Here is a 288,358-nt window from a genome sequence, read left to right on the forward strand (position 1 = left end):
CGGCTGTTCATCACAACCTCATAATGTTGTTTATTAAGTACGTTCAACTAAGTGACTGATAGAACTCCCACAGGTTTGGCTCTGGTTTGAACAAAATGAGCAACGACAACACATTAACCCTGTTCAGGCGGCCATTAAGCTCACCGATCTGACTGCAGGCAGTGAACTCTTCTCGCTGACACAGAGCGCGTCTTAATTTGGCTGGGCTTGAGATTGTCACTTAGTATAAATGAAAGTGCGGCTTTCATGACCATATAGAGATTACCTTCATGAAGAATCACTCCTTGATGCCAAACACGTAGCCCAAAGTTTGGCATCTCGTTCTATCTCTGTAGCAAGCACCTTTCGTTGATAACCCAGCATTGCACGATCAGCATTGCACGAGATATCAACGTAAAACGCAAAATAAATAAAAATTTATTTTGGATCGATCGAGGAGTTTTGAGGGCATGGAAGCCATTCAGGTTTTTGGCTGTTGTCTAAACCCAACTCAAGAGTCAGAGTGGCGGAAACACCAAGGTAGAGCCGCCGACACGCGACAAAATACTGACGGTTAACATACGGATTTGAACCTCATATAGGTGAAAATCAAGTGGTCTTCAAGGAATGTTCAAAAGAGACTCAACATAATAAGTTATTGGCAACGGTCTTAAAGTGACAAGGACGTCGTTAATGGCTTACTGTCACAAAGTCCCCTACGAAAAATGAAGGCAGGGGAATATAAAAATTATGTGTGTTTGCCCGGGATTGAACTCTCACGAAGAACTATGGGAAACTTTACCAGCCAATGGAACTCGACCAGTCACCAAAATTACAATCCGTATCTGTTAAGCAAACTGTTTCTTATTTTCTCAAACGCTGAGTCAAAACAGTTTCGCTGTTCTTACCCAACTTGCATGTACTTTTGTTGAAGTCGATCCCCAAATAAACGTGAACAGAATCCTGAGAGATTTATCTAATAATTGAAGATTTTCATACTTCAGATCTTCGTCATACTGAATATATCCAAAGAATATTATCATGAGGGCAATGTTTATGTATATCGTTCCCAACATCCAAGAATTAATGGTAAACAATGAAACCGAATTTTTGCTTCCAAATATCAATTTTTTGTAATGCCCATCCGTATTCTCCTTGGGGCCAATAACTTTCGGGAAGAGATGTACTCGTCTTGGAACCAAGGTAACAAGCAATGTGAAAAGCCATACCATCCCTACACGGCTCAAACGGAGTATCAAGGTAAACTGATTGGCTCCTTGTGATGATTTACAAGGTAAAGCGATGACCTTGAAGGGGTGGATGATGACAATGCCGCTTGCATCTGTAGTAAACTTACATGTCTTATTCACTGACCACGTAAATACTTTAGAAACAGGCATTTTCATGAAAGCTTACATTTGTCCAGGACCGGCCCGGATAGCATAGTTGGTAGAGCGTCCGCTTCGGGACCTGTAGATCCAGGATCAATCCTTGATCGAGTCACATCTAAGACTTTAAAAGAGGAAGTTGTAACTTCCTCGCTTGGCGTTCAGCATGAAGGGGATAGTGCAACGACTGGTTGACCTGTATCAGTATAATGGCTCGGGCGGGGCGGCTTACTTGCCTTCGGTAAGTCGTCTCAGTGAAGCAGCACTAAATAAAAGAGCGGTGGAAATCCGTCCTGCAACAAGGAGGCACACTATACATACATGCACCCTAATGATTCCTTCGTCGTCATATGACTGAAAAATTGTTGAGTACGACGTTAAACCCCAAGCACTCACTCACTCACTCACATTTGTCCAGGTTTAGTTTATGGCGATTATATTTTTAGCGCTACAGAATTCAACTTTGGGGAATATTTTTGTTCTGTGGACAAACGACAAAAATGCCGCTATTCCGGTCGTCTACCAGAGGCTAGATTGGAGTGCAGTGCGTTTCGCAATGTCTGTTGATGGGGTAGTTTTCTGATATCGTAAATTAGAAGTTCGTTACATCGATATGAAAGTCCTGTGATAGTCTAAACACCTGAAATGTTACAACATGTAAGTAGTGAAAACTCACTGAACACAGAATTTCATCAAGGATAAATAAATATTTGGTAAGCTATTTGCTTTGGAAAGCCCAAAGAAAACACCAAAGAAGCCATTAAACTCGTAAACATTGTATGTTTTAAATTTATTAAATCAACGTCATCCTCACTCTCGTACAAAAGCGGTCTATAAAATAAAAAAATCTGACTTTTCTCGCAAAGAGAAATAAAAAGCAATACTTATTATTGTAAAATAATTATTTATTAATTGGGGTCGTAAGGACTTTTAGTTGAGGATTAAATATGAACAGTCAACGTACTATCAGCGGAACATGGTGTATATGGACAGTACAACAGGGGTAACATATGACACAAAGACATCCAACCATTACAACCTGTGGCGGATTCACGTGACTGACTCAGCCAATCAGAGTATTTCACTCCGCGTTTAAGTTAAAGAAAATAGATAAACAATGACCTGAACACATAGCCCAGACAACGTCTTCCACACCAGCCATCTCTACAATGCCTAAGAAAATAGCAACTAGTAGATGAATTGTTTCAGTCGGACTCTTATTGTATTTTCGCGTGTGTGTGTGTGCGTGTGTCTGTGTGTTTGTGTGTGTGTGTGTGTGTGTGTGTGTGTGTGTGTACGTTTTTCGGAATACGAAAACTACCGCAGAACGCTGACAAGCTTGTTCTAGTTGCCCAGACAAGAGGCAGTCATGTATCAGAAGTTACTCTAAACATGAGTTCTAAAGCTCGCGTTCAAAACAGGCCCTGTGGTTTTATAACGGTATTTTACTGCCTAGGAGATCGTTGGCATATTCTTAAAATCAGTAAAATATTTGACAAGAATTAGTATTAATTGGTATTTCACTACACAAACACTACATCACTCCTCGAGGTGTGCGGCGAACCGCTGGCCAGTTTCTCCGTGATAACGATGACATTCCCTAACATGCGAGTCACCGCTATCAGAGTGTTTGAAGTGGTTCATGACTTCAAACCAGCGCCTGTTTACCCCTAAACGGAATGGAAGATCACAAGACGGGAGATGTTAAAACCAGGTTGTTTCTAGCAGCCGCGGAGTAGCTGCTTGGAACAGTGCCCGAGATCGTCAAGCTACCTGGGGGAGCTTCTGACACCCAGTTGTCAGCCAAGAAATATTTCCTGTCTTGAAAACATCTTTAAAAACGATTGTCAGCAACGTGTGATCTGCCAAAAAATACACATCCAGAAAACCTAAGCTTTGTAATGCCAGGTTTTTCGCGAAAAATTACGGTCCAAGGTGCTTATGAAAGTCGTTCTACAAATGGGAAATAGGATCCCGGTCAGTGTACGGCTACACACGGTCTCGTGGAGCTGTACTAAGAGTCTGGTTAACCATCATGGAGGTCAATAAAACAAGGATGGATTCAATTGTAGAGAACGAAATTAGCATGTGTTTTTTACGTGTAGAATGAAGCAGTTTCAAATGCCGTAAATTGGAATTTATTTATATTGAAAAAACATCGTTTGTATTGAAAATCATAATTTGCCAAGAAATCGACGAAAAAGAAATTCTAGCGAGCATGGGCAATCATCGAAATGTTCTTCCCTTCGTGTGTAACTGAAATACATGAAATGCTACAAATCGCACATTAGTCATTATTTGTAGATCTAGTTAATATAGATCGGTCACCAAACTGGATAACTGTGAAAGTATTAGCTAATATGCACAGGCCGCCTGTCATTTGCAAGGTACCATACTTGGCTGTAATGGACAGATATATTTGTCTACAGAATGATCTTTTCGAACATGCCAGTGGTTTCAAGAGAATGATATATCCACATGGCGAAATAGACTGAGTGAATTTAAATAACAGTTTATACATAGAAACTCTTGCCAGTGATCTGATGGCTGTGTGCTGATGACGTCATCCGAGCTCTAAGCAGCTGTAAACCGATAACTTAAGTAGCGATTCTTTTGTTAACAACTAACAGCGATATTATGTAAATTGTTTTGATCACAGTCTAGTGGTATATCAATCTACATATAAAGTGTAGCAACGCCAAACACAGAAACAGAAACACAAAAAAAGAAGAACAGGGTAAGACGATGTAAAAAGATATTGGTACATGGCCAAAGAAAAATACTATTTTTACACAATGACATTTGTACTTCATTTATGTACAAAATACTCTAGCACTATCAATCAAGGGTGTGAAATTTTAAAATATATAAGTGAATAATTAGATGTGTTGACGAGGTAAGTCCGATACGGGTACCCTGTCTATGTAAGTCTACAAAGGGAAGCTCATAACAAACTGCTGCAGGACTGAAGTAAACAGCGTTCACTAATGAAGTTGACTGATGAACAACAACAACAACGACTGAGCGGGACTTCCGTTTTCCGAAAGAAAACCGGATGTAACTTCTGGCACATATGTAAATAAATAAATCTGTTCTGTAAGTCACAACTATCTAACATTAATGTTACCCGTGACTTTATAACATACTGGTACGGATTACATTAAATTAGAATAACGCTGCCTAAGACAACAAACGTTAACTTGAGCGCGGCAAAACAGTAGTTTGTACACTATATACAGCATATCCGTGAGAGACATTTTGGTAGCAGATTCAGGGATATTTGTTAGATCCATTCTATATAAAAGAACTACTCGTTTGGCATTAATATGTCACTGACAAAACAGAAACTCTAATAATCTCCAATTATCACGCTATTGAGTGGTAAAAACGGTCATTTTAGTCGACATGTACAAATAGGACCAGCCCACGTCCTTTTATTAATTAAATATATAATATATATATATTATGTTATTCATTCACATTTATATATTCACACATATCACAAAGGGAGACAATTCGTGACTGCACGGCTAGGCGGTCACGTGTGAGATCGTGATAGACGAGAAAGTTAGCTAGGGAGAGTTAGGTAGGGCATAGGGTTAGGGTTATCCGGGGACCAGGCCGAGGAAGCCGTATCCACCATGTTAGTTCCCCAAAAATGAAGAGACACTTCCCCAGGTGCTCTAATCTCAGCAGTATTTTATTGACACCGGCCCTCCCAGCACATGACAGGCGTTTCGTGAAGATATTTCTGAGGCCCGAAGATTCGACGTCCTATCACGATCCCATTCAGTGCTTGGGAACACTTGAGAATTTTATTCGCTGCACATCCCATAACACTGTGAGTCTGGTTTTTGATTTCGGCACAACGCATTCACTGAAAACGAGTATTTTATATTTTCGTTTCACCTTCTGAGTTCGCCGAGCCGTTCCCCAACTGTACGATCGTCTGCCCTTGGCTATCGTATCTCACAATGGTGCTCTTTGGTGGCTTGAGGCTGTCTCTCATCGTGTGTTCAGCCCCTTTGCCGTACATGTCATTATAACACTCGGTGTTTAAGCGCACGTTTATCCGGGTACACCGACAACACAGAATTTCCCGGAATGGAGTTCTGAACTCCCGATTAAAACGTGCGTAGATTACCGGATTCAGAAATGAATTGGCATAGCCAAGCCACAAAAAAATACTGGAGAGCCAAGGAGGAATAGCATCGGGTTTACAGAACGGTCGCAACACTGCTAAGATAAAGAATGGAAGCCAGCAGAGAGTAAACCCTCCCATGATCACGCCAAGGGTTTTCGTTGCTTTTCTGTCCTTCGACGATACGGCAGACTTGTTCTGTTGACTGCCTTTAAACAGCAGCTGCTTGATGGTGAAGCGTCTCCCAGTGCTTGATTTCTTTGGCAATATTTCTAATGTATGGTTATCGTCGTCCTTGTCGCTGCCGCCATTGCGCAGCGTTCCATTTGGAAGAAATGAACTGTCAACGCTTCCCTTGGATGATTTGGAAGGTCGTGGAATTAGCAAATTTTCTGTAGGGCGTTGCTTGTCTAGATTACCAATGTTAGAGGATTTCCTCTCCTGCTTAGCAATTCTTGAGGAAACCCTCCAAATGCGGTAGTATACAACTATCATAATAGTGAGAGGGAGGTAAAAGGCACCTAATGTTGCATAAATTTGGTATCCTAGTTCTTGGCTGAGCACGCACTGGTTTAGCATCTGGTCGGATTTCCAGCCGAACAGGGGCGGGATGCTGATGAGAGCCGAAGCCACCCATACCATCGTGATCATGATGGCCATTCTTTTCGGGGTACGCTTCATCGCGTACTGAAACGGCCGGGTTATCACAAAGTAGCGGTCCACACTTATCATGCACAGGTTAAGAATAGATGCGGTACATAGTAGCACATCCAGGGAAGTCCACATGTCACACACAGTGGGTCCGAGAAGCCAAGCTCCAAGAACCTCGTATGGTAACGCAAAAGGCATGACCATCAAGCCGACTAGTAGATCTGACACGGCCAAGGACACTATGAGCAAGTTAGAAGGAGTCCGTAACCTCCGGACTATACCCACGGCTATACACACCAGAGAGTTGCCTACTATGGTCCCCGCGATAAGAACGATCAGTATTAAGGATATGATGATCTGCAGCCATAGTTGGTAATGCTGTGGGGAGTCCGGGCTTTCCGTCGTCGGTATTTCCGACGAGTTTGTAACGTTCGACGAATTCCCCAGATCACTGCCATTCGCTGACATGTTTTGCCAGGCAATAAATGTCGTGGTACCACTTTCATATCGTAACGCCGTGCTGTTATTCGCCATATGCCTTAGTCTAATCTAGCCACTGCCTACAGAAGGCTGTTGTCAAGCACAAAAACTCTTGAATCAACAAGAGGCACAGAAAGTAAATGACAGTTCATCATACAGCGGTTCCACAGATCAGATTTACGGAAATTTCCTACCAGTTTCACGACGGGTCAGAAGCCAATAAGCGAGACACTGGTTTAAGGCGAAAAGTCAATAACTGTTGTTGTTGTATCACATGTGGTATATTTCTTTTACCATAATGCAAAACTCTTGCGTCAAGAGATCGAATTCGTCTGGCTTGATGAATGGTGGAGAATTTCAAACCTGTTGAAGTCGGTTTATCTTATTGGTGAACAGTCACACTACTAGGGAGGTAGATCCTGTGGCGATTTCAGTAGCAGACACTTTGCACGACGCGTACAGAAGCGACCCGATCTGTCTCAAATGGGGAATAGGTCTATTCTCACTGGGGTCGCCTTAATTTTCTTCCCGGTCAGTTCCAAACTAATATATATTATAATACATGTCGTTTCTGTTCAGCGCTAGAGGTTATTAGCAAGGCGTCCAGTTCTTATGCAACGGACCTGGTAGCGCAGAATTAAGTAAGCCTTAATCTACCTCAGCCTAGTACATTAGTCCAGTGTACCTCAGATCGCTCTTGAAACGTGTCCGTTGTTTGTTTGGTCTCGTTCCGATATCACGGCACCGCGGGTTTCAGGCTCAAGTTAAGCTTAATGAATTCTCAGCCAGCTCAGACAAAAATAATTTCCCTGGTGCAGTACAGTTCTCCTGTTCATTTAAACTACCGCAGAACTGCGGCCGGGAAAATTTGGCACAAGATGTGGCGACGAACGACAGGCACTACATCGTCAAGTTTCGTCTTCGCCTTCTGCACCCGGCCAAAATTCACAACCTTGGTAGCAACAGCCAGTCTCGGAAGTGGTTAACGTTATCATTTTGGTATAGTCTCATTTCCTGAAGACGTGTTTGAAACAAATAAAAATTGTCACTCCTGGGAGCATATCATGGACTATAGCTCTCCAGGATCATTCTCAGATAACATACTTTATTGCGAGACCAGAATACAGTCTTATCTTGCCTGTTGTTAGGAAGCCTTAAAATCCCAGTTGTTCGAGGGAGGTGTGAAAAACGATGACTCTGGCGACCAGAAAGTCTACAATGAGACGAGAAACACAGAATTAGTTCACAAATGTGTTAACAACATTTATACACATGCTAAAACAGTTACAGGCACATTCAGGCGAAAGAACTGGTGTAGGTTTAAGAAAATATAGTACATGTATACGTTAACCAGGTATATATTTATAACGCATTTGGCATTAGTGTTCAACCTCGCCTCTAATGAAGTCAGATTTCCTGTTAAGAGATTTGTGCAGGCTTTCACATCGCTAGGCCGATTTAGAGTGATTGTGCCTTGTCGCGCAGTCCCAACAAAGGACACAAAAAAGGATATAAAATATAAGTAGTCATTGGGGTGGACTGAGCTAGACTGAGCTGGAGAATAGAGTTCATGTTGTGTGCAGTACCTAGGTTGGGAAGGCTAACCGCTGTTCCATACAATGCAGTGTTACTGTAGCTTATATACTGACACATACCCGCTCTAATTGATCGTTCTATCATGCCAATCAGTTCTGACAAGATATAGCTCGGTCTGAGAACTCCAAGTCCCATATTCAGCACATTCCAATGACAGCTTTAACTATGGCTTTCGCTCCAGAAGAAACGCTTTTGTTCGAGCAGTTTCTGCCCTGCCGGTTTTTGCCTTTCTTGTAAATCAAGTATATAAATATGCTATACGTCACGACATGATTACCAGGACACCACGATTCAATAACTTCGTGTTTACATTCATGGTTGAATAAGACAGTCGGACTTTTGCCTGGTTGATTCAGTACAGACAGTACATGTGCTTATAAAAGACAATAAAAGACACTGCGTGGTTGTCTTCGACGTTATAGTAACTGACTGGATTAGCATCCCGAAGTGAACATACCTAGAGCAAATCACGTTGTTAGGCAATCATTACACTATCTATTGACGTAAACAGTTTTATGAGGAGCTGACTGATAATTAGTCTGAGGCATGCTAGGACTTAAATAATAATCACACTAACGCGTTTATTTCTGCTTATTGTCAGTGCTAAAATTTACCGTAAACAAATATGTGTTATTTCCCCGGTAACCAAGAGACAGCCTCTCAGTAATATTCGCGTGAATGTATAAACCTCGAATAAACAGGCCTACTACCAAATGATTAGATTTCTAGGCGTCAAGTTTTAATAATAAGACTGATTTTGCATCCACGTGTGTGGTTCCTTTCTGTGAAAAAAGAAAAACCTATAATAAAGTCTGCACTATTACACTGACTGACAAAAGACATGAAACACATTTCTACACTAATATCGCCATTGGATTGATCGTATTGGTTGCTCGTGTTATTACATGAAAACCTGATGTTCACAAGGGAGGAAAAATTATTTTACACTTTATTTACTGGTTAGTGTTCTCAGTGAAAGAATTGATTTTCAATGCCATGATATGTGTGAGTATACGGTGTAGAGACTGATCGATAGAATGGCGTCTAAGTCATGTTAAACAGCGAAGCACACACGGCGTGACCATCATACGGCTTCACATGGAATTTGTGCTGTGTGTACAGACAAGGTTTTACTTGCCCAAAACAAGTAATTAGTACCTTAATTATACAATGTCATTATGTGATTACACTACAGCTCTGTCAATGATTTCCTGATCACCCTGTAGTAACACAGCGAGAAGCTGTGACACAGAACTACAAGCTGCACTAGCGGTCTTCTAGCGCCGCCCTGCACGACCAGGTAAAATAATGTCTGTGCAATGTCGGTGCAGTTAACATACAGTCGGTACCTTTGGTACGTACCGAAACATCTGTTACCAAACACTCTGGTTTGCTTTGAAAGAAAACACAGCCCTTTAAAACGGATGATATGGAGCTACTAAGAACAAATACTGATAAACGATATGAATTGTTTATCTATGTTGAACGTTATATAAAAGCTTTTTGGGGTTTCACTAACAGGTAACATGAAAGGAAACTGGAGTAAGTTTGGAACTAAGTTGCGGCTGGGAACACAGGGGTATAGTGGGATTCATTGGAGAAAGATTGAACTTCGCTCAAATCGCTTTATCAAAGCGATGTCGCTGCAGTACTGCCAATGTGGTGTTAAGCCATCGACATTCATTCATTCATTCATTCATTCAAATCGCGATTCAGCCAGGTATGTTCAGGGACAGTGTATGGGGCACTTTCGTCGTCGCAATGCTAAAAGTTGCTTGTTTGTGTTAAAGGGGAGTTTAAAAGATCTAAACACGAAGAACTGTAATTGGGCTGTTTGTGAACAAAGATATTCTATTATACCTTATTCCATGCAGTTTAGTACAAAAATACGTTTGGGTTGACTGAGTTGAAAGTGTATAAAACACGAAATATATGCATATAAATAAGTATTTATTGTAAATAAAAAATAAGCGTTGCTTTTTTATGCTTTGAAAAATAATATTAATACATCTGCAAGGATATCAAAATGATATTTTAGATGTTAAGTCCTGGAGTATAGTGAAGCTAGTGTGAACCGGAAGTCGGTTGTAAGACCCTCAATCTAAGGTGTTGTCATTCCAATGAAAAACCCCGTTGTGGAGGTACAGTTTAGATAAGAAGGCAAAGAGGAACATGGGGACATCCTTAATTACGCTGTATCGACCTGATCGCGGAATTTAATTTCAACTGCTCTTTAAACTTTATTATTAATAAATTAGGGCTTAGGGTACTCATTATTAACTCACTGGATGCCTTATTTTTCGTACCGAATTTTGTTTTTGAGCGATTCCATTGATACCTGTCCAAAGAACCATCCATCAATATACTTAATTCCTAGCTATAGACGAACAATCAGTCAGCGAAAAGGCGACCATGGGCTAATTCATGCACGAATTATAGACGGCGGTACAGAAAGCAGTCATCAATAAATTAGCGACAAATCAATCTACCTGGTCGAGTTTGATACCAGATCATCCATCAAACAGAGGCAGGGCAAGAGTCTTTGAGAGTGAAGTGAGAGGGGTGGGGGTGGGTGGGGGTGGGGGGAGTGATTGCAGTAATAAGTAGGTGATAAAAAGTCCCAGCACGGCTCCCAAGTCAAGAAGACGAACCGATTAACCCATCACATTAGCACATTCTGCCTCAAACTTCCAATTAATGAACATTATTACCAGAATAATAAAAGCTCAATAATTAATAAATGTATGTACCACCTATAGGCGCCTACAATATTGTTCCGTCTTCGCCCAGTAACGGCTCTTACATGAGACCAATGTCCATTTTACAACATGTATATATAGTACAAAGCGCCAGCAGAGGTTGTACAAATTGCTTGTACCAGTTCTGATATCGTTTCTCACCACACACCTGTCACACATGGTTTGATTTAACTACGTATACAATCAGGGGAAAATAATAATTCATGCTACATGACCTACAAGTATATGCAGTTCGCTTTCCTAGTTGCTTACAACAATTGCAGTCCACTTCGACACGTATGTCTATAAGGTATGTGATTATTCTTGCGATTTGTGTCTGATTTAAATGATTTGTTTTTGAAACGATATACGCTTTAATTTTACTTTTAGTTGATATTCACTGGAGCGTAAAAACCAAACATTGCAGACACAAGGCATGGGCTAATTTAAACTTACCATACTATTACGGTTACTATATGAACCTATACCAGTAACCTGCTAATGGTCCTGGTTTTCCCACGTGCCCTACCCAGTTTTCTCCCACGAGAATGCTGGCCGACGTCGTATAAGTGAAATATTTTTTGTGTACGGCGCAAAACACCAACCAAACCAAAAAATAAATATAAACCGATACCAGAAGTCCATGAACAAAAAGTAAGCAACGCTCGATTTACGCCAGACAAGCCGCATTGAGAATATAGGGATCTTCATATAAGCTGACATGATGTCCATGAAGTAACTCAGGACATGTTCACAAAGAGTACACAGACTAACTTATCAATTATGGAATGGTCTGGTCCGATGTTTTGGAACCTTTACAACATTGTTCAACGTCAAATATACACAGCACTAATTTATCTGCCATCTACGAAGGCGTAATCCAGGATTATGTATGTATAATTTATTACATGTGTCTATTATTACTTTTCCACGTCAATAACCAGGATTCCACAAATGCAATGCTGGAAAGGGCCCGGTAGCATTGGTTTCTGTCACCACCAATGAAGAGGACTGAGCACTTTAAGCTTACGTGGTCCTGCCTTAGTGGCTATAAATTCACCATAGTACCAGTTTATTATCTGTGAAGAAGTCTTTCAATTCAATAACAAGAAGTACTTAGCAAACTCACGGCTTCGGACAATTTATTGTTCGATTAAGGTTCAGTCGGTGCCACTCGCATAATCTTGAAGACTCGTTTTAAATGCATTATATTACAGGCTGGTTAGTGGCTAAGAGACAGCTTTGGCTAATAAGCTTACGCGAGTAATGTAATGAGCTTAACTTGTGGAACTTCCTGGTGTCCCTTCATGCCACGGTCCTCTTCTAGACCGATTGTATATACATGGAACAAAAGAGTTTGTCTCTAGGGAGTAATCAGGTAAGTACATGTGTTAGACTTAGTAGAATCGTGAGAAGGTGGTGGTGGTGGTACGGGGTAAATCAGAAGTCTCAAGGAAGCTAAAGTCTGCTGACAAATCCACAAAATCTATACTTGTACCCAGCAGCATATTTATAGTTGCGAATGTTCCTAATGTTCCTACAGAAACGTTCCCACAGGAAAAAGGCGCCACTGAAGATTGAAAGGAACCAGAATCATTTGATATGTTGTGGCGAAAGTGGTTGTTATCGTCATAAGGTCGTTTTAAAATTTCTTTACAGCCTTAAAAATACCTTAAAAGACATAAGAAATCTTGTGTATAAAAACTCCATTTCGTGAACAAAAATTTTGTCTGAACAATAGCAGTGTATTTTAGCAAATTTCTTTACAGCCTTAAAAATACCTTAAAAGACATAAGAAATCTTGTGTATAAAAACTCCATTTCGTGAACAAAAATTTTGTCTGAACAATAGCAGTGTATTTTAGCATCAGTTAAGATTTATACCGAAGCGAATAAAATTAACACACGCGTCAAATGGATGCTGTTATTCCCTTACACTGACAAATATCATTTTGGGAGAACTCGAGATGTGATGATAAAATCAGCAGATGAGACGGATACGGACAAAAAAAAGGCATGCATGGTGAATTTAAACACAAAAAGGCTTCATTTTCCTGAATATGCATATCATAAAGACTAGGAACTAATCCGCGCGAAAAGAAGTCGGCGAGCATGGTGAAATGAGGATCAAGTCAAAATATCAATTGACTGTACAATACAGCTGTTGTGAGCTTACGACGTTTGACGTGCTATACCTTCTGCACTTGGCAGTAGGTTGATCTACGAAGGTACAACATGTGCCCACTCTAACTCCATCTGTAAATCACGACACTTCACGCGGGGAGCTCTGATTAGATTTTCATTCAGATAGACGAGAGGCCCTTTGGGGGGCACTGAGCAAGCACATATTTACACACATATTGACTAAATAATTGATTGATTGGTTTAACGCAATACTTTTACACACATTACCTTAAATTTACCGCCAGCCGTAAGTGGGAAGGTCTGCCAGCAACCTGCGGATGGTCGTGGGTTTCCGCCGGGCTCTGCCCGGTTTCCACCCACCATAATGCTGGCCGCCGTCGTATAAGTGAAATATTCTTGAGTACGGCGTAAAACACCAATCAAATAAATCAAATAAATTAAATTTACCGTTGGGTAACCACTTGCAGAAAACATGTTTAGCTTTAGGCCTTTTACAAAAATATGATTTGTACGAAACACAATTTAATATAATCAACGCTGATTTCAAGGCATTCTTTTCACATTATATGGAGATGATAAAAACAAATTTATTTTATTTATTTATTTATTTATTTTTTTCATTAGTGTTTTACGACGTAATCAAGAATATTTCACTTATACGACAGCGGCCAGCATTATGGTGAAAGGAAACCGGGCAGAGCCCGGGGGAAACCCACGACCATGCGCAGGTTGCTGTAAGACCTACCCACGTAGATACAAACAAAGCCAAATTACGAAAGCATCGTGGCTAACGGATGATACGGATACTTTTGAACAATGTTTATTTGGATAATTTAGTTTACAAACGCTCATTCACCTAAAACGTTGTTCTCCCCCACAGCAACTGATTGTCCTCGACAAGTGAAGTCGCAGGCTCGAATAAAGTTGTTGCCGCACGATTAGGCTGCTGCGTTTAGTGAGAAGGTTTGTCGGGATAATGGCGAGGGAAGGTAGTTTATTCCGGTTTGCACTAATCAAGACCAAACTGGCGTCATGTGAGGGAAAATTATATGAGTGTGGCGAAACAATCACCTATAAATAAAAAAGTATTTTACTATATATATGTCCAAGTTGCACCTGGCGGACTGATTGAATGGTTCAATTGGCAAGATTAGGTAAGCATTTAGGTCAAAGTCAAAGAAAGGCTATAAACAGGATATCAACCCTAGGTACAAACCTTAAAATGAACTAAAATTACTGCATTTTTCAGGAATCTTGAGAGTGATGAAAATTATAAAAACGTATTAATATTTCAAACTGTTTCGATCATTACAAGAACTGACTAGAATCTATATCTACCCTCGTGCTGAGTACTTCATGCATACGTTAGTTACAAGTAGAGCGCAAATTCACATAGTATGTCAACATGGGATCTACCAACCAAGAGACAGACAGACAGATAGACAGAGCCCGCTGCTGGTCACAGCTAACAAAAATCTTCACGTCACCATTCAAATAAATAAGTAAATAAATAAATAAATAATCCAAATGAATCAAAAAGTAAATTATGAGAAAACGGTAAATTTTCATTTTTAAAAAAAATCTTTTCACACAAAAACCCGATTGGGTCTGATTGGGTTTATTTACCTTCCTGCAGTTTGTCTCATGCCTGGCAAGTTGCCAAATGGAGAGCTTATTGTATATTGTATACATGGTTATCATTAAAGGCTTAGCATGCGGATGGTCGTGGGTTTCCCCCAGGCTCTGCCGGGTTTCCACCCACCATAATGCTGGCCGCCATCGTATAAGTGAAATATTCTTGAGTACGGCGTAAAACACCAATCAAATAAATAAATAACATTAAACGCTTAGATAAAGCAGTTTTTCTTTAAAAAAATAAATAAAACCAAAACAAGAAACAATTATCTATTAATAGGTCGCATGCAATTCATATTTATTGCCTTTCTTTCCTAAGGAGATTCGAAATAGTCGATGTCGTTTTGCGCGTAGGACCCACCTAAAGTGAAAGATTTGACCAGCCGACGCATCCTACCCTCCTATATCTATGTAATATCTATGCACACATATTTCTGTATCTATGCGATACCTTCAATCTGCGGCTAAAAACGATGAACTGAGCAAAATAAAAACAAGCAAAATAGAAATCATAATCACGTGCACAAACAGAAAACAATATGTACAGTGAGATGCACCATCATGTCTCTTTAAACACACACTAAGGGTGGTAGCAACAGCTTGGTCATGGCATGTAAATTTGCCTTTACATGTTAAAAACCCGTCGGTTCTGCTACTTCCTGTTAGCTAACAGCCCGAAATATGCGACAAAAGAATCTCACAAAAATCCCCTTATGTCACAATGACAAGACCAACGCTATCACAATGAGTACAAAAGAAAACAGCATCAAACAAGTGACTTCCTGTTGTGCATGGGCACCTCGCACCATGGCCTATTGTGTGATGTGAAATGATAATGGTCAAACGTCCTTTACACCCCTTTTTGATAAAAGGCCCACGAATACGTCTACGGCAAGTCAAACACGTAATGTAATCTCGCTTAAGGTGCTAAGTATTTACAATATCGCCGGAGGATGTAAGCATGATAGTTTATTTGCTCCAGCAGACAGCAGTCCGTTACCCCCGAGGGTTGTATGTACACGCGGATTAAACTACGGGAAATCCACGTTGTATCATGTATCATGTATCAGAAATTATACGTGTTTTATTTACAAATGTGGATTATCTTAATCAATGCAATTAGCAATACAATATAAATACTTTAACACAAATTGATGAAAATAATACGATTAGGTCTGCCTAAAAATAAAATATCTGCTTGCATCTGAAAAGGACGTACATTCATACAGCATCATAACCATGGCCTTGATCACGAGCTACTCATTATACGAAACAATAAAACACGCCTCACGACAATCCACAAGGCAATTCGCATTCTAACAATTTGATCAACAGCCGGTTAGGTAATTAAGGATTATTCGATTTAACAGGAATGTGTGGTGGGGAGAGTATTGTGGCACAATTACATTAACAGGCCAATTAGAAGGCAATGAGATATTGACATTTAGAAATTCACACAAAAAGAAGATAATTAAGTGTCCAAGACATCTCATATCAGCAACTGAGGTTTGTTAATCAGAATTTTACAGAATCAAGGTCGGCTCAAACATGGAAATGGAAAACCAAAACAGTCACAGACAGAGCATATGTGAGCTTACCAACTTAATAGAGCAAATACCTTCTCAAATTTAAAATTACCTTGCGTGGTACCATTATGAGTACTGACTTTCAGGATGATGCTGATATCGTCTTAGATCTGAGCAAGATTATCAAAGTGAGTTTCGCATGAATCAGAGGTTTCTCATGACAGGCATGAAGTAGGCCTATATAGGATCGATTTATATCACGAAAGGTACCCTTTGTTTGATAACCCGGGATTGTCTTTGCCCGTGACGGATTACAAAGTTTTATAAGTGTTCACATGTGACAAAATCCTGTGTTCAGTATTTTGCGGTTATCACCAGTGGCGTTGGTTCGCCTGTTATAAGTCCCTAACGTACTTACCTCTCACACCCGAAAAAGAATTTCACCATGTAGTTTTATTCTGTACATGGTTTGGCAGCGCTTGATAAAGAAGATGTACTTAAAATAATAAAGGTGCAAACAAGGAGAAGGCGACCTGAATGGAGTTTGTTTATACAAACGATACAAGAGAACGGGGTTTCCCGGCGATGTCTGTGTAGGTGTAGTTGAATGTGATATAACAGAAACACTACCCTAATACGTACGTACATGTTTTGTCACCGCCAACACACGAGGAACATAAGTGTATATTTGTGTAGGCGATAAAGACGATTTACTGTTCTGACATCTAGTTATATTGGTAGTAAATATATTTCGGATGCCAGTGATTTGTAATCCTATATAGCACAAGTCTGGATGAAATGTAACAATCTGCTGCTGATGTCTTCTACCATTGAAGAAGCTGATCCTCTCTCTAACCTTACCAACCTCTTGGCATGTTACTGCCATCTATTCACAGCGTGTCCGCAAACGCTTCGCACTGAACCCGACAGATCATGCAGCGATTGGAAACGTACAGGTCAGCAATGTTTTAAAAATATCTCGTAAACACCAGTTCAGGCTAGCAGTGCCGAACAGATCCCGAAAAGCAATAGAACTGACTATAAACCACTTAACTAGTATCGACTTGCAGAAGGCTTAGTAGTCAATTATCTACAATTATCTACATGAGGTAAATAACCATCGTGCAGATCCCCGGTCTCCGCTAACAACAGCACGTATGTTTATTTACCCTGGAACCGAAGCCTCGGGGTTCACATCGTGCCACAATACGATCTAACCTGGGCATCTTCCACAATAGACGGACATGAAAGGTTACCACAATATACCAAGATCGATTGCACATTGTAAATGGCCACCGACGGAAGCATTGTCCTAATTGCACTACTTGAGCTGATACCGTGTCAAAGGGTAGAAAGGAAATAGCGCTACCACCACATATCTGATAACGTTTCACGCCTGATTTAGACCTATGTTTATATGTATATATGTAAGACGACAATGTCTGGTTGGGCAGACGACTTTATGCAACAGCTGACGATAGAGATCACACGCCAGAGTATACACTGCCATGCAATACGTACTGAAGGCGAGACACTCTTGCAAGATATTTTTACACAATCAAGTTACTGGACATCAAGATGACGATCTGTAATGATATCAAAGTGAACATTTAATACTTAACCGCAACTTACGTCATGTAAATATATGTTACTAACATAGATATATACATGCATATATGTTTATATACATCAACCTTTGATTGAATCTTCCGCCTTACAGAACTGGCAAAAGATATAACACAGTGTATTGCCAGATAGCATACACAATGGAATACTGGGTAAACTGACGTTATACAAGAAAAGGTACGTGTCATCATAAAAACAATGCCAGATCCGTATTATAACCCAGGAACAGCACATCACATCTTCATGTATTCAGTGTATTTCAAAAGTTTGCAAACATCCAGTGACAAAAATATTCACCTTTTTATAAAAGACGGTGAATCATTGCAAATAATTTTTAAACAAGTTTCTTGGTTGCTAAACTGAAAAAAAAAACAACCGAAGATCTCTAATACACATATAAGCTGCAGATATCATGTATATAGGTTAACAGCAGCACATTACTTTATATATACAGCTTGTCATTTACGGTAACTAGATGTTACAGAAATATTTCTGCTCATTCTTCTAAAGCATGAATCATATTACACAGGCAGTTTATATACATTTAGTCAGTGCTCTATCCACGACGATATTAAGTTGAGAGTGACATGAGTGTTGAACGGAGAACTGTATATAACGACTGGTGTATTCACATGTGGAACATTAAGAGAATTTAGAAAAAATACACGTTAGAAAGGTCATGCTTTTATATAGTATCATAAATAAGAGATTTGTATGTCAATTCGTTATATACCCTCGAGCTTCCCCACAGCCGGTCCCATTTATCCACATTACACAGTTTCTTCATTTCTCATGTTCCGCCTCAGCTCTCGCAAACATGACGTTCTTAACACCTGTATTGCCCACCTGACTCCAAGCATATTCACATTAAACTTAATTTAAATGAGAATGTAGTTTGATCAGTTCACCCAAATTCATATTCACGTGCTGTAAACTCGGTACAAGGCGAAGGTCAGGTGGATAGTAGTGCATTAAGCCAGTTAAAATAGTTGATGGTTAAAAGTGTTCATAACCTTAGACCATATATTTGTTGTTGTTGTGTTTTAGCCGTGGTGCACAACATGTACAGGTGACCAATTGCAGGTATGATTAAAATTATGATATTTACAGTACAATGAACAAAATGATGGTGTCCTCTTTGGAAAATCTCTCAGCGGATGGTCATGAGTTTCCACCCGGCCATTTCCAAGTTTAATTCCTCTCACCATAATGCTGTCCGTCGTCGTGTAATTCAAATATTCTTGAGTACGACATAAAACACCAATCAAATAAATAAATAAAATGATTGTGAGACAGTAAGACAACAACACATTTGAAAAAGAATCCTCTTTACAAATTAAACAATGAGAACAGCTATCATTAGAATAATATATCGACTGACTCTTCTGTTAAAAAGAGTTGAAGGGTAAGAAGATATCACGTTTGTCTACTTCATAACTGACAACTGATTGGCATCGCCGTAAAACATTTTTGTACGCGTATAAGTTCTTGATCTCGTTGGTTAAAAAAACTTGTGTGCAAAGCGCGTGATGGTGCATAAAAACAGATATTTTAGATAAGAGCAGTTGAAAGGGCTATATACTCAGCGGTGTAAACCAATCAGTATATCAAAGTATTTTATTCCCTGAATGAGATATAGAATCTAAATGAAATACTTCATACAATGTAATAATAATAATCAGATCCAGATATGCAGAGTAAAATCTATAATATCAATTCTTTCAGCCCAATCATCATATCGAGCAACAGTATAGGCCGTACTCCAGCCGATTACGCACAAATGCTAAGTACAATGATCTCAGTGCAGTTACAATGGAGAACTCTCTACTTTCTCTGAAGTTACGAAAGTCTAACAGTTCATGTTCCATACAAATTACATTTTCAGTATGACTATTAATAGTGTATAATTCTTGTTACTACAAGATAACACCCCTAAAGGTCTTTTACTGATATAATGACGTTACAACAGCGGTCTATAAAACAGTGCAAAATACAAAATAACAAACAGTTAAGAGTTGATTATTGCTGAAACTGACATAAGAATCTTTTAATGCAAGGGCCCAGACAATGCACAAATGCTAACTTAAACCAGTGCAATCTCACGGTGAAAATTTCGCCGTCAACATGTGTAAAGACCCATTTAAAGATCTTATTACCGTCAGCAAAAAGTAATAATGCTGAACTTGAAACAACACACGGTAAATCGTTAATGTAGTTTAAGAACAGTAAACGACCTAATATTACCCCTCGGAGTACTCCAGAAGGCACCGACCGCCAAGCAGTCTTGCAAAACACTGTTCAAACCTGCACTGATAAACAAGGCTCGAGTCAACTTAAAGCATTGCCACGCAGCTAGTGTGATGTATATTTGTGAATTAACTGACTATAACACACACAACCACTTTACATTTTTGTCGATAAAATGTGATACTGTGTCTGTAATATGCCTACAAACTCAAATAACCTTTTGGGCTTCGTCAAGCATGACTGATGGTGTGGATCAGGTTGTCATATACATGTACCCACTCTCTAACAACCGGCTGTTTAGCAGTCTACAAGCAGACATACCATGGCAAGCATACTGCATTTACTATCGAAATATCACGACACACAAACATTTCGTCAATATTCTTCATCAATATCTTATTACGCGATCCCTTACAACTGGCATATAAAAGGGCCACGAGTTACACTCCATTCAAAGCCCGAAAAGTCAATCACTTCTTTAACCTGGTAACAATAATCTGGCTTCTATTTATTACGTGCTGAAAAGTTAATGTTTCCAGAGGCTGCCTATACTAGCATTTGCCACAACTTAAATTTGAACAAAAATATGGCCATGGTTTTCCGAGTTATGGGATTTAACAAAACCATACCCTACCACCAAACCCATAAGTTAAATAAATATTTCACATCATTTGTTATACACTTGGATGTATATTTTAGTCATTATTTGTTCAATCAGCGGACAGAGACGAGGAAATTCACATTAAAACATGGCGAATTCAATATACTTTATACCTATCTGTATAAACTGCACTTTACAAGCTAGGAGCCAACCGTGTAAATACGATGTAAAATCCATAATCACACTTAACCAATTCTGCTTTTTTTTTACACCGAATAATGATACAAGAAACCCTGAGCGAGGTTAGTGGAGTGATTATACAAGTACTTGCCTGTTGCGCTATCACTTTATGCGGCAAGCTTACATCACATGACAGGCTGGAAAGTGACATGGGACAGAGTATCAGGTGTACAGGATTAGCGTCATGGAACTTCTCGACAGTACCGCCGGCACACAGAGATACAACTTCTCGACAGCACACAGACATACAACTTCTCGACAGCACACAGAGATACAAATAAAGCACGACCGATATCTCTGCATGGTTGCAAGAAGGCATTGGTATGATGTCACTGAAGGACTACACCAACAAGACACCACATATATAGCCGGGATCATCCGTAACAGAAGACTTTGAATGCAGGCAACACGATATGATATATTGGTATTTAGCCCAGCAATTCCCTTGAGTTGCTGTCACACAGGCCTACATGTATTGTTAGTTTAAGCACACACTATACTTCACGCGTATAAAACAGCCTTGCAATGGCTATTCACAGTTTATAAGCGTCCTGTTTACCCAACTCACCACATCTATTGTCCACAAACAAATCAAACCAGCCCACTTAAATATTCCAGTTGATATCGTCAATGTATTCCTTCATTATAAATACCAAATGACCTAGAATGAACCCGCCTTGAAAAACACGACTTCTAGATTCTAATATAATCACTGACATTTGCAACAGAGACTGGTGTATACGGTTTCTGCTAAAGTTCATTCTCAGACGGTATAAGATCCAGAAACCAAAAAAAAAAGAGATTCACATTTAAGTTTTAAGTTTAATTCGCGTTGAACTCCATTCATTCATTCCTTTAAGCTTAAAAAGAAAAACCAACACGCTGATACGGTTCCTTGAGTGCACAACAAAACTATAGATAGGCTGCCAATGCGATAGAGTAACTTTCAGATATGTCTAATCTGCCACTAGGGGCCTCCAAAGCAGAAGGGCCTGCTTGCCAGCGCGGCTTTATGACGTTCACCGCTGCGGTTGCCGTGAGTTCAAGTCCATTTCCCGCTGGCTCCCTCCTCGGTCGTACGTGGGAGGTCTTGCAGCAACCTGCGACTGGTCGTGGGTTTCCCCGCGTTCTTCCCGCTTTTCTTCCATCATAATGCCCGTCGCCGACGTATACGCGAAATACTCTTGAGTTCGGCGTAAAACACCGATCAAATATATAAATGAATAAATATGCCACTGTAGTTATCTTGTTTGCCTCAGTCAAATAAGTGGTTGATACGTTTATACCATTTATTGTCGTTCAAGGCGCCTTTGTTGGTTAACGACTTCCCGAAACATTCAAATCTGTCATTTAAGGAAGAAAATGTGTTAAGTGTTGTCTTGTAAGACACTATACACAGCATAAGAAGTAGTACAATCGAATAACCAATCTTAGAACAGTGCAGTCACCAACTTCGTATGGTGATACGAATCATCATTTTGTATAACGTTCTGTACTGTACATGGTATCTGCATAATAAAGTGTTAAGGAATGAAACAAAAAGGAATAATTACCATGCCAAGAGTATGATAATTAAGTTACATTTGAAATGTAACGAGTACTAGTTTATTCACTAGTTTACTTAGTGGTTAACAATGATTTAAACCCTAAACTGAGGTAAATATACATGAGGCCGTATTTCACATATTATCACACTGTTGTCACTGCTCTAGTTTTACTTTGTGTGCTGTAAGACTAATGTTATATTTTAGGAAGGCCCACCTTAGGACCGCACGGGACGGTCTCAGTACTATTAAATACGGGCAAGTAATAATGAAGATTAACAATTTTGCAATTTGCACCAAACTTGCTTGTTTTCAAGCTATTGCGTATATATCGTGCCTACCCTTTCAGATGTTTATTAAGCATTTTTGGGTTCTAGAAGAGAGCCGAGTCGCATGTATGGTTCACATATTCACACCACCGGTGGGATCGTATAATATTATTTGAAGTTATACAACTTAATCTGGGGCGAGCAATATTGTTCGTTAATACGACAAAGCGGCTTTCAATTGGCGACGCAGAAATGGTGGTCTCTCAATAGCCTTGTTACTCTCCCGCTGTGTGTAGACAGTGGGAGACAGCCGAAGACCAGACGTTTTTAATAACCGGTCTAATACAAATGTCACGTTCTAAAGCTCATAACCAACACCCTCTACAGATTGTTACACCCCCAGGAACACTGCCTTGAGCCATCGCTCCGCGGGCCTACATGTGGCTTGAGTCACTACAACACAAGGCGATAGCTTTTTCAGCGGATACGGAAGTTCCAAAAGCTATCTTCCAGGAACTAGAAGCAGAGGGTTTAAATCAGGACGCCAACAATAGATCAGGATTTTTTTCTGCTTATTTTCATTCATTCCTTTCTTTACTTACGTCAAGTATCATCAGAAAGCGGTTTTGAAAAGAGCCCTCCCAAAGTCATCCAATGAACCCAATACCGCATTGGCCATGAACGCTGGTCTGCGTATATACTCCTTATACAGTGGATGACTTTGAGCAACGAGCATCTAAAAGCACCAGTTCCTCTTCAAACAAAAGGATAAAGGCCAAAATAGCGACAGGAAAAGTTTCTGTCTTCTCTCGATCCTTCCGGCGTCAGGTTTCGCTTAGGAAATCATACGCTCCTCCAAACATTAGGCTCTGGCTAAAGGCGGTTTGACATACATAAGCCCCATTGGCATGAATATTCCTTATATCATTACTGTGGAGATAAGAAACCATGGCGATCTACAGAAGCAGGGTACATATCGGGAATTTTAATATGGCTAGCCTTGGGAAGTCTAAATTGGGGATTTGAGGAAAACCGTGGTGTTTGCATGGGCTGAGTGCACGGATGATTCGTTGCCGGGATTGCCCGCTATTTACTGGCTGATGACCACAAATCCCAACTTATTCAAGCGAAATTCACCGGTTGCAGCTTGAGACAATGAGCACATGGAACATTGTGAACCACGTGAACAGTTTGCTGGACAGCTTGATGTGGAATCACTCGCTGGCCAAATGAAGGGTGCATCTTGAACAACTGCTAAGCTTATCACAAATGCCCGTTGACTGACGGGATGAAACAACTCACCGGGACATGAAAGCAGCAGGTTTAATGATAATTATTCTAAACATGTCTTTCGGCATATACTGATAAGTTAGAAACAGGAGAATACTTTTAAAAGCAACTTGGTTCTTTTCCAGATATATTAGTGAGCGCAGGCGGGTTATATTAAGTGAGGTTTTTATGAACTTACTTTCAACTTACAACTAAAATGGATTATTTCTGTCCTCATTACCCATCCTATGATTCACTATCTCAGTGTACGTGAACGCTGTACAGATGTACCATATACATCGACTGTTGCTAAGGAAAGCGTCGTTATGGCATGAGGGACAGTGGTTGGTGGGCGACCCATTGTGACTGAGTGTTGTAAGTACAGAAAGAACCACGAAAAGACTAGAGTCTGACCTTAACAAGGGAATTTATGAAATGAAAGAGTACATGTTTCCCGAAGCGAAAAATGGCTAAAGTCGAGATGATTTGACGTCTTTGGAGACTACGCTAAGCATAATTGCAATCTAAACGGTGTAAGCAATGTTCTGTGTGCATTATTAGTGTTATCTATGAGCCAGAAATAGAGTGAATATCCCTCAAAGATAAGGATTCTATACTCTCGAGCGCTCTCTGACAAGCCAATGCTATTCTAAGCGTAGTAGAACCACATTCGCTTGGAGAGAAACCCCGCATTTCTCAGCAAGGCAGAACGCTTGCTGCCATGGCAACATGGCTGAAAAATGCCGTCAAGCCGATTTTTTACTTGATTGATTAGCACTGATTTGGAGATGGGACATCCACTTCCTGGGGGCAAACTTTAAGTAAATTCCCGTTTTCTTCTGTCTGCTGGTCTAACTGAGGGCTGGCCATCTGTCCGGCCAGGCAAGGAGGTGGTTATTCGAGACGAAAGTCCGAGATGAAAGCTCATTTAACAGTTAGCATATTGACCACAAAGTTTAACACAGGGATCTTTGCTCCACTCATCTACACCAAATCAATTTCACACGTAATTAAACAAAAACATGTAAAGGCCAAAAACGTAGTTCTCTCTATTTCTATTAATTAATAATCTCATTAAGCGGTTGTTATCTTTATGAGAGATGTAGGTGGCTAAATGTTGGAAAACTTCTTGGTTGCCTCATACCAAGTATTTATGACTTGATTTATTGACGTGTGAATTGTTTGGCAAACTTTTGAGTTAAAAAAGTAGAGATTGTTGCAAAGTATCCGTGAACACTATACCAGATAGAGGATAAGACCCAACAAGCTCAGCAAGCCGTGGTACATACTACATAATGGTAGTATTTATAGACCAGAAGTAGCTTTAAACAACACAAGCCCAAAATAAAAAAGCTAAATGACGGTAATCTGAAAAGACGTGTTTTGGAAGACTAACAAGGAAGAGCTGTGTTTTGTAGTTACAGATAGCCTACCTCGCAGACAGCTTTTTTTCCATCTCATGTTACCATTACAGAAGTACGGTTAAGCTTGTGTACAATCTGTACCTACAACCAGGAAGGCTTAATGGTATAGTAACTTCAGTTATATGAGCATATGTTGTTTATATACAATATACGATCATGTGCATCTAGAAAATAAGGATCATTTAAAAACGAAATCAAACTGCTATATGCTGTATAGCGCTCACACAAATGTTTTTATACGTATCCAACGGAAGGTGATTATCATGGTGGCTTAGACCACAGTAACGTTGTCAGGCGGCAATAGTCTGTTGGATCGTTTTGTACAACATCAAAACCCGTGTGGATCACAACGTCTTACATAATTGCATTAACACCACTAGCATGGTATATGATATCACATAAAACCCACATTTAGTGCAACATCTGTATGTTTCACAAATCTTCTCAAATTTTATATGTATTACACACACACACACCTTCTCAAAAGTTCCATGTACCACAAAGATGATCTTTGTACCGCCGTGTATAGTGAAGGTGTCTTTGCATCTTAAATACCTCTAAGAGGCCTGTGACTATACACTGTTAATCACAAAATCCCGTCATAGCTAACACCAATACAGTTCTGCATAAAATAATGTGAAAAACAACGTTTGAAAATGTCGTCATGTCTACCTGAGGTCAACTCGATTTGCCTTGTTCTTTCACAATATATCTTCTGTCTATTTTTTTTAATTTGAGCTTTTCCGCTCGCAAAGGCTCTTCTAAGACCAGCGTGGAAGAAACGGAAGATCTTTTCTCAGAGATTCCAATAATTTCACACGCTAAAAATCGAGTTGATCTCTGAACAAGTTATGCCACAAACCTGAAGGCTCCTATGCTTAAGCTGTACACATGGCTTCGTTATGCAGAAGTCTCCTGAACAGTACAAGTCACAGAGTGAGCTTAACAGATCGCACCAGGTTTGTCACAAAGGCACAGTGTGACATGTGGCGCATTTGCACATTGCACCTCTGTTTGTCGTCTACTCTGCGTTGGAACACATCGTCTTCCTGGTATGGATAGTGATACGCCTGTTTTTAGCACGCTGACCCTCTTATAGGCTGTACAGCATAGAAATCAAACCACGATACCAACAACCCTGTGCATGTATTCGTGAAAAGGCTCTTAAAAATTTACTTACAACTGTAGGTATATTTTAGTCTGTTTGTATTATATAGCACAAACCGGCGACAGAAGAAAGCGTTTTATCTCGCAGTTTGGCGTGACGTGAGTTAGACTAAGGCTATACGTGGCGAAAGATCTTTTTATCTGGCTAAGGGCTAAAGCTTCATGTACGAAAGGGGTTTACCCGACAATTACCGCGGGCAGAACAGTGATCATTACACGAGAAACCGCGATGTTTGCAATGTAGCTTCGCTGTAACTGTACATTTTTTTCCAGGGTTTACTTTAGCATCTTGCCGATAGCGTCACGTTAAAACCAACCCGAACGGAAAAATAAAGCCAGATTATTGGGCAGGGGTACAGACGGCGAAGTTTACAAGGTTATCCATAGTTCGCCAATGGCTGTTTTGAACCAGCGACAGTAATAGTAAAATAATAAAGATGGATTTGCCTCCCGCGCTAGGTGGCGTTCAATCGATACACTACAATAACACAATCGTTTTAAACGGACAAAGGTGGAATCATTCCGCATGACATCTAGTGACACCTTAAATACCCAGGCTACACCAGCATTATAAACACAACCTATACGCATATTGGCCGCGCACCGAAGTGCGCTCCACTTATTATGCAATCTGAACAAGTTTCCACGGGTTAATCTGTTATGCTAAATGGTTGATTACGGTGGTTGTTTATGCTGAGATGCAACAAACATGCAATGTTTTTTTTTTTCTTGCGCCGGGCAAAAATTAGATTCTTTTAATGGCGAAATACTTGCGACAGAGGATCAGGAGTTTAAATGATCAACCAACTGCGAGTTTCCATGCAAAGCTGATCATGGTTCGATTCCTGCACAATTAAGGCTGACTGACTTTAGTTGCATAACACGTATCTCTGTTATTGGCGGTTTCGTGCAAACGTGGGCCGTATTACCCTGTCATTCTCTATAGATCATATCTCCACAACTTCAAACACATCACATCTGTCAAATAAACATCCTAACCAATACAGGATGAACTGCCCAAACGGGGCAAATGAATACGATTGCACGAGCAGTAATTCTTTTCGGTCTCTATCTCACTAGCCAACTGTCGTTGTAAATGCATATGGTTTAAAAAGTCATAAAAGAAGTTTTTTCACACACAATCCACAAGAAGACACAGTATATGTACACTACAAACCTGACGACTCCTAGTCGCTATATGACTGAAACAGAATTAAGTAAAACGTGAAAAACACAAACATTACTTACAAGCAACCATTGTATGTACTATCCATTTTGATCCCATATGAGTTCAAATTAGAAACTACTTAATAACTTTACTGGGGGAGATATGACTTTGTATTTAAGCGAACTAGCGCGCTTTGTCGCTTGTTAAATAAACCGATTTTTATATTAATGACCACTGGTGTTGTCCTGGACTCTTACCCGTGACCATCATTGTCTCCATAGTGATCATACGCAGGGATCAGTGTTATTATTTAGGAACAATCTGCCCTCATATATACTTATGTGCATGGCAAAGACGATCTTTCTTGGGCTCCCAAGGGATAGCGCTACAAGTACGTGTATAGCGTTTACCTTGGTACTGCAAACATAGGTGGCTCCGACAATCATTTTTTTCATCAAAAATGCAGTGTACTGAAATAGCACAAGATTCATTGGCCACAGTATTTTATTGTAGTCTTGAGTTTTCTTTGCAGCGTAACTTTTTTCAAATGTATCATTTTAGAAAGTCGATTCCATGAAAATCGGCATGTCCTGTATGGAGATGTGGATTTATCACCCCTAAACCCGATTAGCTTGTATCGCATGTACTTACGCATTCCAATAAAAAAAGTTTTAAACTTATAGAATCCAAAGACGAACTGCCATATGTACACAATACGCCAAAACAGTATGGCAGCACGTTCTCTGCGCTACACAGCAGAAAACGACAAAAAGCTACCCTATAGGAGCTGGAACATGCAAAACAATGATATATTCATTGTGCCAAGATTTGGTCTTTAACTGTATTATCAGACACTCCCCAGTGGTGTAGTCACGTGCATGGATTCTTAATTCTGCGTCGAAAGGAAATATGCACTGTACTAAGATTCGTGAGATTACAACAGAGACCCATCTAGTGTTCCATAATTGTTTTAAATTGTTCCACAACAGAAGTCATTAAATCTCACGTAAAAAAAAACAGGATATGCAATAATGATTAGACCGACAATGGTCCATACGTGGTGAAAGTTTAGCTGCGCCTCTACTAAGCCCGCTAGATGCATGGTAAAAAGAGCTATAACAGCTTTGAGCTCATCTCACCATTTAGCCAGTAATTGCATTGTGCTACCAGATATAATCACAAGAATCAAATGAATTGGTTGCGACAGAAAAGAAATTGTTCACAACGAAGAAAGTCTTACCCAGGTCGATAAAATGATGTGCTGTGAATGGGAAGGAATCGTAAGCGTTCGTTTGTACGCTGGGTTAGAGTGAGCATTTAGAGTTAGATAGGGATTATTCCTGAGTGATCTACGCGCCACATAAAAAGTATGTATACGTTGGAGATGTACACGTTAAACCACTGTTGGGTAAATATATCTCAGTGCTTGCCAGATCTCCACTTAAACAGTACCGTCATAAAAAAAAGGCTAAAGGTAACATAATACATAGATAAAGGTGAGCAATTCGCGTGGCGAGGACATGTGACGGGCTTGACGATATCATACCTCTAATTTATCACTGTAGAGAAAAATGTCAAACGCCCTAGAGGTAAAGCTTATTAAGACCAACTCGAGCTTGCTCCCTCACGCCCCCCCCCCCCCACTTTCTCCCCTCCAGGTCAGTACTCTAGCAAGTCTCTAATGATACAGCCTGAACTGAAGTTTGGCCTGAATAAGATCGTTACTATTGTGTTCGGAATTCTCTCCGCCTAAGCAATTGTAGGCAAATTCATATGGTAAATCAGAATAATTTCGTATGGCCCATATTTCGCCCAGTTCCCCAAAGCCAGGACATCTTATTAAGGCGTGGAACGAGAGCCTCTAACGAAGCTGGAGATATATGATTGAAAAACACCCAATATCATGGCAATTGGAAGTCCGCAGAACATCTGTGGTGTCATTACCACTAACAAGGAAGTATAGGCGCATATGCTGAATACGGTGATAACAGGCCTGTAATATACCGAATACAATATGCACTCTTGCGTCATGAAAATAATCAGGCCTACAACTTGAAAACTTTTACGCACGCAAATCAATAAAGGAGCACATTTCAATTCATTCTTTTTTCTTTCTTTATGGTGGTTACTGCAAGAGAGCTAGCGTATAAAAAGAGCAACTGATGTAATACCATTGCGGCTTCACTGCAGGTTTTCTATAAAATGACACTCACGCTTTGCAGAGACTACTGTGGGAAAGTCTGCGAAGAACGAAGGGTAGATAACCAATGTATGAGGAGTTAGAACTGTTAGGGACCAGGTTGGTGGCGTTTTACAGTATCACTTTTATCAAGCTTTTTACAGGGTCTTTACACAAACAAACGAGTATAGACTTTATTGAATACATCGCAGATTATCCGATAGGCTGGCAAATTCCTTCTTTAGGTAAGCCAAAGGACTAGTTTGTAAAACTCCTTACGCTCCATAGTTGAAAATTCCATCGGTTCACCCTCACTCTAAGAAGAGTGAGTGAGTGCTTGGGGTTTAACGTCGTACTCAACAAGTTTTCAGTCATATGACGACGAAGGAATCATTAGGGTGCATGCACGTGTAATGTGCCTCCTTGTTGCAGGACGGATTTCCACCGCTCTTTTATTTAGTGCTGCATCACTGAGACGACTTACCGAAGGCAAGTAAGCTGCCCCGCCCGAGCCATTATACTGATACGGGTCAACCAGTCGTTGCACTATCCCCTTCATGCTGAACGCCAAGCGAGGAAGTTACAACTTCCCCTTTTAAAGTCTTAGGTTTGACTCGACCAAGGATTGATCCTGGATCTACCGGTCCCGAAGCGGGCGCTCTACCAACTGTGCTATCCGGGCCGGTCACTCTAAGAAGAACACTTGTTGTAACTGCCACAGTATTTTCGTCGTACGTGATGCGATTCTCTGTTAAGGTAGCAAAAACGACAGAATTATATAACTAAAATTGTCCAATGTATCTTCACGGTGTAGCTAAGCTCCGTATGAGCTATTCCCATCTGCATCCTCATGACTGCTGACTTCATCAGTACTTGTAAGAAATCAGACTTTGAAACCATGACATCCATGTTTCTCTGTTAGTCCACCAGACTAACCTCAAGTTATTTTATGTTGACTGAAGCTATGTACACCCAATAAGCTCCTGAATATCTACATACTAAGTTTCCTAAAGATCCGTTCAAAGGCTCGATGACATGACACCTGCTGTTAAAACATTCGTTCTTACACATATTAACTAACACATACGCAACTATTCTACCGTATGACATACGTGCACATGTTTTGCACATGGCAGATGTGTGCATCCAGGTATACTAGCCAGAGACGGACGAATACGAACTGTACCTTACAATTAAGAAACTGGCGTCAATAAGCCCCAAAGATATGTCAGTATATACTGCATTTAGCAAAAAAAGAGAAAAGAATATGAACGTACTGTACATACGGTAGTACAGCGGTGTATGAACAAGTGTAAACCAGATATAGAGTGTTAAAACGAATAAAAGTGGAATCAGAAAATATTAGGCCTGCTTTACTGTGTCATCAGGTGACAGGTAACACGTGTCGGATGTCTGTACACTTGTAATGCACACATATACGGATGTCCATACATTTGTAATGCACACATGTAATTATCCATGGACATCTGAGGACAGATGTATATACTATATACACCGGTGATTTAACGTAGAGCAGGTCGCATCTTAAATCAATAGGCCGAGTCGCGGAGTTTCGCGAATAAACCCTCCCGGTGCGAATACGGCGAAGTCTATCGTAGGGATATTAATACACGTTAGCCTTCTGAAGTGGAAGGTTCAATTCAACCAGAGATCCCCCTGGTAACCGTGGGAAGGGATGACATTTACACTTATCAAGATTATACAGCAACATATAAATTACTACTTCTATGGGCCTGTACTTACTGTGCGGCTGGGAAAGGCTTTGAAAAATGACAAGTTGGGTGCGAACAGTACACGTAGAGTACTTACGTGTTCAAGAAACGTCGCGCTGGTAGGCTCTAATTCGAACCTATAGCTGTAAACATACACGACAGTTTCGTATCCACCTTTAAAAAAGTCAGTGAAGCAGAACGACAGGCGCCATGGGTTGTGCACTGGGGTTGTGCACCGGAGTTGTAGCACTGCTCAGTTCGGTAGTCCAGCACCGGCAAGGCTGGTAAACCCCGGCGCATGGGCAGCGAGAGGCAAAGGGCCGTCTCTCGGCTCACTAATATGCTACCAAGGCCTTAACCTCATGATGAGATTTACAGTAACGAGTAGTGTGCTCCAAAACACGCGGCAAACAGCATACTGAGCGCCAATACCAGGCCTCAGCCCCTGCCGCAAACTGACGGGTAGAAAACGGAAACTCTGTGGTGCCTTCCCAAGTCTCCTATGACAGGTTGAGTTGAAGCGAACTATAAATAGAGTTGGTGCTACTGAAAGTGACACCAGCAGAGGTCAAAATGTTCCTTTTTTCATCAACAGAAAAGAAAACCCGACCATTCCGCGGCGCGTTCACTGCTATATTTAGGTCATAGTCCGTTGACAATGTTTTCTCACTGAATCACACACAAACGTTGGAGTAGACACTAGTGCATGAAGGGCTTAAGCTGTTATGTTTACCTTTCTTTGTCCTCTTATGATTATCCACTTTCCGCGCTATATATCTTTTTTGAAGAAGCGTCCAACGACGAAGTTAATGAAACCACGGAACAGAGATGTAAACGTCTCATCAAGAGTTGACACTGCATAAGTCTGTGGCACTGTTAGTCCCGATATTGTAAGGCCTTTTCCCGGTAGCCGCACTCACGGACAGGCTGGTCATAGACAGCAGTATTGTGGACATAAACTGAACGGCCGAGCTCGCGTGCCCCGACCCGTTCCCCATGTCGTGGAGCATCGCAGATTTTCTTGCCCTCTTCCTGCCTTTGTATCAGAGGTCAAGTCGACATCACAGCTGACCGTTACTACAGCTGTAGATGCTAACTAAACAGATTCTCTCAACCTGTCGCAATTTAGACAACATAGTCAAAGTCAACAAGCTCTTCTGTATCAGAGGGCTTTACTCCCTCATGCATGAGTTGATCTTAGTCGGCTGTGTGTAGTTGGAAGTAGTAGCCTACAATCTTTACAGCGCAATAATGAATGACATATAAACTGCATCGATGAGGCCAATGCAAACAAGGGTCATATGCAGCGTGAGTAGGCGGGAAATGAATGCGTTTTTGTGCATGGGGCAAATAAGCCGGTCCCGTCTCAGAGGGAGCGAATAGTAACATGAATATTAGTAATAATAGACAGTTACAAAATAAATATAAGCATTGCATAACGATACACTGCATGGTTAGGTGTACTTAATAATTCCAGTATCTCATACTGACGTATATTTACGAGTTTGTTATCAGGCCCAAATAATAATATTCACAGATTTTAACTATCATACACGCCATATGCGTTCCACTTTCGCGTTAAATCAGTCTTTCCGCACAAGTGACAGCTATACGAAACATAACGGCTTGTCGCGTGCCGCATGCCAATTTAGACGTTGCCCTGATAAATACAAAGATAAGTAAGTCATAAGGAATGTAACAACGTTCTATTGGCCACGCATACATGACACATCGGTTTCACCCAATACATGACGCCCTTGTAAGCATGCTGAACTGTTCACAGAGTAAAGAAAAGTTGTTGAGGGAAAGCGTACTACAGCAGCACAGTACAGCCTACACTGACTTTCTCCTCTTTATGAATATCCTGAGGGAAACCATACTACAGCAGCCTACACTAACCTTCTCCTCCTTATGATATCTTGAGGGAAACCATACTACAGCAGCCTACACTAACCTTCTCCTCCTTATGAATATCTTGAGGGAAACCATACTACAGCAGCCTACACTGACCTTCTCCTCCTAATAAATATCCTGATTGAACATGTATGCGAATTTGTTCACGATAGTATAAAGGCCTTGATAAGAGTTAGATAACCACAGAAACGTATAGGAAATTATATTTAAAATAAATATTATGTCTTCATACAATCAATAAGAAATCATTACCGAAGTGACCAAATTTGATCTAGGTTTATGAGATTATGTCCAGTGAAATTCACCGGGGCTGAATGGTGTTACGAACAAATCTTTGTGAAGCACTCTTGGTTGGCGCCATATTTCAGTCCTAGCCACACAAACACATAATTATCTATAATTTACATTCTCAACTTATTCGTACTTTAAAATTATTGATATTTTTGCTTTTTGATCTTAATAATCTTAATAATCTCAATTATCTTATTAATGCCGTGTACATTATGATAACGAAGTTTGATGATGAACTTTTCTAAGACTGACCTGTACAGGATTCACTCTTTGGTACCAGTGTTCGTCTCATGATTAGCCTCCTGGTTTGGCACAGCTCTATACAAGTTTCCTCAATCAACGAACAGGAAATCCTGAATAACAGAAAGGACAGTGTTTGTAGCCTTTGGCTACTCGTGGGCAGATTTTAGGTTATGACACCAAGATTAACCCGTTGTTTCATATGCTGGACTATTTGCGGAACTGGCCTTCGGAGAAGTTGAGAGGTGCTTGGTTTCCGATAAGGGTGCGTCCGACCCATATGGCTTTAACACTTATCTCTTGTTTTTGTTTTTAACCAGTCTCCTTTGATCCCGATGCCAACAGAAATATCTCCTCCCTCAAATGAAGTCACGCAAGGTGATACACAGTCAATGAACACATGCAGGGATATAAATATATGTTTTTGTTTTACATGAGCTACCCACAGAATAGACATAAACCCCACCTCTGCCGACAGACATCAACAACACCAAAAGTTTCGGTCATGGCGAGGGATCCTAGAAGTTAAGGAGGGCGGGATGAACGTATATTGAAAAAAAGCCAATGTGAGCAATGTAATCGTAATCTGAAGGTGATTAGCTAATGTACAGACTGGAAATCAAAGTCTGTCGAGAACAGCCTTAGTGACATTTGCACGAAGCTGGAAGGTGACGAGAGGCATTCCACTGATTGACAATAAGGATAAAACCCGGAAAGAAGTGATGAAATTTTATGTAATATTTATTACATTTCTCGGACAATTTTATTACACTGTAAATGGCTGTAGTCAGGAAATAATCAAGCGTTCAATTTTGCCCTAGCCACCATCCACCTCGACGGATCACTGGAAGCGATTACCTTCATGCATGCAAGCCAAACATGTTGATTCACATCACTGACTTTCCATTTCAGCGCTATGTGTGCAGCTAATGTTGTAAAGCATTCCGGATTCACTGTCGTAAATGGCCACCACTAAAACTATTGAGTAAGCAGTCTCCTAATCTTGGACGAACCACGAAATCCTTTAATCCAGTATTACAATTATATGTTGAGGATGACAACACGTCGAACAGAGGACATATGCACATGGTTTGAAAGTAAAGAAGAAATGATAGGATATAGAACACCAATCTACACCATCGTTTGCGCATTTAATTGCTTATTATATATTCATACATTTTTTCACGACTTATTGAAGTTTTAGGGGCTAAGGGTGAGGACAGTCTCATGTGCATACGATCTCATCATCTTGGATGTTTGGGAAGAGGTTTTTCTTGACAAATAGCACGCTACTAATTCTCATTATCCGACTACGCTCTATATTTTATATGGAATTAGTTTCAGATAAATGCCACTGCTCAGGGAAACTTGTCAATATTCATTGAAACATTTTTTTCTCCTTTATGCGAACAGCGTGTTTGGAATAACAATTTTATATCCACAGATAGCTTTTGAACTCACACTTGGCTTGCAAATTGATTTATTTGCCGGTTTTCTTAGTTTTGGTTCTGTCAGACTGTTGCGAATCCTGCAAAAACGCAATGAGTTACGCCAACTAGTAATTTTATTCATATGCAAATCATTTTGATTTTTCATGTGCTCCTCAGCCGTGAAAGATGCACCATGCCTTGGTTTATTCTGTATTGTGTGAAGTCTTCATTGTGTTAACCTAATGCATGTGATAAAATGTAATATGTTAATCTAAGGACTTCCGTTGGCAATACAACAGAAACGAAAAGTTACTAAGTAAATGGAATCTATTGAAATTCAGCAATTATATAGAAGCTTGAGTGTGTAATCGCATTAATCAGCAATTGAATGAACCTAATAGATTTTATATATTTCAAACTGAACAAAACATATTTATCAATAATTTACATTCTCAACTTCATATGACATGTAAATTTTCATTTCGTAAATTTCCATGGCAAACCAAAAAGACCTATACTTTCAAACAAAAGACAAAAAAAAACGGAAGGCAATTAAAGGAACCATAGATATTGTCCATTGTCCGTTCAAATATACATGTCGATAAAGCCAGTTCAACAAGATCGTGGTTTTTACCACACTCTATAAGTACACCATCTCATTTCTCTGACAAACTCCATGGGAAAAGTAATAAACCTAAGCGTGAAATCTGACGTTTTTATTCCAATCCTCGACGTAAAAAGACGTTTAAAATCGATAGCCACAATTAATGTTCAATCCAGACACGACCATTAGCAATAATTAACGTGCAAAAAAAACATAGGAACAAAATACGCCAGATTACATGCAAAGGAGAGATAGTCCAGTATTCTGTCACGGAATCTTAGCTTTGGAATACTACTAGAGTCTATTTCTCGCTTTAATTGTTAAAAAGTTTTAAAAGAATCATGTATATCTGTAAATCATTGATGCAGATATCGCTCCTATCCCAAAAAATGATATCGAGGGAGAGAACATTGAATTGGGATCTGGAGTTAACACTCCACTTTAAGTTAACACGTTTCACATGTTGCCGAAAGCAACGACTACAACAGTTTAATAATTTCTCCAATATTTATAACACTCGAATGGCTCTTTCTGTGAACATTAAATAACAGTTATGGTATATCCTAAAGAACACATGGCAATTTATTAATAATCCTAAAGTTTATTAATGATGCTGATGCTAACAACGATGGAAGCTTTTATTGACTAGTTGTGAATTTGTTAACATTGCAAAGGATGAAATTTGCCCTATATACATAATTGTTCCACTTTTCCAGGATCACCGCTGGTATACCACTTTTATCCATGTTTTTTATCCAGCTGCCATTATATGTGAGCCCTAATATCCGCGAAAATGTCCGGAATTTGGGTTTTGTGCATTACCAGGGACGTCCAAATATATTGTCCCCCTTCGGGTTTTTACGCAGCACGGAAAAATGCGTATTCACTAATCACTCATAGAAGTTGCAAAGCAGAAGTAGTTCTGTATCTTGGGATTTATGTAAACATTGGATACGATAATCGGCAATGTGCGTGTAGGGCCATCAGTCCGTCTACATCGCTACACCACACCGTGTTCTTTGTCCCCCTTTCGACCACCTTCTTTCTGACCACTCCCACCCATATAGACCCACCTGCTTCTCTTACGCCTCTGCCTGCGCAAAAGGCTCCATATACCCAGTGAGCTCCGTTTTAATACTTCCACAGTCCCCTACTGCACAACTAGACAATCTTCATTTTCAAATATCCATTCCCAGCGGGATGAAATTTGTTATCGAGACAAGCACATTTCCCCTTTGCCGATGAGAGGATTGGGTCTTCTATTGCCAGGGAAGAGAGGCGTCTGTCTTTTTCAGCAGGTTAGCCCAGTTCGGAGGTGTGAACATGCGGCATCCATGAAGTGTGCGCGAGATTCAGAGAGAAAAGTTCCAGTGGCGTGGTGAGCATGAAACCCACCTGTAAGATAATCTGTCGTTGGTAACACTATGAGGCCGTGTACAGGGATAACAGTGTTAGAGTCTGGTGCCCGCCGGAGATAAGGCACTTCAGGTCAACCAGTCTCCACTGGCTACATCACTGCTGCAGCACGCCTGGCTGAAGATTTTGGCAAGCGTCTATGAGAAGAAGATAGAGGGTCTATGTTTTTTCAGTATGCTGTAATCGTATTTGCTAATGAGCAGAGATGCCACACATAAACCCAAGCAGACTCTGCCAGTAAACTTCACGCTTACTAGATTCCTTAACCTGCTTTTGCATGAAAGTAATGTTCACTGCAGACTTAGTCCCGAAATACCTCCCATGTATGCTTTCCGCATCTGTTCGCCCTCTTCCTAGCCAATAACCGAGAAAATATGACGCATTTTCAGAGGCTCTTCCAGAGTGAGCTAAAGATGGCTTCACCCCTGCAACTTAACACTGCCTATATCCATCACAAAAATATTTCATCTGACGTTTCTGCTTAGTTTTGCTTTTCTTTACCCTCTCTTCGTCCAATTGCTCTCACAAAATGCCTGCCATCTGTGGTAAGAGCAATGCTCAATGATGCTTGGATGTCTCGTAAACAATATCTACTCACAATAAATTTACGAGATAAAATCATGCTACGTATTCCCAAGGTATGAGCCTCTAGCTGGCCAAATGGTTATTTACATGCCGAACATCTTCTGAGATCTAAAAGCAGCATAGCTTTGAGAATCAAGAAAGTGTTTGGTTTCCATAACAAAGAAAAACTGTAACTAACTACCTCCTACTTCTGGAATGTACTTCAATCTAGATTTCAGCCATAATATATAATGTAAACATTTGTAGTGTAGCAGTTCGGTGTCCTGGTATATTTGTGTTCTGGGGCAGAAAGCCGTGTTAACACCAGCATTAATTTAGCGGGGGGGGGGGGGGGTTCAAGAATGCTTCTTCCTTGCGTTAAAAGTGTTTGGAATTTCACGCATAAAAAGGAGAAATTTCGTTTGAAATAATTTAAAAGTTCGGCAAGGGAAACATACCTTTAGTTTTTTTCTTTTGCTACATACTTCTTCCCTATCCTATCTTGTCGTTTATAAAAAGTCATGTAATGACATAAAACAATTACTATAAAGCTTAGCTGAAACATAAAGCTCAAAAAGATATGTCTGAAATAAGCCCATAATAGCAAAAATACAGCAACCAAAGAAAAACAACAGCCTTTTAAACTTTCACTATTGATTGATGTGAAAAAGGTCAACGTCGATCTAATACAGCATGTTTTCTCTCAGCTGTCGTGTCAAGCTTACCTTTCTGGGTTTTATGGAACTTTTTTCTGTTGCACGATCTCTGGCAAAACAGTCAGCGATGTATCAGTTAATTGCTGCCTGTTTGCGCCCATCCCTCTCATTAATGGTAAAGTCAGTTATCTGGGCGTTATCAATCTCGTGAGCATGCGCCTGCCATTTTAACCCCGTGGTCGTCTGCTCCTTCAATTGCTAGTCGTGCGAGGCGCTTTGAAATTTTCACACATTAACAAGAAGTGGCAACCCCTAACTTGCATCAAATCAACCATATTGGGCAGAATGAACGATGGCCTGTTGTTACTTTTTTGTAAAATCTATTAACATATTGTCATCACGTCTCTTTTTAAACCTAACCCTGCGATAGTTAGAGAGTCCATTCATCACTAGTATTAATAATATCCTTCTCACTTCAAACCGCTTTCGGCCTCCTCTTTCACCATTAGTGTTGCAAGGATTTGGGTGATGTTCCTCGACACTCAAACTAACAGCCTCTGTTAAAGTTATTTTTGGAAACATATTTGCCTTCAGACTCATTAATCATATCAACTGAACATCTTTCCACGTGCTGGATGGGAGATAAGGCAAGCTAAGGGAGGTAATCCTCACTGTACAAACCGCAGTGGGGTCAAGGTTGATGATGGTTATATATATTACTTCACACATACTGAAAATAGGCGTTGGAGATAAACAGAATATGAGTCAACAGTGGAACTTTGCGATTTCTAACACCAGATCTTTTTGTGAGTGAAAATTTAGTTCGAGTTTTTACAGCAAAGAAGTCCACGAATGTTTCGCACTAGGCCTGCACCCATGGCTTTTTTTCAATGGCAACTCGCCCAGTGTCGTTGTTTTTATTTTTGTTAGGAAAAGCCTCCTTTTTTCAAACATACGTTTGTTGGAAGGAACATATTTTGGCATGTTTTCTTTCGAAGCTGTTTGCCATCCTCGTTATTTCCCTTAGTGCTCTCCACGATTCTCTTTCTGTATGTAGGTCAACCGTGCGGTAAGTTATGGCGGCAGGGCTATTCGAACGTCCAACTACAGCCAGTGTTATTCCAAATGGTGACTGGTGCTGACTCGGAATGCATAAGCTTGAACTAAATGCAAATGTATTCATCGCTCTGCCAAAGTTTATCTCTTAAACTGTCAGGCTGTTATCAGTCGAAGTCTGGGTCTTAAGCGAATGGCGAATGGAGGTATCGTTAGGAACATTGACCATCTAACCTTTGATCAATAACCGACAAACCTGACGTCAGTTTAAAACCGACTGAACGAAGTTACTGACAAAAGGTGAATCCGGATAGGTCTTCGGAGCTCGACATGTATGTGACCGACTTAGCCTTTCCATTGAGCTCGGAAACCTTCGGCTCAAAGAAAGGGAAGGTCCGTCTTGCAATGATTTGTGTTTCGTATTGAGTGGTCTATGTTCCGCCATTATCCAGACAAGATTTACACTATACTAAAACGTTCGTAGTGGTAGAGGCCACTACGTACCCCTCTCTACCCCCCCCCCCCCCACCACCAAAAAACACCACCACTCACCCCCTACACACCTACTTCACCCTCACTCCACTCACGTTGACCATTGTCAGCAGTTTCTTCAATATTAATGGATCAACATTAAACATTCTCAGAACTCTTATAGAACTATTAGAACTCTTTTCGGCTCTACCATTAAGATGCATTTCTAAACCACAATTAAAGCACTCTTTTCGGTTCTACTATTAAGATACATGACCGACTTTGATAAAGGTAAAAAAGATAAAAGAGGTAGACACAGCTGACGGTTAAATATTAATTATTTATATCAAACACAAATTGTGAGTGATTATGCTCTTTTGTATGGCAGATTGCGATCATAAGACATTCTAATAGTAAGTTATTGCATCCAGACAGGGTGCGTGAGCGTTGTGATATTGTTTGAGACGGGCCAATAGAGTTTAATGCATTCCATCACAGACCTGCTGACATATACAGTAGCCTTCGCAAAAGTCGCTTTGATAATGGTTACTTTATGGCATCTCTCTCACGAAACCTAATACTTGTCAAGGGTATCCTTGTGTTAAAGCATCTACAGAACATTGACAAATTCTCGTTCCAACGAGTTCCAGTCCCTGACTGCGACATGTTAATTCCCTACCAATCAGATCGAAACTAAGAGTTATAGTGTTAGGCTTAGTGATCACAACGGTCTCAAACCTATGGGTGATAGCAAGCTAACACACCCTCGGACTGTCACGCGAGGCTTTGATTGAAATTGGCACCAAAAATTGACAAAATAATTGGTAAATTTAATATTTGCTGACAACGGGCCGGATACCGTGTCCTGGTCGTTCTTTATAAATACCTTAATAGACGACAAACGTCTGTTTTTACGTGGTATACGAAACTCCACCGGCATTGCCGCTTGACAGAGCTTAGTATGCGGGGCACAATCCTTTATCAAAGTCAAACGAACCTTAATAAAGATAGAAAGCCGAATAATCAATTTGCCGAGAATGATGTCCTCCCATTGCAATCACCGCTTTCTCCTCCATCACTATCCCAAAGACACTGCCAATGTTGGCCCCCGCTACTTTTCAATAAAAGGCACATTTCTTTGCTAAGCGAACGAGAATTCTTGATGGATTCTATGAAGGCGTCCCCACCTTTTCTAGGTTTCTCGTCGAGTAACGGTATCTTAGCAGGGCAGGACCACGTTGATTTCAAATGGCCGCAATCTATTTGCCTTTAGGTGGACAGCGTACGGCATTTCAATTCAGCCGCCAATACATAAACTGCCTGCAAACTAGATGGCGCTTGACTTAATTTCTGATCACTCTGTGCTGAAGAATAAATCCAGTTTTCAGCATTCAGTCGGTGTGGCGTTGTGGTCATGCCGAGTAACACGAGACCTAAAGGTAGCGACTCGGGACAGTCTACGTGTGTTGTGAGCACACTGCCGGTATACACTATTTTCCACCGCTCTTTTATCTAGTGCTGATTCACTGAGACGCCTTACCGAAGGCCAGTAAGCCGTCCCGCCCTACTCATTATACTGATACGGGTCAACCGGTAGTTGCACTGCCCCCTTCATGCTGAACGCCAAGCGAGGAAGATGCATGAAACTAAGACAAGTAAAATAAAAAACATTCACCTTTAGACACATAATTAACGCTTTGATTTATTAGGTTACGAAAAGAGAAAACGTAATCATGCTATATGTACGTAAAATAATTGTAATTTTTTGTGCACACACCACACACATTTCTTTAGTATTCAAAAATCTCAAGGTTTGTTAGCGATTCGTGGGCAGAAGAGAGAACAGGGCTAGGCTGGAAGTATTCATAATTTCTTACATACATGATAAACGGCCATGCGGGTTTCCAGTTAACATGTCTTATCTATTGTTGGCTCTCAGGTGACTCGGATAGTGTATTCTTAAGTCTTCTTATTGATGTGAAAAAAGCAACCTATTTCTAGTTGTTTCTTTTGAAAATAACACTTAAACAAGGCTAAATATAACCTCCTAGCCATGGCAACCAGTACAACCAACTGTGGGTGCCATACCTGGGCACAAGCTTACAGCGTAGAACCAGAGCCAACTATTGCTAACAACAATTGCGTGATTCCATAAGTTGAAGAGTCACGTACTAACCAGGATCAGCAAAGTGTACACAGATTTAGCTAGCCAATAAAATAGCAACTTGCCAGCAATTTATTTTACTTAAATACGGAGAATACCATATGACTGCTTTCAACTGCATTCAGAAGTTGAGTTGAATAAAACAACAAATACATGGATCACAATTTCTATGTATTCACTGAGCGACGTTTCGGTATAGGCTGTGATCCATGCCAGTATATCTGTTATTCTAATAAGATATGGGAGTTAATAAAGTACTTATGCTTGACTGGCATCATTTCGTACATTATTTCCAACAGTGTCTCCTTGTGACATTTACATAATGCTACCTCACTGGTATCAGGTCATGAAGGCGTTATGCTTGACACCAGGCCCAGCTAGCATAGGCCTCATCCCAGTAGGCTGAGCGATAAGCGGGGAAGTGTTAAGACTGACTGGATGAGAGTCTAAAGTCTCACTAGAACAGGATTTGAATCATGGTCACCGGGGTACGTGGCGGGCGCTCAGACCAACGAACTGATCGGAGGAGGTGCATGCATGAATGGCGTATCTTCAAATGAAGGATTGGTTCAAAGAATCCTTAGTTGGGATCATATCATATCGGAATGAGATATAATAGGCCGGGAGTGGTCACAGTTAAAACGTGCTTTTTTCCGTAGCCGGGGTTATTTGGTTGCTTCCACTGGCCACGGGCTTTACTCGATCTGACGATATATGAGACGGTTCTGCTATTTCTGCAGACGCCTGTTTTATCCGAACTGATAAATACTTCCAGAAAGGCTTGGAGTTTCTATGAGAGATAGGGTTTATGGTAATCCCAGCTGACCGCTATCGGCTTTCCGTCCATGCCATCGGCCAACAGGAACTAGCCTGCGCGACCTCAGAAATGTTATCCTGTACGGCGGGCGATTTTGTCACGTGAAGACAGTAAACATTGAGGAGGGATTACCATGCCGCTGTCAAGCAGATATATTCGACCCTCTCCATGGCAATAAATCAAACATCCCAAAGGAATCAATTATTATGGAATTATATTTTCGGTTTCCCTGAAGAATGAGGCCAAAGAAGGTCTTCTATTAAATTAGACGAAGCCATAAAACTCCGAAAAGATCTCCTGCGTTGGTGAACTGTGCCTGATGTATACGTACACACAGAAAGTGGTGGAAATATGGCCTCACCTGTTACGTAGAATATCTTTGCGGCAGATGACTGATTGATAGAAACTAACTATATAACAGTTATGAAATATGAGCAATTTCCATCGGTGCCTCCAGAGGGATCTCTTGACCATTAGATGAACAGCTTATTTGGAAATGATATTTGTGCGAAAGAGTTTGACGTATTTCCCAGCGTGACGTTCACCATGCAGATGCTTAGCTGTTCAAACCAGTTTATACCGTTTAGAATAAAATCCAACACAGCAATAAAACCTTGTACAATTTGTAGTTTGCCATAAAAAACAGTTATGTATTGAACAAAGCAGAAGTTCGGAAACATATGGCCAGTTATAATTTGAACTTTCAGCTTAGGCTGAGATTGGAAATTTTGGGAGATGATGAGATTGGAGATGCATGATGTTAGACACATAACAAATATCAGCTTTGTTTTTACATTACATTCGTGAAGGTTATTATATTGGATACGTCCACTGAGTACAATTATAAAGACATTGTGGATACTATGCTGTGCACATGACGCCCACGACTGAAAATACCGATTGGGAAATTTCACAGAATGCTGTGGGATAATTTCAGTGCAAGTTATCAGCTGGAAAACCAATTTTCAGCAATACAATATTTATATCTGAATGGCCTAATCCGTATATTCATACGACACTGTAAAACTGTAAGCCAACAAGTTGACGAATACACAGTGGCTGCTCAGGCTCACGCCAGGCCCCGAATCCACGCAAGGAGATGTGTTGTCCGTGAAATAGTTGGTCAAATCTAACTGCAAACATAGACATTGAGCTTTCTTGTGACACTTAAGTAGAGCTCGTCTGAGTTAACGGTTTTGCTGAACTTGCCGCATTCACATTCCCACACCTTATCCACATTTCCACACCGCATCCACATTCCCACACCGGATTTGTGGTCACCACAGAATAAGCTTCAACCGATGACAACACTGTTTGCTTCACTTAACGCAAGAGGCGTTGTGTTAAGTATTGCTCGCCTTAAATGGATAGCGCCAATAAATAAACCCGAAATAGTATGCATGGTGGAAGGCTCACATGAACTGGGAGGACAAGATAGCAGGGCAACTATAAATACACAGATTAAATCGGGATTATACCCGGCATTATCGACATGCCGGCAATGGACACACGAAAAATAAACCGCCTTCTCAAAAAACATTAAGCTATGTCACAATTGGATCGGTCTGAAAGAAGAAACCCTTCATGTAGGAAGCGTTCGGCATTTTGCCATGTCCACCAAGCCTGCCAGCTTGATTTCCAGGACTACAGTTGTTGGGGTTCTGAAGTTGTAAGCGTCTGGCAACAAAAGCTTCTACCACACCGTCACCACAAGCTTGACATGATTCACAACAACAACAACCTGCTCTTCCTGGCGCCATGCCAAGCTTGCAATCTTTATGAGACCAAAAGCACCTCTGTTTAGAGGATATTAGCCTCGAAAGCGATATGAGACAGTCTATCCTGACCAGTTCCCTCAGAATGGCATTCTTTGATTTACACTTTAATGGATCAGCCAGCCTGTTTGCCCGTTGCGGCAATTAGAAAGCAGGGAACAACCAAAGTAGATATACGATGTCCATTTACATAATGCTCGTTTGAACCGTGAATGGCCCGGGCTGTAAAGATGCCCGAGGAAGATTGGATGGCCAGCAGAGGTATTGAGACTATCCATGCGTACCGCTCTCCAACGTCGGAAGGTACATAATGTATTGGTTGCTTTCTGTCGGACTGGAGTTGTTGCCTCGTTGTTTAGGTCTACCCACGAGTCCAGCAAGAAGGGTCAGTCAAGTAAGCAAAATAAATGACCTCATTGAGTGACACAAACTTGATTGCTTACAATGCGGAGTTCAGCCTAGTTAGCGATCTCAGGGAGCGTCTTCACTTTCCTTATCAACCATTAGAGTTTTTCAGAGAAGGCTCACTTAAAGCCTCAATGAACCGGACGTCTCACTAATTTCACCGAGTCCGAGCAAGATAAATCCTGCTCACATTTCATTAAATCCGAATTCTGAAAAATGTCCTCAATAGTTTGGCGAATTAACGCGGAACAGAAAAAAGTCCAAACCATTGACTCCGTGCAAGAAGAGATTTTTCCATTAGAGCTTATTGAAGACAAGTCATATTGTATAGTAATTAATCTATAAGGTGATTAGGTATTCGATAATCGGTGCATGGCCATATTGTCTGACTTGGGGATGTCACGTGACCAGTTTTGCTGTAGCTTTTCTCCCGGCATTCATCGAAAGAAGTGTCCATGCCAGTCGTCAAAAGCGACAAGTGTGTTTATAACAAGTGAACTGTATAGCGGATTTGTGCAGCGCCGGGACTTACCATGATTACTGTCTCCTCCAAACTCCCAGCAACAACGTTTGTCAATATCTGTCGTGGAATATCTGTTTTTACATGAATGCAATGATGTTATTTCTTGGCGGATTGTTGACGCGGTGTGTTTTCACTAATTCTACTCTGGCAACAGCGGATGGGTTTTCAAGTATTGATGAAACCAGCTAATACACCTTATCATTCAGACATCGTGCACTCGGTCACAGACGCAGACTACGCATAACTTGGTATGCGCGCAACAACCATCATACGCGTTTAAGTTGCGGGATAACGCCGTATTTCTATGGATATTAGGGCTGGAAACAGAGAAGAGCAAACTTGGTCGAGTGGGTTAAATATTTGCTGGGTACATTCAGGCATTGATCGATTAGAAATGACACGTCGGCCGATTTAGGTCAATAGACAGAGATAGCACATCTCAGATAGTAAAGGCTCTCTATCAGCTCCGCTTATCACTTTGCATATATGAGGAATCAACCCAAGATGCTGTACCGAATGTGATACTTCAATTTTTTCCGCGCCATGACCATGTGTAGACGAGGTCAGAATGAAATCGATAGAGACTGGGGAGTCTTGAACGGTCGGGCCGGAGGTCTTGCTGAACGCTCCTCTGCAGCCAGACACATCTCTCTCCAGGTAGCAAGATGTCACGAACAGCCTGCCGCGGGTCACCGGGCAGAGTCCATGTCGGACCAGAGACGTCCTATTGCCATCTTTAAACAACCGCCAGTTCCAGCGCATTTGTTTTCCAGCAATGTAATAACCGTTGACTTAAGAGAACGAAACCATTGCACAAGGACTATAATGACGTAGCATACACATTCAACTGAAGGTAAAAGTATGTAGTATAACACTGCAGTATATACAATGACCCCACCCCTTTTATGAAAATGTTGAAGGGGATTTGACCAGGAGAAAAATAAATGCTTTCAAGGTTTTTTTTTTGTGTGAAACTTAAGTTCCTTTATTCGAATCCTTCTGATAAAAGCGTGAGTTGGCTTACATAAAAGGGAAGGTTCGAGAATTGGATAAGCCGGGAGAAGGAATGCCGAACGTCGGTGTACTGAAAAGACAAGAACGTGAGTCCTTTTGGCTTAATTGTGCGGATACTGTTCGCCGTCACTGAGATGGGTGGGAAGATGAAAATGGAAACCAGCCCCAAGGCAATTCCAGTATACATAACAGTACCAAAGGTCACAAGGACTCAGCAGATTTATGTAGCGGCATGTCTGGGATGTCTTTCTTCTTTTCTTTTTTTTTTTTTCTTTCTTTTTTTTTTTTTTGTTTTTTTTTTTAATTCTACATCAACAACTAAGGCTACAGTAGCAAAAAAAGCCTGTGTGGAATCAGAGCACCGAGCTCCGATAAATCAAAACGTTGAGAGTTTTAATGTCTTAACCACTTTTCCTTTCAATCATAGGATAAGGGGCGTTCAGAAGAGATTGCTTAATCAATAAATGAACTAGTTCTTTGTTTAAGAGATTTGGTTGTGAGATTTGCAGGTCTCTCGTTGAACAGACATATCAGGTTTTGTAATCTGTGCCTCTTCCAGACTGTGTTATAAATGAAAATGTCGGTTGTTTACATAGAGTGAAGCATTACATGACAGCTACCCAGAGTACCTGTGTCATTTTTCCCGGAAATATCTGATTTATGGACTAATATAAAGAATATGGCATAAATAAAACAACAAAAAATGTCCGGAAGTGACATCCATCATGTAATTTTATCAGAACAGCTGTAGAGCATACCTTTACATTTGGGTCATAAAGTTTGTTTCTTGCGGTACAGTTGGTGTTAAGACTTCGTGAAATGAATAAGTAAATAAAGCTAAAGTTCATGGTCTGACATTATATCTAAAATGGTGTTTTCAGACGAGTGTGTGTTGTTTTTTCTTGAGACAGATAATTCTATATACCCTTTTTGTTTTTTGTTCTTTCGCAATATTCACTGAGACACTGTACAAGGTAAAGATTTAAAGACACCTACCTGCACACATACAATGTTTTACCCAAACATCCAGGGGTGATATACCCACAAATATGGCCCACATTCCACAAACTTACACCTAACTCTCTTGAAACCGAGTTAAATGACCCTCTTTAATGTGCGTTAGGATTTTCTCTTAATGCTCAGTGTGATTTGCAAGTCGTTGTTGTTGAAAATAATTCATGATCGACTTGAGTTTTGAATTTCTGGAAGTTTTTTCCCTTTTAAAGAACGTTCATACAAAGTATTAGATATAGTATACAAGCCAAAAGGTCGCATTCTGAGTAACCATTACGTCTGCTCAACCTTGTCATGTGATTGGTTTATCCAAAGCTTTAACTACCAGTCACTAGTACAACTATGCTGTCGGCTAATTAGTTGGTAACACTAATTAAGACCTGAAAATCTATCTATCCATTAACGCCTTATGTTTAAACATTCATGGTTGGTGGTTGTATGACCTTGGCAGCGGGCGTTTGTGTACAATGTGGACAGAACGAAAGCTATCTTTGAAAGTGATGAAATATCAAATTTCCGTTACTTAAATTTCATACATAAAAATACATTGTCATGGCAACCGACGGTGACTCAGCACTATGGAATGTACTTTCCTTGAGTAAAGAGTAGAGTAAAAAAAATTTAAGCCTTCCACGATTCAGTCAGTTAAGACACCATTTGCGATACGAAACCTAGAATGGGTAAGGAAATAACCATTTGAAAATAGTGCAGAATTGCCCAATTATTGAGTAAAATCAGTCGCAAAAAAATGAATAAGAACATGATGTCATGACTTCTCCCCGTCCCCATCCGTGAAATATGAGGACAGAAAAAGTTGTTTCCAATGTTTACTATCGGAAAATTACATTTTCGTGTAACTTATGATCAAGCACTTGGCTACAAGTTGGCAGATTGGAAATTTGCCACATATCTGACGATTATGTTGATCCTATTATCGCGCGATTATTGCTCTAGAACACAGCTTGAGGATAATGCCATAAACAGGTTTTCAATTATTTAGAAAGGTGTGTCTATTCGTTGCTTCTGGAGAGAATGTGTCATGAGGAATGCTCTACTTTGTGCAATAACCACCTTAACCCCCTCCTTTTCTCCAGTTCGCTAAAGAGACCACAAAATAAAGAGTTTTTTAAGAGGCATATAGGGGTTGACAGAGTAGCATTACAAAGTAACTATATGGATAACAACTTTTAATTTATTTTTCTACCTTTCGATGTCCATTCTAACATCCCACTAGGGGCCTCCGTGGCTCAGTCGGTTAGCGCGCTAGCGCAGCGTAATGACCCAGAAGCCTCTCACCAATGCGGTCGCTGTGAGTTCAAGACCAGCTCATGCTGCCTTCCTCTCCGGCCGTACGTGGGAAGGTCTGTCAGCAACCTGCGGATGGTCGTGGGTTTCCCCCGGGCTCTGCCCGGTTTCCACCCACCATAATGCTGGCCGCCGTCGTATAAGTGAAATATTCTTGAGTACGGCGTAAAACACCAATCAAAAAAAAAAAAAAAAAAAAAAAAAAAAAACATCCCACTTCTTACATGCTTGATAACTATGTTAGAATGTACATCGAAACGTTGCTAGAAATACATCAGAAGTTGTTATTCATATAGGTTACTCTGTGATGATATATGAAAAGGATTAGTATCATATCAGTATATATACATAATAATATTGGTTGGGCAATCCTAATAATCCTGTATATATTGTCGATTAATGTTCTGTTCTAAGGATACCGAAGAAGGCTGTGCAAACAGATCTTTTCCTATCCACATTCCAGGGCCTCCACGGACGATGTATCAATTCTGACCCACTGGCTGCATTGAAACCAAACAGACACTCATTGATAACAGATCATCCTATTGATTTATCAATGGAAGAAGCTAAAGAATTTCCAAACACTGGCACACATTCCTTTGACGGTGCAATGGCTGCCACACGATTAAACGATCCACAACATGGTCGTTTTGTCGGTAGATTGAGCCTCGATATATAAATGTATATATATGGGTAGGTCTTGGGTACCATGCGTATATTTATCTGGTGTGTCTGGCATGACTAGTGTCTTTTTATGACTCTAAATGTGACGGCTGAGCAATGAACGTATAGCCTATGAGTCGTATACATGTCACATAAGCTAAAATCTACTAGTGATTCACTGAGATCTGCTCCTTGAGGCGGTGTGACCTATGGGTTTCCCTCTTATGGGCAGCTCCACTTCGAGATTATACAAACAGTGTGGTAGCTACCGTGTTTCATCAATTACATGATGTACAGACATTGACAAAATGGTGCTAACTGGCACCCAAAAAAAATGACGGTAATATATGTGCAAACGTCAATGATACTGTAATCAGCTGGAGGCCTTCAACACGATGGTCTGCCAGGCGTATATGAACAGCTGCATTCAAACCCATGAAAATCTTTTTCTTTTTTATTCCGCCCTGGCATTATGGCTTCCAAGTACGTTGTGGAAACTGAATAAATCTTTTACTTATGTCAATCAACACCATTGGCTATGCACCTCTAACAATTACAAAATTAACTTTAAATAATCCGATTTTTATATTTACTTTACTTATTCTTTCTTCTGTTTGTATTAAAGACTGTTTCAAAAAAATTTGCCGTGTCAATTATAATCTTAAACGTGCATTTTACGATTCATGGTTTCATGATCAGTGTACGACAAATCGTGTTGATTTATATCGCGAGCAAAATTAACAACATCCACATGCCCAGACTAGTATTCCCGGCAAACGTAGACTCCTTCATTAGCTGAACAAAGGAACACCAACGAGTCGTAAATCAAGTCGTCTGTGGGGACTCCACAGATAAATTGAAAAGCACTGGGTGAACCTACCGCAATGTTGGAATCGCAGTGTTACTGATTTCTGAGCTCTCCACAACAAGTTGTGATTGTTCAAGAATATGGTAAAGAATAATTTGTAGGCGTGTGATAACTGGGGGGAAAGGAAAACGTGATGGTTTGGTACAGGGCGGAGCTTCTTGTCCTGGATCTTTATCTATGCGGGGAACACCATCTGAATTATTCAGTGAGCCTTTACAGGAATTAACAATGTCGGATGTTATATTTACGCTGTGAATGCTTGTTGTGCAATTATACGGGGGGGGGGGGAATTAGCGGGTTGTAGCTATTCAGAATATTCAGATCAACGGAGTTTCTCCATGGTGTACTTCATCACCGTACAGATGTCAGTCTCTCCCCCCAACACCTTTCCTCTTTCTTAGGCAATTGTCGCCCACCAGAAGTGCAGGAACATTAGTGAACAAGGTCAACTGAGGGTCCCAGGATGTCTACAACCTGTAAATATTCAGCCTGCCCTATCTCAATGCCCCTAGCTGTGAACAAAGGGCTTGGATCATCTTCTCTTGGAAGACATCAGTTCATTTATTAACGTACTCTTTTAAACAGACCTACATTAAGGATTGTCGATTAAGGCACGATATTCAGACATGAATAAATTATTGATCACTTATAGTCGTACCGTGTGCTTAACCTGTAAAACAGCAAAACAAAATGTTACAGGTTTCAAGCTAGATGAGCATTACAATGTGACTGATGTAGTCAAAGTCTTGTTTGTATATTTAATGGCTGCGTTCGTTCAGGATTTACATTGGTTCCTTCATGTACCGCCTTTAAGCAGTACCCTCTAGACCTGGGTGTAAACATCGGTATGTAAAAATAATGAGAGAATAAACAACAGGCAGTTGTTTAAACTAAGTACCCAATACAGGACGGGTTCCTTTGCATAAAAGAGCAGTAAATAACAATGTCTGCTAAAATAGACCAGCTATGTGTAGGTATCACGCTGGGCATATTCAGTACAACCTCGTATAACGATGGCGCTTATGGTCTACGTAAAATGATTGATTAACTGGAAGTAAATGGCATTTACAGCAATTTTCCAGCTATACCGTAGCCTTCACTTCTGTACGCGTTGGAAATAACCAGGAGACCTATTACCGTACATGGAACCGAAAACGCCGACGCGAATCTTTTGAGTGAAGGTGTCTATGTGGACGGGTGACATATAAATAACGATACTTATTTTCTTGAAAGAAGTAAAACGTATGGTGAGCGCCATATAACAAATGTATCCCCATCCAACCAGGGTCGAGTGTACCTGAAATGAAAATCTACATAAAAAGCATTCATAGACGTACTCTTGGCATCAGAAACATAAGTGCCAGACTGATTCCCGCACTTTTAGATCGTAAAATAAAGAACATATCCCAGTGAAATTTACGTCATAAAGATGATCCCTCATGTATGCTTGTGTCAAGAAAATCCAGTCTCGAAATTTATCACTGAAGAAAAAAGCGTAGGCCCGAAGATAAGTCAAAACGGAAATATACCTTTGTTTATACTGAAATCAAAACAATATATATTTTTTCGTTAAACAAAAAAAATTTTCAGAAAAGGTAGCAAGAAATTCTTTGTACAAATTTAGTCTCACCACTCAATTGTTCAGTTTTCTTAAACGTTGAATGATATATCGCATCGGGGCAGTAGAGATATAAATCTGTCCTTTAAATAACCCAAAAACTCACAGCAAAGAACAGAACATTGGATACAATATATTAAAGACGTTAGAATAACCTAAATATAGAATAAACAAAGTTATCATATGCCATGTTGTATAGTAGCCAACGGGAGATAGACGCGAACTAACATTGGTAAGGACTTGGTATGCTGATCCAAATGTTTCTGCAGGGTAGCGTGATACGTTCTCTAGAGCCTTACAAAGTCGTGAAAGTGTGATTTTATCCTTGAGGCATCGGCTGGTTTTTTGTTACATATGTGTGTTAACCTTATTACACCCCTTGTAAATACCACGGACCAAACCTCAGTGCATGATCAATGAATTATTCAATACATGAAAAACAATATGCGCTTTTTTTTAATGATTGACAAATACAATTACAAATCTGTCAGAGAGAATATTAGACGATGTAACTATTAATATGTAGCCCCCCCCCCCCCCCCCCCGCCCAATGCAACTCTCATCGCCACCCACTAGGTTTGATCATGACTGAGTCTTTCCCACATGACTAATCAAGTCAAACAGAAACAACGATTCATCGATGTAGGACAAAAAGGCAACATGGGGCCTAGTATATAACTTTAAAGATTCACATACAAGTACATTTTCAGCCGCCTACGTGCTCTGATGACGTCATCAGGCCTTGTTGTGACGTGTGTAGTTTCAGGAGGGGAGCCATTCAGATTGTTCGCTGCATAGAGAAGCACATAATCGTACTTGATAATACTTATAACCCCACTTGGCCACGCAGCCAAATACGGCCAGAGAATATTATTACTTCCGGAGTAAATTGAACAGACCTGTAACTGTCGGATGACGTTGAGGATTATCAAACGCTCCTTCAACGCAGTCGACGAACAAGTCATACTGTCTTGACTATGTAGCGAAATTGGATTGCTCCAGTCCATTGAACGTACTCAATCGGTGCTCAAATAGAGTAACAAATGACAACAAGACTCGGACCATCAAAGAAAGATTACTAATTATTTTAAGCGCATTTATCCCAAAAGAAACCGCGTTTAAAATCGGCTAATTCTAAGTGTTTCTACCTCGATGTGATAGGATTATTTACGCTTGACGAAAACAGACAAAATGACTGTAGGGGGAATCCGTCTAGATGCTATTAAGTCACATGAAATCCATGGCTGCTTTGATGTCGCTTGACAATACATCAGCTGTGTAGCCATAATTCAACTCGTTGGAGACTTACAAGAATTCGTCCAAATACATTTTCCGTTCACATAAAGTGCCTCCCCCCGCCCTCCGTCTATTTTTTCCGACCAACCAGATTGGATCTTTGTTGTACCTTATCGATTACTAGTCATATAATTCAGATCAGAGAATTTCATGGATTCCTATAGATTGGTTAGGCTTGCAGTCACTTGGCCTTCAAATTTCCTGAGTAATCTGGGTTCTTGCATACATATATCAGGAGGTTTTATGTCTGAATACCCAACGGATAGAATCTGCGACAAATGTTGTGGACAGAACAGGTTAAATGCAAGTGTTCTTTGTCCTCTTTATCAATACTGATGGGTGTTCTACATATAGAGATCTCTTCATTGAGTCAAGCAAAAGTTGCACTATGCTGCCAGTCGATACGTCTGATGTTTTGAAAAATAACAGTTCATTTAAAAAAGGCATTAGTTTTAAGGTTTGATTGAAACCAGACAACGCTTTCTTCACTAAGAATATATAGCACTGATCTATAGTTCTGATGGCACTCATTTTATAGGAAACAGTTGTAATGTGAAATACATGAAATTTGCATTCGATAGATTCTTAGCATCACTGAAATTTGTATAGCACATTATGCCTTAAATAAGTCAGGTACTGTACTTAAATATCACACCTGTCGCGATCTTCAAGGACATTTATTTACTTGAGCTTACACATTATACAGTTCTCCAATTTTGTATATAAGATAACTAAACTCGCTGGAATGTGCATGGGTGCTTCTTCAGGTTGCCAAAATCCCTTGTAAAAATATGTTGTTAGTCTAAAAATAAGTTCTTATATGCCCGCGATATTTAAAAGATTATTAATACAAGAGTAAAAATGGTAAAATAAACACGTGAGCAAATGCGCAAACAATACCTTGTATATGGCGAATTATCGTCTGGAAAACCGTTCAAACCTTATACTGCTTCACAGAACCTGCACAGTGTATGCATATACTACTGTTTCCATGGTTATTGAATTAGTATGGCATTTCCTGTACAAATTCTAGTGGTACAGCTAAAATAATAGCCATGCAGGATTAATGGTAAATCTTTAACTAAAATGCATTTAATGATTGCTTAATGTTACTAACGTTTCACGTGTCATCATAAATCATATTTTACATATTAAAACTATGCCCGACTTTTCACATAGGCTGGTACATGATATATCTGATACATAAGAAACTTATAAAACGCATTTAACGGCTAATATACATAACATATCTTATGACTGTCATAATTATGTAATATATATGACCGCTAATATATCTCACATTTAATACATCTTACGGATAACATTGTTTTAACTCATTTAACACAACACATATTTAACATATCACAGGTATCTAATAGGGAATGTGACTAATAAGTTTAAGACATGCGGCGTTTCACGCAGTTAATATATCTGACAGAGACTTAGAAAATATGACTGTTTATGTGTTTAATATGTCTGCATGCATTTTATAACCTGACGGTTGCCTAATATGTCTGCATGCATTTTATAACCTGACGGTTGCCTAATATGTCTACATGCACTTTATAAACTGACGGTTGCCTAATATGTCTACATGCACTTTATAAACTGACGGTTGCCTAATATGTCTACATGCACTTTATAAACTGACGGTTGCCTAATATGTCTACATGCACTTTATAAACTGACGGTTGCCTAATATGTCTGCATGCACTTTATAAACTGACGGTTGCCTAATATGTCTGCATGCACTTTATAAACTGACGGTTGCCAGGCTTTATTTGTCTGTTTAATGAGTAACGTTGCGCAGAGTACAGCACAAACACTTTTTACACAAGCATTCATTAACAGACAGTCAGCCAATTCCAAATATCTATCAAGAATGTAATATCATGTTAATATGATATATTAAACTTGGCCATTTTCAAAGTATCAAAATAAAATGAACATCAATAATGCATTTCTATTTTACTTGTGAAATGGTTTGTTCGAAGACTTAGCTTAAATACTAAAATAACGATGGAATTATTTATTTGCACCTCATGCTGTGACGTTGTCAACTCGGTGAAGATGTCTGCCTTGTGGTACGTTTAATACGACCTATCTAACAGCATTAGCAATCATAGTTATAGATGGATGATAAATTATGTATTTATTTCGATGTGACAGACACATACATACATGTCATTAAGAGGGGGTAAAAATATTACAGTAACACCAATTAACAGATATTTATTATAAAGTTTTTCAAATGTGATTGAGCTGTATATGTGTGTCTACAAAACCGTGCGTATGTCTATAAGTAAATGGCTGAAATATAAACGATGTGGCGTTTAGGACAAAACTGGCGAAAATGGCGCATGACAGTGGTCTTAGTCTCTAATAAACCAAGCTCTCTTCTGCACGGCCAATTGAAACGTCTAGTATACCCTCTTATCTGGCAAGGGCATAAATTAGCTCACTTATTGAGACTGTAACACTTTTACATTTACCCGAAAACCCATTGTGCTAGCACAATTCTCACAGTCCCGATGTTACAACGCCGAAACTTTATAAGGTAGAAATGTTGGAGCTAGGTGTCCACTGGGATAGATCGTACCAGACGGGTTTAATCACTCTGAGCTTCTTGATTGAGCTGGCATCTGGGACAACCCTTCGCTCAGGAAGAAACTAGACCAAACTCTACCAAGGGAAATTCCAACTTCTGATAAAATTCACCTGTTTAATGCGTGGTCTTCATAATATACTAAAAATGTTAATGAAACAATTAACAATTCAGAATGGATATACGAAAATAGAGGCGTAGAGCTAATTTTCCAATGCCACGTTCGACCTTGACCTGTGTTTCAATGAGGGGATGGGCTACCGTGTGAGTCCGAGGTTTTTTGGTACTGGTCTTCTCTCAGAAGTTCTTCTTGTACCTTTTGCCAGTGACCTTACAGCTTGTGTACTGGCATACAGAAAAACATATACTGACACAGAGCAAATCATGTATACTGACACAGAGCAAATCATGTATACTGACATAGAGCAAATCATGTCATACAGCAAATCATGTATACTGACATAGAGCAAATCATGTACAAATCATGTATACTGACATAGAGCAAATCATGTATACTGACATAGAGCAAATCATGTCATACAGCAAATCATGTCATAGAGCAACTCGTGTACACTGACATAGAGCAAATCATGTACAAATCATGTATACTGACATAGAGCAAATCATGTATACTGAACTAGAGCAAATCATGTATACTGACATAGAGCAAACCATGTATACTGACAGAGCAAATCATGTATACTGACGTAGAGCAAATCATGTCATAGAGCAAATCATGTATACTGACATAGAGCAAATCATGTACAAATCATGTATACTGACATAGAGCAAATCATGTACAAATCATGCATACTGACATAGAGCAAATCATGTACAAATCATGTATACTAACATAGAGCAAATCATGTATAGTGACATACAGCAAATCATGTACAAATCATGTATACTGACATAGAGTAAATCATGTATACTAAACTAGAGCAAATCATGTATACTGACATATAGCAAATCATGTATACTGACATAGACCAAATCATGTATACTGACAGAGAAAATCATGTATACTGACATTGAGCAAATCATGTATACTGACATAGAGCAAATCATGTCATAGAGCAAATCATGTACACTGACATAGAGCAAATCATGTACAAATCATGTATACTGACATAGAGCAAATCATGTACAAATCATGTATACTGACATAGAGCAAATCATGTATACTGACATAGAGCAAATCATGTATACAGACACAGAGCAAATCATGTATACTGACATAGACCAAATCATGTACAAATCATGTATACTGACATAAAGTAAATCATGTATACTGACATAGAGCAAATCATGTATACAGACACAGAGCAAATCATGTATACTGACATAGAGTAAAATGTATACATAGTGTATAGAAACACATATATACTGATATACAGCAAAACGTGTATGCTGGCACATAGAGAAAAGGAAAACAGACATACACGAACGCGTGCTATAATATAAAGTATACAGCAAAACGTACACATACAGAAAACAAGCTATGTAAAGCAATACATGCATTATAGCAGATAAATTAACATGTTGCAATAAATGTACTGGCATAAAGAGTAGCATGTACCCAACCATACTGCAAAACATGAAGAAAAAGATGCACATTAGAAAATAGAGAGAATCTCATGTCAAGGAAGCCGATGATGGATGGAAACTCTGTCGTTAACGCATACTCTTTACACTGCTGTCAACTTTGGGAGTAAACACCAATCTAAATTTTATTTGTAGCCAACTGTTTCTCACAGAAAACATCTCGAAGAAACATATGTGATTTGTTTAAATTAAGCGGTAAAGTAGTGTTCGAGAAGTAATATTCCTCGAACGACAATTAAACCCACACGCGGAATACCCCCATTATAAAAGTGACGTGTTCCCTGCATGGCAGAACGGATCCTGACAAGATACAAGGAGCCCCCTCGCTTGCTTCAATCTTCAATCCCCTGTCAGTTCAAGTAGATTGCCCGCAATGATAATTGAGAGAGTCAGGTTTTTTCCAGAGATAATTTTTCCCCAGTGTGCCCGGATTACGCTATCAGCTCGTTCAAGCTTATTTTCCTCTGAATTCTGCCCAGCCTCCTATCACAAGACATGTTATCTACGGTTAATGATTGCTTGTTTCGGACTCATTCTACTTTTTCCTTATTTCAATATGTAGCACTGAAAAAAGAGTTAAGCTTTGCATTATATGATCCTTTTTCTAATGTAATTATATACTAGATAAAACATGGAAGGTTTAGTTTTTTTTACTAACGTAGAAAGACTAAATCAGTCGAAGGCCCGTTTCACATATGCAACCAGCGACTCAAAGTGAACATGACCGTATAATTTATCCCGCAATACGAATTACTTTACCACAACTTTTCTTGGATTATGAAATAGCCGTCTACATCTCCATACATCTCCGCTCACTTGTATCAACATTAAACTTTGTACATTAGATCTTACATTACAAGTGGACATAACGATTTTATTACAATAAATATTTACAAAACAAATGCACATACTGGTGAAACTAAATGCTGAAATGACACGACCACAAGTCGTTTCCAGGATAGGTGACTTGTTAAATTGACAGGATCTCAAAACCGGGGCACACTTGTTTTCTCCACCCATAAAACCAACACCATCGTATCAGTGAAAACTTCTTGGGTATGGTGTCAAACAGCAAATATAATGTATAAACAGATCTAACCCAAGAAACTATACACGATAACCTAGCAAATTAACTGAGGTAGGCCTATACAAATGTATGATGTCAAACAATATGAAGTTCACTCTAATATATATATAACATCATCTCTTCAACCTGTCATAAGTATATCAAACAAGTTATATAATAAATTACTCCACTACATGCCATAAGTTTATAATAAAGAGGTAATTTTTACGCGGTGTAATGGAATGCCTTCATCAGAATAAGTATGTGGAGCCGCCATTAGATATTTATCAGTATCACATATTCCGCCTCAATACTGTTACCGCCTCAAAATAGCCCGCAAACAGCTTCAATATCTGGGTATTTTCCTTCAAATTATTACTAAAAATGGCCTTTACGCAAAAAATGTTGACAATGTACATTAGCTGGGGACTGGAAGAAGTGAGATCGTTTTACTGGACACTGGTAGCGCTCAGGCCTCTCTCCGTTTTACTGTCGTTTCCAAGTTGACATTAATGGAACAGATCCAACACGTTCGTTAATTTTACTTGCACTATCGCCATGGAAAAATCTGATCCAATTACTCGCTCCAGTGAGCGTCTCCACGAGCTGTGAAAGTCGTATTCAATTTGACTTCTTGGGGATGCCTTTGGTTGAGATAATGCACGCGTAAATATTAAATGGGTAGTGACCGCTAGGGAAATAGAGAGCACGAAGTCGGTATGTGATTTATTGCTGGTTTTGGAGGTCCGTACTCATAGAGCAGTCCGCGCTAAACGTAATGACCACTACTCGGTTTGACCACCAGAGAAACATCACACCAAGCTGGGAATTTATCGAAATCTGAGCCCAAATTAAATCAGGTACGGCAGTGGAAACGTTCAACAGCGTCAGACGTGGGTCCCCCATATCTCGTGTATGTCATTGTCAACGACGCAAGGTTAGATTTTTATTGGATAAAAATAACCGGAGAGATGGCGCACGCCATCAGCAACTAAATTGGGCATCTTTCTAGAGACAAATTCCAAGCTAAAATTAAGTGCAGGATAGCATTGTCATTATTGCAGTCTGAAGCAGCCCTAGATACAGGTTGCATTAAGCCTTGTTGGATTTGCGATCTTTTCTAACGCGAGTAATGAAGGTTGATTTCGCGAAGGTCTTTGCCGCACGCTTGTTTCGTCTTCGAAAAAGCACGGGAGAACGGCTTGTTATCCTTAGCATCAATAATCAGGGCCCCGGAGAGGAGCACCCTGCCAACTCTTAGCCGCTTATCATCCAGAGACACCAGCTCGTTACTGAAATGGCTATTGAATTAGAGCCTGTGCGCTGAAGGGGAGCTGCGTGCATCGCGACCAGTCAGATAAACAGGTCACTGTCAAATAACCTATCACACTTTAAAAGCCTAAGATTTACACACCCTAATTGTCCAAAATAACATTTTGTTAGTAATTTATTCCACCTGATGAAGTGCGCGACAGGTAATCCGGACCATGGGTGCAACCCGGGCACCTGTTGAGCGCCTGTTGGACATAGTGTGAGGATAACTTTCAGTAAACTTTTTTGTTTCAACAATAGTTTTAAGGTTTCACGCTTTGTAAATTAGTCGTTTGACTCTAAGCACGTGGAGTGGGTCTTTCGGGGTAAATCTTTCATTGTATGACGTGTTTCACACAAGTGGGTTAATTTTATCTCACTATGACTATGCAATGAGGTATGGCCACCAATCCTACTAGCTAAATCATGACGGTCAAATCAATAACTTAACTGCTGAGTGTCTGAAGGCAGGAGGTTGTCCTGGCGAAAGTTAACCGCGCGAACCACATGTAATAAATCTGAACAAGCCCCGAGACTCGGCAACTTCCGAACTGCTTGTTTTGAAGAACAGCAGACAAAGGGCTAAAGTAATTATACCTGGAGTAAGACTCAAAGATCTCCCCTTGTCTGTGACTGCGAGAAAGACCTTACAACAACAGCAAGTCTCGCTAGACTTGTTTAATATACGATGATTGCCAGAAAACGTTATTACGCTGAGCGTTACAGTAATCCAGCTGTCTCCGACACCGACAGGCGCTTCCTGAAAATGACCACAACACTCTCAGCTAAAAAAACCTTCGTCTACAAGACTTGCCTTACAAGTTTCAAAACATATCCACGTGTGTCTTTTGCCTATGTGTTTTCTCCCACGTTTGCATCCACAAAAGATTCACAGATTTAGCACGTCGACGAGATCATTTGGATGGTTTATTCAGGATATTAGATTCATAGATAAATCTTCACATCTCTAGTACATAACGTGGCTGCGATCGACAATTGCCAGACTTACACTTGGTGCGTGTTATAAAATGTAGGTGAGCATATCATGTGACAGGAAGGTGCCTTTGTAATGGAGATATATAGACGACGTAAAAGTGACTTGAACAGAAATTGGAGTTTGCGTTTTATTAGAATGTCATTGATGTCTAACACATCGATTGGTATTACATGGTGCACATCCTGTGAGCATGTAGATCAACATATAACCATGTGGATAAATATGTGAACATGTAGACCAATATATGAACATGTAGACCAATATGTGAACATGTTTACCAATAGACCAACATATGAGCATGTAGACCAAAATGCTAACAAGTAGACAAATATGTCAACATGTAGACCAGTATGTGAACATGTTCACCAATAGGCCAACATGTGAGGATGTAGACTAATATGCTAACAAGAAGACCAATGTCTAGCATTGTTGACCAATATTTGAACATATAGACAAGTATGCTAACAATTAGACCAATATGCTAATAAGTGGAACAATATGTTAACAATAAGACCAATATGTGTACATGTTCACAAATAAACCAACATATGAGCATGTATGCCAATATGTGAACATGTAAACCAATCTGCTAACATGTAGACCAATGTGTGGACTAGTAGACCAACATGTGAACATGTAGACCAATATGTGAACATGCTCACCAATAGACCAACATATAAGTATGCAGACCAATATGTAAACATGTAGACCAATACGTAAACATGTCTACCAATATGCTAACAAGCAGACCACTATGTGAACATGTAGACCAATATGTGAACATCTAGACCAGTGTGTGAACATGTTCATCAATAAACCAACATATGAGCATGTAGACCAGTATGTGAGCAAGTAGGCCATCATGTGAACATGTTCACCAATAGACCAACATATGAGTATGTAGACCAGTATGTGAGCAAGTAGGCCATCATGTGAACATGTTCACCAATAGACCAACATATGAGCATGTAGACCAGTATGTGAGCAAGTAGGCCAACATGTGAACATGTTCACCAATAGACCAACATATGAGCATGTAGACCAGTATGTGAGCAAGTAGGCCAACATGTGAACATGTTCATCAATAGACCAACATATGAGTAAGTAGACCACTATGTGAACATGTAGACCAATATATGAGCATGTAGACCAGTATGTGAACATCTAGACCAGTGTGTGAACAAGTTCATCAATAAACCAACATATGAGCATGTAGACCAGTATGTGAGCAAGTAGGCCATCATGTGAACATGTTCACCAATAGACCAACATATGAGTATGTAGACCAGTATGTGAGCAAGTAGGCCATCATGTGAACATGTTCACCAATAGACCAACATATGAGCATGTAGACCAGTATGTGAGCAAGTAGGCCAACATGTGAACATGTTCACCAATAGACCAACATATGAGCATGTAGACCAGTATGTGAGCAAGTAGGCCAACATGTGAACATGTTCATCAATAGACCAACATATGAGTAAGTAGACCACTATGTGAACATGTAGACCAATATATGAGCATGTAGACCAGTATGTGAACATCTAGACCAGTGTGTGAACAAGTTCACCAATAGACCAACATATGAGCATGTAGACCAGTATGTGAGCAAGTAGGCCAACATGTGAACATGTTCATCAATAGACCAACATATGAGTAAGTAGACCACTATGTGAACATGTAGACCAATATATGAGCATGTAGACCAGTATGTGAACATCTAGACCAGTGTGTGAACATGTTCACCAATAGACCAACATATGGGCATGTAGACCAGTATGTGAGCAAGTAGGCCAACTTGTGAACATGTTCATCGATAGACCAACATATGAGTAAGTAGACCACTATGTGAACATGTAGACCAATATATGAGCATGTAGACCAGTATGTGAACATCTAAACCAGTGGGTGAACATGTTCACCAATAGACCAACATATGGGCATGTAGACCCGTATGTAAGCAAGTAGGCCAACTTGTGAACATGTTCATCAATAGACCAACATATGAGTAAGTAGACCACTATGTGAACATGTAGACCAATATATGAGCATGTAGACCAGTATGTGAACATCTAAACCAGTGGGTGAACATGTTCACCAATAGACCAACATATGGGCATGTAGACCAGTATGTGAGCAAGTAGGCCATCATGTGAACATGTTCACCAATAGACCAACATATGAGTAAGTAGACCACTATGTGAACATGTAGACCAATATATGAGCATGTAGACCAGTATGTGAACATCTAGACCAGTGGGTGAACATGTTCACCAATAGACCAACATATGGGCATGTAGACCAGTATGTGAGCAAGTAGGCCAACATGTGAACATGTTCATCAATAGACCAACATATGAGTAAGTAGACCACTATGTGAACATGTAGACCAATATATGAGCATGTAGACCAATATGTAAACATGTAAACTCTTGAACTCTTCACAGTCCTGTTTTACCTTATAACATTGTCTTTCTTTAACACTTGGTCATCATCCACATCTATATAAGTTATTTGACCAAGATTTACTATCTTACCAGTAGCCAATCATGCCATCGATGCCTGATATATGCATACCATGTCCGAATTAGGCTTGCTCTTTAGCTCCAGAAGTATGGATCGTATCTGTCTTTCCTCATACTAGCTGGGGATTTGTAAAAATTGCCAGTTGCGAGTGTTTCGATCAGTATGGTAATGGCGATCAAGCTCAGGTATTCTCTGACTAGCGCATGGTCTATCAGTCTAGTCAATACATCAATCAGAAAACACGTGCTTAGTTTCTCACCCCGCGGCCTTTCTTCTGGTACAAGTCCGCAGACAATTACGGCCAGTCATTTATAGGTGGAGTTTTGCACTGGCAATTACAAGGAAAATAAACTCGTGTGCAGATATAGCAATTGAAGTGTGAAGTAAGAAAACCTTGTGCTATCGACCCGAACGTCTATTTATTTTCTTTTTGATATGAGTTCAAAGAATGAATGCTATCGGTGTTTTCAGTCACAATGATTAATTTTCCCTTACCACAGTTAAATACGTCCAGGGGCTAAAACCAATAAGTAGGAGTGGAAGGTTTTGTCAGGGGAGCACCATCTCATCTAGCCGGCTAACAAAAGACCAACACATGTCTTACAGAAACTAACTGTAAGTTATCGATGTGTTTTCCCGCCTTGTGAAATCAAAACTAACGTTTAATTACGGAAATAAATCTTTATGGCAGTGCTCTGACTGAGGCAGATTTTTTCTTGAAAAGGCACAACCACGGAAAAAACGAATCAAACTGGAAATTTCATATCAGGGGTTTTATTAGTGATTTTATTGTGTGACATGACGACCTCCTGCACCGTCTCTAGTCTCATTAATTTAACTGTGGTGCCGACATTGACATTTCATCATCAAATTACAGCTTACAGTGCCGAGGTATTTTCCTCCGCAAGCGGAAGTAGAACCGAGGTAATCAGGCGAAAGGATAAGAGGGCTGCTATTGTAAAGACCATTATACCTAACTCAAGCAACAATGATTTCCTCCAAACTTTCACGAGAAAAGGATTTCATTTCCAGAAACATGGCTTACAGACAAATTTCGTTGCGCACCGAAAATCAGTCGACATCGACTGGACAGAAAAACTTCCTCCAACGGGCCTAGATTTACAGATTGAAAGAACTATATCTAAGCAATATTTGCCGACAAATCCAAATCTGAATAACTTGTGTTTTCCTGTCACAATAAATATGCCTCCACCCGAATCACCTGTTCACGAGATTTTCATAACTGCAAGTCTGTAGATCACGATTGTACATACAATTCGTTACGGAATATGACTGAATATAAATTAATGCGGTTTGTTGCATTTTTAACGATTATTCTGTTGGAAGTGATTGAATGTTTTTCTCCACAACACGACTACAAGCGAAATGAAGAAGGCTGTTATAGAACACAAGAATCGTTAAGTAGTACAAACAGCACAAAGGCAGCCAAAAGCTGCGCTCTGAAAGTAGTTTTACTATAAACAGTTTAGTGATTGCGTTATGTGTAGATTGCGCACTTTGACAGCCCAACATAAACGTTGTGGGCCTACACCCAGGTATTTTCTCAGTGTTAAACTATGGCATTTATGGGACATTCATAAGCAACCTTTAACTTAAGGGGGGCAAAGTTACCTATAACGCATCGATGTCCCCTAGTCACACCACCTCCATGTTACAAACCAATGTGTTTAACAATCTTATTTGTAGAATGCGAGAAAGATAAATAGAATACTGAGCGAACACTGAAAATCTGTCGAAACGCTAGGAAATGTAGCTGGCAGAAAGTGACTAATGTGTTATCCTCTTATGTCAAGAAAACCCTCGAGCCATCAAAATCACTTTTCCATGCATTTCCTGTTGAGGACTAATCCCATTTGTTAGCGTCTTTGGCTCCAGGTTCCTGGCGGTAGTCGGAAGCCGTCAGCTATTACACTCAGTCCCTGATACGGACTATATGCAAATGTGTTAAGCAAAAACCTGGACTTGGACAAACACATCTTATTAGCCGTGCCGACATACTGTATCCTTATTACATCAAACCCTTGGAGGAAAAAACCATACCTCTGTGGAAAGCATCATCACTTAGTCTGAGACTATGACATTCATCTCCAGTCTATTACAGTCATTTTGGCAACGAAAGGCCATTTAGACTGCCCGGTGATAGAGTATAGTCTACAAAGTCTACTTCAGTGGACTCTCTGTGCTTGCCAGTCAGGGGAACAAAAGCACAGTGTACTAGACCGAGTAATACCACACAACAACTCAATTCGGCAAAACGACGCTCGCTTGAGCGAGCACAAACATGAAATTAACACAGTTGCTGGTATAAATTAGGGGATTTAAGAGTGGAGATTACTCCTTGCAAAGTGAATAGGCAACAATAACTCCTTTGATCAAATGATTGTCTCGACCAAGTGGCTGGATCGTATTTTGTTAAATATTTGGGCTAGGGTATTTTGTAAAATATACCTGTGAAGATCTACAGAGTGTGTGTAAATTCACAGCTGCGGTCGCTAAACATGTACATCAATTCGAAACATGTCGTATCTAAGCTATGGATGCACGCGTCCATCACGTGGCTCGATACAAAGATAGAGTATGATATCAATAAAAATAAGATTTATAAAGAATCCTGTAGCACTAGATTCACTGATATTAAAAAATGCGACATCTGATACTTTCGCAGGCATAATTCCATTGAGGCGACAGGCGGAAAAGCATGTTTTTTATGAAAGAACAGAGGATATCTTGGTGCACAAAGCAACTGTGCGGTCAGCTTGATATGAGCATCTTCAAATCGATCAAAGAGCTAGTATAAGAAACAGACAGAGATCTTTACGATTCATCAGCACTTTTTCGTAAAGTCATAATTATTTCCGAAATATTTGAAATAAGCTTGTGTTATTGTAAAGAAACCATGCAAAATTTGCCGAAGCGAAAAATGCGAGTATAGATATGGAATGTATACCTAGTAAAGATTCATGTGAATGTAAAAATGACATTAAAATTGGTTTAATCAGTATTTTGGTAGCTAATTTAGAAAGCAAATCGTAAAAACAAAAATTCAAAACAGTTATAATTATGTGATATGCACAAACTCTTCTAACAGAAATACTATCCTATGTTGATTGCATGTGAATTTTGCCGAATTCTACATCGATATTTCTACTATTAACATTTCATCTAACAAAACGAGTTTTCTGCGAAATAAAGTGAGCAATCGGATATGTTTATCACCTCAAACATCTGCGACCCAGAATCTACTAGTTAATATTTAAATTGTCACGAGTCGGTGTCTAATGACATAAGAGTAACTAATAAGGTAATGACTTACCTGATACCGGAACAGAAAGCTGTCGGTAGTAGGCAAATTATAAAGCCGCGTTGTCTCCTCTTAGATACGTCGACGGTAGCATCCCTCGACAGTCTACTGGTATACGATGTCTGGATGGAAAGCCCAGCACTACGTTAACCTATGAAACACAAGATCACACCGTCTATGGAGAGCCTCACATGGGTGGAAATGACATTAACACATCACCTGAGTCCATCATGCCGATACAGTTCTACGGCTGTTTTTAGAGAAGAAATGAAACTGCGAACATAAACGAGCAATAAACCATAAAACGGTTTGCGACTCTGAGGACGTGGGATGTTGGAGAGAGGCTCGCCTAGTGCAGTGCTCAGGCCGGAGCCGCTCATCGGTTCTCTCCAATCAATAATAGACCGCAGTTGAAAAGAAGGGGGAGGTTAACTTTTCTATCTTTAGGAAGGATTGATTTGCTGATGTAGGCATGGCGTTGAGAACGTAATACTGTGTGGTGGCATGCAAAGAACGTTCATCAACCAGCGATGTGGGGAGAGAGGAGAAGAATGCCTGAACAAAGCTAGTAGATTCCGCTCACCGGTTATCGGCCTGACGGTTGCTTTTCGATTGCTGAAAAAATGGCTCTCTTTGAAGTTATTGTCGCATTCGTTCTTTACCAGTCCGTCCTAGCGTTACGATAGTGAAGAGGCATAACAACTTTCCCCGGGTAGAACAAATATGGCAAACATTCCCACCCAGTATGGATCTACCTTTGAGACTGGTCGTAAAATGCAGTTAAACCATTTTATGGCTATTGTATTGGACACGACAGCATTAGCACATCAAGGGCTTACAGTTCCATTCCGTGCAGCGGGGTCGTCAATAAAAAAGGGCAGCCTATGCAACAGATGATTTCAGGATGATGAGTCGGGTCACAGCATAACATTCTACAGAGGCACAGCGCATGGAATGTGTGGGATATGCTGTAACTATACTGCACAAGTGTCCCTACGACTTCCTTAGGAGTGTTCCTCGTGACGGGACATCTAACGTGATGTTACTACAGGCTTCGGGACACCTCCATCAGAATGCACATGAAGAGCTATTATATGGATTTATAAGTACTAATACACCTACACGTACCCATGTCATCTCAGGCACTTCCCACTCGTTTACACAAGCAACAGGTAATCGGCTAAATCTAGCGCGTTCACACATGAGAAATAAAAAACAAGAGCTCGCCAAACAATCCTGTAAGTGGTTACAAATAAGGCAAAACGTACAATGGAAGATATTGTTGTATTATCGGGAACAACAACGAACATAGTGCTCGCTTAGAGGAGTCTGGACCTTAGTGACCTGTACTCATGGCGACGTAATTCCTACATTGCTGGTCGCCATGGTAATTAGGTGCTCGTAACTTTAAGAAGGTTTCGTACAAGCGGGCCCAGTACGGTAAACTGGCAAATATATATCCGCTGTAATAGGGGTTGGGTTTGTTTGCTCTTCTATGTTCTACACAATATAATCATATTAAGCAATTGTCACCAAACTGCTTGGTAAAATATTATTTTTAACTATTACGGAGAACTCTTCAAAAATTTCTACAAGAAAACAGACTAGCATGTAAGGCATTTTACGTGGGAGTCTGTAATTCCAACCAATGCAGGAAAGACGAACGGACGCTGATAACTCTTGAAATGGTGTGAAGCAATGTTTCATTGTCTTCCTAGAAAGATAAATAGGGCATTCGTCGAGTATCCAATGTCGTTTGATTTCACGAGTCTAACGGGATTTTCCAGTTTAATTGTAGAACGGCATCTTTAATTGTAGACAAGTAGTGTCATGGGACATGGTACACACCAGAGCGAGTCCCTAGGCGAAGATTAAAGATCTTCATTTATTTATCGAATCTTTGGATGATGGGGAAGACACACTGGCCGCGCCATAAATCAAAGCTAGCCTCTCAACAGAAAAGAAAAACACAAGCTCTGATGGAGTATGCTGTCACTGATATGCTCCAACCGGGTCACAGTGGCCAATCACAAAAACGCTTTCAAACCACTCAGCCAATGAGCGGCAATATTTCATTGTCTACTCGGCCCGGTAATTGGATAGAAATGTATCAACGACAAGTCTCGAAATCATGAAACTCTAGGGGGTAACACTTCTATCGTGGTTCATCAGATAATTTCAAATACGAGCTATCAAGCCCATAAGTTTAAGAGAGTGTTTGTTGTACTGGTAAAATACGATGTGTCCACTTGCGAGATCGTCCAGTCGGGGATAACATACCACACAAGCAATACTGTACGAGTTCTCATTCCAGGAATAGAAGACGCTTAACTTACACGGTATGCTAATCTTGGATAAAATAGCCAAATAAGCTAGGTAGAATGATCACATGCATTGTTTATTAAGAGACAAGGGCCGATTCCACAAAGCCATTTCTGACTTAAGTCAATATTTAAAACCTCTTTACAGCGCTTAATATTTGATTCTGAAAGTAGAAATTTGGACACTTTTGTCTTTAGCCCATACTGATGAGGTGGGCAAAATTTTAATTTCTAAAGCCGACAAATAAGCTTTATGGTCGTATTTCAATTTTTGGCTTTAGTCAGAAATGGCTTTGTGGAATCGGCCTCAGGTGATGGAGGACAGTTAAAGCTCTGGAGTGGAATGGTTGAAATAAAATAACAAAAGTTTGCGATTAAATATCCTCAGCACCAATTTCAAAATTAAATTTTTCAAAAATTATTGCTGACAGCATCATAAAATGTTATGTTGTTGATTAAGCTAGCAAGTGTGTTTGCCGTTCTGAGGAAGAAAAGTAAGTTAAGTTGTGATGTTTTGTAGGGTGAGTAGACGTTTGTAAAATATCGTGCCGGAAAATTTTCCCGGAGTTCAAACCTCCCCATGAAAACTTGCCTTACTACCAAAGTCAGTTCCAACACCTTTTCTGGGGCACGGTATTAGTGAAATTGTCCGGTATGGCATGATGAAAGAAACACAAGAGAAATGATAAAGTAATATTTGCGCGATTGCGCGATGTTTACTACTACCTACTGCCACTATCCATACAGATGTCCTGACCAAATCAAACTGACTTTTTCCAATGAAAGCATGTTGAACTCTAAAAACAAGAATACTGGAAACATAGAATTGATTATATCTTTTAAGCGCACCTAGTCACGTGATATTTTTTCCCAATCTAATGAAACTTAAGCTTGCAATATGGTATTAACTAGATCACGTGTTGGTTTCTCACGACGTCCGACCCTGGGGACATCAAATGACCGATGAACTCCAAAGCAAAATCTATACGGATCAGGCACAGGGACGAATCACGGACTTATCCGTAATAATTTAAGAAAACATCACCCCATAGCCACGTCATGCAGCTATTTATCAATTAACCTTACCGAGTTTCCGTACAAAAACATAAATTTGATTTGTACAGCATTAGTTTCTTGTAACGGTTTTTTTCTTTAATATCAGCAATGAAATTTCAGCAACTTCAGAAATTAATTCGTTATTTGTTAAACATTGCCGTGTTTAATGTAACTCGCACTTATGCAAAGCCATAAATCGTCAACAGAAACACTCAGATTGCGTGACGATGAAGATAGCACATTTGAACACACATAAACACACATAAACATAATTATGACCACATCGTTGAAAAAATCTTCACAACACTGCAACAGGAAAAAGGGGCCATGATATAAGATCCTGGACACTTAAGCCGTAATGCCAAACAACCCATCGAAGCACATTTGGAAAAGAACTATTAGAAATTGCTTATTGAGAGAAACATAATTCATTTCATGTGATATTTCCATTTGCTGGAGGAGAAATGATGGTGAGGAACAGCGACGTTGTGCTTAAAACAGATGATTTGCGAAAACCTTTGAGCAAGGCTTCTGTACAATTTGCTTATTTTAAATTGCGTTTCTTAAAAGATTGGCCCTTGCTCTACAGGAAATCGATCTTGTGGATCCAACCGCTAGCGTTTGTTAGCTTGCTTTTTTAACAGTTGATCAATAAATATTCCTTATAGGTTCTTAAACTAGAATGTCCCTACAGAACTCGCATTCCCTCGCTGAACTTGCGAGCAAGACGTGTCTAAAAGGGTGATTACACCCGTCCCTGGGCTGCGCGCTTTTTCGTAACACCATTCATCTGTATGGCGTCCACATGGATGGCTTGTGCTGTTTCGCTGAGCAATGCGATCAGAAAATAGCTAGAATTGTTCTATGCTAAAGCTTTTTGGCTGTAAATTGAGTTTAGCCAGGAGCTATGCAGATATAGTTCCTCAATTAGTGACTAGACTGGAACGTTGGTTTCGTGGACACAAGCCGTTTGTAAAGACTGCTACAGAGGTGGCCAGCCATTGCACTGCTTAGACTTAACGCTTTGTGACACGTTTCAGTCAAAAGCAGTCGTTCCGCTCAAACCACTAGAAAAACAGCATTTAGTTGCTGCATCAGTGTGCTACGTGATAAATAAATGACTATATAGTTGTTTTAGCTAAAAAATATTTAAAACAATAGAATGGGGAGTAAAAAAGTTACCTAAAGTCCTGGGGATAAATACTAAAAGAAGTTTGTTTGAAATGCACGAAACGTTTTTGTGAGAGAATATAACCATTGAGCGGGTATAAACATTTCCCGCACTACTGAACATGTTCAAAGGCCATTTAAACGACATCGTAAAAGAACCGGTGCACAATGGCTCTCTTGTTGCATTTGTTTTTGAATATAGAGGGTCCTTCCAAACGGCATCGTTCAGTGTGATTAGGGCATGTCTCTAAAACAATATTTAATTAATATAAATGCGATTATCCTCCGATAACGCCCAGTTCAATCTTGCAAAACGATATTTATGTGGCATTTCAGGTCAGGCCATTCCGAATTTCTGAGTAATGGCTTCGTTAGTAAAAACAGACAGATTTATTGTGGGCCAGGGAATGTTATGCTGCTTTTCTAAATCATCTGGTCGGTGAAAACCCCGGAAGCTAACGTGGTCAATTTATTGCCGACTACGCCATTTATGGCGGGTCTGACATTATAGTGAACGGAATCGTATATAACCCGATAAACAAATTTCAGTAATAACCTCAAGAAGTAGGCATCTTGTCGTCTAGAAGTAGGCATCTTGTCGCCTAGTGCTTTGAATTTCATTAATACTTTCTATTACCACCATGCATGGATGTCTGTATTGATGAATATTTTGGTTTTGTTGTTGTTTGTAGTTAATTAATGCCAATAAAACGATAGGCAAGAGTGCAGCTTGTGTCCGAAACTTAGCCAAGCGTGAGGCAGTATTAACGTTACTGATTTCAGGAACAGGTAAAATAATTACAAACACAACAACGGCAAACCAGTTCCGTACAACTGAAGACCGGATAGGGCTGTTGCAGTGTTTAACTTAAGGGATGTTCAAAAGGTACGGCGGGTCAAAAGGGTTAACACTATAGCTATTTTGGGTTACAGTCTTCAGCAGATATAGGAATGCTGCCGAAAGGTGAGAGCTTTGGCTTGTTTGCTTGTGTCAAAACGTCCCAAAGACAAACACATTTTAGGTTTCGTATATTGAAGATGACCTACTTTCTTGCTCGCAATAGTACTTTTCGATCTGCCGGCTGGTATATTTTTATACTCAGTTTTGATACTCAAGTGAGAAACCATCCCGTGTGTAAGTTTTCCTGATGTTCGTTAAAGCGATGAAGTTTCAAGGTATAACTGACGGCTGAAATGATTCTCTTTCAAGATGTTGGTGAAATTAAGCGAGAATCAATGGGGCCGACCATGCTGGGAATCCCACAGTTGGTTCGGGTGTCCCGATCGGCGGCAGGAATGTAGCAGTGAGCCACACACCCATGTATAATTACTTATCCGTATAGATTGGATGGATTTCCATAAACAATCTACACTTACTCCATGAATGATATAGATATGTAATTTCCCCTGGAGGGGGTGATCGATTCAAATGCTGACTGTATATAAAATGTCTACTGGCCCGCGTACCATTTTACGTCGGATTCCAGGCACTACAGCTTCAGCTCCATTTCTGTCGAATAGTCTCAACATAATATTATAAATCTATCACAAATAATTACGTGGAGCGATGAAATGTCTCGGAGGCTGTTTCCACGTTATACTTAACTCTACTCTCTGGACATTTAATAGGCTGTTAAGCCAACAGTCATCATGACGGGGAAGTTCCCAAAGTCTAAGTGCTTCTACTTTTTGCATCAGAAGTGACACATGGTCTGATAACCTTTTGTAACCAAAGATAAATCCTCCCCTGGGTTTTATTATGTTTGCGTACCATACACAAAAGACAAGTAGGAAATAGAAGTCGAATTAAGTATCAATGTAATCACATATTTTACCACATAAGCCCGGATAGTAGCAACCATTCTCCGTAAATTACGACTGGAGGCTCTCTTGTGCCGACAGCCAGGGAATATCTGCACGCACGGAATCCGCTCGACCTGTATACAAGGATATGTACCAGACTCTACACACAATTTGCCTAAATCATTGGTTTATTTTCGAGTGTATATGATTAGGCAAAATAACCAGGTCAGATACGTCCCTGTGAGGAGCAGTGGGTGGAACTTGCACAAAAGATATGATCGCGGCATGTACGACACTAAACGACAGTTTGTGCCGATTGTAGAATCTCGAGGTTAGACAAATTAACTGTTATCAGCCTCATACAGATACGCAATTTACTGGCAACAGATGATCTTTGATTACTTCTGTGCACAAAAGTAACCTTTTATTTTTCAGTGCGGACATTTCTGTGCTGTAAACCCGTGTATAAAGAATCATTTCAGTTGGACATTATGACACTGTGCTTTCAGAATAATTGCCTGAAATACATGGTTCTAGAGTGAGGAAAAACAACACTCAAATGGCGTATTAAGGTGTTTTTCTTTCTATATATTCAACTTAATTTCGGCGTTTTTCATTATACGTACGAACATGTGTGCCAAGCGCCATCCATCCACCATTCACGCGGAAGCTTGTTACTCACTCATGAACTGATGGTTGATTAATCTCTTAACCTGGGTCAGTGATCGCCTTTCTTTTTCCTTGTTTTTTGTTGTTTTTTTTTTTGTTTGTTTTTTTTTTTTTGATTGATTGATTGATTGATGGATTGACTGTCGGATAACTGCAGTTAGGGGACTCCTTAATATTCCAAATGTATTGAATGGTTGAATGGCATAGAGACAATTACCAATTTGAAAGATAACAAAGAAAATCTATGCGTCGAAACACAAATTCCTATACCAGCTGTCAAGCAACCAAAATGACGTTCAACACAAACCACTAAAGAACTAAGAAAGTATATACTCTACGAAATCAGGACGGAATCATGCAAAGAGAAGCAGTCAACCGTTTTCAAAGATGTTGGAAGACAGCAACACAAAAGTCCATGTGTTACCTAGTTTCTGGTGACCGCTTTGGATTAAAAATCTTTAGCAGTTAAAAGAAGATAAAACATATGTATACATACAGTTTCATTCACCGACGAAGGTACATCTGGAAAAATGTTTAAGCTGACCAGTAAATAAAGGTTTAAAGTTTAAAGGATTCAATTAAACTGACAAAGACTTGGCTAGGATGCTTTTTGTTCCAGCTAATAAATTTAGACTTTCAGTCAAAATGTGAATTACCTGTGGGTACATGTTATTACAAAATGGCAATGAAATATCAGTAGTCCAAATGTTCTCAATTGAAAATATCTTGTGATTGGTTTGGTTAAAGTGCTTTCTGATGAATCTATCCATTGGGTTAAGACCCTGTCAGTTGTCTGGTGGACACGCTATATCAAAGATAACTCATGTCCACACTGCTTTTAGCCCATTACAGTCTGAAAGTGACGTCCCGTGGTACTTAACCACGTAGTTAAGCTATATGGCAGTGATAACCGTAAATCTAGCGTGCCCCTGGGTCGTTCCTCGGGCTTGTGTCAGGCGGGGGTTAGGCTCTGATTACTGCCAACACGTCCCTACCGTGACAGGTAATTGTGGAGGGTAGTGCAGCCTGGTAGAACCATCAGGACAGTATTGTATTTAATGAAGGTTTTCTGCAGGAAGGAAAACAAACAGGTAGCGGCCCACGGGTTCATTAGGGGGATCCTATTTGGTCGTGTAGAAAGTGAGGAGTGTTTGGTTAGAAACTTCGCGTCATGTGCTCAGAAGTTAGAGCACCCTTGACAGGTCTATGCCTGATCGAGCGACCGTGAGGTCGACGCCTTGGAAAGGTCTTCTATATCACTAACGGAATAGCAGACAAAAACCGTTATCTTCTGTCTTAACCATAAAGGACCATTAAGTGGTCAAGTCCTTGCATTCTGGCTTCTTGGTTTACTGGCTGTCCAAGTCCAGAGGCGATCACTAAAGAATATCGAAAGGGCAGTCAAGTTCTATTGAAAGAGAAAATTTGATTTCACTTCGCTGTTTCAAAATCGACAAGCATCCATAAACTTAATAATGGTACAGACCGCTGGTGAAAGCATGGAGTACTAAGTTAACCTCATTTTCTCATCGTCCAGGCAAATAAAGCCGGAAAATGGAAAGCTCCTCTCCATTTAACCGCCACAAAGATGTGCCTCTTGAGTTTTGTATACATCAGATAAAGAGGTCATCGCTCGAGGCATGAATTTAGTCATACATTTCCGGCTACAACTCTAAACAGTGCTGATAACAAATTGGTGAAATATGCTGCAACGTAAAACATTGTAAGGAGCTAAACCTGACAAAGTGCAAGGTAATGGACAAAACAGACGCGGTAGATAACGTTTATGCATTATAGAGGTGTCAGAAACTGGTTTTGTATGGAAAATAATTGACAAATCATTCCTTGACAGGGTACCGTAATGTATGTAAATGTTTGACGATATTTTTACATATTCAGCCAATGGACTATGGAAAATTTCACTGACTAGAGCACCTCATTGAACAGACTTCGGAGTATTTCAACGAATTGGGATATCACAATGTAGGGGCTCCTCTGGCTATACCTTATATGCTGTACGTCTTAAATTATTTTGAAGTATTCCAACGGATATGATATACTAGTAGAGCATGTCATCGAATGGACTATGACATATTTCACACCATGTATTAAGTATACAGTATTTCACCGAATGTACTATGAAATATTTTACACTTTGTATTAAGTATACAGTATTTCACCGAATGAACTATGAAATATTTCAAACTTTGTATTAAGCATACAGTATTTCACTAAAATAGTTTAGTGTATTGCACAGGGTGATTTATAGAGTAAGCCACCAGATTTGTGTAGTAGTACGAAGTATTTTACCTAAAACGGAAATATAGAGCAATTTTATTCTTGTGGATATTCCTAGCTTTAATCAAATACAGGCCTAGAGAGTGTGTGCTTGGAAAACAACCCCTTTATACACGGGTACTCTATAAGCAAATAACGTTAACCAAACGCTGTTTGTAGCGACGAAGAATGTACAAGTTGGTCGTGTGAGTTGATGAACACCCTCTTACAATGGATGTTGACAAGTGGGTCAAGACTATAATCTACCAGTCAATTATCCCGAAGTCAGTAGCCAGATATCTACGTAGGATAGATGGTCTGCAATATGGTAATGGTAGTAGAGCTCAAAACGTACAATCTGAGACTTGATTGAGAGATAAACTAATTCTAAGATCTGTCTTTAAAAACGCAGTGATATCCAACAAAGGTTACAGATGCGTTTTGAGCGGACGAAGAAAATGATGACGAAATGACGTATGGACATTGGAATTATCTCTCTGATATTGGAATACCCAAAATTGGTGAGATGTTTAAGAGGGTATGGAAGTAGGGGGCCTTTGGAGAGGAGAAGATAGCTATGGTCTAACACTGACGTCGTCCAAAATACGGCCAAGTACTCGGCCATAATACAGTGTGGAGAAGAGCGTTCTCGTTAAGATTTATTGCCATTGATTTTTACTTCTCAGCTAATAATGGCAAATGTTTTACGCTCAGACAATTCCGATGTAGAATATTCGCACTTACGGTTGCCATGGTGTCACGGAATCATCGTGCCATGTTTTTATGTCCACTACTGGCATTTTGTCCAGAACAAGTAACGAGAATAATTAGGCAATCGCTTATATTTTCCTACAAATGACCTGTTGACAAGATCATAAAATCGACGAACAGTTTGGATTCCTCAAAGTGTTGATTAAATGCAAACACGAGAATTTTTATTGGTTTGTGCAGCTAAACAGCCGCGGTCATCCTCCTCGTGTCTAATGGATTTCCACTGTGTTTGGACAACGGATGTTTGCATATCCTAAGTAAATTATGATTCCATGGATTTTCTTATTGTTTGTTCTATTGATCATCCAAAGGAACTATCCACGGGCATTGTATCTTCTAATGGTAAATGGGAGTCTTAAGTTAGCCTGAGACACGATAAACATGTTGACCAGGTTACAGGAACACAAACAAATTCGAATTACAGTGGTGAAGGACGAAAAAGCAATAATCTGTCACTCCAAATGGACACAAACCGAATTGACAGATGGAATTCAAAATTATAAGTACAATAAATGTGCCAGGGATATGGGAATACAAAATCATTTGTAGATTTCTTAGATCCACGTCACGATGTCCAGTTTGTATAATCTTACTCAATAGGACATTATTTATTTATTTATTTTATTCGTGTTTCACATCATATCCAAGAATACTTCTGTTATACGACAGTGCCGAGTATTATGGTGGGAGGAAACTGGACAGATCCTAGAGAAAACGCACAACAATCCGCAAGTTGCTGGAAGACATTAACACCATTTGGGACACTAATTAATCAACAGTTATTACCAGCATTGGCCTTATGGTTAGAGCGCCCGTCTCGAAATCTGGCATCAGATTTCCTGTTGGGTCATACCAAAGGGTAAAAAAAATAGTACATGTTGTTGCCTGGCTTGGTGCATTTTAAGAGACCACAGCAGGCAAACATGACTGATTACATGGCCCTGTGTTAGTATAAATCTGACATGGTGGGGTGTCATGCCTAGTGTGTTTGGCATGACACTTCTGTGGCGGCAGCGCTTTGGAGGCAGGGACTGCCCCAAGAAGACACAATCTAAACTGAACACAGACCTTTGACTCCACGTCGTCATATATTGTATAATTACGACATAAAACCCTGTGCATACATACATACATACATACATACATACATACATATTACGAGTAATAACATAATGGGAATTCAGTGTTAGGACATGTGTCAGGTTAGTATAGCACTGTACATTGTGAAATAAATTTGAACCGAATATCGAAATATTAACAGGATGTTAATTGTGGATGTTTTTTTAGTTCATGATTACATGATTTTATGTTACATGTCATTGGGCTATTCAACAAAAGATGAACGATGTTGGATAGTCTGGACGGGGCTTTATCGATAAGATCGACTATTTTAAATTATATTTATCGTTAAGCCGGTAATATTGTTATCAGACTTCGCAGAATTCGTGAGTGTTGAATGAGTTAGAACGTAACAGGGACCGTTTGACATTCTGTCTAAAAGCTCCCATCCATACGAAACAAAGGTTTAATACCAGATTTTCCCACTTGGATCACGCGGTGTCAGACTATTGTCAGTATTTTCTCTATACCAAACCAATTTTCCACGTGTCTGTATTATACCAGACTATAGCAGGATCACAATATTGGTATCATAAAACAACTTCAATCCACCGAAACCTCTCACTGAAGTGATAGGTTTGAATGATGGTCTCTCACTAACAGCTGTACTGTGTGAAACTCATGTTTCTCACTTCATGTTCCTGACGCTCTGCTGATAATTTCAGTCTAATGAATTAACTAAATAAATAATGTGAAGCAGTCCGGAAATCTATGGGGGAGTAACAATGACACTCAGTAGAGGGTATGAAGAACAATGCTGGATGCTACAAAGCTATCTCAGATTGCATCAGCAGAATGTTAAAAATCACACTGTTGTGATGATGTTTATTCAAATACTCTCCTAAGCCATCGTGTCATGCAGCCCGGCTTAATATTACTGACGGTTATTTGAGGTAAATATACAGAGTACATCTGTTCGTTTACTTATTTGGGCTTAAACATTTTGCTTTCCAAATTATCTCAGTCATTCCACACTGGAGTCTCATTGTAGCAGATCTGTTCCAATACCGATATATTGATATTACTGATAATGCCTCAGCGGAAGGCTGACCTCCATCCCACACACATGCAAAGTACAAGAAGAGTGAAACTTAGATAATCACATGCAGATATCTATCATAATTGATGTAAACAGCCGTAATTTATCATTTGGAACTAAAGAATTATCTATTTGATCTAATTATCTATCTACGTAAGAGGAAAGACTTTCTTCTTTTCAAGAAAACAAGGTATACATATCATTGCTCTGAACGTCAGAATAGTTTCTATGGAATATTGGATGTTTAAATCCGACCTTCTCAAATATTACTGTTTTCATTTCACTGTACCCGTCGCTTGCTGATTGGACTAAAGCCTTTGTGTACCCGCAGCAGCTGACCAATGAGTTCTCTCTTTATCTCTTGTGTAAGATACCCGGCGTAAGCGACTGTTCACATTGGCTTACTGATAAGAAAATTTCAACAGAACGGCGCTAAACACCAGTCAGATATTTAAACAAATAAATTCTACGGTCCGGTTCCATTATACATTTCACAATAAAAGCCCTTGTGTTTTGTTGTCAAACCTTTGGACACCCCTCTGCTTAGGACAAGCACTTACAAGAACAGCTTCTCAAAAATTATTATTTTGCTCCACGATCTGGTTCAAACCTCAGTTTCTCAATATAAATCCCTTGCCTTATTGGTGCCCAACGTATTAACTATGTGTTTGCATAATATTTGCACTCACAGTCTAATATTATCTTCTAAAAAATTGTTATCTGTTTACATACGTCATGGATTTAACCTAACTTTCTCAGTAGAAATTCCTCGCGTTTCTGACACTCAAACAAATCTGGCCTCTGTTTGGCTATGCTACATTTAGGGACAACCTAGTAGTATTTTCCATCTTTTCTTGTTTCTGTGGTCAAGCTTAAAACACGATTTTCATTTGATAATACTCCATGCTTTATTGGCACCAAATGTATTAAACTTCTATATGACTACACAAACAACCTTCTGTTTTTTTTTCAGAATCTTCACGCAAAATATTGCCATATTTTATAGCCAAGTTCCAGTCCACCATTTTAATAGAATTTAAGCGTCAAAACACATATTCGTATACCAGTCGTCAACCAAAATGGATTCTCCGGGCTAGTAATCGGAAGCCCAACAGAAACCACCAACGAATTAAGAAAGTATCGGATCCAAGCAAACAGAAACAGTTCCCAATGAATATCCTTGTTTCCTTAGGGCCACAGGTATTGTCCTTCTGTTTAGTAGTCACCTGCACCAACACCTGACCTCACCTCACTCAACCATTACGTCGTTAGTCGCCCCGAATTCCTTCACCATTATAACCAATATCAGAAGGGATTTCCACACGCTTAACACGTATATCTACGGTGAGTAGCAATAATCACGGCAAACGAAATAGTTCACTTTTATCACAAGACGTACGATATACTGTAATATTCTTGTTCTTTGATATTGGATCCGGTATTGGTAATTTGAAACGAATGTGGCGTATACAAAATGAGGATATCGAGAATATCGTAAGGGCTTTTAATATCTTAATGCATGTTCACCTAGACCTTTTTGCCACTTAAAGGCATTTAGTAGGATTAATGGACTAAATCCAGTGCCTTGGTAGATTTCATGGTTCATTTAAAGCCTGACTGATTTACGATTTTCCAGAAACAAATATCAGCCAAGGTAACGAATTACAATGTGTACATGCCTATTAAAACACAAAACCCTTAGCCTACAATGTTGTCAGTAGTTATCCGAAAGTCAACTTTTACAACAAGTTTATTCTACTACGATGCGTGTGGCTTTTCAGCCTGTATCAATGTACTGTAGCCAGACAATGCAATCGATTCTTATTATATTATTCTTCATTAATTGTTAAACAAATGTCCCACCGCTCGTTACAGTCTAACGTCACCCCCAGCCAGTCTAGTGAAATTGCTGTTCAGTCTGAAGGCTGAGATCGACAGTATTCAGTCTAAGGAATCCTATGCCTTTTGCACACAAATGGATTTCTTGGTAAATATTTAAACACTCTGCTTAATTGATAGCTAAAGCTCCACTTGAGGAAAGCGAGCTGCGCATTAACGGTGATTATCTCACAGGGATCATCGACTGCTGTGCCATGAAATATGGTTAACTGAAGATCGACGGAACATATAGATGTACATAGTTTCATGCTTATGTGACAATGCACTAAAAATCAAGAGTGTGTTGTTTATTTTGAAAAGAACGTGATAAAAGTGCAAGATTGTATCAATGCAACTGAGGTCATAACACAATGCCTTGTGCTAAACCATATTGTGAAAGACGCAGACCTCTTCCAGTTTGGGTCTTTTACGTTGTCTGTAACGCTCATGTATTTCCTCCCCTGAGATATCAACCTACCTAGCCAGATCGTCACGATAACGGGCCTCTGATGCTTCATAAATGTCGTGACGCTCTGTAGTGTATCTCGTGGTGTTTTAATAAACTAACCATATTAATTGTCAATGTTCAAAAGGCAGCAAATGACGGCAAATCCTGGATCGACGAATTATCTCTGTATCAGTGCAACTCAACTGTCTTGGCATATGAGATCATGACACCACTCTGGGCCTTTGCTTTTTCTCTCGCTGAGAATTTACGGACTTAGATGACACTCACAATCCGGCATCGTGAGACAGCTATACTGAGATACGGACTGTAGGTACCCAAGATCAATGGCTCTCACATCGACCCCTCGGGTGCAGCGTGCTGTGAATGAGACAAGCCCGAATTACCGCCTCCAATAAAATGGAATCATCATTATCTACCGGGATGTTTCTACTGAGAAGACTATTAAGTTCCTGTGTCCTCGCAAACGCTGATAAAATGTCGACAAGGGCGTGAGGTGACGCGATCTACTTGATCTCAGCGGGATCCGATGAAACTTCAATATTGACTTGTCACGAAGTTTAGAACTAGATTACCTAGAGGCAGTACGTCTTGAGCCGTTCAGTCTGGATTTACACGGACACAGAAATGGTAATCATCTTATGGTCACCTACCCAGGTAGCTCTTGGGACACTAAAGCTCGCACATATAATTGTGTATAACGATATGTTAAATTAACTGACCAATCGCAAAGACGTAAGATTAACCGTTAAGTTTAATGTCTTAATTTGCCCGGCATGAGGTGGATACAGCATAACGAAAGAGCAAAGTATCTTGATACATAAATATACGGACGACGTTTTTGGCATATCTGGAATGACTACCATGCCATGTTTACAACTCCGTGTCTGCATAATTCTGGAGCAATGCCAGAGGGGCCAGGAATTTCAGAATGTATGTGTTGCCCGTTAATAAGTGATACACTGATCGTTTTCTCACAGTGTAATTTGATGAAAACTGTCGCTTCTTGATAAGATTTAGCGCCGATTCGAACTATGCTCTGTCTTTATGATTCCTTTAGTGCCTCACAAACGCGCTAGTTACAACGCCACTTTGTTTACTACGGAAGTTGCAATTGGTGATAGAAGAATCAATAATTTATCATTTATTCTTCATATGTTGAGACGCTGAAAAATATAACACACGACATGTACTTAGAGAAGCAATTTTCCCTTGAAAAATCGGTGATACTTCAGAGAATCCTTCTGAAAATTTATTTATCAGACCTACCGTGAGATAAAACTCTCTATGTCTTCCAAAAGAAAAACATCGTAGTAATGCCATCCTTAAATCAAAACAAGTTGGACTTACAATCATACATGACGCCAAAAAATCTCCAGGGAAATATTACAACTACACACCCGAAGATTGCGAAATTTATGGCGTATCTTTGTATCGGGTCTGCTTGTGAAAAAGGAAGTGAGAATAAAAAACTGTTTCCCTTTAGATAGCAAGATCTAAAATCATACGTCAGCACTGTAAGGCCTCTGTATCGATGAAATGGCTTTTTTCCTATGTCCCCGTGAAGTATTGTGTATTGCTAAAGGCGGGAATGTCAGACTAGGCTTCCTAGACCCGGTCACGGTTTCCTGACGTCATTCTAATTAAGCCTGCGGAAAGCCACGATCGGATAGCACTGTAAACCCACAACAAAAACATCAGAGAGTGTTCAGTCTTTTTATTGTCGCTGAACCCAGTGATTTGCTACCGTTCTGGCTAAAAATACGACCGACATGCTATATTATAGGGAACCTAAAACCAGGGTGGAGTCTGTGTGCAATCTGTAATTAGAATTCGCCCTTACGGTATGGCGGATTAAGGTCAAACTAGCCAGGTGGGCTCAATAACGAAGCTGGATGCAAATGTACCTTCGTTTATGGATACAAGGTAACATTTCAGACAGCTGCTGTTCTGACAAGGATAAGCACTGTTCCGTCTTTATCCAGTCCTCTGAAGCATTCCACAACGCCATCTGTCGGCAATATCATGTAGCGTAATACCACGCTTCACTGCAAGGAAGAGAGACCTGCTAAATACTGCCACCACCTTCAGACAAAGCCACGTGCTTTTCATTACGAATAAAGAACTTTTTATTGCGTCCACATATGTAAGCGCAGTACAACTTGAAGAGCCTATCAAGAGACAAGGGTATCACCTTTAGTATCATCTTTAGAATTTACACAAACTTTTAATCACTCTGTTTAAAACAGACACCCTTCATAAAACAACCGGCATCTATGTTATGCGATTTTGTGCTTCCCAGCCTTACCTTGTGACATGTTAACCTACAGCTACGTGTTTTAGGTTACACGAGTGCAATTCAAAAAGCAATACTCAAAATTTGCCTTGGAACTGAGTATTGAATATTTTCTTATATACATGTATATTTCGAGATAAAGTGGACATATTTACTACATAAATAGTGAAGATCATAACTTCGCTGATGTATCGTAAATCTTGAATGGCCACAACTATCGGATAAGGGATTACCTCCCTTGGTGGAGATTCCCGGCAGGTAGCTTCGGTTTCGGCTCGTAGAGATGGGGTGACCCATGATGACTTTGGACTGACATGAGTTGTGTTCAAACTTTCTGTGAGCTACATGAGAGCTGAATCAGCACTAGAGTCACACTAAAGCCAAATTAGAAGATAAAAGAACACGCAGCTCAGAGCACTTTATTTTTACCCACGGTAAAAACGCTACCTGGGCCTGCACTGAATAAGGAAAATGCATGCACACGTCGCTGAAATCACTGGTTACTCTATTAGTCAATATCAGCCTTTTTTCCGAAACATGGCACACTTGTAATCAGTTCACTTTTTTATTCATTCCATCTAATGGGGAAATTCCTGGAATATTTCAGCGGTGAAGCGACAATCTGCTCAATAATGTACGTAATCATGACAATTAAGTGCACCGACTGCCATAGGAGGCATGTCCTTCAACGTCAAATAAAGCTGTCCATGTTAGCATAACATAGACGTCAGAACATCGGGACTGAAAAAGTCACATCCTGTATGGATTCGCTGTGTGGTAGTCGGAATGAAGCCTTGACAGAATATGATTGTGCTGTCGGCAGTGTTCGACAGGTCTGTCCGTCAGACGTCACCACGTGTCCCAAATGCTTTACCCAGTAGGTGTGACATCGTGTCTTTTTAAAGAGAACGCCCCTGACAGCTTTATCCTGGGGTTATCACGAAGTGACCCCGGGACACGGCAGATGTGGGTGATCAATGACCGGAGGCTAGACAAAACGAGCACCAATTTTCTCATGTTAGACTTACTCCAATCTCAGCTGACAGAATCACCGGAAGTGCCTGGCGAAATACTCTAAATGCACATGCTCACAGTCGTGTATCTGCACCAGAGGTCCACATATGATTTAGTTTTTGAGACTCTTACGCACCAGAACGTGTTATTTTATACAATGCGACTGTCTTTAATACTCGAAGTGACTTTCCTTCCAATTTATGCAAAACTGATCTGTGCAACCACTGGTTTATTTATTTGTTTACTTCTTTACATGTTTGTTTATATGATGTTACATGACGTGAACTTTTAAAGAATTCAACCTTCAAGAGCAAAGCTCACGAGGATTACAATACAAGCTTTCAAAAAGACATTCAAACATTCCTTCCGCTAATGCACGCCTTACAATGTTTTCAAACAGACTACTGGCAGCAGATAAGCTGTCATTACCTGCAAAAAGCAACGTCGAAATAATCTAAATTATAAAATGGACTTGCTTTCCGTCAATCATTCCAGTAAATGGCACGCGCGCATGTGTAAACTGAAGAGAGCTATTACTGTGTCATTGGGTGGTGAGTCGAACACAGTTCTTCTCTCTTGATCACACCGAGTGTGCACAAGTGATTGTGATATAATTGAAATGTGATTATATTAAGTCTATCCGGGTAAACTAGTCCACACGAGCATCGGAAATTAAGTGACTTTAGATATTATTAATAGCCCCCCTGGATTTGTATGTCAATGGCGCATGCGTGGGATTGCTGGTCGAGACCACTTATTCCGAGTGAGTATATTGATATGCTCACCATCTTACCGGCAAATATCACCCCCAGTCCATTGAGCCGCGAATGAATTACCAATATAATAACACAGTGCACTGAATGTAATTGGATTAGGCGTTGTGTAAATATGATTTCGGCTTGACTACCCACACTGCGCTCATTAACCGGCTTCCATTGCTCCGTAACTCGACTCACTCATCCACCGCCGCCAGTCCTCCGTTTTGTATCAAAATTGGCAAGTCCCTTCATGGGGTGATCTCAGTGAAAGACATGTGACACCTGCTGATTAGTACACATGATCGATCGACTGATAATTTCTCGATACCGACCCACACAAAAGACAAACTCTAGCGCTGCCAAAAATAACGCAAGAAAGGTTTCATGTGATAAAGGCAGGATTTCAAACATCCGACCATGCATTTGTCATAAAGTACTTCCGAACATGCGGACTGTTACGTGGAGAGAAAATTAGGCTATGTTTGTATAGGTGTTGCATGGCCACAATATTTCAATTCGAAACTCTTTCACCGAGATGGCAACTGTCACGTGCCTAACAAATTAGCCCCGCGAGAGCATTAGACGGCGTCCGTGTCAAATGAAAAGGTGGGGGAAACCCCACAGAATTTTGGTCCCAGAGTGGTCGTTGGGAGTGTATAGACTTCCTCTAGAACAGGGAATCATGCCAGAAACGAACCAAAAGATAATACGATAGTAAATTTCTGCTAGCAACTGCAATAAAATACATCAAGGACACGGACAAAGGTTTAATCCATTTTGTACCGAAGCGATTCCTTACGTGTAAAAGCCAACAGGGTTTTGTCAATAAAATAATGAAAGATGAGTGAAATAAACCCTTCATCTCGACAAAGCCAACCACGGCATCGTCTAGAAGAAAACAACTGAAAATCATTCAACTTTACAAGCAGTTGAACTTCTACAATTAATCTATCTAAGATGACATTCTCGGAAACAAAGAGAGCCCCTCCCCCCCTCCAAAAAACTATATCAATGATCTGCAGGCAACAAAGCAGTCTTTCAATATGCTTAAAATCGATTAAACTGAAACACTTTATTAAAAGGCTGACCTCGTTCCATAAAACATTACCTCGAAACACGAAGCCATTCGCTGTGGTGGAATTTTTCAAGCTGTGTAAAAGAAAAAAAAACAACGCTATTAACCTGCATTTGACAAAATACTTCTGCTTGTTAAATGACAAGGTAAGGTTGAACAGTAATCTCGTTAATGGTTATCAAATTCCAGAATTCCATGTCACTATGCCTTGGGACAAAGTGTTTCTTGCCTTGTAAACAGGGTTTAACAAGTGCAGCAAACATGGTCTTCACGCCACACACTTGATCGATAGCAGAACACATACTGTATCACGTTTCATTCATATAACCAAAATACCAGCTGCATTATTCTTTAATGTCATGAGATCAAGTATAGGTGAGTAACCTGAAACAGGGAATAAAAGTGAAGTAGACGGATATCACTCTAACGAAAGTTTTCACACCCTGGGGTAAGCAGATACATGTATAAATTGCCGATGATGCCAAAAATATTAAAAATATTACTTTTAGCTGATTTCCTGGGTTAAACCAGGTTATATTTACTGGTTGATCGTGTATAGGAGAACTTACAATCCTGTAGGGTTTGGCAAAAAAGATAAAATGTGAGCTGAGAATGGACGAATATTTTGGAATAATATCGTTGGCTTATTCATCTAAACTGTCACTCTAACAGCAACCGATCGGCTCGTGTCCATTCAGGTCGTCTGCTCGAATGCAGCTTCCACTGATCTGACAGGCGCTTGTTTCAGGAGGGTTTTCTGACAGATGGCTGTAGTTGCCTTCAAAAAGTATAGCTGGACATTGTCATAAAGATGAAATTTTGGAACGTCATAGATGGCTAACGATGGATAAGTGGCACTATCAACATGATTAAAACCAAAGGACTATCACGTTACAGCGCATTGCGTTTCTAACATGAAACCCGTCACCAACTAAAAGTGTAGGCTTCTACACCTGGAATGTTTGTATACAATGACACAGACGATTCTTAAATATTACAGACAATTTTATTAATTTTCGCAGAACTTTTTGTAAATGTTTAACCGTTCATACTTAATGCAGCATCCCGGAGATTCTACAGAACACATAACATACTGAGATCAAAGCATTGATGGAATGAATTAAAACTCCAACATTTCTTTGGTATTTCTTCGCAAAAGTTTAGGACACTAAAAGGTAAAAATACAGTTGTCGAAAACATTTTTAACTCCTTAGACTGGACTAGATTGTGGCAGTTTGCCTTTTTCGAAACGACAGCGACGTCAAAATATCGCGCTGGTCTTTTAAAAAACCTTTCTCTTTTGCCACTATTTCACAGGCAGATCCCACCTTTAAGACCACAAAGGCAGCGACATAGGGAGCAATAAAATATCTGCATCCTTAGGTACTCTACATTAAATTAACAGTACAAAATTTTCATACATGGCGGCGCCTGTTGAAAGGTATTTTAAGATCGCTCTAAAACAGGTGATAAAAATATCACGGTATGTTCTAATATTCGTATCATCTTCAAGCCCAAAACCATGGATTCATTATTAATAAAATTGCCTTGGAACATGGCTCATACAAGATTAGGGAAACTTCTGTACAGTTCCATTAACGCATAAAATTCATTGTTTACCCGTTACTGTCCCGTGAACCAACGCCCTCATAACATGGAAAAGCTTCACAAACTCTGCTCACAAAGCATTCGTTTGGGGCTCAGTTCTTGGATACAAAGCGAAAACAGCTCTTTGAAAATAAATACAGATGGTATCAATACAAACCTATGATTCGAGATTTCGAGATAGGTAAGTCGTGTTGTAAATAACATAGTCTAGACCTAGGCAAGTGCCATCTCTCCGAACTAAAAGTGTATTGGGCATACCGGACGGTGTTATCTTGCGGGTAATACCTGACACGGACAATCATGCGTGTAAAATCAGACAGGATCCCAAGAGGGTTTGGTTACTTTACATTTTGGTTGTAATAAATGTAGCTAACAGCGTGTAGGGCATAGCCTATATTGTCTCATAATATCCAGCTGGTCCATCGTAGTTAACTCTAGACAAGAGCAGAGACTGTTAAAGCTTAGTATGAAGGTAGACTTCATGCGAAAAAGAGAGAAAGTATGAATGACGAAAGCAGCAGTTAAATTAGCATTAAATCTTTATGCTTCACAGGATGCTGTTTCGGGCATTCACGCTCCATTTGACAAAAACTGTAATTATCCGATTTCATGACGACAAAAGTCAGATCCACGTAAACGTCTGATCACCAGCGGGTGTAGAGATATCTGATCGTAATATTAAATCAATCGTTAAAAGCACACGGTCGATGCTTAGCGTTTTCGCTTTACAACTAAAAAAGCCTTGATATGCTCAGTAGGTGGCGGCAAAGCAAGCTTGGCTTTGTTGTTGGTTTTCAAACAACAGCGAATCTCTTGAAGTAGAGCTTGGATGTTTAAAAATTGGTAACACAACATAGCTGCCCCAATGAATAAGTATAAAGGCGGAAAAGTAGCTCTTGCTCTCAGAGGCTTTTAAGAAAGTCTCTCTAACATCATGTAACCTTTGCAATCTTTTTCATAAACCAGTATTTACGTCATTGATAATACAGAAGTCGAATCATGTTGTGGTTGAATACTTGAGCTATAGATCGGCCATCTCTTTCAAACATAAAAACCAATTCAACTCTTTCTTGTACTGTTAGTTTATTAGCCATAATTAATTCTGAAAGAGAGAGAAAAAAATTTAAATCAGTATTAACACAGAGAAAAAAAATGAAAATCAGGATGGTGCACGACTTCTGGGACACCCTGTATGATACATCTTTAGCCACATAAGCCATCTTTCAGCTGCACAAAGATCAACAGTACAAAGGTTGAAGCCCATCCTTTAACATCAGAACAACATCAGAGCTGAGATGAAATCCCTTGACATATTAAAGTGTTCGTGATGAAGATTGTATATCATATAAGCCTTTAAAGGAGAAGAAAACTTAAATATCAAACAAATACCATTGAAAAGAGCATGTATTTTCTCGCAGGTGCATGCCATAACAAAAATTCTAATACGTACCTCAAGTTTATAATTAATAAATAAAGTCAGCGCCAAAATCCGCTGTGGACGACTCCATTTTGCCTAAGAACTAGTCCTGAAGTCTTCTGTGTTTTATGAGGAGAATTTCCGTCGGAAATCGCCGAAGTGCAGTTCGTACATTTCCGGTATAATCCTTCTTCCCAGAATGTAGTAAACAGTACAGTTCGCTTTCCGCTTGACGATCGGGAAACCGGAATGTTGGGCGTAGGTTCCGAGTTTACACGAACAAGCCTGCAGTTTTCAACGACTCTCATTGACTGAAAGGCAATACACCCCCAACATAAATTACAGGGTGTTACAGATGGAGGACACCATGGACTCAGCGATTTATACCAGCTTTGCCGTTTTCAGGCTTTAACTGTATGGCGAGGAAAATGGCAAAATTATGCAGCAGGCACCAGCAGACAGACAAAAATGCGCTCTTTTCAGCCTATTTTTAATTTTCTCCTCCTTTAAAGAGAAAAGGCATATCTGAATAAAGTATATATGTGCCCTAAATCGCCAGCCGTATAAAGGGTTTTTTCTGTTGATAACGAAAACCTGCCCAAGGAGTCACGGTGTACTGGCTCCGTTGAGGCTCTAAATCAGTAAAGTTAATAGTTAACGTGAAGAGCGCAATGATTCATTCTGTTTTGAAGTTCTACTTATTTATTTATTGATTTTTTTCCTGTGTAAGCAAACTTTTATTCAGTAATATTCCAAATCTCATAATTTCAATAATAATAATAATAATAATAATGAACCAAAAACATAATAATTGTACATATTAAACCTTAAATATATGCAAACAATGAAAAAAAATAAGAAACCAATAAAACTGGATGGAAAATTCTTAAGTCTGTATTACTTTTCAATCAACTGATACACGTATATCGGAGAGGAATTATGCTGCCAATAAAGGCACTACTATTCAACTATACCAAGTTTAACAATTAAAGCCTTAATTTGGCATATCGATATCTAGAATTGCCTGCAAAAGTTGGTGATTTCCCAGCGCACTGTAATCGACTCTGCGAATACTCGATATGGCATTTACACCTCACCAGCTGAACTGGAAACGCAGAATTTGTACCCAAGGCTGAGATGGATATATAATAATACATGCATTGATTAACGACAACTAAGGCACTTAATGAAGCAAACCACACTGCCAACCACCGGATTAATTACAGGACATTATCAAAGCGCAACAAATAAACCGTGCGTTGTGCTGATATTTAGACGCCGTTCAGAACCACGGGTTATTACGTTGATGACAAATAATTTTTACAGATACATCGATTGAAGTGATTTGGTACGAATGCAAATTACTAAAAGACCGAAAACTATTCCAGTTTATCAACTATGCCCAAGTGACGTCCAATCTATATCTATTGCCTGGACAGTGCATCTTGTAATATTCCGTACTATATAGAGAATAATCATACACGTTTTTAGGAGTTACCTGACTGACACACAATGTTAGGGTGAATAATGGGGTTATATCCCATATACCGGCTGTAATGTATACCTACATCCAATAACACATATGTGAATTCGAACCAACACGGCCATACGTCCACAGATTTAGACAATAGACATTTGTAATTGTACCTTGTAAATAGACATTGAGCAAGACAAAATAGCATTTGGAGAAGGATAATTCTGAGCTAAGTCAATAAAGCCTGACAGGCTGACACAGGTCCGACAGACAGACACTTCTCAACCTGTGCATCCAACTGACGCCTGTATTGATACTATATGCAATAAAAGCCACTCATGTATGAATGACCGGCGTTGGAACTGTCTGCCAAACTGAACGACAATCTATGTTATAAGTAAGTCAATTGTTCTGCTACCTGGCGTTTTGATTGTTCTCAGACAAATACAGATATATCCTACAGACAAGTTAGGGAGACAATGAAAGCCAATTTCTTTTGCATGTAATTTTTTTACACTGATTTTTTTTTCATCAATTGTCAGCGATACTTACGTTTGTTTAGTTCGTTTGTTTGAGCCACAATCGACTACTTTGTTAAAATATCTACATATTTACGTCCCTCAGGAAGAGAGAAGTCGTGTTTTTTTTACATTTATGTTACAAGGAGAATAGTTTATAGACAAATTTTGACGTAGATCAAACAATCAAACGAGGTCATTGTGACAATAAGCGGTCGACGACCTTCATGGGGCTGTTTTCGCAGTATACCCTTTGTTGACAACCACTCGTCTCCCACCAGTATGGCGTGCATATTGTGTACCCCGCACGTGGTTATGCCCGTCTGTGACTTTACAAACGTCCGTGGTTTACCCCGTGCATTCCAGTTTCATTCGCCCTGTAAACTGACCGGTATGGTATATTAGGTGAAAAATTCCTCAGTATGGCGTTAAACAACGACGAAATAAATAAATTATGCAACTGTTTGGACCATTGTCTATAGATCAACACAGAATGAGTTGTCAGTGACTTTGAAGATTTCCTGCTCTTCAGTACATAAACTTTCCATCAAAGCACACGAGATTTTCATGTAAACATGAGAAAAATTTGAGGAAATAAGCATAGCGCGCTATATATACTATAGTATCTTATGCTACAACAAAAATGTTCATATTATCTAGCAAAAGTATACGGTACTGCAGTAGATGAACTTAGACGCTTAACGATAGCCCTAGTAACCGAGAATAGCTATCTTAAATGAAATATTTCCTCGTTCAAAGTCGTTCCATCTTCACGTGAGACGTAGGAGATTTAGCGGATGCGAAATTTTGCACATTGCGGAAAAAGCATGTAGTCAAAGCATGAGATGACTAGTAAACACAGATGTTGAGTCAGTTTTGAGGGTTGACACATGGCGGATCAGTCCATAGGCTAGTCAGTGGTAAGCTCGTCTGTATGCAAGTCTCATTTGACCGCCATGATGGAGGTTCTGTCATGAGCTCAGCACGGAGGACAATGGTTAATGATCCGGGCACTTATACAATAATAGCGCCAGGTAAAGCATAAAGCCGCCTGGAAAAGGCCAGGGGTTAACCACAAATAACCTGATATATCTACGCCATGAAATGTCCGGCACTAATGCTAATGCCATTCCGGTAAATGACTGTAAAAAAACTCTTATCCATATTCCATTAAAACGCAAGTCGGAGCTTGTAGCGCCCAAACCACGATGCTATCAGTTCCAAAAATCGAAATGAGTCTCGGTCAGTAATTCGCGTGTATCGAAACGTAATGGCAACCGAGATATTACCTATTGATTCAGATCTTTCCTGTGCACCCTTTTTATGAGGGTTTGGTTACCGAATGAGACTGTCAAATACTAACTCAGTCATAGTATATCATACTGGAAACTTGCGGATAGGTAAAGTAACGTGGTGTTATCACTGCCATGGGTTAATTTAGTTCGGAACAAATCAGGTATTCGGGCGAAAACTTAATTAACCCAGCCAGCATCGTTAATAAGCCGACTCACTGCTCTGTTTGACTACCAACAGTAGAGCGGTATACGGAGATCATAGCCACCGGTTTGCCAGATACCGTGTTATCTCGCGAAAAATGTCTGTGAGCCGAGAGAGTGTGTGGAATTTTGACAGTTTAATTATAAGTTCACAGTCAATTGGTGAATTGTTAGATGAACGGCACTGATGTATGTTTTATACTTAGGCGATAAAGGCTGTATTACTTGACGCCTCCGAGAGTATACAACGTGTTTACACATAACTATACGATGTAGATCTATCTAGAAACCAAGTGTGTATATTGGTCATAGTGTCCTTCCATACAACCATGGGTAGGCTATTTATGAGCGGTTTTCTTGGCCAGTTTATGATAACCGAAGTATAGTTTTCTGCCACGTGTTGGATGTATCACAGCAACTCTGTTCCCAAACTTAACACGTTGCTCACACGCAACAAGGCTTTTTTTTATTACATGTTTGCTCCTATAACGTGATACATAGCAAATGTCTGTTTATGTTTATGGCTGTTTATCGCTTTTTCTTAAACAAGAAATGAATCATCATCAGTGTATGATGCAAATGTTTACAATGCATGGAACCTTGTTTTATCTTTCAGCACCATGTGGGAAAGGTTCGTGTGAATGTATCTTAGGCCATGTTCCAGCTGTCAGATCTTGTCAGCCTTCATCCTTCTAACATATATTATATACATATCCTATTACTGGGGTCAGTTTGAAACCCAATCGAAATTTGTTGATTAAATAGTACAACTGATAATAACAGTAAAAGTTATATGCAAACTGCCACTTAAAATTCTACATGCTGCCATCATAGAACACAGTAGGACCTTACCTTAACATTCAAAAACATAAAAATGATACCAAACTCAGATGAAACAGCATGAAAACTTATTCGCAAATATAGTCTTTAATATTTTTTTTTATTTTTTTTGTTCAGGAGAAAAGGGTTTTTAAAATGTTTCTGTATATATATATATAATTAAGAATATATTTAAAATATAAATATGATCAGACTTTAGGGCGAACACATTTTTAGCTGAAAAGACCAAATTCCAGCGCACATATATTCATCAAACATCTGTTACATCCTCATTTGTTATATAATTACACAACGACTATACATACCAAACGGTGATCCCAAATACCCACCATACAAAAATTATTTTCATGCGCATTTTTCTCATTACAGAACAGCCGAAAAAATATTGAGGATCACATTTACAACTAACTTTGCGCATTCTTTCATCTGGACTTTATGTAATTTTGATGTTTCTCCACCTTTAAGAACAAAGCCGTGGTACAATATGAACACAAGTCACACATTTACAAATATATTCCGTACCCCATGAACGTCGGCATTCTACTTTCAATTTCTGGAGAAAAAAGTAAGTAAATGATAATTACATATTTTTTACGCAACAGAAGTCAACCAGCGTGGTTTTCCACATTTTTTGATACAACACAGACTATAACTCTGACGGCACCTCTTGAGTAGTAATTATGTATATACAGGATATGAAGACCAATCAGACATCAGTTCAGATTGAGTAAGGCCGACCTGCCTACATACCAATATCCTAATTGCTACAGTCGGCCGCGAACACGTGCTGGCAGATAATTCTGACACCAAAACAAGTTCTGCCAAGTTTTGCCCACTTATTTTAATTTGTGTTCCACAAGTACCCACATCTGCTGTCTCTTCCAATAGTCCTGGTTCGATGTCATTAGAAGAGCCACGTGGTTTTCGGTTTGTTGTGGAAATATACTTGCGCGCGTGACTGGAATCTTGTGATTAAAGCTAGAAGCTAAAACCGAGGTTATAAACCTGGTGGTTGACAGGACTTCGCTAATAGGCCTCCTGGGGGTAACCATGACTTGGAGATTCTTAACAAAATACCCGTTTTACCACAGGTCGTTTCAGTGCCTTTTGGTGTTCGCTTGACGGAATACGTCGGGTAATTATAACTGTGAAGTTCACGGTAGCGGTAATAAAAATCCCAAACCTAAACTGTGAACGCGATAAGCCGTTGTAACGTTGTTGTCCTGCTGTAGGATCAGCCATCATGCTTCATGCATGAGAAGCATTGGCTAAGGCAATGTTAGAATATGACCCATGTGGGAGAGGGCAATAAATAATCTCCAGCCGTGGACTACATAAGGTGGGAGGCATTGACAGGGAATAAAGCAAGGCGTACTTTGGTTAGTTAATCTTTAAGGCTGGCTAAATCGATTGGGTGAACCTTGTACATACTGGGGTCACGTCTAGTAGACTGGCTAAAGGCGCGAGCATCGGGTGCAGGGTGAGTCAGGCGACGACCTCCGGTGAGCGAAGTGAGGTAAACGGCGGTGAGGTGAACGACAGTGAGCTTTCTTGATGCAAAATCCAGCTAAAGATGAACGCCTGATGAACATGTGTTATCACATCGCTTGTCAATCTAAAGAATAGGAAGGCGTGTAAACTCCCCGTGTTTATTACAAATTTGCTATGTATCATTTGCATTTCATCTGATTTCCGTATATCTGATTTAGCAACGGCGATGTGGGGCGGGTAGAGAAGACAAAGTCTGAAGATTGCATCTGTGTTCTGAGTAATCGGCTAGATAAGGTAATCCTGTCTTACGCGAAACTCTGACACAACCTGATTGTTCCCAAAGAGACGGCCAACAACGTTTTCCCCTGCATAATTGTCCATGACCCTGGTACGTGTGTTGTCATTATGATGACATCGAGCTGACTAAAGTAATATGAAAGATTTCCTCAGTCGGTCACATCGGAATTTTAACCTGAAAATCCCAATCCCAAATTCCAATCCCAAATCCAGCACTGCATTTTAGTAACTGAGCTAAAGGGAAATTCCCATATGCTGCTTTCGTTGCTACACGTACTCATATATCTCCACGTATGAAAATGTTGCAGCGAAAAGGCCGCTGTCTAATTTAAGCCACGTTGTGTGAGTTTGTGTAAGAAAGAGCAAATGTGTTCTGGCACACATTCATGGTGAAACCGTATCAACCGTATTTCCCTGTTATGTTTCCATACGTTTTCAAGCAGAGCAACAAGAACTTGCTTTTTGAAATGACAAGCCACAAACCCAAACGCAATAAATAATATCTGTGAAAATAACCATGGCTTCTACATAAAGAAAAATAAAATATTTACATTATACCAGTGTGCAAAAGTTATTGTTCATAAGACAAGAGGCGCCATGACACTTCCGTTATATCAGACGACAAATTATTGTAAAGGTTATTCTGAATGAATCAAACATTCGAGACCGAAAATGGAAGGGATATAATTTGTTAGTATCTCAGTCACGCTTTTATTGTAATTTTTCAAGAAATTGTAACCGTGATCTTATAGGCCTATAACATGTATTTTCTCCGACCTCATATTACATAAAGAAAGTCTCATATATTAGGTAACTTAAAACTGTTCTTTTTGTGATAAAATTACCAAAAAGGCAGCTGTGGTGTTTTGTCTGTCATCTCTAAGTTTGTTTTATTTATTTATTTGACTGGTGACTGACGCCATACTGCAGTATACTTCACTTATACGACAGTGGTCAGCATTAAGGTGGAGGATGCCCACGCCCATCCGCAGGTTGCTTCATCTCTCAGTGTGAAAATAACGGCAACTATACCCATGATGTCTAATGGGGATCTGTTCTCGAATATTTTCTCAGAAATAAAATAAATAAGTAGTCAAATGTTTATACATTGAAAAGAAAGGGTTATTATGCTTTAGAGTTCATAAGATACAGATTTTATACAAGAACAGTATGGCGGACGAGATCATCCAGCGAGTGGGGTTTATAATATATACAAATGTATAATTTCATAGATACCGACGACGTCCGAATTGATAATGCCTGATAAAAATTATATTGGTTTTGCTGTATTCAAACAGATGAAATATCCTTCGAGCCATCAATGTGTTATTCCTTTCAACATCTTAAATCTCTACCAAGAGCTCAGCTTTCTAATCAGTTCAAATATGCACCAGATCATTTGCCTGCACCTAGACTGTTATTAAGGCACTTAAAGCCATGCTAAACTGTCATTGACACTGACATCTCCGGCCACACATCAACATCCACGCGTCTGTTCACCAAACATGTTTGTCGAATGTACAATGAAGGAGACAACTGTTATTCACACAAAACATTTAATTCCATTTTTGTTTTCCTTAATTCCTCAGCCTGGAATAAATTCGTTCAGTTATTCAAATTCACAAGAGTATATGTTGCAGTCATTTGATAAGGTTGTCAAGCAAATGCATAAATAGATTTTTTCTGCAGTTGCAGCCTCCAGCTATATGACAGGAAGTCAACCGCGAGGACTGATACGTTAATGTTTCTGTCAATGTAATAAAATACAACACGCTATCGTTAATGATGGTTACAGAATTGGCAATGCATCGAACAGTGACATATATACATACGTCAATTGTTATCAATAAACTTTACCAGCATTGCTAAAACAATATAGGTCTAACGTGATTGCGGTTGGATTGTTGCAGTAATGTTTCAAACAGCTTTCCATTGCACAACTGACATCATTGCATGTCGACAGCAATTATGATGAAAATTCAAAGAGAGTTATACTGGAGCTATTCATGTAACTCAACGTTTGAGTTTGTCATAGACTCTACTGGCGTCTGGTTAGCGTTGTCAGATCACAGTGGTCTCAGCACATTAATACTTAGTGAATTAAAACACTAAAAATTAATATTTATACATGATACATCACATGGAATTTCAAATCGATCTTAAAAACTTTGTTTGATACATGCAATGTTTTGGTGGGATCTCCAAATACAGCTGGCCAGCCATACTCATGGATTGTATGAATATGTGTACTGTAAATATCGACTTTTCAGTTTTTATTCCAGCGTCTGTTCCGCATTGCCTTTCTTTCAGGCTTTCGTTATTCATTCAATCTTTGGACGTCTTTACCATATTGCCGAAAAATGGGTATAAAATATAATTTACTTCACCACTTTTCTCAGTGATCCCATGTGATATTAACTAAGACAGTGAAACAGTGGTCTCACTCTCACACACACAACTTTCCGAACGGAACAACGAAAGCAGCAACAATATGGGCCCATAAGGTCTCCACATTTCGAGGTTGACGTTTCTGAACGTTAGGCCACATAAGCGGTCTAAAAACTGCACAAAAATCCCACGCCAAAAATCGCAGTGCTAAAAAAATCATTTAATTTTCAAGAACAAACAGTTTACTGTGACAATGTTGCTATTTCCTCTTTTGGAGGTCAGTCCAGATAGTGTTGATATTCCAAGTGTGTTTCCCGCACAGTTCTCAAATGGCGCAGCGCTATAGATATAACAGCGTTGAGACACCGCCGAGATGTTGTCAAAATGATATTAAAAAAATGTCAAGCCCAAACAAAGTGAAAAACAGATATTTCCGAAATATATATGCTTCAACATGTAGGTCTCTGACATGTTTTCTATATCCCGACGTCTCATTAACCTGTCAACCGAAAAAAGAGGTTTTGGATCGTTACCATAATATATAAATAACTTGAAGCATTTGCAATGCGTAAAGTAATTAAAAAATAATATAAACTTAATTTCCTTAATAACTCTTATCGGCAGAATTAATACCATTTCTCTCGGTGCAGACATGAATATGAAATAAAACTAATTTAGTTCTGATGCGTGGACGCCTCACAGGGATCATCTAATAAAGAGATATGAAAGGACTGGCGGGAAGTCGTAAAGCCATTCAAAAAGACAGCTGCCGAGTCAAAAAATATTATGTTTAGAAGATAACTTGGGGTATAGTGCATTTGCTGACTGTACGGAGCCGACATATACTGTCATAAGCATCTGGACAATGGGTTTATTGGTTGCCGATCTGGACAAATGCTAACAGCAAAAAGGAAGACTTGGCTGTATGACTTTGAAGAACCGCAGGAGTAATTATAGCAGGAAAGTCCGGAGAGCGTGTTTGCTGGCAGAAGATTCAATTAATTACATTTAGAAAAATGAAAATGTATTTGTTGTTTGATTAACCTTTTATGAAACTTGGCATAATGCCACGGTATTTGATAGCTGCAGAACGAGAGGAATATTTATCTGAAATCGAGATAATGTGGATTCTGGCCACATAACCGAGCGAAAAAGGTCGGAATAACATGTTCGTTGTTTCCAGAGCTAGTATGGAAAAGCTAGTTGGGGAAACTCGCGATAATGTGCTTGCTGTTCACAGTAATTGTATGGCAAATGGTGTTAAGAACCTCGGGGTGATGTGTTTGTTGTTTCCTTTCGCAAATGCTGACGGGATACTTGAGATGATATATTTGTTGTTTCCAGTGCTTGTATGACAAACGATGAAACTCGGCATTATCCCGAGTTTCTTCAGTTCGTCATGCGATGAATGATGAAACTCGGGGATAATGAGTTTGTTGTTGTCACTGCTTGTATGGTGAATGATGAAATTCTCGATAATATGCTTTTTATCAGTGCTTGTTTGACGAATGATGAAACTCGGGATAATGTGTTTGTTGTTGTCAGTGCTTGTATGGCGAATGATGAAATTCTGGATAATATGCTTGTTATCAGTGCTTGTATGACGAATTATGAAACTCGGGATGAGTTTGTTGTTGTCACTGCTTGTATGGTGAATGATGAAATTCTCGATAATATGCTTGTTATCAGTGCTTGTTTGACGAATTATGAAACTCGGGATAATGTGTTTGTTGTTGTCACTGCTTGTATGGCGAATGATGAAATTCTCGATAATATGCTTTTTATCAGTGCTTGTTTGACGAATGATGAAACTCGGGATAATGTGTTTGTTGTTGTCACTGCATGTATGGCGAATGATGAAATTCTCGATAATATGCTTGTTATCAGTGCTTGTATGACGAATTATGAAACTCGGGATAATGAGTTTGTTGTTGTCACTGCATGTATGGCGAATGATAAAATTCTCGATAATATGCTTGTTATCAGTGCTTGTATGACGAATTATGAAACTCGGGATAATGAGTTTGTTGTTGTCACTGCTTGTATGGTGAATGATGAAATTCTCGATAATATGCTTGTTATCAGTGCTTGTTTGACGAATTATGAAACTCGGGATAATGTGTTTGTTGTTGTCACTGCTTGTATGGTGAATGATGAAATTCTCGATAATATGCTTGTTATCAGTGCTTGTATGACGAATTATGAAACTCGGGATAATGAGTTTGTTGTTGTCACTGCTTGTATGGTGAATGATGAAATTCTCGATAATATGCTTGTTATCAGTGCTTGTTTGACGAATTATGAAACTCGGGATAATGTGTTTGTTGTTGTCACTGCTTGTATGGCGAATGATGAAATTCTGGATAATATGCTTGTTATCAGTGCTTGTTTGACGAATGATGAAACTCGGGATAATGTGCTTGTTGTTGTCACTGCATGTATGGTGAATGATGAAATTCTGGATAATATGCTTGTTATCAGTGCTTGTATGACGAATGATGAAACTCGGGATAATGTGTTTGTTGTTGTCACTGCTTGTATGGTGAATGATGCAATTCTTGATAATATGCTTGTTATCAGTGCTTGTTTGACGAATGATGAAACTCGGGATAATGTGCTTGTTGTTGTCACTGCTTGTATGGTGAATGATGAAATTCTGGATAATATGCTTGTTATCAGTGCTTGTTTGACGAATGATGAAACTCGGGATCTTGTGTTTGTTGTTGTCACTGCTTGTATGGCGAATGATGAAATTCTTGATAATATGCTTGTTATCAGTGCTTGTTTGACGAATTATGAAACTCGGGATAATGTGTTTGTTGTTGTCACTGCATGTATGGCGAATGATGAAATTCTCGATAATATGCTTGTTATCAGTGCTTGTATGACGAATTATGAAACTCGGGATAATGTGTTTGTTGTTGTCACTGCATGTATGGCGAATGATGCAATTCTGGATAATATGCTTGTTATCAGTGCTTGTTTGACGAATTATGAAACTCGGGATAATGTGTTTGTTGTTGTCAGTGCTTGTATGACAACAGCTAACAGGAAACTTGAGACAATGTATTCGTGTTTTCCATTTCTTGTTTGGCGAATGATGTTGGAAACCTCTGGATACTGTGCATGTTGTTGTCAGTGCTTGTTTGGCAAATGGTGTAAGGAAAGTTGGGATAATGTGTTTGATGGCTGCAGAGACAACAGAACATAGACAGATTGGCACGCCATCTTTCCGAAAGGACATACATGTACATTATCGTACAGGTGTGTCTGTCAGTTTGATTTGTCGTGGCATCCTGGCATGTAAACCAGCTATAAATTGGGACCAACAGTCCATACTTGTACATGTGCATGTTCCTGAACGTCACACATGCGCAATTCATGCAATTGGGTCCAAGATTTGCCTGCGAACTGAAGAGTGAAGGAGCACTGATTGGGCAATACTGGCATACAGGCATTTTAGGTTGTTAGTGACTATAATTTCTGCCCTGTTAGTTTGTACCTAGTTAATATGTATCAGAATTTTATCTGTGTTGGATAGAACTGAAAACTTTTTATCAGTGTTACTTCCCACTCCCCTGAAGGTTACCAAGGTAACAAAATGCTATGACTTCACTTCCAGCAACCACAGCTCAAAAAAATAGTGGTCATGCTGGGTTGATTTTTGATATGTTGTAGAGAAAAGTGCAAGCTTTGCCATTGGTATGCCAATGTACCACACCAAAATTAGTGAGTGTATATTTTTGACGTTGAAGTTGACAAATTCACTACATAAATAATAAGAAAAATCAATGCGCTCGTGTAACCTGAAGCCGCTTAAACTCTCCGTTTACACAGGTTTCTTCTCATAATGTGGGGGCAATTCCTGGAGGCGATAAATGACAGTCTGCAGCTGCTGTCAATCCTGCTGTGTGAATCAACGGCAAACACAGAAAAAGTCGAATATTCTAGATTCTCAGAAATTTTCAGGCGGTGTATCGAGAAACGATTGTGTTAACAGAAGATATAACACGGACGCGTGACGGCGGCACATGCTGATACCTTGAAGGGCTACATCAGAAGTCTATAGCCAATTCCACAAAGGCTGCTTGAGAGATATGATATTTGTCGACCTGGGACAACTGAATGTGTTAATATTTTAGATAGGCTATCAGACACATTGTCTGTTACAGTATCAGACGTTTAATCTTCTAGCAAGCATTGTCACCTCGTTCTTTGAGGTTCAGCTAGTACAGCTGTTGTGTGACTACAGATCTGATCTATGTCATTGGGTCAGACCAGGATAAAGTCAGAGCTCTGATGAACGATTGCGCATACGTACTATTACAATACGCCGCACATTTCCGCAATTTGGCCTATAACTGTACATTACGCTAGTACAATTAAAAATGTTGAAGAGTGGTTTAAAGTGTCGCATTTTAACTCGTCATATTACTTTGTATTCAAAGCTGGTTTAAACCAAATAAAGCAGTCATATAACCACTGTGGCGTAATGCCACGATTCATTCAACAATTCGTAAGGATACCACATATATGTCCATCGTCATGAATCAACATGAGTCATCCCTTCCTTACATCAAGCCCCTCGAACTCCCATTTTCAATCAAGGAAACAATGTTTACAAAACCTATATGGTTTCAAGATATACTCTTTCCGATCTGTTCTCACCGATTAACACACAGAATGACATGGAAAATAATTAGAAATTTCTATAGTGATTCAACGCAGAAATGTTTACAAAGTATATTGATTGCACTATTGCTCGTGACGTCATCAATACCCAATGGAAAATCTCTTTCTATGAGGTATCACAGAGTTACTCACCAATAGCTGTAGATAACATGGACTGACTGACCTCACCCTTCTGTGCAGCATTACAGCTTTGGTTATAGGTTCAGATTGTGGGTAGACTAACAGAAGAAGTATAGCAAAGCGAGTTAAATTAAAAAGGCAAACATACAGTAGCTGAGATCATTTTTATCAGATCACATGCCTACTGACAGATATTTGACGCTGAAAACATTTCACTTATACCACGAAGTTTATTGGTGGAGGAAACCGGGGTTACCTAAGTAAAGCACTGCCCTTCACCAGACACCTAAAAAACCTCCTGACTGAAAGCTGCAGTCGATGCATGGACACCTGTATTCGAGCCTCGACCTTACTAACCAAGGCCCAGGCTCTGACGAGAGCAATAGTTTTTATTTATTTGTCTTTTAATCGGTGTCACCGTGTTCCAAAATTTGCACTTATACAGCGATGGTAAAGGTTATAGGTGGGGGGAAAACACCGACTATTTAAGCGCATTACTGGACCAGCAAGCCTTCATTAGTCACATGTAGCGGTAACCCATAAATACTACCACCTGACATTTCTGTTTTAGTTCAGTTTCATTTCATAAGATGGGGTTAGGTGATTAGTGTGAAAGTAAGTCATAGCACAAACAAAAACACTATCTGTATAGACTAGTCATCTTGTCAGGAGAAATGTGAAGTTGACACATAGATACTATTCAGATATAGCAATAAATATTCACATTTTGCACAGAGACTAGATTAACACATTATACTTATAGTCGATAAAGGCTTGGTACTTAAATTACGTGTATGCAAAGTATTACAATCCTTCATCATACTGAGGGAAATCCGATAAAGTACTTAATAGTTGTTCGTAGACAAAAGAGAAACAAGCTCCACCAGTCCTGTTGTTATCTCTTAAATCATTTTTACGTCAAAAGTACCCTGATATTACGTAACTTTCTAGACTGAATGTTGATTTGATGTTGTCTCCAGGCAGAGACAGGCGTGTAATAGAGGCACCAGCAGAAATGAGGGCGAGATGGTATAAGGTAAGTTAATCAACCTAAGGTCTTGCTTATTGGCCTTGCAGAAGAACGCTGATATGTTCCTGCTTGGATACTTCCTCTACACCACTTTAAACCATTAGCCATTTCGCTTTATGAGCAAGCCTAATACTAACTAATTACAAACAGTGATCAGTGTGATCTGTACCTAGCGAGCGATCACGATTAAGTACGAGTCATAAAAAAGTTGCAGACATCCTCGATCGAGAGAGAGGTCATGGGCCACGATTAATCATGGCTGACATAAAACACAGGGAATTAAGGACAACTGATTGACTTTCACGGTCGCTGATCTACGATACTTTTCTGGGTTAATAGTTCGCATCGACCACAATGCACTTTGGTATTTGTGAAATTATTACTATACCGTATTATGAATTCTACTTACATATGCTCGAGATTTAATTTGATCAGTTCAACTTCCTTAATTCAGTTAACAATTTATATAAGCATATTCAGATGGACTACAAAGATTAAGTTTGAAAATAAAAGAACTTTTCAAATTTGTTTGAACTTATTCCAAAAAGGTCTAACAAGTAAGTGAGAGTTTGTGTTGTTCCGCGTAAAGAGGGTACTTTGTGTTTCCTTTCACCTTCAAGCAGTTTAGATTTCAGCCTAACGGCTAGTGGATGATATGGTGATCTTTTTCACTGACATGAACGCAGAATGTCATCTAATTGATGGCAAACGTGAGGTTATTTTGTCGCATTTCTTTTTTCAGTATAAGATTTACAGCCTCCCGCCTCTTCGAGATGCATTCAGGTTATTAAAATGAAACCCATTACCGTAAACTGCCGAGGTAGAAACTGAGCGTAACACGTGTATTTCCGGTGTTGATTGCAAATGTTTCATCGATTTCAAAATGAACATGAATAATGCTGTTAACTTGGTGGCTGATATAGGTTTGAGTGATTGAGACAATGCCAAATAAGTAGATAAAATGACGAACCGAACAGATGTTTAGAAGAACACCTGACAGATCGATACATGATACTGGCATCCACTCCCAGTTCAACTCTCTAAGTACACAGTTTTAAATGCTTACGGTCATCATATTTATCTACAATATAAAGCTCACTGACATAATACAGGAACAGATCAGATGCACTAAACACATTACTATGAGCTGTAGAGAGTCTTTCCGTGATATGTAAAGTTTAGAAACATCTGCATAGCGGGTATATAATGTTAGCAGATATTGGGGCAACAGCTGGTGTAGTGAGCCAGAAATGTTCTATAGGGCTTACCTGCATACACGCACATTGCTGAGAGCACATTCAGCTTCAGGAGACCATAGCCCAGGTAAAAAGCCCGTGGCTGTAAGCGACGATATCGGAACAACCTTACCAGGTTCTATAATAGTGTCTTGGTCAGTTGAGGTGTTATTAGCCGAGGTACAGCAGCCTTCTGCCCTAACAATAGCCCCGACGAGCTAACCTGGACATTTGTCGACGAGCTAGGCTGGACGTTTGTAGACGAGCAAATCAATCGGTTGTTTCTTGCTTGCATGCATGGTATGGTTTATCTACCCCTAAACGGTGTCTGCCAAGGATAAACCTTCATACTTAGCCGGAAATATCGAGTCGAGTGTAAGACTCATTACAGGGGCACGGTAACGGTTCCTGCCATGGCCTATTTAGTTAGCATGTCATTCTAACACCAATACTGTCAGATGAGCACGAGGTATGTCCATGGGTAATACCGTGTGAGAAATGTCGATCTGAGTACCCGAGAACATGGCGTTATCTTAGCTTACTACGGGACTTAAAATCAAGCCGAAAAGTAATGGCTGGGCGTGTTATGCAGAACAAAAAGTCAATATAATGTAAATAATGTATCATATATGTACACCTCACCTATATGGGATCTGTGCGAGTCATGTGATTGTATATCTACATATGACCATACATGAATGCTCGCTGTACTTTGGATCGGCGTTTGTTGATGTCTGCCTCCATCGACATTCAGAAGGGCTTTCACTAATTCTCTTGGTAGTGTTGGCTACAACCAGTATCAGAAGACAACAGAAGAACAGGGAGCTCGAATAGATACCATCTTTTCAGCGTCAGACATCCGATTGCCAGGGCGAACAAAGTGTCAAGCCTATTATGTAATGTCACTCAGATAGTAAAAAAAAGTTCGAGTGATTACTGAATAGCGTGATACGAGGCAGTTTGCTATTGATAGATCCAAACCCACCGCGCAGAACTACGCGGAAATGCCCAAATGTTTCATCGCCGAGCCCTAAAACTGGTACATTCCTACTCATCGATCACAATCTAGTATAAACGTAAGGATACGAAGCCAGAATAATCGCAGTGTAAGCTCAACAAGCCCAACCAAAGAACTAGTTTACACAAACGTGTGCAAATATAAGAAAATGCAGATGTTTACGTTTAGAATGTACGTTTACTTACATTTTTATTTGCTAGGCCATTCTACTAATACTTCCCCTCACAAACTGTTATATAAGTGTTATGTACTAACAATAAAATGCAGGGATTTCAGTTCCAACAACTTATAATCTGAGGACAGCATACATTGCAGTTGTAATCAAGTTAGACCTACCTACCTGCAGTAGTCTGTGTGTCTACATTTGGCAGCTATAGTCAGTTTCACTTATGCATTTATGCACGCAATATCTAACTGTTAGTTTTTATGATTCATACAGTTTTTTATGGTTCATACAGTTTTTATGGTTCTTAGTTTTTATGGTTCATACAGTTTTTATGGCTCATACACCTATCTATTGATTTTTTTTGGTCGGTGTAAAACTTAAGCCTGAACTTCAAAATAGTTTTCTGCACCAAACTTGTGACCTACCTTAGTGGGGGGGGGGGGGGGGGGGGTTGTCTTAAACTAAGAGTTGTTTTAGACTTCCATGACAATGCTAATATCATTAAAGAAGTACAGCACAGAGAGCAAAACCACAGTAGTGACGTCAGTGTGATATCTGGCAAAAGGTCACACTTAACAGCCTCTTGTCAGTTTACCTCATATATGGTTTTATTCTAATTATTTATGTAAATGCTTATATGGTAGCATATTACAAGAAGACCAGTTCTAAGGCACATTCATGATCGTGGGCCAGAATACTTGGCTTATTTCCGGAAAGTGATCAGGTTTATAGCTGAGAGTTTCCGGGAAACTCGACAAACATACTCATACTAAGACGCAGACTTTTACATGAGACCGATATTCAAACATTCGCTAACTTTTAAAGAGAAATAATTGTCTTAAAGATACAGACGTATATTCTAAAGCGTAAATCATTCTCTAAAGCACCTACAAATATACGTTTCAGGACGGCAGTCCAAAGGTTGACTTTAACGTACATGCTCTTCAGTTATGATTTTGTAAACATTTTGTTCATCCTCAGACATGTGGAAATTTATACAGCATGTATTGTGAAAAGGTCGCATAATAAGCAATTATGCCTGCAAAGAGCTAAAAAGTTTTCACGTTATACTCACGACAAAATATTTTGTTGAAAAGTCCTAATGACCGTTAATCAGTAGGTTACTATATCGTTCAATAATGTGAACAATGTTATGCAAACTAATTCAACACAATTATCGAAATGTACTTTCTACTATTCACAAGAATAAAAGGAAGGCCTACATAGTAGAAACCTTGGCCTTCACTGCTTCGGTGGTCTATAATTAACTGATAATTAAGCGCTGCACAGGTCAGCGTGGCAACATCATGTACTTTGCATCCACTTTAGGAAGATAATTAGCCCATATATCATGCATATATGAAATGAGTGCTTGAAATACATTGTTCAAAATGTTTAACTTCTGTATTTAGAAATCATTCAGCAGAATCGAGGGTCGCGCTTAGTGGAGCTATGCTGATATTTATAACTGTAGTTAAACAGAGCATTCCCATATCCACCATACCGACATGGGTTTTCAATTTGGCTTATAGCCCGCAGGATCTATTAGGCAGTTGATGCGAGGAGAAACCGACTGTAGCTTACTAATAGGCCCGCTACGTTTTAAAAACCTAACTGTTAAAAGGTCAACCTAAGTTTATGTCCCGAAACGATTTCCCGCCATCTCGATGATCAGTTGCGCGCACACATCGACCGGGACATCCGTAGATTACGACGCCGGGCAAAATCAATACATGATCTGCTCCACGCCCAATCTTCAGCGTTTCCTATACAAAAATATACCGGTTAGAAGAAGATCTCTATCCGTTAATGTGAACCATGCAGTAATATATAAGGTACTGCAAGACCTTGGTGATAAGACAAACTGCAAAAAATGAATGTCCACCGCTTAGTGTTTGGCAATTGAATTGCATGTTTCTCTGCAATAAGTCAGTCTTTGAACAGGACAAGATGTACTTCAGAAAAACTTAAATCTAGAAGGTATCATCAAGCAGATGTCACCATTCTTGCCCCTGATGTAAGACATCGATGTTGATAAAGTGACATCCGTGTAAGCATTTCAACACGACTTATCTGTATGAGTCAGCGAGACATTGATTATATGATTTATACACGATGAACGGGCATATGTGTGAGATAATGCCGCATACCATGTTATCTAACGTTAGGAAAGCAGTTTCTTTACCTCCATACCTTAGAAAACCGTAGCAAAATAGGGCATATAATCCTGAGAGGAATGTCAAGTGTGGATTGAGCGTAAGAACACCACGCGTATTCTTCACCATATCGTTCTTCATAAAGGCCAGGATGATTGTCCAAATTCCAGAATCCAGCCTGTGAGTGGTACGGAATACTTTATTGTATGTTTGACCCAATAATGCCGTTTGAACACACGTACTCTGGCGAGTACCAATTTACTCCCCGCGATTGATTCATCCACTTTCTGTCAAGCAGGGCGGAAATCTTTGAGCTTTTCTATAGTTCACTTTACCTTGATGACTTTGTCGGGGACAGATTCCCCCATAAAAAGCTATCCGCGAAAACAGTAGATGAGAAAAGTGAAGATTCCGGTGTTGATACCAGGTGAGGAGGTCTATGTCCGGTAGAAAGCAATCGTGAGGGACGGACAGACAGTACGGGGTGTCATCTGCAGGCGCTTAGCCCCTGCCTGGAGAGGGCCTTCGTTAACTTGCTCTCAGATAAATGCGATACCGTCCCTGCTCGAGTGGACAATTCATCAAAGCGCCGTCCATCGCGTCTGTTGGAGATGCAGTGCTCGTACTCGTCTCCCAATCAAATGGTAGTTCATACACACATAATTCTTTTCATTCTGTCACAAGCCACATGTTAGCCTTTCACGCTGTCACAAGCCACATATTAGCCTTTCACGTTGTCACAAGCCACATTTTAGCGCTTTATCCTGTCACAAGTCACATTTTGGTGTATATTCCTGGTGCATATGAACTTGGCAATTGATACAAGACGATGCTTCGTTTATTTGTCTGACCATGACCATTATTTGTCTGACAGTGACCATCATTTGTCTGACAGTGGCCATTATTTGTCTGACAGTGACCATTATTTGTCTGACAGTGACCATTATTTGATCCTTGACACCAAATGCCAAACACAATTCCGTCGAAATGAAATCATAATTTTAAAAAGCTGCTCATGAATTTCTCACAAAAACATTCATTTATATTCTTATAAATGTATATTATTGATAAGTTTCACACGAAATTCAAACTTCTGAAACTGAGAAGATTCCCAAAAATATACTGCCAAATTAGGGGGAAAAGCAGTTCTCAAGTTAGCAGATCAAAAGTCCGAGTGCATCACAAGAGACCAAAGTGCAAACTTTAATTGTGTATCCGTATTTACATCGTTTTACCAAACTGCATTGTTTTGTCTGAATTAAGCAACTGCTTTGTAAGCCAGGACAAAATTGCATATTCATAAAAATGAGTCAGGAATTCCCCCTCAGCCGTCTACCCTGGGGAATCTTGGTGATTTAATCTGGGACCCCAGCTTCCTGGTCACACTCGTATATGTAGAAGTGAAATATTTTTAAGCACCGGGTTAAACACCAATCAAACAATACTATTCATCCCGTAATTTATATTTATATGTAAGATAAGAGAAGAGAATTTGACGTCTTTTTCTTCATAGATGTATGTCTGTCAGCAACCTGCAGATGGTCGTGGGTTTCCACCGAATTCTGACTCGTCTCCACCCATTATAAGTTGGGCTTCGTCGTATTAGGGAAATATTCTTGAGTATGGCGTAAACATCAACCAAGTAAATAAGTAATTAAATTCATAGATGTATGCAAATCCGCCAAGCAATGATATCAGCATCCATGAAATGTTTAGCCTAACATACTTGTGTTAATAAATTCTTGGTGTACAGCAGACATATGCTACCAGCAGTGTATCATACAGATTTAAACCACTGCTGTTATATCACACAGGTAGAATAAACGCATGTGTTGCTGGACAGCAGTCATTCCTCGCCGCTAACACTACGTTGTTTAGAAAGAGGTTAATTAACTGCTGCCATGATCACGGAATGCTTAAGACCGGGAATTGCCTTTACCTGGTTTCACCGCTTTTCTACCAGCAATGGGAAAGCTTTCAAGACGACTGAATGGGCACAGGTAAAAAAGGTCAAAAGGTTGTCTTGACAATGGAACTGAAAACAAAATGGAATTTTGGTGGGTTGTGAACATTCCCAGTCGATTCCACGAACCCCCCCCCCCCCCCCCCACCACCACCTTTATCTCAACCCCCGGCTAAATAAAGCAGCGGTGCAATTCAGTAACACTCAAAATAGGTAAGTGGTGACACCTTTGTTCTAGCATATCAGCAAAAACTTCGCCATTATATCTGTATTTTACGTTTGGTCACCTCTTGAAACAGACAAATGCCATTAGGCCTGCATGGAAAACGGCCTGGAATCAAAGGAAGCAATTACTGTACGAGACTGTCAAGGTGAAAATAGCCAGAGATCGTTAGTCCAGTCCAGCATGACCAGTTCTATGCCGGTACAGAGGCAATCTATATTTGACCTTGTGCATATATAGAAAATCACCTATAGGCACTCAGGACACCATTCTATGCCGTATGTGACTTCTGTGAAATTTTTCTGGCTACTTCAACACCCCATTGTATTTGTAACGCCATCACAAAGAACTCTCGAAACCACTATGTGAAAATGTATCAGATAGTGCGGATTAAGTACAATAACAATTAGGTAGAATGAATGTTGGTTAATGCTTCTATAGAACAGTGTTAAATGAAATTCTTTGTATAATGACGACAGCCAGGATTCCATTCGAAGTTAAAGATCATGTGTATTACAGGGAAATGTTTTGATGAAAGAAGTTTTATGTTTTTTGTGACCTAACCTTCGGTATGTTGTTTAGCGAATGCATGCAAACAGAGCACGCTGTTGTGTCCTAGTAGCATTCAATGGTATGAACTTGAGTGAAATTTGGTCACGATTAAGCGGAATACATGGCAAATACACTCCAATTACGAGACAAAGGTATTTTTCATACCGAAATTGACGGATGAGCCTGACACACAAGGGTGATTTTTCTTTGCGTTAAGTGGCCAATACTCCGCCCGGGGTATCAATTATCAGATTACACTGGTGCAGGTACACCGGGGACCGGCCCAGTTACATGTGAGATAGACAATTAACACAGTAGAGGGGTGGCGCTAACAGACAGCATAGCTCCACAGATAGCAGTCTGACACACCACGCAGTCTACATAACATCGGTATCATTAATGTCCTTCACAGGGGTATGGCCTGGTTAGATCTTTGCTAACACTAAATATCATGCCTTCAGCTATATACCAAACAAATGAATAGGGCTAATAAAATCAGTAAATAACACAGAGGTACAACAGGGAAAAGTGACCAGATATGAATATGTGCAATTTGGAGTTTATAAGGTTAAACAATTTACACGTAAATTTTAATACTTCGTCAGAATTAAAGCCTTGGACCTTCTAGTCTATATTCACGCAACTACTTTTAAGCTTGCAGGGTATTGTTGGATTTAAAGTGGGTTAAGAAGCTGGATTTCACTCAAACCAAGAACAGGGCTTTATATTATCCATCAGTATTGTAACGTTCCAGTTATGTTTGATGAATGTGAATAATGAGTTCTCAAATCGCCAAAACATTGGAGAAATCAAAGATGCAATTTGTGCTATAACATTGAAGAAGATCTATGAACCACAAAATATGGACGAGAATTCGATTTTTTTTACAAAAAATGTTGATTGAAAGGCAAAACAGAATGACATTGTATACTTCGAAGGCACAAAGCCCTCATATTTCTGCTGTTATAGATTCTTATTCTACATCTGTACATCACATCAGATAAAGTATCCGGCACACGTATTATGATGTCATTAACCATTCGGTATCTTGATTGGTAAATGAGAGAGGAGAGCCTAGTTCAAAATCTGTGTCATAATCAAAGGTGCTCAGCATTTTCGTCTTACATGTGTACAGTGTGAGTACGTGCCCTGTATTATTCCTGTTGAGGTGTTTAAACGTCATGTCAGTGCCGTGATCTTTCTTACTTCAGACTGGTTAAGGGGCCTCCGTGGCTCAGTCGGTTAGCGCGCTAGCGCAGCGTAATGACCAAGGAGTCTCTCACCAATGCGGTCGCTGTGAGTTCAAGTCCAGCTCATGCTGTCTTCCTCTCCGGCCGTACGTGCGAAGGTCTGCCAGCAACCTGCGGATGGTCGTGCGTTTCCCCCGGGCTCTGCCTGGTTTCCACCCACCATAATACTGGCCGCCGTCGTATAAGTGAAATATTCTTGAGTACGGCTTAAAACACCATTCAAATAAATATATAAATTAATATTTCCAGTCGTGTATATTTGGTGTGTCTCGTTACGGAGACACTAACACCACCCCATACCGGGTCAAAACAAAATAGAGACCGTTCGGTAATATACGTTCCCAAAAAATATAACAAAAATAAATGTACAAATCTCCTTGAATAAGGCCTCTTTCCAAAAACATGCTGGCTGCCGTCGTATAAGTGAAATATTCTTGAGTACGGCGTAAAACACCAATCAAATAAATAAATAAATAAATCAGACTGGTTAGCTGGCTAGAAGATAAGAATCAAGAAATATAATTCATACACAGACTGACATTCCTACTTTTGTTGATTCCTACTTCTCTAGCGAATGACACTTATACATACGACTGTATGACACCCAGTCAATTTTTGTCCCCAGCGAATTATACTTTAACATAGCAGGGCAAAATTAAAGCAACGAAGTTTAAAAGAAACACAAAATTGACAGTACGACAACAGGAAAGTCTAATGCCGAACATGACACCTTAATGTCAGCTGATCAAGAAACGTGAAGAGAAATTCCGATCGTGAGATGAGGCAAATTATCCAATCGCCTGTCCAGTTCCTCGACTCTGCCTTCTTAATTCTCACTAATAATGTCCTGGGGGAACATCGATACCGGATTGGAATAACTTTATGTGTCAAATAACGATTAAACTAGCGCTGGAAACTACACGGGTTCCTCCGTTCAATGAATGTATATTAATTTGAAGGCTCCTTAGTGAAGGCAAAGGCTAACGATTCCGGCCTGACCGGAGGGACAGAGCAAGATGTACGATAACACGTAAGATCATTTCACAAGGGACGCCATTTCTCTTCCGCAAAACCTACTTTAACTGTCTCAGTGATAGATTGCAGAGAATTGTCTATATGTGTTGGCCTGTCTCAAATTAACCTGCCTTTGGTGGAAACACTGGAAGGATTGGCTTCATCTGTTAAAATACTTCCGGTACAAAGTGACAAGTAAGTAGACAATCCCCTGTAAGCTTTGGTAGAATACAAAGAGGGGGATAGGAAACCCGGTGAAAATAGAGAGATCACTCTCACTAGCTGAGGATATATTGTGTACAAACAATCTGGGTAAGAAAGAAAGTAACAGGGGTAACTCTCTGTAAAGGTTAGAAAATATCAAAACGAGAATAAAAGATAAGGAAAGGGGCAACTGCTAGGGAAAAAATGTTGAAAACAAATTTTAAGTTGAGAAGCTGTAACTCATGCCCATTCATGTGCGTTGTCTTCCTGATTCATTATGGGACGCCGTTTGTAACTAAATATCTATACAAAAATGACTTTGTTCACTTTTGTTCCCAATGAGTTGTCCCATAAGAGCTGTTGTCATGAATACTTATGTGCTGCCATACAAGCTAGTTACCAATGCAGCAGTAACACTGATTTTGGTAATAGGTACAAGCATTTAAATAACTCTTCTGTTTTGGGGTTTTTTTTTTTTTCAATACACGAAGTTTATTGATTTTTCAAGGTCTTACGTCGACATAAATTGTGTTGGTCCTTACTTAGACATAAAGTGTTTGGCTCCCTTTATAGACATAAAGTGTGCTGGTCCTTACGTAGACAGAAAGTGTGCTGGTGCTTACGTAGGCATAAAGTGTATTGGTCCCTTTGTGGACAGAAAGTGTGTTGGTGCTTACGTAGGCATAAAGTGTATTGGTCCCTTTGTGGACATAAAGTGTGTTGGTCCTTACGTAGACATAAAGTTTGTTGTTTCTTAGGTAGGCATAAAGTGTGCTGGTCCTTAGGTAGACATAAAATGTGTAAAGTTTTATCGAAAAAGAAAGACCTATGAGTTTCAAGTGGAGATCCCATTCAACCAAAGTGTGAAACATAACACCGTAAGGAATTGCTTAGGTAAATTTCTCTTTTTTCATTGGATAAGACCATGCCAAGGTGAGGTTCACCAGTTAGTTATGTTGCACCCACTCACGCCGCCAGCTCGACAACTGTAATTTAGCACACTTAATCGGAGTGCCGGCGCTTCACATTTATTTTTCCCTGTGGCTTGAGTTAAATTCTGTTACGTTCGTCGTCTTCTTTCAGTTAGTTCCATGTGAACATTCCATATGGTGTTTATAGCACGTTGGAAACTCACTCTCGGTATTTTAAAACAACCTTGTTACAGAGTAGAACATCATGATTTACTGACCAAAGATTTTTAAAATGGTACATGTTGCTGCTGAGCGTCTGAGAGGTTAGAGCAAGGAAACGGGACTGTTTGGCTCGGTGTCAGTATAGTGTGACTGGGTGTGGTGTCATGTCTTCGGCGGGATACATCCATGGCGGCAGCGCTTCGGTGGCATGGACTCGCCCACAAGAAGGCACAGTGTATGTATGCACACCGAATGATTGCTCATTCATATGACTGAAAAATTGTACGACGTGAAACTTCAAGCATACATGATTTACTGTCTCTTCAACCGCGCAGCGTTCATTGTACATCAGTTACCCAGAGCAGTCCCTTAGGTTGACACTACTTGTTAAAGTAAATCATTTTCTTTTTATTGGATTTGGTTGGTGTTCCACGCCGAGCTCAAGAATATTTCACTTACGACAACAGCCAGTACTGTTGTCGGAGGAATCGAGCAGACCACTGGGGAATCCCATGCACGATTATCCCCAAGTTTTCTCTTAAAGCTACACCTGGAACTGATCCAAAAGTGATAAGTTTTTACGTTTTTCATAGGTAATGACGCTGGTTATACAGTCGCCTTACCGGACCGTTTTATACAATGTACACTTCACAAACCAACAGACAGCTGAAAACAGCAAAACTGTTATAGTTGTTATAGTACTCGTGAACTTTTATCTCCACAAAATCTGTTCGTTTTCCCTCCGGTTTGACTTCGGATTCTCACGTTTCTGTTTTAATGCACATGACATTCAGAAAATAGCCAAAATAATATCGCCTGTGGTGAAAATTGTCCCCGATGGAAGTGGAATGTACAAAATTGAGCATCCATTGGTCAGTCGAACTGCAGGACCCCGACATTAAAGTTGGATAGACCAGAAGATTGCTCGGAATACACAGCGGTTACCGGCTTGGGTCATTATAGTCTGGTTATATAGAGAGATAATGAGCGGTTATTTTACAGAATTGAGGAGACCAGGTCTGGGAAAGAGTCGGATCACGAGAAATCACGCGGAATCACGGAAGTGTCGCGGCTTACAGAGCCAGAGTAAGCCTGGGTAAACAGGTAGTGGCCTTATTGTCACAGCGACTAATATTCTTCAGAGTGCGTGTTAACGGCGGAGTCCTGTCTGTGTACATATGACCCCTAAATCAATACCTATTAAAAACTGTGTTGGTTTATAGCTCTCTCCACTAGATGAATATTTATCCCAGCTTTGTTCTCCCGTAAAATGGACCTGGCTTAAAATATTACCGATTCTTTTCTGAGATGTCAGAAACTAAAGGCTCTATTGATGAAACCTGTAAACCGAGGGCTTGGTACGTCATGCGGACTTGGCCAGGTATAATTACAGAACATTTCACGGTATCTGTTCCTTTGCGTGTTTGTTTGTTCATGCACCGCGACGGAGGCTGCTTAGTTGAGGATGAGTTCTATAGAGGAATACAAATTCACTCGCCCATACATTTATGACACATTTTCAAGGCAAATCCTTGTAAGCGGGCTTTCATATCTTACTCTTGTTATACCTGTTTGTTCATAATCTTTAGCAACGGCTTATATATTATTCCATCCATATTTCAAAGACTCGAATGATTCTATGCTAGTGGAAAACAGGCACTAATCCTGGCCGGGTTGTAAAACGGATAGGTTAAGACTATTTTTGCGATGTATGCATTTTACACCTGTTAATCGATCGAAACATCCATTCAGTTTTTCTTCCTTTCATTCTGCATCCTGCTTTGACCGAGTGATCATAAAGATAAAGAATACTATATCCCTAGACGTGCGTCATGCCGTGTGTCCGAACTCATAACACAGCTGGTTCCGTGTGTGGTTGCTTTATGTCAGGAGATTTGTCAAAGATTTGTCGTTCCTTTCACCTTAATTATAATGACCGTCTTACCATATTAATACATAATACATAACGAATTATTCTTTCTTTCGATCTTCTGCTTTCTGCTTTTTCTTTAATGTGTTGATTATTTGTTTCATTGGTTTTTAACGCCATATTCAATAATTTTGCACCACTATCATTACATGCAGGAAACTGAAGTGGTCAGCGAAAACTAACGATCTTTAGAAATGTATCCATACGGTATTACATATTTTCCTTTAAGGTTGAAGGTATGTCAGCAAACACAACTTATGTCTATAGATGAGGTATGAACACGTACAAATTCTCCATAGAGGTGCAACTCGGTGTGGGCAAAAACCTATTCCAGGGCCAGTTTACCCTGATGAATAGTTATAAATGAGTAGGTTCTCAGGTGCGCCCGGATGAACTATGTGCCGTGTTAGTAAAGGCTTGTGACTGACATAAGTGAATCAGAAATATCCGCTTCATGGCAAGGTTACTCTACGAGGGGCACTCTACCAATTTAGGGGCTAAACGTCTACCTGAGTTTGGGTGTGTGAATCAAGAAGGATGATGTCCAGACCTGGCGTGCTAAGGCAGCACAATTGTGACACGATTTATTATCGAAGCTTTTCTTCAGTAATACCGAAGATGGTCAGGGTAATGGACCAATAGGATTCTCCATGTCACCGCGGGCAGCCCTGCTGGGAAGTGACGGAAGGGAGCACAAATGAGTGGACGCACGATAGCCCCACATACTAGACGGGAAATGAATAGGCCTAATCGTGGCCCCCAATGGACGGTTTGAACCTTACTCCCAGCAACTTTGTGGACAAAAATCTCTTAATTCACAGATTACACAGCGCAAGTCTTCCGTATGACTTCTCAATTATAACACATGGCTTTGGCGGATACGAGTAAGCGAGCATCGACGAGTGGCTATCAGACGTCCAGTCTAGGACCCGGATAATTAGGCGAGCCTCTACAATGACAGAACGTCTTGGCGTTTTTAACTCGCTGGGCACACGGCCTAAAGACAAGTCGTGTTTCCAGACATGACCTATTACACCGATGGTAACCACAACCAGATCTTATAGGACAGTGAACGCCCTGAAGCCTTTGTGTCTGTCTCACAGACCTTTTGCCGCCTCTTTTACCAATTTTTCTGGATAGCACTGGAGTGTACAGAGCTACACTGAATTGTGTCCAAGAATATGCTACAAAGTAAGACAGCAAATGTCAGCAAAGAAATCTATATGCTGCTTTAGAAAAGTTTACCATCTATGTCAGTGGAAAGCATATTTTTATCTTAGATGTAACTTAAAAGCACATCTCTGTCTTGCATATGCAGTTTGTCTTATTTGCAACGAGAAATCATTTTTGTATTTTACTTATGCATATTTGCATTTTATTTATGCAATTTACTTGTTTGTGTGGTTGTTATGAACATTAAAAGCTCGTTTGTCTTTTACTTACGTATTCTGACATCATACTTGTGTTATAAAGAATGAAACCTTTTCAGAACCTTACTTTATGTAATTTGAAAACATAGCAGTATGTTGGTTAAGTAACATGAAACCATATTGGTATTTTATCAGTGTATTCGGAAAGTACAATTTACCTTTGTGTGTAAACACACACTGACCTGAGGAATTTGGTTTTCCCTTGTTTACCTTCACAAGAATCGATTTCCTGTTATATGGTATGGTGATAAAGTGAAAGAAGGACACATCCAAGATCTTTTGCCTGTTAACGTGACAGTTAATGATAAATAGCTAGGTCATTTTGAACTATTCATGAGATAATTTTTGTTCATGTTATTGAGAGGCCGTATGATTTATGTATGGACTCTTGTCGTGGACGCTGTCTGCAGTATCAGAGTAGGTTAGAGGCAGACTACAGAGGACCATAACCTTACAAGTGTCTGGAGGATCTGGGAGTGTGGTGAGAAAAAAAGTGTACAGCATACACTATCTCTGCCCACAACAACCACATCAAAAAACACATGGAGTTAATATCTGATATGATACCTTTGATACGCCAACTCTTTTTCTGATTCTCTCGATACTGAAGCCACACAACTTAAGCCCGTAGCAGAGCACAACTAAGCAGTCTATCGCCCATTCGTGTTATTTAAAACACACCCCAAAGCAATCAATATAGTTTTCAAATAATGATGAATGGCGAAGAACGCCATTGAACTAACAGCGATGATCTCGTGCGTATACGATGTGGGTGGGGACAACCTGGGGATAACCTGGGGATAACATGGGTATAACAGGTCAAGCAGAGAACCGGTGCCAAGCAGCACAGGCCAGGACTTGTTTCCTGAAGACAAAAGAAAAACATGCCACTGGCTGCCAGGAATTGAGAGACAAGCATCCATTGGTTCCCTTCTGCAAGATTTGTGTACATCACGAGGAATTACTGTGGCGCAAAGCCTTCATGGCTAGAATTGCCTCAAAGACCATGCTGATTGAAGCGTAAGCCTGCAGATAAAGGGAACGGCCACTTGAATTCGTACGTGCCCAACAGATTACAGTCCATTTGGCTCTGTCGTCAAGGAAACACATTTTGCAATTCTCACAAAAAAGTATCAGGATCTGCTTCTTGGATCACTTTAATTTAACGTCCACGAATTCAAACGCGAAAGCACATTAAGAAGAGTGGAGTGGAATTTGAAATTGCTGACGCAGTGCAATAGTTGCGAGCTAGAAATCAATTGGTGAACGTCAAGGCTGGAGGTGTTCGCCTGGTCTGTGAAGACAACTATCCTGTGGGTGATCGCGAATGCCGCACACACTAGATAAGTAGACGCTAATCCCTCTTGCCTTCCAGAATAAGAATTTTTCTAATTTACTTTTTTTGACCGTCAAATGAATGCCTGCGAGCATTTGATTTCAAATCCGGGCATTTTCGGCTCTCTTTGGTCTGTTTCCCCATTTGAACTGAGCTTTGAACCTGTGTTAATGACGATATGGGGCAGTCAGGTTATTTGGAACTTTTCGCAAAGAATTAAGTGCATCAATCCATGAGCACTTTCACTTTATATAAACCGTAGGAAACTTTAAAAATTAGAACAGTACACTGCTATGCAATGACTGTTTCCAAAACATTCAATAGTATGTTGATTTCTCCCTTGTCCAACTGACCTCAATGTTTCTTTCTTTTTTGATTTTCTGTGATCTTTTTCGTTATGAGTTTTAGACATAACCAGAGAGTAATTGGACAAGGAAATTGGATGTTATGCAGAAACGTGTTTTTAAATGCCATTTTGTATAACTTTACTTAGGCCCTATTTCGGTATCTGACCAACGAAATCGTAGAGCAAGATATGACGTCCTTGGTTTACAACCCGAATCGAAATTAACCGCACAACAGTGTCATTAACAGCTAACACGACTTTTGTGAAAGTTTCTCAACTTTAATGTCACATTTCACTGTCTCTAGCGACCGACTCGTGGAGAACGCCCTACTGAAAAAGCCTAATGTCCGGAAGTGTACTCCGAGTTAACCCTCCCTATCCTGATGGCTTTCGTCTGAAACAGGAAACATTTTACAACTTATCAGGAAGGAAATGTCCTTTATTTTAGAAACTCAGCTTCACTTTCTAGATGAAGTTGTCTGGTAAAACCACAATAAATACGCCCGCAATCAAGCGGATTATACAAGTTGTCAAGAGTTGATCTGACAAAAGCTGGACACGGAAATTGAAATTCTGCGACGAGTGGTAGGCTTTTCCTTGGGGGGTAGATTAAGATAGACAGTATTCAGTGCAAAATCCTTGCTGACCTTTGCTTCCAAATAACTCTTCTCGTGAGAAAACCCGATGCCGAGGAGAAATATCACCAGGATTCTATGATTGTAATCAGCCAGTCCTGCTTTCAGCAGTATTTAACCAGAATATAAGCGCACTGACCTATAATTGCCTGTGAAATGACTTATAATAGAAAGTAATAGCTAGAGGTGGAAAGCGCCCTGAGTCTATCAACCACAAACCAGGTGGTAGTATTGTGACACAGTGAAATTAAAGCTGTAGGATGTAGAGCAGGGATATTATATATTTAAGGATTATGGAGGAAAAGCCTTAGTTATTTCGTACACTGTCGCAACGGATTATGTAACAGTCACATAGATAACCTGATAGCACCTCATATGCATGGCGCAATATTTGTGGCAAACCATTGTAGCTATGTCAAAATACATACCTTGCTATATGAATGTCGGACTTGACGCTTATATTTAATCATTCCCTCACCGGGAGAAGAAAGCGTTCATCTCTTAAGCCTTGCCTCGTATAGCAATGTAGCTTTCAAGATCTACAGAAATTAATGCGGTGCAAATATAATTATTGTCAAACATAAAGACACGTGGACGTTTTTTTTTTTCTAAGAAGAGCGGATTTTAAATGGAATCAAAAACTAACTACACTGAGTAATGGAAAGAATCTGATGGCACAACACGTGTGGTGTTACTTTCCTCATCTGAGAAATTAAAGCGATACGAAGTATAGAATTGCCATTTGATCCACATATCCACATGTTCAACAACTCTTTCATAAGTGTGGCAGTCAGTTTAATGTTTGTTCAAACGTTTATGCGCTGTTCTCTTGCCAAGAATCCACATCGTTCCTAGATTGCCAGACAAATGGAATCAGTGATATTATAGACAATTGCTCGTCGAATCTGAGCTAGGCAAGCCGCGTTGGTAAAACTGTGCAAATTAGAAGTGTTAGATGGACAGTGGTTGTGCGATCTGACGTCGTTATACAGGCTGAGCTGTTAAGAACTGCGAGTGCCGAGTGGGCTTGTCAAGTGGACGAGTTATCCGACACAATTAATGGAGACGGAAACTTGTTACTGCACACATCGTAAACCACTCTACTCACAAATCTTTCAATTCCGCAAGATTCTAAGGGAAAAAATATGGAATCCGGGAACAGAAGCTTGGAACATTTTAGCCTGTACAGCCTACAAAGACATATCACTTTATGCCGGTATTTAGTACAATGCCGGAGAAAATTAGGTTTTAGATTTCCATTGAGCGATCGATAGTTCCAATGGTTCATCGAGTTCCAAGATGGCCGTTGTCTTGGCAACCTTTTGAAGATGTCGAGATGTGAAATAGTATAGTTATAATTGTAAAAGAAAACCTAGACATGGGCCAAGCCTTGAGTGGGTTTCCAAATAGCCTCAAACACTTATGCATGCTAAATTGTTAATGTCAACAGGCGAGCATTTCCTTCAACAACGCTGAGAAGCAAATTAGAGCTGGACAAGGGGGATTTGTGTGCCTACAGTTCACATGTTTCCACACTACTTCAATATGACCTTTTGCATATGTTTTTTTTCAAATGGCTAGCTATAATAATATCGTTCCTCAGAGCATGCCCATACTCATCACTTGCCTGGAATTTATGATGAACAAACAATTATCGGTGTATTCATTCGCCTCTGCCAACTGACCCGAGGGCCAGAGAGCTGTCACTCATCTAGCTAACAGCTACACTATTATCTGATGCGTAAATATACAGTCATCGTATCCCCAACCTATCCCATCCCCAGTCCGGTAAAAGGCTAATACTTATCCATAGAACATATTTAACAAAACTCTCGGTTGGCTATAAAGCACAGTGTTAGACAAATCGATATATAGAAAAGTGATTGGAATAACACTTCCAATCATATAAAAAAATTTAAAACATAAAAATACATTTAGCATACCGATACGTAGGAACAGGAATAGCATGCATGAAACAATGTCTCGACACACAACAAGTGTGAATACTATAGAATGAAAGAATAGCTTTTCACAATGTATGGATGACACAACTGGTTTATAGGAACATATTTAAATGTGTACAAATATTTCCGAAAGTCTGGATTTGAAAAAAAAAAACGTGTACAGAGAGTGACCTATACCCCAGGCTAGAATTCCGCTGCATAGAAATATGGTACGTGTATTTTCACGCACAGAACTCTTACAACAGGCAACACCGTGTTTTCGTACCTTTTTCATTATTTCCACTATGATACTGCTCAGACTGTTGAGCTGTTCACAATTCTTCAAGGCAAGCCCATGAGAAACCTTTAGTGCTACAACATGTACGCGGTCAGCTGAAGGTACAACTGTTCTTGCTTTTGCTGCTTATTCTAGCCTCTACAAATGCATGTTTTTTTGGGGGTTTTTTGGTTTTTTTTTATTGGTGTTTTACGCCGTACTCAAAAATATTTCACTTATACGACGGCGGCCAGCATTATGGTGGGACAAATGCATGGTATTGAACGATCAGTGAGTGGTAGCAGTGCTCAAGCTTGTGCCCCAATGGGCGCTTATGTCGCTTTTTAAGCACGAATACAGCGGACATTATTGTAATTTTGTTATGGAATAGACCGTCATAATTTGCATGTAGTACACCTAGAAGTATTCCTACCATTATTCGTGTATACTATAAATATACAGTAGACCTTCGAAATACATAAGCGGTTGATATAAAGTAGGAAATGTGGCCTTGATCTACGCTGCATGATAAATAAAGAAGATAAGTGCACGTAACATGTGAGTTAAAACGTCACACCTTATTTTGGGTTTCGGTACCTCAACCAGTACAGCTGGGATAAGTATTCATCTGTTATAGTCACGGCGTTTTCCCCCTATAACTTTTTCATGAATAAACGTCTGATACCGGTTTGTATGGAGCCGATGTCTGTGATGGATGGGTCATATGAGACCGATGCTGTCACCCTACAGTCTGAGCGGCCAACATGACATCAGACAGCCGACGACCGACTTTGTCGTTAGCCACCTATTCTAACCGTGCATACGCCCCCACTGACCAGGTCATCTCTCGCGTCAGGGACAGTGTCAGGTATCTACAGTTTACAGGGTCTCGCTCACACCGCGAAACAAGCCCTCCAAGTCATTGGTAGTTAGCTTGATACCGTATCTGCCACACGAATCATTAATCACGGCACCTGTATAACGGCTTACAGGAGGCTGAATACTTGTCAAGGGATTCACATCGGTTTTATACAGGTGTTGCTGTAATCGTTCATATCAATATTTCTTACCAGCTATTGCTTAAAGGATGTTTGCTGCTGAATGAGAGCTGATCTAAAAATTACATAATAAACATTAAGTGGGAATTGATGTACAGTCAATCAAATGTTCAATTCATGACATACCGGTTTCCTCCCAGCATAATGCCGGCCGCCGTCGTATAAGTGAAAAATTCTTGAGTTCGGCGTAAAACACCAATCAAATAAATCATAACATACCCTTTTAGTTCAACCTACCGCTACTGCAATGTATATAATCTAGGGACAATGACAATGCACAGATGTTTCCGGCGCACTAACATTATATTCAATATCCCATTCATAAGTAAACAAACGTTAGTATCAAACAGGGTATAATTATACTTTTACGTGTGGCCATAGAAATACAGTGATCACGTAATTGTGTGAAGGATTGCCGTTTTGATGCAGTTAATGGGAGTGAACATGGTTCCTGCTGGAAATCGTTTCATTCGGTTGACCCATGGACAATTACCATTCGTCTGCTGTGCAGCAATGAAACAGTAACCACCCGATGATCGCAGATCTCCAAATGATGAGTCTATAACAAGTCTATAACAACATATCCAGGCCTGGACGATTTCACATGTTTCCCCATTAAAACAGGCATAAACCACTTGTACCACAAATTAGTCTTGCATATACTGGAGTGAGTGAAACTAATTCCAGACTATTTCAGTGATATTTCCACATTTTTTGGCATCGACAGGTGTATTATTAATCCTATATATATATATATATATATATATATATATATATATATATATATATATATATATATATATATATATATATATATATATCTTTATATGTATATATTCACTCTATGGTAAGATAAATTTTAGTACCTTTCTTATAAGATGGGCAGAATAAATGTTGAAATACTGTGCTCTTAAAACACAGCCTGGTAAATGTCTGTTACATTTATTTTCTGTCACTCTAAAACGTAACGGGGTTTAATGAAATTTGTTTTGATGTAACAGGCTCTCCAAAGAAAACGGTCTCAACATTTAGTAATCGGTCTTTATATAGAGACATGTTTCCTGTAGTGCACATAGACCTTCACTCAATCATTACATTTCCTGTTCACTGCCACACCAATTTCTGCGCGCGACGCAACTCATACTTTCAGAGTCGTCACGGAGAATCATGTCAGTTCAAATTGACATATTACATTATTCAGCGAGCAGAATTGTTTGCGTTGTCTTGCACGTGTTTCCATGGTTATCTATTCAGCCAGCATTCCCAACGAGAAGTCGTTCGAAGGCAAGCTACGGTAAAACAGGTTGCTGCTATCGACATTGATACGAACGCCTGTCAATCAAGTACCTGGAAAACCCCTTTCGAAATCAACGGATAGGAATCGCATTACAGACGATGTGACCTTGACGACGCGAATGCATCCAGAGGATGTGCCCAGAAACCAAAGCATCGTTCAACAACAACCAAGAAAGTGACCGTTTACTGTCCAATTTCCCCTAGGTAAAACTCATGGCGCCTTGTTGGTCACGACAGGCATCTAAGAGGCTTTCATGATATGAATATAAAAATATCAATTTTCTTATAATATCCAATCTTATGCAATCAATAATATATAAATAACATTCCATATTAGCCTTACTCGTCGTTCAACTCAACCGTGTGTCAGGTACAGCCTAAAGCATGATGGATGGCTCGTCCGTGCAGAGCCAACAACACCCAGAATTGAACTTAACAACAGCACAAAGGCACAACGTCCCTAGCCGATTAATATCTGCTAAAAAAATACATGATGCCCGAGGTGAGATAGTTTGGAGAGCTTCCAAATCTGAATATAAAAATAGCGACAGGCTTTACAAAGATACCACAGGAATACTTCAACAGCCACTATATCGGTAGGCAATTTGAGGATGTTGGGATAATTCTCGTGGGTTGGATTGCAAATTCAGTTATTTAATTGGTCGCTTATATGCATGTGAGTGGAACACAATCTAATAATTTTATTATATGCCTTTTTTGTACGTATCTAAGTTTTTATCTGTCAATTTCCAGCTCCCACTTGACAGCCAGGCACATCTGAGATACACGACGTTTTCTTGCAAATGTTGTAGTTGTTTCCCTCGAATATATTCTGTAAAATGTGTGTATCTTTTCAATTTTCACCGACTTTAAGTAAGAAATCTGGTAAGACTGCTGCCTAACAGTTCGTTACTGTGAGTTTACTAATGTATTGTCAAAACAACGAGTCAGAAAACGTAATCGTGTTCTAAATTATGTCATAAAGTATGGGAACTGCTGAAAACCCGCTGCTGAGTCGGGGAGGTAGTGGTGGAAGGTTGTGGAGGGAAGTTTATGGAGGATGGTTTGTTTAGGGAAGGTTGTGGAGGATAGGTTGAGGTGGAATGGTTGTAAATGGAAGATTGTTGAGGAAAGGTTGTGAAAGCATAGTTGTGGGGAATGGTTTTGGAAGGATGGCCGTGAAGAGAAAGATGTGAAGGATAGTTTCAGAGGCAAGGTTTCTGAGGGAAGCTTGATTGTGGAGGGATGGTTGTAGGGGATGACTGTGGAGGGATGGTTTTGGAGGGATGGTTGTAGAAGGATGGCTGTTGAGAGCAGGTTGTGGAGGGTGGTTATGGAGAGAAAGCTGTAGAGGATGACTGTGGAGGGAAGATTGTGGAACAAAGATTGTGGAGGAAAGGTTGTGACGGTAAAGCTGTGAGGAATGGTTTTGGAGGGGTGAGAGAATGATGTGAAGGATGGTTGCGGAGACAAGGTTACTGAGGAAAGCTTGTCAAGGAAGTCGTGGGATGGATGTGTAGATTGGTTGTGGAGACAAGGTGGTGGAGTATGACAGGTTGTGGGGGAAAACTTCTGGAGGTTGACTGTGGAGGGAAGGCCTGGAACGAAGGATGGCTGTGGAGGAAATGGAGGAAAGGTCGCTTAATGTGAAGGGAAGGTGGGAAAAAAGGTTGTGAAAGGTTTTTGTTGAGGAAAGGTTGTAGAGGGAAGGTTGTGAAAAGATGGTGAAGTTACAACACAGATGTTTATTTGCTGTTTGTTTTCAGGAGGTTTAACTTCGGTTTCAACAGCATTATGGCCATATTATGGGAAGTATGTCTCAATAGCTAGCATGTATGATCAGCTACATATTCCTAGTGTTGCCTGACTGACATATGATCATGATCAGACTCACCACTGAATCTCATATTACCAGACTGTCATGGATAATGTGAATGTATTCACAAGATACTAGACAGAAATATTAAATACAGCGGGAGGCTCAGACATAGAGGAACAATACATATATCTGCCAGGACTTTCTCACTGACTGTCTCTATGGAGTGCCAAATCGAATCGCAACAGAAAAAACAAATATCTGCATGATGAGAGGAAAGTGTTTGTATGAAAAACGCAGTGCATGTGAAATACAAGAACGTAAATGCCATTGTCAGTAACTGTAACATTATTACAGGCAACAGCATCGTGGCGAGCACTTCAGAAAATCGCCTGTGGCATTGCGAGGCTAAAACCTAGAATCTGGCTGAGAAGAAACTCGGAAAGGCCAACGCTACCATCTAATGAAGCTCTACTGATGATGACGCCTGATGACGTCACTTTTTTTTTCTTTTCTTCTTTTTTTATTTTATTTTATTTTTTTTTAATTCTTTTTTTTAACGCCTCGGTCTGCTTTTTGGTGAGAGATGGTACTGTCTATAATCAGCGATAATTTAATTCAACTTGGTTCTCAAAGTAAGTGTGTCATGATCGGTTCTGTCGAACCGATCATAGGCCCATGTGAAGCAGAACTTGTGAAAAGATGCTGATTCAAACGGGCATGTGTTCCGTGGAGACATTCCGATAAAGTGGGCCTGTTATAGGCATTACACCCACTCTATTCCAAGGCTAACACCTCGCCAATCGATTGCAGGCTTACGGAGAGAGACAGAGGAGTACCACAGATTGGCCCCGGGCGACTTGGACCGAATGAGGCGAGAAAAACACACTGTAGCAATCTGGGGACTTGGCTAAGGCAAATATTGCTCGTTCGAGAAAGGTGCAGTTTTTAGCGTCCCAACATTGCTGACAACAGACAACGGCAAGTTTCCTGTGTACTGAGCGTAGCCCACAACAAGGGTTTTCTCTGTTGCAATTAGCACATCCCGGAATCCCATTATGACGAATCCCAGCAGCAGCTTTTATTGGAATCTTTTATGGACATTTCTGGGAATTGATAATATAACTTAAATTTCAAATGAGGTGCATGTGTATAATTCCTCGCTATAACGGTTACATTAAAACGTTTACAATATCCTCATTTATTTATTATCATAAAGCTGAATTGCATTTTGTCGAAAACACAGAAGAGGTGAAAATGAAACACTGGCGGCAGGCATAGACGAAGAGCTGTCCCAAAATATTACCTTCTTAATTCTGCATAATCCACACACGGATGTTCGGGGGAAAGTGGAGCGCAATTTGGAAAAGGCCATGACTGTGAGAAAAGACGCTTAGTATATGTAAAAAGCACCAGAGTTCTGGAAAGATGCAAATCCGTACATATTGGATTACTGAAAATTAAAGAAGCTGAACAAACATAAAACCATTTGTCTCATCAGTAACAGACAATGCATTTGTATCTATGTAGAGTACATGCGGTTCTTAGAAGTTCTATATACGATCAGATCTTACAGAATGTCGGATTTGTTGGTTGATGAGTGAGAGTTCAACGTTCCGGATTCTGAGAGATCTCCGGAAAATATCACGGCAGAAAGTTCCTGGCAGTGAGTTGCGCCTAGCTATGAAAGAAGGTGGTGCAGTTGGGGGACAGGGTGATTCCAGTGGCGCTACAAACAGATCTATGACACCCTAGGGAATGCTGTCAGAGCGTTCTGTAATACATCACTGCCTTCACGCCCCGGACGCTAACACACTCTCGTTTGTGTCTCTTGGAGTGGCGGAAGTCTACAGCGTACGTGGAGAAACTCCGTGATCAATACGAAATGCCGGGAATAAACCAATCTTCTGGGTCGGTTTATAGCCTGGCAAAACTGACAGCATATTATCATAGCCTGTTATACAGCTAACACATAGGAGAGTTGAATGAGGGTTCTGATAAAACGATACAAAACTCGTACACATAATTACGGCGGAAGACACACAACCCTGGTCTAGTGTCATTGTTGATATCTGAAGCTATAATCAACTCACCGTGTCACATTGGTAACTATGGTATATATTTAGAACAGTTTTGTGTTCGTTATACGGTTAAACATTTCACACTGCTATTATAAGAATGATATTAAATATGTCATGAAGTGTGTATAAATAACCTCTAAGCACTAACAATATCGACGAATGTATTCTAAATTAAAGTGTCCATTCCAGCAGAATTACGCATATCGCACATAACAACAGAAAAACGGTGTACTTAGGAAATTGGCATCAGTTTGACATATTGTTTCTATCACTACAACACATGCTCACCCTACCTTTAGCTAGCTCAGTCCCGAAGTCCAGTTTACGAAAATTCAGTAAAGATCCTTGTGTTGTGTCTGCCAGTCAGACACGTGTCACTGTCTAACTATCCTCATTGATGGTGATGTGAGACTGTGCTTGGGAGACAGGGGAGCTGCACTAATCACTACACCCGATCACTGCCAACGTCTCACAGTGCCAATGTTCCGTTTGTTCAGTGGCTTAACGGTAGCGTATCAATTGCAGGAGGCAAGCTCGTTCAGCACAGTGACATTCCGTTCGTCACTGCTTCTAGTCGCAACAACGAAATTCTGTCGTCGGGGTATTGCCAAGTCAATTGTATTAGAGTAGTGGAATTTGGTGCATTGAAAATCCACTTTTCATTGTTACCAGCCATAATGGTTCGGGAAAATATGTACTAGGCTTGGCATTGATTCGCTGCTACATGCGGCGATATAAACCAAGGAGCGCGAGCGAGATGAAAATAATACCGCTTTGTAAGTCGCGATGGCGGTGAGAAAAATGGACAGTGAGATATGTGTTGGTAGGAGCAGGCCAAGTGAATTAAGGCCTGTTTGGCCCAAGGCGGTTTAATTTATCCCCATCCTTCGTTCTAGACAGCGCCATCGAGCAGTTAGGGCTAGTAAGAAGCGACAAGCCAGTGGTAACAAAGACTGATCTGCTCCAAACATGAACCTTCCGTATTCAGAGTGGCTAACCAGTTTACTGGTGTGCATATTGCCTCATAGCTGGCAACGAACCCGGACTAATGAGGACAAGCCTGTGCAGGTGACTCCCAGAGGCGTTTACGTAACAAAGTGATGGAGTAACAGCCAGTCAAACGTAGCTGTTATCGCTATATACCTAGACAACAAGCTGTCTAATGCACATAAATTGGGCCCGTCACGACGTGGAACAATACTGACCTTCATGCTTTGAAATAGTAGCAATGTAGATTCAACACTGGCCCGTATTCCTCGAGGAATTATTGTGGATTGTGTGAATACCTTTGATATAACACGTAATAACCCCGTTATACACCATGTAACAAGTTTCTAACCCCTTATTGTGTTTGTGAACAACCCTCGGTACTCCGTACACCAGTCATGTTCACGTCTAACAGTTAATGAACAGTTTCTTCTGAATGTTATGGAGGACATAGCTTTCACGTGATTTCCCATCTGAATACAGGTAACAGATTATGTCCAAGTCGATGAATGTAATGTTGTCCTTCACATAAGTTCCTATTAAAATGGCAACAAGGGATGTCCTAATTGCTTATAAGGCCGCACACGTAATTAGGAATAGCAGCTCCATAAATTGCTACGAATATAAGTCATTCCAATTCAATTCCGCATAGGTGCTATTTTGGTTTATAGAGATCTAGAATAAGTTGGTTTGCTTGACTGGTTCTCAAAACGCAATGTTTTAAAGGACATCGTTACTCTGTCAAACATCTTTGCGTTGGTTTCTTCATGCATTTGATTGTCCACCCAAAGGCTGCATTGATTATTTAAACACGTTATGTGCTCGTACCTATGAATAACAACTTCTCGGTAGACAAATCTTATAAATGATTTTTACGATAATGGTGAATTTAATGGGTAGGGTTAACCGGAGGTGAACCGGTGTCCTTTGGTAAGTCACTGACGAATTTCACGACTAATACACCACATTGTGGAAGACAAGTTGGTCTTCAACAAACTTGAGGTTTTCCACGAGAAAATGTAATGAGAGAAAAATTCCATAGATCTAAGAATTGAAACCGAGCCTATAGCGTGCCAGCTGTTTGAAGAAGATCAATTATATCAGATATGTTTCTGCCCCTTCCTTATTACAGATATTCAGTTCTGGATATGCCAATGAATAAAGTCTCTATATCAGATTCAACACATTACCTTTTAAAACACTGACCGTTAATGTCAGGATAGAAAACATAACCCTAAAATAGATACCTTTTCATTACCACATGTTTAAAAGTACGACCTCTTCATCTTCATCTTCATCAACGAGACCTTCAAGCTTGTCAATTAGAAAAATTCTGAATATTTCTGGCTTTTTCGGTCCTGCTGTGAACACTGTGAACTGTGAATTTGGGAAGATAATGTCAGAACTCAAATGACTTTAGCAACAAATCCAGCAGCTGGCAGGCTACAGTTTGTATTTAAATGAGACTTAAACCTGTATCCATGTTATTATTACACTGTTCCAACTAATCTTTAAATGAGATAATGTCTCATTACCTCCAAAATGAAACGTTGCCTTAAGAAAATTTCTCCATTTTGGTGTAAAGGACAACCTTGTTATTCTGCAGCCCGACGAGCAGAAACTGTTACCACAGTGCCAGCAAAGATCTTATTATGAAAATCCAGGTGTCATAAAAGACATTCGAATGCCAATTGTCATTCATAACAAGGTCAGTAATTGAAGGACCAATATATATACAAGGGTTGTCAAAAGAAATTAGGACGAAATAAAGGCAGCAGTCAACAGTTTACAATGATACAGGAGCCAGAAGGTGTGTTTTAGGATCCAAATTGTGTATCATGCTAGCTTATAAGTTGTTATTCAAAATGTGAATCTCAGTTGCGCTTTTATTGTCACTGGTCATATATACCTATCTAACTCGTCGATTGGATTCAGTACATTGCATGTAAGTCAAATTAGGCGCAGTTTTGAAACAGAGCCTCAAAGGTTCTGGACACTAAGTCCACATTTACCCTTATAGAGGTTCATGCAGGCCTACACACACCATTTGCAGGAACCTTCCATATATTGTAGCTCTTTAATGATAATTAACAAACCAATAACCCATTGTCGTCTCTGTACTAATACAAGTCAAAATAAAATGTATCGTTCGGACAATCTCTAGTTTCCTTTAAGTCCAGTTACACTGTTGCTGCCAATAAAGTATCAAAATTGTGTGAGAATTTCGCACTGGCCTTAGGTATCCCACCCACAAGGTTCTCCACGACACGGTGGAAAGATGAAACTCTTGTCAAGTACCTTCAGTGTTTCCGTCGAAAGTCTTGCTACGATGTTCCTTTACCAGCATTGTCAGCAAACATCTTTTGGAATATACCAAGAAACCAAGAAATCAGATAAATACTAAAGTAAAAGTTAGCGTTTTGGTTGTCACCATGTCAGATGTGTTAACATACAACTAGACCTCCTTACTAACACTTCAGATACATCCCTTAACTATTATCTGTATTGTCTACACCATACCTGTGGCAATTAATGGCTCATAAACGTGAACACTATCGTCCCGTAATCTGCCTGTGGGATCTTTAACGTGTCATAGATGTACATTTATAGCCCGAGAACCCTTGTGTAAAGTGTCATTATGTTGTTTTAACCTATCTGCCCCGTCTATATTGTTTACACCTTGATTATACCCTATGTTCGTTTTAACCTGTGTACCACGTCTATATTGTTTACACCTTGATTATACCCTATGTTCGTTTTAACCTATGTACCACGTCTATATTGTTTACACCTTGATTATACCCTATGTTCGTTTTAACCTATGTACCACGTATATATTGTTTAAACCTTGATTATACCCTATGTTCATTTTAACCTACATGTATGTACCACGTTTATATTGTTTAAATCTTGAGTTTGTTTCTGTGTTCGTTTTAACCTATCCACTCCATCTATGTTGTGCAAACCTTGATTAGGCTCTATGTTCATTTTAACTTATCCACTCCGCCTATATTGTTTAAATCTTGATTATACCCTATTTTTAACCTGTGTACTCCGTGTATATATTGTTTAAACATTGATAATACCTTATTTTGTTTTAACCTATCTATCTCGTCTGTATTGTTTAAATCGTGATAATGCCCTATGCTTGTTTTAACCTATCCCCTCCGTTTGTATTATTTAAACCTTGATCATGCTCTATGATCGCTTTAACCTATCAACTCTACATGTGTAGGGCTTAGAATCGATGTTTATCATTATAAACAGTTCAAAACTAAATCTGTTTGTGAGAAACACTTGAGTAAATCGAGACAGACAATTCACATTTCGAAGTCAAATTCTACAGGATAACCATTTGCATGAAAACGAGTTGTATATAAAGCAAAGCAATCCGATGTTGGCAGGCTGCTTAGAAATGCCTAAACATCATTAAATATTTCCTTAGATTTATTTAATTTTATCAGTAACACTTTTTTAACTGAAAAAAAAATTAATCATAGACCCAAAAAGATACTATGTGGGAATCACGGACAGTGTAATATTTACCAGAGTTTGTGTTTTATATCGATTAAAAATGTCTTCTGGTCATTTACTTAAATAGTAAATGACCAGAAGATATATATATAAATATAAATATATATATATATATATATATATATATATATATATATATATATATATATATATTTGTGCACATAGTTTCTGGACGCCGTACACAAGATGTTCATAACGCCGACAGCATGGGGCATATTTCTACCAAAGGTCACCGTGCTATATCGCATTTGTCTGCTGAGATAATATAATTTTGCTGAGTGGCTTGGATGAAATATTCTTGGCATCTGCTGTAATTTAATAATCCGGGTCTGTCTTCGGAGATAAGTCGTATGTGGCCGTCCGAGAAAGTCTTATGGAACATTGGCCATGTGTACAGGCTGCCGTCTCCGCTATCAATCACCGTCAAGGTAACCACGGCGCATGCGTAACCAGGGCTGTGTAATGAAAAATGGCCTCTTATTTTGATCTTTAAAGCCAAATATCTTTCCTAGGACGTTAACCTGTTTTCTCCAATGTGCTGCTGAAGACGATGATGGGGGCGCCTCCGGGCCCTGAGGAGATAAACAACTACTGATGACAGAGACGCCGCTTGTTTTATCACGAAACTAAGGAATTATAGATGACGTATACAACCGTAGTGTCAGCATGATCGTCGGAGAGGAACAATTCCCGTCACACACCACTGGCCTCTTCCTGAGATACCTTTCCCTTATATCGTGTATATTGAGGTGTCAGGGGTACATAGTTTTACCCTGAATACAGACACATAATACCCTTCCCTTAAAGCATGTACCAGACAAAAAATGTGAACACTTTTGCAATAGGCTGAATACATACGTATGCAATACCTTTTCCTTTCTGTGTGAATATCCAGGTGTTACACAAAAAATACGCACACTTTCACAATGTGAAATACCCATGCAGGTGCTGGACAAAAAATACGCACACTTTTACAATACACTGAATACAGACAAATAATACTCTTCCCTTTCTGTGTGAAATACCAATGCAGGTGCTGGCCAAAAAATACGCACACTTTCACAATACACTGAATACAGAGACATACAATATTCTTCCCTTAAAGCTTGTTCATCGATGTACCAGACATACAATGTGCACACTTTTGCAACACGCTTTGAACACCCTTTACAATATCGCTGCACTGAACATAGAAACGCGTCATTCCTTTGTCTTGTGGTATGATAATTGGGCAAAAAATGCCCAATTTTATTATAACACACTGACTATGAAGATCCCTTTGTCTTAGGACAATATAAAAAAAATAAAACATATATACATATACATTTTTCAACACACTTAATACAGACATACACAAAGCCCTCACCTTACAATATATATGTCGAGCTTTCACAGAGACAATATCCACACTTTTCCAATGCATTTATAACAGACACATACCATACCCTTCCCTTACACATTGGGTATCACTGTTCCTCAAAATCAATACTCACAATTATCTATTCAAAGAGATATGCGATAGTCTTGTTTCTCGCAACATAATTATCTCTGAAATGCAAAACCACCGCTCAATCCATCCATTAATGTTCCATCTCTAAACACAATGACCAACAATATCCTTGTTTCCCAAATTGAACCAATGTTGTATCCTTGATGCATATCGAACACCTTGGACCCGAACGTATCATTATTCTATTCTTGACATACTAATCAATACAATCCCTATCATTATTTTAATATTGAAATACACATTATCTCGCTATACATATTTATTACATCACTGCAAACCATGTATACTTTGAAAATAAATACTACACAAAACCTATATATTTTTATCTCCAAATTAATTTATATCCCCAAACTATCTATAGTATATATCCTTGATATGAGTAATAATCGTTGTGCTCTTGAAAACTTGGATATATTCAGATGCAAAAGCTATATCAAACGTATTTCCAGGTTACAATTTCTGATTTCGTTCATCATTGCCTCGGAGCATAGCGTTCAATAACCCAATAAATTCATTCTCTTTGCCTATATGTGACACCTAGTTGTATGATGTACCAAATTTGCCTCTTAGCATTTCCATTGTATGATGTATCGAGCATGATGTATTGCAAGTATTAAATGCGAAATCTGAGGCGGCTATTAACGTTAGGGGAATGCTACCATAATGATTATATAGCTTTTACAATACCGCATGCTGGTTATTATCACATGGTGTAAGGAATGACGCCGAGGGCTTATTGTCTCTTAAATTGTTCTGTTATGAGCCATTCGTGACACGCGAGATGTAATAAGGACTGGCATATTTATGAGCCTTGTGAGCATTTAATATCAAGAGATATTACATTACGCCAAATCGGAGTAATGAAATGCTTTACACACGTGGGTTTGTCACCGTGCATATTATTTATCAGAATACAATTATACATATGAATGTGTTTTGTCCCTTATAATCCCTTATAAATGGCAGGTATAACCCACTTTTTAGTTCCTGTAAACACGGATGAATCATTCCTGTTAAACGTACGTCTTAGCAAGCTTAACGCCACCGTGTACAGCAGTTGGCTCATAAATTCGTAACAAATTGTACAGTAACTTTGGAGAGCGACCATATTGATTATGAAGTGATAACGTCGTCCAGCCAGATCAATCCCACAGCGGTACGTAGAGATTTCAGAATAACAACTGTATGTATATACGCGGGTGGTACTGAGAGGCCGGGTCTAGGTTTAAGCCTTCGTATTGGGATCACTTCAGCTGCTGTTGTAAACTCGTCGGCAGTGTCGTGAACTGGTGAGATTGTAGACGCCCCGGTATCCCATCGATCAGGGCGCCATTCTTCTACGCTTCTTCACCTCTCACGATCGAGCTAGATCTCCTCAACACTATTCGTCAGTGTATAAAAGGCCTGTGGTTTGTTGGTGAATAAGGTTCCCGCTGGAAACTCTTTGCTTTACCGGTCGGCGATGCATCACTCTGCACTAACCGCGCCACTCATATCGCCGTTTCCTGGAGGCGTCAATGTTTCCCACGTCGGGCATTGTGCTCTCCGCATGAAGCCATCCAGTTGCTCGCTGTCCCTGATTTTTGCCTATAGACCTCTTACTTATTAATTATGCTCGTTTTTCTATCCCAATGTAGCGTTTAGACTGTTACAGCCGGTGTCAGGTTGACCACACGGGCGTGCCAGCTAAAGGGACAGCGTGCGGGCAAGTGTTCCTCTCTTGTCACCGAGTGAGGATTATCCATTGAGAAAAACCGATTTCGAGTGTTTTTCTGATGGCGATCCTTGGAAACCGGTGGAGAGCTTATAACCAGAGAGTGTTGTTAATTACTAGTGGAAAATCCGATTAGGCTGTGGTCACGGGATGTTCGACGCTAACTGCATGGCCTCAGAAAGCAACTGTCCCATGGTAAGCCTATCCGTATGTAACCCAACCTAGGATCTATGGCCAATTCCACAGAGCCAAATTTTGGCTTGAGGCAGTATTTGTAATTTAATGCCAATGCTTGTTTTGGACTGAAAGTTTTAAATTCTTAACACTTTAATAACACTTAAGCTATGCATAGCAATGAGTGTTTTAAATTTTGATTTAAGTCAAAGAACCCTTTATGGAATCGATCGCAATTCGCTGATCGAAATTCCTCAGGTACAACATTCTTTTCGTCGCACGCGTTTCTCTCACAAACTTCAATCATTTATATTAAATTCGTTTGCTGTGGTACAATGACAAGGACAGTTCAGTGAAAGAAATATAGTCATAACCTTCACAACAGATATGCGGACAACACGCTGTTTCTTCGACTTTTGCAAAGCGAAAAAGAGAACAGACTGGATTAACAGAGTACCAAGAGATATGAAATGATCCATTAAGCACCCCCTGGAAATCCCTGGCGAATGAGCTGGCAGTTAGGTGGCCGCAATGATCACAGCCCTTTCTATCTTTGGAAATTAAAGCTCAGAGAGGTTGTGAACCTATCAGTCTGTGTAACTCAGGTCATTTTCTGAAGTGATTGCGTCTATTCAGAGATGGGCTCTCGGTACATATTGGGCGTCTGTCTGGGATAATGGGAATTCTGTTGTTGTGTTTATGAAGGTAACCACACACTCTTGTCCAAATTCCTCATTTCACACCATGGCTAAATACCACAACTCCAGAGCTAAAATTTACATCAAAGCGTTGTGCACTGACACGCAGTGGAGATATTAGGGGGATGATTTTGATGGAGTGGTGTTCGTTTTGGGCGACAGGTTTCGGTGCCAGAAATTAATTCATACAATATCATTCCAAATGAGAGCGAACCAATTCAAACACTAGACCGAATAAGCCAGGACTGTGGTGAAAAACGTAAAGAAACCTATAAAGCATTTTTATTTTCCCAAGTCTGAGTCATGCCACCAATGTACAGTCATTAGGGATCATAAGAATGAGGGTAAACTCATTTTTAGTGCCGGAGGGGTGGAAATTATCAATTCAGGGATGCGAAAATGTTTCCGAATGAAAACATCAAGCAACATCGAAGTGGTGATAACAAGAACACTAGCTGTGGTTGAATCACTGAGGCTGAAATCTTTGTCTAATACCAGGCTGGTGATAGTTTGCCTGTAGTAAAAACACACGCTTTGAAAACGTAAGAAGGGTTATCAAGCGAAAGAAATCCCTGTTCCCGTGAGAGTGCGATTCTTGGCATGTGAAATAATCAATAAGACTTCAGGAACTACAGAGGCATAGCTCGTCAAAGACGACTCCTTATATGAATTAATAATGATTTGTCATGTTGAAATTAGCCGGCAGGAGTCCATGGTGGAGAAGTACGTAGGTGAGCTTGCAGACAGGCTATCTGTCAGCGTTAGTCTTGCGGGCAAGCACCAGGAAAATCTTCAGGCTGATTCTGCTTTTCACCGACTGATTTATTCGGCTGCCTGCAATCGCTGACCGGCAGTTTCTTTAACCTTTTGTGCGAACATGTGATCTACATCCAGCGTTAATAGTCACCAAGGAGAGGGAACGTGGATCGATGAATCCAACAGTTTGGTAAACCTAGTGCTGCTTACAGAAATCAACGAAAACGCGGAACAAATATGGCAGACTGACACCAAAGAGATGATTCATTCTGCACATCGTGTAATAACGTATTCTGCTTACGTGAATAAAAACGATCCAGTCTGGTTAGCTGAACTTTTTTCCTAACTTGTGAAGCCTGTTTACATATATAGCTCCACAAGAGAACACTCGCCAAGCTGTTAAAAATGAAATCATTATTATAGCCCCCACTCCCACCCCAAAAAAGGAAATGTTCTGGGACTTATGTGAAAAGAATGGTAGAAGTTTTTGAAAGATGCTAGAGCTTTGATCTATATCAGAAAAGAGGCTGTGGCAAAGCTGGCCAGAAATCCGAATCAAACGACATCATATGACCTATCATCTTATTGGCCAATATTTTGAAGGTATAGATAACAAATGTTGATCAGACTAGTCAAGTACAAACAATTATAGAGGGATTCGAGACGATTTCACAATGGTAATCCAACTGAAAATGCGGTACAAATGAAGGAGTGATACGTTGTAAGTGTGTTGCCTTCGCTGTTTTTTTATGTGTGTGGTTTTTTTTTCTTTTTTTGCTCTTGTTTGTTTTTGTTTGTTGGTTGGATTTACCGACAAATATGCATCACAAAATTCAGCAGAGAAATACACAGAGCGCAACCAGTCAGCATTCCCCTAACTGCTACGTTAGGGGAATGACCACATAGAGGTATAGACCCAGCCTCCACAGGGCCCACTCTGAACCCCTAGCATCGATCGTCCAGGTTTGGCTAATTCGTCAGATACTCGATTTCCTGCCATTGGTACTTTGTCGAGTTAGTATCGTGTCAGCGGCGGACAAAAAAGAAGCAAGGAACAAAGATGTTAAGATGGGATCGATGAGAAAGTGTTGGAATCTTTATCAAGTCAAATCGGCAAATTGGTAGACGGCTTTATAGAGGACACAACTTGTGGTTGGCAGCGGAATGGCGGGAGAGGGTAATAACTGTTACCAGCAGACCTGTGGCGGTCCAGCTTTTCGAGATTAACCGTTGTTTAGGAAATATAACGATACACAACTCCTTTGGTTACAACGTGGCTTTTAACAAACACAAAGCCATTAATCCGCTTTTCTGCCAGTTAAACCAAAGGGTTAAGCAGAGAACTGCTTGCCATATTATACTGACACTCCTGTCTGAACGCACGTAAAGCAGCATTAGGTAAACATGGGCGTATTGTTACGTGGAAAGATGACGGTTGTCAAAGGAAGATTAATTGGTGCATTTTAAGATAAAACACATATTTCAACTTTTACAAAGCTTTCATCTTGTTATAGATTGAACACTTATTAAGTATAGCCCCATGTACCTCACAGACAAAGAAACAATTTTTATCACTTGTACGTTATTTATTTCACTCGTACTCAAGAATAATTCACCTATACAACAGCAGCCACCATTATGTAGGGAGGAAATCATTCAGAGCTAGAGGGAAACCCACGACAACCTGCTGGTTGCTGCCAGATCTTCCAACCTACGACCGGAGAGGAAATCAGCATGGGTGGAGTACAATGAATCTGTTTGATTGGCACTAGAAGGGTAACGTGGTTCACTACTTAAGTGCAAGAATCTAATGACGATATAAAACATGTACTGGCTCAATCCCGAGACTGGGCATGGAATTTGATGCCTCCAAAGGAGTTCAGCGATTTACCGGGTTCAAATAGCCCTTTTTGTTGCCTTTTTGTTGTGAAAACACAGACTTAGAAACAAGTATCCCACCAAACTTCTCACTACCACTGCCGACCGTAGTCATTGTAAGGTGACACGAGGAACTATTCTAGTGCTCAGTGACAGGGTGATACAATGACTAAAGATAGTGGAAAGGGAAGCAAATAGATTTTATAGGTAGACCTCAAGAGAAAGTGAAACCAATGGCCTGTGGTAGACCTTAATGCAAAATTAAAACAATGAACTGAGACAGATCAAATGAAAGTGAAAACAATGGACTGGGTTAACCTTCAAAATGGAAAGTGTTAGACCTCAACATAAAGAAAACAAAATGACCTGAGGTAGATCTAAATAAAGGTGACAGCTTTGGGCTGTTGAAGAAATTGCTGTGATTTATGTGCCCTGCACATGGTCTGTTTATACAGGCATACATTCTACCTTTAGCACGCTCGATGAGCATGTAGCTTCAAAGGGACACAACCGTTGGTCTCAAGGCTGGTTCAGTTTTCTCGCTTTCACTTAAGGCATTTATTTTTGTACAGTGTCTACATGTTATTTTAAATCGTAGGTGTTTTGTTTGGACGATATGATTTTTGACTTGGTGTAAATAATACTTCCATTTCAAAATTATCTTTGTGAGCATATTTAAGATATATGTAATATTTCAGTTCCTTTCACGACTTTTCGTGTATTATGTTTTTGTTTGTTTATTTACCGTTTGTTGTTGTTATTATTATTAATATTGTTATTATTAATGCTGCTTTTCCCGCCTGACACAACTCGGGGTCTAAGCTGTGTGGTATTTTCTTCATTTCTTCCAATACTATGACGATCTGTGGACAAACGTAGTACACAGTAATGCTGCTTTTCCCGCCTGACACAACTCGGAGTCTAAGCTGTTCGGTATTTTCTTCATTTCTGCCAATACTATGACGATCTGTGGACAAACGTAGTACACAGTAATGCTGCTTTTCCCGCCTGACACAACTCGGAGTCTAAGCTGTTCGGTATTTTCTTCATTTCTGCCAATACTATGACGATCTGTGGACAAACGTAGTACACATGTATTACAATACAAGAAAACAATGGTAAATCCGAAACTTCTTTGCACAGGAAAGTGTGCCCCATTCGTAATGTATCATAATATATCTACTTCCTGCAGATCGGGGAATGTGGTTATACAGGCAATGTATTCTGAAATTTGGGTAGAATCCTTATTTGATTTTCTTAAAAAAAAAAAAAAAACAACATTCAAATGGATATGAAAAAAACACACCTGTTCCTTCCACTGACAACATTACTGGGTCAATGTCGCGCACTGATGTCCTTTAGTTTTGAAATCACATTTATTTTGATCTTGATTTATTTCGGATCTGGATTATTTTTTTACCTTGATTAGCATGCTAATACATTTATAAGACTAAATACATATTTACACCTTGGCATATTGCTGTAATAATTATTTTTATGCCTCGAAAATCACTCATGTATGTCAAATAGCGTGTACCAACATATACTCCGAAAAATTTGTGCACTGATATAATTCTGATTATGCTCATTTCATTACAAAAAATGTGTTTGTGGGACTTAACTATGATTAAAGACTTTATTTCTACACTGAAAAAATACCAATTATATTTAAATTTGAATAAAATCTGCCTTTTGTTTTCAAAATTTGGTGTCTCTAAATTTTCGGTCATCTCCGTCACGGATGGATGATCTGCCTTACTATAGTTCCGAAAAGACATGTGACTGATCACGTGGCTCTCAACAGTTGACAGCAGCTCTATATTTTTGAAACCAACTGGAAAGTTAAAGGTTCTCCATAATTTGTTATAAGAACTTTTACTTCAGTACCCAGATGTAGGTTATTTTCACATTTATTTGTCATCTACGAACGCCAAAAGGTAAGTAATTATTAAATGGTGAATTCAAAATGTTGACTGCTAAGTTACAAAATATTTTGACCTCTATAGTACCAGGTTACAGTACTGTCTGCTAGGGAATCAACCAGACTCAAACAAGCCAGTAACATAGTTTTCCGTCATCTGTGTCATTTTCATATACGTCACATTTTGCGTGACGTGGATGACCATTCCCGTTACAGAGATGACAAATGCTGTTACATAATGGCTCGTCTGTAAAACAAACCGACACCAACGCGCACACATATGCTGCTGTATATGAACATATATGTATATACATCACTGATTGTTGAATTCACACCAAAATTTTCGGAAAAAATCGATCAGCGAAATTGAATTATAACTTTTAATTAGAATACCGTTAGCCCAAATAATTACCTTGCACAAAATATCAACCTCGTCTTTGCACATGATACCGTTCCAAACTGGTAAAATTTATGTGCATAACATTTATAAAACCTGTTCATTTTTAACTTTTTCAAAATTTATAGATATTTTAACACTATACATAGTACAGGTGCAAGTCTGATACTTGCTGAAAAGCAAAAATTTGCACTATACTTAATAAATGGAAAAAATTTGATTTGATTTTAATTTTCAGCGAAATGGATCTTTTCCAAAAATCTTCTGTATGCCTGTTTAAACTAGATATGTCTTAATCAAATCTCAAAAAAGTTTTTTTATGAAAGTTTGGCTTCCGAAAGACAATAACTTAAAAACCTAGAACCCTTGGGTGTAACAGGGGCCTGGCTAGTGGTATTAAACGGTAAGTCCAACTAATCTGTGACTATCGGCTGCAAGACACTAGTTTTTAAACGATGCCATTGTTAGATTTTTGGGACCTACGTTCATGGTGTGAAGAAGAATGTGCTTTAAAATAGTGGACGAAATGAATTGTCTTCTGGCTCCAGTGAGAGCAAACCCTTGATACTGAACCTAATTTCTGTAAATCAGAGCACTGCAGTGGTGCGAGTTAGGCAATGTTTGTCTCCCGAAGAAAGAAATTCTCACAGTTCTGGAGGGGAAATTGAGTCGGCCCGAATTTAACGACTCAAGTCACCTTTCTTTTAAAACCACGGCCTGGTTGAACCCCTGGCAATACGACTACTTTTTAGCATGCATACAGCTAAAGAGTAATTTGACCGGTAATTTTATGAACTAATTATTGTGCCACACAATAAAGATGCTCTAGGCGGGTTTACACACCCAAATAGAAGAAAACTATACGGGCGTGTTAAAACACACTGCGGCAGTACACACCAGTAAAACTGGAACTACAGCGGTAAATCGGTGACAATTTTCAGCACCTCAGAAATGACCTCATATGACCTCAATGGACCGCTTCGCTTCCAGGCCCAAAAAAACAAAACCAAAAAAACTCGTAACGGATTTCTTCTTTCTTGGTTGACGAGGTTATAAAGAGCACATCTACGGCCTCTCATTTGACATGTTCATTTTATTGTCTAATAACAATGATATATTACCCATGCCTCTTTTGTTGAGTTTTCGCGTATATGTACACCTAAGACCCACATACGTACATTGTTATGTATGACTATTTAACGTTTTCATGTACTGTTAGTCTGCGGACCTTTGTGTTGTATGTTATAAGCATAACAGGCCCTGTTATATATGTACAGTGCGGACCTGGCCGAAAGCACCTCGTTCAATGCTCTGTTTATTTAACTGGATGTTCATTGGCTGTTAATTCTGTGTCTAAGAATAGTTGAATCCACCTGGACCGTATATAAGCCGTGTTTTCCGTGCAGAGTGGAGGTATTTTTGCTGCATCCACTGGGAGCCAGGAGAGTGTGAGACGCTCTCGTATCGAGTCCATTGTTTTGATATGAGCTGGTAATGCCAGTTTCATTTGGGAGGACAGATTTTTATGCCGACACCGTTTGTGTACCACAGTAGTACTGATGTCTGGTTTATGTGAATTTCTGCGGAAGTCACGTTTATTGGTGTTCGGATCTTTATTATGATTATACAGTGTGGACTGTGTAATTTGTTTAACACGCTGACCTCACCTGACCGACAAGGTCGTCAAGGACTCTAAACTGAAGTTTTCAGTTTTGTAAAGGACGTTCGTTCTGCAAGGTGACATTACTCTACGTCTCTGAACGGCTCGTTTGTGAGCTTCTGCGGGAGCTGTGACTGATCTGAAGTGGATTATACCTCCATGCCTGTATTTACCCTGTGTTGTGCTCTGCGGGTGTGACGTCATTCAAAGGCTTGACTGTTCCAGTTCTGTGTAACCTGTGTACTGTGTTCGTGTTCGCTAACCTGGCGAAGTACCTGTCTAGGACAATTTGTGACTTGTGTGGATTGTGTGTTCATCCCATGGTCTTTACGTTGGATTTCCTGGAATACATTCCTTGGGATGCAAAGGTGAACTGGAAACTTGTAAAGACCGGTAATACTGATGTGTATGTTGTTGTTGTTGAACTGTCTGTAAAACTGTACGTCTCATTTTATATATAAAGCATTGTTTACATTGTAATATTGAGTCACTGAGTCTGTTTTCTGTTGCCGTTTTCAATACCGTAACAACATCTGTAAGTGAAATACATACCACCGTCGTTGTTACTACTTCATTTCATTCAAACGTCAGTTCAAATAACTACCTAGACTTTTCCTTTTGTTATTAACTGTCATCTACGCCATAGTTTGTCATCTCCATCACACCATGTCACCTGCGTCACGCGACACGTTTTTCCTTGATATAATAGTTATGTTCTTCAAATAAGGCAAAAGCTAACCATTTTCAGATCGACATGTCAGAAAGCTTTTGAAAATTAAACCTGAGGTGGATCATTGCACATTTCTGGAGTGACAGTCGGTAGTGAAGTGGATTGTTTTAAAGCTTGTTGTCATTATGCAACAGAAGATATCGCTAGATTTTTTACTTTTTTACTTTTAATTAGGTTTTGGAAACCAGATCTGATGTGTAAGCTTTCACGGCGAAACTGAAGATAAAACTTCAAAGATCTCTAAAACATGGAGCAAAGATGTTGGGATTTCAGATGACCGCAATATGCCTATCTCTTTAGTGACGGAGATGACATTTTATACTGAACAGTAGCGGTGAAGGTGGAATCATACAACCCAAAGTATAACGTTGATCATATAGCCCAAAATACTTGGCAAATATGAAGTTGAAAAAAACATGTCTGCCCCTTTGAAATCTCGACATTTACCAAATATTATGACCCTACTATGATTTCAAACAAAGTAAACAGTAAAAGTAAAGTTGAAGTAAAATTGATTCAAGAATGGGTTCGTAAAATCCATTTCAAGATCCAAACAATGAAAGTTTTCTGTTTACAAATAAAATTGTACTTGATTCCTTCCCATGTTTGATCCGTTGATAGTCCTTTTGGAGGAAGCATCAAAGCATCAAAGATTTGTTCACTAGGCGACTCAATTCCTGTCACATTTCTAAAACTAGTCGCTCTCAGGTTGTAAGGTGTTTAAATCAGTTTGCTCATAGAGAGTTAAGAGCGGCAAAGAACAGGAAGTAGGTCGAACAGTAGGAAATGGTCGTTGACCGACCGAGCGTGTGGTCTTTCTACAGTGGGTAAATGTATATATCCAGAGACCAGGGTGCCAGCTACCTACCCAGTGCGCTGAATGATGGAGCGTATATCAATATGTCGGCCGAGGAGCTACAAGATCTGTCGGCGAGCAGTTGGTTCCTATGCATGTGTCACGCCAAGATAGATTACCACCTATAGATTAGCTTACATCGATTAACTTGGTCCTTTAACGCATACTATAGCAGATTGACGTCTCTGTCGCTACACTGTCCTATCTGGCCAGTTGGAATACGGTCCTATATTAAGTCACTCGGGCCATTCTTTCGAACGAGCTTTTGATCAATTGCTGTTGTTCGCCGTCTGGGGTTTCAAATTAACTACAGGCGATGCTCTATAATGGATTAGGTTTATGCGAGGCGCGTTTCTTACGCTGTGCTTTATTGTGCACTTCTACAATGGTGGTTGAGCTTATGTCGTGGCGAAGACAATTTTCACCAGCGTCTTTAAATGTAATCTACTTTAAAGAAAATACCATGCTTTCAAGTAATTCGTTACGGCCGGAAGTCACAGACAATTGAACGGGATTGAAGGGTATTGGAGCAGGTGTCTAATCTGTAGTGAATCACGTGACGATGAGACCTCCTGCTTCTCTACCCACAAAAACTCCGCCGATGGGTCACGCGCTGGTCATCCCAGATTTACTCCGCCAGGCCGTGATTGCTTCCATGTGACAAGATTACCAAGAAAGTTTCTAACTGCTATTGTTGTCATGGATTACGTCCATCGCTGTAATTCAGTACTAGACGTGGTGCCAGACGTTGTGAAACACTCTATATATCGCTGACACATCTCACGTCATATGTAGACGCTCGCGCCACCTGGTGGAGAAATATGCCAACCTCTTGGGTGGAAATTGTGACCTGAATCATGGGAAATCTAATTGTAAACGGATGCTACAATCAATAACTCTAAAACAAATACTATCAAAAACACTGTTCTCCTTTTACAAAACACGTCGTTGTTGTAATTTTTTAAAACCGCGTTTGGATCCCACAATGAATCAGCCGTTTCTCAAAGGTTAGCTCCGCAACAGAGAGAAAAAAATACATGGCTGCGCAGATACGTCACATATTGTATTAGAGATCGATGGAATGAGAATAGCATCCTAACGATATTTGAGTTTCATTTTTGAAGTTTTGCTTTGAAAATTTAATATTGTTGTACATTAAATTACACGAAAGGCAACAACCAACAAAACGTAGCAACATACTGATCTGTTTCTATGCAAATTAAATTGAAGTAAGCCCGTAATGACTTAAGTGAGGAATACCACCTGTCTACTTCACTGATGTTCTCAAATGGGAATACACTCTCATTTCGAAAAAATTGTTAGTTATGGACATATTAATAGCGAGATCGATGTAAAAGTGTGGTTAGATTTGGTATTATTGAACAGAGGTCACCAGTAAGCGTGATCTGCCAACTGATTTTGATCTTGAACGTTGTTCAGTGTTGTAGAAAGTGTCGTGGCTTGCTGAAAACATGGATGTAATGCATTGTCATATGATACAGTGAATGTATTACGGACCCAGTGAAACTACAGCTACACATAATGTGCAAGGGCAATTCACAATAGCTGGAACACCTCACAAAAAGTCGATGTCTTTTACACTCAGGTGGCACGTTAGGGGATCCGTCCGTTTTAAAAGACAGGACATCGAAATTCTGAGCGACAAGCCCCGTAGTGTAACTTAAAGGTGCTTGTCGCAGCTAAAGTAGCTTGTTACTCTGGGCAAACAGATGGCTTTGACTGATATGTTGCCACCGTCTGAACTTATGACACACAGGTAAAAACATGAAGGGTTAAGTGATTTATGAACTCTCATCAAGTTGACTTTTAGAGCTTAAAGAAACAAGCATAAGTTCGCAATAGTTGCGACGCCTCCAGTGTACTATTCTGCGTCGTCTGGCGCTGAGGACATTATTAAGTGAATTAGTGAATTAAGTGAATTTTAAAAGTTAGGCAGTTCATGTTAAATGATATGCTGTCCTAAATGTGACGGACGGAACAAGTTGGTAGTCTCTTGCTTTACGTAATTTACTAATAGTGGTGATATCCAAGGACGATGCTTTAACACAGTCACGCAAACATATATAGATTTATAGTGGGGGGGGGGCGGGGGGCGGATTTGTAGAAAGCGGCTGAATTGTTCAAAACGAAAGTTGAAAAATTAAGTGTAAATATTTTAGGCTGCAACAATGGTCACTGTGACGCGACCTGACAGAAGTGACGCCATCATTGAATACATGACATGAAATTGCCTCTCTATATAAGGAGCATGCAATTAACGTACAGCACTGTCCAGTTTGAGGATCTTACGCAAGAGCAAGAACTGTTCAGAAGGGTATAGTGTCGTAAAGTCACGGCTCTTCTTTGTGTTCCATTTCGTTTAAGACAAGGGTCCCGATATTTAGATAGTTCAGAAGTAACCAAGTGTTGTCCTCTGCCAAGCCATTTTATACTGTGTGTTTCTTGTTATTTGCATTCCCCTTGGAAATCGAATAGGCTGTTTCTTGTTATTGTCGTATTAAATTGTAAAGTGAATAAAATGACAATGCATTTGATCTGATCGAGGTATGATACTTTGAAACAGAAAACTGTTTACCTCGTTTCCTGGTTTGATAGCTCATATATGTAATAATTTCTTACTGAATCACACCTTTACGTTATTTATATGTATATAGTGCTTTCGTTTGCTTTCTGTTGTTTTTTTTTGTTTATTTTTTTTTTTTTTTTTTTTTTTTGTTTAATTATGTGTCAAGTATACTGGTGAAACGGGTAATTCTAAAAGGATCCATAGACACAGAAACATGACGTTCGATCAATATGCTTAAAGTTAGAACGAAATTGTACAAACTTAGACTGGAAAACCAATCTCCTATAAACTTTTTTTTTCGTTAATGATTCTCTAACACCCAGCACGAAGAAATTGTTATAAAATCTGAAGTAAGCAGTGGTCAATATTTTATCAGAAAAAAGTAGCCTTATCCTATGAATGTGGGAGGAATATTTGTCTCCTAGATATGGAAACACGCAAAACTATTCCAATCACCGCGTGGAGAAAAAAATCCATCCAAAGTTTATTTCAACCAAAAAGTTTGACCATATACTTTTCTTGACCTTGAATGAAATCCGGGAACAGTATATGGATAAATATGCAAACCAATTTAATATACAAATGATGTCATCGTGTTAGGTAGCCTGACAACGTGAGGAAAATCAAATTAATGTTGACACGTTTTATAAATTTCGGCTTCATCTTTCCTCTGTCAAAACATCCATTTCAACGAATAATTGTACATGAGTAAGATATTGTAAAAACGCATTGCTTTTTTGTAAAACTCAAAGAAATCCTGTCCTTCCAGCATATTACTGAAACAACAGTGAGTACCCGCATGAAAAGTTCTAATAATAAACCTGAAATAATTTTATTAACGAATAATGATTATATAGGTTGGCGGGAAGACCAAAAGTCAAGCTTGACTTTGAAGTGATGAAAGAGTGAGTAGAAAGCGGCACGTGCGCTGAAAAGAGCATGAACCGGAACAGTTATAGAGTTAAATTATAACACGCGACCCTCACTGTTCAAAGGCCGATAATCGCAGCGAGCCAGCACTACAACGACCCGAGTTACTGTGAAAGAGTATTTTTTGTGTGTAGTATTTAGAATGCATTACCGGTATTTATAAAACACATCCCACAATTTCAAACGCCTAATGTAGGGCCCTAACGCATCACCACATTTCTAGATTCACTGGGTTTCATATCCTATGATACCTCCCCTAGAGGTGAAGTGATGCCTGGAATTATGATTTTTGTGAAAAATGACAGGATGTTGACTAGTATTTAGCCCATCTCTCAGCATAGCGGTAATCGATGTCTTAATCTATTTCGTGCCTCGTAACTTTCAAATGCATTGGCGCGGCTTGTAGCATTTGTTAGGTCCTGCGTGTTGTGTGACGATTTCAATCAACGTCACAAGTTATTACTGCAAAAACTAGTGTGTCAACGTTATTCCATAAAACGCCTTCACTCCATGTTTCTTAAGTTTTACAATGAGTATAATTCTCTTGTAAGTAAATATGGACATCTGATTCGTGATTGTGTCTAATTCCACTTAACCCGGGGCTAGGGAGCCATAGTGTTAAATAAGATCGCCACGTTGAATTTATGAACAGTTGTAATCAAAGCGCAACTGAGATACATATTTTGTTAAAAACAACGTATATTTTCGTACATTATATACTTTCTAAGTTCTTTTTTTGTGATATACGTCATTTTTGGAATCGGCCTTGAATATCGCCGTTAATTCTCTCGGTATTTACTAAAACAGATCACCGTTACATTAACGTCAGAAGCAATAAGGCTTTCTTTAGTTCTACTTTTTATAAAGGTTACCACTCATGGGGTGTTACATTATTTATTGAATTACTTGAATTTCTCATTAATAACATCTATGTGAAATTCGGGGATACCATTTACCAACAGTGCATAGGTATTCCAATTGGTACCAATTATGCGCCTCTTTTGGCAGACCTATACCTGTTTTCATATGAATACGACTATATGCAGAAATTACTTAAAAGTAATATCTTTAAAGCTCGATCCTTTTCATTTACCAAGCGGTATATTGATGATCTACTGGCGTTAAATAATCCCCATATTGCTGAAGCGGTGAAGGAAATCTATCCGCCTTCATTGGATTTAAAGGAGACAACAGATAGTTCTGATGGTACATCTTATTTGGATCTATATCTGTACAAAGACCAACAAGGTCTCCTTTCACGCCGCCTTTACGACAACAGGGATAATTTCAATATTTCAATAATTTGATATTGTAATTATCCTTATTTTGATAGCAATATACCAAAAGGTCCTACATATGGCGTATACATATCTCGCCTTGTAGCATGTCAGATCTTGCGTTAATTGTGATGACTTAAATCTGCGTCACAAGTTGCTAGTTCAAAAACTAGTTTGTATAGGATACTCCATCAAACGCCTTCATTCTAAGTTTCTCAAATTTTACAATGAGTATAACACTCTCGTTGGCTGGTATGGACAGAGCGTTCGGAATCTCTGGCGATCTGCATTGTGATCAACCACATAGACGGCGCTGTTATCCCTATGTACATATCTATCACATACGTGCTATTTAACAACATAGATGGCGCTGGTTGCCTAGTGTAACCGTCTATCTTGTATGTCATGTGTAACATTATAGATGGCGCCTCTTGTAGCATGAGATCTTTACATATTAACGGGAAAGACGTAATCGTCCGTTACTTTTGAATCACAATCTGATCGGTTAGGGTCTATAATGCTCGTCATTTTCAAACCGCTTAACCTGGGCCTAGGGGCCGTAAAGGTAGCCATGCTAATTACATCAGCATGATGCCTTTATAAACAGTTGCAATTAAAGCGCGACTGAGATACTTGTTTAATTGTTATTTGACATGGAACTCATTCACGGACTACGAATTTGAACTTTGATACGGAATTCATGCCTGGAATATTCATTGTCTGCCCGCCATCATTGAAAACTGATGACCGCTTCTCTCTTGTGTGTTACCGGCTTTATTTCTTATTTGTATAATTTCTTACATACCTTTGTCTTTGGGAGTTAGTGTTAAACGTTATTTTGGAAATGGATCTTGCGATTATCGACTTGGAACGCCCTTTACGGACTACGAATGGTATATGAATGTCGAACTTGACGCTTATATTGCAATTATCGACCTGGAACGTCCTTATTGGTTGACGGCTGGTATACGAAAGCCTGTTTCGATGCATACATTCTGGTATGTTTGAAGGGAGACAACTTTCACGTCAACGCTTTTCCTGAGGACAAGCCAACCATTCAGATTGCCCTCCCTTGATAAGACGTTAGTCAAAACTCCCTGTTCTGCCAGTCAATATCATAAATCTTGACGTATATCTTCATATTTTCCGAAGAAATGTATTACCAGTGGTTTGCACCGTATGTACAGAATTGTATCAGATTAGTGGGTGTCATTTCAAAACGGATTTTATAAGCACTGCAATAAGCACTGCAGTATTACCGGTGCTGTTATTTGGGATTTCCAATTTCCGAATATTTTCAGTAGATTCTATTGCAAATTTTCCATACTAGAACCTGCGCTACATAGTCAGAAGAGTAAATCCCAAATTACGATAACACTGTTGTGAAATGGTATATGACGGCAAAAGAACCAGCTACCATTAATAGTGTGTACATCAGTTACACTTTTTGACAATTCTTCTGTACCTATAGTTGCTGTAAACTTAATTATTGTGAGATGACCAAGGATCAGAGAAGTAAGACAAGGGAAATTAAATGTCTTTGAAATATTTTGTGGAGTTGTTGGTAAAAGCAAAACACATTTTTGTCATTTTTTTAAGTTGTGTACAATAAGAAAGCATAAGATAGCCACAGAATTTCCAATAAGTTGTACTTAATGAAACCTCAATATAGCCATTAAACTTTGCCGCGTTTTGTGTAATGACAAATCATAAGATAGTGTTGTCGAGTTTAGCGCAATAAGAAACCACAAGGTAGCAAAAGAATTTTGTCAAGTTATGGACGACAACAAAGCAAAAGATAGTTTTGTCAAGTTTAGCGCAGTAAGAATGCACAAGACAGCCATAGAATTTTGTCACGTTGTAGACAATGACAAAGTACAAGTAGCTAACAAAGTACAATAACAAAGCATAATATAACCACAGAAGTTTGCCGAGTTTCCCTCCAAAAGCAAACGACAAAGAACACATTTGCACCTTTGTTTATGTTCACAAAAAACGTTGACTTGTCAGTGAGATATACAATACAATAATGTTAGGACAAAACACAAGCCATCTAAAACAGTATCGACCACTCAACCTTTTTCTAAATATGAATATAAACATATACTAACGTAATATAATTTCATTACCAAGCTACGTCCACGTGCTATCAAATATTCACAATAACGAAGTACATTTGAATCTGACCACAGGCCTTCTCCCATTACATTGTTTGCATGCTATTGTTTATTAAATTGTGTTATGACAACACTGCATTTTGACTAATTCTAGGACCAGTCACGGTTAACAAATTGCAGTTAACATCATTGCATTTATTAACAAAGCTTTGCTCAAGCCGTGGTGGTATATAGGTTGCCACTATTTAAGCCTTTATATGAACAGTTAAAATTATACCTTAATTTGTCAACTATCACACTGTCGCCGCTTCATTGTTTTTAATCTTTATGCTGTTGTGTTTTACACAACAGCATAAAGAAGAAAACACTTGTTCTTGAAAACAGAATGCCTTGATCTCATCAACAAAAAAATCCCCCAAAATTTACTCGTGTGCGGGCCAAAACAGCAACAATTTCCGAGTCTTAAGCATGTTTAATTTTCCGCAATAAAAAAATCCAGAATCAAATACACCAGACAGGTTTTGTCAATGTGCGTGTCTGAATCATGGTAAAGAGTCTTGTTGTTACCTCAACCATTCAACGTCGATGGGTAATGTGAATGTTGACAAAATGGCGGTTACATCAGATGTCGCACCATTTTGGGGGTCGCATGACCTCAAACATGTCATTGTTTCGCCGTTTGAATCTTCACTATGAACAGAGAGCAGACGTTGTCCGTGCGGGGGTACCTTATAATCTAATTTCTTTGACGATCAGTCTAAAAAGGCTGCTTTCGACAGCGAAAGTTGCCCATGCGCGTTGAGTTTTAGATTCTTTACAGGCTTAATCCTGATATGCAAAATACGACACTTGTTTCAGTTTAACATAACTACAGGAATTTTAATTGTTAACTGTTTGTAACGTAATTACACAATCTTCCATCAGGGCAGAGTCAACACAAGCCCGTATAGTTTAGCAAACAGGTGAAGGAAGGGGTGGGGATTTTAAAGCCCTCATTAATAAAAACAACATTTGCTTACATTTACCCCCAAAACCAATGCGGCCAAAATGAAGCGATAAACAGTCGTATACGTATCCATGAGCAGCACATAATCAGTAATATCAGTATGTCAAGAATCGGTTAATTCCTTTTTTTTAAAGAATTATCTGTTTGATGTCCACATAATTAACTATGGAATGTAAAGTGCCATAAGCCTTTGAGTAAATCATACTGAATGTATAATAACTCTTCACGTTTAAAACTCTAATCCGAAAACAAAAGTATAAATACAACTTGTCTAGGTAATCACGCGAACCCTGCACAAGATGGTATTTTCATGAGATGAATTTCGTAACAGTTTGTTTTCGGGGGTTTTACTGTGCCAGATTCAAATTTTGCAGCACAGGGTGGGTTTTTGTGGGCATAAAATATTCTAAAGCCTAAAGACCTAACAGATCTGAGAGTGGTCAGTTGTTCTATCAGCATGGATTTGTTGTAGTGGAGCAGACCATGCAGCTCAACAAGCAACTGGCCGACGTTCTCTAGCGATCCATCCGCCACAGCCGTCTTCAGTGTTGGCCATTCGCAGTGTTCAATGTCCATCTTCATAACATCCACGTGTCGCTAAAATACATACAAAATAGAAGAAATCAAAATGTAATAGCCGATGCGGATAGAGAATCTTCAGTTTAACCTCTCCGTATGGTTTTCTCATAAATCCACTTTATATAAAGGGGTGAGAAATTATTCAACCTTTCATGTTACATAAAAGTGTAATATGGAGTCCAGTGATTCTAACATTCAACATTTTCGATATTTTTAAAAGCAAAAAAACGTAGCTTGCCATGCACAAATTAAACAGTGAACCCCGGTATTTACTTCTATCCTAACATACCATTAGGAAATAATACAGCTTTAAATTTTTTTTTAAAAAATGCAGGACTTTAAACATTCTTGGTCCTCTTCTTGCATCTTCCCAGCCAGTCAGCAAGGTTGATATTGTGCTATAGGCTTCGTAATCACCCTTTTTTCACAGTACACATGGAAGTCTTCAGGAACCGAGTCGTCCTTTACAAATGTGTATTTCGTTTTTGGTTTGTTTTTTTTTTTTTGGTTTTTTGAAGCAAATGTTCGGATCCAGTTCATTCCTTGACACAACATTAAAAGACAACTATAAGCAGTGCTGAGAACGGTGTTAATGTGCTTTTATCGAACACGCAGCGTAAAGTTACTGTTCTGTCGGTGATAGCGAAAGAGCTTGAACAGCCAATGTATAGCCTATGTTGTTATTTCGTCGCTAATTTCTGTCATGCCTATTTTACCTCAGAATGACTTTTCCGCCGAAAACCTTCAACATGTCGATGCGTAGAGCTCACACTTCTTCCACGTTTACTGTGAAATACATTTATTCTTTTCACCGTATACAACCAATTTCCAATGTCATGCTGTTTCGAACTCCTGTCAGTTTTATTAACTAAGGTGCCTGTCGCCCCATGTAAAGCGGAACCTGATTGGGCAGTGCATATTTATGAAGGAAAGCTTAGGGCTTTTTAGAGTTTATATGGCTCAGTAAATCAAATCAGATAATGTTGGACATTGCTAGCTTGATTAAATGAAGATATCTTTTGTTAATATTTAGGTGTCTGGGATTGTGTTGTTATTGTTTTGGGCAAGTTCATTCCCTTGACAACGGTGTGAATGTGTATAGTACCAAACAATCAATAGCAACAAACCTGCTGATTCTTTAGCCTGAGAGTTCGACTCATGCATTTTGGCACCTTCCAAAGAGATGCACCTACGATGGCCTACTAATTTGGACTCTTCGTAATAAAGGTTGCATACCTTACGGTCATAATTGTTTGCTGACTGTTTCAAAATATAAACAACTCACTCACTGTTGTCAAAATGTAATATCGTAATAATTGGACAAGATGTCAAGGTTAATGAAAGTATAAGTTAAGATATTCAAATAGAAAAAAAGACGTTCGAAAACTTCCCACTCCTATTTTCTCTTCATTGGAATCGCCCACTCTCACACCCGGACTGGTAAGAGTGTATACTTAAAGGAATGAATTCAAAAATGCAACACATAGGCAACATTTCTTTTGAAATTGATGTGTCAAAAATAAAGTTTTGATGTTTGCATCGTCCTCAAACAGTGGGTGTGTTGGTTTACCCGGCATATATTCAAGGCATCTTACTCTTTTCATCGACTAAACACTCTTGGCGTACAAGAAAAGTATTAAATCCGTGACTGAATATCGTAAACCTTTAATTTATTTATTTATTTATTTCATTGGTCTTTCACGCTTATATGACGGCGACCAGCACTATGGTGGAAGGAAACGGGGCGGAGAGCCCAGTGGAAACTCAAGACCATCCTCAGGATGCTGCAGGCCTTCCCACTTAGGGCTGGAGAGGAAGCCAGCGTGAGCTGGACTTGAACTCACTGCGGCCGCATTGTTGAGAGGCTACTGGGTCATTACGCTGCGCCAGCGCGCTAACCAATTGAGCCACGGCGGTCCTCGTAAACCTTTAAAGTTAACAACCTGGCCAACATGTAAATCAATTTATTTTTTCGGAAAAATAGCAAAGCTGTAAAATTTTGAAGAAAGGAATCGCCCGATTGTTAATGACGAGGACGGCAACTGTGTATTCAGTGTTTTCAGCTTGACCACACTTTGATCACAATTGCTTTAATTAGTAAATGTTTTAGGGGTATGTTACAATGATAAATGTAAGTCTGTATCAATGAAAATGTCTTGTAGTATTCATGCCTTGAATACTAAGTTCATCAAGACTAAAAAATTCATTTAAATGTACCGATAGTTTGTTAAACGAAATCCATAAACGAATCATATCAATAAGCTGTTGTTTCTTTATCTGCTTTGCATAGCCCTTATAAAGCATATCATTACAGAGGCCGAAATACACCGTTATAAAGGGATTGAAGCCGTTCAGACTTGAACCCATATTGTATCTGTTCGGATTATTATTATTCTCAATAAAATTGCTCAGCTTAAGTTTTTTGAGCTTGTTTTAAGGAAACGGCTAATTGAACATATATGAAACTGTTTTAGGTTAGTGCCTGAATTTCTGGCCCCAGTTGTTCGTAAGTGAATTAACTAATAGTGGTATCGAGTCATATTTTATATTTAAAATTTTTGTCAAACTCAGCAGACCAAGCAGTTCTCCAAAGACAAAGTATAACAGCAGCAGTTTTAGTTCATATTTAATATACTTGTGCACAATTTCTTTAAGGCTGAGTTCAAAATTGAAGACTTGGTTTAAAGTTAAATCTGGTATTAAGACTTAAACCAGTTTTGAACAACGGGGCCCTAAACCCTAACTTTTGGAAACTTTTCATCACGTAACATGTTGCAATTGTAGAAAATGAACAAAAAAATGCATGAGCACTTTCTCGGTTGGAAAATGTACAAGCTCGCTATTGAGTGAAAATGTCATGTGACCAAAAAACTCTTTCATTTTGGACAAAAATGTCTACACTGTTGAAAATTTCACTGTGGGAAAGTCTATCTGTTGCAGTTTTGGACACTGATTTCAAACATCCAGTTTTTGCAAAAGTGGAAGTGACATCCTCGAAACAGAAAGTGGATATTTCTCCTTAACAAATAAAGCTAGTGACGCAGTCTTTAGGCACAACATCATCCTAATGCAAAGAGATGAACTTAATCTAACCAGAAGTGACTTTTGCAAACCGGAAGTAGGACATTCCAAAAAAAATCGCACTTTTTGCATATTTCAAAACTGAAAATCTTCTGCAACTAAAACGGCAAAACAGAAATGGCTAAAACTTTGGTATGTAGCCGAAACAGAGATAGATTTAGCGAGTAAAACTTCTTCAGAACCCCTCGTCCGATTCATTTGAAATTTAGTACACGTAACAAGCGTTCCATAGATGCTATGTGGAATGAAAACAATACAGTGTCTGTCCAAATAAAGAATTAGCTTATACTGCGAAAGTGATGTCAGGTGAAAACGAAAGATTTCAATTTGAAGGGTCCTGATCACGAAACTGCTTTTTCGTGCGATACATACTTTTGTCGCAAAATGCGATCCATGTGCGAAAAAGCGCAATTTCTCCGATATTTCCAGGTCACATAGAGCTGCAAACCTGAAAATCGTTGAGTAAAAAGGGCTATAGATGTAATGTATGCATGCTGAAAATCGTTGAATTGTGTTGGAAAACACAGGACTTGTCCATCAGAAATTGTCAAAAGGGTGATTTACTACATTTGGCATTTACATGTATGTGATATAAAGTGTACAAACAATGTACACTAAGAAGAATGCGCTTTTTAATTGAGTTGTTGGGATCCCAATGCATAGACACCATTCAAGCATAGCCGGGAAATACCGGCTTGAACACCAGACTCGCTACTTTAGCAGCTGTATTTATTTATGATTTTGTTACTTTTCCTTTTGGCTCTCACTTGGGTATAAAGTTTTCATCTGGATGGAAACAAATCATCAGAGCGGAAACGGTTTTTACCTGTGTGACGACAGTTCTCCTTTAGATGTAAACAGTATTTACCTGAGTTAAAACAGTTCTTCTCTAGGTGGAATCGTTTTACCATAGTGAAACAGTTCACACTTGGTGAAAACAGTCTTTAACTTAAATGGAAACTGTGGAAACATTTTCAACTACATGGGGACAGTTCTCTCCTGGATGGAAATAGATTTTACCTGATTGGAAAAAGCACTCCCTTGGACGGAAACCTTTCGGCTCGATTGAAGACCACATTAAATTTTACAAAACTTTTGCAAAATAAGAAATTATATGCCGTATCTACATTGGTCAAGTTATATTAGGATGTATGATGCTGTAGTTTGCCTAACAAAAACTCGAAAAAATGCATAAGGGCACCTGTGAATGTCCTAAGTCCTCCCGAATCTTGGAGAGCTTATTAACTGGCCAAGTCGGTACTTCTCCAGGCACCTTCACCGGCCACGTCTCAAATATCTTTGTGTTTTCTCCGTGCACTCCCAGGCGGTAAAACATCACATTTTTGTTTCTGCGGGATGTGTTCGTCTTCATGCTAAAAAACAAACGGCAATTCTAAATTCTCGTCGCGTTATCTTACACTTGTCTTGTTTTTCTGATGTTTTAGTTTCATAACACAGAATGTTTGTTATTCCTGACATGTGCGTGTAATAACAGAGCTCAGCTTCATACGATATGAATGGATATAGAGAATGATGACACTAGATTTACTGCTCCTTGGAATTCTCCTGTGTGGTCATGACAGTGGACGATTCGGAACATAATTTTAATGCTACTGGTTAAAAAAAAAAACACCCTCCCTCAGCCACCCTCCTGAACTTGTATCCTAAATGTGCTCAATCATACAATACTTCAAAGAAAAAATAATGCAATGTTCATTTATAGACGTAAGAAAAAATGACACGAAAATTTTATATATAATTGACATCAAATAAATATAAAAATCACACACAGTTATGTGAATACCATGCTTACCTTGGATCAAAAGAATGAACTTCGCATCCATAGTTGTCACCTATCATGTCATCGAAACTAAAGTCATAGTTTATTCTAAAATAAAAATGGAAACGATGAACAGTGTCATGCAGTATGCATGTATAAGATTACGCCGTAATATCATTATTGTTATTTGGCGAACTTTGGCGAAGATATTTCGAAAAATTTCTATATAAGCTACTTTATATTTATAAACATGTCCACTTCCAAATGTATATATACAAGAAAGACATGTATATGAGTTCTGAAAATTCAGCGCAAACTGAAATATCTTCCAAAATGACAAGAAAATCTGCTAAATAATATAAAACTTACACTTCCGCGAACTCGTGCACGTGACACACTAAGGCTAAAACATCCACCATGATAACACTGGCTACGATTACATGATCAAGAAAAAAAAAACTTGCACAACTGTCTTGGGTGACGGAGCTATAACTGGCTCCATACCGCCAAACCTATGCTGGTTACATGTAAGACAGAAACAATTGCTGTACGACATATTTCGTATAAAGTACCGAAGTATATAGTATACTGCTCAATCTTGCGGAAAGAGAACTAGCTGTGACAATGAGTCACACAGAGGTTTTTGGTTCCGAGGCCATGTAACAACTTACTCCTTAATAACGACTGGTTATTGGTGAGATTGGTCTCTGTCCATTTACAGTATTAAATATATCATTCGCAAATCTCCAGTAGAGTTGAATGACAAGGAGTGAAACTTTTTTAATACAGAGGATAGCTGATATATAGAATTGCCCGAAAAGCTAAAATTAATGTCTCTACTGTCCGACAAAATTTTGATGAGACCAGATTGCTCCAAATAGGAACTCTCTCATGTGCTTACGATTTACGGATAGTTGATATCTACGTTATGTATGGATTCAATTCATCAAGTAAATAGGATCCATTTTCGATTTTATGTGCATACATATGGATCAAAGTCTTTGTAGGGTGACCCTTACCCAAAGGAATACACGATACAGTTGTTTGGGGAGGGCCTGATGTGGGGGTCATCACACACCTCCCAGCCACCATCCCCCATGCGGCCCATCCGTAACATCCTCTGACATAATACCTCAGCGTTACTTCCGTAACTGAAATGCAAATGTTTCAATGATACGTACAGTACAAACAAACTTTATCCAACACTTTCGGAACGCAGGTTGTCGTCAACCGCTCAAAGATTAAAAACGAGGAATTCGAAGGCCGGAAACCGAAAAGCGGAGTTTTGGCGGTTTTGTCTTGAACTTGTCTTGGTAATGGTCAGTCCACAGAATCGACAAGGTGATGTTAATATGCTGTGACACATGTACATGTTCGCATTTGTGTTCCACAACAACAGCACAAATCAAAGGTAAAATTAAGTATCCACGAAAAGCAAAAACTTTTTCGCAAAAAGCAACATTATGAAATCGAGATCTCAATTTAACCGATAATGAATGAAAGTAAAAACGCGAAATATAAGCTCAGTGCATGCGAGTAAGGCGAACCTGCCGAGCCGTTGCACTATCCCCTTAATGCTGAACGCTAACTTCCTCTTTCAAAGATCTCGAGTCTGACCTGATCCAGGATTGACCCTGGATCTACCTCCCCCGAATCGGGCGCTCTACCAAGTAAGCTATGGGGTCCGGTTCAACGCCTATAATTATAAAATTCCCTTTATCATTAAAACGGAAAATAACTAGCTTATGCACCATTTTTTTGAGTTATGTGTCTTACTTGTGGTAGATATCTTTTATGGCGTTTTCATCCATGGTTTCCATTGCCTCCGGACTTGGAATATGTCCTGGTTCAGGGCTTGGGCAAGAAGGGAACTGTTCAATAAATACAACATGTAGGTAAATAATATAATTTGCAGAACTTAAATAAAAGCCCAGCAGACACCAGAGCTTAAAACCCAACTCAACTTCACCCGACCATTGGATTGGGTCGTAAGTTTATGGAATTTGGACGCGACCATTCGCCTTTTCTTAGATTCGATCTTACTAGTACTAGGTCGAAAACGCAAAAACATGAATATGCGAAGGTGGATAACGCAATAAAACGAAAGTGCCAAGGTCGAAAACGCGAAAACACGAAAGTGCCAAGGTCAAAAACTCGAAAGAACGAAGTTAACTTCGGGTTTTCGCCTTCCGGTTTCTGCTGTTTCCATTTCTCGACTGAGCTTGTTGCTGCCTGTTGGAGTGAAGTCAGCCCGCATGAACCATGATCACTAACCTGCACTGCAAAGCAAAATCAAGAGCAGGACTAAAAATAGAACCAAAATCGAACTAAAGTCGAACAAAAGTCGCTAATATCTGCAAACACCCTATTAAAATAGAAAAACAAATAATGCACTCGGATCTTCAGGAATTTTCGGAAAATGTTCATACGAAGTTAAATATATCCGATAATAAAGAAAGAGTAGTTACTGAGCTTAATTTTATTCTCAATCACAAATGGTTGGTTATCGCCGAAGTGTATGACGCATTAGTGCTCATTCGTGTCCATGTGAATGCATCGGTCAATTTAATTTCAGTCAAGTCGTAATAAGTTCCACCCAAGTCGTAATAAGTTCCACCCAGGTCGTAATCAGCTTAAGCTTAGTCGCATTCAGCTCCAGTCAAGTCGTATTCAGCTCCAGTAAAATCGTAACCAACTGTCAAGTTATTACCCCATACCAATAAGCTGAAAATAGGTATAACTGTATATATTTCCTGACCACGGGAGTGGGGGGGGGGGGGGAGTCGGGTGGATGGGGGTGGGTGAGTGTCTGCAACTTCATAACTCAGTGTTTAGGCGTCATTCCTCCGTATAGATCAGTCTGGACATTAGTTGATGCTACTACCGAATGAAGTGACTAACCCATGCTCACAGTGTTTCCATTTTACATGGGTCCTAGCTGTCTTCTAGGTAACTGTTTTATCCTTTATTTGCTTATTTATACACAAAATAAAGGCGATCAACAACCGTCATCTGTAAATCTCAATTAAATCAGAACGTGTTACCGCTGATATGTATAGTCAGTGTCGAGAGGATCCAGTTTCTTCGTCAGCGAGGCACTGCTTACTTTTTGAAAGGGTATAAAAAGCATATATTGTTGAAAAATATGAAAAAGAGTACAAACATACCATACTATGCACATCTTGATAGTTGCTACTACACTCTAGAAACTTCACTTCCATACTAAGGAGGAGTTGATTGCATAGAAATGCACCCCATATCAGAATTAAATGACAAGGCAAGACAAGATATAAGTTTAGCACCAGTTTAGAACTAACAAAAAGATCATTTTGGATACAAATTGAAATACTTTGTACATCTTGAAGGTGTGTACTACACAATCTGTGAGTTTCATCAGCTTTACTTCCCTGCTGTTGGAGGAGTTGATTACTTAGAAATGCAGCCCCTATTAGAAAGACATGCTGACTGAGATAAGAAACAAGATGACACCACCTAGACCAGCATCATGAACTAATCATGAGGATTTTATGACGTATACATCTCTTCAGTACATGTTTGGAACTCGAAGTCGCCTACTTGCCATGTAACAGGAAAAGAAGAGTAAACAGAACTGAAGAAAGTAGCCTTACGGGTGTGTCAGCAGCTGTCACTCACAGCTATCGTCAATTTTGCTACTTGAGCTGCATATTTTCTTGCACTGGGCCGATTCTCCGCTTATTATACCAGGCCGTTTAAGATAACATGCACATCTTAAAAGTACAAGCTATACTACAAAATAAGAGATTAGAAGAAACTTCCTTTGTTTACTGTTGTAGGACATGATTACAAAATAATTATACACGACTTTTTCGATAATTTGTTTCATGTCTCAACGTCTGTGTGTAATCTTAATTCAACAGCGTGTATTTTAACAAGTCGAAAAATATGATCTAAAAAAAAGAAAACAATCAAAAGGTCGATTGTCATCGTCATATAGCGCTGACTAGGCCCTATAGGTGAAATATTCTTGAGCACAATATAAGACAAGAATCAAATGACATATATAGGAACGTGTATTATAAATTATTACTGTTTACGACTTGACTGAAGTTGGGTGGGGCTTGGACCAAGTTGGGCACGACTTGACTAAACTTGGGAATGCCTTGACTAAAGTTAGGAATGACTTGACTAAAGTTGGGTATGGCTTAGCCTGGGTACGAGTTAACATGAATTCAAGTATTTGCTGTACAATAGACACCGAATCGCTACCAACATGAATTTCAACATCAAACAAGCACAGTGGCATTAAGATAACCATGGCCTTTTAACATGTAGTAACCTGACAAATCCACACATGAAATTAAAGTAAAACCTGGCTCCGACTGCCGGATTCGAACATGTTACCACGCTATAACCCACTATAAGCCGGAGATAGCCCTGGCATAATATGCCTACCCTTGACAACGATTGTAGTTGATAACCTATCCATTTAAAAGGCAATAGCGGTATATCTTTTACGTTAAACTGCGATGTAAAGTGTGGAAATTTGCTTAGGCCAAACACACCAAGGGCATTTTAAGCATGTTGGAGCATTAAAACCTGAGGGACAAACGACCTTATTTCATACTAGTGGATCATTCTCGCACGAACGGCACATACTGGTGCGAGTTTTCCTCACGTGCACTCGAGATTTTGCGGCATGTGCATGTAGAAATTTGCCACGTGGACGAACATTTTTTTTTAACATTCACGCCCTTAGCTCCATGGTCGAATAGCGAGATGGCGAGTGTTCGTTAAAACTCCAATCAATTAAACAAATAAAAGAAACCACGACGTAGTGCAATTGTGTCGTGTTGATTTACTGTAAAGTTCTTACCTGCGGTTCCACTGCCTTTATTGTGCGGCCATGACCAGCTTCCATTGATAGCAGAAGGAAATGCGTTATGAGCAAACATACAAAAACCATACCCAAAACTACACATAAAATTTTACTCTTCATCTCTTCATCAGCTGCCTTGAACACCTGTAAGTATGATAATTTAAGTTAAACATCAAGATGAGTAGGTTATACAGTGAAACGCCATTTACATAACAAAGAAGCTGCCGTTGCAGGTCTCACCTCTGTGAAAGCGGAGACTGGCTTACCATGACAATGTGGCCACATGTGTGTTCAGACACCAGCCTCTGCACATGCTCCATACAGATGACGTGTCGTCACAGGAGCAAGCATTATGATGTATATTCCACACCTTCACAGCCCTTCCCCCACCTCCCCCACAACCCCTACCACCACTACTTTTTACCCTAACCATATAAAAAAAAAATACACCCCAGTGAAAATCCACTGCTTTCCTCACTTTTGAAATTTATCAGAAACGGATGTTAAAATACTGCTTTTAACTTGTTCAAACAGATCAACGAACTGCAATTTTGGTGGGCAGATATTTTAACCTTGGGAAGAACAACAATCTCGTTATTGAAAATTGATGTCTGAAATTTTGTGATTTACTAAATCGGGTAATATAACTCTGTATTCAAACGGGAATAAAGAATATACATTCAGTGCTCCGAAAGGCCATTTATCCGCCAACAAAGCTCAACGCAGTTTTTGCACTATTTTAAGGCATATTTTTAGCAATGCGACTAAACAAATGGTTTATACAGCCAAGTCTGCATCTTTTCTATTACAAAAAACGTAAGTCCAGTATCGAGTTTATCTAGGTTTTTACCATAATGCTCGACAGAAATTCCCTTTTGTTATTTTGCAGGATGTCCCCTCCCTGGTCTTACGACACAACCTTTTAACTCTTCCCAGCCTTCTTTTGTTTGCATACTTTTACTGGTTCCGAAAAAAAAGGTTTACGGTGGTTATAGTATAGTATAGTATAGTATAGTATAGTATGAACATTGTTCAGTTTGTTCGCATAGTGTCTCGTGATCTCTTTTTCTCTGAGTTTTTCTCTTTTTTTTTAGGCCTGCTTAATAAAAAGAAAAACTCCCACCAGGTCTCTTTTTCTGGGAGTTAAAAAACGCAGAGTGAAAAAAAAGAAAACCGCCACGTTCGTTTAACCGGTGCACACTACCTTGAGGATGGATATTTTTTTCTCGATCACTTGAACGGCTATATAGGATCCAAGGATTTTCTGGACCTTGGCGCCCACTGGGCACTCGCATCTTTGGCTGCAGGCGATAATGTCAGACTATATATATAAATTATGAATAAACCATAAATAAACCAGAAATTGTAGACATACATGAATGTGCAAGTATGTGTACATATGTGTAAAACAATTTGACCATATAATGCACAATTTAAGTACATGTCTAAACACTGTAGACATGTGTGCAAATAATAATTTTATTTACATTTCTTTGCAAATATATATAATTTGAGAGTAAATACAGACCGTGTCTGCCCATAACATCGTTGTAAACAGTGATCCCTTTCTACTCTCGCAAAACTAAAACTTTCGTTGAAATTATATATACTTGTAAATGTTATAAAATTAGTCTTTGCTAATTCTGAGAAATTCCGGAACTGTTTCAGATCGACGGTTACAGGCGTGACGACTCACATGAAGAGCGAGTAACTCTTATTGTAAAAAGAAAGACAAATAAAGAACCATCCAAGACACCGCTTTAAATTTTATTTGACAGGAGCCATCATGGTGTATTTCCCCTTACACGCATCGGTAAAAAAAAAAAAAAATTTCATCCACCACGGTGTAGGACTGTGACAATAAGGACATTCAAACCATAAAACCTGAACAAAAAACACCTCACGCACTTCAACAAATTACCCCCAACACTTCAACAAGTCTCACAAAAATTCATTGAGAATATTAGTTGCAGTTGAGCTGACACAATCTCAAAATCCAACATATATCATAAAAGGGTGATAAGAGTAAATAATTGATACACCGTTACCCCCAACAAAACATTAATATCTGTATATCACCCACGTGTATCATGCCCACAAAGTTTCACAAATATCGACAAAACCGTTGGAGGAGGTGCGCTCATCAACACTTCCTCTTCAGATTACATCATGAAACTGGGAAAACTGTGAAACCCCTGCTTTTGATAATCATACAACAAATCACTCGTGTATATTCAAGTATATTCAGAAGATTATAGACCAAACAATAGGCCTATGCATAAACCCCGAGGTTATATAATATACACTCTGCAATCTATGAGTTTCATGATTCTCTCCACATTAATTTTCAAGACATAAGAATGAGATTGATGAAAGACATTTGTCTGAGCCGTTTCAAATCGAGAGTGACACTGGCGAATCCCATTTCCTTAACCGATGTGTCATCGGGTCAATTTTGGATCTATGTTATGGAATCTGATTGTAATCGTGTGACACAAAACTCCAGGAGTTCATCTTTTTTTTTTATCTCATTACGTGATTCAACAACAACACCATGGGTCATTGTTCTGTCACATCACTACAAAACTGTCAAGTCACCGATTTGAATAAACCCGCGGGGATTTCATGTGGCCAAAGAAACATTTACGGGAGGGACCTTGTGACAAGCGTCATCATTCAACTCTACTGCCATCAACGGAGAGCAAACCAAGTAATTCCGCTTCTTGCCCAACCCAGTTTTGTTGCAGACGTTTATTCGCTTGTGCATGCGGAAAGGTAAGACTGTTCACAGAGACCTGTTTTAACACCACAGATTACTTAAATGACATTACTGAAAAGGCTACCAAACCCCTGGTTGACATGATCTCTGTTAATATATCAGAAATATATCAACTATTCGAAAAGCTCGATATATTATAGCAGGAAATTGTTTTACAGGGATGTTGACATTGAAAACTACGTACAGCATTGTAGATCCGGGCTGAAAGTGTTGTTGTAGTAAAGACCCTTAAGTATACACATCAGAAAAGGACTGCCGTTCCAGTTGATGTGACTACGTGTATTGCCTTGTTTATTTTCCTAATTGATTCGTGTTTTATGCCGTACACAAGAATATGTCACTTATACAACTGCGGCCAGCATTATGGTGGGAGGAACCCGGCACAGCCCGGGGGAACCACGACCATGCGCAAGTTGCTGGAAATCATTCCCAAGTACGGCCGGAGAGGAAACTAGCATAAACTGGATTTGAATTTACATCAACCGTATTGATGGGAGGCTCCTGGATTATTGCGCCGCGCTGGCGTGCTTATCCCCTCGGCCAGTTTTGGAGATTTCCAAGTCGGCTTTGCGGACCTGTGTATTTAGGTCTACATTCTTTAACTTATGTTGTTTTCAAAACCAACATCAGTAGGAACAGCAGACAGTCTACTACAACGCCCTTCTATCAGGATACTATATGGCGATGATATATGAACATGTAATATAATGTAAGACACAGAGCAAAAAGAGTAAATCCAGAGCAACGATGACAGTGTGATAGCTGGCAAATGGTCACACGTAACCAGTGAAATATGGCCTCTTGTGAGTTACCTCAGTCAGAGTTTTATTCTAATTGTCCATGTAAATGCATAAATAGTAATAATTTACACGCCCCCAAGCACCACCGCTTAAGCAGAATTAGGGGGGGGGGGGGGGGAATGCATTGATGTTAATTGCAATTTAATTAGATCAGACTGTGCAACATATTATACGTTCCCAACATATATGCATTTTTCTCTGGTTACCTAACTTTATATTTCATGTTGCATCATACAGTGCAGTTTGAACTCTTGTAAGATTTGAATGGGTAAACCTACTTTTTCCTATCCAGGTGATTTTGTACGTAACCAGTTCATGTGATCTCGGATTTTAGATTTAATACTTCCCAAAATATACAAAGACCACCTATCCACATGTATTTTTACTAACCTCTTCAATTTTTCTTGGCCACGGTACTGTTAGCAGGCAATACTTTTCCTCCGGTACCTAATTTCTGTTAGTCAATTTGATTGTCGCTAATACTAAATATTATCATTATATAAGTTTGCACTGACTTGCCAAATACTAGGACCAGCTCACAAATTGGCACTTGGTTTGCGACCGCACTGCTGGGAGGCTCCTGTGTCATTTTCCATTGTACCGAGAAGCCAAAGAATCTCGTCATGCTTTGCATTTGTTTCAATTTTGTTGCATTATAAGAGTAGTTAATCTTTACAGCAGGTACCTCGGCATTCTCCGGCATTTCATCAGTTCTCTCTGATGTCTCTCTGTTCATGTCAGTCACTCCGTAAGGTCATGTTTTTGGAAAAAGGCCTTATTCAAGGAGTTTTGTACATGTATTTTTGTTATATGTTTTGGGAATGTATATTACCGAACGGTCTCTATTTTGTTTTGATCAGGTATAGGGTGGTGTTAGTGTTTCCGTAACGAGACACACCAAATATACACGACTGGAAATATTAATTTATTTATTTATTTGATTGGTGTTTTAAGGCGTACTCAAGAATATTTCACTTACATGACGGCAGCCAGCAACATGGTGGGTGGAAACCGGGCAGAGCTCGGGGGAAACCCATAACCATCCGCAGCTTGCTGGCAGACCTTCGCACCTACGGCCGGAGAGGAAGCCAGCATGAGTTGGACTTGAACTCACAGCGACCACATTGGTGAGAGACTCCTGGGTCATTACGCTGTGCTAGCGCGCTAACCAACTGAGCCACGGAGGCCCCTGGAAATATTAAGAAAACATTTGGACTGGGCTACATTGTAAATTAAATACACTACTCTGTGTACCATCCTTGAAATATTTTGTCAACATCTGACATCTCGGAATAGTTGGTGGAGAATAACAGACAGAAAGCAAATTTTAATGTCAAAACTTGATGACTTGAGATATTTATGGTTCACTGAACCAACAAGGACTGACCCAGAGGGAAGTAAAAAAAAGAGACCCATGAAATGACGTTGACAAATGGAGATTAGACAAAAACAATCTCATAAGAATGATGCTGACAAATGAAAAAAAAAAAGCCCTGGACAGTTACATGAAGATGTTGACAAAATGGAGGGAAGTAATGAACGGTTCCATAGAATGACACTGACAAATGGAGAAATGATGCCGGCAGATGGAGAGAAAAAAATGAACAGTCCCATCAAATGTTGCTGACAGATGGAGAGAAGAAATGAACAGTCTAATAAAATGACACTGATGAATGAAGAGAACTAATGAACAGTCCCATGAAATGATGTTGACAGATGAAGAGAAGAAATGAACAGTCTAATGAAATGATGCTGACAGATGGAGAGAAGTAATGAAAAGTCTCATGAAATGATGCTGACAGATGGAGAGAAGTAATGAACAGTCTCATGAAATGATGCTGACAGATGGAGAGAAGTAATGAACAGTCTCATGAAATGATGCTGACAGATGGAGAGAAGTAATGAACAGTCTCATGAAATGATGCTGACAGATGGAGAGAAGTAAGTGAATAATGAATAGTAAAACTGTTATCAAATGTTTGCTGATAGATGAAAAGTAGCCATGCACAGTCACATGAAATGGCTGATACGTAAAAAAAAAGCCATGAACAGTCCCAACAAAAAATGTGAACTGTTGAAGAGAGGTCATTGATAGTCCCTGATGATGACAGATGAAAAGAAGTCATGCACAGTACCATGGAATAATGCTAAGAAATAGAGAAAACCATCCAATACGTATTATTTTCATAAACAGCTCCCAGATCAAGATCACAAAAGATCAAATTAATGTTTATAAAATGTGTTCACCTTTTGTACCTTAAGTTTTGCTTGTTTTTTATTACACTTGATTAATTCTGACTGTTCCATTCCCCTATTAGATTCACTTAAGAGATTTATGTGAAGTTTAATTTCTTATCAGAAAACCTACATGCTGACATCAAAAGTATCATTTTAAGAAGGTGGTTTTAAATGTGAAACTCGACTTCGTACCACTGAACATTTTGAAAACAACTTGATTTAAACCTGTTTAAACTTGCTTATTGTAATATTTTAAGGCATACATACAGTCACAAGATTAATCATTACGAAAATGCTCATAGCAGAACTCCCTATCATCAAAATAAAAGTAAAAAGAGGAAAAAAGGAAATTTGAAGGTAATGCAATGAAATGAGGACTTCAAAGACAGATGTCCTAATATTAAAAACTCACGTGGAACAAACCATTCAGAAAAAACGAAAACAAATGACTGATTCGCTCTGTTTTATTACAACACAATAAATTAGCATTTAACTCTTCTCTGAATATCTCATACATTACACATGTAAATCAATGCTTATCTGCCTTAATTACCACATATTTGACAAATGTGCATTTCACAATGTATCTTTGTCAACAGAACTGAGAACTGGTGTGTTCTGACCATCTCAAGTGATCCATACTATTACCATTTATACTAAAGTACTAGAGTATACCATTTACACTAATAGTATAAATGCATTAAACCCTGTATTACAGTTGTAAATTAGAACAAGCATTATGGCACACTTTGTAGAGTTACATGCACCTTTTCTTTACTACCAGTGTAAACTTCCTGCTATTGTAGTAATAAATAGCTCAAATTGACAAAATAAATATGTGAGTTATTCAAAAAAAAAAAAAAAAAACAGAAAATTTAAATGCACCCAAATGTGGAAAACATACAGAATAAAAACACACAAATGAAGTGAGACTCCTACAGTGTAATTGCGCAGTTTGAAATCTCCCTTCAAGTGGAAATGGAAGTACATGTACCATTACAAAACCAATGAAAAAAAAAAACAACCACATGTAGGTTTTCATGTAAAAATATGACAACAAAAGCGCAAATACTTAACCTGGTGTAAATGTCACAACTACATGTAGTTGTCCTGTTACCCATAATGACCAAAACAATCTACAAAAGCTGTTAAACCTGGGATTAAGATAGACGTCTATCTTAATATTACAACGCATATCATATCAGTTTAATATCAGGTGAAAACTGTTTCATAGATTCCTATCCTCACATACCAATGGCAATATCACACAAATATAAGATTTCATGTGAGTCTTTCTGTCATTTCTACTGTGCACGAGTGTCAGGCCATATATACATTTTATGTAGTTAATTTTATTCTTTATCTATTATGACTGCTTATGAAAATAGAGATGCTTATTGAGTCATAATATTTACTTTTCAATCAAAATGTAATAGAATTTAAAGAAAATTCTGTTTTAAAGGGTCAATCCCGCCTTTACACATAATTATTTAATAACTTTGCCTGACTATTACATGCAGGAGTCATGAGAAACAATTAAATAAGAGTGACCTAACATGTGCTTGAAACTGCTGACCTAGTGCATACAGAAGCTGACGCTGTTACATGTATATACATCCACATAGTCTGACATAATTTGCTGTAGAACGTATTTACGTATGAACATTGTGACTCCAGTGCATATTTTTTGTTGTGAGACTCTCTGTCAAACAGTGGCATCTACCAAACCTCTGAAAATAAAGTTAAAACTCTGCCCTTATACAAATGGGCAAACAAGTGAATCTCTTAAATTAACTCCAAGTTTGCCTCATAACTTGAAACACTGGTTGGATATTACAGACTGCTCACATCTACTCCATGTATAATTCTTGTCTTCACAGGTAATACAGGTACTTCTAAATGCCAAGCACTGCATTACATTTGGGTGACACTCAAGCACTGTAGCAGTGTATAATTCTAACGCATACACACATGTACATCAACTACATGTATAGCATTTCACAAATACTTCACGACACCAAATTAACACCTCAGCTCACTCCTATATCATTAACATGTTGTTCTGTTTGTACACACAAAGTACCATTGCATAAACAACACATGATATATATATGCCTGAAGGTGTGAGAAGTTCCTGTATGAGGAAGGTATCACATATTGTTTAATATGAGTGGACCACAGTGACTAATGTCTCTACACTCCCATTAGTAGAGCTAGCTCAATACCTTTTGAACAGTCTGCCTTTCAGAGACAGACATGCGTACATGTATTCTACTTCCTCTTAATGCACTAATGACTTAATTACTCCTTATTTCCAATTTTTCAACCAAACTCGAGATGCAAACAATACTGAATAATCAGAATATCACATCTGCATACTGCAGATTTCTGGACATAAACATTCAGTGTGCTGTATCCCCAAATTTTACACAAATGATACAAAGATGATACGAAATACATGGACCACATATCTTTTTGCACAAAATTATTAAAGCGGACTCTACATATTTCTACAGAGTGATTATCCACATACAAAAACTGAATACACATGTTTATGGTTACCTGAACAAAGCTCATACTGGCACATGTTTGGTTTGTTCCTTAAAAATATTTTTTGATTCATCACTGAGAGACCTGGATTCATAAAAAAAAAATGTCATGAAAACTGCTGTGTTCATTTCGTAACATGTACAATACATCATTATGATATAAAACAATTGAATGCTAAAAAAAATAAAATATTTGTAAAATAAATGAATTAATGCTGATTATACGTAAACATGTGGTCCTAGGAATGACAGTTTGGAGACTAAACTCATCAGAATAAAAGTGCAACTTGAACTCAAGGACATGCGTCTTCAGAAGAATTCACATCCCATGCTGTCCGAGTTATCAGAGACTGTGGAATGAGCAAGCTGAAGTTTCACTTCACAACCAATAATCCCTGTCTTGATTGGATCATTTGACTCTGAAGATTCGCTGAGATCAGACTGCGGACTAGTGTTGCCAGAGATGTCGTCAAGGTTACGACCAGCAGTCTCAGTCCTCAACCCAAAGGAAAACAAGAGTTGGAGGAAGAAGCAAGCTGCCCAGACAACGGGATAAAGCCAGGGAATCTGACTGGACAAAAGGGTCTCCCCGACAAATGGAGTCACTAAGCTGGGAATCTCAATAATGATATTCATCCACGCCATGGCCGTACTTCTCACAGGGGTTGGGTAAATCTCGGGGGTGAAGGTGTTGAGGATGGAATAAACGGGTACCATGAAGAAGTAGCACACAACGGCACAGACAGCCCGGAGAAAGTCTACATTGACCATTGCAAAAGCAATCAGGCAGATACATGTGGAGACGGAGAAGAAGCGCAAACACCAAATACGGCCAAACATGTGACGCTCAATCAGTATCATGGCCAGCAACAAGCCCGGAATTTCTCCAATAAAGATGGTGAACATACTGAAGTAAGGGTCCACCCCTTGCTTCATCATATACTCTGGCATATACATTGTCACCCCCCAAAAACCCATTGACTGCAAAACCCAGACAAATGAAGCAAACACAGTCTTGCGTCTGAGCTTCTTGGTGAACAGGTGCTGAATGCGTCCCCGTTGTGAGTTTTGTGGGCAGTCCACAAGGATTTCAACTGAAAAATGAGATTAGAAACATTTGTGATTTGTGAGAACTGATGCACTTAATAATCTGTCTAAAATGACTCTTCATGCTATGTTGAATGACTTCAGAAGCAAGCTTCTTTCTGAGAGCTTGTGCTGTGAGAATGTCAATACATTCACTTTCAGGACAGTACCCACTGAAAAGAGGACCACTTTGTGTTTTGCGTATATGTATATGATGTTATCTAGTTCATTTCAGGCCGCCGACAACTTGGCATTTGCTGTCTTACACGCATCAACACTCTCATTGTCTAAATAGCATGTGAGTTAATACAAACTTCTGTTTCACAGCCTCTTTTATCCCAAACCAGGTTTTGTTAACGTTCACAATTCAACCTCTAAATCTCTTTCTTCAGTTGAATTTACGCTTAGAATTATTTTGAAAATAATGCTGAAAATAATTGGTTTTGTCACTGAAGATGACATCTTCATAGCATTATACAGATTATTTCTCTATACCCTGTATTTCTCTCAGAATGTTTCAAAATATTGGTCCCCGTTTTTCATGAAAGGGTTGAAGAATTAGGGTATGTTGTGCAGGTTGTTCAGTTGTCTATATACGATAATTTCTAGTCATTCTCAGATGTAGTTCTCAGAATATCTCAAATGCAGTGTTGTTCATTACACTATACCGTCCCACTTTATTCATCTTCTGCTCACAGCCTCCACCGTATGAAGTGCTCAGATATGTCAGGTCTCAAACAGAACCTTACTAGTTAAGTTTACCAAAACTGATTTATGAAGTTTTGTGAAAATGGGCCCGGTACTACATGTACATGAGACAAGAAAAAACCCCTACCAGTCACATCATCCCTGTAACATATTATCCATACACAATATCCATCTAGTCACAGCATAACACACCATATCTATACACAACATCCATCTAGACACAGCATAACACACTATACTCACATACAACATCCATCTAGTCACAGCATAACACACCATATCCATACAAAACATCCATCTAGACACAGCATAACACATCATATCTATACAAAACATCCATCTAGACAGCATAACACACTATACTCACAAACAACATCCATCTAGTCACAGCATAACACACCATATCCATACAAAACATCCATCTAGACACAGCATAACACATCATATCTATACAAAACATCCATCTAGACACAGTATAACACACTATACTCACAAACAACATCCATCTAGTCACAGCATAACACACCATATCTATACACAACATCCATCTAGACACCGCATAACACACTATACTCACATACAACATCCATCTAGTCACAGCATAACACACCATATCTATACACAACATCCATCTAGACACCGCATAACACACTATACTCACATACAACATCCATCTAGTTGCAGCATAACACACCATATCTATACACAACATCCATCTAGACACATAATAACAAACTATACTCACATACAACATCCATCTAGTCACAGCATAACACACCATATCTATGCACAACATCTATCTAGACACAGCATAACACATCATATCCACACACAACATCCATCTAGTCACAGCATAAAACACCATATCTATACACAACATCCACCTAGTCATAGCAAAACACACCATACTCACATACAACATCCATCTAGTCACAGCATAGCACACCATATCTATACACAACATCCACCTAGTCATAGCAAAACACACCATACTCACACACAACATCCATCTTGTCACAATATAACACACCATATCTATACACAACATCCATCTAGACACAGCATAACATACTATACTCACAAACAACATTCATCTAGTCACAGCATAACACACCATACTCACATACAACATCCATCTAGTCACAGCATAACACACCATACTCACATGCAATATCCATCTAGTCACAGCACAATGCACCGTACCCACATACAACATCCTTCTAGTCACAACACATCATATCCACACACAACATCCATTTAGTCACAGCATAACACACCATGTCCAAACACATCCATTTAGTCACAGCATAACACATCATATCCACACACAACATCTATCTAGTCACAGCATAACACACCATGTCCACACACAACATCCATCTAGTCACAGCATAACACACCATGTCCACACACAACATCCATCTAGTCACAGCACAACACATCATATCCACACACACCATCCATTTAGTCACAGCATAACACACCATGTCCACACACAACATCCATTTAGTCACAGCATAACATGCCATGTCCACACACAACATCCTTCTAGTCACAGCATAACACATCATATCCACACACAACATCCATTTAGTCACAGCATAACACACCATGTCCACACACAACATCCATTTGGTCACAGCATAACACATCATATCCACACACAACATCCATCTAGTCACAGCATAACACACAATGTCCACACACATCCATTTAGTCACAGCATAACACATCATATCCACACACAACATCCATCTAGTCACAGCATAACACACCATGTCCACACACAACATCCATTTAGTCACAGCATAACACATCATATCCACACACAACATCCTTCTAGTCACAGCATAACACACCATGTCCACACACAACATCCATTTAGTCACAGCATAACACACCATGTCCACACACAACATCCTTCTAGTCACAGCATAACACATCATATCCACACACAACATCCATCCAATCACAGCATAAAACACCATGTCCACACACAAAATCCATTTAGTCACAGCATAACACATCATATGCACACACAACATCCATCTAGTCACAGCATAACACACCATGTCCACACACATCCATTTAGTCACAGCATAACACATCATGTCCACACACAACATCCATCTAGTCACAGCATAACACACCATGTCCACACACAACATCCATCTAGTCACAGCATAACACATCATGTCCACACACAACATCCCTCTAGTCACAGCATAACACACCATGTCCACACACAACATCCATTTAGTCACAGCATAACACACCATACTACTGTAATGCAGAAAATTCCATCCTGTCCCCATATAACACACTATCCCATCTAGCCACAGCATGTTAAAACACAACATATTCATAACACAGCATCCATCTAGTCACAGCTCACCATGATATGGCTGAGATATTGTCAATGTGGGGTTGAGCCATAATCACCCCATAACAAACCATACTTACACACATACACACAATTATGGCTTATATGGCATTTTTTGCTATTTCTCTTAATCAAGCCTGCAGACATCCGGGCATTTGCCACTTTACTTGTGCCAACACACTTTACTTGCATGGACACAGTGGTGAAAACATAATCTAAATATCATTGGAGTTAATACAAAACTATGCTTCACTGCCAACAATGTTTGTTGCTGTGTGAATTGTTCTGTTGTCCTACATACTATAATTTCCAGTTATCATCAGCTGTACTTCTCAGAGTATTGTCCAGTGTACTTCAATTCCCTTTACCTTTCCATGTTACTTTTCACATCGTTGTCTGTTGCAGCATGCGATTTATTTTCCCGGATATGCATAATTTCGACAGCATGTTAGACTTACCATCAGGAAGTACTGTTTTGTTGTCCTTGGCAATAAGCTTCAGAACTTTTACAGCTTTCTCCGTCTGGTTGCTTGTAAGCAGATATCGTGGAGACTCATGGGTGGTAAAGATTCTCACAAGTACAACAAAAACTGATGGAATGGCACAAGTGGCGAGGAACACCCTCCACCCGTACTTATCCAGGAGAAGCCAGGCCAACCCGCCAGCCAGCACCGCACCCAGGGCACCACACAGTGTGATGACCACCATAAAACATCCACGATTAGACCGGGGAAGGAATTCTGAAAATAGTATGATTTAAGACAAACATTAGTTATGGCCTCAAAAAATTTAATAGTTCAATTTTGAAAGTATACGTGAAAAGTTAGTATAAAACGAAATGTATGGTTGTAAGGAAATGAAGATGTGCCCAAAAAATGGGAATCAACTTTTGATAATAGACCCTCTGTTTTATGGAATGGTGGGAAATGATGTTAATGAACATAATGAGAATGTCAGCTTAGCGACCCCTATTCAGACTCACATCCACTCAGAAAAACCACAAAAATTATGGTTAACACACTACAATAAACAGTCAACATTTGCTACATCCAAATACATGTCAATGGCTAGGTCTGGATGCCCACACACCTACCTAAGATGAGGACGAAGTTGACGGCAGATAAACCTCCAATGGCCATGGACACAAATGCCCTCAGAGTTATCAACAAGCCAAAGGACGTTGATGCTGATGATGCAAATCCAAACACCATAAACATCAGCATGCTAATCAGAAATGGCTTCTGTCTGCCAAACCGATCACTGAGAGTTCCGACCACATATCCGCCCACAATTCCCGACACACCTGTACAGAAGGGCAACCAAGAAAAGCTGTACTTTGACAAGTTCCACTGCTTCTTCAAAGGTGTGCTTAAAAATACCAAGCACATAATTTGAGCGCACATTGCGAAATATGCCCCACCAGTCAACACCAACATTTTGATCTGGAACCAGCCAAACTTCAGTTCCATTAGCACATCATCAAGATTTTTAGTGAGGCATCAGATGTCAGTAGATGAGATCCTGGACCTGGGTCGACAGCAGTGCAGTTCACATCCCCATTTGCTCTCGTCTCTGTCATATCCTGTCCACTTTCATCATCTAACACAAAGGTTTCTGTAGTTTCTGATGATGGCAATAAGGCTTGGTCTCTTTCCAGTTGTCTGCTCTTAGGACAAAAATTTTGCTCATTAATTTTGTCTTCAGGATCAGGAACCTGTTTTTTACTTGACAGATCATCATCACTTACACCAATGCTGGTCTTCTCAGGTGTGACGTTCAGGCTTTTAGTACATGCATCATCATCGTCACCATGGCAGAATCTGACCCCATCACTGTACTCTTCAGCATTATTATGGTTAGTCTGGCCCTCCATAAGAGAAGTAGTTTCTGCTTCTGACTGGGGTAGTGTCTCACACTTTTCGTCTTTTTCCATCCCTGGTGGTTCCTGTCCCTCTCCACAGACAGCCTCAGGTGTATCCCCATCTACCTGTTCTGAAAAACTACACTTACTGCTCTCATCATCTCTATCTTCTTGACTAAGTGTCAAACCCTTCCTTTCCGTATCCATGGTAAAAGTTCTGAGATTCCTGGGACATCTCACAATGCAGTAGATCTAAAAAGTGTTCAGCCTTTTCGTCCAACCTCTCTGAAGGATTTAAGCAGAGAAACTTTCTAATCTGTCTCCCATGTATTATACTGGTCACAGGCACAGCTACTCAGGGACCACAGCTGCACCCAGTCTGAACACCCAGTTGTCTGCCCATGTTACCTGAGGGAAACACTTTCTAGACACATCTGTCTCTGGTCTTCTGCCTATTGTCATGGTGACATCTGTTAAAACAAGCAATTTACATATTCCATTAAAACAGAAAAACAAAACCATAAAAGCCTATGTACACCAATCAGGCTATTAAAGAACACCTAGACTGAGTTAGGGGCAGTACATTTTCTTTCAACATGAGTTTCTGGGTCAATCAGTAGGTAGTGTACTTGACTCATCAAATTAAACTTTTCCAGGTTAGCACAAGTGTGATAACATAGAGTTATACTTATTAAAACCTACTTGTATGCCTCTATTAATGCACATGTCGATACATCCTTTTGTGTTTCATGGAGACGTACACTTCATGTAGTAAAGAACCATCCAGTATGAAACTACATGTATACATGTGCTGTGGCATAGGCTGAATGTAGCAAAGCACTGTCATGTGATCTACATATACACATCCATACAGATGTAGACACTATGCACAATCAGGTTGGGCCATCCTTGAAAATATGTTCGTTGGGCATAACCCAACCAGTCCTCTAAAAAAATGGCCCATTCTAAAGTCTTATTGGGATATTGATGAGAAAGTTTTTTTGCTTTCCTTTTAAATCCCTATCATTTTCATTAGTCAAAATAAATAAAAAATCTCTGACCAACTTCCATTCTTAGTGATGGGGTCCAGTTAGTCCTAACAAAGAATGTTTTAAGGATGGCCAAACTGTATATCAGTATACAACTTGAGCCAGGTACGTCTCCATCCACAGGCTGTGTAAGATAGCAATGAAGACTCTCTGCCAAATATGATATTGCCAAGACTAATCATTCGTGCGGCTTAGGCTGGCTGGTTTATAACACTGTATCAACCCATACTATAGATCTTATCAACTAGACCGACTTATTAGGTTGCTGACAAAATTGCTGGGTATATGATACATATACTGAATCAATCATCACAACCTTACCTATAATGTACACGTAGAAGTACCTGAACATGCATATACAGATGAACAAGATTTATTCTATGTATAACACAAGCTGTTTTATTCTCGCAAAAAGACGGTGATTGTGATACATCATGAGAAAGTACAAACTATTCAGTACAAGACACTATGAGTGTTAACATGCACCTCCTATTTACACTCAATGCTGTTGGTTGAAAAAGCAGTTCATGATCACAATTACGCTTTGTATTAGAACGTATTGGGTATATACATCTACATCTAGTTTGTAAAATCAAACTAAATTATCTGAAGAGAAACACAAAAATATACATATTAATGAAGTGGAATATTTCAAGTAAAAAAGCATGACCCAAAAAGATCCAAAACTATAGGATCTTGATTGACATGTAACTTAACGTTCAACTGCTTGTCTTGCAGAAGAATTCCTCAAACAAAAACTTGCTTAACTTCTATCAACAGCAAACCAGAAAACATTTTTTTCTGAAACACAGCTATCATGATTATAATCGTGCAATGGGGAAGTAGATGTTAGGGCGGGTGGGGGTGGATGATTTTAATAATGTGAACATTTTAATCTTTACTTGAGCAATTAGCTTGTAGGTCAAGTAGGTACCATATCTACCTATTTAACATACAAGCTAGGGAAAATGATTGCCTATGCTGGATCAAACAGTGAAGAATGGGAAAATAATAAAGTATCTGGTACATCCGTACACCTGCATGTATCATTTTTCTGAAACTCCAATGAATGAATCACATTATGACACAGCTAAATAATCACACAGACACAAGATATATATGATTTAAATTATTTCCGATTTCTAAACCTTTCCTTACTGCTGCTGTCTTCTGACGATAGGAAGAAACACCACATTGTGAGGTAACTCTGTAGGGCTATGATCATGTATACTCTCAAAGCCCTGTCTTCTTCCATAAGCTTACCTTGAACACCTCTGTACTTCCCTTGCTGGCTTCAGTATACTACTGCAGGGCGCAAAAAACTTTGTCTGCCTGTAGTCACAGTCGTCTCAGCTATCAGTTCCAGATAGGTGTTACCATGTGTCATCACTAGTAAACCCACACAAGCATAAAACTATAATGGAAATTGGATAAATTCCAATTCCAACTCCAACCCCCATGTTTGAATGCATACTCCTCACAGTGAGGGGAATCATGTATACAATTACCACTGCCACTACAGAGTATGAAATATGCTAAAAGTGTCAGTAGTCATCCCCCTTGTATGGACTGTGAGGAGTATGCAGTCAAACATGGCAGTTGGAGTCCACTATTGTTTGATGCTTGTGTGGGTTTACTAATGATGACACATGAGAACACCAACCTGGAATTGATAGCTGAGATGACTGTGACTACAGACAGACAAATTATTTGGTGCCCAGCAGTAGTATACTGATTTATTTATTTGTTTATTTGATTGGTGTTTTACGCCATACTCAAAAATATTACACTTATATGACGGCAGCCAGCATTATATTGGGAGGAAACCGGGCAGAGCCTGGGCGAAATCCACGACCATCCGCAGGTTGCTGGAAGACCTTCGAGGAAGCCAGCATGAGCTGGACTTGAACTCACAGCGACCGAATTAGTGAGAGGTTCCTGCATGGGTCATTGTGCTGCGCTAGCGCACTAACCAGCTGAGCCACGGAGGCCCCCAGTAGTATACTGAAGCCAGCAAAGAAAGTACAGAGGTGTTCCAGGTAAGCTTATGGAACAAGACAGGGCTGTGATTGTATGGGTAATCACTGCCCAACATAGCTAACTGTGAGGTAGATCCAAATAATTAATTAGCCTACATAACTTTCATTATAGATGTTCATAGTTGATTGCCTCCATTAGCGCATACTGTAAGTGCACACATAAACAGGTATGAAACATTTATTGTATTTTGACAGAGCATGGTTAGCTCTCCATGGCAGTGTGCAATGAGGTTTAACACTTACGTACATAGGCTTGTGTCTACGTTCATACATAAACATGTCCAGCATCTGCAGCTTCTGTCACGTTAACCGTGAATTACTCTACCAACAGTCGCTTAAGGTCGCTTACATCCACTTAATGGCTAGTCTCTATTAACCGCGTGTATCGTGTAGAAATTAGCTCGTTTAATCAGTTCTCTTTCGAGATTTGGTAGGCCTGTGTATTTGGGCCAAACGTCAACAAATAATAATCATACATAATCAGATGAAGCTAATGCATTTCACCGTTACTGCAATATATCGTTCTGGAGTGCTCAAAGAAACGTGAACAGGTTTGATCTAAGTAATAATAACTGTAGTTCGAGTATAAACACGCTAAACCTCATCTTACCCGTCTCTTCTTCTGTCCGCATCAGTTTAAAATTGGCAGACAAGGCTGCAGGGCCCAGCACTTAACTCTCGCATGTTCACCTCGGTGATCGGCTGACCTTTATCATTCTCCACGACCCGGATATTTTCACGAATCAATTGTGCGGAGATCTTTACCACAGAAACACGTGTTGTCACGAACTCGACAAAGACGCCGGGAACGAGTGGTCAGTGCATCCCGGCTCGCATGGGTTTTGGCAAATTGCCTGTATTTAGTAAGCTGTTAGTGTTGTATACTATATACATGGTGTAAAAGACAGCAGAAGGCGTTTGTCTGAATGTTCTTGTGTGGGAATGATAACTTGGCATTCACTGATTCTTTGGACATCTGTAAGCATCCTCAACTCAGACACTTCATATTTTACCTTAATGTTATTCCTTTGTGTTAACTTTTAGCTCTGGATATGCAATTTGGGTGAGGTCAGAGAATATAACCAATTTTATAAGCATAGAACCACACATCTAAACCAGTCTTACATGAACAACCAGGAGAGCCTGATCAAGACTGATAAAGTGTTAAGATAACAACATGAACAAAATCAGTTCAGGAAATATTCATAATATATGTGATCAGATTAAATGTTTTTAAGACAGCTATACACAGTAGGGTCTTTACATGCATTCTACTAAGACAGTGGGAGTTGTAAAGGCTAGGGTTATATTTACGTGTTGATTTCCACATGTATTCTGGCGTCCTTTTTTTCCCCACAGTCACATGCTTTTACTGACTTTTCATTGGATAAAATTGAATGGGAAGATGTTCAATCTGCATGCAAAGAAAAACAGCATAAATAAGATGTTCATCATTCTAGTTTCTGTCACGTGTCACTGTTATAGATGAGATTTCCGCATTGTATTATTCGCGATTCAGACATGTTTGAAAGGATTTCCAAAGTTTTTTGTGAAAAACTCTGGATTCCAACTTCCTTCAGACAGCCTGTCTGGTCCATAGCCAGATGCTTATACCACTGCACCACTCAAGTTGTTGTGCTAGAGTGTGGTTTTTAGACGTCTGGAAGACAGATGAACATGGTAAGGGTTGAATGTGCATATGCGTGTGCCACATGCTTTTGTCATGTGGACTACATCTGAAAAGGGTCTCCTCTATATCTGGCCAGCCTCATTCAGGGAAGCATGAATGAATTGATGTAAGTAGTGACATAGAAAGTTACACGTAAATATTATCCTAGTCTTTACAGCTTTCAAGATGTAAAGTTTGTTGGTAATATTGTCATTATCTTATTTATATCGAATCATATGTTTTCTATTCATATATTCACAGTTGGCCGAGCCTTGACAAGTTTGAGGATGTCAGGGAGTGACAGGAGTAAGACAAAAGTGTATGTGTACAGTGGGTTGGGATGTTCTGACATGAGTTCATCTATGCTTCAGGCAGCTCTTGATAAACATGTGGACCTCAACATTCATCAAGTGGAACCCATTTCTGGGGAGAAAATAATAAATGGTATTCCTGCCTATTAATTTATGTCTGTATGTGCATATGTATCGTTCCAAAGAAATATCACAGTTAACATATATAGGGGAGCAGATCGTGGATCGTAGCAAGGATACACAACTGAGGTGCATGGTTGGTCAATCCTGGAGCCACCGTGGCCTAGTAGTTAGCATGTCAGTGTGGCGCAGTGACCAAGGAGCCTCTTGCCAGTGCTGTCACTGCGAGTTCAAGCCCAGCTAGCTCATGCTAGCTTTCTCTCATATCATACATGGGAAGGTCAGACATCAACTTGCAGGTGGTCATGGGTTTCCCCCAGGATCTTTTGGTTTCCCCCCACCACAATGCTAGCTGCCATTGTATAAGTGAACTATTTTTGAGTATGGCGTAAAACACCAATCAAATAAAATAACTAAATATATAAAATAAGTTGATCTCGGTCTTGAACAGGTAATGTGTACATGCATAATGAAATGTTATAACAGAAAACTCAAAATGAGACTTTCTGCAAATGAAAACTTAACTTTTTATTGGTAAACCATCATGTTTGTGCTCAGTTTACTTGTTACAGTTAGGTTTAATACAGCTTGATCAGTTCTGAAACTCAGTAGTTTGAGAGGCCAAATGTTTTCCAAAACTGAAATGGCTCATGATATGGCCCTGTGAACATAGTGTGGCATCTGTTTATTGAATGTATGGTTAGATTTGTGCTGTTGGTTTCAGGTACCTGGAGAACAGATGCAGCACTGATGATATTTGGAGGTGGATTTGACCTTGGGTTTATTGAGTCTCTGGGAAAGAAGGGTGTCCAGTCAGTCCATGACTATGTATGGGCCGACGGTGGGGCATACCTGGGTTTATGTGCTGGAGGCTATTTCGCCTGTGACAGTATCGCGTTTGACAAGGCAGGGCCATTAGAAGTATGTGGAGAAAGACACCTCAAGTTCTATCCAGGTAATTAAATGAGTTCAGGGGTAGCTCAAGTTCCACTTTACCTCAAAAGCTGTCCATATTTTTCCAGCATTAGGGTCATTTGTCTCTGCTTTTTTTGCCTAAAAAGTTTACAAGGCAGTTGGAATAGTCATTCCGCTTGCATTTGTGCAAAAACACAAATAACTGTTAAAAAATAATACTATAGATGTAGATTGCATTCATTTCACATTGACTTAAGAGTTGTCTCCCCTATTTACCCACGGATGTTTGTCCTCAAGAGAGCTCACACAGCTTAATCCAGTTCTCAGAGCTTTACTCAGAGCTTCCTTGGTTGGGTAATTTGCCCTATAAATCATTTCATGACTTTATTCCTGCTTTCGTCCACAGGTCAAGGTATAGGGCCAGCTTACCCAGGGTTTGAGTACAAGTCCAATAAGGGTGCTGTGGCAGCTTCGACAGACTTCTCTTGCCATCAGCCATTGGGTAAACTGGGGACAATCTGCCTCTACACTGATGGAGGGGGCTACTTCACTGGCCATTCAAAAAATGGAGACAAAAAAACAGCCAGTGATGGAGCAGAGAAATGGAATGAGAAGCCCGATTCCAGTGAAGGTGTGTCAAATGGCATAGATGTAGAACGGGTCAAGGTTGAAGTTCTTGCTCAATTCCAGGATCTGCCAAATTCTCCTGCAGCCATTGTTAAGTGCCATGTAGGGAACAGAGGTGGAAAAGCCATCCTATCAGGTGTTCATTTCGAATATTTTCCTGACAAGCTTGTACCTGGAGAAAAGTTTTTATCTCCATCTGTAGTGAGCAAATTATTGGCCTGTGATGAGGAAAGACAACTCTTGCTTGTTTCACTTCTCAGTGACTTGGGACTGAACATCAGGAAGCAGTAATAATTTACCACTGCACTAGATCTTGTTTGAAGTAGAAACATTGCGTTATTTAAAAACATTCCTATCTGTTTTTCAACAAGATGGTACAGTATTCTGTATAAGAGATAAATGCCCATGCACTGTGATAGATTCCACATCAAGAAATCTCATTTTGTCTTAACTTTTGTGCCAAAAAGATAACATTGCACTTATTGAACTTTTGTCAGTCTTAAACAGTTACTTTATTTCCCTAACAGAACAAATGTTACCTCAAATGAGTCACTCACCCAAGAAATAGCAACTCAGAAAGAGATAAAATACTTTACACCTTTGTATATTTGTGTATTTATTGTGTTTATGTGGTGCTAAACTTCTCTATATTTGTTCAAGTTTATGTCTACACATTGTCATATCATTGTTTTTCGATTACTTTCTCTGGCAGAAATAAAGTATACAGTTTTTATTTGTTACCATGTTAACAGTCTCTGAAACTTTGCCAGAAAGTGACTAATTCATGTTTGTACCCAGCTACACTCTTAACAGTGTTTATGTGCACTTGACTACACTTTTAACAGAGTTTATGTATGCAGCTGCACTTTTAACAGTGTTTATGTGCACTGGACTACACTCTTAACAGTGTATATGTGCACTTGACTACACTTTTAACATAGTTCATGTACACAGCTGCACTTTTAACAGTGTTTCTGCGCATCAGACTACACTCTTAACAGAGTTTATTTACACTTAGCTACACTCTAAATAGAGTTTATGTGCACTTAGTTACACTCTTAATAGAGTTGTACATTTGGCAACACCAGTACCAAAGACTTGGCTACAACAGTAAAAAAAGGAACAAAAAAAAACCCCAGAAAGCATCAGATTCTATTAGTAAATATATATCAAAGACTTCAAGTACTCGCCGAGCTGAATTTATTTCTGCAATCATGGGAGAGTATGCTATCTTGTGAAGTACAGCTGCTTTATCTCCCCTTGATCACGTGACTCCCTGTTACGCGAGAAATGGAGGTCAGACGTTGTTGCATAAGACGTGTGATAAATCCTTGAAATGCGTCTGTGCCAGAGAATAACTGAAGACGCTGTCTAGAATATAGCCTGAGATGGAATAGATCCGCGGAAGTTAGCCGCATGAACTCCTTTCGGAAACCCAAGTAGGCCTATACATGTATACGTGCAGTGATGCTGAGACACAAATTATTCAACCTACATACATGACGAAATAGGCCAAAGTCGAACATGAACACGCATACATATTGATACTACGTACACGAAGCCTACAAATTCAACCTACTCTGGACGTTGAATGAGGATACTTAGTGGGGTACAGGCCACTGGTATATAGGCCTACGCAATATTTTTGCTGAATCGGACTACTTTCCGAGTAGTGTTAATCCGGAAAACTAAAGGAAGCGCTTCATCTTTACTCAGTATTTTACTTTTCAACATTTGCTGAACTGAAAGCAGTGTAGGAGATCTAAAAGAATGGCTAGTGCGGAAGGCCCTGAACACAACAGTCGCCAGTTCAACGTTGATCACATGGTTAAGCACCTACGTACGAAGTATGTGGGACGGAAAGTGGTGTACAAGCCCAGTACCGGTAGTACGATGGATGACGCAAGGGATGAGGCTCTTAAAGGTATAATTTACATGTATTTGATTTAATTGGTGTTTTACGCCACACTCGAGGATATTTCACTTATACGACGGCGATCAGCATTATGGTGCGAGGGAAACGGGCGCAGCCCGGGGGAAAAACCCACGTTTAAGTTAAAGGGTAAAGGTGCTCAATTGCATAGGGCGTACTGAATATGGAATGCGCATGCATACTGTGAATAGATATGCAGATGGCTATTCAGATGTTATTTTATGGTGTCGTACACGTGTACATATATATATATATATATATATATATATATATATATATATATATATATGTACTCATACTGTACATGTAGGCTGTCCAGAAGGGCTGGCGGTTATAGCTGACCATCAGACGAAAGGTAGAGGACAAGGTGGTCACACCTGGAGCAGCGAAGATACAGCCAACTTGTACGTCACTTTCGTGTTCCAGAAACCAGAGAAATTCCAGGTAAGAAATAGCAGATGTCGGTGAAAGAAATAGCATTGGTATAATTATACGATGTCAGTGAAATATTTATGTGTATACATGCAGTCAATTAAGTCATACAGGCTTATACAAATATTTTGCAGAAATGAATCCAAGGCTGCATGTTTTACTTTTTTCCCATATATTTTCATACATGTGTTAGGATATATAGAGACTATAGATTTTTGGCGAAAAATCCAAATTCGCTATAATCAAATCACACTTTTCCTGTATTTACCATGAATAGTTCAAATTACTGCCTTTCAGTAAATATCAGACTACTACCCGTACTCTTTATACATAGTGTTAACAAGATTCTGAAGTTTGAAAAAGTTGTAACTTTTGCGGTTTGGCGAAGAACATTTTAGGAACTTTATTAACAAATTTTAAACTTTACACAGAGGAGGCTGATAGTTTGTGAAAGGCCCTTATGAATTCCACTGAATTTGAGCTGATCGATTTTTGTTGCGCTAAATAACCTCTAATTTTCAGTGTGGAATGTGTATATGATAGATTGCATATATCTAAATAGTCATCAGCAGGGGCGTAGGAAACAGTTTCAAAGTAGGGGGACCAAGAGTCACAGCAAAAATGGCGAGGGTCCAGGGGGCGCCAAGGCCCCGGAAACTCTGAATGAGCTATATCGCCTTAGAGACGATTTGCCGTATCTTAGATATGCCAATTGAGGTGTTATTGACTATTTAAGCCTGCCTGAAAAAAATTGAAATAGACGTTTAGCTCAATTGTTGACACTTTTACCTGGAGAACCACGGGTCAACAAATAACATTGTAACAATTTATCCGGAATTCAATATTAAATTCATGCTCGTCGGAGAATGGTTGGTGTAGATTGAGTAATACAAGCATTTAACTCGTATGGAGGAGAATCGGTGGAAAGAAACATCCATGTTTTTACTGGGCCTTGATGGTAAAATTGCCGGCCTTTTCGCGCTGGCTTGCTATCGATTGAAACCAATGTCATTCACATGTATGATCAGGCCTTTGGCTCAGAAAAAAGGCTTGAGCCCGAATTAGGGGAATTGTCAGTAACGCACCAAAGTCGGTGGTTACAGCGGTTACTTATCTTTCCTTCACCGATGAATCTTGCAACCCTTCCTAAGTGAAATGATCTTGGAGTGGCGATAAACCATAATGAAATAAATAACTCAACACCGATGAGTTCATATATTGTACAAATATATTAATTATTCTGCTTTTTGGGCTGAATAGAACTGCAACGTCATCGCACTGAAACAGTCACTACATCAGAAAAAAAAAGATTGTGTTTGGAGACAAATGAGCCCACTTTTTTGTCAGATTACACTGCAGATGATTTGCCCTTCCATGGGAGAATTGTGTATATTAATATATGCTACTTTTATATGTGTACTGAAAGTTAAAAGTAAACCTACATAAACCTATGTAGGCTAATTTTGGCACACTATCAGTGTGGAAAAACAGGCATACATGTATATAACTTCGTGACACTATATCATGTGATCTGGAAAAGCAAATTTTTGAGAAATAATCAAAATTCACAACCTTACGACAATTGCAGCCATGGTTGCATGGATAGGGAAAATACAAAACCCACGTTGCAGAAAATAACTGTTAGGCCCCTATTAAAAAAAGACCATTATTTCAGTACATGTGGCATGAACATTTGTACTTCAAAAGCTGCCTACGCTAATTAACTGTCATAAAAAGAAAGTATAACAATAATATGAACTATATGTCAAACTCCATGGAAAATATCTAGGTGGTTGGATTTATTTTAAAGTTGAACTCGACGAAGTTTGTCGGGCGGTTCCATTTCAATCGACTGACGAGCCCCATCTAAGGGAGCTAACTCACAAACATATATAAATATGTAGGCCCAAGAAAAAAAAAACACGTAGGCCCTATATTAATAGTGATGTGCAGTGGGAAAATTGCAGTTTACCATGTTTAGTTTACCGAGAAAATATATTTTCAGTAGTGTTTGTGTTACAAGTATATATAATTTCCGGAACCTGAAAAGTTGTGTGTGTTGGGAGGGGGGGCAAAAGATATGCTGGCCCCCCCACTTTCAAAAGTGGGGGGAGAGCCCTTGGACCCTGTTTCCTAGGCCCCTGCTTCCTACGCCCCTGATCAGTAATGCAATGACATATTTGCTACTTTCTCTAATCAACGTGAAAGATACGGTTGTCATCTATATTTTTATACATGAGGTAATGAAATAAGAGTTTATCAATTTGTATAATGTTTACATTGAAAAGCGATATTTTCATCTCTATAAAGGTGTAACCAGCAATAACTTGTATGGAGGAATTTCAAGTAATTTTCATAATATACGGTCATAATATAAATTATGTTTGTACTATTATCAATTGTCAAATAAAATTGTTTGAATTACCAGATTCAAATCCGCGAAGAATTTCGTCAAGCTGGGCTCCCCATTTTCGCCAAGACAAATCGCGTTTATGGACATTTGAAGAATGTAAATGGCTGTTTGCGTTTCTTGGTCTAGAATCGTGTTGGCATTCAGGATGTGGAATTTGCTGGATCCTGTGCAGTTCTACAAGCCGTCCATGATGTTGGCGTCTCAACGGCCAAGCTGAAGTGGAAAAACGATGTGTGGTGCTCTGGGCACAAACTGGCCGGTGCCCTCGTGGAAACCACTTCCCTCCCACAGGGTATAGATCTACGAATCAGCTATGCTGTGAAATTAACGATGTGTTGCTTTGACTAGATCTAGATTACCGTGTTACGCTTAAAAATAACTCAAGGTATGGGTATTTGATGGGCTACAATGTTAACACACTCAAAAACTTAATCTGTTAATTTTAACAGGAAGTTTGTTGGCTGAGTGGTGCTAGAATGTATTCAGCTATTGCAGCAGACTGTTCTTTAGATATTCGTCACACTTATTCTGTTAATTCAAAATGAAAATTCTATTAGACTAACAGAATATTATGTTACAGTAACAGAATATATTCTAGCATCACTCAGACAACGGATTTTCTGTTAAAATCAAACAACGTTAAGTAGGAGAGCTTGTAAGGAGTCAACTCAGCTGTATAAAATCAGCGCCGTGAAAATATCAGTAGCCATGAATTGTCTAGCATAGATAACAAACACACGGAAATAGGTTGACGTTAACTTTCGTGAAACCTAAACTACTTCTAATTTGAGCACTACAGGCCCCTTATTTACTCTTTTTTTATTATACCTCCATTTTAGATGACGAACACCATCACAACAACGTCATCTTTTTGTTGGGTATTGGCGTCAACGTCAACTCTGACGTTCGGAGGAATCCGAGTTTGCGGAAGCTGGCGACCAGCGTTCGAACAGAGTTAGGTGGCTGTATCGTCTATAGAGAGGAACTGCTGGCTAACATTTGTAATTATCTGGAGACGTGTATGCATATGGACAGGACTGACCTGTTAAAGGAAATGAACTCCCATCAGCTTTTTCAGCCAGGCTCTGCTGTAAAGGTGCTGGATTTTGTAGACTACAGAGAGCTGTACACTGGGGTTCTTACTGAAGTGAGACACGACTGGACATGTGTTATCAAAGGTACATCCGTATGCATGCTTAATTACAATTGTTTAAAGCCATTGTTGGACTTGTATCATAAAGTCAGTCATATGCGGTCGAAATTACTGCTTCTGTATGCATGATTTGGTCCTAACGTCATACTTTACATACTTTCTTAGTTCTTTGGTGCGTGGGTTGTATCGAACGTCGTTTGGAAATTGGCCGCGCGATTATTGACCTGGAACGTCCATATTGGTTGACGGCTGACATATACGAATGTCTGTTTCGACCTATATATTCAAGCCAATAAGTATATGAATTTGATTGTAAATTAAACATCATGTATATTGACAACAATATTTCAGTGTTACGGCGACGGTTAATTTCACGAATAAAAGATTCCGGACATAGTCTGAAATCTCTACCGTTCGTTAGGCTACCGAAGAGGCAAGCGCTGGATTTGAGCGCGCGACCTGATTGGGTGTATGTGGGTTTGTGTAGGCCTGTGTGTGAGTGTCCATGCACGTGGTAGGAGTTTGTGTCTAAGCAATGTATAATATCGATACTTACGCCTACGCCATGACCATCTGCAATGCAGTCCTCAAAAAGGCAAAGCAAAACGTTATACTGTAGTCTAAACTTTTTTCAAATGCTGGATGTTCTTGTTTCTGGTCTCGTCAATGACTAGTAGATGTATTGCTGTGTATACATGTATACTTATTTAAATGCAGTCTGAATTATCAACATCCGCCAGCTGCTCCTATACGTATATATCCTGGAACGAAGCTGGGCAGAAACTTAGTTAAGTAAACGTGCTGGCTTGTAGATTTATCGCGGAATACTGATGGTATAAGTATCGGTTACATGACCCTCAGTTATACCTGTTACTGTGAGCCGTAATACCCCACTGTTAACTTACTGTAAGAGATCGTAAAAAAAAAAAAAAACGTCATGAATGTTGCAGATGACCAGGGCAAAAACCACGAGGTTGGCGACGGCGTATCGTTGCGGCCTTATCCAAATCACTTTGTCTACGTCTTGTCAGAGATGGTGGAGTGTGGTGGGGACAGTAACCTATTGTACGACACCGTACTCTCTCTACTAGACACCACTGTCTATACCGTGAAGCTGGTCAACATGACGGATCTTGACAAAGGTATAGGATTTGTTTATGGTTGTTTTTAACTTTTTGCACGATTGTTAACATACGCGGTACTCTATATATATAATTTTATATATATCATTCCCATTTGATGTTAAGGGAATAAGGGACCAACAATTAACAGTAATAGATTTTCAAAGTGGAACATTAATCGAACTAGCGACAGATTGAATAACCGGTATAGAAGATTTTACATTGTCGATTTAGTGCTACGAGTATTTGGTGACCTCTTGATATAGATGCCCTTGTATGGCTCTACAGAAGGAAGCAAAGCCATCGAGACCCAACGTGTAGATAACAATATCATAACCAAATGTCAGGAAATTTAATGAGAATTATTTCTACAAACAATGTTTTCTTTCTTTTGCTACATATGGGCAGGATGTCTCCATGTCGACTCAAAAATATTAATACTAACAAAGTGAAGTATGTTGATACAGATGTATATTGTTGTTCACCGGTTTAGGTTCCAGATGCGGTATGATGCAGAAGCTTTATAACTATTTTTGGATTCTTTCGGCATCCACCGAGGTCTTAATAATCGAAGGCCGTTCTAACGCCATCAGATAGTAATTTTCTGAAAAGACTTCAACTGCCATTTCCTTCACTTTCGAGATACAGTATAAAAGACGTCCTATTTGTGTAGTCCCACAGTTATCTCTCGTCATTGTAAGATTGTAATTTGGCTGACATCTCATGCTCATATTACTTTTGTTTAATACAACCAGGCGACTGGGCATGCAACTGCGACCTTCTGGTCGTTGGTGACCATGTGACTACCGCAAATGAAACCTCTAAACAAATGATACGAAGATACGTCCAAGAAGGGGGGAATCTGTTGGCGATTGGTTCCGGATGCATTCTGGTCAGCCAATCACTGAAGAGCCTATCTGGTAAATATTCCTTCAGCATAACCTAAAAACGTTGCTCAAAGGTATCCTGGTGATGTAAAGACGGATGATTTCAAAGTCAGCCAATAAAAAAATTAGCAGATTAAAATTTTAACCAAAACAGAATAATTCTTAATGAGTGTACCTTCCACGTCACTTTTCTAACATTGACTTTTCCACTCTTCTTCACTAGGAATGAAATGCGAGACTTTAGTGGCTGTGGTCAAAGGCATGCTTCAAGTTATCTTCAAGGACAAGTCAGCCAAAGATTGTTCTTTCTTTAACCCCCAATCAGAAGGTGCCTACCAGATCACCGACACATCCGGGTCAATGACTGTCCTCGCCAGGACAAAGTCTGAAGAGGTGATAGCTGGCTGCTGTGGAGTGGGTGAAGGCCTAGTAACTATGGTGGGATTTAACATTGAGAGGACATATGCTGAGGCTAGTAACCTACAGTGTCTCTCAGAAAAAGATGCCAAAACACTATCCAACACAGTTTATCAAAGAGACAGCTTTTTAATTGACATTCTTAAAACCCTGTTACAGAGCAAAAGCAATAATGATCGGTAGTATTTAATACCACTTCAACTAATCAGTCTTCTGATTCTAACATCATGATGTACAAGGAACTGTTTTAAAAATATTTAATCAACATGATTCTCTCTTTGGGAATGACCACTGTTTAAATCAGATATATTCAAGGGATTACGGTGTTGTTTGTTGTGTAATGGCTGAACCGGCTGGTGTGTTGCATATCTGAAAGGCCATCTCTTTTTTTAATATGCATATTTGCACACTGCCCGCAACAGTGGGGTAGAATGTCACCCACAAACGTAATTTTCTCTAATAAACCTTACAGACACAGCACAAAGTACTGAGAAGTGAATAACATGTTTCACCCTGCAGACCAAAATAATGTACTAGGTACTGTGTAGTCAAATGATGCTCCTTCAAATATTACTTAAGTGAAATCTTACCTTGGCAGTTTATTTTCAATATCAGGAGCTACTGCTTCTGTTTTCAGTGAATACAAGCACACAACTGTTAAAACTTAATGGAAATAAATTTCTATTTTAAGTGTCTTGTTGCCAAGTCCTATGAAGTTTCATCTATTTATTTATTTGTTTGCTTGGTGTTTTGCGCCATAATCAAGAATATTTCACATATACGACAACGGGCAGCATTATGGAGGGAGGAAACCAGGCTGTGATATTTCACATTTCCTCAATTGTCTTTGAATAGCTTGATCTCTAAACTCATTCTGCCAATCTGTCCTTCTTGGAGTTCTGTTTTCATTGTGTTTTGCCACTGTGTATTATTGTTTGCAAGATAATATAGACAAATGCAATACTATAAGTACATGTACATAATGTTTAAAACGTTCCAGGTATTTTACCTTATCTGTTCTTAAAAAGACACTGCCGCAGTGCTTAGAATTGAATATGAGACATGATTTTCTTAGCTGAAAAGGCATGTATATGTAAAAATGTTAAGTTTTCTTTGAAACTTGTGCAGCAGCCTTAGTAGCAACAACTAAAATCTGTTGTCAGATTTCAGCAACAAAGTCAAATCCGTTGTGATGAAAACTTCTTTTTTACAAAACCAACATGGGTTCCACAACCTATGGGTATGAATTTTGTGGTGAGAGATTTTTGTATCACTTCAAACTAGGGCTGTCACAAAGGACCTCTACGGTTGTCAAACCAGAGCTCTTCACTATACAAGCTCTCGCACTGACCACTGTTCCAGCAATGGACAGCTCTGGCTATAATCTGTTCATCACTGTCCATTTTGAAGCCTCATCATTCGTCCTCCATCCTCAAGTACCGCTTCGTCAAATTAACAATATCATCTGTAACAAACATTTAAAAAGTAGAATACCATCTTAACATGGCCTGTAGAGCAAGGAAATAGGACTGGTTGCCTGGTGTCAGTGTAGACTGTGTGGGGTGTCATGTATGGTGTCTTCAGCATGACATTTCAGTGGACGCAGCACTTTCGCATCATGGACTCACACGGCCACAAAAAGACACAGCATATGTACAAATATCTAATTACTCATCATCGTGTGACTGAAAAATTGTTAAGTACAAGGTAAACCCCCAAACATACATGTACAAACATGGACTGTTCAGACACTAAAGGGGATGTCAGGAAAACCGTTCTTCTGAGTACAAGTGGCTAATCATGAAATATCTCACCACAACCAGATTCACCCAACAGTTTTACGGCGTTGTCACGCTAATACTCTGTGATCACGAACTATTTTTGATATCAACGCCCTATTTATGCCCAACAAAGACTTTTTTTAAGGATGGCCACTGGTCTCGTTTACCAGGGAGTTCACCTACCTGCTACAATATTAGCTGTTCTAGTGGCCGTTTCCCTGTCTCTATAATCATCATACTGGATACGGCCATTCACAAACACACGATCCCTGCAATGATGCAAAAACATATACGGAGGATGCAACATAGCCAGTAAGTAGAATGTCAGAAGAATTCAGTTGGGATTTAATCATGACAATAAGGCCAAACCACTTAATGTCTTACAGGTAGAATACATCTTCTTCAAATGTCTGAGGAGGATATAAAATAAACGGGTTCATAGAAGTCATTTCTCCACATACCAACCACCTCTATCTGGGTGAAATTGAGTTTTTCTTTTAGCTGAAATTGAGTGGGTTTTTTTTTATTTTGATGGACTGTTCGGGATACTAAAACTGAATATTTTTGTACTTTATTATTCTTCAGTGATTAAAGTGATTATCACTGCCTATATATGAACTCAAGCTGGCCTCCCAGTTGACACTGTTAACTGATAATCGGCGCATATTGCAGTTACTCTTACATGTATTCAGGATACCAGTCCAGTGAAGTGCGAGGGCCTGCCCAGAAAGCTTACAACCTAGAGCATCGGTCTAGAATGACTGATGAGCAATTGGTCTTGACATCACAATTGGTCACTTTTATTTTATTGACATCACTTTTAAAAACATTCAAAAGTCATGAATAAAGAGAGAATGGTCCTGTATTAATGGCTTAAATATGGAATATATGGTTGTCATTCTCAGTGTGTAAAAAGACATTTTAAAAATGATCTAAAGAGAAAAAAAATATATTTGAGAAAATCAAAAACCACCCAACACATTACACGTTGTGTATACTAGAAACTAACCTGAATAAAGAATCCAAATGAATGTTCTGTGCCTTATCTAAATTCTCCTGAAATATTATCCTTACTAGTCAAATTCAACAAAGATTTCTGTCAGCAAAAGCAGTTTAAAAAGAAGCCTGATTTGACTTATTGACAGGTCGAGGATCACATGAAATATACTGTGAAAATCAGCCACAGGCAATGAGAAAGAGACCCACAGACAGTGAATTACCCCCGAGTATGAACTATAGTGATCTTTAAATAGAGAGGCTCTCCTCTTTAGAGAGATAAAATACACTGCTAACGAAACTAATGAAAACGAGACCTGTACGCAAACTGCACGCTTGCCTTAAAAGGAGCTGAAGGTATTAACGCCACCTGGTGTCAGGGGAGGACATCAGTCAGGCCGGGTGCATTCACATGCAGTCACTGGTGTAGCTCAACACCTCGATCTAAGGGTGGTTTACACATACGGATACGCGGGGACTGCTGGCCACCCTTATTCGTTAGGATAAATTTGGCAGAGACCAAAGAAGCTTACAATTAGACATGTTTGATTTTATACGCCCCTCCGCTTCCAAAAGTTGGGTTCTTAAATCTAATCAACACAGAGGATCATGAAGATTTCCATAAAAGGGAGATAACTCATAACACGAACAGATTGCTTTGTGGAATTTGGGATATGTTCAAATTGAATTTATGTAAAATTTAAAAAAAATTTTTTTTTAAAAAACACAACCTCAAACTGAATAAACGTTACCAGTTATTGAGTGAGTGAGTGAGCACTTGGGGTTTGACGTTATATTTAACAATTTTTCAGTCATATGACGACGAAGAAGTTCTTAGAGTGCATGTAATTTGCCTCAACGTAACAGGACGGATTTCAACCCCTCTTTTATCTAGTGCTCCTTCACTCAGACAACTTACCGAAGACAAGTAAGCCGTTCGCCAAGCCATTATGCTGATATGGCTCAACTAGTCATTGCACTATCCCCTTCATGCTGAACGCCAAGCCACTTTCTCTTTTTAGGTCTTAGGTGTGTGACCCGACCCAGGACTGGCCGTGGATCTACCACTTATTGAAACGGATGCTCTACCAACTGTACCATTGGGACCAGTTCTAGTTACTGAGTTGTTTTTTTTCAATCGATGGACTGAATACTGGCTCATCCAGATGACTTCTATGAACCACTGATAAAACCTGAATAATTTGAACTGTCCCAGCCATTCACCATTTTTCCTGATGAGGATATATCTACATGATTGGAAAGCTTTGAAAAAACAAAAACATCATAAAAATATCAACTTCAAATGCTTTGCAGGAATATGTGACAAAGGCCCAAAGTACAATGAAAATGATGTGACCTGATGTGACGTAGAAAAGCAAAAAAAAAAAGAAAACACTCGGCCACCACTTTCTCCCTCTAATACCAGTAACAGCCACTCAGGTCCATGCATATATCCATGGCCTAAAGTTCCTCAAGCAATCACCCGGAAATGCATGAGACCAACCTGATGTAACTTTACATTTTAATTGATCAGGCAAGATTGTGTCTAATTGTTTATCATTATTAATGATGCAAGATTACAAAAACGGCCCCTTACCCTTTCTTGATGTTGGCAGCTATCTTCTCCCTCAAGCCTGGTCTGAAGACACTAATTCTGTGCCAGTCAACACGAGATACATTTGTGCCTAAAACAAACAAACCAGTTTTTATACATTAATTTAGTAATTTCTTTTCATATTAAATTACAATGAAATTCACGGTAAGAGATGACAGAAAATAGCAATCACTTAACATCCCTCAATAATGCCATACCTAGAAAACAAAAAGTTTCCCATACCAAACTTTAAAGGTGAGCTAGTGACAATGCACACAGAAATTTTATAAAATGGAACTCAAAATCTTAATTGCTTCATGAGAGGTTTTAAGTCTGTGAAAGAAAGTAATCTGTATGAAAACTTACTTGTAGGAAAACTATCCTATTTCTGTTCAGTTTGCTTGCTGGTTTTAATACAACTCATTTAGTCTGTGTGCCCAACAGTCTGGGAGCCAAAACGTTTTTCAGAGTGGCATGCACTATTAGAATTACCAGTTACAAAATCTTCTAACATTTCTGAATACCACAGAAACATACCAAGCAGAGATGCGATCTGTGTTTCTACAAAAAATATTAACAATGATCCATTCAGCAAGATACATATTTCATACTTTGATGTTCTGTCTCTCTCACACTTTGATAACAGGCCTCCAAGTGAACTACTATCCTAATTTATCTTTGATTCTATTGTTTATTTATTTGATTAGTAAGTAACATTGTAATCAAGAACTTTTCACTGAAATGAGGTCATTTTTATGGTTAGAAGAAAATGGGCAGCTTGGGGTAAACCACCAACCTTTGGTATGTTACTGACCAACTTTATAAGAAACTCTTCCACATCTAGCACCATTTTTCAGCGTAACAAAATGAAATACAGTACACTCTCTCAACACCGACATCTTAATTAACCAACATCTTGGCATGACCGACAACATTTCGTGGTCCGTTTTCTGCTCCATTTGACAGTAAATTGCCTTCAGAAAGCCGACTCATCTGTTCTGAACACCGACAGTGGTTTGTAGTACAAACATTTCCACTGAGTGTTAACTGTCTTGTCTAATCCGATGCAGCGTGTCGCATGACATCCCACAGACTCTGCATTTGGCTCCTACTTGCCTGCTCGCCAGGTGAATGAAGATCAGTGGGAAGGGAGATAATCTGCTTATGTGAACTCTTGTCTACTTCAGCAGGTGGAGATCACCTGTCTTGATACTGCACCATACCTCCTGTGGAGATCAGAGTTTAGTCACTCTGTGATTGAAAGTTAAGTCCGACACTGAGTAGCTTAGTGACTGAATAAAAACGCCTCAAACAACAGTTGCCGTCACAATTTTCCCTGCTATTGCCCTAACAACATCCGACCATGGCCAGTAGGCCAGCAAAGCGTGGCCGTGTGGAAATGAACTTGAGTGATGAAGTTCGATATTTTGTAAAGCAATTATGCGTATGTACTAAAGTAAAGCACAGATCAGCTTCTTTCCATAGTTTGTTACTATGCATCACTGTACAGCAAGTTTAATTAAACATATATGTATGAACAATACACATGTTGTTGTTGTAGGCTACTTGCCCATGTTTAATACACCGACATCTTGTCTAAACCGACATTTTTGTTCGGTCCCGAGTAGGGTCGGTTTACAGTGAGTCTACTGTTCCTCTTTCATATTGCTTGGGATGCTACAACAGTTCTGCTACATCCTTGCACTGATGTTCCACTTCCATGCCTTTTTCTTCAAGCTTCAAAAATTAAGGAACACAGTGAGATTATCAGTGTAAGTGATAAATTTACCATCAGCCTTTGTGTAGAAATTGTTTGTTGCCACTGAGAAGACAACAACTGGGTGGATCTCTGAGCCCCGTATTTCTGCATCTCTGCCCACACGTCCCAAGATGTTCACCTGATTAATGCCTAGAATTAGACAGGAAAAATCAACGTAAGAACAAAGAAATGAAAAAGGCAAGAAATGAAAAAGGCAAGAAATGAAAATATTATGCTGAATTTGTCCAGAGACAAGCTTGACAATTGAAAATTGTTGAATGTTTGAATTCTAAGACGGAGAACCATACATGTTATACATTTAACATTTCATGCTGGAATACAGTTATTATTTAATTTTTCTTTGATTGGGGTTTGATGCCGTACTCAATAATACTTCACTTATGTGACGGTGACCAGCATTTATGCCTTCGTGGTGAGAGGAAACTGGGCAATACCTGATCGAAACCTACGACCATTCGCAGGTTGCTGCCAGACCTTACCACATATAACCAAAAAAGGAGAACAAATGTGCCTTAACATATTCACTTTTTATTGCTGTTGTAACCTGCACACAAGAAGATTATATTTACATCTAAGTAGTGAGGATTACAGAAGAAAGGAATAATAGCTTCAGTCAGCAGGAACTGAGTAGACTCAACCCTCTGGGTCAAGTCATAAAAGGCAGAAGGGCTAAATTGAGGCATGCCAGATTGCTCAGCCAGTGCAAGCCCCTAACTTTACAGAAATTTGTATGTCTGATCGGCTTTTTACCACCGGATGTACTACTCAAGGATATTAAGCTTTCAGAAAGGCACTCAGGTTTATGAAGGGATGAAACTGGACGCAGCTTAATGATCAAGAGGGTTAACAGTCGTTTCTGGCTTGACCAAGACCTGAACTGACACAGCCTAATTTCTGTAACCCCTAAATATTTTGTAACACATCATTTAATGTCATTAAAGAATCCCATTGTGATATACCTGTTCAATGCCAAACTTCTCTTTTCCCACCTATTCACATCTAATATTAAAAGATATACTTCTTTATATTACCAGGATATATATGGATGTGACCTATACTCATATGCAAAATAAAAACAAATGGACAATGGAAATACAAATTTGTATAATCATGCAGTTACATCAAATCTATCTTACATTTTTCATATCGCTTTGTTTCTTCTTCTACCTCAATCTGACCTTCATTGAAAGCTCTGGTGGACTGTTTAGCTAGACGACCAACCTAAAATATACAACAATATACAACAGACAGCAACATTATTATATTTCATGAATGTTTCAACCTCTGCAGTGATTAAGTTAATTTTCTCTTATTATACCAAGTACACAGGGTGTGACAAATACCAGGTGTCAATCCAGTGCCAGTGCACTAAAACTATGCATAAATATACTTTTATATATTTTTGTGAAGCAAGTTTAAGGCATTCAAATATATGAATTCCAAGGTGGGCTTTACGGACTATACTATCAGACATCCCAGGAAGTTTTTCCAACTGTAATCATGCCACTGGGTGTTAAAATAACCCCTTTTTGCTCATGAGTAAATGATTACTGATATAATGTTCCCAAAAATTCCTTTCCTTTCTGGTGAACATCAGGAAAACCAGATAGTGTGACGTCAGAGTTCCTAGATACTGTTAATATGGCTCAAAAAGCCCACCATAGTATTTAAATATTTGAATGCCTTCAACACTCAAAAAATCTGAAAAAATAAATAGAAGTATTTTTACACAGTTTTTAGTTTTCAGTTGTCTATATGATGAACCAGACTTCATATTTCAGCTTTCTTTTACTTTAAAAGTATCATGTAACTATAATGTTTTCCAGAAGTTAATTGTGCACGGTACTAAATTAGTCCGAGATTTCCCTGACATGAGGTTTCGCAAAACTTTGTTCGGCCAGGAATGGCGCCAAACCAAAGTAAGAGCGTACGCCATTCAAAAACCTGATGCAGTTGCCGTGGCAGTTTGTCACCGAGTTGGGAACAAAAATTACCCATCAAATATGTCTCCATGGTCTGAAGTTTGCAGACACTTGTGTTGTACTAAATATGCAAACATACCTGGCCTACATATATATATAGACCTACATCTCCAAAAATCATCCATAAACATGAAGTCAATTAGTTTTATGGGTACCCACTAAAATCAAGTGATACTGTATACAATGACCAAATCGAATCAAATGACAAAATCAACTGAGTCTTTTTTGTGTGTGTGCTGCCGAATTTTGGGTTCTCATACACATGCATGTACATCATCACTTGAGTGTGGGTCTGTAATGTCAGTTTTCACGAACTTCACAGTGATATCACTGAGTGGCACTGATTTGAATTTACTGATCATAGTTGAATCGGCATTAGTCGACCCGTGCCTCGAAAGTGTTTTATTCCCGACACTTACTCTTCTTGCAAAGATTCTTAACATCCTGACCAAAAAGATAGCTGCAACTCCGGGCAAGACCGCGCAAAGTAAATGTCAAACACGTGGGTCTGTGAACTTCCGGTTGTTTTTGCTTGAGAGTTATGTCCCCGTTTCCATATCGCTTGTCTCCCTTGATCCGGCAAGCTTTCACTTTCGTGATCTGTCACCAGAGCCACCTTACACCGCATTATATATGGTATCACTGGGTTTGGCACAGTTATGCAAAGCTCTCATACATTAAAAATCACACCTGCCATGAAGGTGCTGGGTACAAGGGTTGTGTTCTGAGCAACTGAATGCTAGCCTAAATATATAGCCTATCCTTTTTGGTACTTTTTCAGCATAAATCTGTTTCAAATATACTGGTATCGTTCATATACTAAGTTTCTAATATAGATTTTTTGACTGAATATTGATATTACAGGTATCTAGAAAATAGCCAACAGCCTAAATTTTATTAACTGATTAGTTCACTCTGTATAGTGATAAATGTAGTTAAATCTGATTTCTATGCAGCGTATCATTGAAATAATTTTAAGTCACGCAACAGTTCTCATATGCCGTTTCCCTAAAGTAACTCTTGATTTTGATTTTAAAAAATAATATTAATACTTCAGTATGATGCTTTATTCAGTTTATAATTCCATAAATGAACCGGAGCGATAGATCCAGGGTCAATCCTGGGTCGAGTTGCACCTAAAACTTTAAAAGAGGAAGTTCCTCGCTTGGCGTTCAGCATGAAGGGGATAGTACGTGCAACGACTGGTTGACCTGTAGCAGTATAATGGCTCGGGCGGGCTGCTTACTTGCCTTCGGTAAGGCCTCTTAGTGAAGCAGCACTAGATAAAAGAGCGGTGGAAATCCGTCCTGCAACAATGAGGCACATTACATGCACTCTAAGGGTTCATTCGTCCTCATATGACTGAAAAATTGTTAAGCGCGACGTTAAACCCCAAGCACTCACTCATTCATTCAATAAATGAAAACATAGATAAATAAATAAGAAAAAAGGAATAACCCATTGTGACAACATATTGTTTAAACATATACAAGTACACTTTATTAAATAGATATGCATGCGTTTAACCATGCAGGTATATCTCCATGACTTAACCAACAGATGCACGTGTAGGTCTATTTTACTGTATGCAATGCATGCCAACAAATTTAGATGATGTAGTCCTGAACATATCCATCAGTGATGCAGCTTTATGTTTGTAATGCATAGCCCCATTCGTTGAAGAAGTGATTGTGATTGCCACACTATCTTATTCCCTTTGATGAACATGCTGAACACCGTCAGCCTGACGATAACATCATACATCAGCCTGATGATAAAATCACACGTCCACTCTCCAGTCCTCGGGATTTTGCACATAGAAATTCCGCTGCTCGATAACCGACTTCCGGTCTGCGACGCATGTTCGTTCCGACACTCGCAAAGTGGAATAATGACTGGCTCAAATGTCAGTTTGTACCATTCTAAACCTGATGTCTCTGTGAGGACGAAAGCCTTATCACCACCTGCCTATGTTAACTACGGTGTAGGAGTGGAGAGAAACTTTGTTATAGATGAATCCATGCGTCCACGTTGTGTAGTTGGTGATGACGCCGGCTGGTAGTGACCCGTTGGCAGCACTCGAAATGACACAGTTTCTGAACAGTTTCTAGGGTGATGCCGGTGATATTTGTGATCTTTAACCTACAATATGGCATCACTTATCAAGAACCAGATCTTAAAACATTTGTCTAAGTGAGTATATTTGTAGATCTAATCATATTTGGTCCAATAGAAAGGTTTATGAGCTGTCAGGAGGATCTTGTGTGACACTGACAGTGACACGGATACGGATTAGGTGGTAGGGGTTTCTAGGCCTAAGTTGTGAACTGGGCAGTCTAGCATTTGCTTAAGACATCACTCAGTCTGGGTGGGAGGCGTGTCGCGGGGACAGGAGTTAAGGAAGCCTAGATAGGTCAGGGGATGTCCCTCAGCTTTCCATCGTTATGTACCATTCAATACAAACGACTAATTATCTAAATAACTCATTAGACAGCTGGTCCTGCTTATTTAGGTCAAATGAAAACAATTGTGCTAACAGTGTGAACTCGTCTATACATAGCACAGAGTGATGCGATCATGCATGGAAATTAATACAAAAGTAATTTGTTTTATTTTATTGCTACCAAATTACATTTGCTTACTGCCAGAAACATTGCCTGTAGTGAAAGTTTATGCGTATGTTTTTTTATTTATTTATTTATTTATTTATTTGATTGGTGTTTTACACCGTACTCAAGAATATTTCACTTAATATTCTTCACGACGGCGGCCAGCAGTATGGTGGGAGGAAACCGGGCAGAGCCCGGGGGAAATCCATGACCATCCGCAGGTTGCTGGAGGACCTTCCCATGTACAGCCGGTGAGGAAGCCAGCATGAGCTGGACTTGAACTCACAGCAACCGCATTGGTGACGTATGTTTATTGCAATTGTGATCAAGTTAGGATATTGCATGCACTGGGGTAGCAACAGAATATAATCCGAATCTCACATGGCTTGTTTTGAAAATGCTGTTCCATGTACAGGGCAACTAAGTTTTATCATACTGCATGTTGTGTTATAAAAATCACTGGGAATTAATATTCTGATTTCAAATTCCTAATATTTTTGTCTTGTTAACATGATTAAGAATACATGCACTTTGTTTTCAATTAATTTACTCTTACACAGCTCATGCTGGCTTCCTTTCCGGCCAAACGTGGGATGGTCTGCCAGCATGGTCGTGGGTTTCCTCCGGCCTCTACCCGGTTTCCTCACACCATGATGCTGGTCGCCGTCTTTTAAAAACTCCATTCAAATAAATAAATTTACTCCGACAAGACCTTTAAGTAGATAAGACCATGGTTATGGATGGCTTGTTAGTTAGATGTCATGTATGTGTACCATTTAACCATTTAATTGGTTTATGTAGTGTGGGAATAGAGTGGACTTTTCCTGGAATAGTCTGTACAAATGTAGAGCCAAGATACCTGTAACTGAACATATTCATGTGTATGTTTTAACTCATTGATTGTATTACCTAGGAAAGAAAACAGATTGCATAGCAAACCATCACACCTCACAAACATTGGAAACTTTGCAGGCTAAGAGTCAATTGTCTGGTATATATATGTATGTGCTGTTTGTGGGGTTTCGATAAGCTGTCAATGACAATTGTGGTTCCATTTGCGCAGTCTGATTTTCATTGAAGACAACACCTTCTTCTAATATTGTGAACAATTAAATACATCTGAACATTACGTGTAAGAAAGTTTGTCATTAACTTGTCCAAATTCTGTTGTTTCCACCTATGAAGCCAATTGCCACTGTTGAAATTCTTGAGTATGGCATTAAACAGCAATCAAGTAAATTATTTTATTCTGACGTTTCTTCTTTCCCCTGCCCCCTCACCATGGAAAATTCAAATGAAAGTCTGACATTTATCATAATACATCCCTGATTCGTGAGGTTTCGTTCACCCATGTTCTTTTGTGTGCATGTGTTAATTTAAACTATATGAAGCATACATTTAGACAGTAGCTGTGAATGTTATTAAAACATTTTTCCTCTTTTTTTTTAAGATTTACCAAGAATCTGTCTCCAGATAAGATCAATCTGAGCACATTGAAAGGTGAGGGAGAACTGTCTAACCTTGAGTTAGATGAGTCTGTCCTGACTGAGTTACTGGAGCTACCCACCTGGCTGAAGTTAACTAAGGCTGTTTGTAACAGAGTTTCCATCAAGGTAAGAACATTATAAAACAGCAAACAGTATATACTTCCAAGTTCAAATTATTTTGACAGTGGATATTCCAGTTGGCTCGGAAGCAGATATTTCTGCTTTTTTGTCAGGTGTTTCTCTTGTTTGGGTTGTTTATCAGCAGAAAGTTTAAGCTCATCAGTTGAATTGATTGTCAAGTGAGTCTTCATCCCCTGACTAATGAGGTCAGATGTTTGAAATGAATCCAGCTCCAACTGGTTTGCCTGTGTATTTGTAACATACATGTACAATACTCCTGGGCCAGCATCAGGCATAAATGCATTGTATAAATATTTATGGTGCAAGATAGTCTTGTACTATAAATATTGTTGCATAGTGACCATAATCAAACACCTTTATACGGTGTCCCATATAAATATGTTTTGATTAGCTGTGCAGTGAATTCATTTCAGTGAATTGTAAGCTGCGTACATGTACATATGTAGGTTGCATGTACTAGGGCAATAACTGATGATGTGACGTTTTTCCTATAAAGAGAATCTGTAGCAGAGACGGATGAAACCCCAATCTTGGACACAACAGGGGAGCAGAATTACCTCACAAGCATTAAGATTCAGTATTTCCTTATAGAGTTGCATGTCTATGCTCAATCTCAGTAATTTACAGTGAGTAACCTCACTCTCAGAGCCATTAAAGTTCCATGACAGTATTGTAGACATTAAATATTGTGACACTTGATGCAAATCTACATCCACATTTTTTTCTCATCTCTCTTTGATGTTATTGATTCATTAGATATTTTCCACCCTGTCTGCTTTTGCTAATATATGATGGTGTACTTCAGATCTTTGATGCCGGTTGCCTGGGTTCATGGAAACACTTGGTCATAACAAACAATGAATCCACAGACAATGTAGATCTTTAGGATAACCCCAGCTGAAGCTTTTGTTTATGATGTTCACTCAGCTTTGTTCTTGTTGTATACCCTATATGTGCAGTATTGACCATCTCCACATTAGGTTCGGCGTGTAAGTTTCTATTTTACTAAACAGCAATCACCGTTTCTCTTTAGCTGAAAGCTTATTAGAAGTTTACACACTCTTACAAGCTCTTCATTTTCATGTGGCTATGAAAAAACACATGATAACCAAAGTCTGGAAGTACACAGAACGGCGACCCATGGCTGAAAAGTGTGCAGCTTGATCACGAGAAGTGTACACACTATGGCTGAAATCTGAAAAGTTCACTTTCTGTTTGGAAAGGCGAAACCAACAATTTCTCCTGTTGGAAGATAAATATACATCTGGTATGTGATAAGTGTACATGTATTGTATAATATGTTTAATGGGAAGATAGATCTTCATTGGTAGTAGTGTTTATTCAGTGATAGAGCTGTGGGAAACAGATGGACAGAAACAGGTATACACAGATAGCAGATACATCTGTATATTTGGATTGAACTTTGACCTCCATTTTAGCAGTTCAGGGAATTAATTGATGATACATGTAAAGTAGTAATCAATGGTAAGACAAAATGGGAATGTGCCCTTTCTCAAAAGGATTTTTCATGTAATCCAGAATTCAGTTTTTCTGGATTGAGTAAGCGCATGCAGCACAATTTACTAGCTAGTGCGTCATTATAAATCAGTTTGTAGTGCATTGACAGTTTGTATAGACACAAATAAAAACTGAAGTCAAGATTAATTCACATGTGGTCCTTGTAACTAGATAGGACTCTCTGTGGAATGATGGTCGACTTGCTGTGTATCTCAAATACAGTTGTAGGTAAGGCGTTTTCCCTGAGTATGACAAACATGGTGTATAGCAGGTTGATCTGAGTATTGCATACATGTAGGTAACATGACCTCATCACCTGTGGTCCTTGTTCTCTGACCTTGCTGTTTTATTGACTCAGTAATAATACTACTATTATCAGGGTCAGACAGACATCAAATGGTTCCCATGATTGTTGTTGTAGACATTCAGAATTGACAAATCCAGTCATACATACTTATGCAACATATATAGGCCTGTAGTGGGCCTCTGTGGCCAAGTGGTTAGCACACCAGCACGGTGCAGTGACTGAAGAGCATCTCAGCAATGCGATCACTGTGAGCTCAAGTCCAGCTCATGCTGGCTTCATCTACAGTCAAACATGGGACTGTCTGCCAGCAACCTGCAGATGGCCGTGGGTTTCTCTCGGGTTTTGCCTGGTTTCCTCCGACCATAATGCTGGTCGCTGTCATATTAGTGAAATATTTTTGATTACGGCGTAGAACACCAATCAAATAAATAAATTAAAAAACATACATAAACATATATATACATACAAACATACATATACGTGTACATACATAATGTGCGAGTGTGTACGTTGAAAGGAAGCTCAAGGGCTTCAAACATTTTTATCCCAAAAAATAGCATGCATATAAAGGTCATGTTAATTGTTGTATCCTTTCACTTGCCAAAGCTAACCCAGGACTATTTGGAATGCCCTTTAACTGTAGATCCATATTCCATGAGCATGTCATTCAAACAGGCCTAAAATGATGCATCAAGTGCTGAGATACATGTACATACTTATATTTAATAAGCTGGGAGACATGTTACAAGTTATATGTTCCTACATGAATTGTGGGTTATTGTGCATGTATGTAATTAAATGCAAATCATTGCGATAAGAATGAGTTTGCAAAAAAGTGACGCAATTGAGTCTTTGTTACATGTGACCCTAAACTTCTCTGCAAACTCATTTTTATCGTTCAAGTACACTGTTATGTACACTATGACCATGGCATTATTCAAGCCGTTTAGTATATAGCAGATAGTGATAATAAAAGGCCTATAATACCTACACCTACATCTGTATACATACATGTATATACCATTGTATCAGTGTACATGTACATGGTATTGTACAAGTGGCAGGTTAAGGCTGCTTGTTCATTTAATACTGTTTGAAACAGACCGTTTGAGTCCATGTAGTTGCACTGTCAACCATACTGGTGTCTGCAGGCAGTGTTTCCCCTACTAATTCCCATTGATCTGATCAGATTAAAACAGATCTGTCTTGATTTGATCTGCATATAGGACCTGTACACAATGCTAAGAGTGTCTGCATCCCAGCACCATAAACCAAACGCTGAACAGTGCGCTGTAAATACACTTCCCCAGATATGCCATTTGGAGGAAGCAGTGTACCATGACACATTAGACATGACCTGGCTGCTATAATGGAGTGGATATAACAGTTAGTCTTGTCAAGGCATCAGTAGACACAGATTCCTTTTGTTGAAGGACCAAACCTTTACATTTACATGTATTAAAGAATATGTACATACCTGATTCGTAACTGTACATATATTTTTAGATAGTGTCATCACTGATGGCTATAAGTGCTATGTTATCACTGATGGTTGTAAGTGCTATGTTATCACTGTTGGTTATGCATGTTCTTTTTCAGGGTCCTCATACACAGTACATGTATGACTACTTTCTACCAGTGCAGTGTCATTTCTTATATGTGCATGTGCCACTTGTACATGTCCATGTGAAATGTTCATCTTGCATGTCTAGAAGTGCGTGTACATGTACGGTCAATATAGGTAATTATCACGCACAGTATACATGTATAAACAGGTACAGTGTCATCATGGCAGGTGCAATCTCTAGTTACTTCATGTACATGTTATTGTACAGGTGCAGTCTCTAATTATTTCATGTACATGTTATTGTACAGGTGCAATTTCTAGTTATTTCATGTACATGTTATTGTACAGGTGTAATTTCTAATTATTTCCTGTAATTGTCATTTCTAATTACATGTACTTCATGTACATGTACAAAGTCATCTCTGCCTGTATTACATAAGAAGTTGGTTGTACGTTTGTTTATGTGTTTCTGTGTTGACCAGGTTGCTTGGTAGCCTTGGTAGATTATGCATGGATGGAGTCCATGTGGTCTATCATGATGTGGTTACAGATACATACAATCTCTTCATGATACCCACAACTTTACCATGCTGATGTTAGGATGGCAGATTTATATTATCAGCTGACCTTTGAGATGACTCGCTTGGGGACGATCTGGTTATAAACAGCAATGAATGAAATTTTGCAGAGCATACTGAGTAACCATTAAAGTTCTGCCTTTGAACCTTCTTGTCTCAATTCAGTTGAGATTCGATTTGAGAGGCCTTTACCGGAACTAATCTATCAATGCTTCATTTCAGCATTAGATCAAATGGCGTTTTGGACTCATTCACATCTTCTTTTTTTTTTCTCTCTCCCCATTTTTTTCCTTCTTGTCAAACTTGATCCACTTATTGATGAACTTCCCTGCTCTGAAGTACATGTATTTGTACTTTCTCTGTCACATTAATTGATTTACCTTTAATTTCCACACAGTGACTTTTTATGCAGATCGATACCTTCAGCTGTTTGGACATAGCGTTCATTGTTATTTATTTGGCATGCAGATACCTTCAGCTGTTTGGACATAGTGTCCATTGTGATGATTTGGCATGCAGATATCTTCAGCTATTTGGACATGGCGTTCATTGTAATGATTTGGCATGGAGATACCTTCAGCTGTTTGGACATAGCTTTCATCGTTATGATTTGGCATGCAGATACCTTCAGCTGTTTGGACATGGCGTTCAATGTTATGATTTGGCATGCAGATACCTTCAGCTGTTTGGACATAGCATTCATTGTTATGATTTGGCATGCAGATAAGAAAAGAACTCTGGTGTGCCTATGTGAAATGTACATTAACTAATTAATATACATAATAAAACAGTATTATTTTTGGTATGTATGTTTTGTAATTTATTCATGTTTGTCTGATTAGTAGCTGACATCTGTTACATGCATATGTATCTGAGATGGATCAAATCATCTTTAGTTTAATCAGTTCACAGAGGCATCATTTTACACCATGACATGTTGACTAACAAAACAAATTTGACTGGATCAGTGTTGAGCCATGCCTTGGTTATGGTGATTGCTTTTGCTCATTGGAAGAAGTGAGCTGTGAAATACAGTAGACAAATTAATTAGAAACCAGAGCTCGAACTTCATTACGTATTCATTTGGTTTTGAAAACTTTTAATTAAAAAAATAAATTAAATTTAGACGTTCTCAATCTACTGGTATATTTTTTTTTCTTTTTGGTATTTTCTATATGCAACTTTTCCTTATTACATTTGTTCTGAGAAAAATTACAAAATTATCACTAATTTTTCCATTTTAATTCATATGTATGTATATATATATGTGGATAGTTTTCTGTACATGTATGTTTTTTATACACTATTGAGAATTTTATTTTTATTCTGTCATTTGTAAGGCCTCATGCATTTGATGGTTATTATCTGAAAATTATATACAGCTGTCAGCATGGCAGCCAGCTTAAGGTCAGGCTTCAGCTGACCCCATATTCATAACACCCTAAGTGAATTTGTACTAGCAAAGTCTGGATCAATTATACATGTACGTCTATGTATTTAGTATTTATAGTATCCATATTCACATATGAACTGTTTTATTATTACCTACACTGTATTTAGCTGGGGTTATACAAGTACATGGACATGCATAATGGACATGAACCACATGACGTGTGTATTTCATACTAGTGTGTAAACAGACAGTTGATCAGATTAAATGATCAGGATCCTTCAGCAGGCCTAATCCAAGTACTGATAACAGATTTATACTGTATATGTTGCCCAGCTTAGTAATATCCACATCCTTGGTGATCACCTGTCTAAAAGCATGACAAACGAACAGTATACATGTATGTGAGAATTATATACATAGTCAGTTTTTACATGTAGGTTATGTTTCTGTAGAATTAACCCCTTCAGTTCTGTATCAAGCATATGAACATACGTCCTCCAGCTGATGTACATGTACAGTGTATGTCCTGAACAGACTGAATTAGAGCGTGCTGGTGAAGTCATGTATGGGATACAATGTAATAACATGTATGTGTAGTAGGTTGACAAAACCAAGTTGACACCCTGCTGGCACTAGTGTAAATTAATATGACAGGGTAATAGGATTTATAAAAAAACATATCTCTCTCTTCATATACATGTACATACATATAGAATGCTAATTAAGGTGGTGTACCTCCCCTGTGCTTGCCCCATGTTTTGGTCTGCGTGTGTACACATATACTTCCTTGGTTACACACTATTTAAGTGTTGACAATTCTCATAGTCACACTTGAGATAGCTAATAAGTAATACTGTATCTAGGGACTACATGTGCCGATACTCGCAGTGGATATATCTGGTCTGTTTACATACTGCATTTCGCACATGAAGTTTAGCACTTTTCAAGGGACACATTTTTCTTGATTCTGATTGACTCATCCATCATATAATTTGCCATTTAAGAGTTTTTGTGAAGTTTCGATAATTTCATATCAGACAAATTCCAGTGCTGACTTAAAAAATATCTTTGTATGGTCTTTTTGTGCTTCTGAAATTGCAGTTTTAGGTTTAATTTACTTAACTTTAGGTGACTTTCTTTGATGTTTAACGCTGTACTTTGGTATTTCATCCATGCAGGGGTAGTCAAGCTAAGTGAGCAGAAAACATAGCCTGAATATCTTCTGTTATATATATTGCTGGACTTTTAGTGCTGTTTTCCATACATGTATTTAATGGCAATCTAGTTAGAGATGCAGGAAATCAGGCCGGAATTTACATGTGAATGGCCCAGAATTTCACCCCCAAAAAAATACTTTTTAGAGGCAAATAAATATCATTAAGTATTACTTTTGGGCTAAAATTGTTGACATGGCTGCAATGTAGCCAAGGTGTCATAAAGCCATAATCATTCCGAACGAACCCCCAAAAAAACTTTGTACAAAAGGATGTACATGTTAAATTGCTAATTATAAATGATAAATTAATTGTTACATCACACAGGGAAACGGTTTAGAACCAGTCAAATTATACATTGGCACCTTTTACTTTTAGGCTTAATGGAAAAATAAACAGGTGAAACTGACATTTATCTAATGTATTGTCTACAGATTTGCCCTACACTCATTATTATTCATTATTGCCATATGATACATTGTACATAATTGCATCATCAGCCTACACTACCTGCTAAGGTATTTAATTTATTTATTCATTTGATTGGTATTTTACACCGTCCTCAAGAATATTTCATGAATTTATATGACAGTGGCCAGCATTATGGTGGGAAGAAACCGGGCAGAGCCCTGGGGGAACCCATAACCATCCGAAGGCTTCTGGAAGACCTTCCCACGTACGGCCGGAGAGGACTTGAACTCACAGCGACCACATTGGTGAGAGGCTCCTGGGTCATTACGCTGCGCCCGCATGACAACCAACTAGGCCACAGAGCCCCCCCACCCCACCCCTCACCCCCCCCATCTAAAGTATTACTACATGTACATCTGTTGTGTGATTGTGTGGTGTGTTATGTGTACATTTCCAAAGAGGAGACTTCAGTAACATGTGCTATGGTTATGATGGACGATTATGTCTGAGCTTCCCAGGAGTGCTCCTATGTTTATACATGAGGAAAGTTGAGGATTACTTGTATATTGTGACCTTGGTTTTTATGTGAGGAGAGTATAAATGCTATCCGATGAACCGTTCATCAGCCAACCTGTCATATTCTGCTGGAGAATGTTTTTAACAGACGTCTCCATGGAGGTGAATTATTCAATAAGGAGAATCTACTTGATCCCTGTGAGGCTATATGGGCTGCATGTCAGAGGGGAACTACACTGTAGGTGACCTGTGTACAGTTATCTACGGTCGGGTCCTCATAATCAGCCAGACCCAGCCTGTCAGCCGCAGACGGTTTATAGTAACGCTATGATTTGGCCCAGTCCTTATTCCCCCAGTCATTACCAATTTGGTCACAGTCACTGTCCATGCCAGAAACATTTTCCTCCTGACATGCCTCCACATCCTTGCTACTGTTATATAGCTGAATGCCTTCATTTTCCTAACGATTTGTCCTATTCCCCCACCCCCAACCCTCGCTCCCCAAAGTGTACAGAAATATTGACCAGAATCATTACTCATTACAAACGCATGTATTGGCCTTTCTCCACTTGTTTCGTGCCATCTGGTTTGTGTTGTGAACTTGGCAATACCAGTATTGTGATGATCTTTGGGGAGTTTGGGGAAGTGTGTGGGCTGAGTGGTAGTAGAGTGAGCTTCAGTGTGGATCAGAAAGACTTCAGGCAGGTAGACACGCCATAGTAACCCGGGATAGGTGGGCGGGGCAAAAACTCGGCTGACAACATTTTTCTTACGCTTGTGTGTACTTGTATAACTGTTAGTGTATGTGCAAGTCACTGTTAGTGTTATGTGTAAATATATTTAATTGGGTTAACCATGTGAAATACACAACTCAAGATTTTTTCACTTATAGATGGCAGTTGGTTTTATTTATGGAGGAAACCGGAGTGCCCGGGAAAAACCGCTGACCTTTGGTAAATGTAGAAAAGGTTTGGTCAGGTTGTGTGCTGTTGGCAGGTTGTCAGGTTGGCCGTTTAGGCCAATACTATCGACACATACAGTGTACATATACATGCATGCTGGCTTCCTTTCCGGTCGTATGTGGGAAGGTCTGTCAGCAACCTGCGGATGGTTGTGGGTTTCCCCAGGCTGTGCCCAGTTTCCATAATGCTGGCCGCCGTCGTATAAGTGAAATATTCTTGAGTATGGCGTAAAACACCAATCAAATAAATAAATAAATACATATATGTGTAGAGATGACCAGACCCCTGTGTACAATAAACACTCACAAACTGACATTCAGACTTAAATATCTAGAACTCTTAATGCTACAGACAACATGAATATTTAATCTCCCAGGTATGTCTGAGGATCAACACACGGGTATAGATAGAGTACTTCTGTATCACAGGTTGGTAACAACTCACAGGAACTTCCCACCTGTTGCATTTACCCACTTCTAGAACCTTTTTCTCCATTGTAGTAAACAGTTGCTGGAGGACAATTTTTCTGGATACAGTAGTACAGGATTTCAATACTTCCAGTATCGGGCAATGACTAAGAATCATTAAGAATGCTAAGGACATAGATGTACATGGATACATGTATACTGTACTACAATCCAGGGAACTGTTACATACATGTACATTGACAAGACTGGGAATGTTCGGAAATTTCATTTTTATTTGTGAAAAAAAAAAAAAAAACTCTTGGTTCCTGCTGTAGTTACATGTACAAATTAATGGAATATTTAAAACTGCATAAAATTTGTTTTAAAATTGTAATTGACAATCCAGCATTTTATTTTCTACAATCTTAATGTTTTAGATGAATTTCCTGTTTCTCAATTAAGGCTTTTCAGTCACATAAATATGCCTACTAACCTGTAAATGGGAACAATTGCTGGAACAAAAATTTTGCTTGACAGTTTACATATATGTACATAGAAATGTCAGCAGAAATTTAAGCATTATACTGAGAACAATGAATTTGTGCAGTTAATCACTTATGGAATGATACTGGTAGATGCAGTTATATCTCGACAAATGGCGTGAATTTATGATTTCAGACATTCACTGGAATTGTTTTAATTATTTTTGATGTACGTGTAGTGAATATTGATTTAGGGAAGGTATCAATTTGAGAGTGACGTGTGTGTCTATTTCCATGAAATCCTGGCTTGTCAGCTGACATGTTGTTCTTCACCATACAGATTCTTTGCCTCCACATGACACCAAGGCTTAGCTAGGCCAGGCCCTGTGGACGGGTAATATTGATGTATGGCTGGTAGGCTTACTGTAATCCTCTGTAATGTGTTATCATGAGATTTGGTACTTGGCAAATATAATGTGCAGCTCTCAAAATCAATAATAATCATTCAGGTAGTGTAATCTGCATGTTTGTTTTTATGGATAAATGAAGTTTGTATTTCACCTCTAAATATGCCTATAAAGAAAAAGTCACTATGAATTTGCATGTATTTCAACATGAACAATATGAACAGGTAATGATAACTACATTATTTCAGATATGTAAACAATACTGTGGAATATCTACTTGTACACTGCATATAGTTGTTGATCAGTGAGGCTGTTGATTAGTGAGGTTGTTGATCAGTTGGTTGTTGATCAGTGAGGTCATGGTTTTGAATTCAGCACACATGGGCCCTGCTGTCACTTCCAGTCATACTTTTTTTTACATCACTATAGCCTTTGGTCAGGCCATCGTTAAAAATCTGTTGGGCATTTAATATTCAACCAACATAGCAAACAATGCCCCTAGTGTTTGATTGGATTTTTGATAATGGCTAGAATTGATTGGCTAGGACTGCATGGCACAAGGTTTGTCAGATGAGGTGCAGAGGTTTCCTCCTGTCTCTGCCCTCTTTCCTCTCATATCTATCTTGCTTCCTCTCGAACGCTTCAGTGGCCTAATGTTTAGAGCATCCACCTCAAAGTCAAGAGGCCTTTGATCAAACCTGGCTTGGGTCATACCAAAGACTTTAAGTAAAATGGTACTTGTTGATGCCTCGCTTTGCTGCGTGCCAAGCTGAAAGGACCGCAAGGACCGCAAATGATTGGTAGGCTAGGTGACAGTTTAATTTGACTGGATGGGGTGTCATGTCATGGTGTCCTCATCATGACACTTCAGTGGTGACAGCACTTTGATGGCATTGACTCAAAATGACCAGCTACAAAAAGATGGTTATTATGTGTACACACACCTAATAAATCTTTGTCGTCATATGAAATTGTCGAGTTATACCCTAGAATATACAAAAACCAGTTTCCTACATTTTTCTGCCCTGTTTTCTTTATGCCCAACATGACTTCAGTGATAAACATTAATAAACAACCTTGGATATTGTCAGATGTAAAACACCAATCAAATAAATCTGCCTGTGTTGGTACTACATAAACATGTATTTTAAGAATGAGTGCCGTAATGATCTATCATCAGCCTATTCTGTGTGAAAAGTGCAACAGCAAAGTGTGTAGCAATTGTGCATGAGAGGGTAACCAGCTAAATTAGCTGTTTTCTTCTTGCGGCTGACTTTAATTCAATAAAGGGAAGTGGTTGCACACAAGGCCAGGGTTCTTCATTAACCTGGATTATAAAGAGCCACATGTCGCTCATTTCATTGCCCATTTAAACTGATTGCAACACCATGCCAGAGGAACAGCACAGTGTCGTTGATTGCTGATTATGCATACCACCGTTATGACTGGAATCAATTCTGGTTCATTACCTGCTATATCTGCCGCTGATCAATGCTCATTTCATTATATGTGCTTGCCTGATTTGCATACATGTATGTACAAATGTACATGTACCTGTATAACTCTCATGTGTTGAACTATATATACCTGCATGTTACCTTAAGTATTGTTTTTCACGCGCTGCTGCCATCAACATTTATTCATACATTTACATGTACATGTACCAGATTGATTTTGTTTGGTTGATTGGGGGTGGTGGGGGCGGGGGGGTGAGATATTTTACATGCTAATTATGTAAATGATAATTAAATGACAAGCTCTGCATCAAGAAGATTAAAGTTTTTTGATTGCTGGCATTAATAAATGAGTTGTTGCAGGTTTATTAATATGGCTATAAAAACTAATGTGCCAAGATTTCATCAGATGACACCGCTACAGTGTAAAACATTTTGGAAAATTGAAAATTACATGTATTGGTTTGAAATTGACAGGGTGCTGCATGTGCTGTGCCTAGCTCACACAGTTTGCTTGACACAAGGCATATGTATACAGCATACGCCCTGAGCTGAAAATCCTTCTTATTCCTGCCTTTAAATTTAAATGAAAAGATTAAGAGAATCAGTCTGGGTTCAGGTAAATATCCAGCAGTGATCCAAAAAAATAGCAGTGGGATAATGTTTTGTAGGATGAAGAGGACATTTGACTAGGTACAACTTGTGGATGGTGGTGGAGGCGTAGTGGGTAGGGTGCTTGTGCAGCACAATGACCTAGAACCCTCTCACCAATGCAGATGCCGTCAGTCTGTCCGGCTCATGCTGGCTTCCGCTACGGTCATACGTGGGAAAGTCTGTCAGCAACCTGCAGATGGTCATGGGTTGCCCCTGGGTTTTGCCTGATTTCCTCCTACCATAATGCTGTCGAATAAGTGAAGTATTCTTGAGTATGGCGTAAAATACCAATCAAACAAAAACTAAATTGCATGTGGTGGTGTCCACAATTACCGTTAGTTTTGATTGCTAAATCTGTATAGAGTAACTAGTGCTGGGGGCTTAGTTTGTGGTAATACTTGCTTCCTAAGGGGAAGATAAGGTGTTCATTCCCAAAACAGGTCATGCTGTACCAAAGCCTGAAATCTGTAACATTAATACATATAGTACAACCTTGTTTAGCACTCTGCATCAGAGAAATATAGAAAGTACTGTTGGGCACAATGTGGATGGGTGAGTGGATGTGTGATTTGTGTTAAGTGTCTTCAACATGTCTTTCCAGTGAGGCAGCAGTGTAAATATGTGGGCGTTGTATCAGACCTGCTACGTGGAATAAATATTGCTGAAAGCGACGTTAATCATGAAACAAACACATCCTTTCGTTGAATTGTTTGTCTTTACGACATCCTGGCATTGAATTGATTGTTGTTATGACATTCTATTGTTATATTGTTTGTCTTTATGACAACCTGGCATTGGATTGTTTGTCTTTGTGACACCGTGGCATGGGATTGTTTGTCTTTGTGATATCCTGACATTGAGTTATTTGTCTGTTGGGCACATTGGTATTGACTGTTTCGTCTTTATGACATACAGCTGTTCTTCTAGTTTGTCCTTTGACACCCTGGCACTGTATACATGTACATAAAGTTTGTCTTCATTACACCTTGTTACATGAGCAGTGTATATATTCTTGACAGTTCTTAACTAAGTTACTAGGTATTTTGGAAAGATTTTGAAGGTATCAGTATTTTGGAAGGTTCTGTGGTATGGGTATTATGGAAGATTTTCTATTAAAGTAAAGAAAGCTGAAATATGAAGTAAGGTTCATCATACAGACAACTGAAAACTATGTGTAAAATTACTTTCTTTTATTTTTTTAAGATTTTTTTTAAAGAGTCTTGAAAGGCATTCACATATTCACATATTAGAATTCTATGGTGGGCTTTATGGGCCTTACTGGCGGTACTTAAAAACTTTGACATCACATCACCTTTTTTCCTGATGATCACCAGAGAGATTTTTTTTTTAGTCATGGGTTAAAAGAGTTACTGTGAATGCCTTTCTATTTGCAGGCATAAACTTTCGCAGATTTGGTAAGAGGACACATTTGGGGGAATCAACTTTCACGGATCTTAACAAAATTTTTGGACAACTGATTAACAAAAATCAAACTTAAATACAGAAACGTCAAGTAATAAAACATCTCAAGCATTCAAGTAACAGTATTATCATTTAAACTTGTTTGTGCCTGTAAGATGTGACAAAAATTCTGTACAATACAGTAACTTGATCAGACAAAGAAAGTTAATCCTCCTAAGCTTTTAATCTTTTGAAGACTGTTAATCTTTATAAGACGAAGCTCTTACCTGCTGTGTGAGCAAATGTTCGTGTCACTCACTCCAAGAGGCGACAAAGGATTAAATGTGATATAAATAAATCCCACTGTTTAATTCTCATGCATCAGCAGTGTGAGTGAAACTTTGAGTGAACTGTGACAGATTTGAGTAAATTTCTCAGAAATCATCATTATGAAAAGGAAGTTTAAAGTGTGGAAACCCCTGAACGATGTATCGGGCCTGATGGAAAGGTGATCTGACTGGAAGGCAAGTACAGTCGATAAAAAAAACAGCCTCTCTCATTGTATGTATATCGTATCAAATACACACGCCCGGTACAGATTATCGATTTGTGTGTCTCTAACAGCGGGAATCAACAACAACGTCACAATGTGGCTATACTTGGACGGAGCTAAGCCTCCTTAAAAGAAAGTAAGATTAACTAATGATCAATTAATCTGGATTTATGAACGCCGGAACACATTCTAAGTAGGTATTTCTAATAAGCATGTTTGAAAAAGTATTAGAACTGTAGTGCTTGTTAACGAATTTATAACTGTTACGCATGCTACATTAATAAATGACTTACATGGGAATTGTACCACGCGAATAAAAGGGCTTTTACAGTATTACAACATTCAGTGTCATAATTAAAGTTGGAAAAACCTTAGAATTCAAAGGTTTAAATGGCTTTAACTCTTCACAAAAATTCAAAGAAATAAATGAAAGTATTTTTATGCATAGTTTTAAGTTGTCTGTATGATGAACCTTACTTCGTATTTTAGCTGCCTTTTACTTTAAAGGCGCGGGTACATGCACAACATACCGTCCACAAGCAGATTCTTGGTATGCCAATGGACAGTACTTTGGTCTGGCAGAATGTGGGTAGTGTTTATCTAGCTCTTCTCCCCACAGGATGTGAAGTCTGTCATTGTCGTGTTTACCCAGGTAATGGTAGATGGTATCAGGTTGTCAGCAGGACTGACCATGTTTGGCAAGAACCTGGGGCTATGGGTGAATGACAGACACAGATGTACCAGCATGGGCCTCCGTGCTTGCTGCTAGTTTACTCCTCTTTATTTAGCCTGTATTTCCCCGTGGATAAGGAGGGGTTACTAGCAGGCACTGTTTCAGATAAATGAGCTGCCGATGAGATTATCCTTGTTGGGCGATCAATATGCGAGAGCTGGCTGATGACAAGCGCGGCTCACTGGCAAGTGCTAAGTATCGACACGAGCGGGCAAAAATCCCCCAGACTACAAGCCTGTCCACCAGCTCATGGGAGTCATCTCCACTGAATCACCATTGATGCCCAGCCGGACCCAAACTGTAATGATCTACTCCAGGATTAAGGAAATAATTCCGCAGGATCACAGTGTCAAGTGAGGGAACCATAGATTTGTCCTTTCACCAACTTATTACACCATAGAATTGACCTCAGTGTGTTCCTTTTATCCCAGATGAACACAATCAAACTGTGGACCTTATAACCATTCTGAGTATAATTCTGGGTAGTTAGAAAACCGAGCTACAGGTCAATAGATGTATATGTAGATTTACAAGGACTTTCACATATACATGTATGATCATGTGTACTTCTGTATAATTAACTTCACATGTAAACAGTCGCATGTACATTTTTATAAGGAAGCAGGGGCCTCCATGGTTAGAATTCCAGTGTTGCGCTATGACCTAGGGGCCTCCCACAATGCAGTCGCTGTTAGTTCGTGTCCAACTTGCGTTGGTTTCCTCTCTGGCCAAACATGCTCGTGGGTTTCCTGTCCTCCCACCATAATGCTGGCCTCTGTGGCATAAGTAAACTATCTTCACTATGGCATAAAACACCTATCAAATAAATCAAATATGAAGAAGCAATCTTTAGCATATATTTATGGTTACTTCATTGGGCTGGTAATCAGATACAGGAATGCTGGATTCCAGTCTCATGTTGTCAAGACATGAATAGAATACCAATAGAATCCAATACAAAAGAACAGACGGATATTTTTTATAGCAGTTATATGGAATGAAAGTTTCAGGCTGTCAGACTATGTTATTAAATTTGACGCATAAATAAGAATTGCAGTATTGAAAATAATAATTGAATTCAGCGATAATATAAATGAATCTGAGCCTCGAAAATACCTTGAATGTGCTTGTATTTATCTTGTACCTGTACATCTACATGTACATGTCACATTTGGTTTTGTGAAAGTCTTCTTTTGATCGAAAATGCCTCAGTTTGCAGAAACACTTGGTTTTAGGTCATTTATCTTATGTATGTTTCTTGAAAATAATGTTAAAGTTTAATTCCAAACATAGTAGATTGCTGCATTAGATGTGGGGTGCTTCAGATGGGTACGGTTCACTTAATATTTCAAGTCTTCACAATATAGTCACCAACACAGTGTGAATTGTAAAGCCACATACATATGGTGAGGTCTTACGGATGAACATGGCATCTGCGGTTCTAAATGGAGCTGATGTGTAGGAGGATCTAGACTTTTTTGTATGTACATATGTATAACATTACTTATCCACACTGCTTCTGTCATCCTAATCTTTCAAATGTATAAATATATATATCAGATGGCATCTATGCTTTAGCTAGTTTAATACGCTCGGTTTAACTTCCTACAGTCTATTGAAGATGTTGTGTTTTTCAATATCAGACACATTTTTTTGGCAACGCTGTTATACTACTGTACATATATCTACAATTGTATACTGCAATTACTTTCTGAGCAAAACACTATAAAGTTACTTTTTACGAGAATATATATATATATATATATGTTTATATAGCATTTGTATATTACTTAAGGCTGTCTAAAAAACCTGACTGCAAATTAACACACACTCACATGTACCATCTGGATTTATAAATATCAATGCGTGTACTTGTGTATACATCTACATGTACTTGATTCAGGGACAAAAATGGGGAACTCACAAACTGCTTCCCGCCTGTTACAAAGCGGTCTAAAGCTATGGACTCACAACCCTGTGGATGGTCTTTGGTCTCCCAGGGCTCTGCCCACTTAGCTCACATCATAATGATGGTAGTCGTCCAGTAAAATATGGCGTCAAACACCAATCACTCAATCAGACTATAAGGCTCATGTTGGCTTCCTCTCCAGCAGTACCTACGTGGGAATGTCTGCCAGCAACCTGCGCATCGTCATGGGTTACCCGCTTTGCCTGGTCTCTTTCTACCATTATGCTTGCAGCCATCGTATAAGTGAAATACTTTTGAGTATGGCAGGAAACACCAATCAAATAAGTAAATAAATAAAGTTATGGAGTCTTTTGTCCTTTTCATTTTTTATGTCACAATTATGGTTGTACATGTGCTCAGGAAACACCTAGGTACACATGTAGTAAAGTAGCACTGCAACCTCACAGAATAGAAAATGATGTGTCCTGCTGCAGTTTGGACCCCTAAGTGTAGCTCGTACTCGGGTCTCCAATTGGAGCAAAAGGTTCACAAAGACATTGCAAATTAAGAAGACTTGAATGTTATGTAGTTTATATTAATTTGGTGTTCAAAAATAACTCTTGTCTTAGTTCCATAGTTATATACCGGGTATAGCCTTATGTGAGATATAGTTTCACAGTTTCAAAATGTTAACCCAAATTAAGGGGCTCAAAACGGTGTCTTAATTAAAAGTGTTTGACCGAGTGATTGATCTATAGATATATTAGTGCTCTAGTTAAAGTACTGAAAACTTTTAGTTTGTAGTCTTGATGTAGGAGAAACGTGTATACAGACCATGGGTACATAGATCAGAACTTTGAATGGTTTAGTTCACACAGACATTAACAGTGAATGGTTTAATGGCATGCAGACAGTAGACTTCACTTCAGTCCGTTGGTTTGATGATCAGTATTATATGGACAGCACACATTGATGTACATGTACATGAAGTCAGTTTTGCCCCTGGCTAGCATGTGAGAAAAATCAATGTGAATATAGATGAAAAAAAAAAAATTACACAAATACTGTATCAGTACAAGGATGTTTTATGACAGAGGCCTCGGAGGGGTGTCATGGTAATGTGGCTGTGTGCTGGGGCAGATCATAAAAGTGTATGTTTGAGGTCAGAGTTTTCCAGCTGCTAATGTTTCCTGATGTCTGTATGGTAAGGTCTTATGTCTGTATGATTGTGTCTGTGTAATCAGTTGTGATGTCTGTATGCTCAATCCTGATGTCTGTATGAATCTCTCTTGATTGTGTCTGTATGACTAATCCTGAATTATCTGTCCTGGTGTATGGATGATTAGTCTGGATGTCTGTATGATCCTCAGGGGTCATGTCTGTATCAGCGGTTCTGATGACTGTATGATCAGTCCTGATGTCTGTATCAGTAGTCCTCATGTCTGTATGATCATTCCTCATGTCATTCTGTATGATCATCAGTCCGCACATCTGTATGACCAGTCCTCATGTTTGTATGATCAGTACCTATGTCTGTATGATCAGTCCTCATGGCTGTATGATGTCCTCATGGCTGTATGATCAGTCCCCATGTCTGTATGATGTCCTCACGTCAGTCTGTATGATCATCATTCCTCATGTCTGTATGATCAGTCCTCATGTCTGTATGATCAGTCCTCATGTATGTGTGATCAGTCCCCATGTCTGTTTGATCAGTCCCCATGTCTGTATGATCAGTCCTCATGTCAGTATGATCAGTCCTCGTGTCAATCTATTTGATCATCGGTCCTCATGTCAATCTGTTTGATCATCAGTCCCCATGTCTGTATGATCAGTCTTCATGTCTGTATTATCAGTCCTCATGTCTGTGTCACCAGTCCTCATGTCTGTGTGATCAGTCCCCATGTCTGTATGATCAGTCCTCATGTCTCTATGATCAGTCCTCATGTCAATCTGTATGATCATCAGTCCGCACATCTGTATGACCAGTCCTCATGTTTGTATGATCAGTACCTATGTCTGTATGATCAGTCCTCATGGCTGTATGATGTCCTCATGGCTGTATGATCAGTCCCCATGTCTGTATGATGTCCTCACGTCAGTCTGTATGATCATCATTCCTCATGTCTGTATGACCAGTCCTCATGTCTGTATGATCAGTCCTCATGTCTGTATGATCAGTCCTCATGTCAGTATGATCAGTCCTCATGTCAGTATGATCAGTCCTCATGTCTGTATGATCAGTCCTCATGTCTGTATGATCAGTCCTCATGTCAATCTGTATGATCATCGGTCCTCATGTCAGTGTGTGTGATCATCAGTCCCCATGTCTGTATGATCAGTCCTCATGTCTGTGATCAGTCCCCATGTCTGTGTGATCAGTCCCCATGTCTGTATGATCAGTCCTCATGTCAGTATGATCAGTCCTCATGTCAGTATGATCAGTCCTCATGTCAATCTGTATGATCATTGGTCCTCATGTCAGTGTGTATAATCATCAGTCCTCACGTCTGTATGACCAGTCCTCATGTCTGTGTAATCAGTCCCCATGTCTGTTTGATCAGTCCTCATGTCTGTATGATCAGTCCTCATGTCAGTATGATCAGTCCTTATGTCAATCTGTATGATCATCGTTCCTCATATCAGTCTGTATGATCAGCAGTCCCCATGTCTATATGATCAGGCCTGAATACATGTATTTACCAGTACAGTGACCGTACATTCTGCCTCACCTCAGCTATTGTTTGATTCCAGGTTTTATCGCTCTCTGCAAACAGACTTTATGGATTTTCTATTTTGGCGAACAATGTGCTTTGTTTTCATTGGATTGCACTATATTGCAATGAGAGGGATTTTTTCTGAAACTTTTAAATGCTCTCCAAGGCTATTAAAGAATGTGAAGCAAACTAGTTTGCATATCACCCCTTCTCCTGCCAGCCTATGACTCCTGACTGGCATTAATAAGACCTAAAGTGATAAAAGTGATAAACTTTTATGTTTTATTTATTTGCTCACCAAGGCAGTGTAAACATACTGATTAAGGGAAGAATTTTGGGGGGTAAGTTTTTTCAACATCAGAGGTACATGTGCTTGATTTATGGTGTGAGATGGCCTCATTCATTAGTGTTACATGTACATATATAAAGAGTGAGTGAGTGCTTGGGGTTAGGGTTATAAAGAGAATTATTGAGGAAGTTTTATAAATGCAGTATATAACACAGGGATACATATAAAGTAAACTCTGCAAGAGCATGCTGTATATGTGTGTACATGTGCATCCAGGCTTTAGATTGCATGCCATTTTATTGGATGGTAACCATCATTCTTAAATTGGCCAGTCCCAAAATACCCCTGCTAAATTAAGCATGAAAAGTTGTGCTTGTAAATGTCTTGTATATCTTGTACATGTACATGTAATTAAAAACATATTTGCATGTACAGCGCGTAAGAAAGGCAGTGCTTCATTTTTGAGGTATATTGTGTTGGAGATTGGAATAGAGAGCACATTGGCAGAGCTAGGCCTGCGAGCTCATGGTTCATGGTACATGTATGTCCCTTAAGTAACCATATATGGTAATGTTGATTCCTCAACCACAGGTGCATAATGCTGTACATGTACATGTATGTGGATGACCTTGGTGCTGTTCAACTGTATGATTTTATCAGTCAATACAGAATAATGCCTTCAGAATATTCTTGAATGAATGCCCTGCAAACATGCGAAAAAGTTCAAGAATTGTAACTGAATTGTTTGCATATAAAGAAGATGGTTTTTACTGAAGGCTTCATGATGATACTGCCTTCACTGTGCTTCAACAAAGCAGGCTGTTTGCCAGTCAGCCATCAGCACAGATTAACATGTGGCCAGCTGTTAACATCCAGATCAAGAATGGCTTCACAAAATGTTCACTCCATTTGAATAATAACTCAATTATTGGCACCGTTTGGCCCTCCCAAGCATCATTTAATACGCATTTTTGTGGTTACTTTTGTTTTGACCTTGTTCTGAATTACTTTACTTTGGTATTTCTACGCATGAATATAAATCTAACCAGTACATGGAATTCTAGAATAACTAAAACTTATGATAAATTAGATTAAATTACAGTATCATCAAACTCGACATAGATCATGACCTTGTCTGTTAAAATTGCATTTGTACATGTATATACTCTGTTGGCTTGTCAGCAGAGTCAAAAGATTTTCTCATTCAGATGGCATGGAATGTTGTATGTTGAGCAATGTGCTACATCCAGTAAGATATCTGTGAGGAGACAAAATGTTGTAAATCATTACTTATGTAAATCGACCCATTCTTGTGACATGAGTAAAGATCACAGCCATTATTAACTTCATTAGTGTGTAGGCAGGTGCTCCCAGATGCTTTGTCTGAATCCCTGGCTGTCTCTGGACCTGTTGAGCCCCTTCATGGGCAGAGCCTTGTGTAAAGTAATGACCAAGTCTCTGGCTACAGCACACTTCCACTAGTCAGGCAAACTAAGCATCAGCCCTTTCCTCCAAGAATCCTGCAGAATTCAGGCATGCATGAGCCGTTGCCCACATTGTATCTGCGGGATATTGGTGCAAATAGGTCCCGTGGGATTGGGGTGTAATTGAAACAAGTTGACTGGACTGGCAATGGATTTGCTGACTCAACTAACAAGTTGTAGAAATCTCATTCTGGCCACATCGTATCACTAGAGCTGCAGTGACTGTATATAGGCCCTGATCAATATGTAGGATATCTACAAAGACCTGATATTAAAGTGGCCTCAATTGTGCCTGAAAACCATTCAGTGGAATCCCCCTGTGTAAGGTGGGCTCCAAGGTTTATGGTACTGTATCTGTTCACTATTTTGACCTGTGTCATTGAAAAGGTGACCTGCTGACTACACACTGATGAACACATGGCCTATAGCCCTGTATCTATTGACTGTGTGTTGGTGAGGAGGTAACCAGTCTCTCTGACCTGCTGACTGCACACTGATGAAAACAGGGCTTACCGTTCTGTATCTATTGACTGTGTGTCAGTCAGGTGCTCTCTGACCTGCTGACCACACTGATGAAAACATGAATTAAATGTGTAGTGCACTCTGACCTGCTGACTAGACTCTGGTGACCACATGGATTATAGTCTCTCTGATCTGCTGACTACACTCTGGTGACCACATGGCTTATCGTCCGGTATCTATTGACCCTGTGTCAGTGAGGAGGTGACCAGCCTCTGTGACCTACTGACTGCACACTGGTGACCACATGGCTTATAGTCTCTCTGACCTGCTGGCTGCACACTGGTGACCAGATGGCTTATAGTCCTGTATCTATAGTCTGTGTCAGTGAGGAGGTGACCAGCCTCTCTGACCTACTGACTGCACACTGGTGACCACATGGCTTATAGTCTCTCTGACCTGCTGGCTGCACACTGGTGACCACAAGGCTTATAGTCTCTCTGACCTACTGACTGCACACTGGTGACCAGATGGCTTATAGTCCTATATCTACGTGTACATGTAGCTTCTTTTTGGTCATTGACTGGATTTAGACTTTTGTTGTATTGAGTTTGTACGTCCCTTTGGTCATATACTTTCAATCATGTAACAACATTTACATAACTTCTGAAGAATTTGTAATTTGAAGTGCTACTCCAGTTTTATGAGAAACTGCAGTATGTACATTTTTAAAATATGTAACAGAGCTAACTCCATACGTTCCAAAGAATTTACGATGGATAACACTATTTAACCCTTATAAAATAAGAGTCCTCTGAAATAAAACTGAGGCAGTTTCAATAAAATTTGTTTGATGTAACAGGGATAATATTCCTTACGTGACATTGAATCAAGCAGATACATGTATGACACTGAATATGGCAGTTAAGCTGGAATAAAAATCAAGAGTGTTTGAAAGTAATTAAATAGCATTACTATTAGGTACCTGTACATCAGCGTTAGGTGACACCATGTGTTTCCGTGTGATCTTCCAAAACTTACATGTACAATAATAATTTGAATACAGTGCAATTTTTTCACAATTTAGGAAAGCTATTCTCAGATTTGTTTCCTTTTTACCATTTAACTTTTTAAGACACAGATGTTTTGTCACTCATGTAGCTCTTTAATAATGTCTTAGGAATATTTCTCCACCTGATGGCAGTGTTAGATATGAAATATTTGTGAAAGTGGTCGTCAGAATTAAATGTAAATTGAAAAAACCTATTCACCGTTACCTGTATCTGTCAGAACATGTGGCCTTCAAGTGTTGATTCTTGATATCAGTAATGGATTAATCAATTAAGTGGAGAAAGCTTGTAGTAAAGTGTTGTGCGCAGACAAATGACTAATTCCAGCAAAAGGTTTACTGTTAATGCTTATAGAGTGTGGCAGTCAAGACCAGACATGGCAATCCTGAAAAATGAAATGATCTAGTTCCTGATCCAACGGGTATTAAGTGTACGTGGACTTACATGACCACTGTGTGTGTGCTATACAGAACCTAAGGTGTACGTACAAGACACATTTGTATTCATTCAGTTTATATACATTGTTCAGGCATGTTTACTGCAAAAAATTACGTGCACATGTAGAATGTATTTAATTGGAGAAATTTAATAATGTGATTTGTTTTTGAGAATATGACCTTAACTTTTACTGATGGAAGTAAGTGATATTGTTCAAAATGATTGCTGTTCATGGTTACTTTTGAATGGTGCAATGTGTAACTAATGTATCATCAGTCAGAAAGTTCTTTGAGGCTCCATATGTTTTGCTTGGTTAAATGAGTTTGTACAGTATTGGGATGTCAAATCAAACTGTCCTGATGTTAAGTCAGGGACTTTAAGTTTTTGTGAGTGCTGTATTATCCTTGATAAAAAATGAAAAATGGATGTTTTTTGTGTTTTTCGGCTGTATAGAATTGAAACCAGAAAAATTTGAAATGGCAGGAAAGAAGTTAGAAAAAGCATCTGCCATACCTGTATATGTCTCAATACAACCTAAAACTTATTGGTTATAATACTGAGCTAGTTAATAAATTTTATATTCCTGAGGGTAGTCACATATTGTGATGCATTATATATACATGTGGATGTAATGTTTGCTCAAAGACATATTGAGAGCTTCTTTATAGCTAAGTACAGTTCATTCACTCACTATGCTATATTTATGCATGTATTTTTTAACAATTCCGTGTTAAACATTGCTGAACTTATTTAAATATTAAATATTAATAAGAAATGTGTCAGAGTTGTTAATGGATACTTCTGTTAAATATTGTCTGACAGACCCTGCGTGTTGATCTAATTTTAATAAATTGCTGTTATTGTTTCAGATTCAATGGACGAAACTTAAATCTCAACCAATATGGCTGGTAAGTACATAGTGATCAGTTGAGAAACAATGACTGGAAGAAGTTAGTACTTTAGCATGTTTCCCCTTTATGTTTGATCCATTTAGGTGCATGTTCTTACAATATGTCATTCTAGTACATACTTGTATACACTGTTTATTGAATCAAGGCATGCTTTGTGGTTCAGTATTTTGGTTTTACTTAAAACCTTTCCCTTTTACAACTTAAATATTCATATATTATCATCATACTTGTACCTCACTTTTAAAATGTTGTGGATGTCAATGAAAATAGAAATATTGAGAATTTTGACGTATTATTAGGGCCACACTGAATTGCCTTGCTTCTTCCCTGAAGGGTAGCAACAGGAACCCCATAGCTTATGCTAACTTGTCTCAAACCCTTCTCCATGCTTTGCTCATTCCAAGTCTGTCGCTTTATCTTCCTAACGTAGTTGCGGACCATTTTTAATTTTCTGGAAATTAAAAATTATTTCTTTTTTTAATTATGAGGAATACTTCATATTTTGCACTGAAAAAAGACAATTTATTTGCACAAAGGCAAAATAAGAATGAAATCATATTTAAATTCATGGGGCAATGTGGTGCAAAATGAAACATTGTTTTATTTTTATATTATTATTATACATGTATATATTTTAATATTATATTATTATTCATTGTTCTATACCATGACATGGTGTTCCATTTTGCCTCAGACACTATGTTTTGTTTTTCTCTATCCATACTGAAAGGAGATTGCAATATGGTGTCGTACTTGTCAACATCATAAAATCCAGTATACTAGAAAATATAAAAAAAACTTTTCTTGACTCTCATGGTAATATGGAATTTGTTCACAGCTTAAAAACTAGCTTACCTTACATCAGAGTGTACAAAAATCTTCACCTAGGTCCAGAATTATTAAGACTCTTCTCTGACTAGCGACAATAAAGTCTACGTGCCCCACACGCACTGCGCTGCAAAGGAAAATTACGCCACCTAAGGGCTGAAGTTGCCATGGCAGGAAATTCAAAGTTTCATTTTGCCCCACCTTCCCCTACCACCTAAATGTCAATTATATGTGAGCTTGTGCCGCGCACGAAAACAATCGCTGTGCCTTTGTGAGTATGGCTCAGAAAACGAGATATTACAGAATTACCACTTGTATTCGCTATGGAATGAGATAAAAATTGTCCAGAAGACCACAAATGAAGCCATTGGTGAATTTAATGTGCTTGCCTTTGCCACAAGTGTTTTCTTATATTTTCGTTCCGCCGAAAAAGCCAGCGGAAGGCTCTGTTCCCAAATACATAATTCCAAAAGGCATATTTTACCATGGATAGCTTCATGGCTGTGAACTAGATCTAACCCAGTATTAAAAGTTCACAGTCCGTTTTTTGGCTAACAATTTCCTCCCGCTGTTGAACAATGCCTTGTAGCACTTGGATGGGTATTCTGTAAGACGGGTTGGAAGTTGGGAGGTCACATGACCGCCCTTCCATGTCGAAAACACAATGGCTTCGCTGGCGAACAGTAAGGTGTAGTTGTTGCTGTATAAGATAGCATCACAAAAGACCTGCAGAAATACTCAGACTATCTGGAAAGCTGAAAATTATAGAAATCCAACAGATACAGAATCTCTGACAGCGATTCAAAAATAGGCATTTTTCTATGCGATAACCTTGGGAGGACCATTTTATTCACCCACTCCCTTTGTTACTAAGGAGATCACCTGGTCTCTAGCTTCCAATCCGTCTTACAGAATACGTATCCGATACCTATAGATTGAAATACGCCTACATTGGAAGTGTTTTCAGCTGTGTCCATTTGAATACCGATAAAATAATGTTGCCATACTTTTGGGGGACGTACACTTTACAGAACTGATGACTAGTGTCCTTGTGTTTCCATAGGGAGTTGAGATTTCAAATTAATTACTCATTTTGTGAAATAATCATTGTAAGATGTTCAAGGAAATCTTGTAAACATCGCAGCAGTCAGCGTCTTTCGACAGCAAGATATAGAATTCTTTGTGATCCAATTCTTTTGTCCACGCTATACCTTTAAAACACACCTACTGTTGCAAAACTGAATTGCAGAGAATTGTGTGGATCTGATTATAACTGGTGCTAAATGCTCACAAACACTGACAAACCTTGGACACAGGCCTATACCTCCATGGACAAGTGGCTGAAGCTACATCTATAGCTGAGGTTCTACGTGTAGCCCACTCAAGTATATCCCCAAGTTTTTTTTTTTTTTTTGAATTAAATTAATTCAGTCATGGACTGGTATAGTCATGGTGACAAGTTAGACCTTACACCATAATATCCGCTGTAACATTATCAAAACAGAAGATTTTTGTTTAAAAGCTTCATAATCAAAGAATCCCTTACAGAGCCCCTTTTGTGTTGGCATCCACCATTGTGTTACTCTCATTTCACATGTATCAGAGGCCCCCATATAAACCCCTTCTTTTGCCTTGGAAAAATAACCTTCGAGAGATCTCAAAATTTTTAAAAAAAAAGGCTATTCAGGTGTGTGGATACCTTTTCGCCCTGTCAAAAGTCTATGCTAGATACCTTTTCTCCCTGTCATAAGTCTGTGCTAGGGACCATGTAGCTGGGAATATATTGGTATAATTTCCTGAGCTGTCATTGAGATTACCTCTACCAGACTCTGAGAAAACTTTGGTGGATAGAAACTGTATAAGTTTACTGATACATTGTTGTGAAGTGGAAACAATGGTTGTGAGGCTGGAAAGGGCAAGTGCATTCAAAATGGATACAGGGAAGTTGACATACAAAGACAAGGCTAATATGTTCCATCCTTTAATCTGCAACACAACATAATTTTGGCTCTCCTCTTCCTCATATATAAATGTTTTGGACAGTGTAAATTAGGTCAAAGCTGGTTATCTGAGCTGAAGCCCACCTTGGTGCTTACACTCTCCATACTTTCAGATAAGCATGTACATTGAATGATGTATGTTGTATGGAAGACATAATAAATATTTGATCCTTCGCATGCAGGGTGTTCACAAAGGGGATGTAGCAGGCTGCAGACAGCTGTCTACTGCCGTCACCTTAGCCGCCAACTTTGAACATTCATATTATTTAAATCAATAGTAATTGTGACATAATCACTTTCAATTCAGCCGCCTACTTTTGAGCTCTGACCTCCTTCTCCAGTTATGAATGAAAACCTTGCACATGAATGAAGAATCCCCTAAATCTCAGAAAGTTTAATCAAAATGAGGAAATTTAAGGAATCGAAACAGATTTCTCAGAATAGAATTTGTTTTAATAGATCACGAGGTTCAACTTCACTCCGTCAAAATGATCATGTGGATAGGATTTTGGTCATATTTTCACATGCTCACAACCTCTGTACAGGACCTGAAAATGCTAGCACAAACTGTTGGCTGAAATTATACTCATAAAAATGACCTACCTACCCTGTTTTGTTATAAAGGGCTTATAACATCAAAAAAACAATATTCTAATTTTGGCCTAGGATGCTATGGAAACAATCCTCAGATTTCAGATTGTACTCCTGAAAGAGTGCAAATTTTTTACAGCCATGGCAGCCAGAAGATTGGTGTATCGGTATATGACTGACCAGTAGTAATCCCATGAGCAATCTCTTAAATGATAGATACCACCTCTTAAAGCAGGGAGGTCGGATTGAAAATGTCTGTGAATGACAGACCATTGGGATTCAAATTCCATCCATTTGTCACCACTCTATGCGTGAACGTGTAGTTATGTGGATGCTGTGGGGAAGAACTGGAATGGCAGCACGAAATAATGACTTAGAGACTCCATTAAGAATTTGTAGGTGCTGATGGTTGTGAAAAGATGTGTTGTCAGCTTTCTCGTGGCTGATTGCACCCACTTCCTTGTTCTCTGTATGACAGAGACTGCATGCCCACACATCACACAATCCTATAGCATTTGGATTATCTATATCATAAACCACTGACATATAGATCATGGGATTGTTTTGTTTTACCATGCATACTGATGGTCCAAGACTTCATGGAAATTGCTTTTCTCTTTCAAAGTCTTGCAGAAGATTGTCAGATTTTCTGAGAATAAAGCCTAACTAATCAACATGGTATACATGTACTTATATGTATGTATGCCTTCATCAATTAGTTTCATGAGCATTAATTACACATACATTTACTATTCTACAGTAAAAACCTTCATATTCCTGTCTTCTGATATTTGGGAAAACATACATGCTGTCCATACGTATTATTTTCTTGTTTTTTTTTGTTGTTGTTTCTTAGGGGATTTTCTTGGGGGGGGGGGGTTGTTAGTTTGTTTTTTGTTTTATTAAGTTGTACAAAATTTGAGTTTGCCTACAGGTACATCTACGTGTACCTGATGACCTTCTAATTTTCGCTTTTCTAGTATGAGGTCATGTAATGTACCAAGTACATGTATACCTGATGAGATGTATATGTTCCTTGCACACATGTATTTGTCTATGGCTGTTCATTAATTGACACAGATTTCCTGAAGTAAATGTTACATGTACATGATAAGTTCTTTAAAATAGATAATAACTCAAATTAGAGTTACAATTTGAATTGTAAGGTCGGTGAAATTGCTCATGAGTAGCAAGTGTACCAGATCAAACAATCTCAAGGGACTCCTCCTAAAGGTTGCTCCCTTTCTTCAGCGGAAGTCAATTGATACATGGCCATTGGTCTGAGATGATGAAAGGTTGGATCAGGCTTTAGTCAAAGAGGGTTGTTCCAGGGAACCTGATAAGCTGCCCCCCTCCCTTGTCGTTTGAGGAGGGAATTGAGAGAGTGGAGGAGACAGGGAGCATCCTGCCTTCCGCTTCTCCCCTACCAGCCACCACTCAGCTTGTTGACAGCACTGTTGTGGACAGTTCACTGCTAATGGAACCCTAGCCTTCCCATTAGGAGCAGTTAGGACCAAGCAGAGAGCTGTTAAATTGGATTACATTGGCAAATGCTATGGGGATAGTCCACACTCCCTTGTCTCCAAGGATGGGATTATGCAATCAAGATGCCTTAGCTAATGGGAAGTAGAAACAGGCTTTATCTGCGTAAAGTAGCAGATCTGGTTAACATTTTGCAGCCAAAACCATTTTGGAGGAGATGAAACTGGTAACGAGGATGAAAGCTTTGTCCACTTTGTGTCATTGTTTTAAAGGGTGTATGTTGCCAGCAGGTCTGGAACGTGGAAACCAAGACTGGGCTATCACTGGCGGGTCCATATGCTAGCTGAACTCATTAGGGCTAGCCTTATTACATGGCCTTATAGCCTACAGATCCTTTAGGGCTGGTGCTTGCCCTGACACTTCTCTGCCCCTCTTACTTACATGTAAACCCTGACACCAAATGGCAGGCTATCCTGGCTGTAGGTTATATTGTATAGACCAGTGTACAATCTGGTAATAAATGATTTCGTACTGAAAAACCAGTATTTCAACTTATCCTGACTTTGGGCAGTGGTATATATTTGCCTGGGTAGCGGGTATATATTCCACATATAAATGGAATGGGCAGGTCTGATTTTTAAACATCTGTGTGTTTAACTATTTACTGACAGATAACATGTATGTACATATAGCATCTCATCTGCAGAACTAGAATGCTTGAATCTAGTTGATTTAATGGATGAAAACATGATAGTTGCATGTAGTGCCAGAGGCTACAGTGGTTTCAGCGTGTACATGTAAGGTGTGGTTTGTTTACATGTACTTGTCTCATTTCTCATTCATATGTTTTTCTTCCAAAATTTGTTTTGTGTTTGTTTTTTCCTCAACATTTTCCTGACAAAGTATGTGAGATGATTTTATATACATGCAAATAGGTAAGATGTTACAGACTTTAAAGCCTGAGGATCATATGAAACTTTGACATTTTGAGGATGAAGATACTAGATTACACAGGAATATGAATGTATTTCTGCTATGCTTGAATGAAGGAAGGTTGGATGTATTGGAGAAAAGGCCATGAGACAGCTAAGAGTCCTTTGGAACCATGGTAATTTGATTGGCTGTTGGTTCCCAAATTTGGCCTAATTGTAGGGTTGCCAGAGAGTGTTCCAGGCTAGATCGAGTTCTCACATGACCTGGTCGTTGAGGCGTCATCTTGCAGGAAACATTTGCAATTAGCTGTTGTGCTTGGATGTCCCTACTCCTTTTTTGTCCTTTGTCACACCTTTGCTGATGTGGTGTCACTGTAATTCTTTGTTAATGACAAGTGATCAACTTGCGATGCCATTCATGGAATTTGATGCCTTTGAAACAGACTGAAAATAAATAACTGCAGTTTTCATTGATGAGTGTCTTACTTGTGTTACATTTATATCGGGAAGATTTGATGCAGCATAGTGCTAGCTGCTTGACTAAAAGCATCCTTTGTTTGGAGAATCTAGGCACTTATGCCAGATACAATGATCTCCTGTCGAGACACTCTGGTAGATTATAATTAGTCGGATTGGTAGGCCTTATGTCCAGATGGCAGGTAAACACTGAGATCTGCCTAGCTCAGGTGGGACTTATGTCAGGTGAAAAATCAATTTTTGAACAGCACATATGTAATTACAACTGGTTCATCATTTTGTTGTCTACTCAAATGTCTCTGAGAATCACTGTGTCTATGTGTTCTTCCATGCCATACAGTGTCATCACCCTCTCATTAGAACAAATGGTACTAGTATTGATTTTCCTTAATGATAATATCCTTGAGACTTGTTATGGCTTGGATAGTTGTGAAGTTCGAGACTTCTCGTAACTCCTGCCGCAGCTGTAGTGCTTCAAACAGCATGTTTCCTGTTACACTTCAGTGATCATGTCATACATGATAGTGTCAGTTACTAGTACATACATGTATGTAGTTATTTAAATTTGTTTATTTATTTGGTTCGTGCACGTTTAACATCATACTGAAGGCATTTTCAGTCAGCTTGTATAGATCTGTGGTAATTTACATGTACGTAGTTTTATGAAGTTGTAGTACCTGGAATAAGCCATTGGCCTTTGGCAGCTAACTGACAGGCTTTCTGTAGAGCATGTTCAGTGTGAATGTCATATGGGTGGAAGGCTAGTGATCTTCCAAGGAGCACCGAGTAAGACCAAGTTAACAGTCGTATGACTTCTTATGGTTTACATGTAATTTCACTAAAGGCATGGAGAACAGTAGAGGTATGAAAATATAGAGGATTTTTACCTGTCCAAGGCTAGGAATGAACCATCATCTCATTTGTTCGGTACTATAGCAATTGAAAGGCAGCATTTTAACCACTCAGCCATGACTTGCCCATATGGTTAAAATTACGTATGTATTTCCGGTCATTTGGTATTAACCAAATTCTAGTAGATAAAGATTGAAAGGATACTTGCAACATGTGACTTGTAATATCTCATATTAATTATATCAAATGATAATTATAGTTAAAATTAGTGGCATACTTGTTAGTTAGTTTAAAAGATCAGAAAGATAAGGCACATCTGTGGCAACAGAAATGTTTCAGTTGGTTATAGATTCCTTGATTATAACGTTTGTCGTCAAAGATAGTGGAGAACTTTGTGGAGTACATTAGCGTAGAAGTTGTCCAATTTTCTTCAGCGGAGAAGACAACAAGATTATCTGGGTTCTGCAATATGGAGATGATAAATCAAGTGTCTGCATCAAGATGATCCAATCAAAAACCATGCAAGTGTGACTAATTTCATCGTCGTTGGTGTTTCTGTCCAATCAATATGGGCATAGTTTCACATCTTCCATCTGTGAGTGACGTTCTCGTCATGACAGGTCCATGCACTATTGTATTAGGGTCAGTCTGCTCATTGACAGGCCTTAAAACTTACACCAGGTTTTCACAACCGTCCAAGTCCTTGGTGGTTCTGTTTGAGGCATACTTGGTCATAAAGACAAAGAATCTCTTGAGAAAGACTCATAAGGCTTCAAATTGCATGTTACTTAAACATGCCAGACAGACACTAATATTCAGATAGCGATTGATTTTTATTAAACTGGAGGAAAAGGAAGCCAAAATAATCAGCTTGTGAGCTTAATTCGGTAGACATATATAAGGTTTTTTCTGAATACTGAATACCAATAAATTAGCTGTCAGAAGGCTTGAAGTAGGTGACTATAAATGTCTTGACATAGCTAGGTAATCAGACTAAATCAGAGTAGATGCACAACATGAGTAAGTCCAGGGACAATTGACACGCTGTGACAACTGCGTAGTACATGTCAAGTAGTCATTATACATACATATACAAGATATGGACATATCTTCTATAACTATAAAGGTCTGGAACTGGAACAACAATTACAGGTATATATTATTAATCATATCAGAATATTTTGGGGTTTTGTACTAAAGTTTTTCTGAAAAACTCTGCTTAAAACACATGTTCATCATGACATGTATTTTGTGTGTACAGTGGTTGCTCTGAAGGTTAAGATTGATACAATTAGCTGACAGGTACATGTAGTTCTTGACATTTTAATGTTATCATTGTTAACTAAAAGAGAGACCTTTAAAAAGCCTGTAAATTCAGTGTTTTCAGTGATAAGCAGGATGTTACAGACTGTGCTGTAAAGAGGTGCTTTCTTATGTTGCTAAGTACATGTACCTGTAGGAGATTTAGATATTGTCTATTTATTGCACGTGGTTTCTGTGTGGCTTGTCACTTAACTGTGATAACATGCCCTTTTTTGTACCATGTTCTTTAAGAGGATGCCTGTGTCAATTATTGGATCTTTTCCTAATTTCAAGCATTCATTGACAAAGGATATTTTTTTTTTCAAAGTGAGTTGAATTTCCATAAAAGCTATCAAGGAAGGTGTGACTTGTAGGTGATGAATCCTGGTCAAGGTGTTCAATGTGCCTATTGACCTGTGGAAGAGATGGACGGGTCAGTTTTTCTTGCAGGTTATTAGCGCCTGATTAATTCCCACGCCGCAGGACATGCGTCTACAGCACTCTTTTTACCTTGATTATTTTACAATTCGTGGAAGTCTGGCGATTAACCAACTTCACAGCGTGTTGAGATGTGTATTTGATTGGCAAGGGAATTGTCTGAGGCTGCGTGGTAGTCAGGAAGCAAGAGTCCTGACAAATTAGCGTCTCTGTGTCATGCGCCCCAGGGCTGCCCGGATGAGCTGAGTCTTCCACTAAGTCAGTGTTAATCAGTGATTTGTTGGGGGACCCTCTGATGCCAGACAGCAGTGTCTTCCATTGTGACATTGACAAATGTAAGGCCTTGTTCAATGAAGCAATCAAAAGCTATAGCTGATTGTAACTACCATGGCAACATATGTCTTTAACATGCTGTCATGGTAACTATACATGTATAATCACCTTCCATTGTTGCCTATGATGGTTTCTGGCCCCTGGATTGGCTGCTAACAGTGAAGTGTTTAAGTTAGATTGTATGAGTTTTGACTTCTTAAATAAATACTTTAAGAAGTAAAATTAAATAGATGTACACATAATGATACACAGTAAAATGAAATATAGATTGCAAACACCTGCTGTCTCTACTGTTCAATGAATAAAATGAGAACTTTATCTGAGGACTTTTCTCTAGCTCTCTAAGTAAATGGTGGTTGGTTCCTTGTGGCTCAACTGGAAACCTCATTCGTGAAATTTTTATACATGTACGAAGGTCGTCCCATTCTTCCTGCCTATCATGACAACATAGTTGGCTCTGAATTGGCTCCATGTGGGACACATCTTAATCAAGTATGGTGGAAGGGTTACACCAATGTGAAATGTAATCTTGTAAATACAGTAATTTACATCCAGTATGCACTTCATTGCAGTTGTATTTTCCATATGTTTTATATTCAAGATAATAAACATCTGTCTTCTTTTGCTAGGTTTTTTGCTAGGTTTGTTTTTTGCTAGGTTTTTTGCTAGGTTTTTTTGCCAACTTTTGGTAGTAACCACCAAATAACACATACAAGTCCAACCTTTACAAACTGTCAGAGCTTCACCATTTGGTTCACTACTTCAAAGCCACACAGGTGACAACAAGCATATAGGATTTCTCCACGAAATGGTTTGCTGTTATGCATACATACGATTGTAAAAACAGGTCATCGAAGAACCCTGGAGATCAGCCTTCTGTATGCCAGTAAAGTGAAAGAAAAGTAGATGCAACCACATGATGGCTTCCAATGAATTTCGCTTTGATACACACTATCCCGTTGATTGTGTCTCTCCTGTGGACCAAGGAGTGAACTTCTAAATTGTGAACTGTGTACAACAACACAATGACTGTCTGACTGGTTACAGAGGACGATTAAAACTGAAAACAATTAAAGACTTATCATGTTGCTTGACTGCGTTAATCAAGAATTAATGACTGGGGTTGAAATACTGGTGGTTGATAAAAATGACTCATCATAGGTGCGAAAACAGGTAACATCTCTTTGAATACCAGAACTGCTTAGGTTACGTGCACAAGCAATGTTACATAGTGATAACCCATCGCCCATTGTTTTAATCTCTGATCCAGATAACAAGAATAAGTGACAGCGCAGGAAACAGAAGAGGATTAAAGACACCCTTCATAATACCTGTTTGACATACTTGAGTAATTCCGGCCCTAATGTAACTAGGAAAATTAAACAGTTGTCAGAATGTTTTTTCGGTATTTGCCTTGATTAAATGCACCAACATTAATTCCCGTGAACCCATTTCTGAAATAAATTCACTCGGCGAATAGAGTGATATTTATTGTGATCAGAACAGAAAGAAGAATTAGTAAATATTGAATCTGACATACACACAACCTATAGTGTAACACTGGATAAAGCTGCATGTACAGCTTACCAGTCCATATTGCCAGTGAAATTGGAAATGCCTGGACAAAGATCAAATTCAATGTCTGAAAACTCGGAATATGAAGTATGACCAGAGATTTCCGTGTCATTAAATGGAATTTTGTTGTCCACTATGGGTTCAAATTGACAAGGCGGTATAGTGGCTTCTGTGTAGCTAGAATCCAGCTCGAAAATGACATTGTTTTGATGCGAATTCCCAGGTAATATAGGCCAGCTAGACTTGTATTGGCAATCTATGACGTCACTCGCTGAGCTTTACCGGACGGCCAGCTGGAGATCGGCTGTAGTAGTAAATCTATTGTTTTTGATGGATTTATTGTCATGATTACGTTTATCAGAGGCCCTCCTGGTAACATACTGTTAAACTGGTTATAATCTTTATACTTAGGACAAGTAGCTAAATCTGGACACTAATCCTTAAACATATCCCACTGACTTAATTCTTACATGTATGTCAAGGATTACCCATTTTGGGATAACCACTGTTAATACTTTGTTTGCTAGCAGTTAACATTATAGTTACAGTGTATAAATTTATAACCCCTGTCTGTTTTAATTGTTACTGATGACTCTTTGTATTTGATGCCATTGTTTCATTTTTTAGATGTTATTATATGTTACTGTATTCAGGTAAAATTGTGTTTCTACTTGTGCTGACAATGTTGCCTGTGCTAACAGTGTTGCCTGTATTCAGTTTAAATTATGTTTCTACTGCCTGTGCTAACAATGTTGCCTGTGCATTGTTTTAATTATGTTTCTACTGCTTGGGCTATCAGTGTTACCTGTTTCTAATGTTGCAGTTGCTGGATGAGGTGTTGCTGGAGGTGGAGACATGTGAGACACCTCGCCCCTACAATAGTCCTTCAGAACAGGCCTCCTACAGGTAGGCTTCCCAGCTAGTTGATTCCAACAGCCAACAGCCTACCTAGGTGCCAATGAAATTCGCTGAAGAACCCTGAGATATGGTGCATGGGTCACCCTGCCCTTTTAAAGTCAAAATTTATATTGGTATTTACAGTAAATTTATAAATCCTTCCGTATACTGTTGTGACTGCGATTAAAAGCTAGGTGTAAATCGATGTTGCGACTTGAAGCAACTGGGTTTTGAGCAACTTGCAACGTCTGGAAGAAACTGGGGCATTCAGTCACAGGCAGTGTTACTTGATTTTCTGCAAACCGAAGCATTCAGTTGTGTCGATATTCAGATGCTGGTGCCCGTGCAGCTGAGCTTTTGTGATACATGTACCTCACATGCAACAGGTCACCAGAAAGTCACACTGTTATTTCAAGAGCTGACAGTTGCCGTCAATGGCAGCTGACCTACATGTACATGAATAAATAACGAATCTGGTCAGACTTGGCTGGATGCTCACGATTGTAAGGTTCTCTCAGACTTCTCGACATGAACATTGTTTATGATTGCAAGTCGAACTACACCATGTCATGTAATGATTTGATGTAATCAATGATGTAATTACTTTTCATGTAATGATGCGTGCTGTATGCATGGTTAAAAATTTTCAGGAAAATGATAGCTTATTGCTCACAACCATTTTTTCTAAGGTACGAGTCCAGACAGTTCCTGAAGCACAATGGCTGTGCTTGCTGACAGATTCTAATACTTGGAGTTAGGTTTTGTCCCATGTGATTTAGGCAGGGTGTGATGACCTGTACTTTAGCGCAGCCCATTAGTCATACGTGATATCCCAAGTGATCAAATCCATCCTGTTCTGTTTGTCAGATCTGGAGGGAAATATGGCTTCAGTGATAAAGTGATAGATGGAATGAGCGTGGCTATCAACTCTGTGAACGTAAACTTCCGCTCAAAAACCTTTGCGGCCTCCTTGCAGGTGAGTATGTAGAGATTACATTTTGTCTTGTAAGCAGATAAATTGAGGCTGAAATGCCAGATTACCATAATTCAGGATAGCCATTATTATAGCCCCCAGACCCCCTGGCATGACAGCCTTGGTTGTAAAAGAAAAAGCATCAAACGAATGTAATTTACAGAGGTTCCGCCTCTGTATTACTCCTGTATTGCAACTGTCAAACAAGGTGGACTGTTAAAGCATAATCAGAGCTATGGGTCTGGGCTGAATTGCCTCACCAACTGTGGTCGTCGTTTAAAGACTGTCTGAGCTATTGTCATAAATTGTGTGGAGGGGGAAATGGTGTGAATCCTGGGTAATAACGATGTTACTTAACACAGCAGATTGGCCAGCCTTCCCAGCTGCACATTCCCCTGGCTGATTTATCCCAATGTTTCCTCCTGAACGTACAGTTTGAGTTTTTGCGATAATGCGTGATTTATTAGCCTGATTGCCAAAGACTGTCGACCATAATCAGTACACAGAAACAAGCTAACCTGTTTTTAACACTTGTCTAATCCACCTCTGGCTAAGGCAAAAATTATTTACTGGAAGTCCCATAGGAGATACCTCCTTATCTAGCTTCCAGATAGACCGAGGCACCAGCTGAAAAAAAACGGCCAGTATTGTAAAGATGGATGATTGATTTCTCCAAGGCTTAACCTAACGGCTCTTGTATAATACCCAGGCCAGCCGTGTGAAATAATTAAACTAATGCCAACTTTTGCCAACCCTTTTGGCAGAGATGATTTAATGTCATTATACCTGACTTGATGAAGCACAAATACCAACATGTTCACCAGCCTAAGGGTTTCCCGTTCAGAGAACTTGTAGCAAACTTCCAGCATCATGTTTTATTTTTCTAATTTGCCTTGCTTGTGATGAAGTACATCCTACATGCTGGTAACATCTAAACTGCTGATTTTTTATCTTGTTAATTTTTATAAAGATGGCATTTTCTTGGTGAGATATTTCCAGACACATTTCTGCTATAATTAAATGCAGTCAGATATAAATATAATTTAAACAACACTCATAGTTCTTTCTTGAACCCCATTGTGTAAGTTTTCACAGAAATGTTGTACATTAAATGACAATTTATGGTTTCAAATACATGTAGCTCTGATAATCTTTCATTCATTGTTAATTTTTTTAAAATCGTTATCTTTGTTTTAGCCAGAATAAAAGAGAAGGCCTTTTTTACATACTTTATGTAGTAAAGTATTTTTGTGTGTTGCATAGAATCAAAATTATTCTGAATCTGTTTTAATTATTTATTCTTCTCAAGCCCAAACTACAAGTTATTTATATAATGGAGAATCACAATTTTAATTGCATCTTGTTATTATTCTTGACTCTGCCGCACATGTAATGACTTGAAGCTGTCACCATGGTGATCTCAGATGTGAGATTGAGTGTAGCTCATGCTGGAATCAGGTCACTGCATCAAAAAGAGTTGACCATTTCCTGGCCTTTCCTTTTACTTCATAATCACCATATGGTGAAGAGAAATTGCCCAATCTGCTGTAAATTCTTGTCCACTCGTTTATGGCATAGAGCAGTGATGCATGTGAAATTGTATATTGCCAAAGGTGCAAGGCTCTCCCAAGTAACTATCCAGCGAGGTGAACAATGATCGCATGGTTTATTTTGTTATATGGGCCATATTACAAGATTGGTGAAATTCACTAAATCATTATAATCATGCCAGGAACTATGGCTCCACTTTATGTCTCTTGTCTCCAAAAAGTTAAATGTTTGTGAAAAATTGTTTATGACTTTATTGGTTAAAGCATTTTTTTAGACACTATTGAGGAAAATGATTAAGCATGTAGTGGCACTTGATTGTCCAACATTTATATGACTACCGTAGCTCAGTCGCATTGATATGCAGCATTGTCAATATTCAGGACTCTTTTTTTTTTTTTTTTTTGAATTATTATCAGAGGCCTGTTTTACAAAGCGATAGTTATATGAAGTTAGTGCTACAGTGTACCTATGCTTTGGACAGTGCCCATGCAAATGTACTATATTCCTTGTACATGTGCTTGTTGTCATCATCATAATACCTTTCCGGGGAAAAAAAGAAATCCAGAAAGTGATAAGGCTTTCAAATAATCAACATTATAATCACTATTTTGCTGTAAGACATACAAAGCCCAGGCATTGCTAAGTTCTGATGATAAAGATGGGGTAAAGTTGGATATACATGTACATGCTGATGTGTTGGATGATTCAGCTGATAAACAACTTTACCTGGAGAATCACTTTGCTTATAATTTTGAAGATGCTATCTTATCTGATTTTCTGCACTACACCAAGCCTAGATATAGATCTACATGGCTGTTTGATGGACATATTCTGACGAAAGACATGTTTTTTGTTTGTATATGCTGCAAAAATAATATTCTTCTGTAAACTATGGCTTTACTACCTTTATGGATGTAAAGCTATACATCTATTAAGTATCAGTAGTAACTTTCATATTTACCAACACATGAGCGAACGAATTCAAGAATAAGCAAAGTCGTGTAGAGCTCGCGAATCTTTCACACATTTGCAACCAGTTGCTTTATGAGAACTTTTTCCTGCACTGTCAGCTAGATACATTTTGTCAAAAATCACTTGAAACAATTTGGATTTCTCATTTTACAGTTGTCTCGGGTGCAAGTGTACAGTGTAAACCCTAACTGGCAGAAAGTCACAGATCTGCGGACGACGCGCATCAAGGACCTGGAAAAAGGAGAAATCTTGGTGTTCAAGGAGGTGGACTGGCAAACCACTCGAATTGAGGCCAACGGCATCAACATCTCTGACCCATCTATCTCCAGTACACCTCTACGACTGATCGCCAACCAATCAAAGATCAGGATAACTCTCAAGAAAAAACTTCATGGTCAGATTTACGAATAATTCATTTATTTCATTTTCAGTGCTTATTTATTGTTCATTCTCACCTTGTATTGCTCTTTTCCTTATGCTGCAAATATTTCTATGGTTATGAAAATTTGGAAAAGTTCTCTTTTGCTGATCTTTGATTTTACTGTCCTGTTGTGAGATGCCTTGTCACAAGTCATATATTCATTGTTGGGTATTTGATGTTGAGTGATGTTCCTCTTTGAATCTTCTTTAACTGTATGTGTATATTTCTAAATGGACTTTGTGAGTTTCTTTATAGTGTTGACATCTAATTTTGGTGGAAACTTTTTGTGCTGACTGACTACTTATGCAATCTAACATTTTTATATGATAGTAGGATAGTGTTTTCTGGTGTAATCTCTCTGCTTGATGACCTGTTGTGGAATCCTTGGGTTTGATGGTAGTATAATGGATAATGCCGTTTTGCTTGTTGAATTGCCAGTGGGTTTCTTGTTCCTATAGCAATGTTCTCCTTAATTTATTTTCTTGTCTGATCACCCATTATGGAGTTTGTTTTAAACTGAGTTTTGTGGAGTAGAATGTGTACTCTAAATTCTATTGTGATTTCCTGCAGAGTGATCCTTCTGATGGAAGATCTGCTATGGAATTTTTGGTTTCAGATTGCAGTTCTGTGTTCTGCATTCTGCAGATTGATCTTTCTGTTGTGCGATCTGTACAATTTTTTGTTTAGATTGAAATGTGGTTTTCTCTCAAGTGGGCTTTCTTTTGAGATCTGTTCTGGATCTTTGATACAGATTGTTTTGTGATCTGCAGAATGATCTTTCTCTTTGAGGATCTGTTGTGGAACCAGTGCTGTGTCCTCTTAAATGACTTTTCTGTTGGATAACATGTTGAGGATCTCCCTGTTCAGATTGTAGTGTGCTGTCATAAGACTGAGTGACATTTCGGTTGGATGTTTCAAATGTTCTGGATCTCTGTTCAGATTGTAATGTTTGCCCTCTCAAATGATTTTTCTTTTGAGTGATATGTTCTGGATGTTTCTTCAGAGTGTAGTGTGGTGTCATTTATTAGTGATCTTTCTGTGGGATGATTTGTTTTGGATCTTTGTTTTCTTCAGAGTGTAGTGTGGTGTTGTTCCAAGTGATCTTTCTGTTGGATGATCTGTTTCAGATTGTAGTGTGGTGTCGTTCCGAGTGATCTTTCTGTTGGATGATCTCTTTTGGATCTGTTTTAGATTGTAGTGTGGTGTCGTTCCGAGTGATCTTTCTGTTGGATGATCTGTTTTGGATCTGTTTTAGATTGTAATGTGGTGTCATCCTGGGTGATCTTTCTGTTGGATGATCTGTTTTGGATCTGTTTCAGATTGTAGTGTGGTGTCGTTCCGAGTGATCTTTCTGTTGGATGATCTGTTTTGGATCTTTTTCAGATTGTAGTGTGGTGTCGTTCTGAATGATCCTTCTGTTGGATGATCTGTTTTGGATCTGTTTCAGATTGTAGTGTGGTATCGTCTCGAGTGATCTTTCTGTTGGATGATCTGTTATGGGTTCTCACAGACACTCAGCTGAAGGCAGCCATCCTCTACTCAAGGTCTCTACAAGAAGCTATAGAGAAATCTTCAGAGCAGAGCAAAAAACTAGCTGCTGAAAAACTTAAGGTACTTAAGTTACTGCATCCACCAAACTGTAAATTCATTTATGTCTTCCATAAAAGTTTCGTGTTTTTCATCACAGGCTGTTTTACATGTACTCAAGTTAACTCAAATCTGTCACTTTCAAAGAGTTCTTTTTACCTGCACTTTTACAGTCCTGTTTTATTTGATTGTAATGATACAGGTGGTTAACTTAGGAAATCTGTAGCCTGTGTAGTTGAAGCTGACTTTATATGGAGATAAAATTTTAGAATTTAAGGCAATAATGTTTATATGAAACTGTGTTAGCTGTTTGACTGCAATGATGAAGTGGTTACAAGACAACTGCTGATTGTGCAAGAGTTGACACCAGACCAAGGACATCTGAAACTAAACTCGTCCATATTTATGGAGAGAGCACCATTATAAATAATTGAAAATATGTGTCTGCTTGCATTCCAGCTGAGAAGTCATTGCAGTGCAACCTATTAAATTATTTACACTCATACACCAGCCCAAACGTATTGATTTTGCGTGCTGAAGCAGTGTTTTTTTTTCATACCACTGCATGATTTTATCATATCGAAGGATAAAAAATAGAAAACTGGCCTACTGGGAATTTCTTCTGAATGAAATTTCAGACTCTGTCCTCTCAAACCACCAATTTTCTCTGAACACGGACAAAAGTTCAAACTCATTTCTTTCATTGTTCAATTTATAAGCAGGAAATAGAAGTGTAAATTACGTCCTTGAATGAATTAGGAATTTTTGCAAATTGACCATTTATAAATATTGTGTAAAATGGTATGGAAACTTCAATGAATTTGTTGAGTTTTTTCTCAGAAACAAGGTCATATTGGCCCTACTGCCGATCAACTGCGCCATCAACTGCGACAACAACAAAGCACTCCAGCCACACCCATTGCCCGATTCTTCGCCAAATATGATGTCATATCAACCTCGTATCATCTCGATATCAAGCCGTATCGACCTCCATCTGTGTGATGACACTGTTCCTGGTAAGGGTCGTTTTGTTCAGTTTTCTTACCCATGAATCTGACTGCTCTCACATAAGTGAAATATTAGAGGACAGTGTAAAAACCTGTCAAATATGTAAATATATATATATATTTAAAAGGCCTAACCTTTAATCAGAAACACATGACCAATCAAGCATAAATAAATACATTAAAAGCCTAATCTTCATCAATAACTGTCCAAAAAGACATGTTTCTATGATATTTACTCCTGAGCCTGCTTTTCTTCGTATACATAAGGAGAGCAACACCCCTTTTATTCCGTTGACAAGACTCATTTATTACTGGGTATGAGAATCCGTTTTTCCACTCCACTCACTTTAATATTATGTTTTGTCACATGACATGTTTTTGTTTTCTCTGACATCCCCGCAGGCGAGAGTTATAAGCGAGCTGTAGAAGGAGGAGCCATGCAGATCACACTTCAGAACTGTCCTTAGATTATTACCCATACCACCCTGCAGGTAAGTTGTCATGGAAACTTGTCTGATTTGCTGCATTTTTATTTATGTTTTACGGAGATTTGAGCTTGTGCAATCACTGGTCTTCTAAATCTTTAACATCAACATAAAGAAAAAAAAAGTATGGGACGAATTTGTTGAAAAGTTTACCATGCTCACTAACTTTGAGGGGTTTTTTTGTGCTTTTTTTTTTAAATAGCTCAAATTGTTATTAAAATACATATATGTACTAATTCATTTGTTGTAATGTCTGCATTTGTACATTAGGTGACATACAAGGTGAAGTATATGTTAAATCTGATATCTGGGATTAAATTCATACCTGCATTGTCTCAATCTTGCATGGTCACACTGTTCAATATGACATTACACAGTGGTCATATTTCTTTGGAAGAACAATCCTTGAAGTCCTTGAAACACTCTTTGCCTGTCCTAGTGAAATAGACATGTTATTAAAAGGGTGTCTTTGTTGAGTGAGTTTTGGTTACAAGCAGGCTGCCATATTTGCTGACTTTAGTTTGCAAAAGAAAGTTTTAGAGTGGGTAAAAAATAGTATCATTTACATGCATGTGTGTATGTACAGTATTTAATATAACATACATGTACATGTATGGATGAAGTCTGTTCTCTGTTGGGAGTGTATGCCTGTCAGCCTATACCCTCCTACTGAAGACACATGTGGATCTGTATATAAGGTGTTGCCATACACTAGCTTTGCCATGCAGCCCTTCAGTGGGAACCAGTTTTGCTGTTGACAGCTCAGAAATTGCATCTTTCTACGTGAATATGGTCCTGAATGTTGCATTATATCCAGATGGTATGTTAGACGCAAGTGCTGCTTCTGCTACTGCTGCAGCAATTGCCCAGTAGGAACAGTTGGACTCAACATCTTACTAGGTAGACATAGTACCTGGGTGTCCATGTCAGATGTCTGATATGATAGAGCTTCCTAAATCAGTTGACTTAGCCATTGTAAAGACTTGAACCAAAAATCTGTTTACCAGTTAGGTCAGGCCCTTGTTAGTTGTGATTTTACTTTTAGATTTTGTCATTAGCATGCACATCTGATATGTTTGATCAACTCTCTTAAGTTCCTTCATTATGATATTTTGAGATTGTATTTGTATTTTGCTTCATACATGTACAAACTGGATATTACAGAAGCTAGTAATAGTTTGAATTAGTTTGAGTTGTCTGGCATGTTGATGACATCTTTAATTTAAATTACTTGTAAAAGGTTGCTGCTTTTGCATTTGTTTATTTGCTTTCTGTGTGTTGTGTTTGCGATGTGCTCGAACACTCATTTTTGTACTGCTATCAGTTTGGTACTGTTATCAGCTTTGTACTGCTATAACTGTGGTACTATTATCGGTTTTGTACTGCTACTGGTTGATCAGGAGCATATCTAATTTTCACTCTCTACAGCTGTATACCTCTAGATTGTCAGGATGTACCTGTGTTTCCTTCTCTACAAAAACTGCATTTCTAACATCTCCCTCCATGAATCTTTTAGATCCTATTTTTGGATCAGAAGTGTTCGTTGGTGTGTATTATGCTGAATACGGACTTATTTGGGAACATTCTGTTTTGATTTATAAGCAGGTTTGATTTATGTATGCATGAAGATTTATTTGAATGGTGTTATGTATGGTAATGATACTCAAGAATATTGCGCTTACATGAGAAACGGCAGAAATGCAAGGTGGGAAGTTAACATGTGCAAATCCCATTGGACACCACTGCCCTTTGACAGGTACCTGTGCATAGTGTTAAATAAGGCAAGACAAGCTCAATCCTAAATTTTGGATCAATTTTTACCTTGTAGCCTAATTTAGCATAAGGATAAATATTATCTCATCAGATCTGCGCACTTATTGGCTGCCTAAAAAAATTGAATGGATTTACGTAGGTGTATGAAACTAGGTGAATATGAATATCTCCCATGAGTAGGATACTTATTTGAAAGTGAATGTGCCTCATGAATTTTTGTCAACATTTTATGGCCCAGTACATGACATATACATGTATTTGTAATAACAGATTGTCAGATTATTCTTACTTTTATCAGAAACTTTATTAAATTATACAAGTTTATTCTGCAACCAGCTGATGCTTATCCTGTTATGAATTTGCCACAAGGTTTTATGTTGCCAAATGCTTGTTTTATGTTTTCATCACAAATGTACTTTTTTAAAAGGCTTTGTCATAAATATTTTATACTAACCAGCCCTGCAGAATCTTTTCTCATAGCCTAATTATTTCCCCAGCACACATAATAAAGGAACACAAATAAGTTCCTTGGATGGTTTTAAAAGCCTGATGAGATAGGTTCCCAGTCTTTCTGTCTGTTTGCCAAACTACTTGTTCATCCGTTTTTTTCAGAGATACACATTTATAATGCAGTAGGACTAGCTTTAGCATTTCCAAAATGTGTATTTGTGTCTTTGAGTGAGAGGTGGTGGACTCAGAAATCAAATCACACACGGACCCAGGGGCCGTCTAACAACCGGAAGCATTGAAGCTTCACCCCACCTTTTCCTTAGTCATATAGCCCCTGGACCATATCCTGTAACATTGATTACTTTGGTGATTTGTGTTCTATAAAGTAGGATTCTCTCACTTTTTGAGTTGTGCCCAACAAACTTGGTTCTTTTTTATCCAGGATCAGTAATGTGAGCTTCACTGACTTGAAGGCTGTGCCCCACAAACTTGGTTCTTTTTTATCCAGGATCACTAATGTGAGCTTCACTGACTTGAAGGCTGTGCCCCACAAACTTGGTTCTTTTCTGTCCAGGATCACTAATGTGAGCTTCTCTGACTTGAAGGCTGTACCCCACAAACTTGGTTCTTTTCTATCCAGGATCACTAATTTGAGCTTCACTGACTTGAAACCTGTGCCCCACAAACTTGGTTCTTTTCTATCCAGGATCACTAATGAGAGCTTCTCTGACTTGAAATCTGTGCCCAACAAACTTGGTTCTTCTCTATCCAGGATCATTAATGTAAGCTTCACTGACTTGAAGGCTGTGTCCCACAAACTGGGTTCTTTTCTATGTAGAATCACTAATGTAAGCTTCTCTGACTTGAAGGCTGTACCCCACAAACTTGGTTCCTTTCTATCCAGGATCACTAATTTGAGCTTCACTGACTTGAAACCTGTGCCCCACAAACTTGGTTCTTCTCTATCCAGGATCATTAATGTAAGCTTCACTGACTTGAAGGCTGTGTCCCACAAACTGGGTTCTTTTCTATCCAGGATCACTAATGTAAGCTTCACTGACTTGAAGGCTGTGCCACACAAACTTGTTTTTTTTTCAATTCAGGATCACTAATGAGAGCTTCACTGACTTGAAATCAGTGCCATGCAAACTGGGTTCTTTTATACCCAGGATTGATGCCGTATGCTTCTCTGTCTTGAAAGCTGTCCCCTTACAAACTAGGCTCTTCTCTATCCAAAATCATTGAAATCTAGTTCTTTGGCTTGAAAGCTAGATGTGTACCCTACAGACTGGGTTCCTTTCTATCAATGGTAGCTGAAGTTTGATTCTCTTGGTTGAAAGCTGTGTCTCACAAACTGGGTTCTTTTCTTTCTATAGTCACTGAAGTTTGATTTTATTACTTGAAAGCTTTCACTAGCTTGATAGCTGCACCGTACAAACTGGTTTTTTTTTTTATCCATGATGACTGAAGTCGATCCTCTTGATAGAGAGCTGTGTCCCAAAAAGTGGATTCCTTTCTGTATCCATGGTCTCTGAGTTTGCCTGAAAGCTGAACCCTACTGACAGGGATTCTTTTCTGTCTGTGATCGCTGAAGCCTGGTTCTCTTGCTTGAGGGCTGTACACTAAAAACTGGGTTCTGTTCCATACAAGATGACTGAAGTCTGTTTCTCTCACTTGAGAGTTCTGTCCAACAAACTGGGTTAATTTCCTACCACGATCTTCATTTTCTTGTTAGAATTTCCTTTCATTTTTTTTTACCAAACACAGAAGATTAATTTACCGCCATCCTATTATTCAACCATAGAAATTCTTTGGCCAGTCCTGTGAACCGATCAATTACTCAAAACGACGTCCTGAAAACAACAAATGAAATTTTGGACTTATCTCAGGACGGGCCTATAGATTGATCCTTGGCCTGAGCTGTCCAATCAGAATTGATCTCGCAAGATTGATAAATGTGATTCGTTGTGAAGGTGGTTTATATGGCCACTTATTGTTATGGGCTGGCGGGTATTGATTCAAACAGCTGGAGGGGTGGGGTGGAGGGGTGGGGAGCGGTTATCAGCCTCAGTGAGCGCACTCATATTATAGCCTTTTCTCCGTGGCCTTTTAGGTTTAGGACCAGCCAGTAAATTGATGTATGACCTGACAATATATTTTCTTACCATTAGTTCGTCTCCAGTGGAGAATTTGACAGTTCCGATCACTCGCCACTGACAAATTATTGAATGTCCCATCGAGTGTGCTAAGTGTTCATGTTCTTGTAATTGTGATTTACAATTAATACCCATTCTTCGACTAAACATCCCAGGAGTCTGACTGAATACATTCATTGTGGCACATTTGCTTGATAATGATGCCAATCTAAATCAGCGAAACACGCTTGCATCTTTCTCTGCATTCACTGCTTTTAATACTTGCAATAAATTCACTGGGAGCTAATTATTTTTGTTCACCAAATTTAGGATGCAGTTGTTTGCCAGCAGGACATTCTATAGTGACACAACATTAAATTTTACCACTTTCCTTGCCATAGAAAATACCAATAATTTGTCTACACCGCCTTCAGCCAATAAGAATGATGGCTGTAAATATACCTGGGACAAAGTGTCCTCTTAAATTTCAACAATAACCATCACTCAAATTAATAGATATGCCAATACCAGACTCTTGATCAAAGCTTGAAATTGGCTTCTTTTTTCATTATTGGTTAGTTTGAATGGCTGTACAGTGCAGGCAGGAGGATTTCACGGAAAGGATTGGTCCGTTTCCAACAAAAAAAAGGCTTGGCCACTCACTCAGTGCTGCTTAGTAAACATTGAACAGAGTTAATTGTCCGAAGACTTGAGTTGTGAGCCTTGAAATTGTGGCTAAGGTGTGACTAAGCCCTTGTACTTTGTTGCATCAAGTGGTCTCGTGAAAAATGGTCCTTATGCAATCTCTGTGTACAGAGAGCCTGCAATGCTATCTGCCACGATGGACAGGAAGTAGCACAGCCAATGAATTACATGTAGGATAGAAGGCCAGTCAAGCTCCTTGACCAAGGAAGTTGTGATTCATATGAAATTCGGATTCTGAGATTGGCTTGATTGTAAGGCTGTTGTGGAAGTTGTATTTAACACATGATGATTGTATTTTTGAGGAGATAACTCAAACGGACAAAGTTTAGAGTACCTTGGTCTCTCCTTTCTTTTTTCCATAGTTTGCAGTCAGATACCTCAGTTGTTCAGTGACAGTTTATACACTTTAAACAAAAAGGTTGAGGGATGATGGTATTTTTTAATTTACAAAGTAAATGAAAATTAGGTCGGGAAGAAAGACCAAACACCAAAATTTATTTGATGAAATGCTATTAATACTAAAATTATTACCAGTACAGGTAAATTGGTTCCCACAGCAGAAATTGTTGGGAACCAAAAAACATTTCCGACCATTTTCAGGTAACAAGTACATGAAAAAGTGTTTCCCAGCAATTCTGAAATCTTCATGCCTGCATTGAAATGGATTACATAGATCTCCGCAGGCTGGTGCCAGCCATATTGTCAGCTTGAAAGTGCCTGATCGGCACCAGATTGCCCAAACTGCCCTTTCACACTAAACCTTTTCAACACATAATGTCATTATAAATCTGCAAGCATGTTTTGTCTTCTTACATATGCAAGTACCAAATGGACAGTGAGCATGTTTATTCATATGTCAGTGTATTGCAGAAGTAAACTGGGTTTCTTTATAATTCATTCTGCAGGATTCTGAACATTGTTGTATACAAGCCATACATGTATTTTCTCAACTGTTTCCATAAAATATGCTTGGGACATTTTGGAGATCTATATATAGGCTGAAGCTAATTAGAGCCCAGGCTATCCGTGCCTTTTATTTTCTATGGTACCTTCATACAGTCTGTTGTTACTTTTCAACATATGTTACTCTTAACTCTACAAATGTTAATGTTTGAATGTTTTAAAAGACATTTTACCTTTCTGTTTCTTTTTTTTTTCCCTTTTGTAAATTATTTTGTTGAATGACTATTTGATCTTATGGATGTAAATTCTCTGAACAGTTTTTTTCACTGACTCTGTTCATTTCCTCCTGAGTTAGTTTTTACATTTTTCTGCAGTACTATTTTGTGAATGATACCCTATGTATACTAACATTAATTAGACTGTTTCTTTGGATCCTCTTATTGTTTGATCCATGTAATATTTGCAGATGCCTCACTCATTATGTCCCGCGGTGAGTCCTCATTCCTTCATACTTTTGTCCATCTAAATGTTCTCCTGTGATTGGATGCCCTTTGACCTCTTTTTGCACCCCATTTTATTCCTACTTTAGCCTGTACATCTGTTTCTCACTGTGAAGACCCAGTCGCAGTACTCAAAAGCCGATAGAAATCTACAGATCATTACAGTTTTCAAATGAAAAGTAAAAATTAACATATCTTCTACGTAGACGGTAGTTGTATCACTTGTTAACTGGAGTTTTGTTGGTGCCATGTATTATCAGAAGATTAGACTTTTTCTTATCCAGTCGGTGTGTTTTACAGTCTGCACATTGTCACTGTATATACAGGTAGACCAACTTGCTGAAAATCACCTTTATCTCATTGATGCCATACAGGTCATTTCGTCAAAAGATTTCATTTCTCCAAAAAAAAGTACAAGAATGTACTCCAACTGAGGGTAGAATTTAAACTTCAGGCACTTAAATTTCAACATTACTGAACAATTCTAAAACATACATGACATCATTTGCAATCTCAAATGGGGTTTCTAAGCTGCAAACTTTGGTCTATTTAATAGAAAATCTGTGGAAATGGTCTTAGTTTAAGGAGTTTTGGGTAACCTATTTTTTCCTGGCTGATATTTTGGTTATTGAATTTATCTAACTTTTCCTCCGTCTCGCTCTTGAGAATGAATAGAATGCTGAAGAGCTTTGGTTACATGGACCCTGTTCCCCATCCTGTGGTTATCATCTGTACAGCATGCCATTTCCAGCTCATGAATGCATGCATTCAAGTGGTCTGTTAAAACAATTAATATAATTTGAGAAGTTTTTTCTAAAATATAGCTGATATTTTTGGGGGTTTTTTTTTGTTTGTATAATCAGCACAAATATATGCTGGGGAAAACTTGTTTCAGACGTGCTTAAAGAAGAAAATTTATATGTTTATATAGTTTAGAAAAACTAAGGTGTTGATGGCGTATGTATTGTTTCATCACATTGTACAGTTCTGTCCGAACATATCCACCTTGGTTACATTAACAGATATATATATATTGTGAATACAAAACATCATCCCATCCATCCTGGTGGTGTCATATTGTCTGGTAATTTGGTGTCTTGTCCCCCTATAAGTGGTTTCTTCATATCAAGGGGTTTTGGTCTAGCGCTGTTGTGCTCGTCTGTGAAATCCCCGCCAGTGTTGCTGCTCAGTTGACAGTCAGTCAGTGGTGTACTGCATGGTTGTCCACTTCCCCATCATCTGTTACCAAAAAAAAAAAAAAATGATGTTTACTTGTATACTAGCTATCATGAGCAAAAGCTACCATTGGATTGGAGTAGAGGACAAGGGTAGAAGATTCATGCAGATTTTTTGGATTATTTGTGTTCTGATTATAATGTTTTATTATAAAACCATATAGGGGCCTATGTGGCAGAGTGGTTAGTGTGCTAGCAGCTAGTGAGTTCAGATTCAGCTGTTGGTTTCCTCCCACCTTAAATTGGCCCAAAGCACACAACACCAATGAAATAAATCAATAAATAAAACCATATATGTCATTTCTTGGAAAAGATTAAATACCATTTGGAATTATATTAAATGCTTAATTTTCTTTTCAGATTGTGAAAATTATTTATTTTGATTTCAGGATTGCAAGTTCTGTGATAAGCTACAAAATATAAAAACTTCTCAGCTGTATACATTTCTTTTTTTTCAGTTTTGTCTATTTGCCTTTGTTTAAAACTTTATTGTACCTGGCTTGCCTTCTTCTTCATCAGGTGGAGAGCGCAAGAGTTGGCACCGTTATGCTGACAACCTGGGCTCACGCAACCATTGGGTGCAGCAACTCTTCTCAGTGTTTAAGGAAGATGTCCGATTGTCAAAAGAAACTTGTTCCTTGAAAACACAGCAAAGTGTGGATTTGCAGGCACAACATCAAAGGCAAGGATCTCCATCATTTTCTGATGCCGATGGCCACGGTTCTGGCAAGACTCTTCAGAAGACTGATAGCAAAACTTTGTTAGCTCCTCCACCAGGTCATGGACATAGATCCAGGGCAGAGAGCGGAGGACAGAGGGCAGAGGTGAAAGGTCACAGAGCAGAGCAAGGGGGTCATAGGGGACACCAAGATCAAAAACCAGAGGACAAAGGTCACAGAGTTGAACAAGGAATTCACAAAGAGCAGCAAGGTCATAGACCAGAAAGTGGAGGTCAAAAGTCTCAATCTGCACCCGGTTATGATGATCAGAGGATGTACAGTGGTCGCAACCAGAAACAAACTAAACTGTTGGAAAGCTGTTTTGTGCTAAAAGTTGAGGAGTTCACAATCTTTCAGGTGTCTATGCCTAACAACCGAAAGGGCACGGTGAAGAAGTTTCTGTGTTCAGACAAGAAGCAGTTGCACCTACCTCCTGAGATGTCTGTGGTACAGCTGGAGTTCACTGAATACTTTTTCACAGAGGGCATTGATTACCCAGGTAAAAGCTTAGACTAGAGATGTAGCTGCTACTAGTAACACATAAATGTATATACATCCTCCAACAACCAGTTTAGCTTAAACAAGGGTTAAGAATTAATAGAAATGTGCCTTGTGAAAAATTTCCTAGTTAGGTGCCTGTAATTTTTTCAAATTTAAACACTGGATCTCACTAACAAGCCAACAAAGTTAATTTCAAAAAAGTTGCATTCTGTATGCAGGTCAAAGACCCGAGGTAATTTGTGATTGCATTGTTGAGTTTGTGATAACTAGAATATCGCCACCATTGTTTAGTTGTGTCCACCTGTGTTGCAGTGCCGCACCCTAACTTGTACATCCTGATCAACCCTGTTAGGCTGACTGTCCACTACAACACAGTGCTCTGGGCCAATTACTTTTTCCTCAACCTGGCCAAAGGGATTGTAAGTCTAAGCTGTCTACCTGATATTTGAAATGTGCTGGTATATAAAGAATGTGTGTCACTCTAATAACAAGCAAGACCCTTACTGGTTGAGATGTTGATCAACATGTCCAGCAGGCTATAATGGCCGAGACCGGACATCATAAGATTTGTATGGCATTTAAGATGCAGTGTTTTCTCTGAGCCTTGTTTCCTCCATATAGAAACCCTGAAAAGGGAGTGGTGAATGTTGATTTATAATTTCAAAGGTTTAACTGCCTGGTAATCAGTTAAGCATTGCTAAAGGTGCATGAATTCTGTTTGACTCTTTGCAGGTTTAAATTCACTACTTATTACTGTTCTATTCTTATACCCTCTATTATCTTGTGACTACTTTAATAATCTTGCTTGTTCAACCAGATTTTTTGTGTTGATATATTAGCAGGATAATCCAGAATAACAAAATAACAGAATTGTGCTATTATGTTGTAATTGTTTATATTTCAGAAGCTAGATGAAGAGGACTCAGGCGGACCTCAAACCCATGTGGACATTAAAATGGAGGCTGTCATGCCGCGGGTAAACAGCCTTCTATTTTTTGTGTAAGATTTAACAACAGAGAACCTGCCTATTTACCGCCCAAAATAATGTGAGCCAAAACTGTGCAGTCCAGTGTTCATTTCTGCGTTAGCTATGGTGTTTTCTGGGTAAACTGGTAAAGTGTTACTTATTCATTACAAGAGAAAAGTGGTCAATTCATTGCTTGGTAAAGGTACCATGTTGCTGTATTTCTGAAACCTTTTCGTATTTTTGCGAGGTGTTTATTCAAGCAAATTTGGAGTGAATTATTATGTGCAGACTGATTATACGTTATGTAAAGCCCTGAAGTTGACTGATCCAGCCAGTGTATTTTTGTTTCCAAAATCAAACATGCATAAATTGCACTGAAAGTTGCTCTTTCATGTGCAAAAAGGTTGAGGAATTAGGGTAAATGTATATGTAAATCTATTACCAGTGTCACAAGAGCTCAAAGTTAGTTGTCTATGTAGTTATTTAAGGGCATTACCAGACTAGTCTGCGGTATCTGAGGTCTGGAAAGAATTTACTTAGTGGTACACATATTTATGATTGACTTACACACTCTCTGTTTGAAACTGAGCAATGCTGCGAAATACAATTTATGTTTTTGTAGAAACGTTGTAATAGTACTGGTTTGATGTGTGTTCATACATGTAAGGTTGCATCATGTTGCTGTGGCCACCAGTGGGTTCTTGGTAACAGTAAGCTAGCACCAACACTCTTCTAACTGTTTGCGCAGTCTAATGTTACTTGAAGATTCATTGTCGCCACCAGTATGGCATGCATATCTGTACAGGTATGTCACATGTGGGAAACCTTGTCGTTAAACTGCCAAAGGTCAGTTGTTTTTTCTGAACATTCCATTTCCCTCTACTTATTAAAATGACCATTTTTGGGTAAGTGCAGATTTCTTGAGTATGTTATGAAATGAATCAAACGAATAGATTGTGTAAAAGTAAACAGTTGGCATTTTCTGTTTCAGCTGATCATCCCTTCAGAGAATCGCGTGGCAGGACAGCTGGATAGGCCCGACGCCCTTCAGGCACAAGTATCCCGATTGACTGCCACAAACTGCCGTGTGGAAAACAAGAGTTTGAGGACAGACTTAAAAAAATTGCTCAATACCTTTAATACTGCTTCTCTGTTTTCTCAGACGGATTTTCCCAACGATCAAAACAGCTTTGTGACCATTCCGCAGCAATTCTGTGATCATGCAGCCAATCAGGACAACCCATACATTGATCGCGCCACCAAGACACTGTTACGCGGGGAGTCTGTTGACGCAAACACACGCCTCCATGTTGGGACTCTTCTCCAGGACAAGGCTTTTGACATCTGGTCAGTTGCCATGGACCAGATATGGGTGGAGTTCACGGGGGTTCCCAGTTCCCCAGAGCGCCCCGTCCCCTGCCTCGAGTCCATCCCCCTGACTCTGTGGTTCTGTAATCCCCTGGCTATGAGGCAGGCTGGTGAGGGCCAGTCAGAAGCTAGGACACAAACCTCAGAGAGGCGTTCAGATGACCTTCACACCAGAAGGTCACCACTGCATAGGAAAGAGCATGGTGAGCTGGACAGGACTCGAGCTAGTAAAAAACTGCTCCGTCAACATTACACAGTGACGGAAGACGCGGATTATGTGATTGATCCCATGTACCATAGTCCTAACAGTTTGTTAGATTTTGACGATGACCCTGACATTAGGAACCATATCAGCTGTGGAAATATAGGGGATGCAACCAAAGACAGCAGTGGCCGGTCTCTCCAGTTAGCAGATTTCTATGTGCTGCTCAACTTTGGCGGGAAAGTACGTGCACAAATCAACCATTATCAGTACTTGTTCATGATGCGCCTGCTGGACTCGTATGCTGACTTCCAGAAGCGCCTCATCAGCGACATGGAGCATCTAATGCCTGGCTCATCCTCCTCTACCACTAAGTTGTGTGCCTCCCTAGTGCTCCAGGAGGCAGAGTTGGCCATGGTGTGCCCAGCAGTGCCCCAGCCCTCTGTCACTCCCTCCAGTCTAACATACAGCAGCCCACTCACCATGGTGGCTGGCCTGGCCCGTCTCGGGGAAAGCATGGATTCACGTCGGGGAACCGTGGAGCTTCAGGTGCCTAGCAGGGATCTCACAGATGGTAAGGCAGTTTAAAAACACCACTGTTGTGTAGAACATTGCATTTGTCTGGCAGAAGTCATTACAGAATTATGGTGGCAAGAATTTCCACTGAACATGATGCAGTCACTGTATGTTCATCAATGATGCCATTTCTGAATATTCCCGACCATAAAAATATGCATAAAATATAGGTATTGTTAAGAAATGTAAAATATGCCTTAAACATAAAAAAAAATTTCAAATTTCTTTTTTGACATATCTGTTTTCATTTTCCTTACAGCCAGCCATACTTTGTATTTTATAGTACCTTATCATGTATGATTGAACAATAGGCAATAGGCACAAAAATATCATTGTGAACCATCCAGCTAACATTTACTTTCTTTCTACAACAGATTCTGGGTCAGCAACAAGTGCCACAGGTACTCACCAGCTAGGTACTAGTCCCTCCAGGTTGACCAGTACCTCGTCAGCAGGTCACGGCCCTGCTGGGCGTCTGGGCCCGGGTCACTCAGAGGGGAGCGCCCGCAGCAGCGACATGGGGTCTGAGTCAGGGGGCACTTGCCCAATGCCTCTGAGTGGAGAGTGTACAGGAAGACAGCGCCCTCCGTTCAAGAGAACCTCGTCAGCGGCTGAGGTAAAGAAGTCTCTGACGAGCGCTTGGACGGCTTTCTCTGACAAGTTAAAGTCCCGCAGTGACCTGTCTGACGACTCCTCATCTGTGTATTCAGAGGATTACGACAGCATGTCCATCAACACCGAGATGTCCTCTGATGATGATTTCGAGTTCATGGGCCTAGAGGATGGTGCAGAAGCCCCGGCCTTTGAGCATCACGGGACGATTGGTCTGCCCCCAGAGGCACCGTCTGTCTCGGAGACCGCCAGCGTGACGACGGAAGATATGGCCATGACGGGAGTGAGTCGGGATCTGCTGCTGGCAGAGAAAGCCAAGGAACATGTCAGTACACACCAGAATATTTCAAATTATTTGGGCTTGGGGCTTTTTGATACATCTAGCATACAGTAGCAATATTAAGGAATCACTGTTTATCTCCCAGTCATTACATTTTACATACTTTAAATATTGGAGATGTCAAGATGGATTTGGACAGCTTGCTTCATTGTGAACAGTGTCATTGTCTTGCATTGCGATCAGTTGATGAATTAAGAGCTACAAAGTATATTTCTAAAATGTTTATAGACTTGTGAAAAAAAAACCTGGAAATTATTATCATGTTTCACTTGTCTTTAGTGTCTCCCTTCTGATGTATTATAGGTATCTGTGGTCGTGTTCAAGCTGACGTCTACAGAAGTCTTGATACAGAGTCTGGGGCCAGACATCACAGTACGCAGCCAGTTTCAACATCTCGGAGTTCATGAAAGCGGCAACATTGTCTACGAGGATTTCTACAATCGCTTTTCAACTGCTGCAGGTAAATTGCAGTGACGATATTTTACATCAAGTTTATCATTTTTCAAGTGACACATTTTGCTTGGTTCTGATTGATTTATCCACCTGATTTTGAGTTTTTAAGAGTTTTTTGTAAAGTTCGAATAATTTCTTAACACAGAAAGTTAAGTGCTGGCTGTATCATTTAATATCATTTTAAGCCCTTTATAGGGATTCAGAAAGTGCATTTTTACATTCCACACTTGCCACACGGCTTTAGCTTTTCTGGTATATTCATAATGGGTTGCCTTTAGAGCGCAGAAAGTCAGAATTTGACTCTGCATGAAAGTGATCTAATTTTTGCCTTGTGAAGTTTTGATGAATACGTTCAATTTCAGTGATGTTACAAACAGTTTTGTTTGGTACATTGATGTCTTTGCCATTGATTGCTTCTCCGGTCCCAGGTTATACATAAATGTTGTCCACACATTGAACAGTGTTGAAATCTAGTTGTGTGAAGAGTAAATAGATGCATATATAACCATGTTGTAGTAATTAGATGTACTATGAAGCATGTTTTAACCTACCTTTGCATAGGTTATGTGCCTGTGAGTGAGGAATATACTCCTCACCCCCCAATCTGCCTGAAGTACATGGCTGGCCCCGCGGTGGGGGAAGCTGGCTTTCTGGACCTCAGGTGTCAAGGGTTGGACCTTCATTTCCTCATGTCCAGTGTTGGCCACCTTACTGACCTTATCGAGGACGAGATCCTACCCAAACCTATGCCCATGAGTATTCAGGTCATTGACTTAGGGATACACTTAAAGGTGGGTTCGTAACTTTTCTCAACAAGTTCTCTCCTAGTTTTAGTCTTCAGACTACATTTGAAGATGGACTCTTGTCTGTCTCAAAAGGTCTGATTCTCTCTTGAATATTCAGATTATGCTCTTAGGGCTAAACCTCAAGATCATTTCTAATGTTGGGCAAATTTATTGATTAATAGTCTTTAGATCAAGGTTTTGGGGCTATGACTTAAGACTGGCATTTTTATTTGTGCAAGTAGTTATGGCTCTGTAGTGGTTATGGACCTTAAGATTGAAGATTTTGGAAAATGCTTACAGGTGTGTCAATAGGGGTTAATCATATCTTATTTTCATAAGTGTTCTGGTCAAGGACTTGAAGGTTGGTGATAGCCTGTGTGAACAGGTGTGATTCTGTACATGTTCAGCCTGATCTGTAAAAGGTATAGGCGGGCTCTTAACACTGTCAGAAAAGTGTTATTAAAACAAGTTCTATGTATTTATTTTTTTACTTTGCCCTGCAGGAGGACCGACCGCCAAGTAACTTTACAAACCCAGGAACTGTGCCAGTCAATGTACAAATAGCCCATCTGACAATAACAAGGGGAGATAATGGCATCTTTCATATAAGAGGTAAGACTTTCACAACTGAGTTGTGTCCCCTTCTACAAATTGAAGCTTCTTGAGTGAACTATTTTCTTAGAATGTTTTTATGTTGAGTACTTGAAGCAAATTACTGCATGGGATTTTTATTTGAGAGTTGTAAGTAGTTTTAAATTTATATGGAAACATCTATTACTACAGCAGACCGATAAATAAATGCCTCGGAAGGATTGCACACAATTATATGTGTCACTTGCACACGGGGTATGCTGTATGGTTATATTGTCAACTCTTGTCTGGTCCCAAGGTGTATACTCTGTTTTCACTTCTTCTGGTGTTAAGCACCTTTTTCAATGGGCTTACAGGCTGAAATCTAGCTCTTGCTGGTTTGGCTGTGACTGAAAGGCAGGTACCTGGTGAGGAGCAGTTGGTTTACTCTGGGTTCATCAGTTTCCTCTGGATACCGCTATTTCAGTTTCCTCTGGGTACCAGTACGTCAGTTTACTCTGTGTACTTCAGTTTTCTCTGGATGCCGGTACTTCAGTTTCCTCTGGGTACCAGAACGTCAGTTTACTCTGGGTACTTCAGCTTCCTCTGGATCCCGGTACTCGAGTTTCCTTTGGATACCGGTACTTCAGTTTCCTCTGGGTACCAGAACGTCAGTTTACTCTGGGTACTTCAGCTTCCTCTGGATCCCAGTACTTGAGTTTCCTTTGGATACCGGTACTTCAGTTTCCTCTGGGTATTTCAGTTTTCTCTAGGTACCAGTACTTCAGTTTACTCTGGGTACTGGTAGCTCAGTTTACTCTTGGTACTTCAGTTTCTTCTGGGTACCAGTACTTCAGTTTCCTCTGGATACAGATACTTCAGTTTCCTCTGGATACGGATACTTCAGTTTCCTTTGGATACCGGTACTTCAGTTTCCTCTGGGTACCAGTATTTCAGTTTCCTCTGGGTATTTCAGTTTCTTCTGGGTACCGGTACTTCAGTTTCCTCTGAGTAATTCAGTTTACTCTGGGTGCTGTTACTTCAGTTTCTTCTGGGTATTGGTACTTCAGTTTACTCTGGGTATTTCAGTTTCCTCTGGGTACCACTACTTCAGTTTCCTCTGGGTATTTCAGTTTTTTCTGGGTACTTCAGTTTACTCTGGGTACCGGTATTTCATTTTACTCTGGGTATTTCAGTTTCCTCTGGGTACCTGTGCTTCAGTTTACTCTGGGCATCAGTACTTTAGTTTACTCTGTGTATTGGTATTTCAGTTTCCTCTGGGTATTTGAGTTTTTTCAGGGTGATGGTATTTCAGTTTCCTTTGGGTACGGGTATTTCAGTTTACTCTGAGTATTTCGGTTGTGTAAACTTGGAACCTACTTCCAACATTCTGGTTTCCTGATGATCAAACGGAAAACGAACTGTGCTGTTCACTACCTTCTGGAAAAAAGAGTTCAACCGAAAATGTACGAACTGCACTTCGGCGGTTTCCAATGGCAATTCTCCTCCTAACACAGAAGACTTCAGGACTAGTTTTTGGGCAAAATCGAGTCGCTCACATCGGATGTTGGCGCTGACTTTATTTATAATTTGTCAACTTGAGGTACATATTAGAAATTTTTTATGGCATGCGCTTGCAAGGAAATGCATTCTCTTTTCAATGGTATTTGATTGATATTTAAATTTTCTTCTCCTATAAACACCAGTCAAATATGTGTGTACTCTCAGATTCTCTCCCTGTTATCTTCCTTTGAATCCACCACCTGCTATTACAGTAACACTGAATTAAAGTGTTATCTGCGGATGGTTGTGGGTTTACCCCAGGCTCTACCCAGTTTCCTCCCACCATAATGCTTGCCAACGTCATAGGTGAAATATTTTTCAGCACAGCGTAAAACACCAATCAATTAATTAAAATACTGTTCATCATATTTGTTGCAGGTGAGCCGTTGCCTTGGATAACAGCGTCTAGTCACAGCTTGGCAGTGGCAGGGGACAAGCTGACGGCAGCACTGAACCAGATTCCAGACGTCTGCCTGAATGAGCGATTGTCTGGCAGATCAATCTCACCTATGGACTTTCCTTTGTCAGACAATAACTTTAAACTGCAAGTAGAGAGATTGACACAGCAGAACCTGCAGCTTAATGAGCAGCTTAGCGCAGCACTGACGCAGCTAACGACACTGGAGGAGCTGAAGACAGAGAACCAAACCCTACGCACACAAATGAAGAAAATAGCCAACCTGAATCCTAACAATGGCTGGCTGGATATGGAGAAGGGAGGTAGCTCTGTCAGCCAGTCACTTCAAGAGGAAAACAACAATCTTATTGAGAGAATATCCTACTTGGAGGATGAACTGAAAAACTCTTTGAAGGAGAAAGATTCTCTTGTTGCAACTTTACGACTGTTGCAGGAGGAATTATTGAGATCAGAGTCAAAGAGAAGTACGGGGAATGCGACATCTGCTCGACAACGGTCTCCACGACGATGATGGTTAAATCAACCTTAGATACTTAATTACCTGTAGTTTCCAAAGTGTCAAAGATTTATTCTGGTCAAATATCTTCACTTCGAAATAGGAAAGTATTCTTTTGTCATACAAGTCCTGTATGAAATAGGTGACCCGTATTAAATTTATCATTTCTTCAATAAGTGAATTGAGCCAAAGTATTGAGTCATGGATGAATATATCATTTATTTTTTTATACATTAGGTTTTAAACACTTGCATATTGACCACTTATGTGATATTCATGTATCCTTCTCATCCTTGGTATGTTCTGTTTTTTGATTGGTTGCTTTGACTGCACAAATTTTGCAATTGGTCTTCCCTGGTTTCATTATAATACTTAAGGTCTCGTTTTAACATAATTGGGGAGGTTGAATTCCATTATTTAGAACAATTCTGATGCAATAATTTCTACTTAGGTTATTATGTTTTTAATTTGTCCTTATATATTTCTTTTGGCAGATTTGATGTATAATTGTACTTATGTATTGAAATACTTCAATCACGGCCATGTTAAAAGCTGCGCTTTAACGTCAGCTGAGACTGTTATATAGACTATCTGGGGTATGTACTGTGTACAATAGTCTCACATGTGAGTGATGCATGTCCAGTGTTTGTATATGCTTGTGCAGAGGAGGTAAGCCCTAAGCCAGATCAGATCGAGCTCACACATACTTGTGATGTAATTTATGGTATTCTTAATTTCCCATCTTTGTCTCCGTTAGTGAGCTGTTAGTGAATTGTGCATTTACACGATATCTGTCTTAGAACTTTGTGACCTAGTCCCGGTTGTTCAGTAATGTATTAGGTAATACAGGTTATTAGTTATACAATGTATTCGAAATTTTAGCCAAACCTAGCAGCTGTGGAAGTTGTTCAGAGCCCAACTGTAACTGTAATGTACTCTATAGCACGGTTATTTTTGGGGTAGGTGCAAAATCGAAGACATGGTTTAACTGTTAAATCTCGTATTAAGGTTTTAGACAGTTTTGAACAACGAGGCCACTTGTCTCCGCTTGCCTGGCTTCATCTAGAGAGGATTTTCAGGCTGCATTTGACTATATTGATGTTTGCATTTTTCTCATTACTGATACGCTGTGGTTAAGATTGTTTGAACATATATTACATATAGGCCCAATGTGTCCGTGCCTGTGATAATCTTAAGCATTAATGGATGTTGTCAAATATACTTCTCTTACAGATTTTGCAAGGACAGGTGGGTAGACGCATTATGTTGCCTGCTTGAAATACTGAAAGCAGGAGTTAAACAGGACAGTGTAGAATGTAAGCAGCATTTCCTGTGGGAAAATTAAAAAATGTATTGCTTACACGACTGATTCATTTATTACTCACCTGCCTAGAGCAGAATCTTTATATTAATGATTTCGCATATATTCAGCATCAAGTGGGATTTGTTGTCTACGTTTTCAGAATACTTTTTTTGATTGTATTATACTATGGAAGAATGTTGTCTTTTACACTTTATGTCCTTGCAAATTTTTCCTCTGTCATAGCAAACACCAAAATTCTTCACTTGTTAAAAAAAGAAAAACCTTGTTATTTCTGTGATAATTGGCTTGTTGGTTCATTGTTAAACATTTAAACCCAAAAGGAACAAGTATGGGTAATACATATCTACATGTACTCTTCTGCAAGCGTTTGTAAGTGACTGTAATATACCTAAAATGTCGTCCCTGAACAAGTTGCTCATCTTTCCCATTTCGAAAGTTCTGTGACCATTAGAAAGTACTTTGAAGTTTGTTTACAAGGCAGAAAAATGAAGTAATATTTATGACAATTTTTTACCTCTGAAATTCCATCATTTGGGGTGAAATTTTAGGTTATTTACAGTTAATGCGTATAAACAAAAAGGTTTGTTTCTGTAATCAAATTAGTGCTGTTACCGGTCTGCTATACATTTTATGTACATTTTCTTCATTATTTTGTACGCAACATATGTTCACAAATGGGGCTGATTTGCAGGCAGCGATGTCAGTTGGAACGCATTCTGTAGATTACCGTAACAGTCTACAAAATGCTTACTGATGTCCATTTTTTTCATGAAAAAGAACAAACTTAGCATATTACTTATATTTTATGTGGGGAAAAAAAATTCACTTGAATGTTTGCTGAACTACATCATAGTTCAAGAAGTCATTTCACAGAAACTACTAATACTGGTATACCTGTCCTGTGAGAGATTGTTATATATGGAAATCTTTCATAGAAATAAATTTTCTCATAATAAAAGATGTGCCACTGTTAAATCGTCAAGCTGAATCATAATATTGGTGTATAGAATCAAATTTGACATATTCTATTTTTGTCTTCAGATGTATATGAGGTTGAAATTAATGTCAACAAATTGATCTCTCATGTTAGGTGGGTATAGGCATAACTTGCCATGAAATAAATACATTGGTCTTGTGTGAGATTTGTCTTCTCTTTCTTGTGGTATTCAGTCCAGCTTTGTTATTCATTTTTATCATTGTTCGTTAAAGCCATTCAAGAATTTTTCACTATGGCAGTCAGTATTGTGGGTGGAGGTAAACCACTGACCTTTGACGATTTACTGACGAACTTTCCCATGTGAATTACAGATATGCACACCATATAGGAGGAACACAGTCTCCAAAAGTCATTACAATGTGCAACTTATGCACTTAATAATATCACTATGGACCCACAATTAACGAGTGATGTGAAATCTACCAATTCCCTGTCAAAGGCCGGTTTTGAACCCTGGCCTCGTGTGTTCTTGTCTGAATGGCAACTAAACACCAAACCACGGCTTGCTCCCCAACTTTGGTACACCATACATTAATAGAGAATGTCTCAGTTGATTTCAATTGCACTACCATTGGGGAGTCATGTTTACCACATATAAGGGCTAGGGGCCACTTGCACAAAGCGATCTTGGCCTACATTAACTGCAAGTACCATGGCTTCTAACAGGAGTTGCCATTGTAGTTACAATCCACTTAGGCTACGATCATTTTGTGCAAGCGGCCCCAGGGCTATCACATCACCCTTTAGCCAGTAATGAAGTTCCTGACTTAAATCCAGATCCAAAGCAGCGAAAGCTGGAATCATGCATGCAATCTCTTTGGTCATTGGTCACAAGGCATTGCAGAGGTGTCATAAAGCCAGGCATGGCAAGTCACAGACTCAGTGTCACTGGAAACAAAAATACTTGTATTCACTCACAAGTCCTATAACTCACCGCTGGCATTCCAGTGATAATACACTACTCTGAATATGAAGGCATATAAAAAGTGGAAAAAATACTCTAGGCTTAAACCGTTAACATTTTATTAGTTAACTGGAGTCACTTTGACTTGCACTTCAGTCCATTTACACAAAACTAGAGACCCTTTATTATTTGAAAAATACATGTGACATACAATGTGGCAGTTTGAGGAAGTGTGCTCTATGCAATTGCTGCATGATTTACTAAAAAATGGAAGTTGTGTATATTAGCCTCAGAGCAACATAACACTAAATATACATATGCATGTGCATATATATATATATATATATATATATATATATATATACACAAGTTAGACAGATCCAATTCTTAATCGATGACAATATGAAAATTAAAGTATGACATAAACAAAGCACCAAACTTACCATTACCGTATTATTATTTGACCATACGTCAACTAAAGCTATGCAAAATACCAGATAGTTAAATAACTGCGGAAGTTTTACTCCTTTTTGTGACAGCAGAATACAATTAGCTGAGAAGCATATTTTACAAATACGTTTTCTGAGATCCATTCGACAGCTGTTAAGTTAGCTCAGTGTGTTGACCATTACAAACACAGTGCTCAAATGACAATGAATCCTGCAATAAAATGAGTTTTCACTAGAGGCAGGAAGCTTTTTTTTAAAGAGACCATGTACAACAACACCACCACCAGGTAATGATGGGAGACAAACTTTGTACAAACACACCCACTGTATACAGAAGTCGAGTTAAACCTCTATGATGCTAAACTGAACATTAATGTGGTATTCACTTTCAACCATTCACGAGGGACTACCAGAACGACTTCGACTTCGACTGCGACTCCGGGATGCAGACCGTGCTGGTGACGCATCATCATGATTATCCTCATCTCCATTCAGTTTCTCGGAGCCGTCATGTGATCTCTCTGATGGAGGATTGCTGGCAGACCTACTTCTGGATCGACTTGGTGACTTAGATTTGGACTTTGATCGGCTTCGCGATTTGGACACACTTCTTGACTTTTCTCTGCTGCGGGAGGCCTTCTTCTTACTTTCCTCAGGGCTACGAGATCTGCGTCGGTCACGGCTGCGTGATCGATCCCGACGCGTTCTGCTTCGACTTCTAGTGCGTGTTCTGCGCTTACGCTCCCTTGATCGGGATCGGGACCTGGACCTGCTTAAGGAGATATGAAGGTCATGTCTATTTTCCACCAAATTTCCCTTCAAAATTCCCTTCTTCTTAGGTGACAAGATTTCATTCAACATACCTGAATTTCAACTCCTTACTTATAAATAGCTAACCACTGAAAATTTCATAGCTAATAACTAATTTCTTAATCGTAAAAGTCAAAAATATCTTGATTTGTTAACTTTTTATCACAAAATGAACATGAAACTTAGCAAGCTGTTTCAAATCTGTTTCAAACTGAAACAAACACAATGGGTCACTTCTTGAAACCAATGTAATTTTAGACCAATTCTCTTCATAAGTTGGTTTGCATGTGGTAATATCACTCCTACAGTTAGTACATGTACCTTCTCCTCTTCCTTGAGTAAGGGGATGGTGATCTGTACCGCCCAGTGCGGCTTGGTCTCCTGTAACCATAGTGGCTGTCATTAGGACAGTCCCTTGCCCAGTGACCCGCTCGATGACAGCGGTAGCACTCATCATAAGTTTGCAACTGAAACAAAGGACAGGTTCTGCATATCAGCCTCTGTGAAAGACGAAATATTTAACCAAGTAGGGTTTCACTGAATTATAACAGCACCCATTTCAGACAACAATATCGAACATAAGAATTTGTGTGAGTGATGGCTTGTGATTGGATTAGAAACAAAAAAAAGACACAGTGAGAGACCCTACATTGTGTTCACTTGGAACAGTAGGCCAAGAATTTGAGCCCAGCAGTAGAGATAACAAAGAAATTCTCTAAAAATTGCCTGTTATAAAATTTATCAGAATTATGAAAGTATATTCATTTTTTCACTATTTCAATAGTGTTTAGTATCAAACTGAACAAGTTTCACTTTGATGACAAAAATCAGGTTTACGGATGGAGGAAACCACAGAGCTTTGACAATACCAGAGTTTTTCAACATGTACCTGACAAAGATAATAGAGTTGCAGAATAAACTACATGAGGTATATACATGAGATACATATGTCTGAGGTCGATCAGCTGTGGCGAGATCTCACAGAATAAAAAGTTGTTTTAAGAATATAAAACTCACCAGAGGTCTCCTTGGATTCCCTTTAGCCCACTCCACAATAATAGCGGAGCCACATATTTCTCTGCCATTTTCATACTTTACTGCATCCTACAAATACATTATGACGTTATGAGAACTCTGAACATTTAGGTATATTACATATTTCATGGCCCAGTAATTTCCAGCTTTCAGACCAAAATAAAATTAAACAAATGTAACAAACATCCTCAGCTATAAGACAAATAGAAATAGATTAAACACTGATACTCTTTCAACTGCAAACCCATCTACATACTTTCTCACCTTTAAAATACAAAGGGTATAACACTGAATGATCTAAAATGTTCATAGCAAAAGAATTTCATGAATGTGATTACCAACATATGTTTCAACTTAATGAAAGTGACAAGCAATCTGTGAAGATGTTTTCCTTCATGGTTCAAAACTTACGAAGTATGAAGAACTGAAGAAGTTCAGTGGTAACTATCTTGAAGTAAAACTGTTCACAAGATTTAGAAATTACTGGACCAATCAGCAGTTCTGATGTTAACAGAATAAGCCAGGATGAACTGTAAATAGCATATTTACTGTGGTTACTTTGGACACTTTATACTTACATTAAACAGACTAATTCAAGGAGTCAAAAGCAAGTAGAAACAGACAACAGCAAGAGTTTTAAACGATTAATAACGTACTCTAAGGCATGAGAGCAAAGGCTGGCCGGTAACATGGAGCGAGTGGCCATGGCATGGAAGTGCGCTGTGGTTGGCCCATGGTGGTCACATGATCGGGATCAGGTGACGGACTGGCCAGGTAACGGTAATGGAACCGGGGAGGCTATGGCATGGTATTGTGGTCAGTGGTCATTGCTCATAAACAATGGTTCATGCTTTGGCTCGGGATGGAGTCAGGGTGACTTTGCCGTGGCAAGGGCTGCTATTTGTTTTATAAATTTAGGAACTTTAGTATCAACATATCAGAAAATGTTGGCTTTACACAGATAAAAATACTACCATTCCAAATCATGAAATTTCAATGCCAAACAAAATTGGAAAGTGAAATTTATTAAAATACAGTACGTTATCTTTATCAACTGATCACAAAGAAATTCATGCTATGAATGTTAAACAAAGTCTATGTATACATTTAGATTACCAATATCATATGCAAACCAAAAAGGAAGATTTTAGCCATTAACCAGTTGATACCTCACCATGCTAAAAGAGATGAATAAACATACATATGTATATGCACATCAAATGTTCAGTAGCCTATAAACCGTGATGCTAAGCATTTTCCGCTCAAAATAGTAAAATGGCAGCTAACACTTCAGAATCATACCTCTGCATCGCGGCGATCTTCATAATCCACAAAAGCATAGGCTATACGAAGAGAAAAAGGAAGGTGAAATATTTGATGGCTACATCATTTAAACTGCATAATTTCATGACACAATAACATTAGCTTTCTAATTACATGTGTATTACATACTATTATTTTTTTAGCATGATGGGTTGTTGTAAAAATCATCGTCAAAAGAAAAGGATTTTTAATTGCAACAACAAGTATACGAGAACAAATTCTGTGTTTGTCCGAAAATATTTATTTCAAATGAATTATATGCCAGGTTGCTGAATTTCAACACAAAGCAGATTGCTAGATTTAACCAAAAAATATCATGGGGACTGTCACAATGTCACTGTCACAAGACCAGGATGTGCTATTACTCCTTATCACCACATTTTCTTCCCAAGTTCTTAAGTGTATTCATGCTGGAATGACATACACAGATAAACAATGGAAACTAAGCGCTCGTCTCAGACTGTAAGTTGAACCCCATGAATAGGACATAACCAAATATTCAACTTGCAGTCAGTGTACTCAGGCTAGGTTGAAATGTGCTCTTCGGTTACAGCAGTAGTTTATGTGTTACGGTCACTTATGTGTAGCCAACCCTTATCAAGTCTGGTCTTTGTATTCATTCTGTAAGACGGGTCAGAAGTTGGGGCTCACATGACCACCCTTTCATGCTGAAAACAAAATGGACGCCCAATGTTAAAGCACTGGGGAAAAGGTCACTTTTTGCCACTTCACTAGCCACCAGTAAGGCCTAGTTATACAAAATAGCATCAAGAAAGCCATGCAGAAATACTTAAGACTATCTGGAAAGCTGAAAATTATACAAATCCAACGTATGCAAGATCGCTGCCAGCCATTCAAAAATAGGCATTTTCCTATGCAATAACATTGGGAGGACCGTTTTCTTCACTCAAGCCGTTTGTTACTTAGGCGATCACGTGGTCTCCAACTTTCGATCCATCTTACAGAATCCAGCCTATCATTCCGCTCTTTTGGCTGGCCTCTGATGCTTAATTGTGTTCCTGCTCACCTTTCAACACTGATAATTACCCTTACCATACCATCATGAGATGCTCATGTGGCTTTTTTTTTTTAAATTAAAATCCCATACAGTACAACAACATTTCCCGAAGGTCTCCTTGACTCACCCATTTCAGCACCTGCAACAAACAGAAAGATACCTCAGGTATATATTCCATTTTCTTTTCTTCATTCCAATTTAACATGCATAGACTTCAAGAAACACAGAAATTAAAGGTGCTTTCGGAAACAAAAATCTTTCCAAAAACAGCATATCTGGTGGAGTAAATAGCGATTCAACGAGATCGCTGACTAACTCGGTCAAGCAAGAAAGGTTAGCCGCCATTTTTTAAGGACGTTACTATCTAATTATGTTTATTGATGAAACATGAAACAAGACCCACCATACTTAATTTCGCACCGCGCGAGATGACCATATCGCTCAAATATGTCCTCTAAGTCTCTGGTTCTAGTTGATTTACTCAGACGGCCGACAAAAAGCTGGCCCTCTGCGCCTCTTCTCGACATCTTCGTAGCGTGCGGGATCTAAATTTCAGATTGCCCGGATGAAGACAGCCCTTGTTATCTATCGTAGTTTCGTATTAATATTTGGGCCAAATAATTTTAGATTTTCGGATTTTCAGAATTTTGTTTAAGTATATAATATTTAATATTTTGGCGCAAAACAAGTTAATAATTGCAACACATAATTTTGATTAACTGAATGTTGACTGCGGCTTTGCTATATTAACTTTTGGGGCATGCGCTGTTGGAGGGTCCACGTTACTGATTCACCTGTCACTGCATTCTAATTTTCTTGAATTCTCTTGAATTTGATATTGCATATACGTGCCCAGCATAATAACATGGGTAAGGCAAAGTTTTGGAAGATCTGTGACCACTAGTATATTTGTGTGGACGTTTGTTCTTCCGATTGTATTTAGTGTAGTGTGTTGTTGTTGTTGTTGCTGTTTTCCAAAGCAGGTCATGATTATTGGATTTCAGCAGTTCACGACGATGTCGGTGGTTTTCACGAATTCCTGGAGTTTTGCCCTTAGTGGTTTTGAAAGAAGCAAACGCCCAGAAATATGCACTGGCTGTCTCATTATCATGCATGGTTCCTTATTGTGATGGAAGAGTGTAGGCAAAAATCTCTCTCACACGTAGTTCAATTAAATTAAACGTTGAGGTTTCAGCAATTTCAGATATTTACCTGCCTTTTAGTTTAGTCGTTGAATTCAAAAAACGCGGTAGGTCCATTCTGCAAGGTACTTTGTGGAACGAAGTTGACCGTTAAATGCACCCCAAAACGACAGCACACGCCGATTTCTGTTGAGGATTGAAAGGAAAATGATGCTTTCAGTGACTCATACACATTTAAATTCATTTCAGACTAGTTGTTTGCAGAAAATCTGATGCTGACTTTTCTCTCTTCAAATAACACATCAGGTGCATTCAAAATCCAGATTGTATCCGAGGCCAAGGGCGGAAAACTTGGATAACAGCAGTTGCGCACATGATAGCTGCAAGCTTTGAATCTAATATTGGAATTAATTTTTCTTGCTCGACTGACTGAGCAAATGGTTTTTTGTATTCTACATCCATGAGGACTGGTGAAATCATCATTAAAGTTGTCATTTAAGACTGGTTGCATGGTTTTGACTTGTTGGGTTTATTATCTTTTGGCACGTGGTTCCGAGGTTTTAGTACACCCAACAAGCCAGAAAGAAATATTTCAACCCGTTAAGGGAAACCTGTCTTTGTAGCACAATGCATACTTTAGACTGGTGGATGGAAGAGTGCAGATTTGTATTTCTTAGGCTAAGCTGGGAAGAATGAAACAGATCAAGGTATTCTGCAACATGTAGATCTGCTCAGCAGGCTTTTTTGAAATTCTAACAGTTCTAAATATGTAATTCTGATTCTAGATGTATCATAGTCCACATAGAAGGTTATTGCACACAACTTCTTCAAACAAAACCCAACGCCATCTTCAACAACTGTCACGAGTAGTTGTACATTGTATAATTGGAGTTGTTCACACTAAAAAAAATCCATCATATCAGAAATACTCCAATGAATTCTACATGTATTTAGACAATTTCTATGATAATGACCTTCTTCCCAAAATATGTTGTCATCAAGACTCTATTTCAGATAACTTTGAACACATGGATGGTACCATTCCTTAACATGACATATACATGCCAATTTTCCGGTATGATCAGAAGAGCAAACACATTGTTGCATGTTAAATTGTTAGTAGATATCATAGACAGCACCAGATTCAGTATTTCATGAAGCCAGCCTTTTGACTTGGCTTAACTACAGGGAAAAAGACTTGACAGTTTTTATTCTAATATTTGTAATATTTACTTGCTACATAAGCATATACCAGAGCTCAATGTAGAAAGCCTCTTCTGTTTTGATAATCCTATGTGTAAATCTGTATTGTTTCAGGTGGCTTGATAAGCTACTTTTCACAGCTCTTCGGCACAAGAGAAAGGCGGATACTGATTTTGGGTTTGGATGGGGCTGGAAAAACAACTATTCTGTACAGGCTACAAGTCGGGGAAGTGGTCACAACCATTCCAAGTAAATATTTTCTGTTTATACCGTTTTACACCACCGACTACCATTATTACCCAGAACTAGACAGTGTGTTAGGGTAATGCACAATGTCCCTTGTCAGTGCTAGAATGTTTAGTTTACCAACCCTCTTCAACAGCGGTTGTCATCACACATGGTAGAAAACCTTAGTAATTAATGGTAACCAAAGCCAGGATCAATACATGAGATCAACACTTTGAAAGTAATGGATGTGTGGACAAGTATGTGTGTGCTATTAGAAATTAATCTTAGAGTTTGCATTTTCCATGTTGGCTCAATGTTTGGAACTCATCTTGCTTAGGTTGGAGCCTCCATGGCCTAGTGGTTAACGTACTAGAGCAGTACAATGACACAGTAATGCTGGCCCCCATTGTATTAGTGAAATATTATTCAGTAAGGCGTAAAACTTTAGTCAAATAAATAAGTGAATAAATAATATTGCTTAGGTTAGGTAGGCCAGCAACTTTTGGTAACATTTGGTTTTAAATCATATCAATAAGTCCAAACCTCCAGGTCTCCTTGATCACATCTGTCTCTATTGTTCGCTGTGTTTAATGCTTATTTTTCTTTGTCCTTTCAGCCATTGGATTTAATGTCGAGACAGTAGTTCATAAAAATCTGAAATTCCAAGTCTGGGACTTAGGCGGACAGACAAGTATTAGGTTTGTATTCTTGTGTTCAGTTTTGTTGGATGTTCATCCATTCATGAATAGAGGCTTTCAATCTGCTGGGTCTTCCTCTCTGTTGGATCATTTCAATGATTTTCTACACCAGAGATCTATTGCTGAGCACAGTCAGTGAAGCGAAATGGAGCATATAACGCTGGTCAATCAGTCAGACTATGAATGTAAATTTGTCATTTGTTATATAATGTGCACATTAAAATTACAATTTACTACAATGTTAGACAAGTAAAGTATGCACTGTTATATACACAGTGTGATATGCATCTGTTTAATTCTCTCAAATTAGAGAGACCATATAAAGACTGACCACTCTGCCTTTTTAGAGTGACAGTCATTAATTTGAGGTAGATTATTAACATTACAAGAATGTGGCTTATGAAGTATAATGTATGTCCTAATTGAACAATAATGCTATAATCTGCTAACTTTTTGACCTCATGGCTTTTGTGGTAATAATAATTTTTTGGTTTTTATTTTCACAGACCCTATTGGAGATGTTACTATTCAAACACAGATGCTATTATTTATGTGGTTGACAGCATGGATAGAGATAGAATTGGCATTTCAAAATCCGAGTTGTTTGCTATGTTTGAGGTAAGTTATCAGTCTCAAAGGCATGCAGAATTATCATACTGTATTTGTATTTTATAAATATGGAATGAAGCAATCTTGTAATATTTCCTTGTTAAAATAAATAATTTCAATTCATAATAATGTATTGGGGTCAGTTGTTCAAAAGTGTATTAAGTTTATTCCAGGCTTAAATGTTAATATAGAAAGAAAGTAACTCAAAATCAAAGTCATATTATTAATCTGTATTTAGGTCACTATGTTGTAGATGTACAATCATGCAGTAAATAACGAAGTAAATAAAACAAAACATATAGGTGAAAACAACAATACATACATACATAAATATATATATCAATTTGCTGTACAATTATTTAAAAATGTACAATTCTTTAGTAGCTTTAATGCCATGATTTTATTCTGGTGTATTGGGTTTGATAGCTAAAGCCTCTGTAATAAGTAAACCATTCCTGTGGTTAACTCTGTGAATTACAGTGGTGTTTCTTAGTAAAATATACAGGGATGGCTTGATCTGCTTAGTGTCATGAAAACAATCATCAAGGATAAAGAAAGCACAGATTTGCTGAAAGTTTGAGCATTGCTCAATATGATTATGAATTTCACTGTTGCTGTTGTTGATGTGTTTTGAAAGTCTTCGTAGCAAACATCACTCTGTTTTACGTATGTATCTATGCCTACAACCAGGAGAAGTGAATTGATACACTACATAGCTTTGAGTTTCTAGTAAAACGTATACATAAAGACATAGGTCGGGAGTTATAAGTTTATAAGGAGTTTAATACATATAATCCTATGTATTCTTTACTGTACATATTTCCTGATGACAGCACAAGCATAGCGAAATATAGATGAACATTATGACTTCAATATTCAGAGTTACTTTCTTTCTATTGTATGCAAAACTGATCTGTGGAACAACTGGATTAAATGTTAATATCAGTCACATCCCAACACAAATTTAACGTTACTTTAGTCTGGACTAAAGTTAATGTCACGATTAAGCTCTAATACACTTTTGAACAACTCATCCCTAATTTCAGAAGTAATCAATGATGTATATTGTGAACATTAATTGACTTGCAGGAGCCCGAGCTGAAGAAGGCAGTATTAGTTATTTTGGCTAACAAACAGGATATAGAGGGTGCCATGACAGTGGCAGAAGTGGTTAATGCTTTAGGATTACAGGCTCTCAAGGACAAGAAATACCAAATATTTAAGGCATCAGCAATCAAAGGATGGGGACTGGACGAGTCTATGGAATGGTAAGTCATGGCTATTGTTTTTGGGTTGGTTTTGTTTGTTTTTTTGTCTGAAGATTTGGGTTCTCATGACATTCGGAAGGGGAGACAATTCTTTGGATCTGTTGGTGTACAACAACCTTTACCTGGGTAGAGGTTATCAACATACACCTCTCCCTCCATATAACACACTTCATTACAAGACGATCACAGATGTGTCCCCCAAGCTTTTCCAAGATATACCTGTACATACATTCAAATGTTTCGGATTATGTATCTCCTTTGCACCTTTATTGCCGATGTGGTGTTAAGCCATAATCATTCATTCATTCTTTTGCACCTTGAGGCTTGGTTACCGTGTAATTATTCGATGACATACCATGATATTAGACTGATTAGGCATACACAACATCCAGCATCAGAGTACACATGTACCTATTCCTATATTTTATGCGTCAGTACAGACTACCAGCCTTCATTATTATACAATGTATTATACTTATAACACGATCATCAGAATTGTGTTGTAATGAGGGGAAGGTGCATTCCAAAGTTTTAATATGAATGCATGAAAGTACTTTTGTTATTAAGTGAAGAGGAAGGGCTATTTAGAAAATCCCTAAGTTTATTTCCCAGGTCAACAGGCCTGTGTATATGTTGTTATGGTAGTTCCAGTCAGCTTTTAATAGTAGCTTGTGTTCATGTTTTGGAATGGGATCATGAAGCATTGACCGTGACGTAGCCTCTTCCCAGTTTCATCATTTGGTGTTGCAGAATATTGATAAACATGTGTAGAAAAGTTCCCAAGCTGCATACTTTTATCTGTCTTTAATTTGATACTCCACACTCTGTAGTTATGCTTCTGAACAACAAAACAGCGCATAAACATTGTTCTATATCTTAATGATTATCTTGTGTGGAATGATAAATTCATATTAGAAAAGACAGTTAAATCCTTCCATTCTCATCAGTATCCAAATATGTGACATACATGTACTCACATAACAGATCTTTAGCCTCAAACCAAAAAAGGGGCAGGGTGGTATTTTTCCAAAAGGGTCAATTTTTAGCACGAATAAAGGGCACTATTTTCTGTTTCCTTCTTCCGGATTCCTTATCTTTAAATAAATGAATGTGATTCATAAATATTTGACAAGCTGATCTGTTAGCGTCTCACCTTGGGTCTGTGACATTTGTCATTCCCACTAAATACAGTTTGTACACATTAAATATTTTATCTGGATAAATGTACAGGATATGTACACCTTTTATTCCTAAAACAATGTTAAAATCTTGAGTACTGCTGTAAGCCTTAAAATATATTTACTTGTTTTTTGTAGGTTATCAAATGCTCTTGCCCAGCAGAAGTGAAAACAGCAGTGCAGCATTATTGGGGCCTATAGTGTTGTGCCCTTAACATTCATGTGACCTGCAGCAATCATGTTGCCCTCAAGGTCAGCTGTGTAGTTCTTGTAGAACACACCGATTGACTTGATGACAGAGGTGTGATGATTGAACAATGACTTTTGTGAGAGAAGTTAAGAATTCCCATTTACCAGCCTGACCAGTGGATGCAGATCACGAGGAGCATGTAGAAAATGTCACTGGCCCTTCGTGGAGGGTAGAATTGAGGTTGTCTGGTAGCTGCATCCATATAAATGACTTTCTGGAGATCCGTCTTATGAAAGAATGAAAACTGGATAACTATGTACATATAAATTGTAAATTAATATATATATATAAATATATATACGTTTTTTAGAGGGAACTGTCTGTAGAAGGTTGAAGTAAGTTTTGACTGTCATTTACTTTGTAAATTAGTTATAGCATATTTGATTCATACGTGAGGGGGATTAGTCGGCTGTGTTATGGCATAACTACAAAGAAAGACAGAATACTATCAGCATTTCTTCGGAGTTTTTGAAAAGCCTGGAAATAGAAATCATCTATTCCAGACCTTGAAAAGCGTGACTTGTGTAGTTGGGCGTGGAAAGCGTTGAAATTAAGGACCATCTTGACACACATATGCTATGGACTGATCTGTACCAGAGGCAGACTACAGAACCATTTTGATCCCAGACTGTATGTACATGTAGTATGCTGGCTATCTCGTGAAGAAATTTGATTTCCAACATTTTTTTTATGCACTACTGTGTTTATGAGAAAGTTCAGCTTATTAGATCATTTTTCTTTGCTGGAAGGTTTTTTAGCTGTAGACTTCATTCCAAATAGCCAAGAAAATGTGAATTTGGGGTCTGGAAAAGAGACAGTTTACGAGTGGGAGTTTCAGATTTCCATGGTCACAGGATTTAGCCTAATAAAGCATACAGAATGGGGTGGACAAAAAATGGATGATCAAAAATTTATTTCCTTCATTAACTCGCAGGATGTTATAGGCATACATGTACAACTGGTTTCATCTTGTATAAACTGTCCTGTGATGCTGACTAGTTTGCACTATAAAGAACATTGATGCCCAAGCCACTCCTCTGAGATTTCCATGCGTGTAGTCCTCTGGCATGTGTGGTGCCCATCTTGCTTTGTGCCACTGAGGCCCGCTGGATGACTTCCTGAGCCTGTGGAAACGCTAGGTACCATGGTTATACACCAACAGGACTTAGACACACCAGTTATTATCCTATACAGACTGAGCTGAGAGGGAATCCTCATGTTGGACCATTGCTCTGGGGGTAACTGACCGGACAGATTTGCATGTAATCGTCTTTTTGTAATTTACGTATTAATTACTAACATATATTCCACAAGCTTACATCTTTTCAAGATTGTATTTTACTTTTAATAAGTTATTGTTGATTATATTGTTTCGCCCTTCGTTACCATTAGTATGTCTGTGTTTGTTTTTTCTGCATGTTTTTTTCTTTCATTTTCGTTTTCGTCATGTCATCTACCGTTTTCTATTTCTGTTGAAACAAAACTACATCTGTCTACATTGAACCATAGTATTGATGTACATATATGGTATTTCTTATCCATGTGAGTGTTTCACATTACATGTAATATATGAACTCTGAAAAGGTGGAAATAAATAAATCAACTTGTATATTTATGTGGTTTCTTGTAATCTGTTTTCACTGAAGCATTACAAGTATCAGATACCAGTCATTGGTTGGAGCAGTGCAAGGGCACTATTGTCTTTGCCTTTCACAAGGTGAGGATAAACCACACTCATCATACACTAACACACATCTGTGGCCAAGTCCTTGGTTTACACTACACTCAAGAACCTTTTCCCCACCTGTATACATGTTCTGTGGGAATGAGGATTTTTGTTGGGGGAAACCACCCAGAGCAAAGAGGAAACCAATGCACCTCTTCAAACGGATAGATGGAATCTGCATTGTGGTTTGTCAAGGAATTTTTCACTTGTTTGTGGTCTGAGTGGAGTGGTTTGTGTAGGTTAGAAATCAAAGGCCCTCCCATAATCATTGAGCTCTTGGTAGTTAGACCAGAGCACAGTCTGTAAGTGGTCAATGATGTTTATTTTTGTAGTCTTGCATCAGTTCGCTGTACCGGTATATACCACTGGCCTTCACCAATACATGGAAGTTAGCAAGTAACTGCATAGTGGTATAATCTGAGCACTCCGATTTTCATCCACCCTTAATAATAGCCTCCATTGTATAAGGTGAGAAAGAGACCGGACCGTGCTCTAGTGGTCGCTGGGACATAGAAATGCGGGTTCAAAAACGGACAGGTAATTATAGATTCAACCGTTCTCACTGATTATAAAGCTTTGGTCACAAACATCGCTATACCACGCTCGTGTGGCCATTAGTGTTCGTTGAAGCTACTTGTCTCCCACCAGTAATTGAATGCATATCTGTATGTCACATGCTGGGAAAAGTTCGTTAGTAACTGCATGAAGGGCGGTCAGTGATATGAAACTGACAGTCATCGTCTTACTGAGTATGGCATTAAGCAACAATCAAAGAATAACCTTAAGCGAGAACATCTTGAGTCGAATAGAACATTGTCCACTCGCGTTGGATATGGTTAAGGTACTTGTATCTGAGAAGCATTCAACACAGGGTAGGTTGACATAGGCATTTGTTTTATTGATGAACTGAGTAGACCGGTATTTGAACTTCCTTCAGGCACGGAAACGTCATATAGGCGTGGTACGTTATCCATAGCGCCTTGCGCTAACAGAAGCAGTCCGCGGCATTAGTGACTGTAGTGGCACATGACAACTCGAACGTGGTTGCTCCTCTGAAATAAACACAACTCTCATATTTTAATAGAAAGTAGATATTCAAAGTGCTTACAAATTAAGAAATCAATATCGCGATAACACTTGTTTGATGTGATACACATAAACTGTAGCCTGCTGAAGTAACTCTCCTTCATGCCATGCAGCTGTGATATTCTCGTAACAAATCTGTTCACGCCTCACACAAAAAGGCGCATAACAGTCACATGAAATTGTTTGATCTCATGATATAAATTTAAGCATGTTTTCCAATACTATCAAAGCACTGTGGTGGAGATCTGGGACCTTAAACCATTGAGTTACCGCTTTCGGTAACTATATATTAACCCCTGTCTGTAACCGCTCGTGTGGCCGTTTGCACTAACATTCGTTGGAGACCACTTAGTTTCCATCACTATATGGTGTGCATATGTGTACGTCACATGTGAGAAAGTTCCTCAGGAAAGTGCCAAAGTTGGGTGGTTTTCCACGGGAGCTCCGATTACCCCTACCTCTACAAATAGACTTAGTATGGCGATAAACAGTAATCAGATATTATATATAAATATTTAAATATTAGATTCTATGCGTAGAAACAGACATTCTCATGTACCAACCTTCAAACAAAATTGATGTTCCGGGTCAATAATCGCAAAGCCATGCAAACATATGTTAAACATATGTGACATTTCTTTTTCCTTTGATACAGGGCCATCTTAAATATTGCTAGGTAAAATGGTATTTGTGATTTACCTACCCACAGCTATTGAATTCACATTCGTTGTTATAGTGTTTCCAGATTTTGTCAGCGCCCTGTGCGCAAATTGGGGAGTAGATGGCTAGGCAAGCGACTTCACCACACCCTTCTGAACTCACCAAAGAGATTAACACTAAAATTGGAGACAGTAATAATTCAACCTTTAGAATACAACATCCCTGCACTCTATTCTAGAAGCTTAAAGATACCGAACACTGTGAGAAAGGAGCAAGATATAAACCACTAGAAACTGAGGGAAGGTGTAAGATATAATCCACCAGAAACTGTTGGGAAGAAACAAGATACAAACCACCTGAAACTGTTGGGAAGATGCAAGATACAAACTACCCGAAATTGGGGCAAAGAGCGAGATATAAACCACCCGAAACTGTGGGGAAGAGCTAGATATAAACCACCCAGATCTGTGCGGAAATTATAAAGGTTATTCAATCTACAAACCACCAACTACTAAGGGAAAGGAGCAAGATATAAACCAACAGAAACTGAGCAAAAAATTGATAAACCACATGACTCTGTGGGGAAGTTATGGACAAGGATAAACTCATGGTTTCAAGTATACACTGTACATCGGATGTGCTTCCCTTTCAATGTTTGCCTCTAATGATATTCTCAAAACGTGCACACAAAAGAATTACATATGCAAATTAAATTACTTATCGTAGAAAGTTGCTATTGAGTTAATGTTGTAAAGACATACAGACCTTACATAGTACACAACTTCACGGCCTAAAGCATGGTATGTGGTTACTCAAACAAGCTTACTTACCGGAGGCAAAAAGAACGCAAACAGCTCTTTTGAGCATCATTTTGACGATTATCCAAGGCGTGAGTCGCTAATCCTGCCTATATATAGTTAGAAGCCAAACTTAAGAGGATATTTAATATGCAAGCGAGGTATCTGACATCCACTAAGCGTCAGCTGCACAGAACGTTAAAACCGTTCAGTAAAAAACCAATCAGCTATTTTGGGAGTCATTGAGCTAGACCAAATATTTACATTGTGCGCCAGACTGATTTTGTTGACGTTAAGTTCGCGTCACCTGCAGATATGATGAAATATAGACCTACACCCGTACATTTCTAAGCCTACACATGTAAAGTGTAAACGTGGAGCTTCGATGGTCGGTGTCGGAAAGTTGCTGTTGAAAATTACATTAAAGCATGAATTATCATCATTTGCAGTGAAAACCACGAACCTTTATTAAACCACTGCAATAACTTTGCATCTTCAGGAGTTCCAGAAGATAGGCATAGTTGTCTCATATTTTTTAACTCTAATTACCGCTTGCTTTCTGCTGTCAGAAGACAGCAGTAAAGTACGTGACATACATGTAGAGTACGCTGGCGTTACCCTACAACCTTTAGCTCTGATGTACTACAGATTTAGTAATCTATTGATTTTAATTTGTAATAGACACGGAATCAAGAGTTGGGGGTTGGGGTGGGGTAGGGTGGTAGTGTGTGTGGGGGGGGGGGGGTTAATGAGTAACGAGCCAGGCTCTAGTTTTTGTCTGAATGCTGTAGTCTTTTTATATTATACTGATACTGAAGATCTCATCAAAGTGACGATCCATTAACTTCTGCTGTAATTAATTCCAACCTCACTCTAAGGATATTTTAGCCTTATTCCCTGGTGATTTGGTTAAGGTTGCCTGAAATGAGATACAATTGAAGTCAGAAGTCAGATGACACGTAGAACTGCAGCCTATGTTCAAAGAAAAAAATTTCATTAGGAGTTCTTCAAAGAGTATGTCAGATTAAGGACCATTAATTACTGTTGAGGGAAATGGTTCTAATGATTTTTTGAATTTTTTAAATGAACAAAATAAATTTTACACATTAAACTTTATAGTGTTTTTATTTTTGCCCCATTCTTACCAGTGATGTGACATCAGATGTTTGCCAGACTGCCTTCTGTATTCAAAAGGCATAGTCATATAGAAATATAAATGCATCACCGAATAGACGTTAAACCTATTTCAAGTCAAGCACATGTATGTGACGTCACTGTTAACACATTTTGTTCCAACAGGCCACCTTCAAACCCTGTGCTACTTTTCCAAGCAAATAACTCGGTGTTATAATTCTAAAATATAAATCAAACTAGGACAGTGTTCAATGATCTTTTATCTGACGTATATATGGACTTCATGACTTCAGGTGTTTTGTTGGCCTTTAATATTGTTATATTGTTGTATATTGACAATAGCACGTGTTTGATCAAATTGCATGTTAATGTGCAGGTCTGTTAACTTTTGATAAAAGGGCAGCATATCACGGTGTAAACAGTGTACCTGTACTCATATGTGAACTACTTCAGCTTGGGTGACGAGAATGACCGTATGTTAGTCCAGCGAAAAGGCTTAAGGAAAATGTGGGTAAAATCATTTGTCATGCAGCATTATTCTTATAACCTTCCGTGGAAGACATCGCAAGAGATGGGAGTTCATTCCCGGCTTTTATTCCCGACCTTTATTCTAGGACATGTAATTTGTGGATTCTCCGGCTCCTACCGTTCGTGTATGCATGGGCTCTATATGACAAAAAAGTTGAAACCGCTGGTGTGACCGTTTGCAGACATCGTCTTCCAGCAATATGATGTGCACATCTGTACCTGGCCTCATCGGTTTCCTTGACCCATAAAAATGACCGCTATTAAATAAGCGGGAATTGTTTTTATATTAGTTGATACTCGAGTAGCTCAGCTAACCGTATTCATATTTTTATGATAACATTTTTTGTACATATTTAATATAAAGCCTTCTCTTTGATGTCCACCATCACAAAATAGGCGAGATCAATGTTAGGAGCCCTATGAAATTCCTATGAATTAAAGTGAAGACATTGCAGGTAGTTAGTTATAATTATGTTGCGCAAAAATGCACATGAATTTAATTATCCATTGTTGATAAATCCGGTTTTCCTGATAGAATGCACTTGATGACATATATTCGATGTACTTATTATTTGGTGGATATTTAATGTGAACATGAGTGAGAAGAGGAAATTAGAAGATTACAAGATAAGGCTGGAAAACAGACATTCTAATATAGAATCCTCTTGGCCTTGGTCTTAAATTCTTACTGTCTGGGTTTATAAATGTTTTTGTATCTCTGATCTGATTACTATTCCTATGGTTATTTTCTCATTAAATTATATACTGCATGAGTTTGGCTGAGGATTTTGTGTTCCGGGTCACTGGTACTTTTATCCGGTTCTGCTTACCCTGAGACGGGAAAGATGTGAAGCTTACTAGTCCAGACGGGAAATCGAAAATTTGGCGTTCCTCTATCATGGTACAGTAACCCGTAATGCCTTAGCAGCTTGGTAAGACCTTTCGTTAAGACGGTTCATTGCGTGACCGCTGTCTACAAACTTTATTGAAGTTTAAAAACATATATACTGCGGTGTTTTTAAAGCCGACAGTAGCCAATTTTACTGTAGCGTTAATTCTGTCAGCTGAACAGCCTTGCGCTAAAGGTGAGGGTATAAGTTTTTACCATTTAAGCATTTACTTTCTCCCGCCATATAGTGCGGGCCGCCGTCGTATAATGAAATATTCTTGTGTACGGCGTAAGCCACCAATGAAATAAATACATAAATAAGTTTAAGCATTTACACTATAACGGTTTTAGCCTGTATTCTGTAGCCTCGTATTAACCTAATATAAAGATTTTTTCAGGCTATATGGTTTTGGGTTTTCCCTGGATTCTGCCCGGTTTCCTCCCACCATGATGCTGGTCGCCGTCGTATACGTGAAATATTCTTGAGTAAAACACCAGTCAAATATATAAATACTTTAAACTAGGCGATCCATGACATAATTATTGCCGGACTGTGCGCAACATGCGGGGTATCATTTTGCTCATACACCCATTTAAGATCATGATCAATCCGGCTTGTTAAATGGCACAAATCAAAATGAGGCTTTGGAAGGCGATTAATTCATCTGTGTTAACATCCTAAACGTATGAGAGAAGGTATATTTGAATCCATACCCTGTTATTTCTGATGTCACACCGAGAAACGAAATATGGTTAGTAGCATCTGAAGTTCATAAATGTAGAGAGAAGTATGCCACTATGTTGGAAGTCTGTATTCAGTCCAGTGTTAAATAACTGTAGACTAATCGATACTGAGGAATGATGACAGATAATTTGTCGCCTGCAAATCACGATCAGTATAATGAGATGTAGTCGTGTGGGCGTCTTTTCAAAATTGTTCCGATGCAGCACAACAAGACTTTAATGCATAGAATGCCT

The 288,358-nt window shown here is 39.1% G+C and overlaps 8 protein-coding genes and 1 long non-coding RNA gene across 16 annotated transcripts; 4 read left to right on the top strand and 5 right to left on the bottom strand.

Annotated features, from left to right (window-relative positions):
• Positions 1-2,648: 2,648 nt before the first annotated feature.
• On the bottom strand, positions 2,649-129,779 carry LOC135466428 (histamine H2 receptor-like). 7 transcript variants are annotated; one of them, XM_064743887.1, is made up of 4 exons: positions 129,720-129,779; positions 67,294-67,432; positions 34,203-34,303; positions 2,649-7,852 (listed from the first exon to the last, which is right to left on the bottom strand). In XM_064743887.1, the coding sequence occupies exon 4, from the start codon at positions 6,691-6,693 to the stop codon at positions 5,260-5,262; it is 1,434 nt and encodes a 477-aa protein (XP_064599957.1). In that variant the 5' UTR covers positions 6,694-7,852; positions 34,203-34,303; positions 67,294-67,432; positions 129,720-129,779; the 3' UTR covers positions 2,649-5,259. The 7 variants fall into 7 exon arrangements, with proteins under 7 accessions (XP_064599957.1, XP_064599958.1, XP_064599959.1 ...); XM_064743888.1 differs by lacking the exon at positions 129,720-129,779 and having other exon boundaries at positions 67,294-67,619; XM_064743889.1 differs by lacking the exons at positions 34,203-34,303; positions 67,294-67,432; positions 129,720-129,779 and adding an exon at positions 31,843-31,949.
• Positions 129,780-170,721: 40,942 nt separating this feature from the next.
• On the bottom strand, positions 170,722-182,586 carry LOC135468213 (putative transporter svop-1). Its single transcript, XM_064746338.1, is given in 5 exon segments — positions 170,722-173,916; positions 177,458-177,739; positions 178,093-178,479; positions 178,482-179,330; positions 182,559-182,586. Coding segments are annotated over 4 exon segments (2,040 nt in total). The 5' UTR covers positions 179,068-179,330; positions 182,559-182,586; the 3' UTR covers positions 170,722-173,131.
• A 127-nt stretch (positions 182,587-182,713) lies between these two features.
• On the top strand, positions 182,714-186,304 carry LOC135468992 (uncharacterized protein TC_0305-like). Of its 2 annotated transcripts, none has more exons than XM_064747506.1 (4): positions 182,714-182,763; positions 183,879-184,061; positions 184,773-185,003; positions 185,370-186,304. In XM_064747506.1, exons 2-4 carry the CDS (start codon positions 183,905-183,907, stop codon positions 185,879-185,881), a joined length of 900 nt encoding a protein of 299 aa, XP_064603576.1. In that variant the 5' UTR covers positions 182,714-182,763; positions 183,879-183,904; the 3' UTR covers positions 185,882-186,304. The 2 variants fall into 2 exon arrangements, with proteins under 2 accessions (XP_064603576.1, XP_064603575.1); XM_064747505.1 differs by having other exon boundaries at positions 182,760-182,926.
• Positions 186,305-186,880: 576 nt separating this feature from the next.
• On the top strand, positions 186,881-194,692 carry LOC135467751 (uncharacterized). The gene is made up of 7 exons (XM_064745586.1): positions 186,881-187,514; positions 187,834-187,967; positions 190,495-190,660; positions 191,208-191,546; positions 192,472-192,663; positions 193,398-193,562; positions 193,753-194,692. Exons 1-7 carry the CDS (start codon positions 187,361-187,363, stop codon positions 194,127-194,129), a joined length of 1,527 nt encoding a protein of 508 aa, XP_064601656.1. The 5' UTR covers positions 186,881-187,360; the 3' UTR covers positions 194,130-194,692.
• Positions 194,693-194,746: 54 nt separating this feature from the next.
• LOC135468841 (single-stranded DNA-binding protein, mitochondrial-like) lies at positions 194,747-202,567 on the bottom strand. Its single transcript, XM_064747291.1, has 6 exons — positions 202,499-202,567; positions 201,234-201,318; positions 200,107-200,226; positions 198,321-198,408; positions 195,911-195,996; positions 194,747-195,411 (listed from the first exon to the last, which is right to left on the bottom strand). Exons 1-6 carry the CDS (start codon positions 202,520-202,522, stop codon positions 195,362-195,364), a joined length of 453 nt encoding a protein of 150 aa, XP_064603361.1. The 5' UTR covers positions 202,523-202,567; the 3' UTR covers positions 194,747-195,361.
• Positions 202,568-203,974: 1,407 nt separating this feature from the next.
• LOC135466135 (bridge-like lipid transfer protein family member 3B) lies at positions 203,975-266,652 on the top strand. The gene is given in 21 exon segments (XM_064743504.1): positions 203,975-204,272; positions 206,139-206,301; positions 230,109-230,147; positions 241,784-241,866; positions 242,725-242,833; positions 245,507-245,747; positions 247,222-247,385; positions 248,202-248,330; positions 248,332-248,377; positions 248,771-248,818; positions 248,821-248,859; positions 255,286-255,309; positions 257,074-257,772; positions 258,087-258,193; positions 258,679-258,750; positions 259,733-260,885; positions 261,262-261,824; positions 262,143-262,299; positions 262,854-263,083; positions 263,581-263,689; positions 265,589-266,652. Coding segments are annotated over 21 exon segments (4,770 nt in total). The 5' UTR covers positions 203,975-204,228; the 3' UTR covers positions 266,140-266,652.
• Positions 266,653-269,719: 3,067 nt separating this feature from the next.
• On the bottom strand, positions 269,720-274,534 carry LOC135466738 (serine/arginine-rich splicing factor 7-like). Its single transcript, XM_064744397.1, has 6 exons — positions 274,388-274,534; positions 274,112-274,123; positions 272,946-272,986; positions 271,626-271,712; positions 270,930-271,075; positions 269,720-270,567 (listed from the first exon to the last, which is right to left on the bottom strand). Exons 1-6 carry the CDS (start codon positions 274,509-274,511, stop codon positions 270,195-270,197), a joined length of 783 nt encoding a protein of 260 aa, XP_064600467.1. The 5' UTR covers positions 274,512-274,534; the 3' UTR covers positions 269,720-270,194.
• Positions 274,535-274,755: 221 nt separating this feature from the next.
• LOC135466134 (ADP-ribosylation factor-like protein 1) lies at positions 274,756-281,028 on the top strand. The gene is made up of 6 exons (XM_064743503.1): positions 274,756-274,853; positions 276,444-276,578; positions 277,174-277,255; positions 277,762-277,873; positions 278,954-279,132; positions 280,449-281,028. The coding sequence occupies exons 1-6, from the start codon at positions 274,850-274,852 to the stop codon at positions 280,477-280,479; spliced, it is 543 nt and encodes a 180-aa protein (XP_064599573.1). The 5' UTR covers positions 274,756-274,849; the 3' UTR covers positions 280,480-281,028.
• A 2,137-nt stretch (positions 281,029-283,165) lies between these two features.
• Positions 283,166-284,999, bottom strand: LOC135466467 (uncharacterized). The gene is made up of 3 exons (XR_010444117.1): positions 284,863-284,999; positions 284,076-284,208; positions 283,166-283,338 (listed from the first exon to the last, which is right to left on the bottom strand). It is a non-coding gene; the product is annotated as an uncharacterized LOC135466467 (long non-coding RNA).
• Positions 285,000-288,358: the final 3,359 nt, after the last annotated feature.

Source organism: Liolophura sinensis, chromosome 6 (genome assembly GCF_032854445.1).
Source record: "Liolophura sinensis isolate JHLJ2023 chromosome 6, CUHK_Ljap_v2, whole genome shotgun sequence".
NCBI lineage: Eukaryota > Metazoa > Mollusca > Polyplacophora > Chitonida > Chitonidae > Liolophura > Liolophura sinensis.

What these genes read in the sequence shown, in the direction of transcription:
- LOC135466428 (XM_064743887.1), bottom strand. Translation starts at nt 6,693, where the DNA reads ATGGCGAATAACAGCACGGCGTTACGATATGAAAGTGGTACCACGACA.
- LOC135468992 (XM_064747505.1), top strand. Translation starts at nt 182,875, where the DNA reads ATGTTCTTGTGTGGGAATGATAACTTGGCATTCACTGATTCTTTGGAC. An exon ending in CACTGATTCTTTGGACATCT is followed by an intron (nt 182,927 to 183,878) that starts GTAAGCATCCTC and finishes ATATATTCACAG; the next exon opens with TTGGCCGAGCCTTGACAAGT. An exon ending in TGGGGAGAAAATAATAAATG is followed by an intron (nt 184,062 to 184,772) that starts GTATTCCTGCCT and finishes TGTTGGTTTCAG; the next exon opens with GTACCTGGAGAACAGATGCA.
- LOC135467751 (XM_064745586.1), top strand. Translation starts at nt 187,361, where the DNA reads ATGGCTAGTGCGGAAGGCCCTGAACACAACAGTCGCCAGTTCAACGTT. An exon ending in CATGACGGATCTTGACAAAG is followed by an intron (nt 192,664 to 193,397) that starts GTATAGGATTTG and finishes TAATACAACCAG; the next exon opens with GCGACTGGGCATGCAACTGC. An exon ending in ATCACTGAAGAGCCTATCTG is followed by an intron (nt 193,563 to 193,752) that starts GTAAATATTCCT and finishes CTTCTTCACTAG; the next exon opens with GAATGAAATGCGAGACTTTA.
- LOC135468841 (XM_064747291.1), bottom strand. Translation starts at nt 202,522, where the DNA reads ATGTTAAGAATCTTTGCAAGAAGA. An exon ending in TAAGAATCTTTGCAAGAAGA is followed by an intron (nt 201,319 to 202,498) that starts GTAAGTGTCGGG and finishes TGTATATTTTAG; the next exon opens with GTTGGTCGTCTAGCTAAACA. An exon ending in AACAGCTAATATTGTAGCAG is followed by an intron (nt 195,412 to 195,910) that starts GTAGGTGAACTC and finishes TGTTTGTTACAG; the next exon opens with ATGATATTGTTAATTTGACG.
- LOC135466738 (XM_064744397.1), bottom strand. Translation starts at nt 274,511, where the DNA reads ATGTCGAGAAGAGGCGCAGAGGGCCAGCTTTTTGTCGGCCGTCTGAGT. An exon ending in AAGATCGCCGCGATGCAGAG is followed by an intron (nt 271,713 to 272,945) that starts GTATGATTCTGA and finishes ATGTATTTGTAG; the next exon opens with GATGCAGTAAAGTATGAAAA. An exon ending in TACTCAAGGAAGAGGAGAAG is followed by an intron (nt 270,568 to 270,929) that starts GTACATGTACTA and finishes CTCCTTAAGCAG; the next exon opens with GTCCAGGTCCCGATCCCGAT.
- LOC135466134 (XM_064743503.1), top strand. An exon ending in GGCGGACAGACAAGTATTAG is followed by an intron (nt 277,256 to 277,761) that starts GTTTGTATTCTT and finishes TTATTTTCACAG; the next exon opens with ACCCTATTGGAGATGTTACT. An exon ending in CTGGACGAGTCTATGGAATG is followed by an intron (nt 279,133 to 280,448) that starts GTAAGTCATGGC and finishes TGTTTTTTGTAG; the next exon opens with GTTATCAAATGCTCTTGCCC.